Source organism: Schistocerca serialis, chromosome 11, assembly GCF_023864345.2.
Source record: "Schistocerca serialis cubense isolate TAMUIC-IGC-003099 chromosome 11, iqSchSeri2.2, whole genome shotgun sequence".
Classification (NCBI taxonomy): Eukaryota; Metazoa; Arthropoda; class Insecta; order Orthoptera; family Acrididae; genus Schistocerca; species Schistocerca serialis.
This window is the reverse complement of record NC_064648.1, coordinates 65,106,300-65,394,657: the sequence shown is the minus strand read 5'-3', so window position 1 is coordinate 65,394,657 and position 288,358 is coordinate 65,106,300. Positions and strand designations below refer to the sequence as shown.

The following is a 288,358-nucleotide window of genomic DNA, read 5'->3' as shown; positions in this document are numbered from 1 at the left end:
CTCCTCACGGATCACACTCGCGCAGTGATACATGAATGCGCGAGGTATTAGAAAGAGTGTACAGACCTCCGATTAGTCGGTCTGCATCTGTCTGTACCAGTCTGCATTTGTCTGTACCAGTCTATAGTCAAGTTTCAGTCTGTGCCTAATAAGATTACCATATTCCTGAACATAGCCATGAAGATAAATGAATAGACACTTTGTCAAGTATCAGAGATATGTGAGAAAAAGATTAACGTACCAAGACCAAAGGAACTTCAGATTGTCAATTGTAAATAGCATCCAGAATCAAGTTATGTAAGGTTTATGCTTGTTACTATTTTAATAAATGTGTGTGAAAATTAATCAAGTTCTGTTTAAAGTTGGTCACCGTCAATCTGTTGCTCTAAGCGTGCAAGTGGCATTTCTATCGTCTGACCTAACGGCAGAAGATAAACACGCCACGATAACACCATGAGACATATTGCTGACACTCGCCTACTTCGTTAGAGCGACAAGTCAAATAATCTGATGGTGTGTGTACCGAAGGTCTGACAGTACGCACACCACACTTCGTCACACGTTACGTTGTTTCCCAGTTGAGCTGACACTCAATACAAAACAATAAGCCCATCACTCAACAGCTGCTACATCGCTGAGGTCGGCAGCTCTCGTGTTGTTAATGCAGTAGACATGAAGGGTATAGCTCGTAGAAGTTTTCTACCTTCACTTAGGAAAGCGCTCTGAGCGGTATAAAGAGCACAGTAGTGATGAAGGGTAAGGGAAGGTGCGGGGAGAGACAGCAGTGCTGGCACCTTCACCCATCACACCGACGTATCCCTATAATACAGGGGGGAGTAAAATTGTGTCACGAAATTTTAACACTGAATAGCTGATGTCAGTACGAACCAGAATTACTAATGCTGTGTAGGTCGACAATGCACCATTTTGTAACTACAAACTTTTGACGTCACGAGCTCCGACTGGCCGTGAATTGCCCTGTTGCCGTTCGTCGGATGACGGGAAGCGCTATGGTTGTCGGTTCACCCATACAAACGTCCCTCGCCCACCCACTGCCCCAACGTGATACGCACACGTGTCGAAAACGTCTTGCTGTTTATCTGCACCTCACGTCAGAGGCACGTTTCGCTACGGAGCACACACACGTCACCTGCGATGTAGTCATACAGTAAGCAAGGCGGCACAGTATGCGTTTGAAGAACAACGAGATATGGTTTTTGTTCATGGTAATGCGCACGAATCTTGACGGTTGTATGCAGTTCACCGGTGACTTGGCGAAACACGCTCGTTAGCGGGCTATGATGATGAAGACCTCGAACATGATGGGATGCTGCATTTGAAGAGACTGTTCTCGAGGGCTTCAAGGAAGCACCCACGACAAGTACTCGAGTTTTGAGGCATGACGGCTAGTCTCCATTTAGCTTCCATCCTGTCCAAGACCTAAATCCTGTGGTGGACTCTTAACACAGACTAGGGTTTTGCCGGTGGTTTGTGCGATGTGTTGCACGAGATCCCGACTTCCCCGCCATTGTGTTGTTTACCGACGAGTGAACCTTCCATCAGGATGGCATAAACGCTCATTACTGGACAACGGGAAATCCTCATGTCACGTACGTCGACGGGCACCAGGAACGATTTTCGCTCAACATTTGGGCAGGCAGTGTGGGTAACCATCTAATTGGGCCAGTCCGTTTACCTCCTCGACTTACCGAGACAAATTACCTTCACTTTTTGCGAGAAACTCTATGCGGCCTGTTGAAAGATTTTCCCCTGGACACACCGCTACACATGTGGTTGCAGCATGAAGGGGCGCCCGCACATAACCGTCGTGCTGTGCGCGGATATTTAAATGAACTCCTCGACGGTCGGGTAATTGGCGGAGGTGCTCGTAGGACATGGCCCCCGCGATCACCAGACCTCACGCCAAAGGACCTTTTTCCTGTGAGGATTCTTCAAGATTCTAGTTCACCCACGCAGACGCGAACCACCTAGAAACGAAAGGGAATTAATGGATCGCATTTAACATCCGCCAACCACGTCAGGACAATGCCAGGAATAAGCGAGTGCAGGCTTTCTCGGCGAATTTCATATATGAAGTCGTCATGGGTTGTCAGCCGAGTAGCATCGTCGTCTCGTAGCAACGTTTCGATGGAATGCGTCTCCATCATCTTCAGGCGAAGTGTCGGGATATCGTCAGTCGCGGGCTTATATCTCTGCTGGACCGCTCTCCGCATCGCGCGGCCGGCCAAACACTCACCCGCGGAATCGCCTGATGCGCCTAGATCGGCCGGTGGTGGGGGGGACGCGTGTGCGGGGTTCGAGTCCCGGCGTCCGTCTCTGTGTGCTCTGTCCGCGGCCCTCGCTGGAACGGAACGTTCTTCTCTGATTTTCCTGATAGCAGGCTCCCAGGCTGTGCTCAGATGGTAGCCACTGTCGCGGTTGATTAGGTTGTCGTGTAACCGTATTTCTATGGGCTCCTTCATTACTGACAAGAGGAGGCCGCCAATTGTGAAATTCAGATTCGATTCATACTGCGCATAATAAAAGCTCATGGCCAGAGGTGTAATGTGGCAAAGCACCAAGATGCACTTCTCAGCCGTTGTCGAGAAAATCGACAGTTAAAAGAAACCGTTGTGATGAAATATTCTCTACGATTAATAATTTTGTACAGCGTCGTGGCGGAGCGGTAAGTGCTCGGGTTCGTAATCTGAAGGTCGCCGGATCGAATCTCGCGCCATGCAATTTTTTTTATTATTACTTTTTGTAATTCATATATATATAATGTTAACCACGTATAGTTAACGGAAGACGTAGAAACGGTATCCGAAACGAATACGTGTAGCGTAAGTCAAACGTTAGAATTAGAATAGAGACCCCACAAACACAAATTTGCTGCGGCATGTATGAAATATAAACTCCGTTACTTGCTCGTTACACTTGAAGGACAGATGTTGAATGGGCCGAAACGAGCCGCCGCATAACAGCGTAGTTGCCTGCTAACTTCGAAAGAAGGTAGATGCGGTCCCTAGCGCAACAGCGTAGTTGCCTGCTAACTTCGAAAGAAGGTAGATGCGGTCCCTAGCGCAACTTATAACATCGTCGAAAATCAGTGCGGACGGGAGAGCTTTGGTACACCCTGTTAAAAAAAAACGGAAAAATGGAGGCGGTACAATTGGAGAGCGATCAGCCTTCGCCAGTATGCATAAGCAATTCATTAATAGTATATATATATATATATATATATATATATATATATATATATATATATATATACACTATTAATGAATTGCTCTCCAATTGCTTCGTCTTCATCCGGTCTCTCTTCTTGTGGTCAGTATTCAGAGCTCTCCTTATTTGTGTCTCACTGTATCCATTTTCCTTGAAGGTGTCTTTTAGGTGTTGCAATTCTCCTGGCAAACTTTCCTTATCACAGATTGATCTGGCCCTGTGCACTAAGGTGTTGAGTACAGCATTGCGTTGCGTAGGGTTTGGCAGCTATTGGCGTTAAGATAGAGATCCGTGTGTGTTTTCTTTCTATACACTGCGTGTCCCAGCGTGCTGTCCATGTTTCACAGTACTCGACACCATAGTACACAGGGGCAGATCCATCTGTGATGAGGAAAGTTTGCCAGGAGAATTGCAACACCAATAAGACACCTTCAAGGAAAATGGATACAGTGAGACACAAATAAGGAGAACTCTGAAGATCGATGATAAGAAGAGAGAAGAGAGACCGGATGAAGTCGAAGCAATGGGCTGTGCGTTCTTGCCATACGCGGGTCCTCCGACGTCCAAGATCACGAGAATTCTCAACAAACATAAAGTGAAGGCCGTTTTTCGCGCAGCAGGAAAAATCAAAGACCTTCTCGGTTGAACCGAGGATCCACTAGGCCTGACGGCACCAGGTGTGTACGAGATCGGATGCGAATGTGGGATGCAATGTAGAGGACATACGCAGCGTTGCATCTCACAGCACCGCAGTGAACACATCTGGCGTGTACGCTTGGGTCAGACCAACAAATCTGCTGTGGCGGAACATAGTATTGACGAGAAGCGCACCTCCGCTTTCGAGGACACAAAGCAAATATGCAGTACAAACGGATTTTGGGACTCAGTAATGAAGGAGCCCATAGAAATACGGTTACGCGACAACCTAATCAACCGCGACAGTGGGTACCATCTCAGCACAGCCTGGGAGCCTGCTATCAGGAAAATCAGAGAAGAACGTTCCGTTCCAGCGAGGGCCGCGGACGGAGCACACAGAGACGGACGCCGGGACTCGAACCCCGCGCACGCGTCCCCCCCACCACCGGCCGATCTAGGCGCATCAGGCGATTCCGCGGGTGAGTGTTTGGCCGGCCGCGCGATGCGGAGAGCGGCCCAGCAGAGATATAAGCCCGCGACTGACGATATCCCGACACTTCGCCTGAAGATGATGGAGACGCATTCCATCGAAACGTTGCTACGAGACGACGATGCTACTCGGCTGACAAGCCGTGAAGACTTCATAAATGCCAGGAATCTTTGAAAGAGTTCGGTAAAGCACCGTGACGCATCAGAGGGTCGCCAGTTTGAGCACCTACTTTAAGTAAACGATATGCTAGCTACAAAAAAGGCCCTTTTCAGGGCCGACACAATTTGTAAGAGACTTTCTGTACGCGAACCAACAGCTATTGACGGGTTTGTTCCCGGTAAGACTTATCATGAAACTACGATGGATGTGTCGGGCCCCCCTGTGATTCGCCGCCAGGCCCCCGGAGTGGAAGGCTGGCGCGCCACCACCGAGCGTGTGGGCCGGCTTGGATACATCGCCATCTCCGGCAGGCAAAGCATTCGCGGCTACGCGTTGTCCAGAGCATCCGGCAACAGGGCAGTCCCGCAGCCAATCGGAGCGCGTGGCGCCAAGCTTCCTCGGTTTAAAAATTGTGCGTTGTCGACCTACACAACATCAGTAATTCTGGTTCCTACTGGCATCAACTGTCCACAGTTAAAATCTCGTGACACAATTTTCCTCCTCCCTGTATACCAGGGCCGCTCAAGGTTTGCACTTGAGAGATAGCGTTTCGTCGGTTTCACAGTAGCTGCGACACAACAGCTCCCATTACACAGCTACTGAGAGTTTTCTATTCTCATTGGAAAGTTCCGATTCAATTGATACGGCCTATATGTACAGCTAGCTATGGTTAGCATTCCTTGGCACAAGGTATGCATTAATACTGACGGCATTTTATAAGCACAAGAAGTTTTAATTCCGTTTCGATTCGTTAATACATTGGAAGCACACACCAAAGCACGTTGTTCATTTACTCGGAATACAGCAATACAGCAATTGTAATGCCACGACCAGCAGATTTTGCTATGCTGTGCTAATTTTAGTTCAGACGATGTTGGGGTTCACATTCGTTTCTTACTTGTTACTCTGTTATCGTACAGATCAGGGGTCTCCAAACGTTTTAGTCCGCGGGCCACATTGACGCCTCCACGAAGTCACAAGGGCCAAGATCTTCCTAGTGGGATTAAAGCACCCTAGCACTCCAAGATCACCGTAATGTAAGGCTAAAGGAAAGATGAAATCGCAAAAATCTAAGGTTGTGGGAATAGCTACCACTGAAACGAACTACGATTTTTATTTAATTACATAATTTTGATTGGTGGACGTACCTGACAGAAATTCTGGCGTATTTTTATTCTGGCGAATTTCGCAGACAAGAAAGTATGTCACTGCACATTCTTCACGAAAGTGTCCTGCAAAGTTAACGAAACCTCAAAATCATTGTTAGCAACACTATTACTGCAAGACGTAACAGAGGTAGTGTATGTCAACGCATTGTTATTTCAAGCGGCGCAACAATAAGTTTAATTATCTAGTCTTGTAGCGAGTAGCAGAGCCAATATCGCGGTGTTTTGGTCGCGATAGGCCTCGAAACTCAATTTTTGGCAGTATATTCGGCGGATCGGATACCGGGGACGTCCGGCCAGCTAACGCGGGCCGATTCGCCGGCTCTCGCGGGCCGTAGTTTGGAGACCCCTGGTCTAGATCACGGTCTAGCACAACAGTCGCAACACTCCGTCTCATTTTTATCACCCACTGCGATAGCAGCGCGCCAAGCGCCCAGTTGCTGACACTTCTGACTACGATATCGGATGAGTGCGAACACTAAGATTTATGTTGATCTGTGGCATACTTGTTACAATAGAGAGCGTATATAGTGCCATAAAATCGGCTTCAGCTAAAAAAAATGACACTACATTTGTTATTCTTTATTTTATTTAGGACCCTGGGAGATATGAAACTGTAGATACAGGACTGTCTTTATACGATTCTCTTGTAACGTACAGATATTCATTGAAGAATGTCATTCTCCTTTACTAAGGTGCGCGTCATATATCTTGGCGGCCGAGTTTAGGTTCGTTCGTCGCATTTGACGTCATAAATCACAGTCAGCCAATGAACAGAGAACGACGTTGCCAGATCTCGACTGCAGTGCAGAGCACGGACGAGTGTCTTCAATTTTAGAAACGTTCAGTCATAAATGAAGTAATTGAACAAAAGCAATGTCTTGATAGCAGACTTTCTTTTATAGAAAGTTTGGAAAAAGCATTCTTTACACCAATTGCTTCATATTCTATTAATTAATTAAACCAAACAAACAATAAGCCTCCTAATTCAGGCGATAGCAAGGAAAGGTGTTTGTATCAGTCTCACGAACCGCTTTTTCGCAATAAAGAACAGCGGTAATTGTTTATTTCCTATTGTACTTCGACGCAACGTGAGTAATTCATAGTCATCCCAACAGTGTTTGTCGGTATTTTGCAAAGGTTTAGAGTACTCCAGGAGATGCCAGAAATGAGTAGCTGCATTGGCGTAATGGTTAAGGTGTTGGGCTGCTAATCGGAAGATTCTGAGTTCAAGGCTTGTTGCATACGAAATATTTTATTTATTTAAAAACAATAGCGAAGTGTCTTACTTAATTAATTTTATTCGTTTGAATGTAATGTTTTGAAATTTCCTGTGCTTCATTATAATCATAATAAGTTTTCAGTTTTTGTAATTTTCTCCTCCAATATTTCTCTTCACAGCAATTAAAAACAACGAAAAGGCACACATGTGTCCGTTTTGTTTGTATATCGCCTCTTCCACAGTCGCTGTTTTACTATTCATATTGAGATATATTCTTTTGCGGCAGTATTAAAAGTGTTACTTAGAGCAGAATTTCGGCTCGTACGTTGCCGAGCTATTTGATTGTCTGACGGAATTCTTTGCTTCGCTGCTTTGGCAACATCATATTCAATGGTTTCGTCGACTGATCTATGTTTTGGCAAGTATTTGCTGTCCGTTGTGACAAAAACAAAATGTTTGCGCACTGTGCCTCACTGGCAATATATTTTAGTTTTATGTTTTATTACGTCCAAAATTCAGTTTTGTGTACTTCGCCAACTTCGTTTTAATCAGAACATTTTAGAAAAAAGCGAAATGACTCTGGTATAAAGAAAGTTTTGTTACAGTTGCTAAAGATAGAATATTTCCCAATTTATAAACACTGTTTATGTTATAAAGGGTGTTCGTTTTATGGGGACATTGAAATCTCTTGAAAACGACACACAGAGCCAAAAGAAATCCTAATGAAAATTAGTTCCTCCTGGAAGGGGACATCCAATTATAACAAATTTGACTACAAATTCGTCGAATTTGGTATCATTGGATGTCCCCCTCTGAGACAAAAAAAATTTAGTTATAAATTTGTTTGATCCGATGTGTAGATTTGCGGATATTTCAATGTCTCCAATTAAAATGAACACTCTGTATAGTTGGAACCATGAACGACTGCGGTCGATTTAAGGCTCGTTCTACGCACCTGACGTCACGCATCCGCTGACAGCCAATGAGTGTTCAGTAGTTTTCTGAACGGTCTGCTGGGAATGTCTTGGCGAGTGCGAGTGTTAAATGTGATTGTAGTTATTCTTTGGTGAATTTTTATCGCATTTGTTGCAAGTTGTCATGGCTGATAATGGTGGTAAGCGACAAACTCTCCATAAACAGGCGAGGGACATAATTTACCGGATTCACGCTTTTTTCAAGCGCGAAGCAGAAAACGGTGGACCTATCACGGATGTCGCCAGATCTCAGGAACGCACTGCAGAAGCGACAGGCGTTAGCTTGAGAACCGTTCAGCGGATTGCCAATGAAGGAAAGTTATCTACGGAGACCTGTGGAAGCCCACTTTTCAGATCGCCAGGGAAATATCGCACTCGTGAGAGGACTGTAACTAATTTAGATAATTTCGACAAAGATGTTCTAAGACGAGAAGTGCTCAACATGTACAACAGAGGCGAATTTCCTACTGTAAAAAAAATCACTGTGAAAATGCGTGAAACCATAAATTTTAAAGGTAGCATGACTTCAATGAATAGAATACTTAAAAACATTGGATTCAAATATGTACATACAAATGACGGAAGAAAGTTTTTAATGAAACGTAGTGATATCGCTGCTTCAAGGGCACAGTTTTTAAGAAGTGTTATTGAAGTAAGAAAATCCGGGAATAAGAACATTTTTTTCTTGGACGAAACATGGGTGAACCAAAATCACACAAGGAAAGCGTGTTGGAAAATGAGTGATGGTTCGGGTGGGTTTAAAGTACCAGTTGGTAAAGGTGGACGAATAATTGTGCTTCACGCTGGTTCTGCTTCTGGATTCATTCCAGAAAGCAAATTAGTGTTCCGGGCAAAAAAGAGAAATTCAGGGGATTATCATTCCGAAATGAACTCTGAGACATTTAAATTGTGGTTTAGGAATCAGTTTCTCCCTTACTTGCCTGCAAACTCGGTTATTGTAATGGACAATGCGAGTTATCACTCTGTTGTTGTTGACAAGACACCCACAACAAGTACAAGAAAAGCCGATATCATGTTATGGCTTGCAAGTAAAAATATTCCACATACTGCCAACCAAACTCGTGCTGAAATGTTGAATCTTGTAGTGCTTCATAAGCCTCGCACAAAAGTTTATGAAATCGATTGTATTGCACAGGAACATGGACACACAGTTTTGCGTTTGCCACCGTACCATTGCCAATACAATCCGATAGAGTTAACTTGGGCACAAGTGAAAGGGTATGTCGCAGAACGAAACGTGACATTTAAAATTGCCGATACAGAAAGGCTTCTGCACGAAGCACTTGACAGAATTACTTCTTCAGCATGGGCTGAATGTGTTCGGCATGCACAAAGGCTACAGGAGGAGGACATGGACAGGGAAATTGTAATTGACAATCTGCTTGAACCCATCGTCATAACTCTAAGACCTGATGATTCGGACTGCGACACTGACTACAGCGATGCAGAAGACTATCGCAGCGATTGACAACAATGAAGGGTAAGGCACATACACAATAATACTCATGTTCTCTTTCTTGTTTTTGTTCCACAGTTGCAATTTTACCAATGGTATTGAAATATATTCCTCTTCTGCAACTGTAATAAGCGTCTTATTTAGACCAGACGCGTTTTTCTCTTTTGAAGCATCTTCATTGGACAGCATTTTGTCTCCTCCATTGCCAAGTCACCTTTCGTAGTTTTGTGCTGAGGTAACACAATATTCAACGTTTGTGTCGGCCGATCAGTGTTTTAGCAAATAAATGCTTTTTGTGTGTGCCACACACAAAAATTATATTTGACATAGCTCAGAGCACTGATACACAGTATATTCAAGTCCTAATGTTTTTGTAAGTCCACAGTTTTGTTTAACGTATTTTGTGTACTTCCTTTTGATTGATTGAAGTGCTTTAAAATAAAGTCAAACGCGCCCGGTGTAAATAAAAACTTTTATTACAGTCGCGAAAGACGGAATATTTCTCAATATTACATACGACACCAATCTGGTACTTAAATTAAATGAGATGTTGTTATAGCGTAAATTTTATATGAAATTTAGGTATCTTGTCCACATTTTATTCTCAACATTGTGGTAACTACAATCGAACATACGGAAAGTTTATGGGGGGAAGGTATCAGTCAAGAAGATGTGTCAAAATCAAATTTTTGGGCCAAATAGTTTTTGTGAAATCGAATGATAAGTGTGCAAAACAGTCGGAACACTATGTGTCTGTACAGGCGAGCAGTGCAGTGGTTACAAAATCGCGCACGGCGTGGAATGCGGGGAGCACGTCTCTGTAGCAGCGGCGAAAGGTTTAATGCGGCCGTGGTGGCTTTACTTCATAAACTGCGCGCTTCCCCCTAAACGTAAGTTTTAAGGTGCGTTTACACTGCGATTTGTATCGGCACATGTATGAGATACATGTATATGTGACTTTGCGACATGTATCGCGACTTGTATGAGTTGACAAGTATCAACCTCATACATGTATGAGCGTGCGTTTACACTGGTTGATATGTATCACTGTGCGATAGCTTTCGACGACGATTTGGAAGTTTTCACATTTTTATGTGCTGATACACTTGCTCTTTTGGAAGATGGTAGGAAGAAAAGGCGGAGGAAGCGTAGATGGTGGCACAGAGAGTTTCTCGCGAATTAACGCTAGAGGATGGCGCATATTTTAGAAATTATGTTAGGATGAGTATGGAGGAGTTCCGCGGTTTGTTATCACTTTTGGCTCCTCTTGTGTCCAAAACCAACACAAACTTTCGGGAAGCGATTCCACCAGAGGATCAGTTGGCAGTAACAATCCGTTTTTTAGCCACTGGGGATTCCTCGTAAAACGAAGATTTCATGACAAAACATTTGCATTGTCGCGCGATAGCTAATGCCAACGTCTCACACACGATTGTCGGCATCCGTTGTCAACATTATCACGCGAGGCCGCCGGAATAACAGCAAAACATTGATATACGTGCCAGATGCATGAAAAAATTATATAATGTATTACATACTCTGATATATATAAAACTTTTACCTTCACTTATTGGGATAAAACTTGCACAATGGCCTCGCAAACACGAAGAATAATGTTGCATATGGAACTTTTTGATATTCTATGCAGATACATTAACGTCGAAACGACAGTCGGCACCTTCAAAACTCAAACAGCCGCCAAAGAGCCTGGTACTACGCATACGCTAATCGTCGAAATAAGCGGCAGTCGACAAGGCGACAGGAAATGATAGTACTGCGCATGCGCGAGTTCTTCAAATGTCGCTCATACATGTCGCGTATATGGCCAAAAAGCGATATACAAAATGTATACGCGACATGTATGAGCTCGAGGGTCCGCATACAAGTTCCGTGAATTTTTGTATGAGGTGATGTATCGCGACATGTCAAATTGACATGTCGCTCATACATGTCGCGATACATGTATCCCAGTGTAAACGTACCTTGAGAACTACACTGCTACGGCGCTGCTTCTCTTGGCGCGTACAACTGGCAACGCTGCAATCTCCCGCGTCTGGGCGGGCATGCGCGAGCCGCCAAGATAAATGAATTGAACTATAACAAAAAATTGCCAGTTAGCACCGGAAGACCTGACCTTTTATGGAAAGACGTCATAGATCTACCCAACAACCGTAAGTTTTGGACGCTGCGTTTCCAGCCAAATCTGTGAATGTGGAACGTAGTATACAGCGATGAAAGGTAATAACCTAAATTATTTACAGTACCAAATAAGCCAGCGCACATGTAGCTGAATGGAAAACCGCACAGACGCCATAATGAAACGTCAAAAAGCAATAAAACTGTTTCGCAGCAGGGAAGAAATCAATTCCACAATTGTTGCTACATCTGAGCCACAAACGACAATAATTTTCAACGTATTCGCGTCTGAAGTAAAAGTAATCACATTTTCAGAAATATTCGGGTATCAGAAAGACAAATGAAGTCTAAGAATGGGCGAATCATTAGACTCCGTAAATTGTTTGTTTTATTGTCAAAGGAAGTGCGCATCACGATAAGAACAGACAACAACAGAAATATATGCTTCTTGGGCATGAAATATGTATTTATATTATCGTGTTATCAGCGAAATAAGCTGCAGTTATTCACAAATTCAAAGGTAGCTTACGTCACTGAATCAGTGAAATTTGAATGTTTTTAAATTTATTTCGCGATAATTCATGTCCCTTGGTAATTTAGTATTCATGGAACGCAAAAGTATAACAATTATTTCCTTACTTAGTCAGAAAAATAAATAAAACATAATTATTCTTCGACACATGGCACTGCTCTCTCACCGCTTGGTGCGCTAGTGTCGCTCAAGGTTTCAAACGGTAACAACTTTCACATCAGAGAGTGTCGCGACTGTAATTATTAGAGTGCAGTACAAACTTGAAATGTATCTCTCAGCTGTCACTTTTAATATGGGTGAAACTAATTAATCGTCCATTATAAAGTGGCAAGTCAGTTCCAGTCTGCCTTCATTTGCGTAGCCCTGCCCACATATTCAAATGGTTCAAATGGCTCTGAGCACTATGGGACTCAATTGCTGAGGTCATCAGTCCCCTAGAACTTAGAACTACTTAAACCTAACTAACCTAAGGACATCACACACATCCATGCCCGAGGCAGGATTCGAACCTGCGACCCTAGCGGTCACGCGGTTCCAGACTGTAGCGCCTAGAACCGCACGGCCACTCCGGCCGGCTCCGCATATTCATTGTAACACAAAAAATTACATTCTGTAACGGCCTTTCCTACTTTATTTTTTATCTCCTCATGTAATTTTGGGTCTGTGAACATTTAATTGTGGTCCTATCTGGCAACTCATATCTGATGTCTAAGGCATGAGCAATTTTTTTCAAACCATAATGTTCGGAAGTTCTGTACTGCAGCACATCAAAGTAATCATTTGTGCGTAAAGAGAATGAAGTTTTTATTCTTTTGAGCTGGCGTCTTACAACTGACTTCTATTAAAATAATTTTTTGTCGAACTTCTTGACTTTTTGTTGTTGTTTTAGCTCTTGCACTTGATCTAGCATCCAAGTTGAGCCGTCAGCTTTCAGTTCTATTACTAATCCATGGTTCTCTAGTTTTTCACCAAGCTATCTTTTTAAGTGGTCTCCTAAATTGGTCGTTTTCTCCGAAAGTTTATATTCTTTACTGCAGATGGTACACTTCACAAACTGACCATTATCTCCCAGTTTCTTGAAAAACTTCCACACAGATGACTGATTTTTATTATTCATTTTCAAAACAATAAAAAAGAACTCTTTATTTACGCACTTCTCACATAAACAACCTTCGAGGCGCGGGATTTCCTCGGCCAACAGAGGCTATTGGTGGCGAGCGAGAAGTACTAATCGTTTCATGTCGGCATCATTCGGAACACTTCGTGCCGACTGTCCTCTTTGTCTCACTGATGGTAACGACAACGATTCAACAGTTGTGGCACTATAGTTGCGGAAAAGAAGAAGTCTTGTTGTTGTGTGCCGTTTAAATAACAAAATGAGTGACGAAGAAGCCATTGTTGGCACACTGAGGTCACTTCTCCCTACGATATCCCGAAGAGCTAAAAGCTTTATGGGCAGCATTCATCCTCGTGACACTGGAAAAACTATTAATCAAGTCGAAGAATGCTGTAAACTCGAAGAAGTAAGTGCAATGGTCAGCTACTTCATCCGCTTCACAAGTTTCCAACAAGGGTTTCACATTACTGGGGAAGAGCTTAAGAAATATCTACAAGATTTGGAGTTTTTGCAAAAATATTCTCGGGCATTCACCATCAGAGATTATAGTTCTATCTCATTCATTGAAACATTTACATGTCACCTGAATTACATATATATTACATAAATATGCACTGCAATACTGTGAAAGCCGATAGCATTTAAATTCAGCTGTATATTTTAATGATTATGTCCAGTCACCATGCAAGTAAAAACCTTGACACTCGACAGATTGTGATTTACTACATTCAATTTTGTGGGAACTGGTGCATCCCCGAAGGAACGAGCTCCCCTAATCGGACACAACACAGGCAGTCAACATACGAAGGATATTTGTGCTCCTACAAAAGTAGAAGTGACACAGGAGCGTTAGCAGTGCGTCGATGTTTTGTATTTTCTAATAACCTTATACGTTAACATGCACTACTGAAGACACTTGTAAACACAATGGGGACTCGGAAACAGAAAAGGACAATAGCAGGTGTGTCTTACTAATAACGATAGTAATCGTGTTTATTTTAAAATGCGTTATGTAGTACAGTCACAAACGCTCAACAGATCTTTAAAATGTAATTTTTCTTCTACTAAATGCTATATTAAAACAGCCTTACTGACATTTGCATTCCTTGATAGAGGTTAGTATGCTCACACATTTGAAGATGACAATCTGTACAACGCACATTCGTGAATCCACGTTATTTATGTGTGAAATTTTTACCATGAGCATCTGAACGGTACGAGATACGCACGACGGTGAGTTGTTTGACATCACTGGAAGAAAAAAAAGTAAATTCCTTCTCACACGTAATGTCCCCAACAGAGGGCAATCTACGTATTAACAGTATACGTTTATAAACAGCATAGTTTGGCTAAGACGCCGCGGTATTTGATGTTCATTAAATATCTCCATACAATCTACTTTCCCTCTGCATTCCACACGCCAAGGTAATCTGACAATTATTCGCGCTCCAATAAAAGAAGAATTGCATTATAAACGATACGACAATCGATAGGTAAACCAGTCTATCGATAATGACGGTTGCACAAACCATATGGATTAATCGATAGTTTATCGATGTTTTAAGTAACACTACTAGCAAGTCAGGATGTGAAGAATGCGGAGGAGTAACGAATTAATTGTAATATTGATTACTTGGGGTGTATTGGTATCATTACCCGGCCCTGCCGGCTGTATGTGCTGAACCTTGGGATGCAACGAACTGTATTTCAGTATGTAAATGCCGTTGCTTGTCGGGTCGCAAACTTAGCATGTTCGCTTCGGAAGCTAAAAAAAAGTTACATGAGAAGTGGACACGTTTGGTGCACAGAGAAAATCTCATACCAACAAACCAGTCCGCAGTATGTACGAATTAAATTTAATGTTTCCTTGGTTTCAAATTATCTAGCAATAGAACGAATGTGACAATAATATTTGTCAGGTACTGAGTATCATTACAGAAGTTCACAAGGTCTAGTTCGTCTTTATAATACGAACCCTAACCTTTTCATCAAGTTGACAGGTGAACAAACTACTTCTTCTGTTACATGATACAAGCAGAGTCCGGAGTTTCACTGACAGCAAAAGCGGAAAGGTTGAAACTGCTTCTCGGGATCGTCCTTATCTGAAGAAAGACGAGAGACTGTGAGATATTTCGCTACCGGAATATTTTTTTTTCTTTATTGTACTTCAATTCCCCATCGGGGCGGGCTGGCAGCAGCATATGTGCTGCTCTTCAGCCGAAAGACGTAGAACAAACAATAGAAGACATTTAAAAATAACAAAGGAGAGAATATGGTGAACATAGATATAAAAAGGGGGGAACATTATGGAAGGCAATGGAGGTAAAAAACTGTTTAAAAGTAGCGCACACAAAAAGCCACACACTGCGACAATTAAAAGAACACTAGGCACAGTATGACTGGAGCATAAAAAGTATCGACGGATGGCGTAGCACAGAACAAACACTGACAGCGAACCTCAAGGCAGCACGCAATTAAAATCACACCTCCTGACGCACAGGAGAAACAGCACTAAACACAACACTGACGTGGCGCACTGACGATGATCAAAACGGAGGATCTGGCAGGCGCAAGGAGATGATGGAGACCGGAAGAAGGGAGGGAGCGGAAAATGTGGAGTTCTGCACTGTAAATAACATTGCTATTAATCAGTAATGGTAGGAGATTGTAATACTTCGCTTCATATTCTGTCTTCTCTACGTGTTTCACGTGCGACACACAGGGTGTCCAGAAGAGGACTCCCTGATTTCAAAATTAAATATCTCGAAAACAAAGATCGATAGAGGAATGCAGTAAACGGTATGTTTATTGTGAAAGCTGTAAGAAGTTTATACAGCAGTTTGAAATAATAGTTACAAAAGCTGCTAACAGATGGCGCTGTAATCGCCATACGTAATGCCTAGTATAAATAGTGATCCGAAGCCCAGAGCTATCAGTTCCACTATTGAAACGTGAAAGGAGATTAGCGTACCGAAGGAAGAGATTAAAACCATGTACTCCATTGAACAATGCGTTTTTCTGGTGCTAGAGTACCACAGGTTAGAAGAGAGTCCTACGGCAACAAGGCGAAGTTTTCAAGCACGATTTAATGTTCCCAAAGGACCCGATGCGAAAACCATTCGTACGCTCTTCGCAAAATTTCAACGAACAGGCAGCGTAACTGATGATCTAGTGGAGCATGTTGGCCGCTAGCAAACCGCAGTTACGCCTGAAAATATTTACGCCTGAAAATATCGCCACAGTTTCTGGAATTATTCAGCGAAATCCAGTGTCATCCGTCCGTAGAATTGTTTCTGAGACTGGTTTGAAGCGTTCCAGCACGCAGAAAATACTCAGAAAGAGCCTACACATGTTTCCATTCAAAATTCAAACGCACCAGGCCATACCCGTACGAGCTGCGCAACAAAGGGTTGCCTTTGCTAATCACTATGCTCACAATGATTGATAGTGAAGGATTTGATGTTGGCTGCATCTGGTTTACAGATGAAGCACACTTCCAGCTGAATGGATACGTGAATAAGCAGAACTGGAGATTTTGGGGTTCCGAAAAGCCATATTGGTGTGAAGCGAAACCCCTGTATTCTCCTAAAGTTATGTGTGGGCTGCAGTATGCAGCAGAGGCAATATTGGCCCTGTTTTCATTCGAGAAACGGTCACTGGTGCACGTTACGTTGCAAGTTTGGAACAATTTGTCGCCACACAGCAAGCGTAAGAAGATCGACAAGGTACTGAATGGTTTATGCAAGATGGAGCCCGACCACATCGGACCGAACAAATGTTTCGCTTTCTTGAGGAATACTTCGGGAATCGAGTCATTGCTTTGGAATATCCCAAATTTGCTGGTGCAGCATGGATTGGCCTCCATATTCGCCGGATTTGACTCCCTGTGACTTTTTTTGTGGGGCACAGTGAAAGACAGGGTCTGCCCGAAGCATCCCGCCACGCTGGACGAGTTTGAATTGGGGGATCTCTGTGGCATGTGAATCCATTTCGGTTGAGACACTACGAAATGTGATGGCGGATTTCATTCTTCGTTTGTGCCACCTCTGTAGTGCCAATGGTGAACATTTTGAAAATATTGTGATGTGATTGTTTGCAAAGATTGTTTTCATACGATTATTTCACTTCTGTATGCGTACAGCGCCATCTGTTAGCAGCTTTTGTAACTATCAATTTTGAACATGGCCGATAATGCAACAACCGTAGACGAAATTTATAATACTACTTGAAAATGCAGCTCTTCGGTTGCACAGGTAAAAAATTTTCTACTTTACCTAGGTTTCAACTGCTCTAAAGGTACTATTTCGCTGCGACTGGCCGCCGTAGCGGCGGGCAGTAACTGCCAGCCGTAACTGCCGACCGTCACTGCCTGTGTATTTCGTGGAGACAGCTGACCGCAGCCATTATTGCCAATTTAGCGACTTTGTCGCTAGAAATTGCGACTTTTGCCTTCGCCTTAGCGACAAAAAAAAAAAATTTTAGCGACAAAAATTATTTAGCGATTTATTTGGCGACTTTTGGAGTACTGACGACTTTTGAAGTACAAATCAAAACCTTTTTGGGCCAGTATTTTCATTAACAAAACTAAGATTTTAACTATAGAATGGGTACTACACTGCCTTTGTTCTAGATTTACTAAGTTAAATTAAGTTCCTAGCAGATCATGTAGCATTGTTCAGCATTTAGTACATATGTGACGACTCAAATCATCTTCACATGTTTTACCTTAAACATGCTTTAAAAGACGTACAAATAGCAATAAAAGCTTCTGAAGGAGAGGACAATGACACCACTAAATTACTAGATACACTTCTATTTCTCATGCAGTCACTCGGACAAAACATAGTTTTTCCAACTGTTGATTTGTTTACAACACCAGTTCCAAGCGAATGTATGTACGCAAATCCGAACCTTGGCTTCACGTTTGAACAGAAATTGTCCAAGTCAAGTTTGTCTGAAGAAAATAAAGTTTATTTGAAGAAGAGATGCATTCAGTTTAGTCTGAAACTCATAAAAGAAATTCAACAAAGACTGCCAAGTAACGTTACGATCCTGAAAAAAAGTCAATGCTGGATGTTGAAGAAACACTACAAGTGAATAAAAATAATGCTGTAGCGGATGTAGCCAAAGAATTGGGTTTTAGTGGCGATTTCATAGACGGTATGCTGCAAGAATGGCATAATACCAACTTCATTAGGTGGAATGACACTACTAACACTGTTCGATTTTGGAGTGAGGTTCTGCAGCATAAAAATGCCGTAGGAGAGAATCCTTTTTCTTTGATTTCACAGCTAGCAATGACTGTTCTATGCCTACCGCATTCAAATGCAGAAGTGGAAAGAATATTCAGTTCCATGAACATTATAAAAACTAATCAACGTAACAGATTATCGTTAAAGACAATTAATGCTTTGATCATATTGAGAGACCAGCTGAAGAAACAAAATAAAGATTGTGCATCTTTTGACATACCGTCAGACGTATTGGAGCTTATTGGTACGAAGAAAAGTTACTGTTTTGCGACAAAACCAGTGGAACTGCAACATCACCTTTTGAGCGACGTTCAACACACTACATCAACTACAGTTCTGTCAGAGCATGAAACAGAAGAGTTATTCGATCTTCTGAGTGACAACGATGAATAGCTCACATACTGGTATGTGTATATTTTGTAACCTAATTTGAGTTCTTGCTTTCTTTTGTTACAAATATAGTTGTATATTTCTAGTATATTTGACTACTGTGATTGAAACAACAATTTATGTGTTGCGTCAATTATGATAACATGTTTAATTAAACGTTAGCGTATTTTATATGTATGTTGTTGCAAGCGATGCGTCATTTATTTAAGACAATATAGCAATTACGTATGGGACAATTTTTATTTTATTAACTCCCGCTCCTCCCCCCCCCCCTTCCCCACTGGCTTACTGCGCCATTCACAGCACGAAATTTTCAGTACACCCATAGTAAAATCAGTTTTAGCGACTTTTAATATTGAATCTAGCGACTCGGGTTTTTTCGAGTTGGCAACACTGACCGCAGCAGCCACGCCACTCAGTGAGTTTCCTCTGTGAAAGGAACACGCACGCAACATGGATGCTAATACCATTCTAGGTTTTTTGGTGGACGAGGAAGAAGAAGAGCAAATTATTACAATGCTTACAAGACCTTGTCCCCTCAGCATTTTCCAAACACGGAAAAGTGAAGGAATTTATGCTAACTTAGTAACCGGTCACTTGCGAAACGATAAAGAGAGGTTCAGAAATTTCTTTAGACTTAACCCATCTCAGTTTGATTTTGTTTTAAGTCTGGTGAGAGAAGATATAGCAGGAACAGCTACCAGTGCAGTGCAAACTCCAATAGAAGCCGACGAAAAAATGGCAGTTACTTTACGGTAAGTAGCTGTATAAAAGCATACATATTCATCAACAATGGTTTGTTGCTGTTGTTCTGGTCTTCAGTCCTGAGACTGGTTTGATGCAGCTCTCCATGCTACTCTATCCTGTGCAAGCCTCCATCTCCCAGTACCCACTGCAACCTACATCCTTCTGAATCTGCTTAGTGTATTCATCTCTTGGTCTCCCTCTACGATTTTTACCCTCCACGCTGCCCTCCAATACTAAATTGGTGATCCCTTGATGCCTCAGAACATGTCCTACCAACCGATCCCTTCTTCTGGTCAAGTTGTGCCACAAACTTCTCTTCTCCCCAATCCTGTTCAATACTTCCTCATTAGTTATATGATCTACCCATATAATCTTCAGCATTATTCTGTAGCACCACATTTCGAAAGCTTCTATTCTCTTATTGTCCAAACTATTTATCGTCCATGTTTCACTTCCATACATGGCTACACTCCATACAAATACTTTCAGAAATGACATCCTGACACTTAAATCTATACTCGATGTTAACAAATTTCTCTTCTTCAGAAACGCTTTCCTTGCCATTGTCAGTCTACATTTTATATCCGCTCTACTTCGACCATCATCAGTTATTTTGCTCCCCAAATAGCAAAACTCCTTTACTACTTTAAGTGTCTCATTTCCTAATCTAATTCCCTCAGCATCACCAGACTTAATTCGACTACATTCCATTATCCTCGTTTTGCTTTTGTTGATGTTCATCTTATATCCTCCTTTCAAGACACTGTCCATTCCATTCAACTGCTCTTCCAAGTCCTTTGCTGTCTCTGACAGAATTACAATGTCATCGGCGAATCTCAAAGTTTTTATTTCTTCTCCATGGATTTTAATACCTACTCCGAATTTTTCTTTTGTTTCCATTACTGCTTGCTCAATATACAGATTGAATAACATCGGGGAGAGGCTACAACCCTGTCTTACTCCCTTCCCAACCACTGCTTCCCTTTCATGTCCCTCGACTCTTATAACTGCCATCTGGTTTCTGTACAAATTGTAAATATCCTTTCGCTCCCTGTATTTTACCCCTGCCACCTTTAGAATTTGAAAGAGAGTACTCCAGTCAACATTGTCAAACGCTTTCTCTAAGTCTACAAATGCTAGAAACGTAGGTTTGCCTTTCCTTAATCTTTCTTCTAAGATTAGTCGTAAGGTGAGTATTGCCTCACGTGTTCCAGTGCTTCTACGGAATCCAAACTGATCTTCCCCGAGGTCTGCTAGTTTTTCCATTCGTCTGTAAAGAATTCGTGTTAGTATTTTGCAGTTGTGGCTTATTATACTGATTGTTCGGTGATTTTCACATCTGTCAACACCTGCTTTCTTTGGGATTGGAATTATTATATTCTTCTTGAAGTCTGAGGGTATTTCGCCTGTTTCATACATCTTGCTCACCAGACTGTAGAGTTTTGTCAGGACTGGCTCTCCCAAGGCCGTCAGTAGTTCCAATCGAATGTTGTCTACTCCCGGTTTGGTTTAAATGGTTTAAAATGGATAATTTTGTATATCTATGTAATGACATAAACTTCTTTTAAAATCATAGGTTTATTTGGAAACGACTCAGGGCATGTACAGTTTGTTGTTTATTTTTACATTATCTTTACGCAGTGTTAACATTATGATTAGTAATTATTTTCAAAAGTAGTAGCACCTGCTTGTGGTTCGACGTTTATTAATGGGGTGAAAGTGTACGTATCGTCTCTAACCGAAGAAGTTCGTACGAAAGGGGATGAAAGGGAAGACGAGCCAGAAGGACTGATGCTGACAGGTAGTGGCACAAGAGATGATTCTGAAGAACTGTCAAGTCCCGTAACATAGCTTAAAATGTCAATTTTCTCTTTATTAATGAGGTGACGCGGTAGTTTCCTAATGGACGCTGCGATGCTTCTCATGAACAGCCCCACATCATCTTCCGGCTCCCGACGATTAGCCAAGCGCTGCATCAATTCCAATCGTTGTTGGCCCCTTTGGTTGATTGAATCCCAGTGTGCTTTCCTCCATCTGCGAGCTGAGATGGAAGAGTTGGCAGCAAGTGCGTCACCAGAGGACAAGGAAGCAATGGCTTGTGGAGTGTCAGGCCCTGTTTCATTGGCATTTTGTCCGTCTTCATCTGGTAGCAGTCCCTCAACACTTGTTGGCTCCTTTAGCGGAACACTGCAAAAAGACGACCGCTCCCTTTCTACATCCTAATTACACAGCTAAACAAATATCGTTCCGTTTTAGGTAACCAGTGTAAGAAGAGATGGAAAGACACCAGAGATAACTACTGGAAAACAGTTCGAAAAGAACAACTGCAAACAGGTTCTGCAGCACCAAGTTCAACAACAAAATGGGCGTTGTTCAACAGACTAGGCAAAAAGCCTAGTCTGTTGAACAACGCCCATTTTGTTGTTGAACTTGGTGCTGCAGAACCTGTTTGCAGTTGTTCTTTTCGAACTGTTTTCCAGTAGTTATCTCTGATGTCTTTCCATCTCTTCTTACACTGGTTACCTAAAACGGAACGATATTTGTTTAGCTGTGTAATTAGGACAAGACATTTATGTTTCATGTATTAACGATAATTATGGTTTGTGTTACAGGTTTCTAGTTACAGGGGAGAGTTTTGTGTCCCTTGGATATGGTTTCTGGATATCACCAAGCTACGTGAGCTGAACAGATCGTGAAACGGTAGAAGCTATGTGCCAACACTTGGCACCTATCTTCCTGCCTCCTCCATCTCGAGAATCTTTCAAGGAAGGTGCGAAAGAATTCTACACCCTTTGGGGTTTCCCTAACTGCTGTGCTGCAATTGATGGGAAACATATAAGGATACGGTGTTCTGGAAAAAATGGTTCCCTTTTCTGGAATCCATAGTACTTTTGGCATTGGCTAATGCGAACTGTAAATTCGTTGCGATAGACGTAGGTTCATATGGGAGGGAAGGAGACATATTTAATAAGTCAGCAATGGGGAAAATGATCTTGAAAGGAGACGTCTTTCCAGCGGATGAAGAGCTTCCATTAACTGAGATCAAGATGCCATTTGTTATAGTAGACGACGAGGCATTCCGCTTGCGAAAGCATATTCTCAAGCCTTACACTCGCTCGTCTGCCCAGTAAGATAAATCAAAGGCGACCTTCAACTATAAATTGCCACGAGTGCGCCGAGTTTCTGAAAACGCTTTTGGACTTTTCTGTCAGGTATTTCGAGTGTTCTACACAAATCTGAATCTGCAACCTAACACATGTGATAAACTCGTTACAGCTTGTTGACGTTTACTTAGAAAAAAGAGGAACGCCTTTTTATGAACTTGATCATGACGTGAGTTTTCCACAGAACATTATTCCCCTGCCCTGAACAGGGGGATTCTACCAAGCTGAAGGGTTTCGGGTACGAGATACATTTAAGAATTACTTCTGTGAACCTAAAAATCAATTATTACAACCTGGAAAGGAACTAAGGCTCAAATAAAGGAAATAAATTACTGTTACTACTCGTAAAGGCTATTGTTGTAATCGTTTGGTGACAGAAAGAATGGAAGCATTGTTGTAGCCTCCATATCGTACAATTTGTCACAGTAGGAAAAAAACACAAATAAACGAATGTGTATAAGCAAAACACTTACCATCTTTTTTCATTGCTTCTCCTATCTTCTTCCACACCTTATCCTTTGCCACCACATTTCTGAAATCTGTATGCTTATGATCATACAGTATAGAGTATCTGCTCACATACTCCACAAACTGTTCGCCGTCGTCATCGTGAAAAACCTTTCTTGGACACAGCGCGTCGTTGATTTCTGCAGTCGTCACACACCTGGCAGTCGCGGCCCAACTGCTTGACTGCTTCTGCAGCGGCCGAGACGTGGCAGTCGCGATGACGTCACGACCGCTGACTGCGGAGCAGCTACAACGCCATGTGTTCCGCTGCTTTGCCTAGGAGCAGTAGTCAACTGGCCGTAGCGGCTGGCAGTTGCAGCGAAATTGTACCTTGACTTGGACGGCCCTGGCCGGTCAGCTGGTACAGCCAGCGTGAACTGACGTGGCCAGCTGCAGTTCACACGTAAAAAGAGACGAGCAGAGGAGCAATACAGCTTCTAATGTCATTTAATTTTTAAGCAGAATGAAATAATACACTGCAAATCTCCCACAATACGCTCCTTAGACGACTAGACGAAAACCGTAACACGTTATCGTTTTTAACTAACGTACTACTGTAATTAAAAACAAGACTGATGAAATTTAACCACAGGGTAATTTTTCTTCGTAAACTGTGTGTAACGTAGGAGAGTATTGAAGGATTTCACCATATAGTTAAATACTGAAGCCACTGAAGGTGCACTACTGGCCATTAAAATTGCTACACCACGAAGATGACGTGCTACAGACGCGAAATTTAACCGACAGGGAGAAGATGCTGCGATATGCAAATGATTAGCTTTTCAGAGCATTCACACAAGGTTGGCGCCGGTGGCGACACCTACAACGTGCTGACATGAGGAAACTTTCCAACCGATTTCTCATACACAAACTGCAGTTGACCGGCGTTGCCTGGTGAAACGTTGTTGTGATGCCTCGTGTAAGGAGGAGATATGCGTACCATCACATTTCCGACTTTGATAAAGGTCGGATTGTAGCCTATCGCGATTGCGGTTTATCGTATCGCGCCATTGCTGCTCGCGTCGGTCGAGATCCAATGACTGCTGGCAGAATATGGAATCGGTGGGTTCAGGAGGGTAATACGGAACGCCGTGCTCGATCCCGACGGCCTCGTATCACTAGCAGTCGAGATGACAGGCATCTTATCCGCACGGCTGTAACGGATCGTGCAGCCACGTCTCGATCCTTGAGTCAACAGATGGGAACGTTTGCAAGACAACAACCATCTACATGAACAGTTCGACGACGTTTGCAGCAGCACGGACTATCAGCTCGGACACCGTGGCTGCGGTTACCATTGACGCTGCATCACAGGCAGGAGCGCCTGTGATAGTGTACTCGACGACGAACCTGGGTGCACGAATGGCAAAACGTCATTTTTTCGAATGAATCCAGGTTCTGTTTACATCATCATGATGGTCGCATCCGTGTTCGGCGTCATCACGGTGAACGCACATTCGTCATCGCCATACTGGCGTATCACCCGGCGTGATGGTATGGGGTGCCATTGGTTACATGTCTCGGTCACCTCTTGTTCGCATTGACGGCACTTTGAACAGTGGACGTTACATTTCAGATGTGCAACGACCTGTGGCTCTACCCTTCATTCGATCCCTGCGAAACCCTACATTTCAGCAGGATAATGCACGACCGCACGTTGTAGATCCTGTACGGGCCGTTCTGGATGCAGAAAATGTTCGACTGCTGTCCTGGCTAGCACATTCTCCAGATCTCTCACCAACTGGAAACGTCTGGTGAATGGTGCCCGAGCAACTGGCTCGTCACAATACGCCAGTCACTACTCTTGATGAACTGTGGTATCATGTTGAAGCTGCATGGGCAGCTGTACCTGTACACGCCATCCAAGCTCTGTTTGACAATGCCCAGGCGTATTAAGGCCGTTATTACGGCCAGAGGTCGTTGTTCTGGGTATCTATTTCTCAGGATCTATGCACCCAAATTGCGTGAAAATGTAATCACATGTCAGTTCTAGTATAATATATTTGTCCAACGAATACCCGTTTATCATCTGCATTTCTTCTTGGTGTAGCAATTTTAATGGCCAGTACTGTATTACTTACAGTCAGTCATCTGGTGATCTCCTAGCTCCTTCTCTATCCGAATCCGAGAAATACATTTCAGTTCTGGCTGTGTCACCTATTACGTTGATAACGAGCCCGTCAACAACAGAATCCACGAAGCCAACCAGGCGGAGCATTTCCTCTCCTCTTCTTTTTTGACGAGCCCTTCTATATCCGTCCAGTGTTGGTCAGTGATGTGTGAAAACGCCGTGTGCGTTAGTTGCAGTAAGTCTGGCATCTTAACAGTCTTGTTATTTTTCGCGATAAATCCCGCAGCTTGGCTCCGGATCAGTTCTATTTGGTTCATATGGTAATGATACAGTGGCAAACATAAAAATGCAGCATTTCTGTGATGTGCTCGATGCTGCGTGAATGATTGTTTTTCATGTTTCGAAGATACTTACCTACCTCTGTGATGTAAAACGATGGACATCGTCCAAATAAAGAGGATTTGCAACTTCGTGGCAGATTGAAACTGTGTGCCGGACAGAAACTCGAACTCGGGGCCTTTAGCTTGCACAGGCAAGTGCTCTACGAACTTTTTTTTTTTTTTTAAATCTAATTTTGTTCGTTTTATCTGCTCGGTGCGGACGTCCCAAGACACCCGTTTCAGTTCGTCGTTGATCCATTAACTCAGTATTTTTATTACAGAGGGCAGCTAACCCCCTGACCGAACACGCTGAGTTAGGCTAGGCGCAAATTCAGACGCGTATAGCGCGCGTGACGTGACACGACACTACAGCGCGACACGCACGGGTCGCGCGGGTGCAGCGCATATTGCGACGCAACACCATACTTTGCACGCGCCGACTGGCGACGCTGTGCGCTGACTGAACCGAAGCGCGCGCAATCTCTTACGATTTTACAGAAACTATTCACTGAAAATATTTCATTTTTGCCTTACTTGTAGCGTTATATGTCAGCTTCGTGGCGAACTGCCCATCATCTCGCTAATGACTACTGTTATTGTGATGTACACTCAAAAAGTTTACAACGAAAATTAGGGGTCGCTATGATTTTGCGTTTGGTGCGTATTACACCATATGTTGCTGCGTATGAACTTTAGTTAACATGTAGAATTTTTGTTTAGACTTGGGAGGAGGTCTCTACCTGCCTCCGATCTCGAGAAAATGGATCCCATGTAGCGCGCTCACTTCTGGTCTTACGCCCGCGAGAATGAAATACTCGCAACATCTCTCATATCTCCTAAACCGCTCGAGACATCGAAACGAAAGTTTGGCGAATGATAACACACAAAGAGGAGAGAGTTTTGCCAATTCTTAAGCACACAGAACTTTCTTATCTATGGCGATATGTCAGTACTTATACATCCCTTTTTATTTATTTCCTTCCAGTGACTGTAATTTTTTAAGAGTTATCGACAGCTAGCGAAACAAGAGTAGTATGAAAATAAACATGAAATTTCTTCTTTTATGTTACTGCAAACCGACACTATGAGGTTTTTCGAAGGTTTGAGCTCTGTGATTGCCAATTGCTTGTTTAATGAGGTACTCTGTTTCGTAATTCTGTCTTAATAGCTGCTGTGAGATGAGTTTGGCAAATTACACTGTGACAAAGGAAGTACAATTAAACCAGTCACGAAGAGAAATGTGGCCGTTACTCACCAACGGTGATGCTTCTCCGAATGAGGAAAGGATAATAACTCACACAAAAATAGATTCCCAATGCTGTTGGAACTGTGGTGGAATCCCTGTAACCTATCGTATTTTTAACACTGAGCGACTTGAATGGAAACTTACCAAAGGATTTTATTCCTTCTCTTGATCTGAGCAGTATTAAAATAATGACGAGCGTTCCTTCAGACGGAATGATAGACAAATGCCAGATACTGGTTACTCACCTACGGCTTGCCAAACTGACAATGTGTGATCGCGAATAAAATAGTTGTTATTGAGAAAAATAAACAATTGATCTGTCGCACAACGCAATGGTCAGTGTATTGTCAGCAGCGGAGGATAATGCGCGCAACAGGAATGCACAAGCTAGCCACGTGTGCCTTGGAGTTCGAAAAACATTGTCATGAAAGTAGATCTGCCTTTGTGAGCAATACATTTCGACAAATTAAATGTATCTAATCATGATACTCTTTTAGGATATATCTACTTTCGAAATAATGACGACCATTTTCTTTAGGATATTCCTACTTTCGAAATAATGACGACCATTTTCTTCATTTGTGTAGCCTGTTGTACAACTAGTTTATTAATGCTGATAATGTCCACGCAACAATTGAAATGCTTTTTCTCATCACGGTGAACCAATTAAAACATTGTTATTTGTGACTGCTTTTCGACTGTTTCTGGCTTGCAGTGGAAGCCTTAGGCTAGGCGCAAATTGAGACGCGTATAGCGCGTGTGGCGTGACGCAGCGCAGCGCGTGTTTTTGTAACTCCACAGGGTCAAATGGGGCCGCGCAAACTGCGACGCGACGCGACTGGGACGCGACACGCGCCTGCGCCAGGTCGCGCGGCGTTGTGGTTGCGGCACAGTTTCTCGCGCCGCGCGTCGCGCGTGCCTCGCTAGCACCGTGGGAAATTTGAGGCGGGGAGCGGAAAAGTAGCCCGGCCGTATGCTCACATCGGAACGGCGCATATGAGCAGTGGTAGTATTGCCAATACGATAAATTTTGCCTTACTGTGTACTGAATTTTAATGCCTTTGGGCAGTGTTTCCTTTTTCGCCATTTAAACGCTCCAGCTTTCTTCGTTAGCACATTATGCTTTTCTGTTATTTATATCTGCATAGTTTTGTTGTATTTTTCTTCTGTCAAGAAAAATGTATACTTCAGTAATTGATGAGCCATTGGCCGCTGGAATTGCACCATATGCCTCCGCGATGTTGTCAGATCACAAGAAGGGACAGAGGGTAGTGAATAAGGAAGCAAGGGATATTATAAAATCATGTGATTGAGAATCAGGGCAGGAAAGTAAAGCAAGGTTATCTTCACGCTGCCTAGTAAGCTAGTGTATCTGTACAATCCGTTACAAAAATTTAGAAAGGGATAATCTCCTCAGGTGTGATCCCTTTGTGCTTCTGGTAAAAAGCGTCCAAGATCTGAAGTATAAAAGTTTCACTGTGATTACTCTGATAAGGATGTAATAATGTAATACGACACACTGTACTACATGCACGTGAACAACATATTTCCACTGCAAGCTAGAAACAATCGAAAAGCAGTCACAAATAACAATGTTTTAATTGGTTCACCGTCATGAGAAAAAGCATTTCAATTGTTGCATGGACATTATCAGCACTAATTATACAACTAATTATACAACAAGAGGCTACACAAATGAGGAAAATGGTCGGTGTTATTAAGAAAGTAGGAATATCCTAAAAGAGTGTTATGATTAGATATATTTAATTTGTTGAAATGTGATGCTGACAAAGGCAGATCTACTTTCATGACAATGTTTTTCGACTTCCATCTCACAAGGCACACGTGGCTAGCTTGTGCATTCCTGTCACGCGCATTACGTTCGCTGCTGACAATAGACTGACCATTGTGTTGTCCGACAGATCAATTGTTTATTTTTCTCAATAATAACTATTTTATTCGTGATAACGCATTGTCAGTTTGGCAAGCCCTAGGTGAGTAAACAGTATCTGGCATGTGCCTATCATTCCGCCTGAAGGAACGCTCGTCATTATTTTAATACTGCTCAGATCAAGAGAAGGAATAAAATCCTTTGGTAAGTTTCCATTCCAGTCGCTCAGTGTTAAAAATACGATGGGTTACGAGGATTCCACAAAAATTCCAACAGAATTGCCAATCTGTTTTTGTGTGAGTTGTTAACCTTTTCTCATTCGAAGAATCATCACCATTTATGAGTAAAGGCCACATTTCGCTTGGTGACTGGTTTAATTGTACTTCCTTTGTCACAATGTAATTTGCCAAACTCATCTCACAGCAGCCATTGAGAGAAGAATTCCGAAACGGAGTGCCTCATTAAACAATTAATTGGCAATCACAGAGCTCAATAGCTTACGAAAAACCTGATAGTATCGGTTTGCAGTAACATAAAAGAAGAAATTTCATGTTTATTTTCATACTACTCTTGTTTCGCTAGCTGTCGATAACTCTTAAAAAATTACAGTCACTGGAGGGAAATAAATAAAAAGGGATGTATAAGTACTGACATATCGCCATAGATAAGAAAGTTCTGTGTGCTTAAGAATTGGCAAAACACTCTCCTCCTTGTGTGTTATCATTCGCCAAACTTTCGTTTCGATGTCTCGAGCGGTTTAGGAGATATGAGAGATGTTGCGAGTATTTCATTCTCGCGGGCGTAAGACCAGAAGTGAGCGCGCTACATGGGATCCATTTTCTCGAGATCGGAGGCAGGTAGAGACCTCCTCCCAAGTCTAAACAAAAATTCTACATGTTAACTAAAGTTCATACGCAGCAACATGTGGTGTAATACGCACCAAACGCAAAATCATAGCGACCCCCAATTTTCGTTGTAAACTTTTTGAGTTTTGCGTAGTGTGTTACTAATATGTGTACATCACAATAACAGTAGTCATTAGCGAGATGACGGGCACTTCGCCACGAAGCTGACATATAACGCTACAAGTAAGGCAAAAATGAAATATTTTCAGTGAATAGTTTCTGTAAAATCGTAAGAGATTGCGCGCGCTTCGGTTCAGTCAGCGCACAGCGTCGCCAGTCGGCGCGTGCAAAGTATGGTGTTGCGTCGCAATATGCGCTGCACCCGCGCGACCCGTGTGGCACGTGCGTGTCGCGCTGTAGTGTCGTGTCACGTCACGCGCGCTACACGCGTCTGAATTTGCGCCTAGCCTTCCTTGCCGTATCACCCGGCATGATGGTATGGGGTGCCATCGGTTACACATCTCGGTGATCTCTTGTTCGCATTGACGGCACTTTGAACAGTGTTCGTTACATTTCAGGTGTGATACGACCCTTGACTCTACCCTCCATTCGATCCCTGCGAAACCCTACATTTCAGCAGGATAATGCACGACCGCATGTTGCAGGTCCTGTACGGGCCTTTCTGGATACAGAAAATGCTCCACTGCTGCCCTGGTCAGCACATTGTCCAGATCTCTCACCAACTGAAAACGTCTAGTCAATGGTGGCCGAGCAACTGGCTCATCACAATACGCCAGTCACTACTCTTGATGAACTGTTGTATCGCTATTGAAGCTGCATGGGCAGCTGTACCTGTACACGCCATCCGAGCTCTGTTTGACTCAATGCCCAGGCGTATCAAGGCCGTTATTACGGCCAGAGGTGGTTGTTCTGGGTACTGATTTCTCAGGATCTATGCACCCGAATTTCATGAAAATGTAATCACATGTCTGTTCTAGTATAATATATTTGTCCAATGAATACCCGTTCATCGCCTACATTTCTTCTTGGTGTAGCAATTTAAATGGCCAGTAGTGTAATTGTTGTTGACAACACACAACTACACGGCGACGGTACCACCTGATTCCAGAATAGATAGCTTAATATAGTATAAAGATAGCGGGTTTCGATGCAGCGTTATTTAAGTGTGTTTTTATTCTTCACTTGATCTTTGAGACTGTAAGAACCAGCTACTCCTAATCAAGTCCAATACTCGACTTGTAACGAGAGCACTTACTATTAGTCTGTCGCAATATTAATAATACGTAAAGCTCTACACCAGTATAAGAAAATATCGCTGTTCATAAAATAACAAAATATACGAATAAACTTGTTTATATCGTTTCTTTTATTCAATCAAAAACTTTCAAATGTTTATGTCGCATCCACAAATCATTCACACCTCGATGTAGAGTGTAAACGTGTGCATGGAAAATAGTACACAGTTTCTGCTGATAATCACGTTTGAGCTTTTGGGTCGCTAGACTACTTCGATCAACAGGATTAATATTGGACTTTGAAAATGATTTTTCTATCCAAACTTACGTCTTACGCAATGGCTCATCAAATATTCTACCCTTTCGCGATAATTGAGAATTCGCGTAAATTGTATTTTCGCGAGTTTAAAGCAAACCATCGGCTGTGCGAAAGCAGTCTTGATACCGAGACACACTCGCGACGCTTACCAGCCTCTCACCAAAGTGTCCTGCATACGTCTACAACCAATTCCAATCTCATAATTCGCCCCACGCTATTGTGTGCAATTGAACTTTGTCAAATCAATTATTTCTCGGATCGTAATCACTGATCCCAACACTGACCGTTCATAAACGCACAATTAACACTCTTTTTCTAAGAGTAAAAGAATGACATCAGGTCATCTACATAGTTATTAAAATATTATTCCAAATGACCTCAAACATTTATCGCCATTATATTTTAACGGTAATCAGAAAAAATATAATTTATTATCGGAAAATAAAACGTAACCGATTGCAAATCCTACGTAACTAAATGACAGCTTTGCATAGCGTCGGGAGTTAATCACGCAAAACTATACAAAGAAATGCCCGAAATCTCAATTTCTCCATACCAACTGACAGATACATAGAAGATATTCAAGACTTCATAGATCAATAACGACCTGTAATGTTATAAGTGGACGCAATGACAAGACGCGGAGTAAGGTTTCTCTCATGGAAACGATTGATCGAAAACTATTTTTAAAATATATTAGCCCTCTCATAAATTTGAACATATAACGATGTACCATAGACAAATGAACTTGATTGTTGCTCGCAGCAACACATTTGGGCAACGCGGGCTTTGTTTGCCCTCTCCCTGCTGCCACACATGTGCAGATCCCATGCCTTCCTCACTTGCTTATCGGTCCGCCTATATGGTCAGAAGCGCCTTCCTACATGACGTGGGCTATAACATCCGCATAGGCAGAGATACAAAGTTTCTTTTTACAGCAAGGAGCTGGAAAATATTTACTAGCTTGTGGCCTGGTGCATCTGGCATAATCCTCTTCATGTTAATTAACTTCCCCAGAAAGTTAATGTAATCGTTCCCAAATTCGGATTTTTGTAAGTTTGCAGTTCACACATACGTATTTGAATGCTGTAAGAATTTCTTCCGGTGCCTTTGTGAGTTCTTTAAAATGTGATCTACATAAAATATCTTCCTCCAGTAGCTGTTCTTCAAGAATTCTGTCCAAATCTCGTATGAGTGCAGCATTATAAACATTCAGACCAAATGGTACCACACAATATTGAAAGATTTTACCCCTTTACGGGAGCACAGTATATGGTCTGGGATCCCTTTGGGGTGGGACATACCGAAAGTCTGACCATAGGTCTTTGACGCTGAGTATTTTCGTCACATGGAATATCAGTAACAATTTCTCTGAAGTTCCTATTTTATTCTTCTGTAGCAGTATAATTTTGTTTTCCAGGTGCACATTTAGCACAACTCTTACATAACCACTCTTCTTCTTAACAGCTAATCGTGGAATTTTGTAATTACTAGTTGATCTCTCAGTTATTCCGCAGTCCAACATACTCTGGATATCTCTATCAATTACCTCGCTCTTTGATGGCAAAAGTCTGTATGACCATACTATGGAGCTCAATCCGTCAGTTCACCTGATGATGGCGACATGTATGATCGCCGAAATATTGTGCCCGTTGGACACTATAGACCGGCAGCACACCCGTGGATATTTTGATTAATACTATGGACGGTTTGTGTTCCTTCAATTATAAATTTTGCAGTCCTTATATCATTTATCAAAAAATTTCCAATTTCTCTTCAATACTTCTATAATAATGTCTTCTGCAATCTTCTGTTTTAAAGTGACAAGTGTTCTTTCTACATATTTTGAGGTCAGCTGAGCTTCCTTTGCCTTCCCTTGCCCATTGTCCATTATGTTATACCATTGCATCTGCTTTCATAGTGCCATCAGAAGAGAACTGTGAGTCAATCAGACAGCATATCTTAGTCGTTCGCATTACTTCTTATATGTTGACGCTTTTTTTTTATTTTTGGAACTAATAGTCTTCTTAATTCCTCCTTTCCTCAATTTTCACAACCTTATGCTTCATACCACTCAATACCAAGAATAAAAGGCATACGATCCGCCGCAGTGATAGTGCTCAAATATCTATATCTTCTCTATTTATCCTCATAATGGCTAAGACTTCTTCCTTCTTCATTTTACATTTTGTATCTACGCTGTCTATAATGCAAATGGCACCTATGGAAACAGTTGGCATTTTTATGTCACACTCCAGATATTTTTCCATAACTGATGCAAAATGCTAAGCGAGCTGCCAGAAATTACATTGAATGGAAATTTTACAATTTTAAACTTAGCTGTTTCTCAGCAACTGTATGGAAGTTTCAACATAGGAATCACGCAGCCAACCGGTTGCAAATAACTGTTTGGTTCACTGACCTAGGTTTCGACACCTCTAAGAATTTTTTCATCAGAATGAAATTGCCTTGCTAGGAACAACATCTGAATGGCAAGGAATACTTGCCAAAAGCTGGTACGTGTTTAGTTTTAATTTTTGATGTGAGCACATCTGCACTAAACTTTGACCATTGGCTTCTCTTAATGTAACTCTACACTTTGTTATCATTTCACTGTGATGAAGACATTCTTAGAGGTGTTGAAACCTAGGTCAATGTACCAAACAGTTATTTGCAACCGGTTGGCTGTGCGAGTCCTATGTTGAAAGTGTAGGGAATACTGCAACCAGCCACAGGTTTCTTCTTTTTTTTTTAAAAAAAATGATTTTATCTTACCATTACTAGTTTCGGGCCTGAGCTCATCGTCAGATGGTAGTGTTCAGTACTTGTAAAACTTGTTGCAGTATAGTATTTTACACTTTGTTATCATTTCACTGTGATGAAGACATTCTTAGAGGTGTTGAAACCTAGGTCAATGTACCAAACAGTTATTTGCAACCGGTTGGCTGTGCGAGTCCTATGTTGAAAGTGTAGGGAATACTGCAACCAGCCACAGGTTTCTTCTCTTTTTTTAAAAAAAAATGATTTTATCTTACCATTACTAGTTTCGGGCCTGAGCTCATCGTCAGATGGTAGTGTTCAGTACTTGTAAAACTTGTTGCAGTATTTCCTGTAGTATAATTTACGAAAACGGCTGCTGTGTTCTGTAACCAAAATGGATAAAATAGAGCTGCTACAGTCGATTGATATGTAAGATGCTAAACTGTAGAGTTCAATCTCAATTACCAGTTCATTGTTTCATCAGTGTTTTCAAAATGGTTCAAATGGCTCTGAGCACTATGGGACTCAACTGCTGAGGTCATTAGTCCCCTAGAACTTAGAACTAGTTAAACCTAACTAACCTAAGAACATCACAAACATCCATGCCCGAGGCAGGATTCGAACCTGCGACCGTAGCGGTCTTGCGGTTCCAGACTGCAGCGCCTTTAACCGCACGGCCACTTCGGCCGGCTCAGTGTTTTCGTTTTCTCATAAGAGGTCACCCAACATGTCAGAATCTGAGAATGAATTTTTCAATCTGCATAGTGTGTGCTGATATGAAACATCATGACAAATTAAAACTGAACACGCGAACGTTGCCTTTCATCGACAAGTGCTCTACGAAAAGGGTTCTGGTCCGGAACACATTTTTGACCTGACAGGAAGTTTCGTATCAAATGGTTCAAATGGCTCTGAGCACTATGGGACTTAACATCTCAGGTCATCAGTCCCCTAGACTTGGAACTACTTAAACCTAACTAACCTAAGGACATCAGACACAGTCCATGCCCGAGGCAGGATTCGAAACTGCGACTGTAGCAGTAGCGTGGTTCCAGACTGAAGCGCCTAGAACCGAGTTTCGTATCAGCGCACAATCCGCTGCAGAGTGAAAAATTCGTTCTGGAAACATCCGTCAGGCTACTGGTGAGCCAGACTCTGCAGTATCCTTCCTTCTAGGAGTGCTGGTACTGCAAGATGCGCAGGAGAACTGCCATGGAGTTTAGAGAGCGGGAGCTGAGGTGCCAGAGAAAGTAAAGCTGTGAGGATGGATCGTGAATTGCGCTTGGGTAGAGAAGTTGTCTGCAAAAAGCGAAGGTTCCGAATTTGATTCCCAGTTTGTTGTACAGTTTTAATCTTCCACGAAGTTTCAAGTGACTGTTATGGTCCACTCTTCATATGGGGATCAGTGTTGATCTTACATAGTTCATCCCCGACTGGGATCATGGGTATTATTTTACCAGTCACGACCTGGCTCCATTTCCTGAATTGTTGCAGCTCCTACTTGGTAGCGGCTATAGCTGTTTCGTCGTTTCCTGTCGAATCTGATGCTATTATCTCGGCTCAAGCGTTGATCACCATCGACGCTCATATCTGGAGCCTGTCTGTCGGTTTCTATTGTTCCTATAGTCATCGTGTCCACAATGACCATCCGTCCGTCTAACTGTTCTAAATCCATTTTATGGCTTGTACGTCGTCCGTGACTACCGATGGTAACTTTAATTGCACCGCTGCCAGCTGCGTGCATAGATTTGTTGCGGGCTTGCCACTGTTTTGATTGGTCAGTATAGGAACAAACTTCATTCTTGTACTCTACAAAGTGTTTCTTCATGCTCTGATCGGAAGTTCGATAAAATTTTCTGCCAGATCCAGCGTACATATTTGCATTTTGTACAACAAGCATGCCCCGTGTTCCTGATTCGCCTTCCGTTCTCGATGGTAGAAAATGCATTTTCTGCTGCCCGTCCCATAAATCGGGTAGCACGCTCTTACATTGATCGAGAATATTGACTGGATGGCATTTAACAGTAGGATCGATTTTTTAAAAAATAGCGAATGCTCAGAAATACTTCATCATTTCGCATTTCTATCATGTGGCCCCTCGTAACACTATTCTAACTTCAATTTTTAATTCTTGTCTTACTTCTTGCCCTACACTGGTGACGAACTGCTGCATCTGCCTAAAGTCTTCGCATACTTTGTTACTCAGACGCTCATATACGTTGTTGCAGTTAACTATTTGTGTGACAGGGCTCTTAGACTTTTTTCAGGTTTTTGACCTTTGTTTGACAGTTGCAGACATTGGTATGTAACTGTTGAACGGCCATTGAATGAGCGTAAATCCTGTTATAAAGATTTTCTTCGCCTTCTGTAATTTCGGTTTGAGTGATTTCAATTGTTGTGTGCATATTTCGTCTTGTTCCTCTTTCTGGGCATTGACCATGCCTACTCTGTTTCTACATTCACTGCCCAGTTTCCGGAACTGTTACTGACATAAATTGTTTTCATCAAATTTTGTGATAAAACTTCCTTTTAAGTACCGTCTATTAACTCAAATTTTGCAGTAAGAGCTTCCTTTAGTTGCTAAGTCTCTTCCCTTAAGCCCATTTGCGGTAAGGTGTTTCTTTAAAGGTCTATCATTTTCATCAAATTTTATAGTAACATCATATTTCATATTCCAACATCTTTTATCAAATTTTGCTATAAGATCTTCCTTAACTGCTAACTGTATTGTTTTAATTGCTTATTATTTTTCGCCATCTGCATGACCATACAAAACAGGCCACGTTTTGGTCGATCACTGTCTTGTTGGGTTCCGTAATACTACATATTCACTTGACACTGCTGATGGTCTAGAATACCACATATCTGCTTGACACTGATGATGGTCTATAACACAGAAACGAATACTGAGCAAATGGGGTTTCGCTCGAAAATTTCTTTCTTTCTCGGGCCATTCTCCCACTCCAACGTGGGGTCGGCTCTGTTATGAAGGATTTGGCAGTGTTAATTGCAGAGGGTTGCCGGATGCCCTTCCTGCCACCACCCTGAACCCCCCGGGACAGAAGCAGTGTACCCCAGCTGTCTGCGTCTAGTGAAAGTCATGAATTACTGCGAACATGTTTTCAAATGTCTATGAGTCGTGTAACTGAGGCGGAACTTGGGGACCAGCCCGGTATTCACATAGTGGGATGTGGAAAACAGCCTAAAAACCACATCCAGGCTGGCCGACATACCGGCCCTCGTCGTTAATCCACCCGGCGGATTCGATCCAGGGCCGGCGCGCCTACCCGAGACCAGGAAGCAGCGCATTAGCGCACTCAGCTACCCTGGCAGGTTGTGTTTCGCCCGAAAATGACCTCTGTTTAATTCTTTTGATAAATAAACCTTCTGTTTCCTAAGTCATTAATTTCCTAACATCTTTAGGAAGTTCCCGCATACTTTTGGCTAAAAGATTAGCACACAGTGCACATTCATCTTCTTCTATATTTGCACCTGAACCTTCTGACTGATGTTGACTAAGTACATTCGTTAACTGTCTAAACACTGTGGCCATTTACTGTTCAGCTGTATGTGAAGCAATGCGCCAACAAGATTTCTCCTTGTATTTCTTCGTGGATGGCGAAGAAGCCGCAGGTGCAGAAGTCGAGGAACTTGCCAAACTGTTATGATTTTCTGTCTCCTCGGCTTCATCCACCGTTTCTTCGACAGCTGTTTCTGATGATCCTGATTGCTGCAAGATTATGATTTTATTATAAACTCTGTGGCACGAAAAAAAGTGATTTAAAATATTAATTATTATTTTAACATAATACTATACCATTTCAGCCTCCCCATGAACCATGGACCTTGGCGTTGGTGGGGAGGCTTGCGTGCCTCAGCGATACAGATAGCCGTACCGTAGGTGCAACCACAACGGAGGGGTATCTGTTGAGAGGCCAGACAAACGTGTGGTTCCTGAAGAGGGGCAGCAACCTTTTCAGTAGTTGCAAGGGCAACAGTCTGGATGATTGACTGATCTGGCCTTGTAACAATAACCAAAACGCCCTTGCTGTGCTGGTATTGCGAACGGCTGAAAGCAAGGGGAAACTACGGCCGTAATTTTTCCCGAGGGCATGCAGCTTTACTGTATGATTAAATGATGATGGCGTCCTCTTGGGCAAAATATTCCGGAGGTAAAATAGTCCCCCATTCGGATCTCCGGGCAGGGACTACTCAAGAGGATGTCGTTATCAGGAGAAAGAAAACTGGCGTTCTACGGATCGGAGCGTGGAACGTCAGGTCCCTTAATCGGGCAGGTAGGTTAGAAAATTTGAAAAGGGAAATGGATAGGTTAAAGTTAGATATAGTGGGAATTAGTGAAGTTCGGTGGCAGGAGGAGCAAGACTTCTGGTCAGGTGACTACAGGGTTATAAACACAAAGTGAAATAGGGGTAATGCAGGAGTAGGTTTAATAATGAATAGGAAAATAGGAACGCAGGTAAGCTACTACAAACAGCTTAGTGAACGCATTATTGTGGCCAAGATAGATACGAAGCCCACACCTACTACAGTAGTACAAGTTTATATGCCAACTAGCTCTGCAGATGACGAAGAAATTGAAGAAATGTATGATGAAATAAAAGAAATTATTCAGATAGTGAAGGGAGACGAAAATTTAATAGTCATGGGTGACTGGAATTCGAGTGTAGGAAAAGGGAGAGAAGGAAATGTAGTAGGTGAATATGGATTGGGGCTAAGAAATGAAAGAGGAAGCCGCCTGGTAGAATTTTGCACAGAGCACAACTTAATCATAGTTAACACTTGGTTTAAGAATCATGATAGAAGGTTGTATACATGGAAGAACCCTGGAGATACTAAAAGGTATCAGATAGATTATATAATGGTAAGACAGAGATTTAGGAACCAGGTTTTAAATTGTAAGACATTTCCAGGGGCAGATGCGGACTCTGACCACAATCTATTGGTTATGACATGTAGATTAAAACTGAAGAAACTGCGAAAAGGTGGGAATTTAAGGAGATGGGACCTGGATAAACTGAAAGAACCAGAGGTTGTACAGAGTTTCAGGGAGAGCATAAGGGAACAATTGACAGGAATGGGGGAAAGAAATACAGTAGAAGAAGCATGGGTAGCTTTGAGGGATGAAGTAGTGAAGGCAGCAGAGGATCAAGTAGGTAAAAAGACGAGGGCTAGTAGAAATCCTTGGGTAACAGAAGAAATATTGAATTTAATTGATGAAAGGAGAAAATATAAAAATGCAGTAAATGAAGCAGGTAAAAAGGAATACAAACGTCTCAAAAATGAGATCGACAGGAAGTGCAAAATGGCTAAGCAGGGATGGCTAGAGGACAAATGTAAGGATGTAGAGGCTTATTTCACTAGGGGTAAGATAGATACTGCCTACAGGAAAATTAAAGAGACCTTTGGAGATAAGAGAACCACTTGTATGAACATCAAGAGCTCTGATGGAAACCCAGTTCTAAGAAAAGAGGGGAAAGCAGAAAGGTGGAAGGAGTATATAGAGGGTCTATACAAGGGCGATGTACTTGAGGACAATATTATGGAAATGGAAGAGGATGTAGATGAAGATGAAATGGGAGATACGATACTGCGTGTAGAGTTTGACAGAGCACTGAAAGACCTGAGTCGAAACAAGGCCCCCGGAGTAGACAACATTCCATTGGAACTACTGACGGCCTTGGGAGAGCCAGTCCTGACAAAACTCTACCATCTGGTGAGCAAGATGAATGAAACAGGCGAAATACCCTCAGACTTCAAGAAGAATATAATAATTCCAATCCCAAAGAAAGCAGGTGTTGACAGATGTGAGAATTACCGAACAATCAGTTTAATAAGCCACAGCTGCAAAATACTAACACGAATTCTTTACAGACGAATGGAAAAACTAGTAGAAGACGACCTCGGGGAAGATCAGTTTGGATTCCGTAGAAATACTGTAACACGTGAGGCAATACTGACCTTACGACTTATCTTAGAAGAAAGATTAAGGAAAGGCAAACCTACGTTTCTAGCATTTGTAGACTTAGAGAAAGCTTTTGACAATGTTGACTGGAATACTCTCTTTCAAATTCTGAAGGTGGCAGGGGTAAAATACAGGGAGCGAAAGGCTATTTACAATTTGTACAGAAACCAGATGGCAGTTATAAGAGTAGAGGGACATGAAAGGGAAGCAGTGGTTGGGAAGGGAGTAAGACAGGGTTGTAGCCTCTCCCCGATGTTGTTCAATCTGTACATTGAGCAAGCAGTAAAGGAAACAAAAGAAAAATTCGGAGTAGGTATTAAAATCCATGGAGAAGAAATAAAAACTTTGAGGTTCGCCGATGACATTGTAATTCTGTCAGAGACAGCAAAGGACTTGGAAGAGGAGTTGAACGGAATGGATGGTGTCTTGAAGGGAGGATATAAGATGAACATCAACAAAGGCAAAACGAGGATAATGGAATGTAGTCGAATTAAGTCGGGTGATGTTGAGGGTATTAGATTAGGAAATGAGACACTTAAAGTAGTAAAGGAGTTTTGCTATTTGGGGAGCAAAATTACTGATGATGGTCGAAGTAGAGAGGATATAAAATGTAGACTGGCAATGGCAAGGAAAGCGTTTCTGAAGAAGAGAAATTTGTTAACATCGAGTATTGATTTAAGTGTTAGGTAGCCGTTTTTGAAAGTATTTGTATGGAGTGTAGCCATGTATGGAAGTGAAACATGGACGGTAATTAGTTTGGACAAGAAGAGAATAGAAGCTTTCGAAATGTGGTGCTACAGAAGAATGCTGAAGATTAGATGGGTAGATCACATAACTAATGAGGAAGTATTGAATAGGATTGGGGAGAAGAGAAGTTTGTGGCACAACTTGACCAGAAGAAGGGATCGGTTGGTAGGACATGTTCTGAGGCATCAAGGGATCACCAATTTAGTATTGGAGGGCAGCGTGGAGGGTAAAAATCGTAGGGGGAGACCAAGAGATGAATACACTAAGCAGATTCAGAAGGATGTAGGTTGCAGTAGGTACTGGGAGATGAAGAAGCTTGCACTGGATAGAATAGCATGGAGAGCTGCATCAAACCAGTCTCAGGACTGGAGACCACAACAACAACAACATACCATTTCAGATGCCCTCAACAGCGGAAGACTGGATTAACACAATAACACGATAGAGGACTAAATTCCCACACTGTATGGTTTCGATGGGCAGAAAATATATAGTTATAGAGAGCACACCTCATAGTGGGACTGAATATTTCAAATTCAAGAAAACTTTGAGTATGGTTCTTTTGGCATAAATCGATTGTAATTCTAAATTTACATTTGTTGACATTGGATGTCAAGGAAGAATTAGGGATGGTAGTGTTTTCAACAGTTCATGATTATGGGAAAGAACCTGCAGAAGCAAAATTATCTTTCACACACCATACCCAATTCTCGAATCCAGTAATAACGTAACTGTACCATAGTGTCTTTTTAGCAGACAGTGCTTTTGCACGCAGTACACATATTATGAAGCTTGATCTCAGAATTCATGACTTCAAATCACCAAATAGGATGTTTAATCAGGATTAGTCTAGATTCTGGGTTTTAGTGGATAGTGGATTTGGCATGCTAACTTCAGTATTTACAATTTTATGAGGACTCATTAATTTAAATCTTGAAGCTGCAAAAGAAATTACTGGGACCTGTGTGCTACTACATAACTTTCTCATAAAATGTAGAACTTCTTCAGAAATGTATACTCACCTCCCTCCATGCCAAGATCATTCGATGTATACGATAATAAGGGGGATCTGATAACACCTGGTGGATGCCGGAGTATAAATGAAAATAACGCAATATAAAATTTGCCACCTGTTCCTTGAAGATCACCACCAAGGGGCGTCAAGAGTGGTACAAACTTACTTCATATTTTTGTAGGAGTGCGAATGCTTGATAAGGAGTTCTAACTTCTAACTTATTTTTAGAGTATAATAAACTTGAATAAAATTGTTGATTCCAAAATACTGAAGTGGTTTTACTTACCATTTCAGAGTTCAGACGAGTTTTATTGATATATTCTGGCAGAAGAAATCTGGTGTGCAAATTAAACTGATTCATAAATATCTTCGACTACTGAGGGAAAATTGTTACTACCTTCATTTATTTACGTCAGATTTTGTCAGTACACTTACAACTATGTTAGTACTTAATTATAGACATTTAAATTATCGTTAGTTAAAAATTCTAAAAGAAATATAGAAATGTGAAAAATATACACCTGAATCATCTACGTGGGCTGTTCAATAAAGAATGATCATGTTTTTTTTTTTGACGTCATATCTATACTCATCCTCATAATTCTGATGGTCCTCAAAGTAGTTTCCCATGAATGAGATGCACTTGTCCCAGCGTTTCTGCAAGTCTTCTAATACATGCTGGAAACCATTTTTTGAGAGATCCTTCAAAATTGCCTCCTTGGCCTTCACCACTGCTTCTGATGATTGGTAATATCTGCCACGAAGGCGTTTCTTCATCTCAGGGAATAGAAAAAAGTCACATGGGGCTACATCCGGACTATAGGAAGGGTGATGGATGCACTTTGATTTTTGCAAGATATTCAACAACAACACTGGAAATATGCAGCCGCGCATTATGGTGGTGCAGAACCCAGTCTGCTTCACGGAAATGTGTTGTTTTGCGCCTGATATGAACTTGTAATGTTTTCAGGATATCCCTATAGTATTGTCCACTTATTGATGTGTGTCAAGATACAACTTGCTGATATACCATTCCATCAATATCAAAGACTGATATGACTATAACATTCCCAGTAGAAGCAACGACTTTTGTTTTTTTTGGAGGTTGGTGATTGGGATTTCCACATTGAGTACTGTTTGCCCTCAGGATCAAAATGATGTTGCCAAGTTTCATCAGTGGTGATTACATTTGGAAGAAACTCTGTATCTTCCTTTAACATCAACTTTAACTGCATGCGGATCTACACGCGAATGTCCTTTTGTTCGGGAATGGATGGTCTTGGAACCCATCGCGCACAAACACGTGTCATCTGTAATTTTTCTGCCACCAACGCGTGGGTGACACCCAGTGAAATGTTCAGAATTTCAGAAAGTAAGCCTAAGGTAATTCGTCGATCCTCTCTCACAACGACAGCAGCAGTGTTGATGTTTTGTCCCGTAAGAGCAGTAACTGGAGTACTGGGTCCATCTTCCATTGAATTGATTGTCTTCCTTCTTTGAACATTTTAAACCATCTTCGAACTGTGCTGTAGAGAATAACAGACTCTGCATAGGCCTCCTGTAACATTGTATAGGCCTCAGCTGAAGATTTGTTGAGACGAAAGCAGAATTTCAAAGCCGCACATTGTTCCTCGCGTGTTACCTCCATTGCAGCGGTAGGCGATACTGAACACGTCTGACCTTGCCTGCCTCTCACAGGCGGGAACCAGGAGTACCAACAATGAAACTACTACGGCGTGTTTGTTGCACATTAAGCTAACAGAATATCATAAGATTAAATTTTAGCGCGAGAAATTATAACCATAGAAAAATATGATCATTTTTTACTGAACAACCCTCTTATTTATCAGATGTATTTATCAAACATAAAAATCAATAACTTTACACCTGAGATAGAACGAATGGACTCTTGTTTTTTTTTAAATGTTTACGAAATGTGACCATTAGAATTCGTTTCTTGTTTTTAATCCCCTTGCCAGGTTTCTATAACACTTCACTTAAGACGACTCAGCTACTTTTTTTCATCCTTATGGTCTTTATTCCTTGGTCCAAAGTGCAGGCTGCTTCTTGGTAGTATTTGAGAAATTGTAAAACTTCCTCGTTGGGCCAGCTATTCATGTTTGCCACAGCCCTCCCATAACAACAAAAAGGGACGCACTTCTGTTCATTGCAAGTTCGCAAACGATAACAAGTCTTCGCCAACGTGTAGGCGCCTCACAAGCGCTTTCTGCAAATTTCCTTTGATTTGGGCCACAAAACGGACACCAGACGGGCTCGGCCATGGCTGATGGCAATCCTACGCAAGCCAAGCCAAACAGTCTACCCACATGTTTGAATTTGTGATGGCTTGTCAAGGTTTGGCAAGCGTTTCTACCTGGTTCAAAATGGTGCAGATGTCTCTGAGCACTGTGGCACTTAACTTCTGAGGTCATCAGTCCCCTAGAACTTAGAACTACTTAAAGCTAACTAACCTAAGGACATCACACACATCCATGCCCAAGGCAGGATTCGAACATGCTACCGTAGCGGTCGCGCGGTTCCAGACTGTAGCGCCTAGAACCGCTCGGCCACTCCGGCCGGCGTTTCTACCTGGCAGCCCTCACAGCTTTTGGTGTAAGGCCAGTGGATGTTCGCCCAGAACGTTCATCATCGACAGATGTCCGACCATTTTAAAAATAATTAATCCACTCGTATGTTCGTATCTGGCCCAAACTGCCAATATCAAATGCTCACACTAACATTTTGTCAACTTCTCAGAGAACTTGTACAGCGACGCTATTCTCTCACGTCCGTCATTCTAAAACTGCAAACACAAGCAAACATTACAGAGTAAAACTGCTGCCAACAATAAATACTCGCGCTTAGATACAAGCCACAAGGAATACTGACGCACGAAACGTATATCACGTTGCTCCTAGCAGCATTTCGCTGTACTAAATTTCTGGAGTTTTTGGGTACCATAATGTATTTTGTATATATTTCACTCTCCGAAAAAACGCCATGAGTGACAAGGATGTGAACTATTTAAACAAGTATATAATGGTCGGTCTCGTAAACTGGTATACGGCTGGGAGAACAGTGAGCCGACCACATGCCCCTACATATCCACATCCAGTGACGCCTGAGGTCTGAGGACGACAAGGCGGCCGGTCGGTACAGTTGGGCACTCCAAAGCCTGTTCGGACGGAGGTAGAGTATAGTGGTAGAAAAATATAAAATCTTAGCATGCGCTTGTACTTATTCTTGCCGGGCTGCTTCACCTGTGGTTGGCTGTCGGCAGGCTACAAAAGCGCTGTCGTGAAGATATCACCAACGGTCTCGGTAATTACTGAGCAATGTCATTAGCTCAGGCGCACCTCTACTCCTCCTTGCCCAGACGGGATACGAGTCCCAGTGGTAATAACGTTTTGTCATGTTAAACATTTTATTTTGCTGAATGGGGCTTGCAACGCATAAAAAACAGGTAAAACATTGTATATATAGCGTTCATTGTCTCTATAGCGAAAAACAATATACCAGGAAAAAAGGAGTAAACAGTGGGATGAATTAAATCGATGCGTTTCTTGTTCTGAAATTACGTAGCCGTAATACCTATGACGTGTATGGAAGTATTAGCTATATTTTTTTTCCGTTACACAATTCATTAACGAGCATACATAGATAAATTCTCATTTACATTGCAGGCACAGCTGTAGCTAGTACGAAACTTATACCAACACAGAAGTAATTTCAGGCTCATTCTAACTCTATACATTGTGACAACTTGACAATTTTGTGCACTTCATTTAATGGAAGTTACTATCATAATCTCAAGTATATGTTTACAGCACAGTGTTAAAAAACATTGCTCTCCAGCTTTATCCACAAGCAAATTGAACTGTAAGTGCATGTACACAACAGAAACCGATGGTTAAATATTAAATATTAATTCACTCTAAGAGATGATTGGTGTTTGCGTTGAATGTACAGCTTCCCACTCCTCGTCCATCATGCATCATAAGCCTATTTTAACTGCGGTCTTACCGTGGTAACTGTAGATGCACGTCATTTTAGAACAAGAATCGCATCGTTTTAATTCAGTTAGATCGCTCTATCGTATATTGTAATCACTTTCAACAGTGATTGAATGGATGGCGTTTGCTAGATTTGAGGTTAATTATTAATTGAAGCCCTAATGTGTACACAGTGTTCGTTAAACAAGCAACTTTCATTCGTCTCCTAAACTACGCTGGGTGTTCATTTCCGAGTTAGAACATCGACTTTGGTGCAGACCTTAACGTTCAGCATCACTAACTTCTCTGTTTTCTAATTTCTTGAGGAAGAATGGACTGCTATGTGGCACAGAGGTTCAGACATATCATTTAAAGCTTTTATCTACATGGTTACTCTCCAATTCACACTTAAGTGCCTGGCAGAGGGTTCGTCGAACCATTTTCATACTACTTCTCTACCATTCCACTCTCGAATGGCGCGTGGGAAAAAGGAACCTCTAAATCTTTCCGTTCGAGCTCTGGTTTCTCTTATTTTATTATGATGATTATTTCTCTCTACGTAGGTGGGTGTCAACAAAATATTTTCGCATTCGGAAGAGAAAGTTCGTGACTGAAATTTCGTAAATAGATCTCGCCGCAAAGAAAACCGCCTTTGTTTCAGTGACTGCCACCCCAACTAGCGTATCATATCAGTGACACTTTCACCCCTATTGTGTGATAACACGAAACGCGCTGCCCTTCTTTGCACTTTTTCGATGTCCTTTGTCAATCCCACCTGGTAAGGATCCCACACCGCACAGGAATATCCCAGCAGAGGACGGACAAGTGTAATTTGGCTGTCTCTTTAGTGGGTTTGTCGCATCTTCTACGTGTATCAACTAGTGAATCTTAAAAACTGTGTTGTGTCAGCAGAAGCTGACAATATGTGTGTGTGTGTGTCTGTGTGTGTGTACGTGTGTGTGTGTGTGTGTGTGTGTGTGTGTGTGTGTGTGTGTGTGTCAACTACCAGGGCGCTAACAGTGTTATCACAGTAAAAATATTTACTTAACGTGTGGAGTTATTATTTTGATAGAGTGTTATAATTAAGACGGAACATGTATTTTGCAGCCTCTATGTGGGAGTACACTGAATAGTACAGTTTCTCTTTTTGTAAGCTAACAACAATGAATGCGGAACTCGGCATAACTGCGCCGCTGTCCCGTGTAAATGTATGAATCTTGTGCAACGGTTAATGCTATGGCTGCCCACTGCCCACTTCGTACACGGTAGCGCCTACTGCATCGGCATCCCACTTGACGTCCAACTAACACGGGATGCCTGCATCCCAGAGCGTATATTCAACAGGAAAACTTACGTCGTCTGTGTTGTCAAATACGAGGGTTATTCCAAAAGTAAGGTCCGATTGATTGCCAAATTGAAACCACAGTGAACATCAGAAATGTTTTACTTGTAACAATTAGCTACACCTTTCAGCTACTTCTCTACGTAGTCGCCATTCTGACTTAGACTTTTGTCATAGCGTTGTACCAACTTTTCAATAGCCTCATCATAGAAGGCAGCCGCCAGTGCTTTCCGCCAATTCTCCACGCTGGCCTACACCTCGTTGTCTGTGTCAAAATGTTGTCTTCAAAGACAGCGGTTCATGTGACCAGAGATGAAACTCAGGGGGAGACAATTGCGGACTGTATTGTGGGTAATCTAACATTTCCATTTGAAAACGATGCAGGAGCATCTTCATTGCCCCTGCAGAATGCGGCTGAGAATCGTCGTGAAGACGAAACAGCACGACAGCTATGTAATGTTGGCTGCATAGCTTCAGGCGAAATTTCTCACCAGGCCCTCGTACTTGGCGGCAGACACTATTTTCTAGACATCTTTACGCACTCACTGCGAGCTCAGAAATGAGAAGAGCGACGTGATGCTAACTGGGGTTATACTAGAGACACTACCCAACACATCTGTGCAAAGATTTATCGGATTTTCATAGTCGTTTCCATTTCGCGACCGATCGGACCTTACTTTTGGAATAACCCTCGTATTTACCGGCGGCCACAACACAACACACCAGGTCTCCACCAACGGCCGCCATGGACCGCTACCCGTTCGCGAAGCCTGCACTACAGCTTCATCAGAGGTCGCAGCTAGCCAAGGAACTACTTTGATACACGAGGCACGTGACTGCCAATAATTCTGGCGGATAAATCCGCAAAACAGGCTCTATAGGGCAGCGCAGTGCCGGCAAAGGGCAGTTCGACACACCGCTTGGAAGAGTACAGAGCTGTCAGTCCGGCAGCCACGGCCAGATGTCTCTTCTAGCTGGCCGATCTCCTGCAGATGGATTTAGTATAGTCAACGAACATCTTGATATTGTGAAATTGTTTTATTGTGATCTCTCCCCATGAAGAGTCGGGTCCTTTCTATTATTATTTGTGGTGATCCGCAGTTGAGATCAAGTGTGTTATTCTTTTGGAAATTGTATTATTGTTTCGTTTTGGTGAGTCCAATAACTTGTTTTCCGACTTGTGTTTCCCGCATTTCCATTCTGCTAGCGCAGATACTTCAGTTAACGCTTTACTATAAGTAATTTAAAAAATTGAGAGTAAATCTCTTCCAAAGTAAGCTAGCTCAATTGATCTATTGGTAAACAATCGTGTTTTAGTTGCAATGTGGCTGCACAGCTACACAGTTGCAGCTGTATAGTAACTTCCATGGGGAACATTGATCTGAATACCAGTTTAAATATACCAGACGGCATTCTAAAGTGACATTATTATTTGCCATGATAGTAAAAGGGTTTCTCTCGTGAAAAAATAATGGTGGTTCTACTACTATTTCCAGACATTGTTAAATGGATTGTAAAGCTCATTAGAAATATATGCTAGCTGAAATTCACGACAGACAATCAAAATAATTGTAGCTGAAAATCATTAAGATCACTAATTCTTGTGAATAATTATCACTGCCTCACGTATCTATATAAATAAAAACGTAAATGTTCGTTTGTCCAGAATCGTGTATTTCCGAAAACTCTTGACTATTGCTTTGAAATTTTGACACAACGTTGAATTCTAACATGGACCTGTTTTTAGTTACCAAATTCTACATATTACTGTGATAAACGTTTAGATACAAACAGACTATATAGTTTTTAATATATAAATATATATACAATAGTGAAAAGTTGTTAGCAAACAGAATAAAATAATACGTGTATACTTTTACGGACCTTGCTAAAAGCTTCAAAGAAAACTTGAGTGTGATTTCAAACACACCCGACTCATATGATAATAGTTGATGGTGACTTTAATTTACCCTCGATGTGTTGGCGAAAATACGTTTAATTCCGGAGGTACACATAAAATATCGTCCGAAAGTGTGCTAAATGTATTCTCTGAAAATTATTTAGAGCAGTTAGTTCATGAGCCCACGCGAATTGTAAACGGTTGTGAAAACACACTTGACATCTTAGCAACAAATAAACCTGAGTTAATAACGAGCCTCAAAACCGATTCAGGGATTAATGAACACAGGGTTGTCGTAGCGAGATTGAATCCTCGAAAAATAAGCGAAAAATATACTTATTCAGAGAAGCAGATAAAAATTCACTTGATGCCTTTCTGAGCGATATCTCCATTCATTCCAAATTAGTAATATAGTTGTAGATCAGATGTGGCTTAAATTCAAAGAAATAGTATCGGCAGCAATTGAGAGATTTGTACCAAATAAATTAACAAACGACGGAGCTGGTCCTCCTTGGTACACAAAACGGAACGAACACTGTTGCAGAAACAACGAAACAAACATGCCAAATTTAAACAGACGCAAAATCCCCAAGATTGGCGTTATTTTACAGGAGCTCGAAATTTATCGCGGATTTCAATGCGAGATGCTTATAACAGTTTCCACAATGAAATTTTGTCTCGAAACCTGGCCAAAGAAATTCTGGCCGTATGTGAAGTATGTTAGAAGCAAGAAACAATCAACGCCTTCTCTGCGCGATAGCAATGTAGATACTATCAAAGACAATGCTGCCAAAGCAGAATTACTAAACACAGCCTTCCGAAATTCCTTCACAAAAGAAGACGAAGTAAATATTCCGGAATTCGAATCGAGAACAGCTGCCAACATGAGTAACGTAGAAGTAAATATCCTCGGAGTAGTGAAGCAACTTAAATCACTTAATAAAAGCAAGTATTTTGGTTCAGACTGTATACCAATTAGGTTCCTTTCGGAGTATGCTGATGCATTAGTTCCATACTTAACAATCATATACAACCGTTCGCTCGATGAAAGACCTGTACCCAAAGACTGGAAAGTTGCACAGGTCACACAAATATTCAAGAAAGATAGGAGTAATCCACTAAATTACAGGCCCATGTCGTTAACGTCGATATGCAGCAGGATTTTGGAACATAACTAGCTCTTTATTCACATGAAGTGTTGAGTACTATTGGCAAGGGATTTCAGATCGATTCCGTATTTCTGGATTTCCAGAAGGCTTTTGTACCACGCAAGCGGCTCGTAGTGAAATTGCTTGCTTATGGAATATCAGGGAAATCAGAGCTCGTACGGAAAGATATAGGGGTTCATTCTTTCCGCACGCTATACGAGATTGGAATAATAGAGAATTGTGAAGGTGGTTCGATGGACCCTCTGCCAGGCACTTAAATGTGGTTTGCAGAGTACCCATGTAGATGTAGACGAAAACCATAAATTGCCTGTTGTACCATCATACAGTGAGACTTTCAGAGGTGGTTGTCCAGACTGCTGTACAACCGAGCGAGGTGGCGCAGTGGTTAAACACTGGACTCGCATTCGGGAGGACGACGGTTCAATCCCGTGTCCGGCCATCCTGATTTAGGTTTTCCGTGATTTCCCTAAAATCGCTCCAGGCAAACGCCGGGATGGTTCCTTTCAAAGGGCACGGCCGACTTCCTTCCCCGTCCTTCCCTAATCCGATGAGACCGATGACCTCGCTGTCTGGTCTCCTTCCCCAAAAAACAACAACAACAACAACTGCTGTACACACCAGTACCTGTAATACCCAGTAGCACGTCCTCTTGGATTGATGCTTGCCTGTATTCGTCGTGGCATACCATCCACAAGTTCATCAAGGCACTGTTCGTCCAGATTGTCCCACTTCTCAACGGTGATTTGGTGTAGATCCCTCACAATGGTTGGTGGGTCATATCGTCCATAAACAGCCCTTTTCAGTCTATCCCAGGCATGTTCGATAAGGTTCATGTCTGGAGAGCATGCTGGCCACTGTAGTCGAGCGATGTCGTTTTCCTGAAGGAAGTCATTCACAAGATGTGCACGACGGGGGCGCGGATTGTCGTCCATGAAGACGAATGCCTCGCCAGTATGCTGCCGATATGGTTGCACAATCGATCGGGGGATGGCATTCACGTAACGTACAGCCGTTAGGGCGCCTTCCATGACCACCAGCGGCGTGTGTCGGCCCCACATAATGCCACCCCAAAACAGCCGGGAACCTCCACCTTTCTGCACTAGCTGGACAGTGTGTCTAAGGCGTTCAGCCTGACCAGGTTGCCTCCAAACACCTCTGTGACAATTGTCTGGTTGAAGGCATAAGCGACACTCGTTGGTGAAGAGAACGTGAACTGTGGTAGTATTCTCATCATAAACCGATAAGTCGTATTAGAATCTGAATTTGCAGTAACAATAAACAAGGCCCAAGCTCAGAGAGAGGGGGGAAGAGGAGATGAGCAGAGGCGTGGGAGGAAATTGACATAGCAATTGAGAAGGAGGAGATGGAGAGGCAGCAGGAGGGCATGGAGAGAGAGAGGAATGGAGGAGAATATGGTGAGAGAAAGGCTAGGAGGTGATAGAAAGAGAGGGGAGGGGGAGGGGCACAAGAAAATGGTGAGAGGGGGAGGACTGATGTGATGGACAGAGGGAGGGGGGGGGGGAGAGGTGATGAGCAGAGACAGGGGAGAGAAGGAGATCAGGACGTGTGTCCAGTTCCCATACATATTAGAAACGTGTGCTTCCTCTTTTCTTTCTTTTCCATTTAAGCAGACTGAGCCGCAACAAAAAAAAAAAAAAAAAAAAAAAAAAGAAAGGACGGTTACGGCTAGTAATGAAGGTATGTGCCAATACTGGCATCCATAACTACATATTTAATACAGCTAACACGAAAGGAATAGCACTCAGACCTCTTGCTGCAAACATATTTTACATTGTCAAACCTTCTACATCTACATCTACATGACTACTCTGCAATTCACATTTAAGTGCTTGGCAGAGGGTTCATCGAACCACAACCATACTATCTCTCTACCATTCCACTCCCGAACAGCGCGCGGGAAAAACGAACACCTAAACCTTTCTGTTCGAGCTCTGATTTCTCTTATTTTATTTTGATGATCATTCCTATGTAGGTTGGGCTCAACAAAATATTTTCGCAGTCGGAAGAGAAAGTTGGTGACTGAAATTTCGTAAATAGATCTCGCCGCGACGAAGAACGTCTTTGCTGTAATGACTTCCATCCCAACTCGCGTATCATATCTGCCACACTCTCTCCCCTATTACGTGATAATACAAAACGAGCTGCCCTTTTTTGCACCCTTTCGATGTCCTCCGTCAATCCCACCTGGTAAGGATCCAACACCGCGCAGCAATATTCTAACAGAGGACGAACGAGTGTAATGTAAGCTGTCTCTTTAGTGGACTTGTTGCATCTTCTAAGTATCCTGCCAATGAAACGCAACCTTTGGCTCGCCTTCCACACAATATTATCTATGTGGTCTTTCCAACTGAAGTTGTTCGTAATTTTAACACCCAGGTACTTAGTTGAATTGACAGCCTTGAGAATTGTACTATTTATCGAGTAATCGAATTCCAACAGATTTCTTTTGGAACTCATGTGTATGACTTCACACTTTTCGTTATTTAGCGTCAACTGCCACCTGCCACACCGTACAGCAATCTTTTCTAAATCGCTTTGCATCTGATACAGGTCTTCGGATGACCTTACTAGACGGTAAATTACAGCATCATCTGCGAACAACTTAAGAGAACTGCTCAGATTGTCACCCAGGTCATTTATGTAGATCAGGAACAGCAGAGGTCCCAGGACGCTTCCCTTGGGAACACCTGATATCACTTCAGTTTTACTCGATGATTTAACTGCGACCTTCCTGACAGGAAATCACGAATCCAGTCGCACAACTGATACCTTCACAGTCATATAGTATTCAGCACTTGCTGAGTTAGAGATAGCAACTCTGAAGATTTGAAGGAAGTTACACATTACTTGCGTCCCTTACTTTTGCCTTCACAAAACGGTATGTACCGTCAGCACCCTGTATAGCATCAATATTCACAGAACTGGAACGGAAAAAGAAATTCTACTCTCTAGTTTCTCCAAAATGACCGATGAAGATGTATAGTTCATGGTGAAAAGTGCTGATGTGTTATAGCAGTGGCACATAAATTATAAATACCATGAATTTTGCCACTGACTGAAGTAATTGCTTACAGTATCTATACAGTAAAAGTTCGTAAAAAAATTTAGTAGATATATGAACTCTTTATAAACTGTCTTCCCATAAATACATACTTTGAAGGTGGCGCCCATTGCTCAAAGTTACATTGGAATCGAAAAAAGTGAGATCGTTATAGCATGATAACTTGACAAATAGAGTGTGCGCATAAGATAATTTTCATAAACGTAAATCAATACCTCTGATTAAGGATCAGTCATTCTACCGACCTCTCATGCCTGTAAACTTTAATTGTGATTGTATTATCGCTGTTCTCAGGGAACACTCAACATTATACAAGTAAATAATTATTTTTAATGAGCATTCAACTCTCCCCTCTCCCAACATCAGACTAGAAGCAACGGGTTAGATTTCAGAAACGGGGTTCATTCATTACAGACGCTTAATGCTCAGGGAGCTAAAGCAACCAGCAGAAACATATCAAAAGAGGCTGAAATATTCCTACACTTCTGCTCCTCCGAAAACGAATTATTAAGAGCTCCAGGTAATGAACATTGGGTATGTGCTCTTGTACTATACAGGGTGTTACAAAAAGGTACGGCCAAACTTTCAGGAAACATTCCTCACACACAAAGAAAGAAAATATGTTATGTGGACATGTGTCCGGAAACGCTTACTTTCCATTTAGAGCTTATTTTATTACTTCTCTTCAAAATACATTAATCATGGAATGGAAACACACAGCAACAGAACGTACCAGCGTGACTTCAAACACTTTGTTACAGGAAATGTTCAAAATGTCCTCCGTTAGCGAGGATACGTGCATCCATCCTCCGTCCCACGGAATCCCCGATGTGCTGACTCAGCCCTGGAGAATGGCGTATTGTATCACAGCCGTCCACAATACGAGCACGAGGAGTCTCTACATTTGGTACCGGGGTTGCGTAGACAAGAGCTTTCAAATGCCCCCATAAATGAAAGTCAAGAGGGTTGAGGTCAGGAGAGGGTGAAGGCCATGGAATTGGTCCGCCTCTACCAATCCATCGGTCACCGACTCTGTTGTTGAGAAGCGTACGAACACTTCGACTGAAATGTGCAGGAGCTCCATCGTGCATGAACCACGTGTTGTGTCGTACTTGTAAAGGCACATGTTCTAGCATCACAGGAAAAGTATCCCTTATGAAATCATGATAACGTGCTCCATTGAGCGTAGGTGGAAGAACATACTGACGAAACTAAAATGAGCTCTAACATGGAAATTAAGCGTTTCCTGACGCATGTCCACATAACATCTTTTCTTTATTTGTGTGTGAGGAATGTTTCCTGAAAGTTTGGCCGTACCTTTTTGTAACACCCTGTATAGATCTTAATGTAGATATGTGTGTTAATAGTGAGCATGATCTGAGAGAAAGTTAAAGTATGTGCAAATAAACCTCCATCTACTTAGATCACAATACAACAGTGGGTGTAAAAGTGGGATCATTATGCCATTCACAGCCTTGGGAGGGCTAATCAACAGCAGCAGCAACTTCAACTTTGAGGGTATGTAGTGAAACATTTTATTTATGAACTTTTTTTGTTCATGAGCTATTTATTCTTATACACTAATGGACAAAGAGCCGCAACACCAAAAAATAATTAACGTATGGTAATAAAATTTCGAGAGTACATTTGTCTGTGTAACATATTTAAGTGATTGACATTGCTAGATCACCGGTTAACGTAAGTGTGAGGTAAGCCATTGAAAATGTGAAATGGTGGTAATTGAATAAAAAGCGTAGTTCCCAGAATGCTGAATGCAAGCATTCATACGTGCATGCATTGTGTTGTTCTGGTGCCAGATATCAGTTTGTGGGAAGGATTTCACTTGGTCAGTCAATACAGGTACAGTGAGAGTTGTATGTGGATAACGCTCGAGTTGTCTAATGATGTTCCAAATGTGCTCCATTGCAGATAGAGTTGGTGATCGAGCAGGCATAGGCAACATGTCGACACTTCATAAAACATGTTGGGTTGCAAAAGCGGTATGTGGGCTAGCATTATCCTGTTGGAAAATACCCTCTAAAATGCTGTTCATGAATGTCAGTACAATGGGTCGAATCACCAGAGTGACATACATACTTGTAGTCAGGGTGTGTGGGATAGCCAAGAGAGTGCTCCTGCGTGCTGCACATATGAAATTGGATACCAGACCATAACTCCAGTTGTAGGTTCAGTATGTTTAGCATGCAGATGGGTTTGTTGCAGGCTCTCAGCTGGCCTCCTAGTCAACACACGGCCATCACTGCTACCGAGGCAGAACCAGCTTTCAGCAGAAAACACAACAGACTCCCACTCAAACCCTCCAGTGAGCTCTTGCTTGACACCACTGACGTCTCAAATGACGATGGTTTGGGGCAGTGGAACGCATGATACAGGACATCTCGCTCAGAGCTATTCTTAAAGTAACCGATCTGTAATAGTTTGTTGCGTCTCTGTGGCACCAACTTCTGCTTAAATTGCTGTTGCTGATGCAGTAACACTTGGTTCAAGAATCATAAAAGAAGGTTGTATACATGGAAGAAGCCTGGAGATACTGACAGGTTGCAGAAAGATTATATAATGGTAAGACAGAGATTTAGGAACCAAGTTTTAAATTTCCAGGGGCAGATGTGGACTCTGACCACAATCTATTGGTTATGAACTGCAGATTAAAACTGAAGAAACTGCAAAAAAGTGGGAATCTAAGGAGATGGGATCTGGAGAAACTGACTAAACCACAGGTTGTACAGAGTTTTAGGGAGAGCATAAAGGAACAATTGACAAGACTGGGGGAAAGAAACACAGTAGAAGAAGAATGGGTAGCTTTGAGGGATGAAGTAGTGAAGGCAGCAGAGGATCAAGTAGGTAAAAAGACGAGGGCTAGTAGAAATCCTTGGGTGACAGAAGAACTATTTAATTTAATTGACGAAAGGAGAAAATATAAAAATGCAGTAAATGAAGCAGGCAAAAAGGAATACCAACGTCTCAAAAATGAGATCTACAGGAAGTGCAAAATGGCTAAACAGGGATGGCTACAGGACAAATGTAGGGGTAAGATACATACTGCCTACAGGAAAATTAAATAGACCTTTGGAGTAAAGAGAACCACTTGTATGAATATCAAGAGCTCAGATGGAAACCCAGTTCTAAGCAAAGAAGGGAAAGCAGAAAGGTGGAAGGAGTATATAGCGGGTCTATGCAAGGGCGATGTAGTTGAGCGCAATGTTATAGAAATGGAAGAGGACGTAGATGAAGATGAAATGGGAGATATGATACTGCGTGAAGAGTTTGATAGAGCACTGAAAGACCTGAGTGGAAACAAGGCCTCGAGAGTAGACAACATTCCATTAGAACTACTGACAGCCTTGGGAGAGCCAGTCCTGACAAAACTCTACCATCTGGTGAGCTAAATGTATGAGACAGGCGAAGCACCCTCAGACTTCAAGAAGAATATAATAATTCCAATCCCAAAGAAAGCAGGCGTTGACAGATGTGAAAATTACCGAACTATCAGTTTAATAAGTCACAGCGGCAAAATACTAACGCGAATTCTTTACAGACGAATGGAAAAACTGGTAGAAGCCGACCTCGGGGAAGATCAGTTTGGATTCCGTAGATATGTTGGAACACGTGAGGCAATACTGACCCTACGACTTATCTTAGAAGAAAGATTAAGGAAAGGCAAACCTACGTTTCTAGCATTTGTAGACTTAGAGAAAGCTTTTGACAATGTTGACTGGAATACTCTCTTTCAAATTCTGAATGTGGCAGGGGTAAAATACAGGGAGCGAAAGGCTATTTACAATTTGTACAGAAACCAGATGGCAGATATAAGAGTCGAGGGACACGAAAGGGAAGCAGTAGTTGGGAAGGGAGTGAGGCAGGGTTGTAGCCTCTCCCTGATGTTGTTCAATCTGTATATTGAGCAAGCAGTAAAAGAAACAAAAGCAAAATTCGAAGTAGGTATTAAAATCCATGGAGAAGAAATAAAAACTTTGAGGTTCGCCAATGACATTGTAATTCTGTCAGAGACAGCAAAGGACTTGGAAGAGCAGTTGAACGGAATGGACAGTGTCTTGAAAGGGGGGTATAAGATGAACATCAACAAAAGCAAAACGAGGATAATGGAATGTTGTCGAATTAAGTCAGGTGATGCTGAGGGAATTAGTTTAGGAAATGGGACACTTACAGTAGTAAAGGAGTTTTGCTATTTGGGGAGCAAAATAACTGATGATGGTCAAGTAGAGAGGATATAAGATGTAGACTGGCAATGGCAAGGAAAGCGTTTCTGAAGAAGAGGAATTTGTTAACATCGAGTATAGATTTAAGTGTCAGGGTTTCTGAAAGTATTTGTATGGAGTGTGGCCATGTATGGAAGTGAAACATGGACGATAAATAGTTTGGACAAGAAGAGAATAGAAGCTTTCTAAATGTGGTGCTACAGAAGATTGCTGAAGATTAGATGGGTAGGTCACATAACTAATGAGGAGGTATTGAATAGAATTGGGGAGAAGAGGAGCTTGTGGCACAACTTGACTAGAAGAAGGGATCGGTTGGTAGGACATGTTCTGAGGCATCAAGGGATCACAAATTTAGCATTGGGGGGGGGGGGGGGGCAGCGCGGAGGGTAAAAATCGTAGAGGTAGACCAAGAGATGAATACACTAAGCAGATTCAGAAGGATGTAGGCTGCAGTAGGTACTGGGAGATGAAGAAGCTTGCACACTATAGAGTAGCACGGAGAGCTGCATCGAACCAGTCTCAGGACTGAAGACCACAGCAACAACAACAACAACAATGCAGTACGATGCACCAGAGCCATACACCAAACATGATGGTATTCTTTCTCGTCAGTGCGATGTGGCCATCTACAGCCCAGGCTTCTTGTGATCATATGTCTCCAGACAACCAGTACCAGAAATCATGTACAGTGTTTCCGTTCCTGCCAAGTCTTTCTGCAGTATTGCAGAAGGAATGCACAGCTTCTCCTAGTCCTATTGAAAATGGCGTGTTCCTCGCTTGAAGACATCATCGATTAACATCAACTCACCACATCTGGTCTCGAAGGTAACTATAGTTCACGATCGTAACAGCATGTATTTAAAGCAAACATGATTTGTATCCTCATAGTGGCGCGAAAATTGCATCGATATCATCTTTCATATGTTGAAACCCACCTAACAACTTTTGTTTATGTCGAAAACTCCTTCTTGGGTTTCTCACTGTCATTGTATTACAGACTAAAGATTGCAGAACCCACGATGTCTTCATTGTCAGTACCTTGTAGAGAGCTTGCTGCACGATGGCTATGGAAACCAGTTCAGTTAAGCGAAACAGTGGTTCACAGACTAACGTTTAGTTTTGATCTATTAAGATTTCATCCAAAGGACTCAAGGCAACAAATACCATATATGAGTTTGTCTAGAAAGTGGTCCGACACCAAGTGGAACTTGTAACGTATGAGGAACAAGTTGTAACAATACGAGTCAAGATAGATGTAACGGAACTTGAATAGCGTATTTGCCTCTATTGGTTACGGTAGAGAGATCGATATTTCGGTCCTGTCTGTATATTTATATGTAATATTGCCTGAATAAAGGCTGGGCGAGTGTAAAGCTATCGTTAAAAATGCACGCCGCGCGATTTGTTACGATTTGGTCGGTTATATTAATAATAACATGCTTTTGAATACAATTAAAATATAACGGCGATACCTGTTTAGTGTTATTGGAAATAATATCTAGTAAATTAATGAGTAAGGTAGCCGATCCTATAAGAAGAGGTAAAATTGGGCATATTAAGGTGTTTTGCTTTATATCGACGAAGCCGATGAGACGGCGTCTTTTTTTCCGTTTACTCTTAGAAATAAACAAGTAAAGAAGTGCTAATTGTGCGTTGTGAAAAAATATAGGGGCGAGTTTTAAATAGCTACGGTATACAATCAGACTAACAAATGGACATTTAGTTACAAGAAACCGCGGATAGTGAAGTGTGGTCATTAAATTGAGTACACCCACAGGGCGGTCAATTCTGGGATAAATCTATTCACATCTCACGAGGGACGCGGTATTGAGACCGGTTTTATTTTTTTAATTATATCGCGGAGAGTGGGCTTGAATTTATGAAAAGGAGAAAAACTGTATAATTATCATTGACTGTTGGTTTCAAGCAACCAAAACTGTTCATCAAAGGGTTTCCGTGAATGAGTGGTGAATGCGAAATAAAACTGTGGACGAAGTTATGTTAAATAAAACAGAAGAGACAAGACAGTTTGGTCGTATCTGTTATTATTCCATAAACTGTAACATTTCATGTCGTTGTACGAAGCCATTCTAGACGACCGTTATGACAATTTGCTTTGAAGGGATCTCGTTACGAGTTAAGTTTTGGGGAGCTGGTCAAGAGGGGGTAGTTCGTAGATCCTAACTACTGCAGCTATTCTGGAATCAGGTGCTACCGTGACCCTTGTGTGTAGTCAATGGCTGAAGGTCATCATATCTCATGCTCTAAGATAGGCGCGCCTTTCCTCTTGGTACAACGGTGCCTCACGGCAACAGCGACAATGCCGACGACGAAGGAAGATGCGGTAGAAAGTGAAAGATTGCACTACACATGCAACATTAATTATATCTATAGCAAAGACCGATTTGTAACGAGGAAAAACATTAAGCTACGTTTCCTCTCACATCATTTACAGTCAGTTTGCGAAGTGTAATTGAAATGTAGGTACATTTGTGCAGTACAGAGGTTGGTTAAATATTTTTGTAGGTAAAACGGGTAAAAAATTTAATTTCGTTGAAGTCTGTTTGTGTTAAGTGTACACCCTACATTTCCACATGTGCTGCTTGTCTGAGCATAGCCTACCTTATCCTGTAAGCGATTGGTTGGAAATATGATGTACCACAAGTAGCTTTCCACTCTCTAGGTGGCAAAAACAAGCTTTCTCAACTCTTCAAATGTTGTTGTTGTTGTGGTCTTCAGTCCTGAGACTGGTTTGATGCAGCTCTCCATGCTACTCTATCCTGTGCAAGCTTCTTCATCTCCCAGTACCTACTGCAGCCTACATCCTTCTGAATCTGCTTAGTGTATTCATCTCTTGGTCTCCCTCTACGATTTTTACCCTCCACGTTGCCCTCCAATGCTAAATTGGTGATCCCTTGATGCCTCAGAACATGTCCTACCAACCGATCCCTTATTCTGGTCAAGTTGTGCCACAAACTCCTCTTCTCCCCAATTCTATTCAATACCTCCTCATTAGTTATGTGATCTATCCATCTAATCTTCAGCATTCTTCTGTAGCACCACATTTCGAAAGCTTCTATTCTCTTCTTGTCCAAACTATTTATCGTCCATGTTTCACTTCCATACATGGCTACACTCCATACAAATACTTTCAGAAACGACTTCCTGACACTTAAATCTATACACGACGTTAACAAATTTCTCTTCTTCAGAAACGCTTTCCTTACCATTGCCAGTCTACATTTTATATCCTCTCTACTTCGACCATCATCAGTTATTTTGCTCCCCAAAAAGCAAAACTCATTTACTACTTTAAGTGTCTCATTTCCTAATCTAATTCCCTCAGCATCGCCCGACTTAATTCGACTACATTCCATTATTCTCGTTTTGCTTTTGTTGATGTTCACCTTATACCCTCATTGTAGGTGTCGCCACTGGCGCCTACCTTGTGTGAATGCTCTGTAAAGGTAATCATTTGCATCTCACAGCATCCTCTGCCTGTCGGTTAAGTTTCGCGTCTGTAGCACATCATCTTCGTGGTGTAGCAATTTTAATGGTCAGTAGTGTAGATACCTGGTATTTGCCTCACTATATCATAGACAAAAATGTCATGATAGCACCCTTAAGTGTAAACGTTATTGCCGTGCATCACAGTGCAATATGGATCTTGAAGACCTCGTAATGAATAGACACGAGTGCAACATCAGTACAGGGAAATATTGTAAACTCATATTTTTCAAAAGTATGCTTCAGAGTAATGTAGGTGGGCAGGAGTAAGGGGGAATGAAAGCTGTTGTATAGGCGTCGTGATGACAGTGTGCAGGAGGTCGAGCGGTCAGGATCTGATTCAAAAAAATGGTTCAAATGCCTCTGAGCACTATGGGACTTAACTTATAAGGTCATCAGTCCCCTAGAACTTAGAACTGTTGTTGTTGTTGTGGTCTTCAGTCCTGAGACTGGTTTGATGCAGCTCTCCATGCTACTCTATCCTGTGCAAGCTTCTTCATCTCCCAGTACCTATTGCAGCCTACATCCTTCTGAATCTGCTTAGTGTATACATCTCTTGGTCTCCCTCTACGATTTTTACCCTCCATGCTACCCTCCAATACTAAATTGGTGATCCCTTGATACCTCAGAACATGTCCTACCAACCGATCCTTTCTTCTAGTCAAGTTGTGCCACAAACTCCTCTTCTCCCCAATCCTATTCAATACCTCCTCATTAGTTATGTGATCTACCCATCTAATCTTCAGCATTCTCCTGTAGCACCACATTTCGAAAGTTTCTATTCTCTCCTCGTCCAAACTAGTTATCGTCCATATTTCAGTTCTATATATGGCTACGCTCCATACAAATACTTTCAGAAACGACTTCCTGACAAATCGATACTCGATGTCAACAAATTTCTCTTCTTCAGAAACGCTTTCCTTGCCATTGCCAGTCTACATTTTATATCCTCTCTACTTCGACCATCATCAGTTATTTTGCTCCCCAAATAGCAAAACTCCTTTACTACTGTAAGTGTCTCATTTCCTAATCTAATTCCCTCAGCATCACCCGACTTAATTCCACTTCATTCCATTATCCTCGTTTTGCTTTTGTTGATGTTCATCTTATACCCTCCTTTCAGGACACTGCTCTTCCAAGTCCTTTGCTGCGTCTGACGGAATTACAATGTCATCGGCGAACCTCAAAGTTTTTATTTCTTATCCACGGATTTTATTACTCACTTAGAACTACTTAAACCTAACTAACCTACGGACAGCACACACATCCATGCCCGAGGCAGGATTCGAACGTGCGACCGTAGCGGTCGCGCGGTTCCAGACTGAAGCGCCTAGAACCGCTCGGCCACACTGGCCGACTCAGGATTTGAGAGTGGGCATCCAGGGCTGCCGTTAAATGACAAGACAGGAAATAAGGCACAATAACGAGAACATATTTCCGGGTACGGTATACAAGGGGCGCGCCTAGGGTCGGAACTTACCAGGTTTAGGCCGGCCTAGGAGGTCGAACAACTAATTGAAATGGTTCATGTTAACTTCCGTCGGTGGCCGGTCGCCAAAAGCAGAGCCTCGGCTGGATTACAAGAGAGAGGGGCAACTGTGTTCCACACCGCAGATCACTCCAGCGTCCACACACGTGATCAGTATCCCATTCTAACAACCCTACCTCAACAAAGGTCAAAATTTTAATAACGATTGTGCCGTTGCTCACGCTGCTAAATACTGCATTTCCGGGCAACATCAGTCATATTATGTGGCAGGTGTCATTAGAGCACAGTTAATAAGGTCATTTCATGTAATAATGAAAAAAACTAGGCACTCATCTTTTTGTGTTTCCACGCTGGTCTCGTCGTAAAATCATGGCTCAATCGTTGAAAATCTAGGTGGTGATGATTCCAAGCTCGGATGCAAAGAGGCCTAGGTTTTATTCTGCTACATTCAAAAGTTTTGTAGATGCGCTTCTCAAACCATTCTTGGAGATTAAACTTGAAAACATCTTCCTCACATTTTATAAGCCAACTACAATATCCATCTTTCCAACATGACGTCCAAGACTTGACTTTCTCAACGCCCGACTCTCTAACAAGTTAACAACTAACTAATAATCGCTTACGCGCCCAAAAATCAGTGTTACAAGTACGTCAAAGATCATAGTGACAAAAGAAAAAATACACGTAAGAATAATATCATTGCAATATAAACATATCGCTGTATCAAAAATGAAATCAAATCTGAATGTTGTCTCAGAAATATGTTAAGTAGTTAACAGAAATACAGTAGAATATTACTGGTATCGAGAGGTTCAGGTGAGGTACCATAATGGTTAGGTAATTCAAGTACCATTACACAATGCACGCTATTGACTAAAACCAATGGCGTGAATTCGCTGGCAGTTTCAGCAGAGGTCTCAGGGCGTCTCTTGCCAGCAGCTTTAGCTGGAGATAACTGCCTCGGTTTTGTAGTAGTAGTAGTAGTAGTAGCAGTAGAGGGTTTTTTGGATGCACGACAGCAAGGTCTTCAGCGCCCGCTCACTAACACATTGAGACGGGTGTCAAGAAAATACTCAGAAGAGTAAGATAAAACAGAACATAAAACACAGCTTTGAAAAATATGTGCCTACCCACACCGAAGGGTGGGACAAAGCAGGGCGTCAGCAGTAAAATATGGACAGCACAGGAAGTGATAGAGGGAGCTAAAACAATATAGCAGATAGAAGTGTCTGACTGACCGCAAGGAAAAAAGGGAGGAGCCAGCCACTCTGCAATACACTAAAACCTCCAGCCTAAAGGATTAGGCCAGAGTCCAGTCTAACAACCCTACCACAACAAAGGTCAAAATTTAATAATGATTGTAGTGTTGCTCACGCTGCTAAATACTGTCTTTTCGGGCAAAAACAAAGTTATTATGTGGCAGGTGTCATTAGAGCACAGTTAATAAAGTCATTTCATGTAATAATGAATAAACTAGGCACTCATCTTTTCGTGTTTCCCACGCTGGTCTCGTTGTAAAATCGTGGCTCAATCGTCGAAAATTTAAGTGGTATTCATTCCAAGCTCGGATGCAAAGAGGCCTAGGTTTTATTCTGCGATATTCAAAAGTTTTGTAGATGTGTTTCACAAACCATTCTTGAAGATTACACTTTTGCAGGACAATGGTGATGTAAAAAAGTAATCAGCGCTTCGAATTTAAGTTACATTTCTATTTTATTACTTTTGCTGCAATGTCACGTAACACACAAAACATCACTTCACAATACAAAACATACTTGAAAACATCTTCCTCACTGTCAAAATTCACATTTTATAAACTGGCTACAATATTCGTCTTTCCAACACGACGTCCAAGACTTGACTTTCTCAAGGTCCGACTCTCTAACAACTAATAATCACTTACACGCCCAAAAATCAGAGTTACAAGTACGTCAAAGATCATAGTGACAGAAGAAAGAATACACGTAACAATAATATCATTGCAATATAAACATATCGATGTATCAAAGTACCTCTACATTAATGAAATCAAATCTGAATGTTGTCTCAGAAATATGTCGACTACTTTACAGAAACACAGTAGAATATTGCTGGTATCGAGAGGTTGAGGTGAGCTGCCGTAATGGTTACGTAATTCAAGTACCATTACACGAGACACATCACAAAACTTTAAAACCCGAGACATACATGTGTCATCGTTAGCTAAAACACGAGGCAGATCCCCATCAACTCGCGCTTCGTGCTTCTGCCCTTGCACCGCGGAATAAAATGCAGTCTGTTAAAATGTGCCGGACAGAGATGTGCACACCACAAGCATCACAAAACGTAGGATCCTCCCGCCGTAATAAAAATCTATGGATGAGAGGACAGTGCCCGATCCGAAGACGGGTGGGGGTCGCTTCATCCCGCCTGAGCAACCGGCAGGAGGAACGCCACGGCCGAGTTGTTGACTTCACCAACCGCAGTTTATTGGCCGTCACCGCCAGCCATTCGTCCTCCCACAACTCCGTGAACTTCTTGTGGAGTACAGAGATGACAGACTGCAAGGGAACAGGACACCGGACCACATCCTGCTCTCTGCAGGCCTCCTTGGCAGCCAGATCGGCCTGTTCATTGCCCCATATTCCTACATGACCAGGCAGCCAGCAGAAGGATACCTCCTTACCCCGCCGCTGGAGCAGGTACAGTTGGTCATGTATCAGTTGGACCATCTCCTCAGTCGCGTACAAGTTTTGCAGTGATTGTAAGGCACTAACAAGGGCAGGCCGCCAATTGTGAAATTCAGATTCGATTCATACTGCGCATAATAAAAGCTCATGGCCAGAGGTGTAATGTGGCAAAGCACCAAGATGCACTTCTCAGCCGTTGTCGAGAAAATCGACAGTTAAAAGAAACCGTTGCGGTGAAATACTCTCTACGATGAATAATTTTCGACAGCGTCGTGGCGCAGCGGTAAGCGCTCGGGTTCGTAATCCGAAGGCCGCGGGATCGAAACTCGCGCGATGCAATTTATTTTTATTATTAGTTTTTTGTAATTCAAATATATATATATATATATATATATATATATATATATATATATATATATATAAACTATTAATGAATTGCTTATGCATGATGGTGAAGGCGGATCGCTCTCCAATTGTACCGCCTCCATTTTTCCGTTTTTTTTAACAGGGTGTACCAAAGCTCTCCCGTCCGCACTGATTTTCGACGATGTTATAAGTTGCGCTAGGGACCGCATCTACCATCTCCGGCGGTACACCGAAAGGTTGCCGCCCTTCGATAGCGCGATTCCAGCGCTCATCGAAGTGCTAGGTGTTCCAGGTGCCAGCCAGCCAGCCTGCCAGCCAGCCAGCCCAGCAGAGTCGCCGCGGTCCCGCAGCAGCAGCAGCAGCAGCGGTGGTCCCGTTCCCGGTCCCGGCCTGCAGCAGCGGTCCCACCGGCAGCAGCCAGCCAGCCAGCCAGCCAGTCCTCCTCCTGTGGCAGCAGCAGCAGTAGTAGCAGCGGTCCAGCCAGCAGCAGCCCCGGCCCCGTCCGCGGCAGCAGCAGCTGCGGCGTTCCCGCCGCCCGCCGTCGCCGTCGCCATCGCCGTCGCCGTCAGACCCTGGTCGTCCGACCCTGGTCTTCGTTCGTCTGCGTCTTCGTCTTCGTCTGTTCCCAGTTTGTGTCCTTTCCTTTTCGTGCTGTGCGTTTTTTCTTCCTGTCGTCATGTCCGCACCCACCACCACCGCCACCACTACCACCACCGCCATCGTCTATACCCCACCTTCCGCCGCCTCCACTACTATAACTTGGTGTGCCCAGTCTCACCCCCCTCCTTCCATCCCACCTCTCCTCACTCTCCCTTCGCCCTCGCTGTTTGTCGCCCCCTCTCCCCCTTCTTCCTCTCGCTCCTCTCGTTCTGATCCTTTCCCCCCACTCCCCCAGCCTGTCACTGCAGCTCCGGCTAGGGTGGTGGCCCGTCGGGCCACTGTCCACGCCCAGCTCTCCCCGTCGCCTTCGCCATCACCGCCACCACCGTCATCATCGTCGCCGTCATCGTCGCCTTCGCCTTCACCGTCACCGTCACCATCTCCGGCGCCGACTGCTGCATCCACGCCTGGACCTGTGCCTTCCCACCACCTCCCCATCGCTCCCGTCCCTCATGTCACCACCCGCCCTTCTGCCGCCGTCAAGCGCCCTAGTGGCACCCCCACCTCCTCCGCTCCCAAAAAGGCCCCGCCCCGACCTCCATCCCTCCCCCAGGGTGCCATGGATGTCTCCCCGCCTGGCCCTGCTCCCACCTCCTCCTCCTCCTCCCCCCCCCAGTTTATATAAATATCTCCTGTCCCATCCCGATCCTTCCTTTCTCGAGGCCCGGAACCTCTCCCTCCTCCTCCGCCAACATTTCCCTGGTGCCCCCATCTCTCTCCTTACTCCCAGACGGGATTCTGTTCTCATCTCCTCCCCCAGCCCAACCCTCCATACTGACATCCTCTCCCGTCTCCCCATCACCCGTTTTGGTCCCAACGCCTCCCTTACCCCTGCTCCTTCTCCATCTCCTACCCGCCAACCCCAGCCCCCGCGTCGCCCACCAACCCTCACCGCCGTGATCACGCGGCTCAGTCCGTCAATCACGGAGGAGGAGGTGTTGGCGGAGCTCAAGGCCCATCCCACGCTGGAGGTGCGGGCGGTCCGCCGCATTTTCAACTTGGCCAGCCCCACCCGCCTTATGCGGGTTTTCTCTGAGGACGCCCCCTCCATTGACCATCTCCTGAAGGAGGGTGCCCTCCTCTTCCACCAGCGGTACAAGGTCAACCCCTCCCGTTCCCGTCCTCAATCCCTGCGCTGCCAGAGGTGTCTGCGCTATAATGCGCACCCCACAGCTGAGTGCCGCGAGGCCCCCACCTGCCCGCATTGTCGGCAAGCGCACTTCCTCCGGCAGTGCCCTAACCTCCAATCCCCTCCCTGCTGTAATACCTGCAATCTCCCCCATCCCACCTACTCCCAAAAGTGTAAAGCCCGACCCCCTCCAACCACTCCTGAAGAACTCACCGTACCTGTCCGTCCTCTGGACGTCCCCACCCCTCCTGGCAATTCCCTTTGTCCCCCCCCACCCCCCGCTGAGGACATCATCAGATTCCTCACCATGGTCCTCCAGAATGTTCATCCCTTTCAGCGCCCCCATACCCTCCAACAGATCTCCCTCGCCGCCCGTTCCATTTTTCACCTTAAAATGTACGCCACCTATTCCAACAACCAGGCCCATTTCACCTTCTCCCATCTTGACACCCTCGTCTAAATCCCTGTCATGGCGCGACAGCACCATATCGTTTTCAACAACATCCGCTCCCTTCCCGCCAACAAGAACCTCTTCCTGCACACCCTTGCTACCCACCGTGTGGATGCCTTCCTCCTCAATGAAACCTTCCTCCAACCCCACCACTCCATCCACACCTCCCCCTATCTCCTCCACCGCTCCGATAATCCCCTCCCAGTTGCGCGTGGCGGAGTTGCCATTGGCCACCACCGCCAGATCCCCGTTCGGCTCCAACCTCTCCTTCCCGACCCCACCGAACACCTGATCCTTAGTCTCTTCTTCCCTGGCCTTACCATTACCTGTGCCACCATCTATGTCCGCCCCAACGCCCCTCTTCCTTTCGACTTCCTCTCCCACATCGACCATACCTTCTCCTCCTACGTGATCGCCGCCGACCTCAACATCCATAGTCGCTCCGCTGCCCAGTTACGGCGGTGGCATCGGTTCCTCTCCTCCCTTCACGGCGACCTCATCCCCATCCCCCAGCACACCCGTCCCGAATCCAACTCCACTCCCGATGTTCTTCTCTCCTCCCCCAACCTCCTTGGTCGCATTACGGTGGATGTCCTGGAGCCTATTGGTAGCGACCATCTCCCTGTCCTCCTCACCGTTTCAGACGGTCGTCGCCCCCGCCCTGACCCTCGTAATGACCCTCCCCCTAAGTACGTCCATGACTATTCTCGTGCCAACTGGAATGCCTACTGGGATACCCTCTCCACCCAGGTCGATAGCCACCCTCTCACCTATCGCCTTCCTGATGATGTCACCCATGCCGCCTCCTTTCTCCAGCAGACCTTGTCTGAGGCCGTGGAGGCCCACGTCCCTACTGTTGCCATCCACTCCCACCATCCTACCTTACCCCCACAGGCTGTCCTCCTCCTCCGTGAATCCCATCGTCTCTACCGTGCCTTCCTCCGCACGCGTGACCCGGACACACTACGACACCACCGGCAACTCCAGCGACACATTTGTAATTTGCTCGCGGCTAAGAAACGCCGGGACTGGCGACAGACATGCACCCATTTAAATGCTACCCTCCCTATAAACTCGTCCAAGTTCTGGTCCGCCTTCCGTCGCCTTACCGGAACTAAGCCCCCTACTATCCTCTTCTCCATGATGATCACCCCTTCCCTGACGCCCTTAGTAAGGCTAACCACTTTGCCTCCTACCTGTCCGATGTGTTTTCCATCCCCGATGATCCCCAGTTCGACTACTCCCTCTTCCCGGATATCTGCGATCGAACTGACACCTCTGTCCCTCCCCTCGCTCCTGGTTTCCAGTACTTGGACAACATTGCACACACGGACCTCAATACTCCTATCACTACACAGGATCTCATTGCTACACTCCGCACAAAACGCAACACCGCTCCTGGTCACGATCGTGTCACCTACCATCACCTTCGTAAAGCTCCTGTCTCTTTTCTCTCCATCCTGGCCAGGCTCTACAATGTAGTCCTGTCCACCGGTTACTACCCCGACCTGTGGAAAACCTCCAGTATCCTCATGTTCCTTAAACCCGGCAAACTGCCATCCACCGTCTCCTCCTACCGTCCCATCAGCCTTACCTCGGTCTTCAGCAAGGTCCTGGAATCTATCCTCACCCAACGCATCCACCAGCATCTCCGCCAGCACCGCCTCCTTCCCGTTACCCAGTGTGGCTTTCGGCCGTCCTTCTCTTCCGACGATCTTCTCCTTCACCTCACTCATCTCCTTTCCGAACAGCTCAATTCCTGTCGCTCCGCAATCTTCCTCTCTCTTGACCTCGAACGCGCTTATGACCGCGTATGGCATTCCGGTCTCCTCTTCAAGCTCCAAACCTTCGCCCTTCCCATTAACTACGTCCGTCTGATCGGTTCCTTTCTCTCCCGCCGTCCTTCCTATGTCACCATCCATAACACCGATTCCTACACCTTTTTCCCCTCCGCCGGTGTGCCCCAAGGCTCCGTCCTCTCCCCCCTTCTGTACCTGTTGTACACGGCGGACATGCCACCGCTGTCAGCCCCCGTCCACCTTCTCCAGTTTGCCGATGACACCGCCTTCCTTGCCCTTGCCCCCACCCTGCAACGCTCCCAACGCCTTCTCCAATCCCATCTTGACCGGTTCACCGCTTAGTGCAACCAGTGGTTGCTCAAGGTCAATCCTTCCAAAACCCAGGCGATCATTGTAGGCAAAACCACCCCTTCCTTCCGCCTCCTTGATTTCTATCTCACCGTCTATGGCCGTCCCGTCGCCCTCACTCCCACCCTTAAGTACCTTGGCGTCACCCTCGACCGTCGCCTCTCCTGGACTCCCCATCTCCAGACAATCCAAGCCAAGGCATGTTCCCGCCTCCGTCTCCTCAAGCTCCTTTCCGGCCGCATGTGGGGTCTGGACCCCTCCACCATCCTCCACACCTATAAATCCCTCATCCGCCCTATCCTTTGTTATGCCCATCCAGCATGGATCTCCGCTCCCCCTACCTTTTATAAATCCCTCCAAATCCTGGAACGCCATGCTCTCCGCCTCGCCTATTGCATCAGTCTCCCCTCCCCCACACGGATCCTCTACTATCTCATCCCCTTCCCCCACCTCCTCCTTTTCCTTGAAAGGATACGGATCTTGTACACCTCCCGTATACTTGATCCTTGTCACCCGCTCGTCTCCCCGATCCTCTCCCACTCCCGCCCGCTGCCGCGCCTGTATTCCCACGTCCCGCCCGGTCTCCCTCTCTCCACCCTCCTTACCCTCTCCCAAGGTGGCTTCCGCCAGCTCCCTCTCCCTGATGATGCCCTCCTCCCCTCCATCTACCCCTCCTACCAACTTTGATCCTCCCGCCCTCCTCCTGTACTTACTCCTCTGGGCACCCTCCCTCCCTTCTCTCCCTTTTCCCTCCCTCCTCCTTTTCTCCCCCCCCGTCCCCCGGGCCTCCCCTCCACTGTCCCTCTCCTCCTGTCCCCATCTCCTAAGCCATGGCATCCTCTTTTTCCTCCCCTCTCCCCCTCCTCACCCCTGTTCCCCTCTTGGCAGGTCCCCAGACTCGCACACGCTCAGTGGACATTCGCGCGCCGGAGATCACCGCCATCAGTGTATCATGTGTGCCGTCATGTTTAGTGTTCAGTTTCGCCGTCACGCTCCATTGTTCACCAGTGCCATCGTCTTCTTCAGTGTTTGTGCGTCGGGTCTACAGTTCGTAGTGTGGATTGTCATCAAGTGTGAACGGCTTCTTGTGCTTTTATGTTCTTGTGTCTACTGTTTTTTCCCGCCGTTTTTCTAAGTGATGTCTCTTCTCTGTTTATTTCCTTGTACTATCTTTGGCTGAAGAGCGGCGTATTGTGCTGCTGCCAGCCTACCTGATTGTTCAGGTGTCAAAATAACAATAAAGTAAAAAAAAAAAACCGCATCTACCTTCTTTCGAAGTTAGCAGGCAACTACGCTGTTATGCGGCGGCTCGTTTCGGAACATTCAACATCTGTCCTTCAAGTGTAACGAGCGAGTAACGGAGTTTATATTTCATACCTGCCGCAGCAAATTTGTGTTCGTGGGTCTCTATTCTAATTCGAACGTTTGACTTACGCTATACGTATTCGTTTCGGTATACCGTTTCTACGTCTTCCGTTAACTATACGTGGTTAACATTATGAAGACAATTAATAACATTTGTGAAATACAACTTTGTTTGCGGAAAACATAATGATATTCGAAGTCGCCAGTTTTTCCACGACAAACGACTTTCAACAACTTATTATATGCATAATTGTTGCAACTGATTGCCGGGAATTATATATATATATGCAACCTTTTTTTTTAGTATTTGTTTTTTGTAGTTCATATATATATATTTGAAAAGAAGTATGGAAGAAACGACGTCAGAAAGCTTTGCGTGATCCTTCTGGGTCCATTCGCGATAAGTTAAGTTGAAGTTATATATATTTGAACTACAAAAAACAAATACTAAAAAAAAGGTTGCATGACGCGAGATTCGATCCGGCGACTTTCAGATTACAAACCCGAGCGCTTACCGCTGCGCCATGACGCTGTAGGAAATTATTAATCGTAGTGAGTATTTCACCGCAACGGTTTCTTTTAACTGTCGATTTTCTCGACAACGGCTGAGAAGTGCATCTTGGTTCTTTGCCACATTACACCTCTGGCCATGAGCTTTTATTATGCGCAGTATGAATCGAATCTGAATTTCACAATTGGCGGCCTCCCCTTGTAAGAGAATCGGAGCAGGGGAGAAATCGATCGCCCCGAACACGATTCATCTGCTCCAGTGCCTTCAGGATCGCGAAAACAAAGGAAGTAAGTCACAGTACGCTTGTTCGTCCACTGCTTGAATACTGCTCAGCAGTGTGGGATCTGTACCAGATAGGGTTCATAGAAGAGGTAGAGAAGATCCAACGGAGAGCGGCGCGCTTCGTTACAGGATCATTTAGTAATCACGAAAGCGTTACGGAGATGATAAACTCCAGTGGAAGACTCTGCAGGAGAGACGCTCAGTAGCTCGGTACGGGCTTTTGTTAAAGTTTCGACAACATACCTTCATCGAGGAATCAAGTAGTATATTGCTCCCTCCTACGTATATCTCGCGAAGAGACCATGAGGATAAAATCAGAGAGATTAGAGCCCACACAGAGGCAATCCTTCTTTCCACGAACAATAAGAGACTGGAATAGAAGGGAGAACCGATAGAGGTACTCAGGGTACTCTCCGCCACACACCGTTAGGTGGCTTGCGGAGTATGGATGTAGATGTAGATGTAGATGTAGACAGGCAACTTGTGTCACGTAGGCACAGCGCAACTTACTCTGGGAGTAGGCTTGTAAAGATTTGACTGGGCCTTTGAAATAAATTCTTTAAACCAATTCCCTAAGATAGTCCTTGACTGGCTGCCACCATGTACAGTAACAATTTTTTATATAGTATGTATGCATTTAGACATCTGTAATAACTATTTTAAACTGACAATATGCTGAAATCATTTGACCTGTTTCATATCATTGAAGGACACTGCACTCAGATTCTGAGGAATGAACTTTAAATCTAGACATAAAAATTCTTTTCTTTTGTGTACAGTAGCGTAAGAAACCTAGACTTATGGTAAAAACTTCGGGTTTCATACAATTTAAGCACTTTGTTGTACTGTACCTTTGCGGAACACTATAACCAGTAATAGTTAACAAGAACGATTTCTGTAAGTCAGTCATATGTCAGCCATCTGCAGGGATATATGTATGCGCGAGTTGTCGCAAAACTACTTTGTACAATATCACAATCCGAATTTCATGACCTATAATAACAAGTTAAGTATGAAACGAAACAGTGACAGTGTTAGAAAAGTCACTGTTTCAAACTGAAATTTTGTTATTTTTTAAAATATGGCGCATAAAAAATAATTGGTTCTGAGCACTATGGGACAACTTCTAAGGTCATCAGTCCCCTACAATTTAAAACTACTTAACCCTAACTAACCTAAGGACATCACACACATCCATGCCCGAGGCAGGATTCGAACCTGCGACCTTTGCGGTCGCGCGGTTCCAGACTGTAGCGCCTAGAACCACTCGGCCAACCGGCCGGCTATGGCGCATAAGTTGATATCCATTAGTGAGAGTTTCTGAAGATAATTAAACTGCAGTCTGGTTCCAAAACCATAATTCAAGAACAAGCAGTCGAGTAAATAGTACAGTACTGGGCCCAAATAGTCGAAAGTGACAAGTGAATAGGAATTGAAAACCTGAAAGTCATTGATATTCAAGCTGCCCATTCATTTACTGTGCTCTGTATATCCCATGAGGATGGATAACCTTTGCCAATGTGGTACGAATCAAGACATATAACAGATAATTAAATTACAGAAACTTAATGTGTGGTATGTACTCGTATTGACAGTCAATTATTAATGCACTTCTTAATACTATTTGTGGTGCAACCAGCTATGTAAATGCAATATTCTAAATTAGAATAACTGCTTTGAAAAATATTGCTTCTTTCTCACTAAGATTGAACAGCTTCTGTTAACTTCTTCTTCTATGTTAACGTTTACTTGATCACATTGGTGGTTTTAAAAAAGTCAACCAAAAGTTCAACAACAGAAGTCTGCGATGCACTACTATTTATCTTGTAGCTTTACAATGAGTAATACTACTTGTCGCATAACTAAATTAATGGGCAAAGTTAAAAATAACATTAAAAATATTTATTTGACACTACAATAGTGAAGCCATAGTCGCAATACAAAAAATTTTTCTTTAAAAAAAGGGGTTTACATTATCGGTTTCAACGAACTACGTCGTCATTTTCAAATGTAAAACATCAACTGGACAACATATCATGGGAATTATGACAATACATCGACAAAAATTACAAGAAATAATGAGACGAGGCAACCGAGGTAATGGTGGCACAACCAAGTCACTATAAGTTCTGCCCATGCTTGCCCAACCGTTCATTCCATGTCCTAATGTAGAACAGATAAAAACAGCATGCGAGTACAGTGTGTTTTGAGATTCTTTTTTCGGAACATAGTAAAATCATGCGCTGCATTCCATATGGGAGCTTGCTGTGCATGGTAAACTTACGACTTGCGAATTTATATCGTCAATACGACCGTTGTGTCACAGCACGGAGCACTACAACAATCCTCTGGGATTTTTAGCCTGGTGTAGTTTTTATCTATTCTACATTAGGACATGGAATGAACGGTTGGGCAAGCATGGCACAACTTATAGTGACTTGGTTGTGCCACCATTGCCCAAATTGCCTGGTCTCATTATTTCTCGTAATTGTTGTCAGATGTATGGTCATAATTCCCACGAAATATTCTCCAACTGATGTTTTATATTTGAAAATGACTACGTAGTTGAAACCGGTAATGTAACCCCCTTTTTTTAAAGAAAAATTTTATGTGATGTGACTATGGCTTCACTACTGTAGTGTCAAACAAACATTTAACTTATATTTAGTCACTCTCCTTTCGACATTTGTGTCTGAATACAGAATTATAAATATTGATTTCAGTCTTCCACGTTTGGTGTATTGCAAAAGTTTGAGGGGAGGGGGGGGGGGGGGGCTTTTGGTTTGTGGGCGTTGAAGGGACCAGTAAAAGTTGGTAATTTTGTTCCTCCTTACAAACACTGCTTAAATTGACAGGTGTTGGGATCCAGTAGGCAGTAGAAAATAGTGCCCAGGTTGATGCTGTTTTCCCTGACTATCGGAAGACATACAAGATACAGGGCGCTTCAAAAAGGATATATCTATTTCGAGTGCACAGATTTGTTAAACTGTAAGACTTACAACTGTGAAACGTGGGCCACGTTTACGAAATTCTCAAGTTTAGATTACAGGTGTTCAGTGTGTCCTCCACCAGTGATGTGACCACATCACTACTAGAGTTCTTCCCATACTCAGGTAAGGATGTCCACAGTCACTCATGCTATGGCAGTGTGGATTCTGGCCTTCACATCCTCTAGGTTTCGTTGTACTGTTGGTGCGTAAATGTTGTCCTTAATGAAACCCCACGGGAAGAAATAACAGGGTCTCAAATGCGGTGACTATGGAGGCTAGTTGAGAAGTGTTAACTGGGCGGCTGTAATCCTGCAACTAGGTAGAGTTTCATTCACATATTCATGCGCTTGGCGACTCCAGTGAGAGGGTACCCTATCTTGTTGAAAAACGAAGTTGTCCTCGCTCAGCTTCGCAAACAAGCAGTTTTTTAAAACGGCAGGATACTGCTGACCATTAACTGCACTTCTGTCAAGAAAGAATGGGCCATAAACTGATCAATGGGATGTAGCACTAAACATATTGAATCTCGTTCATGTTCAAAGCCTGAATGTGGATTCTGTTTTCCAGTTTCTCAATAAAGTGGAAAGTCGCTTGATTACTGAACATGGTGCATTGTTAAAAAGTGTTACCATTCCCAATAATATTCTGAAGCTGTCACGACATAGAGCCTCGAACAACTGTAACTTGTTCAGTTTCGTAATCAACCAGCATGTCATAACACGCCAAATTGCTGTTGTAGCAGTTGCAACTCCCAGCCAGAAAGACGAGTTGAATTTGTAGGAAAAGAGATTGAATTCGTGCTACATTTTCGTCGAAAATACGGGAGCGGCCAGGATTCTTTCTTTTACCAACAAACTGTCGATATCACCTGGGAATGTCCAATCCATTAGGAGCATCAATTTGGCGCCTCAATCTGAGACGTCTTTGCAGAATAATTACGGAATTACATTTCCCAAACTCGAGAACACAAAATGATTTCTGCTGCGGAGTAGCCACTTAGCAACATGTGACAGTAACTAAGCAAACAAAAGACAAGCGACACCTAGCCGCAATGAATATACAGTAGACAGTGCGTTCGTTCCTTCAACAGCCGAGACGTGGTGCAGCAATCGTTAGTTCTTGAAATGCATAGTGAAGTAATACGAGATTAAGGGGAGTCATTCCAGCTTTTGTAACTGGATTAGTGACATGATGCAAATAATAATGCTAGTAGTAGTTTTATTCATCCATAGATCTCTTTTTACAAGGATATAGGACATGTCAAAGTACTTACAAATTTAGATCAATTTAAAATAAGGCTATTCATATACACATATATTTACAGACTTCTAGTTAGAGACAATCATTAGATTTACTCCTGGTATACAATACTTTTTTTTACAAATAACTTATTAAATAATGTAATGCCACATTGTTCCCTCATATCTCACTATCAGTCACTGCACACAGTATACACATATTGTTTCATAACACTTCCCTCATTACACATACATACATACATACACACACACACACACACACACACACACACACACACACACACACAGGTGATCTCTGGGCCATCTTCTGAACCGCAACTTCCCATTTGCTACCCTGAAAAACGGAGTCAGCAACCCTCCATAACGAGTGAGATGTTGAGCTCAGAAAGATGAAGAAGTGTTAGTATTGTGCCACACATAGCTTAGGGTAAGTATTTCTAGAAAGGAAAAAAAAGAAGGAAAAAAACATAAAGTGGAGGTGTTATGTGGAATGTTGGCTATTTTATAATCATTATTATTACTATTATTATTTGTATAACATTTTTTATCAAACCCCTACTCTGTTTTAGCTAAGTAATCCTTCAATATGTAAAATGTATTGCATAATAGGTACTTTTTAGCTGCTTTTTAAATAAGTATATTTTGACAATTTCTTTAATCTCTCATGGCAATTTATTGTACAGTTTTATTCCTTAGTAGAAAATGCTGTTTTGAGTTTTATGGTTCAAATGGCTCTGAGCACTATGCGACTTTAAACATCTGTGGTTATCAGTCCCCTAGAACTCAGAACTACTTAAACCTAACTAACCTAAGGACATCACACACATCCATACCCGAGGCAGGATTCGAACCTGCGACCGTAGCGGTCACGCGGTTCCAGACTGAAGCGCCTAGAACCGCACGGCCACACCGGCTGAGTTTTATGTTTATTTTTTCTTGGTACATGTAAGTTGAGTCTATCCCTTGTTGCATAGTCATGGACAGAGCTCTCAAATAACTTCCGGGAATTCAGCCAGGTAACACTTTCAGCGGCCGCCGATATTTCGGCGGGTGAACACCCCGCCATTTTCAAGGAAAACTGCAACGGACAGGCGGCGTACGTGCAAATTTAAAACCTCGGTTCTCGGACTGAAGCGGGAAGTATAACACACACACTGAACACTAGTGCCTCCAAAGATGACCAAAGTCAGAGCTATCGATAGTGAGACTATGAATTCGCAGGTGAGGTAGCATTGACTCTGTCCCTCTGTTTTTTGACAAGGGAGAGAGCCGGATTCCAAACAGAGTTTAAACAGAAACCTCCATCCCTGTTAACAAGGTTGCTCGCTAATTTAATCTCAACTGCCTCCCGAATCACACTGCCCCAATAGCTGGACGTGCATGCCAATATCTCGGTGTTATTATATAACATGGGGTGACCAGTATCCAAGCAATGTTCGGCAACAGCAGATCTATTTGGCTGCTGTAATCGTGTGTGCCGTTTATGCTCAGTACATCTGTCCTCCACGGTCCTGATAGTTTGACCAATATATGCCATGCCGCAGCTACAAGGAATACGATATACACCCGCCTTACGCAGTCCAAGATCATCCTTAACGGAACTCAAAAGTGCTCTAATTTTAGATGGAGGTCGGAAAACACATTTCACATCGTATTTCCGTAAAATACGACCGATCTTGTTGGACGTGTTTCCTACGTAAGGCAAAAAGGCAGTGGACCTAGGTGTTGACTCAGAATTATCATCAATCACCCGATGTACAGCTGGTCGATAGCGCAACGAACGTTCAATCTGTCTATCACTATAACCATTTTGACGAAATGTAACTTCAAGATGGGACAGCTCAGCTGGCAAAGTCTCAGCGTCAGAAACGACATGTGCCCTGTGTACCAAGGTACGAAGTACCCCTTCACGCTGAACCGGATGGTGACAACTATTAGCCTGTAAGTACAAGTCGGTGTGAGTACGTTTCCTGTAGACTGCATGTCCCAATGATCCATCATCCTTCCTCCTAACCAACACGTCGAGAAAGGGAAGGCAACCATCCTCTTCCACCTCCATCGTAAAACGAATGTTCGGGTGGATCGAGTTCAGATGTTCTAGAAAGACATTCAAATTCTCCCTACCAGGAGGCCAAACAACGAAGGTATCGTCAACGTATCTAAAGAAACAGGCGGGTTTCAAAGGCGCCGACTCCAATGCACGTTCCTCGAAGTCTTCCATAAACAAATTTGCGATCACAGGAGACATCGGACTACCCATCGCAACTCCATCTATCTGCTCGTAATACTGGTCATTAAATAAAAAGTAAGTGGATGTCAACACATGCCGAAAGAGATTAGTTAATTCAGCACCAAATCTGGCCTCAATTAACCGCTACGAATCAGGCAGAGGAACACGAGTGAAGAGAGAGACCACATCGAAACTCACTAAAATATCAGAGTCATTCAACCTTAGTCCCTCCAAACGACGTAAAAAAATCAGCTGAGTTCCTGATATGATGTTCACACCGACCTACTTGTGGACTCAACAGAGAAGCAAGATGCTTGGCTACATGATATGTCGGAGCGCCGATGTTACTCGCTATAGGACGGAAAGGAACCCCTTCCTTGTGAACCTTCGGAAGGCCATGTAGCCTAGGGGGAACAGCACTATAGGTGTTAAGACTCTTGATAGTGTTCTGCGACAAACCACTTTTCTTCAGGAGGCTGTTGGTCTTTCTCTCAACACTTTTTGTGGGGTCAGCATCGATATTGCGATACGCTGAATCAGATACGTTTACTATCTGATTCAGCGTGTCGTTCAGTGTGTGTTATCTTTCCTGCTTCAGTCCGAGAACCGAGAACCGAAAACTGATTAACAGCCGTCATAGGTGCTTACAACCAATATTGATATTGGTTGTAAGCACCAATGACAGCTGTTAATCAGTTGAAATCGATTTGCAAAAGCGAATAAATAAAACATGATTTTGCGACTGGTTGCTGCATATTTGGTAATTTTATGGTTTATGGTCGCTGCACGACTTGGGAACCACGTGGAGCCCACCATTCAAAATACGAAATGTGTTAGTTAAATACGATTTAGAAACGTTTAATTACACTTTTATTGCGACAATAGACACTGATGAAACTAGTAGCAGTCTTTTTTAAACGAATTTTGTACTATCAAGAAAACTTATAGAAGAACTTTTTGTGTTTATGCCACGCAAAATTTCGGGTTATGTCGCGATTATCGGGACTTCAGGTAAAGAACAACGTTTTTCAAGAACAAGCGCTGCTGGGACGCTAATATTCAGTTGTGTGACAAGAACGGACACTACAGCAAGTATAAAAAAGAAAGAAAATTTAAATTTGACACTATTTCCTCTTAAATAAGTTCTTTTAGCGGACGAAGAAAATACCTGTGATCTCACTTGGCGGCCAATAGAAGTGGTACTTCGTTATTGGCATCTTAGCTCATCAGATGTGGAACTAGATATAGTATGTATATGGTTAAATGTTTTTGATAAACTTTGAAGGTAATTTAAGCATAAGCATATAAGTTTTTTTTTTGTAAGTTTGTATTGTGTATTTTCGATATTCTGCCTTTTCCCACTTCCTGAAGGATTTCCTCACTATGAGTCTATGGAATGAAAAATGCATTTAATCTAATTCAGCATTGTGCTGGACCAAAGGTAATGTTATAGGATCTTTACCGTTCGTTATATGTGAGTATATGACCTGGTGGACAGCTTCAGAAGCTGTACGTTGTACTTCTAACTTCCCACGCCAGATGGTGGGTATTATGTTTTTTAAAAACCTGTGTTACACCTCATTTCATGTTATTCATTTATTATTCTTTTTCTTTATCTTTTGCTCTTTTATATGTCCTGCACTCTGACAACTTATCATCGATCTGTTTTATGTTTTATAAGTTTGTAAAAAACAATACGCCAATGTATTTTAGATATTTCCTTCTCCCTTCGTCTGCTATGTGTTGTACGTACATTTTAAATTTGAATTACTGCAAGATTCACAAATGCACAAGAGTTATTTAGTGTTAATATCTCGCAAAACCAGTAATACTATGTCTTCACGTGACACATGTCACATAGAGGGCGTGTCAAGCCCCGTTACACCGAGGTCTGCTGAACAAGTGCATGTAAACAGCGACCTCAGTCTATGTGATCGCCGTCAGCTTATTACTAAGTTAAGTTATATATTACAGGTATGTTCCTAACAAGTGTTATGTTCATATGCAGATGTAATTGTGATTTTCTGTTTTATACTTTCTGATCGTAATGTGAAAAATTTTTTAACTTCTAGCACTGAAGATGGTCACTAAGTGACAGAAAATCGATTTTGCGATAATAAACAAAAATATACGACCAATGCTGTCTCTCCTTTCAAGTACAGCTTCAGAAGCATCATAAGATTGTTTTTAGATGATGCTGTTCAATATAATAAAGTGCCAACATCATACAATTACAGCGAAATGCAGGAAGACCTGATGAGGACCGACACTTCATTCAAGGACTGGTAGGTCACCCCTCAACTTCAATAAATGTAACGTATTGAACATAAACATACAGAAAGATCCCTATAATTCGATTACACAATCGCCCATCAGTCCCTGAAAACAGTTACAACTGTTAAATATATAGCAGAATGCATCAGGAACGATTTGGGGAGGAACTGTAATTATAAGAGAAAATCCATAGCTTCCCAAGATCTGAAGCTAAGTAGAAATTGTAACTTCTGTGCAATATTTTCGCTATGTTTTTGCTTTAAACAATAGACAGCTCCCGCTGAGTTCTTTTTGGACCACTTACTTCCTATTTCTCTCCTGACTGCATGGAAATGTAAACTTTAGATTTATTTGTTTACTTATTATATTTATTTATTCATTTTAGTTACTAGTCTGCCGACTGGTTTGATGTAACCCACCACAAATTTCTCTCCTGTGCCAGACTCTTCATCTCAGATTACCACTTGTGAACAATGTCCTCAATTATTTGCTGGATGTATTCCAACTTCTGTCTTCTACTACAGCTTTACTCTCTACAACTTCCTCCTACTCACATGGAAGTTATACCCTGATGTCTTAACAGATATTCTATTATCTTCTCACTTCCCAAATGCTTCGATTCTCTTATATTCCGGTTTTCCCAGAGTTCATGTTTTAATATTTTACAGTGCTATGCTGCCAACGTAGCTTCTCAGAAGTTTAACTTCTCTTCGCCAAGAATGTCCTTTTTCCCCAGTGCTAGTTTGCTCTCGATTTCCTCCTTGTTCCATCCATCATGAGCCTAGCTGGCAGATTCCCGTAACTTCATCTTCTTCATGTCCATCAATCCTAACGTTAAGTTTCTCGCTGTTCCCATTCCTGCTACTTCTCATTACTTTCGTATTTCTTCGATTTGTTCTCAGTCCATATTCCGTAATCAGTAGACTGTTCATTCCATTCAGTAGATCCTGTTATTCTTCTTCATTTTCACTCAGGACAGCAATGTTATCAGCGAATCTTATCACTGATATTCTTTCACCTTGAATTTTAATTCAACTTTTGAAACTATCTTTTATTTCCATCATTGCTTCTTCGAGGTATGGACTGAACGGTAGGGGAAAAAGACTACATCCATGTCTTACAGCCTTGTAGTCCGAGTACTTAGTTTTTGGTCTTCCACTCTTATTACTCCCTCTTTGCTCTTGTATACGTTGTAGATTAGCCATCTTCCCTAAGCTCAACCTTATTTTTCTCAAAATTTCGAATATCTTGCACCACTTGACATTGTCACACGCTTTTTCCAGCTGGACAATTCCTATGAACGTGTCTTGATTTTTCTTTAGTTTTTCTTCCATTATCAATCACAACGACGGAACTGCATTACTAGTGCGTTTACCTTTCCTAAAACCAAACTGATCTTCATCTAACTGATTCTCAATTTTCTTTTCCTTTCTTTTATGTATTATTCTTGTCAGAAACTTGGATGCATGAGCTGTTAAGCTGATTGTGCGATGATTCTCTCACTTGTCAGCTCTTGCAGTGTTCAGAATTGTGTGGATGATATTTTTCCGAAAGTCTGACGGTATTTCGGCAGACACGCACACTCTACGTACCAACGTAAATTTTGGTTTTGTTGCTACTTTCCCCAATGATGTTTAGAAGTTCTTATGGAATGTTCAATATCCGTTCTACCTTATTTGATCTTAAGTCTTCAAAGCTCTTTTAAATTCTGATTCTAATACTGAATCTCCTATCTCTTCCCTATCGACTCCCATTTCTTTTTCAATCACATCTGACAAGTCTTCCCCCTTGTAGATGTCTTCAACATATTCTTGCCACCTGTCCGCTCTCTCCTCTGCATTTAACACTGAATTCCAGTTGCACTCTTACTGTTGCTTTTATTCTCACCGAATGCTGTTTCGACTTTTTTGAGTCAGTCCTTCCAACAATCACGTCTTTTTTTATTTCTTCACATTTTCCATGAAGCCATTTCGCCTTAGCTTTTCTGCACTTCTTACCTGTTTAATTCCTAAGCGACCTGTATTTGTGTATTCCTGAATTTAGACTATTTTTATATAATTCAAAGATTAAACACTTTGTTTAATATTACTAATATTCCCATGTATTTTACTGGAATGTAAACGGGGAGCGAAAATGACGTTGGCGTTACTAATATAGTGATGCTATTGGTCAGCCACACTGCTGCATGCTTAAATGCATATTGCAAGATCGATAAAAGAATCTGCATCTTTTCAAAGTTTGATTTTCTAAGTTTGGGCTATTAAAAGAAACACTGCTATGCAAGACAAATACAGGTGTTAAAACACTTATATTATTTTCCGCAGTCATGCATCACTAGCAAAACGACTATCACCGATTGTGTCAATTTTTAAACCTGCACCCGTCATTAAGATAGTGCCGTCTTCTCTTGTTGCCAGACATGTAAAACAAATACCATTTAATCTCTTAATGGCGAGACTGTGGCATGACTTTAAAATGTCATACATCGTTCTTTTAATGTTTCATGTCCACTACATAAACAGAGTCGTAAAAATTGTTGCAGTGGAAATGAGAGGAGTCACTTCATGGAACAGAAAAATAGAAGGATTTCGTGAGAAAAAAATTAACAAGAACTGTGGTGGAGGATTACAACTAACCACTACTTAACGTAAAGACAACAAAACTATTTTTCTTATCTTAAAGTCCGTGTAGCTTCTGGTATTGAAATCATCGTCCATTACAGACAAAAACAATGGAGTTATGTTGTGCCTGTCCTTAATTTTGAAGGGTCTTGTAGTTGAATGCTTGCTTGGCTTTTTTCCAAGAAAAAGATGTAAAACTAAATTTTTATTTGGGAAAATACTATTTTTGCACCAAACGCAAAGATATTGTAGATGATTTAATGTAAATCCCAGTAGCACATGGTTAATAACACCAGAGTATTACGGTAAAATTCTCGAAAACAAAGACCGCACCTGTCAATAAGTCTCCGATTGTAATAAGAATGAGGACAACAAAGCTTACATTCATGACAAAGTAATGGAATATGCCTATCTCAATTTAAAATAAAAATTAAGAAAAGTACTTACGAAGCATTTAGCTGTACGTGGCAAGAAATCAGGCGCAATAAATGTGTATGTGTTCCATATGGACATGATGCCACAAGACTCATTTTGCTGAAAATCCTACGCCATCCCAAGAAGAAAACGAGAGGCTGTTGCCCAAGAAACAAAATGAATGCTTTGTTGGAAGGTTATTCAACTGCATCTCTTTCTCTAGTATAGTCCATTATTAGCAAGTATAATACTTTCAGAATGCCAGTGTGCATATTTGTCCACTGAACTGGAAGCTTCAGCTGTAATGAGGCAATCCAAGAAACTTAACTATTACATTTATGGCATACATGTCAACGTATATTGCAGTCACCACGCACTGAGTTCTTTATTAACCTGCAAGTTACTTCATGCTCAAATTGCAAGATGGGCAATCTTTCTTCAGGAATACAGTTTTGAGATGATGCACATATAAGGTTAGGATGCAGACCTTAGGTGACACAAGGTCAAGGCATTTCTCACGCAAAATCAATTTGAAGAAGACACAGAACATTACAGAATGCAAGACAATGTATTGTTTTGCAGACTTGATAGTCAAAAGAATAACTGGTGCATGTATACACTGATGAGCCAAAACATTATGACCACTTGCTTAATAAGTTGGTTGTCTGTGTTTGGAATGAAATCCATCACTGATTCTGCGAATCAGGGATCCGACAGTTTGTTGGTAAGTCTGTGGAGATATGTTTGATTAGATGTCTATGCATAGGTCATGCACACACATCAAAAAAAGTTTTGCATCACCTCAGTTGCGAGAGTTCCGGAACACCTACAGAAAATTGGAATAGAGATCAACATAAACATCAATCCGCCCTTTCTATTGCTCACGAAAACCACACATTGCATGTTGTACTACCATGCAACAAGACCTTCGGAGGTGGCGGTCCAGACTGCTGTACACACCGGTACCCCTGATACCCAGCAGTGCATCCTCCTGCATTGATGCATGCCTGTATTCATCTTGGCAAACTATCCACAAGTTCATCAAGGCACTGTTGGTCCAGATTGTCACACTCCTCAAAGGGGATTCGGCCAGATCCCTCAGAGTGGTTGGTGGGTCACGTCGTCCATAAACAGTCCTTTTCAATCTATCCCAGGCATGTTCGATAGGGTTCACGTCTGGAGAACATGCTGGCTAGTTAGTGTCTGTCATCATCCTCTTGTCACTGTTACATGGTATATAACATTACCTAGTGGCTCAAATGAACACGTATGGGTATCACCACTTAAATGTCAGTCATGCGGTGGGCTGACTTTACTGCTCCACTCATGCTCCATTCAGGTTGTAGGCTATGGTGACAGTGAGATGATGTGAACTGGTAAGTACACAGTTGCCGAAAATGTATTTAATCTGCTCAAATGAATACATGGATGAGTGACAAAAATGCGATCTGACTGCTATGTATATTAAGCATTGATTATAATAATGGTGTTTAGATAACAATTTCCATATGGATGTGTGCATAATGGTGCATCACACTGAGAAAGGTGCCGATAAGCATGTGGGTATCCCTCCCGACTTTGGCAATCTGGTATGCAGTACAGATGCATGCCCATTAACGGCAGTCCTTCCATAGTCCTGGCAAGGTGAAACGAGTAACCAGTGCTGTCGATGCTAGGGTGTGATAGTCCACGGACACAGTCGGAAGTGCCGGCCGGAGTGGCCGTGTGGTTCTAGGCACTCCAGTCTGGAACCGCGTGACCGCTACAGTCGCAGGTTCGAATCCTGCCTCGGGCATGGATGTGTGTGTTGTCCTTAGGTTAGTTAGGTTTAACTAGTTCTAAGTTCTAGGGGACTTATGACCTCAGCAGTTGAGTCCCATAGCGCTCAGAGTCATTTGAACCATTTGAACCACAGTCGGAAGCACTACTGCATATTCTCCACGATAAACAGGTGGTGAGTGCCTGTTTAAACATCATACCAAATTTTGCAGGCAGAGACAGGAATGGACACTACCGAGAATTGTAGGCTGCTGGAGGTGCTGCAGCAGAGGCTGTCCAGTTGTTTGTCATGCTCATGTTCTCGGGCAACATCCTCGACCCTCATACAAGGAGAGGGAATGGCACAAGCAGTTGGCGAAAAATGGCTCTGAGCACTACAGGACTCAACATCTGAGGTCATCAGTCCCCTATAACCTAGAACTTCTTAAACCTAACTAACCTAAGGACATCACACACATCCATGCCCGAGGCAGGATTCGAACCTGCAACCGTAGCAGTCGTGTGGTTCCAGACCGAAGCGCCTAGAACCGCTCGGCCACAAGCAGTTGGCGACAATATTAATAATTTCGGAAATATGGCGCATGTCTGTGCAGAGCTGTGACAAAGTATTTCACTTCATCGGCCACCACAAGAAACTCAGTCGTAAGCAGTCCAGGTGCATTGTGACTAAAAGCACGCGCATAATTATTTTAGCTCCTCATATACATGAATAGCATAGTCAAATTTCCAAAAAATCTCTTATAAGCCAACACTATTCACTATAAACACACTTTTCGAAAACAATAATGGGAATAGCATGTCAGATAGTTGTGTCGGCTGGCCGCTTTGAGTATGGGATGCTGTGAGTGCTGCAGTACATAGTACCAGGTAAACAGTCATCGGGTGTGGTATCCGAGATCACGTAGGAAACAGATTGCCCGATCGCTTGGTCTAGCAGGCAACCCTTGTCAGGGAACGGCCAACAGGCGGCGACAGCATCACGCCCTTACTTGTGGCACTCCGTTCTGTGAAATACGTGGCAACCTCATCCAAAAGTGTGCAGGCTCTTGTCTCTTTCCACCGTCTGGCATCTGTGAAGTACATTTGTGAGGTACAACTGTTTCTGACATACCTTTGCTAATGGATCGAGTGCCTTCATCAACTGTGAAAGCAGTAGACGGACAAATCCTGAACTAAAAATGTTCAGATTTCCAGTCAAAAAAAGGTTACAGAAGTGGATTTTAAATTCAAGTAAATTAATAAATTAGTTACGAGTAAGAATTGATAAAGTACATTCCATCCTATCTAAATTTTGTATATATTATATTCTGATATAACGTGGCAGCCCTTCCTGTACAACAATCAGATGATACAATTTTTAAATGAAATCATTGCTGCTATTTGGCCTTTTTTAAAACTGTTTATTCACTTCACTATCGTGATTTTGACCGTAGAGGCATTTTTGTGTGCAATGTGAAAACTGAAACCAATATAAGATGTGGATAACAAAATGCAAAGCGTAGTGTGAAATATTTGGTAAACACAATTTAAGAAGCATTACTTAACAAGAGCTTTCTCTTGGTACCTGAAAATGGATCTAGAGCTGAAATCGCCACAGTGAAATAAATGTATAATAGCCGTCATCTAAATCCTGGTATATACTAGAGTGAACAAAATGAACGTAAGTGAACGAGTGTAAAACATCGTTTACACTGCTACAAACGAGTATTCATAGATAATTCGCCAGTGTTCACTGCCATTCGTTTATACCTGTCAACAAGGATTTACACTGGAATGAAGGGAGGAGAATAGAAGAGAACGAGCATAGCGTGCAAACTATAGACACTACCTATTTAAATTTTTTTTTATGTATGCGGTAATAATTCTCACACAGCTTTCAGTCGAAAACAACACAACTTATAGCAACAGGTCTGCGCAGGTGCGGATATCCCCAGTAATAATTGTGTTGCAGATAAAAGCGTACCTCCGTTGCGGATACCTGTGGGTCATCTTTAAACTGTATAAAGTAAATTTTAACATAATTATGGTTTTCCATCTGTGACTCATCAAAGTTGACATCGCCAAAGTATGCTCGAAAAACATGCGTTCACTTGTATGTTACCGCGTTTGTAGCCCCCTTTCAACAACTAAAAATTCGTCAGGTACGAAATGTTTTCTCATTAATTGCATTTCTACTTAAAAATAAGTAACAAACACGTTTTGTGCCACTCTTATATCATTTATGATAAATTACATGCAAAGTAAAAGAATTTAAATTTGAATTTTTTTTCCTTTATTGAATTTCGATTCCCCTCTAGAGGGGGGGGGGGGGGGGGTGGCAGCAGCACAGTAGGCCGCTCTGCAGCCTACAGAACAGTTAAAAAACAGAATTAGGAGGTATAACAATAAAAGCAGGCGACAAAACGGTGACTGTTAAAAACTGAAACAAGGCGAAAAAGTTACGAAGAAAATATAAAAACAAAAGGTTGGTGTTTCTAATTAAAACACATAGTAAGTAGACAGGCACAATTAAAAACACGGCGACAATCTGGTTTCTGTTCGCAACAGTTAAAAACACACCAAGCAATAGTATGGTGGCTGGTTGCAACACTGATAGGGGACGCACAACACTGAACACTCACTTAAAACATCACTACAGAGGCGACACAGCGGCAGATGGGGGTGGGGGAGGACCCTGACCGATGAGGGGGAAAAAGGGGGGAGGAGAGGGAAAGAAAAAAGGGGGGAGTGGATGGAGGGAGAGGACAAAGAAACAAGGAGGGCAGGGCAGACATGAGAAGGAGTGAGGAAGGCAGTGAAGGGGTAAGCAAAAGGACTTGGGGGAGAGAAGGGAGTCAGAGAGAGGGTAGTCAGGGAAAAAAAACTGGATGGAAGGGAGGAGAGGGAGCCCAGGAAAAGTACAGAGGGAGGGAGAAGTGAGGATCAAAGTTGATAGGAGGGATAAATGGAGGGAGAGAGGGCATCATCTGGGAGGGGGAGTGGATGGAGGCCACCTTTGGAAAGGAGATGAAGGGTGTAGAGGTGGAGGGTAGGGGGACACAACAGTGAAGGTGTGGCAGAGGGTGGGGGTTGGAGAGGAGAGCAGCAACCAGAGGATGTGGGGGATCAAGTCGGCGGAAGGTGTAGAGGATGTGGATAATGTTCTAGGAAAAGGAGCAGTTGGGGGAAAGGAATCAGGTCATAGAGGATCCACATGGGGGGGGGGGGGGGCGGGGAAGGCAAGGCAGAGTGCATGGCGCTTGAGGATCTCGAGGGACTTATAGAATTTGGGGGGGGGGGCGCATATCCAGAGGATGGGATGGATTAAGGATTTGTAGGTGTGGAGGATGGTAGAGGGGTTCAACCCCCATTGAGGCCAGAGAGGAGTTTAAGGAGTTGGAGGTGGTTGTTGGCTTTGGATTCGATAGAGCAGAGACGACGGCTCCAGGAGAGGTGACGGTCCATGGTGAGGCCAAGGTAGCTGAGGGTGGGGGAGAGGCGGACAGGACAGGCGCAGATGGTAAGGGAGAAATCAAGGAGCCGGAAGGAGGGAGTGGTACGACCTATGATGATTGCCTGGGCCGTGGAAGGATTGATTTTCAGGAGCCACTGGTTACACCATGTGGCAAAAGGGTCAATATGATTCTGGAGAAGGCTTTGGGGTTAAATTTGAAATGACTGTCATTGAAATATGTCCAGCCTTAATTTGCATCATAACCAAGTGCGGACAAAAGCAGACAAAAACTCAGGCCAGGCACAACTCTTTTGTCAGAGCAGTGGCGAGTGAAACTGCTTTACAAAACGTTAATATCTGAGAACGCGGATCCGCAACTTGGCGGATGTGGATAATGATCCTGTGGATGCAGTGCACATACGGATTGGTTCAAACGGCTCTGAGCACTATGCGACTTAACTTCTGAGTCCATCAGTCGCCTAGAACTTAGAACTAATTAAACCTAACTAACCTAAGGACATCACACACATCCATGCCCGAGGCAGGATTCGAACCTGCGACCGTAGCGGTCGCTCGGCTCCAGACTGTAGCGCCTAGAACCGCACGGCACTCCGGCCGGCGCCCATACGGACCGCATTTTTCTTGTCTGCACAGACTTCTAGTTACGATGTAAATCTTTGATATTGAGATAGGATTATTTTTCCCGCCGGTTTTGACAAAGCAAGCCAAGTGGGGTAGAAAAATAAGTATGTTGGTGGCCTAATTTGTACGTAGATGTGAAATGCATGGAAGTAGTGCCAATACACTTAACACTGAATTGCAGCTCCAGCCTTCTTTAGATTTATTCCAAAAGTTTGCACATGTGTCGGTTGACGCATTTCGTTGACTTCTCATTACACTTGACAAGGATATTCATTAGCAGCAACTTGAAGTATTTCGCAAGCAGATGAATACTCTTTGTGGTGGTAGCGCCAAAGGGGAGACGAGGCGAACTTCTTTCCATGCTTTGCTCTCAAACCGACAACCAGCTGAACACTAACGAGCACCACCGAATGTGTTCCGAACAAGACTGAATGTTGTTTCCTCGCGGTGGTGAATGGAATTTAACACTACAGAATGAGCATTTCATCACGCATACACTTGCAAACATTGAGGTTATGCTTTCGCTACTAAATTGTTTCTCACTGTGAAACTCTAAGCACTAAAGGGGAAAAACATTATAGACAAGGTTTGTTTCAATTACGAAGCAAGTAATGTCACGCAGAAGAAGAGATTAGAAATCACGTGTTTCTTAACGTTTGCAGGAAGTTTAGAGGCACAGTGGACAGTGAGTGAAGCTTACGAACCAAACACGACTGAATGTAGTTTGCTAAAATTCGTCTACACACATGAGAATGCAGTTTTCCCTGATTTAGTTCCCTCAGCGTTGACCTGGCTTAAAACGTCCTTGCCAAAGGACCACTTTCCTGTAATTAATCATAATGTTTGAAGTCAAAAAAAGGTTGCAAACAAAGAACTCTTTTAGCAAATACTTAATGAAAGATTGCTTTCTATCGAGCTAATGTAGACTGAGCTACTAAATGTGTTAATGTTATATACATATATTGTATTTTTCTGATAGATAGTTGTTGTTACAGGCAATGTCAAACTGCTGGATATGGACCCATAAAAACTGCACAAGACATTGCTGTTGTGATTCCCATTTTGATGAAAAGTCATTTATGAACAGCACGAAACAACGGTTTATACACACATCAGTTCCTGTAAAATTTACGTCTTATACTGGTTCTTCAGCAGTATGTGAGGGAACTAGTGATAAGACTTATCTGTCATCACCTGAACTGAAAGTAAACATTCCAAGAAGAACATACAATGCAGCTAGTCACCTTCTGGCAGAAACAAATGCAACACCACAAAATTGTAAACCATTTCCAGACCTAAAAGAAATCACAGAAATGCCTGCGAGACAAGTTAAAAGAAAACTCTGTAGGCTACGTGATGATGAGGATACTCCTAGAAAGCAAAAACTGAAACAGAAAATCCATAATATGAACAAATCATCGAAAAACAAAACTTCCTACATGTCAAAAGTAAAGGGTAGATTGTTGCATTGTAGGAGCTCAGACAATATTTCCCATGTGTTCAGCAGTTTCTGTTTCCCATCTGTTTACTCCAGGGCACTGGCTGCAATCCAGTGCAAGAGCAAAAAACGTCAGTGGCCTTCTATTCAGAAAAATCTCTCTCTACTGTTGATTTACTAATCTCCTGCAGCATATAAATTTTTGTGCGAAAATTGGGTATCGTATTACCTGGACTGTCCACAATTAGACGATGGACTGGCGTCACAAAATTTCTACCAGGGTTTTAAAAAAAACCCTTTTTAGTTAACTTGCCAAGAAATTTGAGGCACAAACCTATTTATAAAAGGCGTGTGTAGTATCTTTTGATGAGATGTCAATAATGCGTCGTCTGGAATACGTAAAAGATCTCGATTTAGTAGAAGGTATAGAAGATTTGGGTAACAGAGGAAGGAAACCACTTCCAGCAAATTCTGCACATGTTTTATGATTAGAGGCATCTACAGTGACTGGAAACTGCCTGTTTCATATTTGTTTTCTAATTTAGGAGTAAAATATGCGGATTTATTGGCACTCTTACAGGAACTAATTATTTTATTGCAAAATACAAACCTAGAGCCAAAATTAATCGTCTGTGATCAGGGAGCTAGTGATCGAAGTGTTGTGAAGCATTTACGGGCTACACCTGAAAGACCTTACTTCATTGAAAATGGACAGAGACGTTTTATATTTATGATGTCCCACTTTTATTCAAAAGCATACGAAACAATCTGCTTATAGGCGACTTCATTTTCAACAATGCTGTTTCATTCGAAGACGTCAGGAAAACATGTGACAATGATAAGAAGAACAAAAAATCAGAATGTTGTTAAAACTCACTGACAGTAATTTGCAACTGGATTCATTCTAGAAAATGAATGTGAAGATTGCAGTCCAGGTCCTCAGCCACTCTGTTGCTGCAGCTATCAGAACTTGTGTAGCGACTAAAGAATTGCAGAGTGATACAGCAGAGAACACAGCTACTTTTATAGAATTTATGAGCAATTTGTTTGAAGTTCTGAATAGCAGGACAGCATTTTCCTCTAATCCATATAGGTGTGCATTGTCAGAACAGTGCCCAGTAGTAATGGAAACGCTACACAATGCAAAGGATATCTGTCTTAAGTGCCATAAATAAAACTGACAAAAAGGCAGGTAAAATAACGACACCACCATACATTACGGGTTTAATCCAGACTGTTAATGCTGTTGCTCAGCCTTTTCATGAGGAAAAAAAAAATGTCAGCATTACATTTTTACTGACCAGCGAATTGAATCAAGATGCTCTTAAGAATTTATTTCCTGTTTACTGTCAGAAAGGAGGCTACAACCCTAATCCAACAGTTGGAACACTATGGTGCTTCTTCCGAACAAGCACTATTAACTCACTAATGAAGCATTCTGACGCTTCAAATTGTGAGCATGATAGTGACAACATGCTGTTACTGAATATCTGTGTGTTGCAGAAGGAAGGTGATGAACCTCAGCTGTTTCAGAGCTCTGGAAACGTCGGAATCCCGAACACCCCTGGTTCCTCTACGGATGAAGAAGGGAGTACCATCGACGCTGACGACTATTTTTCTTTTTCTCACAGCAAGACCTTTCCTCTGAACGGTGTTCAGTAGCATATTTTGCTGGCTACTTAGCACACATATGCATCGAAAGATGCCGTTGTTTGAGATGTAGGGAGACACTCACTTGTAGCAGTGAGCTTCAAGAGAAGAGGGAATTATTTATTCTCCGTAAAAAAATACGCAACTGCGAGTTTGTGTGATTCTTCAGTGTGACTCAGCGCTCCAACTGCTGAATTTAACAATATTATCGAAATGTCTTTTCAGGCAAATGAGTCCTGTTTTTTACAGTTTATTTATAAGAGCAACATAAAGTTTAGGATTGTTAACTACATGAAGTCAAAACTTGAAAACTTTCACTGGCTAGACGACGAGGAATGTGGAGAACACTTATTTTTGAATGATCTTGTGAAATGCAAATTGTATTACAGCTGCGGAACAATGTTCAAAGGCAAGTTTAGTAGAACTGTCTCAAAACTGAAGGTTATAAAAAATATGTAGTTCATTCATATTGTATTTAAGCGCCAAATAAAGATTCTCCGTTAGATTGTATAAATAAATTTCGTTGTCTTTCTTCGATCACTCTACCACGTTTAACTAGAAAGAAGTAATGTGTTAAATCTAAGCAAAACAGTACTGCTTGTGACAATAGTAGACGTGCTGACCACAAAGTTGTTTAGCGTCTCAGAATGTTTTTTACTCTAGATATTAAAAGTCTCACAATATTTATCTTTTCCGATGATATCGTTGTTAAGTGCGTACACGAAATGATATTCGTTTACAACTAACAGTAATCAAATGAAAAATGTGGTTGCACTTAAGAGCGCCTACAAAAATACTTACAAGGGAACCTCCCCATCGCACCCCCTTCAGATTTAGTTGTAAGTTGGCACAGTGGATAGGCCTTGAAAAACTGAACACAGATCAATCGACCACCAACACATGCCTAAAATCCTGCAGCTGTGGTACCGAATATCGGTCTGGCAATGGTTGTGCTTTTAAGGCACGACAGTCAGTGCGTGCTTGCACTAACAAGGGAAACTCCCTATCACAGCCACCTCAGATTTAGGGGTAAGATGCCACAGTGGATAGCCTGTCAAAAACTGAATACAGATCAAGTGTGAAAACACTGAACTGTGAAAAAAATAAGCAAAATAGGAGCAGTGAAAGGTCCAAGCTCAAATTTTGCAACATTTGAGTGAACTTAAATAGCTAGGACACTGTGGCTGTATGGTCACTGTTGGACTGCAAAGGGGGAGATGTGTGTCCAAATCTCCCTTCTACCGCCCTTTTTTTTCACAAAATTATAAACTGTCCATTTGGTCATTGACATGTCTGTTCTCTGTATTCAAATTTGTGTCTGGTTTGATGTCTGTGTCTGACTGTAACAGCAAGGTGTAGAGAAGGGACCTCTAGACATATGTACCTCCTATTTCTTCTACATATGTAGTGCATGCTATGACTCTTGCATTCCGTTTTAGGAGTTTTGACTCTTGAATTCCTTCCTTGTAACATAGTTCACAGCCGTTTGTTGTTTTCAGTGCTGTGAGAGGTTCATGCAGCATCTCGCCAGCTCTCATTATTCATTACACTTACTTGTGATGGTAATGTATTCTTACTACATGACTCATATTCTGTAACCAATGTTTAGTACAATAATTGCCAAGACTACAGGATGGGGAACAGATATGTCAATAACCGAATGGAAAGTTTATAATTTTGTGAAAAAATGAGCCATAAGGGAAATCTGAACACAGATCTCCCACTGTACAGTCAAACACTGTGACCACAAAAGCACGACGAAGCCAGTCTTGCAGTTCACTCTTTGTTGCACATCATTAGCTTGGCTTGTTCACTGTTCCTGTTTTGCTTCTTTTTCACAGTTAAGTAGATCTTCTTCCTGTTTTCATGCTTGATGTGGGCCATTTTACCACTAAATCTGAGAGGGGTGCAACGGGGAGTTTCCCTTGTAAGTGCAAGGTAGGGAACAAGGGGGCTGCAAGATGGTCAAACAATGCCATGTTACAACATGGCCTTTGCTACAGTGAGTCACTTCAGCACAAGTTGATGCGAACAGCACAAGATGAGTGGGTCACGTATTTGACAATGTAGTGCATCGTCGAATGTCTTGCATCCTTGAGGGCATAGGTGTGAGAATGAACTCCAAGTCTGCAGTTTGTCTGTGTACAGCCTGGAGGACTCGCTTGACAGTGAAGAATGTGACTGGTTGTCACTGCCCTGCTATCTTCAAATTCGTTATTGAATCAATCAGACGAGCATTCGTGATACCAGCTAATAAGCTGTAGTGGCTGAAGAAATCTTTACCCAGGATTGGCTCACTGACAACAGCGACAGTAAAAGTTCACATGAATGTTCAGCAAAGCCCAAGGTCCAAATATTGATGACATGTGCCATGTGTTTTTATTGTTGAATCGTTTGCCACCATAAGAGACAGTGTCTCAGCCTTCTCTTAGCATAAATCGGATAACATAGACAGATTAGAACCCATGTCGACAAGGTACTTTGCCCTGATAGCCCATTCCATTAGGAAGAGATGCCTGGATACTGTACTGCAACAAGGTTTGCAGTTGGCATTTGGGTATCAGCAGGAGGGCTGACACTTTGCCACTCTGTTGGCAAAGCAGGAATGACACCAGCACAAGTGGCTCAGCAGCTACTCTGACATCGGCTGCATGCCACTTGAATGGCTGGTACTGTACTGATGGTTGCAAGAGCTGGACTGGTGGTAGTGGAATCTGCTGCCACTACGGCCCCTGCTGCTGCGTCTGTGAGGGTACCAAATGGTCAACCTCTGTGACGAGTGCTGTCACCTGGGTGGCCTAGTTCTGAACTAGGTGGTGCTGGTTGGCATCTGGCCTGGTGGCTGCAGGAGATGTGTCACCAGGGAGTGAAATTTACTGATGGGGCTAAAACATTGTAGGCTGCTGCAGCAACAGTACTAAACGCCATTGCATTTCATGTGCCCGATCAGCCAAGTCTGCAGCAGCATCCAGCTGCATCTCTGTTTGCATGGCAATGAGTACCTGCAATTGTGATGGGAGGCTGCATGTCCAGACAGCATGCAGCACTGAGTCCCATACCATGTCTGTCTGTGCAAGGCTCCGCAGGTTGTATAAGAGCTCAGATGGCCTCCTGTCACCACACTCCTCTTGGTCCAGCAACTGATGGACCTGTTATACCTGACACCATGAAATTTGCTGGTTTAACTGCTCTTTCAGTTGGTTATATAAAAACTGCATCGGCAAGGCAGTGACTATGTCGTGCACTTCATCTCCATAGTCCTGATCTAGCTGGCTCATAACATGTTCAAATTTGGTGTTGGCACTAGTGATGTTGCTTTCAGTAAAACTGCCTCTACTTGGCTGAACCATAGGATTGCATAACGAGGCCAAAAGGGCAGCATTCTAACCAACACCTGTCCCGTGCTTGCTGCCACTGCTGCAACAGTAGGTGGTGTCGGTGTGGCCATGCTTTCCATGTTTCTCTGGGATGGCTCCAGGTGGAAAGAATCTGTACATGTGGAGAGTACCTGTGGCTCTCTCTCCAGCAGCTGGTTCCACGCTAACTGCTCATCTTATTCAAGTTTGGCTTTTGTCTATTGTCTTTTGCAGTTCTTCCAACGTTGTCATCTTGGTGTAGTGTCTAAATCTAGTGGGTACGTCCACAAGAAAAATCACTGCTCACATGCAAGGATGTAAGGGTTAGATCAACTGCAGTTCTGCATCATGCCCACAGACGAAAGATGACCACATATTTAGCCTACAGATCAAATTAGGGTCACTAGTGAAGTGAGAACACTTGTGTATTACATGTCAGTCATGCAGTAAGCTGACTTTACTGTCACACCCATGCACTTCACTCAGGATGTAGGCTATGGTGATGGTGTGGTGATGAGAACTGATAAGTACACATTTACCAAAAATATATTTATTCTGCAAAAATGAGTAAATGAACAAGTAACAAAACCAAGATCTGACAGCAATGTCTATTAACCAGTAATAGTGATAATGGTGTCTACATAATAGTTCCACTCTAACACCAATCCAAGAGGCTGTACACTACATGGTGACGAGCATTTCATCCAATTGCGGATACGACATAGCCAAAGCAAAAACAAACGTGAAGCACCAAACAAACTTCCACACAAGTTGGTGGTGAGCTTGTGTTAAGCTTGACACATGTAGTTGGCGGATTGAACTTACAGTCTATGGAAAGTGCATCTGTACAGTACAGTGACTCAGTTCATACTGTATTGCTTTTGCTTGGCCAAACCCATTTATGCCACACATTGCCAGAATGTTGCCTATTGGTAAGCAAGCATGGCAATAGATACCTGACGCAGTTGACTTGGACCTGCTGTGAGCATTTCTGGTCCATTCATGCATTACTGAAGCATGCCTATGCCTAAATGCTAAACCAGTGTCAATGGGTATGCAATAACCAACACAATTACCACCAAACAAAAACCACAATTTTTCTGTGAATTTGACAGATTTTGTACTAATTAAAAATTACTTTCTTACTCACAAATCTGGAGTATCAATCAAAATATTTTATACAGATTGTTAATGTTGAAATTAAGAAAGTAACTGTTGTCGTTGTTGTTGTTGTCTTCAGTCCTGAGACTGGTTTGATGCAGCTCTCCATGCTACTCTATCCTGTGCAAGCCTCTTCATCTCCCAGTACCTACCGCAACCTACATCCTTCTGAATCTGTTTAGCATATTCATCTCTTGGTCTCCATCTACGATTTTTACCCTCCACGCTGCCCTCCAATACTAAATTGGTGATCCCTTGATGCCTCAGAACATGTCCTACCAACCGATCCCTTCTTCTAGTCAAGTTGCGCCACAAATTTCTCTTCTCCCCAATCCTATTCAACACCTCCTCATTAGTTATGTGATCTACCCATCTAATCTTCAGCATTCTTCTGTAGCACCACATTTCGAAAGCTTCTATTCTCTTCTTGTCCAAACTAGTTATCGTCCATGTTTCATTTCCTTACATGGCTACACTCCATACAAATACTTTCAGAAACGACTTCCTGACGCTTAAATCTATACTCGATGTCAACAAATTTATCTTCTTCAGAAACGATTTCCTTGCCATTGCCAGTTTACATTTTATATCCTCTCTACTTCGACCATCATCAGTTATTTTGCTCCCCAAATAGCAATACTCATTTACTACTTTAAGTGTCTCATTTCCTAATCTAATTCCCTCAGCATCACCCGACTTAATTCGACTACATTCCATTATCCTCGTTTTGCTTTTGTTGATGTTCATCTTATACCCTCCTTTCATGACACTGTCCATTCCGTTCAACTGCTCTTGCAAGTCCTTTGCTGTCTCTGACAGAATTACAATGTCATCGGAGAACCTCAAAGTTTTTATTTCTTTTCCATGGATTTTAATACCTACTAAGAATTTTTCTTTTCTTTCCTTGACTGCTTGCTCAATATACAGATTGAACAACATCGAGGAGAGGCTACAACCCTGTCTCACTCCCTTCCCAACCGCTGCTTCCCTTTCGTGCCCCTCAACTCTTATAACTGCCATCTGGTTTCTGTACAAATTGTAAATAGCCTTTTGCTCCCTGTATTTTACCCCTGCCACCTTCAGAATTTGAAAGAGAGTATTCCAGTAAACATTGTCAAAAGCTTTCTCTAAGTCTACAAATGCTAGAAACGTAGGTTTGCCTTTCCTTAATCTTTCTTCTAAGATAAGCCGTAGGGTCAGTATTGCCTCATGTGTTCCAATATTTCTATGGAATCCAAACTGATCTTCCCCGAGGTCGGCTTCTACCAGTTTTTCCATTCGTCTGTAGAGAATACGCGTTAGTATTTTGCATCCGTGACTTATTAAACTGATTGTTCGATAATTTTCACATCTGTCAGCACCTGCTTTCTTTGGGATCGGAATTATTATATTCTTCTTGAAGTCTGAGGGTATTTCGCCTGTCTCATACATCTTGCTCACCAGATGGTAGAGTTTTGTCAGGACTGGCTCTCCCAAGGCCGTCAGTTGTTCTAATGGAATGTTGTCTACTCCCGGGGCCTTGTTTCGACTCAGGTCTTTCAGTGCTCTGTCAAACTCTTCACGCAAAATCTTATCTCCCATTTCATTTTCATCTACATCCTCTTCCATTTCCATATTATTGTCCTCAAGTACATTGCCCTTGTATAGGCCCTCTATATACTCCCTCCACCTTTCTGCTTTCCCTTCTTTGCTTAGAACTGGGTCTCCATCAAAACTCTTGATATTAATACAAGTGGTTCTCTTTTCTCCAAAGGTCTCTTTCATTTTCCTGTAGGCAGTATCTATCTTACCCCTAGTAATTAGTACCATTAAAGTAGTGTCAACTGATTTTCTTTGTTCATACTTATTCTGGACAGTTTCTTCAAAGTTTTTTGAGAGTTAATGCGTACCTGTGAATTTACAGAATAAATTTTGTTGTGGCTTGATTTACAGTGTCCCAGAGGTGATTCATCACTCTGTTGACAATATTGTTCCACGTGGTATTCAGGGAAACAGATTTTGGTTTTCTTTGGGTTCGACAATGCGATTTTGCACAGGTAAGCAGTAATGTGCAGTGATACATTTGCATTGTTGTTTGCATGTTATTTGAATCAGAGTAATTATGGTACTACCATTTTTCCAAAATTTTACATAAAACTAACTTCTGTTTGAGTCTGACAAGGAAATTTTCTCAGTATACATTTGATGCATTTATGGACTCATAAGCACACATCTGTTTATAAATTTACTTTGTAGAATTATTGCAGTGGTTTGGTGATCATATTGTTTTGCAGTAACTATTTTTTTCCAATTATGGCAAATTGTGTGAAAATCTTCTGTTTCAAGTTCTTACTGGTTTGCAGTACGTTTCACCAAAATCAGTACATATCATTTTGCTGAAAGTTAAGTCATTTTTGGGAATGGACATACACTTTCCCAACCTAGATGCAGCTGCAATTCAGAATTAACTGCCTTGTTTCTGAAGTGTAGGTTTATGATATGTTCATTGTAACATATTTGGATACAATTTGTACAGTTTTTTAAATATATAGTACTCTCATGACAGATGACAAGATTATCTTGAAGATTGGAGTGACCAAATACTTAAGAATTCATGGAAATAGAACAGTCTCTTATCATGATCAAATATTCTTTTAGTTTCCATAAATTCTTAATATCATTGATATTAACTTCACAGTACTTTCCCTGCAAAAGAATGCACATTCTCTACATAATTAGCTCTCCATTTGGTTGAAATTTTAAAGCATGAGGACTGACAGTCCAATTTTAGGAAATGTTTAACATAATCTTCGACTGCATCTTAGTCAAAATCATAAAATTTCTATGTTCTACTGTTACGTTTTCCTGATTTATCTAAGGAGGTGTAACTATTTTCAATCAACATCTGCAGACACATGTGTATCTGGTTGTGTATATCACTGATGTAATTGAAAAACAAGCATTTTACCACTTTATAGGTCACTGGGAATGAGCCACTGGTTACAAACGTGACTTTTCGTATACGTTATTTTTTTAACCCCACAACTTGAGTACAAAGGGCAACTAAAAACTGGGTCTGGTTATGTTTCAGGTCACTTCTTCCCAGTTTATGTAAGGTTCCTGTACCCCTTGGTGGCTAAAGGTTTTCTCTTTCATGTTCTCAAAATTTTAGTTCCTTTACCCAACTTTTTTTTAATAAATGGTGTGACTCTTCAGGCTTTCCAAGTAAATTTGCTGTATTTGTAGCTCTTAGGTTAAATCATGGTCTGTAAATTCCACAATATTCCTTCAAGGCAACAATTCAACATCCTCAGATGGTTTCTCCTGTCAAGAAGAAACTTCCTGATGATTTCCAGAGGTTGCATGAATGAAAAAGTACAAAATTTTGATAATGTGTTCTACTGAAAGATCAGAAAGATATATGTTAATAAACAACAACATGGCATTCTCTAAGCACCTGCTGCTTGTAATTACAGCTTTTTAGTCATTGAATTTTTTTTGTAGACAGGCGTAAAAATATACCCCAGAACTGGAAAAAAATTATGCAATTATACACAAATTTGACACAATGTTATCCATCTTTAACCAAATTTTTGGGCAAACTTTTAATTACAATACATTTGAGGTGAATGATGCATACACAAGGCACATTTAGACATATAGAACAATTAAATTCTTTTTTGAAGAAGTTAATACTTTATATCCCTTTCCCCTTCTATTGCAATGGATTGTCAAGTTTTGTCTTATTTTTATGGAGATTAATTACTGCATTGGTGAGCAGTTATTAACTACATAAAATTTATCAGTTTCATAATAATCACTGCAGTATTACTAATTGCATTACCTTAATAGTGAGCTAGAGTATGCATTAATTGTTTCTACATAAATAACACTAGACTGCATTTTAAAAATTTTGTCAGAAGATTTGTTGAAAGTAGGTGTTTGTGAATCAGTTTTTGTGGTGATACTAGAAATAACTTCACTTTTTATCTATCACATCAGATTTTTACACAAAATAAAAAGTAAAATTCTGACGATTTTAACTTCTGACCCCTCAAATATAAACACCATTTTACACAATATAAGTTTTTAATCAAAATATATTTAAAAAATAAAATACATTGAAAAAATATTCTAGAGAACTTCAATAATTTATTTTGTGGTTACCCTTAAGAAAAGAATTCAATAGCATTGCATTAATTTTTAAACTTTCTCTTCTTTGACTTCCTTGCACAACCTTGCATATAATGATTGTTCCTCCAATATCAGACAGTAATCAGCTATCATAGTTGCACTCCAGTTTCCAATACCTCCTCTCCACCACCTCAATATCTTGGTGAAAACACTCACTCTGCTCTTCACTGTAGTGTATAAAATTTTCCAGGAAACAGTCAATATGTGAGTGCACAAAGTGGACTTTCACACTCATGTTACAACCCATCTTGAAATTTTGCAATTGTTTTAAACATAGGCCCTGTAATTAGGATCTTTATTAAACCTATAAGTGCTCAATAACAGATCAGATTTCTCTATTCTTTATTTTCTTATCAAGATCTTCATCTTTCATCAATTCCTTTAGGATAAAAAAATTCTAGCTTTCAATTTGTCTTGTGTGATAAACAAAAATTTCTTGGAAGGATATTTGAAGCAGGGTCTGTCCTGTGGTAGAGCCTTTACAAATACTTCATCAAGCCCAATTTTGTGAGCAGTATTGAAAGCAAGATTTTATTTTTTTCTACAAGTGGCTCATGCAGGATAGTTCTAGTTACAGGCATAAAATTTTTCCACTCCAGCCAAACTCTCACAATCGAGTCTTTGCCTTGCCCAATTGCCCCATTTGCATAGAAAGCAAGGCATTTTTGTGAACCCCACTTCGTGTTTTAACAGTATTTTGATAACTCTGGAGTAAAAAAAAAAGCTATTTGTGCTCCTCATATTGGACACTTGTTAAAAAGTATCTTCATGTTTTCATAGGTCTCTTTCATTTGAACTGAATGGACCACAGGTATGAAACCATATGCACCCCCATTATGCAACAAAACGTCTTTCACGCTCCTCGTTGGTGAGTCTAGAAAAGGTTTACACTCAGCAGGATCATGTTCAATGGCATAGAAGTGCATGAACTCGTTTACATTACTGCAGTAAACCAAGGAATCATTCTGTGTGAATGAAGAAACTAATTCTTTCTCAGTATGTCTGTACCATTATTAATGTGTTCCTGGTACCAGAAGATTCTTAGTCATTTACTGGGAGCCAAGTAGTTCTGCAGATTCCTTAGGCACATTTAAATCTCATATGTAGCCATTAAGTTCACTCTGATAGAACAGTTGTGGGAGACAGTCACACACAGCCTGGTAAACATTACCATCTTTGGTAATTGCATCAACTCCATTTTCATGACCATCTACTGCCACATTCCCTACAACAGCTGGAGCAAGGGGAGTAATCTGAACTTCTCCATGTGGAACTGGCCCAACAGCTAAATCAATGCTTAGATACACAATTTGTTTCTTACTTTTCGAACTGGACCCCAGAATATTAACTAAACAGAAGTAACAGTCATTAAGGTTATTTTTAAACTTCCATCACACCACTGGAATTGCAAATGGCATGCATGTTTTCTTTCCTTCCTGTCCACAATCTTAACCTCTCAACACAATAATGACAAACTGTCTTTGGCATCCACTTGTTTTCTGGTCACCAAGTTACATTTTAAAATAAGACTGGTAAGCATTTTTAACAAAATCTGTTATAATTATTCTCTGTTTAGGCAGTGTGTAATTTTCACAAATGTATGAGTAACAGAAAGCATCCGAGTTGTTCAAACAGTTGCATGTTAACATTGTAGTAACTACAAACAACAGGTATGCTGTTTTATTAACACCATCTTAAATATACAGAATAATCGCAATATAGCACTGATAATGCAAGCCTGTGAGATAAACAATACTTTCAAGGTCACACAAAACCAACTAGCATCAACAGGTGTAAAAAACTGAAGGCATACAGCACCTTATTGAGAAATTTCCCTCCAACAGTACACATAACCTAATAGCACAATAATATCCTTTGAAGTCAAATAGCAGCAGAACTCTATGTGACAGGAAAAAAATGAAAACAGATTTGGAATTGGCATAAAATGTAGAAGTCGCAAAGGACATTAGTTTCTTCATTATTAGTGAAGAGAAGTATCATACATGACTGTAAGATCGGCATATAAAAAAGTTTTAATGTACCAGAGAATTTCTATAATAAATGCACTGTAAACTTCTCACTTATTCATATAATGGTTTTCCCTTCATGGTGGATCAGTCCTGTAGAATTTTTTGAAAGACATTTCCACCATTTGACTAGAAACTGTTCATTTATTTCACACAATCAATATTTCAGCTTTACAGCTATTGTTTAGTGCATGTTGAACTGAAAATTAGTAATGTGTGCATATCACATGGTGCAGGGTATACTAACAAGAAGTCACTGTCTATGTGAAAACATTACTTACATATTAGAATATATGTGAGCTCTCTGTGACACATCATCATTGTAAAAAAACATTTCTGTCTTACAAACCAGTCATCACATTATATGATCCAATACATACCATAAAAACATAATATGGCTGATACTGTGCAAAGTGAATATCCACTGATACACAATATGGTGTAGTTAAGGGCCAGTATATTACTGCTGTCTGTATTCATCACTTCAGTGCAACAACTGACACTAACATTTGTCAAAACAATGGCAGAGCTTGTAACAAAGCTGCATGACTGTGCATGCCACATCATCTTTGGGTTACAAGAGGCATTACCCTAAGAGACATGGTGGATATTGATTTGTCTAAGTGCTTAACACATTCTTGTAATATACATTCATAGCACCCTCTTACAGACATAGTGTGTAATACTCCATACTCGGAGTGTAAATTAAGCCCTTTAGATACACAATAAAATTTGATTCCAAAAATGATTGTGTGGCTGCAATATTATAAAATCATAATTCACTGGTTCCTGGAGACTTAAAAGAAATTGTACTGCTGCAACAATTCTCACGACCAACATGAGATGGTGGAAATGCCACAAAACTTAGAAACTGAAAGATCCTCAAGGACATTTCCCACATGTGCCTAAAACATGAGAGTGCCTACAATGCAACACAAATGCTCAGTAAAAGAAAAAGAAATGGGGTGGAATGGGTGGAGTAAGAGGCAAAGGAGGTACAGTTGGCAGGAGGTGCAAGTTGGGGGTTTGTGGGGTGGGGAGTGGAGAGGGCAGTTGAAGGGGTGGGTGGTGTTGGGATGGATGGGGAATGGGGAAGATTTGGAGGTAGGTATGGGTGGTTGGCAGAAGATGGAACATCAGTGATCTATATTATATTCATGACCACACATTTCAATATAACATGAATCTCCACCAAATTAATGTCAGTGTAGTCCCACTACTTAAAGCACATGAAGATCTGAAACAAATACAGATTCTACATGTATTTCCAAGATGACAAAACACTATGTTATATTGCATATCTAAACCATATACTGTGATATTCCATGATTATTGTTAATTACATATTAATGTAGTCTTACTACTTACATCATGTGAAGCTCTGAACCCAACAAAATAGGTTATATATACATTTTCCAAAGTGACACACCTTAACAGTCACTTCACTAGTTATAAAACATGGCACTCATTAACAACTATTAGGAGTGATTAGAAACTTAATATTTGTATAAAGCATATACTTACTTTGTGGAGGTGGTAGATGTATATGTTAAAAATGACCCCTTCAACTAGTTGCCAATAAAACCAACACCTTAATACAGCTGGAGGAATTTCGTCATTTTTAACATATATTACACTAGCTAACATCCCAAGTTGTCCGTTACGATTATGGATATACGAAGTAGTAGATGTAGGTTAACTTAACCTATGTGGGTCTGCTACAAAACAAAATCATAGTTTACTAGTGTTACTACAGACAATGTGGTCCTGAAATTAGATCTAATTAGTGTATATAACCCAGTAACGTAGGGAAGAATTTACAAATTCAATGCAACATCCTGCGATAGGATTTGGTTGTGTCAGTCAGGTGCAACAGTAGACATGTAAACTAATAGCATCCAGAGTACTTGTTACTCACAGAGTTTCTGTATATCAGCTACCTGTGTCTTTTGGCACAACAGTGTAGACTAGTTACAATGAACAACAAGATGTGTGGTTTGAAAGTAGGCATGTCAGCCCAAAACTGGTAACCACTACATACTGTATATTCATGTAACTGAGGTTGACAAAAGAATCAGATTTAAGGAAGGATACAGGGGGTTTGGAGAGCTAGTGAACTGGAGCTTGAAGAGAAGGCAGGAGTGGACAGCGGGAGGATTATGTGAAAGTTTGTGTAAGGGTACCTATGATTCTGATTCAGGATTGACTTCACCCATATGTGGAACTGCCTCTTGTATATGACACTGCAGATTCAGGGAACCCCCATCATTCTACTATGAGATCGAGTTTTGACTATGGCTGCTATGCAGGAAACAGTTAGTTGGTCTGACAGTAGAAAGTGAAATGATATAACAGAACGATGGAGCGAGCACCTACTCACACAAATTATAGTGGTTATGGTTACTTTACAAAATAAATAAAAAGCCTGTGTGAATGTGCTTTTTAGCATGAAAGGCCTAGGGCAGATAGGGAATATTTGCTTTAATAATAAAAAGATAGTGTTTCAAAATTCAGTCTTTATCTTAACAACCCAATCATATTAATGATATTTGGAAGGAACTTAAGATTTTTGTTCAGGGGTGGAAGGTAGTGAAAGGACATGTGCCACTAGGTACATGGTCAGGCCTAATTAGTTAGGTACTTGTACCTTGGATGTAAGATCCCACTTTTTGCTATTGTGTAGAACTTTAGTCCAACTGGCTAACATAAAACAGGCAGCTGTTCATTGGAAGAATAAATGAAATCATTACAATAAAGGATTGAAACTTACAGTTGTCATGCATGACAGAACACGTGAATGTTGCAAGAATTTGGACGACCGAACCATAAACAGCCAGTGCAAAAAGAAGAAATAGAGTGAACAGTGTACAGCAGTGTACAGGCATCAAGCAATTCGGATACAGCAAGCAGAAGCCATGCCAACACTTGCAGCGGACAATGGGAATACAAGAAAGTCACATCTTGCAACAGCCAGTGAATGGGCAAAATTTAAAAAAATATAAGTGTCACAAGTGCTTTCACAAATAACAATGTTGAGAATTTAGAAAGACAACTAACAACAGTGTGAACTGCACATGGTAGTAGAGTAAAAACCGGAAATAGGTGCATGAAAATCCATGTGCTGTATACAGCAAATGTTTCGTCATTGTAGAAATTACCAGAGAAAGAAATTTAATAAAATGGAACCATTGGATCTCAGAAAGAAAACCAAGTGGGAACTGATGAACAAAGAAAGTGAGTTTTGTGAAAATGGTGAATTTTCAGATTGGTTGATAGCAGAGAATTCGATAAAAGGGGAATATATTTTGACAGAAATAACTGTTGATCTTATAGGGAGTTCATTAGAAGTATGGGGAGGAGACAGCATAGAGGGAGAAAGCACATCAAATATGAACATGTCAGGTAGCAGGCAGCGAGAGAGCTGAACTATATCCATAACAGCTAGCACAAAAAATGAATACACAGCAAAGAGGAGCAAGGAGAAAGGAATATCAAAGTGGATGGAAGATATGAAACATTCACAAAAACACTGATAAAATAGGTAGAAAAGGAAAGATATAGTGAAAGTATCATGACCTTCCTGCATAGTATGGCTTCAAAAAATTACACAGAAGGAAATATTTAAAAATTATATGGAGAAGTTAAAGAATTTAAACAGGCACTGGATAACATAATAACAGAATGCAGAGAAAGGTTATTTGGTTGTGAACTAAGAATTAACAAACCAGGTAAACTTAAATAATGCCAAAATCAGTAAAATTTGTAAAAATTATATAAAACTGGAAGACACTATTGAAGTGGTATCAACTCTTTCATGCAGCATGGAGAAAAATAAGAGAAAATAACCAAAAAGGTTAATGAAATCAAGAGAAAGGTAGAGAAGGTGGTAGGAGAGTTGCAACAAACCATGGAGAAAATGGGTGTATTTGGCAGTAAAGAAGAAAATAATACAGGAGATGGGATCCTTAATGGACAAGCCACAATACTTGGTACAAGCAACTCACAAGTGGATTTTATTAATAGCTCCAAATACAGCAAATTTCATCCCAAGGGCAAACTCCAACCAGCAGCATTCCTTAAAAACTTTTTAGGTCTGTTAGAGGACAGTTGGGATGAAGAAACAAAAATAAATTATATAGTGAATCACTCAGAGCTTGTAACTGGGGCATATGACTTGAATGAGAACGTATGTCATATGGGGAATTCAAGAGAATGTTTCTTGACAAATAGTGGTTGAAAAATAAGTAACATGACATACTAATATCAATCTGTAACTGCCCATGTAATAAAAGGTTGGATGAACCTGTTCTAAACCTGAAAGAAACCACGCCCTTTTTGATGAGAGAATGGTTGTCCAGTGGGTAATACAGCAATTGCTGCAAGATGTCTGTAGCTATCTCATGCGAATGATTATATACTCACCAGAACAACCACATATGATAGGCACACAAATGGGGAGGGAGGAGAGGCTGATGGAAACATTCACGAACACTTCTGATACTGAAAGACGACCACCAGAAAGGCATGAAGTAGAACAAAGAAGCAAAGGTTGGAGGTAGAGGGGTAGAGGATGTGGAGGTTATACACAATAAAGCTACAAGGAATGGGATAGAAGATTTGTGCAGGATGCACAATTATGGTCAATCAAACTATGAGAATGGAGATACGAGGAGAAGACAGGTGTGGGGTGTGCCAGAATGAATATGAGTCTTGGCAATCAATGTGCAATGCAACTCAAACTATGAATTACCAAGCAGGAAACAGGCAGTAGTTTCAGGAGGCACAGCCTGAAATGAAGATAGAAGGACCTGAAATATCTTGCAAAAACGTGGAAATTCGTCCGTAATAGCAAAAGATGCCGTCACCAGTGTGACTGAATGGGCCAGGAATCAATATAACATACCCCTCATACTTGTTCCTAAGAAAAATAGAAAAAATCGTCTGGTTTTGGATGCATGCCAAGCAAATAAAGTATCTGAGCAGGGATGAGATAGACCAATAAATATAGAAGAAATACTTCAGAAATTCAAAGCAGCAGGAATCTTCACAAGTTTAGACTTAACACATGACTACCACAAGGTTTCGTTCTATCTCTAATTGAGACCATTCACGGCATTTCTATATGAAGGCTGTTGTTACCAGTATGGGCCATTATCTTCCAGGTTACATGAATCTGTTTTTGCGTTCATTCAGACATTAAACACAATGCTACAAGAAAAGTTATTAAAGAAAATTGCAGTTTACACTGATGATTTGCTAATAGCTAGTGAAAACCGGAAACGACATTTGGAGACTGTAAAAGAAGTATGTGAGAAGTGAGAGTTGGTGGAGGCCTATTTGAATTTTCAAAAATCCAAGTCTGGACAATAGGAAATTAACTTTTGTAATTGACACTTATGGTATAATGTCAAATCAATCCTAATTGAGAGCTAGAAAGGAATTTCCATTGCCAATAGACAATACAACACCTTAAGAATTTATTCAGATCCTACAGATTCTACTGAGGACTCATAGGTGACAAAGAACTGAACAGTAGAGTGCTGCATGAAATGTAGAAGAGAAGTAGTGCATCGTCAGGGCAGATAAATGTACACAAGACTCAGGAAATTATGGAGGCACCATGTAATGCTCCAATATTGTTACACCCAAGCCTAGAAAATGACATCCTACCTGTCATGTGATACATTATACGACAGATAAGCAATTCGGCAGTACTAGGAGAAGCAAGAAGAAGGAAGAGAAGTGATAAAGGTGATCACATTTGGTAGTTGGATACTGAATGATCACCAGCTCCTGTTTTTCAGAATACCTCTGTTGATTCAGGGCAAAGAATTTTTCTGGCTACTTCAAATGCATGACATTTTCATATCAAGCAATGTTACACTGTTGTAAAAGAAATCCCAAAGGAATAAGGCAGCCCGAAAGGGTTAATACCACCACTGGATGGTAAAGAAAAGTAAAACATGCTAAAATGAAATAATTATGTATTATCCACAAATAATGATGAAAGACTAACAAGTATGAAACAATCCAATAGTTCTTCCTTATCTGAATAAGTAGTCTGCCCCCAGTAGCTGAGTGATCAGCGCAACAGAATGTCAATCCTAAGAGCCTGGGTTCGATTCCCGGCTGGGTCAGAGATTTTCTCCACTCAGGTACTGCGTTTTGTGTTGTCCTAATCATCATCATTTCATCCCCATCAATGCGAAAGTCGCCAAAGTGGCGCAAAATAAAAAGACTTGCACCCAGCAAATGGTCTACTCGACGGGAGGCCCAAGCCACTCGACATTTACATTTATCTGAATAAGAAAACAAAAAAAATCTTGTGGTATGCATTAATCTGAAGAATAGCACTTGACACAAAAAGCTGTTTCATCCTTTTTTAAATGTATCCTGCATTCTGAAAATATCAAACATTGACCCCATGGGATTGTTACCTCCAGTTGAGAACAAAGGAAATTTCCTAGAGCTAAATGTAATGGGTAATACATAAGGGAATAAATCAGGATTACAATTAATGTAATAGAGCAACAATATTGGAGTCCTCTGAATTAATGTAGTGTTGATATCAACTGTTATTGTGTGAATGGTTAAATACACACATCAAAAGTTTTGCATCACCTCGGTTCTGAAAGGTCTGGAACCTGTACAGAAAATTGGAACAGCGATCAACATAAACATCATTTCTGCCCTTTTTATCGTTCATCAAAACCACACCTTGCATGTTGTACCACCATCCAGTGAGACATTCAGAGGGTGGTGGTCCAGACTGCTGTACACACTGATATCTCTAATACCCAGCAACATGTCGTCTTGCATTGATGCATGCCTCTATTGATTGTGGCATACTATCCACAAGTTCATCAAGGCACTGTTGGTCCAGATTGTCCCACTCCTCAATGGCGATTCAGAATAGATCCCTCATAGTGATTGGTGTGTCATGTCATCCATAAACAGCCCTTTTCAATCTATCCCAGGCATGTTTGATAGGGTTCATCTTTGGAGAACATGCTGGCCAATCTAGTCAAGTGATATCGTCATACTGAAGGAAGCCATTCACAATACGTGCATGATGCGGGTGTGAATTGTCGTCCATGAAGATCAATGCCTCGCCAATATGCTGCTGACATGGTTGCACTATCGGTAGGAGGATGGCGTTCACGTATTGTACAGCTATTTTGGTGCCTTCCATGACCACTAGCGGCATATGTCGGCCCCACATAATGCAACCCAAAAACAGCAGGGAACGTCCACCTTGCTTTACTCGCTGGACAGTGTGTCTAAGGCTTTCAGCCTGACCAGGTTGCCTCCAAACATGTTTCCCATGATCGTGTGGCTGAAGGTATATGTGGCACTCATCAGTGAAGAGAACATTAAGCCAATCCTTAGTGGTCCATTTGGCACGTCGTTGAGCCCATCTGTACTGCTCTGCATGGTGTTGTGGTTGCAAAGATGTACCTTGCCAAGTTACTGTCTCTCTGAATCTCCTCCATGTCCAAACAACATTGCTTTGGTTCACTCTGAGACACCTGGACACTTCCCTTGTTGAGAGCAATTCCTGGAACAAAGCAACTATGTGGACATAATTGAACCATGGTACTGACTGTCTAGGCAAGGTTGAACTACAGACAACATGAGCCGTGTACCACCTCCTTGGTGGAATTACTAGAACTGTTGGACCCTCTCCGTCTAACAGGCGCTGCTCATGCATGGTTGTTTACATCTTTGGGTGGGCTTAGTGACATCTCTGAACAGTGTAAGGGACTGTGACTGTGATACAATGTCCACAGTCAGCGTCTATCTTCAGTAATTCTGAGAACTGGAGTGATACAAAACTTTTTTTGATGTGTGTATAAACAATGAAAGAAACAAATGTCAGTAGAAAATTATACAACAAATATTACAAATACATGAAAATAATTTAATTGCAGTCCATAACATACATAAGTAATGACACAATATTTCACAGGGGACTGATAAAATATGTTAAATAGTGTAAACATACCTACAAACTCAAAGAATGAATTCAATTTCACAAAATATGCAAGTAGGCATCATCATCCACACCTTCATAAAAGCTGCATCTGCATTATATCTGATCCATGAACTAAATTACAGATACCATTCAGCCTGTTTCAATGATATTTTAAAAAATACCTCAAATGAACGTCTGAGAATGAATTTTTCTTCTCAATACGAAAAACTATATTACTAGAGTACAGCCTAATAAACCACCCTATTTAAAAGAACTGAAAAATTTGATATACATATATTGTTAACGTTCAAGGGCTCAGCGTAATTTTGCAGATATGAAACAAATACTTAATACATTCAAATGCATAATTATAGATGTATACGTTCACCAAAACAGTTTTTACATGATTCTTATTCCTTGTTTTTTACAATATCTGCACTCATTTCCACATGTAAGATGATACATGTTCATTTGTGTAAATATTGTTAACTTAACACAACTCTGTAGCCTTTAAATGTCTCCAAAGAAATATCTTTCACAATAGTCACATTTCTCCTCTATACCATGCAGACTATTACTTTCAAACAAAATGCTAGCCCTGATAATAGATTCAGTCTTAACTCTGTAATACACCCCACACATTAACTGATCTATTTACCTAACATTAGCTGTAAGAAACCTGACACTGCATCTAACAGTCTTAGAACCACGGCAATTCTCCAATATATACTACTGATTTAGAGCGATTTAGGCAGATCAGCGACGTTCATTAATTCATACAGGAAACGAATCTCATAAAATAATGTCTTTTTTATTAATATCATCAATAACACCTATTTCATTCCCTATGGTTATCAGATTTATATAATGTCTTTTAATTATTTATTACTGCATGCTTCCCAAGATAACCAGTAAGGGAAAGGCATTTGCACAGGTGTCAGTTTTGTTTGGCCTCTCATCAGTATCTATTAATGTGTGCCTTTGAAACCATTGGATGGAATAACAGCTGACCCACATACATCTCATTTATGTGCCCTTTTACCAGTATGAATTATAGTGTGCCTCTTGAGATTACTAGACTGTCTAAAGGATTTCCCACAGACATCACACTTATGTGCTCCCTCGCCAACATGTATTAACACATGCCTATTGAGAACATACAAGTGATTAAAGGCTTTTCCACAAACGTCACATTTGTATGGCCTCAAGCCATTGTGTGTTAATAAATGCTGCTTAAGATGACGTGCCTCTGTGAAAGATTTCCCACAGACACATTTGTGTGGTCTCTCGCCAGTATGAATCAACTCATGCTTTTTGAGACTGCTAGACTCTGTGAACGATTTACCACAGATGTCACATTTATATGGTTTCAGGCCAGTGTGTGTTAATGCATGGTGCTTCAGATGGTAAAAGTAATGAAAGGCTTTACCACACACGTCACATTTGTGTCGACTCTCGCCAGTATGTAGTACCGAATGCTTCTTGAGGCTACTAGACTGAATGAAAGCTTTCCCACAGACAACACATTTGTGTGGTCTCTCGGTAGTATGTGTTAATACATGTTTCTTGAGAGTACCAGACTCCGTGAAGGATTTTCCACAGACACCACATTTATGTCGTTTTTCGCCAGTATGTATTAATTCATGCTTCTTGAGGTGACCAGACTGAGTAAAGGCTTTTCCACAAATTTCGCATTTGTGCGTTCTTTCGCCATGTGTTAATTCATGAGTCTTCAGACAATCAACCCGTGTAAAAGATTTACCACAAAACTCACATTTGTGACGTCTCTCACCAGTGTGTAGTAAGATGTGTTTCTTGAGAGAACCAGACGCAGTGAAAGACTTCCCACAGACAGAACATTTATGTGGCCTCTCGACAGTGTATGCTAATGTATTTTTATTGGCTTGAGCAGATGGAGTGAACGGTTCCTCAAAAAACTCAAATGTGTGTGGTGTCTCGCCAGTGGACACTACTTCACAGAACTGGAGACTATCATATTCATAGGAAAGAGTGCTTTGTTGATCACATTTCTCTCGACTTTTAATCTTCTGCACCACAGAATGCTCGCTGAGGCTGTCATGGGAGGTAAATACTTTGCCACACCACTTACAGATATTCTCAGGTGGATCTACTCCATCAATGTGAATGAATACATGCATTGTGAGACTGTATTTTGATGAAAACGACTGCTGGCATGAACTACATGTGAAGACATTTTCCTCAAAATTGTAAGTATTACTAGAGCAAAAGGCAATTTGCTCCTGAGACGAAGAAACTTGCCTCGGTATTCTAATTCCTACAGAATGTGCTGATCTCTCTGCAGCAATGTCCAGCTCATCACCAGTCGCTCCCTGCAGACATGTTTCTTCACCGGTGGTTTTAATCAATCTGAAGCATTAACAGAAGAGCAGTAAATATCTTAATTTTCTGTATACAGAAAAACATTATTTTAGATTCAAAAATTCTTAGTTTGAATGAATAGTGAATTTATAGCATGCACACAAAGAAATACACATTGATTCACAATTTCTGAGTTCAGATTTTTTTTTCCAGGTGGAGTCTCCACATTGATTTGCCAGCTTGTGTAGCACAGAACTGCATTCATACTGATGTGCTAGTAATAAAGCATTCATTTAGTTAAACAGGTTGTTTTTCAGAAGTCTTGTTTATGAAAAAATTTCATTTACCACTTCCCATGATTTTTTAGCTACTTACAGCAAACATTTTTGGCTCTAAATGGAGAATCCACGATGAAAGCTTCCCAATAACAGGTAATATAATAAAACTATCAGTAACTGGCCGCATGGCACTCAGTGAACAAGTTCAGTGGTACCTTGAAGCAGCAAGCTCACAATTAGATTTTATGTACAATTCGTAAATATCTTCCATTTCATTAGACCACCTGTTACAGCAACCATAAGTAGAATATCTGAATGAAAAACATTCTTTTTTGCAACTTAGTCTTTTAATAACAACGCATTTTGCTGTCGTTTGCCATCTTTAGATCATCTACAGGGATAACAAAATAAACAAAAATTAGGTTATGGTCCTACTACCACATTCTAAATGCAAATCAGAAATTGTTACCTGTCCTCCAAATTTCCCTCTTACAATATACATCAGAAACAATGAAACAGCTCTGTACTAGACTGGAGCATATGTCAAGTCAGATGGACCCACCAAGGCCTTTCCCTTTTCAACATTTTAAAAACCATAAAATGGCTCTGTGCTGGACTTAAGCACACATTTAACAAGATGAACCCACATTGTCTGTCGAATTGGAAGAAAATTTAGCATGAGATCTAGCAAGCATTTGTTAAACAAAAACATCACGTAAAGTAGCATCCTACATTTGCTGAACATTTGGAGACTGCAGGGGACCAGTCACCCCATCTCTGCATCTCATGCTGAGCTCAGAAAGGCAAAAAGCTTGATTTATTGGAAGAGTTGGAAATCCTAGAGTACACATGTACTATCAACGAACAATTTTTGACTGATTCACTAGCAGAAATCACGGCCACTATCATCTGGTGATATCAGTTCTTAACACTTTTACACAAGTTTCATTATGCTCTTCTAATGAGTTCCATTTCAGTTTATTAACTTCCCCTGAAGCGAATCATTCCTGACATATTTTTAAAGTCAAGTTGGGACTTGCTGTTTTAACAAACGTTTCTATCCTCAGTTATTGGAATGAGATCCATCCTTGATGCTTACCTTACAGTTTTATTTAGTTATGGCTGATGTTACTATTTGGTTCAAATGGCTCTGAGCACTATGGGACTCAACATCTGTGGTCATCAGTCCCCTAGAACTTACAACTACTTAAATCTAACTAACCTAAGGACATCACACACATCCATGCCCAAGGCAGGATTCGAACCTGCGACCGTAGCAGTCGCGCGGTTCCGGACTGAGCACCTAGAACTGCGAGACCACCGCGGCCGGCTACTATTTGGTTCACTTGGAGTAATTTAGAGGTTTCTCTGTGGGCAACAGTGTTCTGATTAATTGCAATCACTTAATTTCATTTTGGTGAACCAATCAATCATTATTGGATCTTTTTTTTGTAAGCATTAAACATCACACTGGTCACACAACTGCTTTGAGCGCCACCTATGTATGTCCTCCACAGACACTATATGCAAGCCTCATTCCGCTGCTCAGCTGTGTGGCCGCTTCCTATTGCTTCTGTGACGTTACACTGTCACTACTGTGTATTTTGTTTAAATCTGTACACTTCAGTTAGAGTGTGGTCCTACCATTTAACCATTCTGGCCTGCTGGTGACTTCACTTATATATTTCTCATTCATTTTGATTATTTATTTTGTATTCATATCTGCAGTTACACATTACATTAGTTGTTTTTGGCTAGATCTCTGCTGTTTCATTTTATCTGACACATGCTTCAATGTAGCTCAGAGCAATTTGATGGTTTTTACAATTTGAAAAAAGGAGGTCTCGACAGGTCCATCTGATTTGATGCATGTTTCAGTCTAGCACAAAGCAGTTTTATTATATTTAGAACATTGTAAAAGGAAAATTTTAAATTCAATAAAACTTCCTAATTTTACATCTACAGGGATACTATGCAACTCACACGTAAGAGCCTGGCAGAGGGTTCACCTAACCATCTTCACACTAATACCCTATTAGTCCACTCTTTAAAAGCACATGGAAAAACTAACACCTACATCTTTCTGTGTGAGCTCGGGCTTCAATTACTTTATGATGATGATCGTTTCCCCCTAAGTAGGTTTCTGTCAAATGTTGGTGATTGAAATTTCCTGAGAAAGTACTGCAGCAACGAAAAACGCCTTTGTTGAAAGGATTTCCACCCAAAATCCTATATTATGTCTGTGACACTCTCTCTCCTATTTCTCCATAGTATAAAATGCGCTGCCCTTCGTTGAACTTTCTTGATGTGCTCCATTAATCCTTTGTGGTAAGGATCCCACACTGGTCAGCTGTACTTCACTGTGTAGTGTAGGCAGTCCCTCTAATAGATCTGTTGCATCTACCAATAAAACAATCTTTGGTTCGCCTTCCCCACAGCAATTTCTATACTTTTTTCAGTTCAGTTGTTTGTAATTGCAATACCTAGGTATTTAGTTAATCGGATGGGCTTTAGATATGATTGCTTTATTGTGTAACTTAAGTTTAATTGATTCCTTTGAGCATCCTTGGATGAACTCACACTTTCATTATTTAGGGTGAATTGCTGAATTTTACACAATACAGATATATTGTCTTCATCGTTTTGATCTTCTGATAACTTTACTAGTCGATAAATGACAGCATCAAAAAAATGCGTCAAATGGCTCTGAGCACCATTGGACTCAACTTCTGTAGTCGTCAGTCCCCTAGAACTTAGAACTACTTAAACCTAACTAACCTAAGGACATCACACACACCCACGCCCGAGGCAGGATTCGAACCTGCGACCGTAGCAGAAATGACAGCATCATCTGCAAACAGCTGCACCTGGTAGCTGCAGGTCTGAGACGCGTTGCCACACTCGTGCAGCTACCCCCATCGGATGTTCGAGTCATCCCCTGGGCAGGTGTGTGTGTGTGTGTGTGTGTGTGTGTGTGTGTGTGTGTGTGTGTGTGTGTGTGTGTGTCTGTGTTGTCCTTAGCGTCAGTTAGTTTAAGATAGATTAAATAGTGTGTAAGCCTAGCGACCGATGACATCAATAGTTACCACCACCACCACCACCACCCCCGCCGCCGCCGCCTGTAAAAAAACTAAAACAGTTGCTGAGATTGTCTCCTAAATCGTTTATATAGATAAGGAACAACAGAGGACCTATACCACAAATCACTTCTCTTTTACTCCACGACTTTCTGTCCATTACTAAGAAATGTGACCTTTCTGACAGGAAATCATAAATCTAGTTGCGTAACTGAGTCGACATTCCATAAGCACACAATTTGCTTGTTGGGTATGGTATCTTAAGCCTTCTGGAAATCTATAAATATGGAATCAATTTAAAATCCCTTGTTGATAGCATTCAACACTTCTTGCGGGTAACGAGCTATTTGTGTTTCACAAGAATGACGTTTTTTAAATCCATGTTGACTATGTGTCAAGAACATTCTGTTTGAGGTAAATCATATGTTTAAACGCTATATAAATGTTCCAGAATCCTGCTGCATATCGACATTAATGACACTGGCCTATAATTTAGTAGATTACTCCTATTGCCTTTCTTGAATATTGGTGTGACCTATGCAAATTTCTTCAAGCAAGCGGTTGATAAGTTTGGAGCTATTGCACCAACATACTCTGGAAGGAACCTAATTCGTATAAAATCTGGACCAGAAGACTTGCTCTCACTAAGTAATTTAAGTGGCTTCGATACTCTGAGGACAACTACATCTAAGTTACTCGTGTTGGCAGCTGTTCCTGATTTGAAGTCTGGTATATTTACTTACCTTATTTAGTGAAGGAATTTCGGAAGGCTCTTCTTCAGCAGCAGTGACATTGATGGTATTTCTATTACTATCATGCAGAGGAACCACTAATTGTGTCTTGCCACTATCATACTTTACATAGGGCCATAAACTCTTTGGATTTTCTGCTACGTTTCGAGACAAAGTTTCACTGTGGAAATTATTATAAGCATGAAACACAGAAGTCTGCTCTAAACTTTGAGCTTCTGTAAAAGATCGCCAATCTTCTGGATTCTGCGTTCGTTTAAATTTGGCATGCTTTTTTCATTGTTTCTGCAAGGAAAACGATTTAGGTATCTGTATGGTGCGGAAATTGGCAATTGAAGCTAAATAATGAAACGAGTGAAGGTATCCACATGAGTGCCAAAAAGAGTCCGTTCACCTTCTGTTACACAATAAATCAATCGAATCTAAAGGCTGTAAATTCAACTAAATACCCAGGAATTAAAATTATGAACAAGTTAAATTGGGAAGAACACACAGAAAATGATCTAGCGAATGCTAATCAAACACTGCGTTCTACTTGCCTACACTACACTTGTCTATCCTCTTTTGGAGTGCTGCTGCATGCTGTGGGATACTTATCAAATCGGATTAATGGAGTACATCAAGAAAGCACAAAGAAGCCAAGCACGTTTCGTATTATCGAGAAATAGAGCAGAGAGTGTCACACACATGATACAGAATTTGGTGTGGAAACCATTAAGACAAAAGTGTTTCTGATTATGGCAGGATGTTCTGACGAAATTTCAGTCACCAATTTCCTCCTCCAAATGTGAAAGTATTTTGTTGACAACGATCAGAATAACAAAGGGAGATCAGAGCTTGCAAGGAAAGGCACAGGTGTTGATCTTTGCCATGCATTGTTCAAGGTGGAATAATAGAGAATTAGTGTGAAGGTGGTTCGATGAACCCTCTACCATGTATTTAAGTGTTCAAATGTGTGTGAATTCCTAAGGGACCAAACTGCTGAAGTCATAGGTCCATAGACTTACACACTACTTAAACTAACTTAAACGAACTTATACTAAGAACAACACACACACACACACACACACACACCCATGCCCGAGGGAGGAGTCACATCTCGGGCAGGAGGGTCACAAAATCTATGGCAAGGTGCCTCAAACTGCTCAGCCACTCCACATGGCATTTAAGTGTGATTTGCAGAGTAGCCATAAAGATGTAGACGAACATTTTTCAGACTTATCTTGGGTCTTTAGTTAATTTATTTAGTATTAACCTCTCAACTGTTGTTGGTACTATTCCTTTGAATTCAGTCCAAAAGTGGCCTCCCCTTAGATTGTTAGTCTGGAAGGATTTAGAATTGTGCAAACTAGGACTGTACCTTAATTTTTGCTTATACTCTTATCCCTATACATAATCCAAAGATGAACCACAAAGATGAAATGCGTTTTTATTTAAAGACTTTTTAATTAAAAAAATGATGTACAACATTGTGGCAGCAGGTACATGGGTATAGTTTATTACTGCATGAATGTGGCCGTAATTCATTCGTGTCTTACTGCATGGAATCTTCATGCTACAGCCTAGATGGACGGTATTATGATGATGTGCTGAGGCTTACCTTGTTCCTTTGTTTTTCATCACAATAATCGAGAAAGATAGCATTGGGGACTAAGGGTTGAAGGATCTCATGACTTTGTGTGTGATGAAACACTTTAGGAGGTCTTCTGTAAGTTCCTAAGGAACTGTGGACTCCGTAACAATGACTGTGAAATAGAACAGGCAAGTACACATTTGTGCATACTGTGGTGTAAATGTTTGTTCTGGCTGAGAAAATAATCTGAGCATAACTTAACAGATTAATCGACAGCTTGAGAACAGAGTGCAAACAAAGAAAGAAAAAAACCTTTACAGAAAACCTGAGTTCACTTGTTCCTAAGTCCCCTAATTATACTGTAATAACTGGTGGAGACTTTAATCATCCAACAATTAATTGGGAAAGTTACAGTTTCGTTAGTCATGGACATAATACATCCTGTGAAACTTTAATAATGCCTTCTCTGAAAACTACCTAGAGAAGATAGTTAGGAACCCCACTCATGACAGAAATATATTGGATCTAATGGCAATAAATAAACCTGACCTCTTTGAGGATGTCCACATCAAAACCAGTATCAGTGAGCATGATGCGGTTGTGGCAACAATGATAACCAAAGTAGAAAGGACAACTAAAACAAGCACAAAGATATAAATGTTCAATAAACCAAATAAAAAATCGGTAATGTCCTATCTGAAAGAGGAACTTGAAACTTTCAGCACAGGGCAGGACCATGTAGAGGAACTCTGACTCAAGTTTAAAAGAATAGTTGAACACACACTGGACAGATATGTACCCAGTCAAACAGTTCATAATGGGAGGGAGCATCCATGGTATACGGTAACTGTAATGAAACTTCTAAAGACGCAGAGATTACTGTATCATAGGTGTAAAATAAAGCGTAGGGCTATAGATATAGAGATGCTAAATGAAACACCTTTGCCTATCAAGAGAGCAATGGCTACCATAGCAGAATACTGTCAAGTGACCTTCCACAGAACCCAAAAAAATTCTGGTCGTATGTAAAGGCTGTTAGTGGGACCAAAGTTAGTGTCCAATACCTAGTGAATGAGATACTGAAATGAGGAACTCATATTCAGGGTACCAAAGCAAAAGCTGAAATGCTTCGCTCCATTTTCAAATGTTCCTTTACAAAGGAAAACACTTGACAATTGCCACCAATTTAATCCTCGTACCACTGAAAAGATGAATGAGATAAGTATTGGTGTCAGTGGTGTTGAGAAACAGCTGCAATCATGAAAACTGGGCAAAGCTCCAGGGCCTGATGGAATCCCTATCAGATTCTATACTGATTTTCCTACTGAGTTAGCCCCTCTTCTAACTATAATCTATCATAGCTCCCTCGAACAAAAAACTGTGCACAGTTGTTGGAAATTGGCACAGATAACATCTGTCTATATGAAGGGTAGTAGAAGTAATCCACAAAACTACCATTCAATATCCTTGACATCAATATTTTGTAGATTCTTGGAACATAGTCTCAGCTCAAACAGAATGAGATATCTTAAACTGAATGACCACCTCAGTACCCACCAGCACAGAATTGGAAAACACCGATCATGTGAAACCCAACTGCACTTTCTCGCATACAATATAGAAAGCTTTAGCTCAAGGTAATCGGGCAGATGCAGTATTTCTTGATTTCCAATAAGCACTTGACTCAGTATGACACCTGCACTTATTTTCAAAAGTACAAACATATGGGGATAAAGTGAAATTTGTGACTGGAAAGAGGAATTTTTGGAAGGGAGGACACAGCATGTTATCTTGGATAGTGCCAGTCAGATGTAGAAATAATTTCAGATGTGCCCCTGGGAAGTGCAACCAGTCTACAAAGGAGACTGTTTACAAATCACTTGTGCGGCCATTTCTAGAATATTGCTAAATGTGTGGATGCCATACCAGATAGGACTAACAGGGGATGCTGAACATAAATGGAGAAGGGCAACATGAATGGTCATAGGTTTGTTTAATCCATGGGAGAGTGTCACACAGATATTAAAGGAACTGAATTTAAAGACACTCTCCAAGACAGATGTAAACTATCCCAAGAAAGTCTGTTAGCAAAGTTTCAGGAACTGGCTTTAAATGATTACTCTATGAATATACAACAACCCCCTACCTATCACTCATACAGGGATCATGATGATAAGATTAGAATAATTACCGCATGCACAAAGTCATTCAAAGAATCATTCTTCGCATGTTCCATACATGAATGGAAGAGCATGAAACCCTAATTCTTGTACAATGGGACGTATCATCTGCCATGCACCTCACAGTGGTTTGCAGAGTACAACTGTCGATGTAACTACAGAAAGGAGGGCCCACAAGGAGCTGACTGCAGATCTACTTTTTAGGACAGTAATTTGAAGCCCCTTTTTGAAATACTGGATATATTCTGTGAGTTAATGAAGTTGAGTCACATGCAGACCACCTGCTAACAATGGTTTCATATGATTTCACAGAATAGGCATTGAATACATGTAATGAAGGTTTAGCAATGTTGCATAGCTAGTGCTTGCCCATGCTGCAACTGACAGTACACAAAACACTTCACGTACTCTAGAAGGGTGAACTCTAGGACACGAACTGGCCATGACTAAACAATATGTCAATCAAGAGATAACAGGTGTTTTGTTGCCTTGGTCTGTATCTCGACAATGGCCTGACTTACGCACCAAATCAAAGCAGTACCAGAAAGACACAATAATTAAGAACATGACAATCAGTGCTGCCTCTCTTCAGTACAGAATACCATTTGGGCAGTAACATGAAGCTGTCCTGATGGCTCAAGTTTCATTCAGAGCACATAAACAGGCAGGAAGTGGTGGTATTAACCCAAAGAAGAATGCAGTGGGGAATACTTTTATGACTCCAAGTGAATACAACAGTTGGATATTCGAAAAAGATAAGCCATTTATTGGGTATGAAGAGAAAATTCAGAAAAAGTGCAGGAAATAATTTTAGATGCAATACACAAAAGAATTGCAGTAGACAGATGGGTACACATGGTATTTCATATAATACAAAGAAGATGAAAACTTGTTTGGTGATATTGGAACTCCAGAACAAGTAATTCTTCATTTCAGGAGCATGAACCTTGGTTCTTAATAATATTTTGTCCATATACAAAATTCTGTGGTCCAGAGAGGTGTCTGAATCTTGTAGTACCTCTCAAAGATCCACTTACAAGGGCTACTGGCATACAACAGGAAAATGCATGCAATGCAATAGTGCAAGGGTAACAGTGTGAAATGGCGATAGGAAATCCAAATGCTTACCACCTGGAAGAATGTGACAGATGCAGCACAGATGCAAGATGATCCAGCTCTCATAAGAAGAGTGAAGCGAAGCACATTCTTTCTAGGCCATCTCAGGTACTGCTCCCCCCCCCCCCCCCCTCCCAGCTCCCCCAATAATTATGGAAGTTTGCTGAAGGATAAGTGTGAAGCCTGTCACAAGATCATGGCCACATGGGAAGGTAGCTTTGATTAAACTGACAATGAAGCAGTGTGTTCTGAGGAGAAAAGATGAGGATGAAGATTCCCGGTTTTTGTGCCAGATGTAAAAAAAACTTCTCTAATTGCCTCACAGGACAATACAACAGTATAAAATTTACTGCCTGTTACAGTCTGTCATAAAGTTAGTGACTGTAACTGAGTGAGAGGTGTAGAAATATCTACATATCTTTCCAAGGTCATTGCATGTAGTAGACATTTGTGTATGGATATAGATAAGTGATAGAATTATACTATAGATTAGTTGATAAAATTATTACAATGCCATAAATATATACAACTGAGTACACAGAATCCACCTTTAATAACAGAGGTTCAGCATAATCTATATTCTTAACTTTGTTATAATATACTAACACACTACAATATTACTGAAGTGATATAGTTGTTGTTTACTGACATATTAACATAGGTGGATAGTATCCTCATCATGTTATGCACAAATAATGTGAAAGATTGTAATAATAGATGTATACAACCTGCTATAGTACCTAGCCAATAGTTAGAAAATAAATGCCATCAAATATAAAAATAAATAAAAACAACAGAGTACAAATTAAAGGTTCAAGAAACACAGATGGAGAAAACTGCAGACCACAGTTATTGAGCAAAAATTTTCTGAATTCTAAGGAAACAGGCAATGCACTGTCCAGTGAAAGAAAATAGCAATATCAAGAGGCAGAGTGAGCTACAGTTGTAGAGCAGCAGCTTGTGTAAATTACAAGAAATTAGACATCGAGCTCACAAAAGAATGTCTAACACACAGACACTCTAACATTACAAAAATTACATTTCAGGAGAAGTAGTAGCATTAACCTGAAAGCATTTCTCGAGGCCTTGGGTAGTTATTCCCAAGTTAAGGGAATTGTGAAGTTCTGCAAAAAATTGGTGGTAAGTGGGAAAGGTACATCAAATAGGTCAAATTTCACCTTTAACCTTTAGGTTGCCTACATGTCAGGGCAATAATGCAATCAATGACCTTGAATGCATTACATAATTATGTCCCGCACCACCTCCTCTCTCTAGTCTCCAAATAACTACAGCAGAATATTCTAGCATGTATCGAAATGAAGTACCCAATCTCAATGTAACCCCAAACACGAGTCTTAGTTTTGCTCAATGGTATACATACAATCTGAATTTCTTTTGCTTCATCTTCAGAAATATTTATCCAGAAAATTACAAAAAAAGGTGTATTATCTCCTATACCCAACATCTAAATTATCATTATGTCTCTCTCTCTCTCTCTCTCTCTCTCTCTCTCTCTCTCTCTCTCTAACACACACACCAAGAATAGTTCCAGATCTCTGATTATGGACTCAAATTGGAACTTTGCACAAAAGAACTATTTCTCAAAGTAGGTAAGATTTCAAGTGTAAAACACATGGGGCAGTACCAATGTAACTTAATAGTTCTTCAGTACAAAAATATGCTTGGCTTGCACACTGGAAAACCAAGAAAAATTAAAGCACTTGCTGACAGTCAAAGTCCAACTTCTGTGCCATACTTTGATACTTTGCAAGGCATAGTGGAACTTCAAAAATGGCTCTAAGCACTATGGGATTTAACATCTGAGGTCATCAGTCCCCTAGACTTAGAACTACTTAAACCTAACTAACCTAAGGACATCACACACATCCATGCCCGGGGCAGGATTCGAACCTGCAACTGCAGCAGCAGCATGGTTCTGGACTGAAGCACCAAGAATCGCTCGGTCACAGTGGCCAGCATGGAGGAACTTCAAATTATGTTGTACCGCATATAAATTGTCTACATTACTTACTAAAATACACATTGCTGGCTTGTCGACACTATTGACGTAACTTAGAGGTCACTCTGAGTTGTTCAATCGTTGTACCATGCATTAAATTAATCAAATATTGGATCTGTAACATTGCCAAACACAGATGGGTGCTATTCCTATCTACCCTGTAGCATAAAATGCATCTGTGGGCGAGAATTACTGAAGTACACAATTTTTTTCTCATGTCTTAAATTCGTCAATAATCCTCCTTTAATTTGATGGCACAGTCAGCCAAACAGTACAGTGATCTGATGTCAGGGTATTTGTCATTTTTCAGGGCGACTGTTTTCCAGTATAAGCATTTTAGATATTATTGAGTGGGGCAATGATGGTCAGTTGACACGATGACTTGTTATACAGCATGTGTATTTTGAGAAATAATACAATTCTATTTTGGTGCAAAGTTCGATTTTTCTCCACAATTAGAGATCTATAATTCTGTGTGTGTGTGTGTGTGTGTGTGTGTGTGTGTGTGTGTGTGTGTACTCGAAATTATTTCTTATTTTGCTATAAAATTTTATTTTGGTGGTGAAAAGTTTGTATTTTTGAGATCATCTTCTCATATCTGTCTTCTTCCACCAAAGTGTTTATTTATGTTTTATCTCTATCTTAACAAGAATCTAGCCAAACGCCTTTGTTCCCTCTTAAGATGGTGTTTAGTCAATTGGTTTGTACAGTGGCTAAGTTGTCTGTTTTTTGATCATGTGTTCTGAGCAGTTTCTTGGTGTTATTTACTAACAGATTATACACAATACAGTTTAAATGTTTTATAGAGTCTTGGAAACATAATTCCAGTAGTTAAATATTACAGCTTTTCTCGGAATTTCAGTTAGTGCATAACCTCACAGAGCTCTAGTTAAAATGCATATAAAAAGCAATATTAGGCTGTTAATAACATCGATTAACTGGCCCACTAAGAGTTACACAAAATTGTGGGAGCCTTTTAGATAACACGCACATCAAAATAAGTTTTGCATCACCTCGGTTCCGGGAGTTCAGTAACCCGTACAGAAAACTGGAAGACAGATTAACATAAACATCATTTCTGCCCTTTTTACTGTTCATGAAAACCACACTTTGCATGTTGTACCACCACACAGTGAGACCTTCAGAGGTTGGTGGTCCAGATTGCTCTACACACTGGTATCTCTAATACCTAGTAGCACGTGCTCTGGCATTGATACATGCCTGTATTCGTTGTGGCATACTGTCCACAAGTTCATCAAGGCACTGTTGGTCCAGATTGTCCCACTCCCCAATGGCGATTCGGCACAGATCCCTCAGAGTGGTTGGTGTGTCATGTCATCCATAAACAGCCCTTTTCAATCTATCCCAGGCATGTTTGATAGGGTTCATGTTCAGAGAACATGCTGGCCATTCTAGTTGAGCGATGTTGTTATCCTGAAAGAAGTCATTCACAAGATGTGCACGATGGGGGCGTGAATTGTCGTCCATGAAGACTAATACCTCACAAATATGCTGCCAATATGGTTGCACTATCGGTTGGAGGATGGCATTCACATATCATAAGGCGCCTTCAATGACCACTAGTGGCATACTTCTGCCCCACATAATGCCACCCCAAAACAGCAGGGAACCTCCACCTTGCTGCACTCGCTGGACAGAGTGTCTAAGGCTTTCAGCCCAACCGGGTTGCCTCCAAACACGTGTCTAACAAATGTCTGGCTGAAGGCATATGCGACACTCATCAGTGAAGAGAAATTGATGCCAATACTGAGCGGTCCATTTGGCACGTTGTTGGGCCTATGCTGCATGGTGTCAAGGTAGGAAACATGGACCTCGCGATGGATGTTGGAGCGAAGTTGCGCATCATCCAGCCTATTGTGCACAGTATGACTCATAACATGACATCCTGTGGCTGCACAAAAAGCATTATTCAACATGGTGGTGTTGCTGTCGGGGTCCCCTCCAGCCATAATCTGTAGGTAGCAGCCATCCACTGCAGTAGTAGTACCCCTTCGGCGGCCTGAGCAAGGCATGGCATCATCAGTTCCCATCACTCTGTATCTTCTCCATGTCCAAATTACATCACTTTGGTTCACTCAGAGATGCCTGGACATTTCCCTTGTTGAGAGCCCTTGCTGGCACAAAGTAACAATGTGCATGTGATCCAACAGCTGTATTGACCATCTAGGCATGGTTGAACTACAGACAACACGATCCATGTACCTCCTTCCTGGTGGAATGACTGGAATTGATCGGCTATCAGACTCCCTCTATCTAATTGGCGCTGCTCATGAATGGTTGTTTACATCTTCGGGAAGGTTTAGTGACATCTCTGAACAGTCAAAGGGACCGTGTCTGTGATACAATATCCACAATAATGATCTATCTTCAGGAGTTCTGGGAACCAGGGTGATGAAAAGCTTTTTTTGATGTGTGTTTTTTCATTGACAAGAGTAGAGTCAACAGTGCTAGTGTAAGCAAAGTAATTTATGGCCTGTCCGACCATGATGGACAACTTCTTAAAGTCAATAACATTAGTCTGTGTGATGAAGTCTCCCACACCTATTGGTCCTATAGACTTACAAACACTGAAACTATGTCTGCCTTTAATTACCATTTGACACAGATAGATTGGGCTCCAGTGTATAGTTCATCAGATGTTTATGTTAAATTTAACCTTTTTTTAAATAAATTTCTTCTATGTTTGAAATGGCCTTCTCAAAAAAGACTTGCAGAAAGAACAATGAGGTTTCTTCCACTAAACCTCGGATTATTGAAGGTATTAAAATTTCTTGTAGGACTAAGAGGGAGCTACATGCCTCACTGAGAGTATGAAATGATCCCCTTGAAAGGTCTCACTATAAAATATATTGTAAAATTTGAAAAATGGTGATAAATCCAGGAGCTTGTATATTAAGTCTGAAATTGATAAATCCAAGAACAAAATATAAACAGTTTGGAATGTTATAAAGGGAGAGTGTGGCAAGAGTAACAAGACTGTTAATACCATAAAGATAATCTTTAATGATGAGGTAATTCATAATCCTCTAGCTGTATCCAACATATTCAAAAATCATTTCTTAACTGCAGCAGAAAATGTAGGTTGTACGGGTTTCTTTAATGCTGCTGTGTGTTTATTACAAAGAGCTAATCCCAACATATATGACCCAATATGTGTTGCCCCAGTCACTATTACTGAGGTTAAAAATACTATCAAGTCTTTAAAAAATAAAAATTCCACAGGTTTTGACAGCATTTCACCTAAAATTCTAAACCACTGTAGTGACCATATATGTCAAGTCCTGTGTCACATTTTTAATGAGTCTGCTGTCCCAGAGAGATTAAGGCTTGACATTGCGAAACCACTTTTCAAGAAGGGTGACAAAACCAATTTATCTAACTACTGCCCAATATCATTACCAAGTAGTTTCTCGAAAGTATTTAAGAAACTAATGTATACAAGAATTGTAGAACATCTTGGCAACCACAACACACTCAAAAGAAACCAGTCTGGTTTCCAAAAGCATAGATCAACTGAGCAGGATATTTATTATCTCACAAATGAAATTTTAGAGTCAATAAATAATAAAATGTCGCTATTGGAATCTTCTGTGACTTGTGAAAGGCCATTGACTGTCTAGACCACAACATTATCTTACAGAAGGCTAACACTTATGGCTTGAGAAGTGGCACTGGTAGGAGGATTGAATCATATCTACGAAACAGAAAACAGAAGGTGTAATTAATGATGTTTGTGATAGTCTTGTCTCATCAATTGGGGCACATTAAAGTATGGAGTGTCTCAAGGGTCCATTTTGGGACCCTTGCTTTTCTTATCTTCATCAATGATATCCCACTTTGTAGAGAACCTAGTGTAAATTTACTCATTTTGCTGTTGATACCACTATTCTGCTTGAAAGTCGAACTAACAATGACCTAGAAAATAAATATAATGCTGTACTTGTTGACATCCTACACTGGTTTAAGTGCAACGGACTAACTCTAAATCTTGAAAAAACTCAGTTTATGCAATTTCATACATCTCAGCAACAAAATGAAGTATGCCACTTAAACTGTTGTAAACTAAATATTCTATGCTGTGAATCACCTAAGTTCTTGGCATTCTAATTGACGGCAAGTTTAACTGGTCTGTGCATATCCTAGACCTACATAGAAGGCTAAGTGTGGCAACTTATGCCCTGCGAGTAATCACCCCCTTTGGTGATGTGGACACTATCAAAGCAGCCTACTTTGGTTATTTTTATTCTATCATGTCATATGGCATAATATTTTGCGGTAACCAGCCTTTAACCAAAAAAATATTTACTGCACAGAAGAGAGCTGTGAGCATCATGAGCGGTGTTCATCCAAGGTATTCTTGCAGAAATTTGTTCCATAAGTTACAAATATTAAGTCAACTCTCAATACATATTTTTTTCATCTTTGTTTCTAATAACCAGACTCTTTTTAAAACTAATAGTGAATGTCATGATCATGATACTAAGTCAAAAAATGATTTATATAGGAGTCTGAAAGATTTAAGTCGTGTGGAAAAAGGTGTTAATTATTCTGCCACAAGAATTTTCTACTTTCTTCCTTCAGACATTACCTACTTTTAAACATAAATTAAGAGAATACCTAATGGGAAATTCCTTCTACTCTCTTGATGAGTACCTGCAGATAAAGCAATGACTGACTTTTTCTAAATTGTCTATCCATTGGTACTTATATTCTTAAAACTATGTTTTAATGTGTTTTGCTCTGACTCAACTATTTAAGTTGGACAATGTACTACATTTTCTCTCTCAGTAATTGTTTGATGTTACTTGAGCTATACCTTAGACTCAAGTTTAACCATAAAGCTTACTCATCATTTTATAGCGCATTTCTATTACTTTCATATACATTTATTATATCTGTGTTATGTAATTATGACTTGTTCCACATCCTTGTGATTTATCACAAGAAAGGTTAATGGAATATGTGATAAATAATACATAAAATAAAAGATTGCATTTTTATAGTGTGAGTAATGATACATTATCTTCTTCCCCTAAAATGGCACTTGCTAAGGTGAAGCATTACCAAAAACTTGTAAAAAGCCTAGTGACATTACCTCATTCTAAAAACCACCAGTAACATGTTTTCAGACAGAAACGGTAACAATGTTTATGTATTTTAGATGAAGCTATATCACTAAACACTTGACACAAGCATCACATGTGTTGTTGACATACTTTTGTAACCTTCTAGTAGAATTAATGTTCTGACACTTGATAAGTACATACAACATTGTAGATGAGGAAATATTTAATGTCAGAGTCAGTTGTGCCTTGTACCGAGTGCGGGCCTAAACATGTAACAGACCACATTTTTTCAGTGGCTGGCAGCCATTCAGATGGCTAGTTATGCTGGCAGTCTACAGATGCCTATTTATCTGTGCACTTGCGTTCTTAGTGTAATATTTTAGCCAATATTTGTTTTGTGCAGTTAAAAGCTAGGCCAGATGTGTGTATGTATATTTCTTCATTTATGCCCAACATAAAAAATCAACAGATAGGTGATAAGGCACATCTCAATGGAACAGAAAAGCTGCAGAAAAGAAAACTGAGATTTTCTGTACTTGTGAACCAGTGCAATCTCAACATAGTTCAGTATGAAAATGCTTCTCAACAAATTGTATACACCACAGAAAATCTCTGCAGAATGTTCCTTCAACATGAAAGCTAAAGACACCGTGTGATGAATAAGACTGTGCTGAGGACACTTGATAACCAGGCAATCATGTGCTAACTCACTCAAAAGTGACTGAACGAAATGAATTGCATTTGTATGCAACCCACATAATGTAACTATCTCGCAAGTCCTCTGCTCTCTTTTCTGTACAGTCATTGGACTACAGAAAATCGTTACTCTGCTATCTTTTCTGTACAGTCATTGGACTACAGAAAATCGTTACTACAAGAGACCACAACAGATAGCTATTTATAGCTATCAATCTAGAGGCAAATTAATATTACGATAATGCAAATATCAGAAAACGTGTTATTAGAGGTGACATAGCCATGACACTTGTAAACTCATATTTATTACAGTAAGAGGCATTTCAAAAAACAAAGTTCAACTTGAAATTTCATCACAAACATTTTTGTATTGGACTGGGACCCAGGACCTCGATCCAGCTACTGTTGTGCCTCTTGACTGACCACGAAAGGTATTAAATCTGGTTTCAATCACAAGTAACAAAGTGTGCACTGGTTTGAATTTGAAATGACATGGCATAATGTTTTGTGTTGGATGGGGACTCGAACCCAGCAACTAATTGGATTGTTAACTAAGCACAATCAAATGTTAGAAATCTTACATTTTCACCAATATCGAGATTACTGAAAATAAAAGGACTAAACCAAAAAGTTTTGCCTTACTGGGATTCGACCTATTGTCGTCGACTTCTGGCGACAAATAGACTTTAAAAATCGGGTAATTTCACCAGTGGCGAGATGTTCACATATCTGAACTGGACATAGCATGACGTTAATTTCTGTGCTGAATGAGAGGCAAACCCTGCCCATGTCATAACTGTCGACTACACATGAACAGACACTAACTATCGGATTCCTTTTCACCAGTAACCAAGAGTGGCATGTTGAACACGAAACGATATGATGAAAAGATCCATATCTGACTGTGAATCGAAACCTGTACCAAACGTTATTGTAGAAAAAGCATGGAGAAGTGTTAAAAATCATAAGCATTTGACAACTGTGCACGTACTACAACCTGAAATGACATGATGAATATTTTTATGGCAGACCAGGATTCAAACAGAGATACGCGATCTTGAGAATTTCAGAAACTTGAGGAAACAAAAAAATGGTGGAAATGAATTTTCACAAACAAGTCAAATCCACCTAAAGGAGAGATTTCGAATCCCAGTTCAGACCAATATTTACAACATCTCAAATTGAGGTGCAATAAGAAATAAGTGACTTGTGACCTTACATTACGATAAAAAAACGCATGTAAGGATATGTGATGGTGGCAGAGTTTCTACCTGGCATGACACCCAACTCTGTCATGTCCCAACCTACACAGACAATCCTAAATGAGGTAGCGAAGGTTCAGAATGGCTCTGAGCACTATGGGACTTAACTTCTGAGGTCATCAGTTCCCTAGAACTTAGAACTACTTAAACCTAACTAACCTAAGGACATTACACACATCCATGCCCAAGGCAGGTAGAGAAGTGATGTCATATTTAATGTGGATTCGAAACCATGGTGGAAACCTACACTGTTCAACTTGCTTTACCACAGGTGAAGTGGTGTGTGTGTGTGTGTGTGTGTGTGTGTGTGTGTGTGTGTGTGTGTGTGTGTGTGTGTGTGAAAAACGATTACCTAATGTGTGACTCAAACGCAGACACTTAGCATGCAAAGCTAGAATCACTCCAAGAAACCACCAACCTTCACAGAGCACTCGCTCATGATTATGTCATAAAGAAGGATGCTGCACACAGAAAGAGAATTCTGATTGTCTAGAGGCTGATTACAGCCTGCTGGTTACATTAATTTCTTTGTTAATCCGAACAGCTGTCTTGGATACCCAATGTATACTTTTGACTAGGTTTTGTTATCATTAAAATAGAATCACATAACACCCAGCTGCACAAGCTGCGAACACGGTAGGCTGTAGAAATTTCTACTGGAAGTGTTGCTTTCCACTTGTGATTTTGGGCTGAAGTAACCATTATTTTATGGTTTACTTATAAATATGATGCAGTGTAAATGCAAAGGCCAGATATCGACTACATTTTCATCATTATGTTTTTGAACCACATTTCGTGGTAAAGACATACTGACCTTTTCATGAAGCATACTATGTGAAGACTATTGATATATTTAGTCCACCTGGGCCAAAATTACCTAAAATATTGAGAAGTGCACGGAGGACTCACACTCAGAGTTATGTACAAACTTCAAATGTGTTTACCAATAACAATAATAATAATAATAACAATAACTATTATTATTATTATTATTATTATTGTTTTGTGTGGCTCAACGCCATGGTGAAAGTCATTCAATGGACGTCACTTCAGTTAGTTAGGTATTCCTAACCTACCCCAGTTATGCAGTCAGGGAAAAGGGAGCTACAATTTAACTAAGGACTCTGCATTGTGTTGTTTCTGGTGATTCCGTACATCGTTCAGATGCTAAGGCTACATTAAAGTGAAAACAGAGAAAGTGGTGATCTGACAGAATCAGTCCCATTGTAATGTCTCTTGCAGCAGTCTCTCCGTTATATTTTCAGAAATTTTATAAATTATATAACTCAGTACATATCTCGAAATATCTCTTCTTATCTTACCGATTATCAATGCAAAGTAGTTTCAAGCCCAATTATTCCTTGGAGCGTCCATTTACTCCAGGGAATGGCTTCTCTGCTATCTATGTTTTCTCTTATGAAAAGAATAGTCGTGAAAGAAGGATGTATATGTATGTATTGTTGAGCTAGTCGCCATCTTGATGAGATTCTGTATGAGAAGGAATTCCATTGTCTTACACCATGACCTCTCAATTTCCACCCATGTACTTTACTGCTAGACCACCAGAACTGACATTTATGCACATTGTTCATTGAAAGGATTTGATGAGTGAGTTTGTGGTTATCAGAATACTTAGATGTAGTGATAAGCTTCAATTATTTACACTGCCAAGGGACAGTACACATCAGTATTTTATTTAAATTTCAACTCAGTATCTCTACATGTTCGCCAGAAATAGAGAAACATACAACAAATGGAAAAAAGTCAATAACTGAAGATATAAAACAGCATGACCACATGGGGGTCTGAACCACTTTTTGAACCACTAAGTTTGAACTTTATACACAGAAAACATATGTAGTTGCACAAAGATGATGTTTTGTGTTAAGAACTGCATACCAGGGGTGTGTGGGTGTGCCCATCGCAGTTGGCATCCATTTCAATATCTGAGATGCCTTGCTGTCTCAACATACAAAAAGTATGAAAGTAAATTGCAGCTACTGTAGTTACTGTACGAGAATGACTATCTACACTCTGCTGCCTTCACAGAAGTAACAAGTCAGGAGCTTGGCCGGAAAGCAACCCCTACTGAGCATTTTTTCTGATCTAGCACCCTCAACATTTATATTTCTCACCTCTTATCAAATAACTATAAAGAAATTTTATTTGTGGTCAAAAACGTACATTAAACCTGGATTGATGTGCCTTTGTTTCTACACTCATGCTCATAAATTACTGATAAATGCAGAATGTGGTGCCACACAATGTGGCACTACACAAAACTGGCGCTAATAGCATAGGCACATAGGGAACACAAGACACAGATCTGTAAGTCCATGGTATTGGTGATAAGTTGAGAAAACTGTCCCAAAACACATGTGCTACAAAACGCCACTGTTTCCTGTGCATGTACCCCAACATCAATATGAGATATGATCACCATGCACATGTACACAGGCCGCACAACAGGTTGGCATACTCTGGATCAGGTGGTCAAGCAGCTGCTTGGGTATAGCCTCCCATTCTTGCACCAGTGCCTGTCGGAGCTCCTGAAGTGTCCTAGGGATTTGAAGACACGCAGCGATACGTCTACCAAGAGCACCCCAGAAGTGCTCGATGGGGTTTAGGTCAGGAGAACACGTGGGCCATTCAATTCGCCTGATATCTTCTGTTTCAAGGTACTCCTCCATGATGGCAGCTCAGTGGGGCCGTGCATTATCATGCATCAGGAGGAAGGTAGGACCCACTGCACCCCTGAAGAGGCAGACATACTGGTGCAAAATGATGTCTCGATACACCTGACCTGTTACTGTTCCTCTGTCAAAGACATGCTGGGGTGTACATTTAGCAATCATAATCCCACCCCACACCATCAAACCACAACCTCCATACAGGTATCTTACAAAGACATTAAGGGGTTGGCATCTGATTCCTGGTTCACGCCAGATGAAAACCCGGCGAGAATCACTGTTCAGACTATACCTGAACTCATCTGTGAACATAACCTGTGACCACTGTTCCAATATCCATGTACTGTGTTCTTGACACCAGGATTTACGAGCTCTCCTGTGACCGGGGTCAGTGGAATGCACCTTGCAGGTCTTCGGATGAATAAACTATATCTGTTCAGTCATCTGTAGACTGTGTGTCTGGAGACAACGGTTCCAGTGGCTGCGGTAAGGTCACGAGCAAGGCTACCTGCAGTACTCCGTGGCTGTCTGCGGGCACTGATGGTGAGATATTGGCCTTCTTTTGGTGTTGTACACTGTGGATGTCCCTTACTGTAGTGTCTGGACATGTTTCCTGTCTGCTGTAATCATTGCCATAATCTTGAGATCACACTTCGTGGCACACGGAGGGCCCGTGCTACAACCTGCTATGTTTGATCAGCCCTCCAGTCACCTTAGTATTCTACCTCTCATAATGTCATCAGTATGTTCTTTGGGCCATTTTCAACAAACAGTCACCACACTTACTCTCTGCACCGTACTCAGACTTGCACCAACACACCTCTACATATGTGGACTGCTGCCAGCACCACCATGCGACGATTGCAGATCAAATGCACCGCATGGTCATACCCCATAAACCACCCACCAGAGCATTGTTTCACCATGTATCAGCATTATCCTTAATTTATGAGCATGAGTGTAAATCAGTAGCTCTCTACAGGCATAGAATCAAAAAACTGTGTTACCATTGTCAGGCAGTTTTAATTAATGGGGGGCTACATTATTGTTGATTAATTTCTCTCCTATCCTCTTTAGTTATATTCAGTAAACCAACAAGAAATACTATGAAAATATGCTCAGTTGTAATACAATTGAATTACATCTTGAATAATAACTTTTTGGCTACTTCTGGCTTTGCTTGTCTCTCATAAAATATAGTTTTATTTGTGTGTGTGAATTACAATTTAGCAGAATACACTCACAACGAAAGTCTAAGTTAATAAAACATATTACCAGAATATTCTGCACTTTTGAGCCCAGTGTGGTCCTTGCCTAGAAAAGTCTTGATCCTACCTGAGTGGCATTTCAGGATTACCACTAAAATACACAAACCTCAGATTGTGAGTCGATCCAAGAAGAAACCCAGCTAAATCATTCAATGCCACACACAATCAACTGAATTGTGTGCTGACAAAAACCTAAGATGAGTTTAGGTATAAGCAAACAAATCTTTTTAACAAGGATATAAGGTCACAATTTCTTCAAATTATCACCTTTATATCTATGAGGTAGTATATCAAAATTGCAAAAACACTAAAGATGGTGAAGCTAAGATTTCCTTAATGGTTCTCAACCTGAATGCTTAAAGCTCGGCAACGGGAAAAGTAAAAAGCAGACAAAATGTTTAGGTCTTTAGCGGGATACGGTCCTACAGCTAATGCAGCAACATCTCTCTCATTGTGGTATTGTTGTTTAATGGACATGATTAGTAATGTTAAACATGAGATCAGTTATAGATTTTGTGTGTAATGACTTTCCTGGAATCAAATAATAAATCTGACACCCAATCATTAACCTCCAGTGAGAAGCACTTACACTGTGTATCAGTAGTGACAATGACATACAAAGTGATTTTAACAGGACAGTTATGAACCACAACAGGAAGTAAATCATGATCACATTGTTGCCATTCATATTGCACAATGTTGTCAATTCATCATTAGACTAGCGAATGGAGAAATACTTTCTCTAAGCTGATGTGCTGAGCTGGCTAGCAGTTGGGAAGATGGTGTTTTGAAGACATGGTGAAGTCTACTCCTATCGCATTTACTTGCAGCTGAAATATCTGAATTATAGCCCAATGAGTTTTAACATTTTTGTAACTTAGATTTTGATATAAAGCATACTTATAAAAAAACAATATCCAGACTCATCAATTGCAACTCAAAAATCATAACTAAAGGGCAAGAGGCATTATTTGTACAGCCCCAGTCTTCAGAAGCTGTTGCAGCTATTTTTTTATGTCTTATGTGTACTGCAAACATGAAGCTTATCTAGTGAAGCAATTATGTTTTTTACCCTTCCATTACACTATTAACATTATGAGTAAACAACATTCTTTTTAGTATTATTCACTTAAAGCAGCAATAATAACTGTGCAAATCAGTAGGTTTTTCATCTTTAGATCTACATGGTACTGACTGAAAGTAGCAAAGAAACTTATGAGGGAGAAATTTTCTAAAAATTTCTTTACTGACTGTCAATATGCCTGAGTGTTACTTTGTTACAGAGAAGTAAAAATCTTGTCTCCAGCGAGATTTCAGCTAACAGCTACCACAGTATTCCCTTTGAAAGGTGAAGATCTTACCACTGAGCTAGCTGACAATGATCTCTCTTTGCCCCAGAGGCAGGCAAGGTGGATAGTTTGAAATGTAAAAGATGAGAGCAGTTGTAGTTTCAGGCTAGAACGAGTTGCCTGGACTCAAAACCAAATTCTGTAACTGTGTTACCATTACTTAAGTGAGAATCAGTCATAATATTTAATCGCAATGATAAGAAAATAATAAGTAAAGGTAGTATGATAATTTCCTGAATCTACATGAAGTGTCAAAGATCACAGTGTTGTCAAATACATTCAGGGATGTTGTCATGTTTCCAGCTAGTGGCAGGAAAAATGCTTCCATGAATAAACAGTATCTTGTGCATCTCTTATGTGCTTTTGAAAGATATGGCGCAGGTAGCCACCTAGTTAGCCAAATTAATAGGCCAGTGAATTACATTTGCATTTCGGTAACTAAGGGGCAAAGCTACATCCTATCTATGAATAGCTTTCATAAAATAAGAGTGGGGGAATTGTTTGGGTTGTCCAACTCTTCAAAAGCTGTTGTAATTATTTTTTCTCTCTTAGATGTACCACAAACTGAAAATCTCATTTGCTGGACATATTTCAACAGCAGCTGATCGTAGCATCATTATAACTCGTACTTAATGTTTGAAAGGGAAAAATTTGCAAAACTATATGTTAACTGCATTGACACCCTATGACCCCACATACAAGTGCACCTCATTACAAATGCTACATAATTTTTTTACACTGTCTATTGTTCGTTTATCTCAATGTAAATTCTTGTTGGGGCAAAATCCCTTTGGTTAAGAATTATTACTGTAAGAGTTAATATTGACAACCGTTTTGGTGATAGATTATCATTGGTGATAGATTATCAAAGTCCTTTGACAACAAATGAAATACTGAATTGAATTGACGGAACACTGAATCACATAAATCTAAACAAGGCATTTGGAGCAAATGACATTTCCTCAAAATTATTGAGATGCTCGGCAGGAAACACTACAATAAAACTATTCCACTGGGTACACAACATTTGTGGTACAGGAAAAATACTCTCAGATCGAGAAGAGTGTAATATCCAATGCTAAAGGTGGCAATTGCTGATAGATGAGACTATTATCGAATAATTGGTCTAATATGTCATAGTTGCAAAATACTGACACAAATTATTTACAGAAGTATCAAAGAAAAAAAGACTAATGGAAGCTGAGCTCAGGGAAGATCAGTTTCGATTCCAGACAAATGTCGGAACACGTGACCCAAGACGGGCCCTCTCTCAGAAGGTATGTTTAATGATGGCAAACTTACATTTCTAGCATTCATTGATTTTGAGGAAAGATTTGACAATGTTGACTACAAGATACACTAAATTCAGTAGGTAGAATGGATAAAATACAGGGACTGAAAGGTTATCTACCACTTCTATAAAAACCAGACTGAGATGGAAAGACATGAAGGGTTGTTGAGAAGGTAGGTAGAGTGTTGTCAATTCCTGAAATTATTCAATTGTGCAGTGAGCAACCAATCAAGGATACAAAGGAGAAATTTGCAAAGGAAATTTAAGTTAACAGAAAAATAAATAAAAACACAAAATATTGGAGAAGACAGTGTAATTCTGTCAGTAATAGCAAAAGCCTTAGAGGAACAGTTGAACTGAATGGATAATGTCATGAAAAGAGGTTATAAATATCAACAGAAGTAAAATAAGGATAATGAAATGTATCTCAATTACACCAGATGATTCTGAGGGAATTAAGTTAGGAAATCAGGCATTAAAAGTAGTAGATGAGTTTTGTTATTGAGGCAGCAAAACAAGTGGAGGTGGCTGAAGTACAGGGAATAGAAAAGGCAGGGTGCATGAGCGAGAAAAACATTTCTGAAAATGAGGAACTAGTTTACATCGAATATAAATTTAAATGTTTGAAAGTATTTGCATCAAGGGTAACCTTGTATAGAACTGAAATGTAGGCTATAAACAGTTCAAACGAGAAGAAAATAGGTGCTTTTGACACGTGGTGCTTCAGAAGAATGCTGAAACTGCTGATGAGATATTGAGGAGGTACTGAATCCATTAGGGAAGTAACGATCTTTTTTTACAACCTGAATAAAAGCAAGGATCATTTAATATGACGTCCTGAGGCATCAAGGAATCTTGATTTGGTAATGGGTGGTGGTGGTGGTGTTTTTTTTGTGTGTGTGTGTGTGTGTGTGTGTGTGTGTGTGTGTGTGTGTGTGTAGGGCAGGCAGGCAGGAAGAGACAGGGATGGAGGGAGGGAGGGAGGGAGGGAGCCAGGGAGGCAGGTTGGTAGTGGTAGCAAGTGACTGGCATACTTTGGACCCATGAAAGAGGGCAATGTGTTCTCCATGGCAATTAGTGTATTCTGGTTGTACAATTTCTGGTTGGGGACAGCCTTAATTGGCATTGTCACTGCATTTGACACACAATGCCAGCACATAACAATAGTTGGTGATACACTCAAAATGTTGGCATTTGTGACATTATTTTAAATGAAATAATAATACCTCCACACCCGTGTTACTTCATAGGGCCTTGTTCCCGTGCTCCCTATTAAGGGAGTCATAGCTTTCCATCACTGAATTTTGCTAATAAATTTAAAAAAAAATTATACTTGATTCCTGCACAAGGGGGAAGGAATACGCGGGGCCCACCAGTGTGGAAAGGGAAGAGGAAGTATATTTTTCAAAACTTTTTATTGAGAGTTCTTAATTCTTTGTTGCAATCTTAGATGCTGTGCAGATTGCCCACATTCTCCCATGGCTTCAGCACATGATGCTGACTTTTTAAGGTTCTCATAGTAAGAACTTGTTCACCCTCATTGGCTGGTAGGGTGCCATGAGTGGGTCATGTGGTGCAGGCACACATGAGAATGAGTGAAGATGCTACTATCTCTTGCTTGCTGGTGCCTGGCCAGCTAACACATACCTCTTCTGCTCTCAAAAGCCACCCAAAACATTTTGGTCTCAGAGGCAACCTCTCTAGTCAGTGGTTTTCTTCCCCCTAGGTGGCCCTTTTATGGAATAAATCCTTCAGAGTTCTTTTTGGAAACTGGCCAACTTTTCACTTACTTAACCGCACCAATCTGGATACCCATTCCATGCCCAATCCTTCCAACGTATACATATCCAATGCCAAATGTTTCATGTGAAAATCTGTGATTTGACATTGCTGTGTGACACCTAAATATTGTATCTATAACCTAAAATGTCAAAGTTTGGTCACTAATACTTACTGGACAATGTGATTAATTCTGGTGATTGTGCTACAAGTATTTTCACGTGCACTGTTCCTCTCATGAGTCTGTCACTGCATGTTATGGTACAGTGAAGTTCGACAAACACCATGTCTAACTAATGCTTGACTTTGTTCTCTTCTGAGTACATTTATCAAGGTGGATGTACATGTCTCTTTACCTGCACTAAATGTGATCTGTGGAACTGGAACTGGCCATCCACAACATTTTATTGCAAATAAAGTGAGAGGAAACACACTCAAATTTAGCTGTCATTTGCAATACATCACTCAGCACTACACTTTAGAGTATCAGTTTCTAGAACATCATTTCATTTCATCAAGCTCTGGAACATCATGATACATAAAACCAAATGCAACATCAAAAACAGGTGAGCAGTATGTCGAAACTTGATGCTCATGAAGCACTAATTCCACATATAAATGTAAGGGGGCTGTTTGTAAATTATTCTCCGATTGGCTATTTAAAGAAAAGAAAAAAATTAGATCATTTTTAATATAAAATTTGTACTTACCTGTTGACATTACTTCTCAACAGTCGCTACCAACACTCACATGTTTCTCATATATGACACAAGCTTCTTTATGCCTTCATCAAAGAATGGAGCTACCTGGTATTTCATTCCAGCCAGTTGTTGACAGCATTCCACAGTTCATCAACAATCACTGAGTGCTGTGCAGCCAGTTAGGCCTTCATCATTGAAAAGAGGTGTAAACTGCTTGGCGTAAAAGATGTGTAAACTGCTTGGTGTCTAGTCTGGACTATAGGGAGAGTGTCGAAAAACCTCCAGACAAAAATGTGAGTTTTCCTTCATTTAATTTGCAGTATGGGGTCAAACATTATTGGTTCCCTTATTAATGATCTGATGCTTTTGGAGAATTTTAAGTCTCTCACAGTATTCTCATGCATTATCCTCACAAAATTGGTTGTGAAAATTCGTTTACAATACTAAGTAACTGTGGACATCATTATAGAATTTGACAGCATCTTCCAGAATTTTTGGTCTTATTGAGAGAATGAATGTGCATCCACTATTTGGATTATTCCTTAGTTCCAGGATTTATGTACCTCATCCATGTCTCATGCCAATCATGATTTTGTTCACAATTGCCTCTCTGCATGGCAGTATTGATAGAATGTCAAGGATGAACACATTGTTTCGGTTTTGTGGACATTTGTCAGATATTTTGATAGACACCTTGCATAAAATTTATGATAAACTAACCTCTCTCTGATGTTAATAAGGTTGTCGTTGTTGTTGTTGTGGTCTTCAGTCCTGAGACTGGTTTGATGCAGCTCTCCATGCTACTCTATCCTGTGCAAGCTTTTTCATCTCCCAGTACCTACTGCAACCTACATCCTTCTGAATCTGCTTAGTGTATTCATCTCTTGGTCTCCCTCTACGATTTTTACCCTCCACGCTGCCCTCCAATACTAAATTGGTGATCCCTTGATGCCTCAGAACATGTCCTACCAACCGATCCCTTCTTCTAGTCAAGTTGTGCCACAAACTTCTCTTCTCCCCAATCCTATTCAATACTTCCTCATTAGTTATGTGATCTACCCATCTAATCTTCAGCATTCTTCTGTAGCACCACATTTCGAAAGCTTCTATTCTCTTCTTCTCCAAACTATTTATCGTCCATGTTTCACTTCCATACATGGCTACACTCCATACGAATACTTTCAGAAATGACTTCCTGACACTTAAATCAATACTGGATGTTAACAAATTTCTCTTCTTCAGAAACGCTTTCCTTGCCATTGCCAGCCTACATTTTATATCCTCTCTACTTCGACCATCATCAGTTATTTTGCTCCCCAAATAGCAAAACTCCTTTACTACTTTAAGTGCCTCATTTCCTAATCTAATTCCCTCAGCATCACCCGACTTAATTAGACTACATTCCATTATCCTTGTTTTGCTTTTGTTGATGTTCATCTTATATCCTCCTTTCAAGACACTGTCCATTCCATTCAACTGCTCTTCCAAGTCCTTTGCTGTCTCTGACAGAATTACAATGTCATCAGCGAAACTCAAAGTTTTTATTTCTTCTCCATGAATTTTAATACCTACTCCGAATTTTTCTTTTGTTTCCTTTACTGCTTGCTCAATATACAGATTGAACAACATCGGGGAGAGGCTACAACCCTGTCTTACTCCCTTCCCAACCGCTGCTTCCCTTTCATGCCCCTCGACTCTTATAACTGCCATCTGGTTTCTGTACAAATTGTAAATAGCCTTTCGCTCCCTGTATTTTACCCCTGCCACCTTTAGAATTTGAAAGAGAGTATTCCAGTCAACATTGTCAAAAGCTTTCTCTAAGTCTACAAATGCTAGAAACGTAGGTTTGCCTTTCCTTAATCTTTCTTCTAAGATAAGTCGTAAGGTCAGTATTGCCTCACGTGTTCCAGTGTTTCTACGGAATCCAAACTGATCTTCCCCAAGGTTGGCTTCTACTAGTTTTTCCATTCGTCTGTAAAGAATTCGTGTTAGTATTTTGCAGCTGTGACTTATTAAAGTGATAGTTCGGTAATTTTCACATCTGTCAACACCTGCTTTCTTTAAGATTGGAATTATTATAGTCTTCTTGAAGTCTGAGGGTATTTCGCCTGTTTCATACATCTTGCTCACCGGATGGTAGAGTTTTGTCAGGACTGGCTCTCCCACGGCCGTCAGTAGTTCCAATGGAATACTGTCTACTTCGGGGGCCTTGTTTCGACTCAGGTCTTTCAGTGCTCTGTCAAACTCTTCACGCAGTATCATATCTCCCATTTCATCTTCATCTACATCCTCTTCCATTTCCATAATATTGTCCTCAAGTACATCGCCCTTGTATAGACCCTCTATATACTCCTTCCACCTTTCTGCTTTCCCTTCTTTGCTTAGAACTGGGTTTCCATCTGAGCTCTTGATATTCATACAAGTCGTTCTATTATCTCCAAAGGTCTCTTTAATTTTCCTGTAGGCGGTATCTATCTTACCCCTAGTGAGATAGGCCTCTACATCTTTACATTTGTCCTCTAGCCATCCCTGCTTAGCCATTTTGCACTTCCTGTCGATCTCATTTTTGAGACGTTTGTATTCCTTTTTGCCTGTTTCACTTACTGCATTTTTATATTTTCTCCTTTCATCAATTAAATTCAATATTTCTTCTGTTACCCAAGGATTTCTATTAGCCCTCGTCTTTTTACCTACTTGATCCTCTGCTTCCTTCACTACTTCATCCCTCAAAGCTACCCATTCTTCTTCTACTGTATTTATTTCCCCCATTCCTGTCAATTGCTCCCTTATGCTCTCCCTGAATCTCTGTACAACCTCTGGTTCTTTTAGTTTATCCAGGTCCCATCTCCTTAAATTCCCACCTTTTTGCAGTTTCTTCAGTTTTAATCTACAGGTCATAACCAATAGATTGTGGTCAGAGTCCACATCTGCCCCTGGAAATGTCTTACAATTTAAAACCTGGTTCCTAAATCTGTGTCTTACCATTATATAATCTATCTGATACCTTTTAGTATCTCCAGGGTTCTTCCATGTATACAACCTTCTGTCATGATTCTTAAACCAAGTGTTAGTTATGATTATGTTGTGCTCTGTGCAAAATTCTACCAGGCGGCTTCCTCTTTCATTTCTGTCCCCCAATCCATATTCACCTACTATGTTTCCTTCTCTCCCTTTTCCTACACTCGAATTCCAGTCACCCATGACTATTAAATTTTCGTCTCCCTTCACAATCTGAATAATTTCTTTTATTTCATCATACATTTCTTCAATTTCTTCGTCATCTGCAGAGCTAGTTGGCATATAAACTTGTACTACTGTAGTAGGTGTGGGCTTCGTATCTATCTTGGCCACAATAATGCGTTCACTATGCTGTTTGTAGTAGCTTACCCGCATTCCTATTTTCCTATTCATTATTAAACCTACTCCTGCATTACCCCTATTTGATTTTGTGTTTATAACCCTGTAGTCACCTGACCAGAAGTCTTGTTCCTCCTGCCACCGAACTTCACTAATTCCCACTATATCTAACTTCAACCTATCCGTTTCCCTTTTTAAATTTTCTAACCTACCTGCCCGATTAAGGGATCTGACATTCCACGCTCCGATCCATAGAACGCCAGTTTTCTTTCTCCTGATAACGACATCCTCTTGAGTAGTCCCCGCCTGGAGATCCGAATGGGGGACTATTTTACCTCCGGAATATTTTACCCAAGAGGACGCCATCATCATGTAATCATACAGTAAAGCTGCATGCCCTCGGGAAAAATTACAGCTGTAGTTTCCCCTTGCTTTCAGCCGTTCGCAGTACCAGCACAGCAAGGCCGTTTTGGTTATTGTTACAAGGCCAGATCAGTCAATCATCCAGACTGTTGCCCCTGCAACTACTGAAAAGGCTGCTGCCCCTCTTCAGAAACCACACGTTTGTCTGGCCTCTCAACAGATACCCCTCCGTTGTGGTTGCACCTACGGTACGGCTATCTGTATCGCTGAGGCACGCAAGCCTCCCCACCAACGGCAAGGTCCATGGTTAATGGGGGTTTGCTTTTCAAATCTGAGTCATTTCATCAGGAAGTTCAGAAACTGTGCACTAACATATTGCACACAAAATTCCATCAACATGCTGCACAAGTTCATCACTCACATGTGAATGTCTTCCCTGACCATGATGATCATGCATATCTCTATGATCACCCTTGAAATTTCAGCACAACTCCTTCACAGCACCATCACTTACAACCCCATCACCATATACAAACCTAACTGACCATGAATCTCAGCAGAAAGTAAATGACAAGACATACCTTTCAACTGGCAGATATGCAATAACACCATTCATTTCAACTCCTTATTGCTTACAGATTGATGAACAGAACAAGGAGCTGACAATGTGCTTTTCAAAGTATGCCTTTGCAAACTGCAAGTGCCATGAAGCTAGAAGTGTTTGTCTACTTCCCATTGCCAATTAGAGATTAATTTATGACCAACCTTCATATTACGGATCATATTGCCTTGTAACATAGCTGCTTGTTGACAAAGCAATAAGTAATTTAAATAATCTGTATGTTGCATCCGATTTCCCATGAGACAATAGAAATCAGTACTTCTCAAAAACAAACATATGGTGTATAATGACGTCCTTACCGTATACTGCCTGGTACGCTTCCTTCCGATGCTCCCTCCTGAAATATTTCATTATATTATTATGCAATGGATGAAAAATGTATGGCAGTAAAGAAGAAATACAAACAGCACTCTACTGCTATTTAGACTCAATTAATAAATATGAATTACACTGCCTACTTCTTATGTGCACTTAAATTATGTTGCAATTTTTAGAGGACACAGAATGCATGCAAAAAGTTTTTAAAAATTACTTCCATCACAGATACACACCAAAAATTTGAGTGGTACAGTGCTTCATCACATCCACAGAGAAAAAAGTGCTCTCAAACTGTATATAAGATTCATGTCTGCTCACATATGCCTAAAGACGAATTTTATTGTCAATCAGTAATACATTCTCATGGAAAGCATCACAAGTGGTAATTTAGAAGGACGTGCACACTATCACATTTATATTACCACATGAAATAGAGGGAGGCTACCAAACAACCACTGGTTTTCAGAATGAAGCTTTCACTCTGTAGCGGTGTGTGTGTGTGTGTGTGTGTGTGTGTGTGTGTGTGTGCACGTGAGTGCGCGCACACTCTGTTTTGAAACTTCTAGGCACAACTTGTACCAGACCATGGAACACAAGGGAAAAGTTTCAAGGCCCAGTCAAACATACTTTTTTTAATCTGCAGGTAGCTTCCAGCTTATGCTTGCTCATCTTCCTGAAAATGTAAACTATTGTTTCAAATTTGATACACATACAGGGTGACAATTTTTGAGCTATATGAAAAAACGTGAATTAGTTACCAACAATGGCATGCAGACACCTTCTTCAACATGTAAACGTCATTACAGATATTCGGATTTAGGTTATGACATGTTCAATGTCTCTGCCATCCTTGGCGATGCTGTGGCGCAGGCGAATTGCAAAATTTTGCATGACCCACTGAAGTGTTGGAACATCAGTGCTGTTAATGACCTCCAGAATGGTAGTTTTAAGCTCAGCAATTGTTTTGGGATAATTGCTTAGTGGCATTTTCTCAAAATCAAATTGGGGTAACAAACCAAATAAATCTTAACCACAATATTAGTCTGTAAAGAGCCAGTAGTGACCACAGATCCATTGTACCAAATTTACCAGAAAATAGCCTTTCAAATTGATTCAAGCAATATGTCTCAACAACATATCAAAATCCACATCTGCACTGCACAAAATTCTTAATAGCCATGGCATGGAAACCACTGAAATCCATGCTGAAAAAGGTATCCTCTTCTACTGATCAGGTGCTCATAGCTCTTAAGATAAGCATTTCAGAGCCCATGTTTCTGGACTCTTTTTCTTGTTTTGGTGCAAGGAACCTGTTCTCAGAACCTGTGTAGGAAATTTAGTTACACATAGTACATCAGCATTATTGTACATTATCACAAAAAAGGAGAGGGAGAAGAAGAAAATTGAGAAAAAAAAACTGAATGCAAGGCTATAGATGAAGTGAGAAAGAAATTAAGCTTGTCAACAGCAAGCATTGTAAGTAAACAGAATAAGCTTGTTTCTAAAGAAGATACACAGCACATTTGTCATCCAGATATTTTCATTGCAATACAGATACAGAAATGAACAGGTGTAAGAAACCCAAAGAAATGCAGTTTCTCTGCAATGTGCAGCTGGAGAGAATAGCTCTCTTACATGAAAATGCAGCTAGCTCCTGATTACTTGGGTGCAGAGTAATTATCCAAAATGTTTGAAAAGGTAACATACAAAGCCTGAATTATTCTTTTTTAATTAGAATGAATATTTTCCAACAGAATACTGATTTCCAGTTGTGAGCAAGTGGACCACAAAAAATTTCCACAAACTGTCCAATAGTAATGGTTGTGAGCCAGGATTCTATCAATTAAGTGATACAGATCTAGTGAACAAAGTGAGTTTGGTATAAAGTGAGTGAAGATGAGCCTTTTGAAGACATGCTGAGAGTTAAGGGAAGAGATTTTTTTGACTATACCTATGTTTTCACACTATGGAAAATGAGAACCATAAACAGGAAAAAAGTGAACAAAACCATGGAATGTAGACTATTTCTCACAAGTGAATTGAAAGCCAGTGACAGAGTACACAGTGTGTTTGAAGAGTAACTTTGTGGATTAGTTGTCCATTTTCAGTGAGAAATGCTTCAGTTAAAAGTTTAATGTGACAAATATCATGCTTTGTAAATGTAGTGAATAGTAGTTTGTAGTACAGTCATAAGCATTTTGGTCCCCATTAATCCAGATTATTGGAAGCCTGCTGTAATTAGAAAATATACTAGAATACCCTACAAAAGTCTGTCACTGGATTTGGGGTTAATCCTTTACAGGAGACACTGTTCATTTTTTTCTTTAGGCTAAGCAATCTCTGGAGTTCATCAATATTAACAGTATAACTGATGTAGAATGCACATTTATAAGTTTGAAACCAAAACAAAGTCCCATATTAATTCAACAGCAGTTAGTCTATTTCAACAGTTCTAGACTTATGCAATGCTGTGCAGCAAATAACTTACTAACACATGGCAGACATATTATTTAAGATTGAAAAAAAAAAAAAACCTGTCACTGAAATGTCTCGATCCCACATTAATATGAAAATATGAATGATAAAGCAATGCACTTCCCACACCAACCAGACATTCTATAAATATGTAGCAGCATTGTTTGGACAGTTGAGACTGCAGTCACTACAGATAAGCACTGTGAATGGACATCAGCAATGTTTCAGCAAAAACCATAATGAAGAAAGCTGCCAAGAGTTGGATTTAGGAAAAACTGTGGATTTAATTAGTTTGTATGAGGAAAGGCCACTATTATGGAGTGTACAGCTATTGGCCTACATGAACTGAGATAAGAAGCGAAGTTTTTGGCTCAAATTTTTACACTGTATAACACCTCCACAAAAGTACCAGAATATCAACAATCTAAAGAAACAGAACAAGTAGTTCTATAACACAGAAACAAGTGAAGTTATGTTCAAAAGAAATTATTTTGGAAGTCTGAAAAATGACATTTTCCTTCAAGTAATATAGCTGTATTTACAACTTTATATAACATGGCAGTATTTGTTGATTATAAAGGGTGCTGAAGAACAGACATTCAGGAATTTATGAGTGGTTTCCTAAGTATATGCAAGAAAAAAATTCAAATAAATGTGTGTCTGGAAATGCTTTATTTATCTGAAATCCACCTTATTTGGCCTTTGAAGAAGTATGGGTATTTGATGAAATCTTATGCAAATTTATTTCATCATAATTGTCACTTTACCACATATTAAGAGTGTAAACACACCTGATGCAAGAAATATTAGTGACAAAAGCAGTCTGAATTTAACACTAATGGATTTATACAGAATTTAGAAATATTTCTTCCATCTCCATAGCTGCCATTCTCATAAAATTTCAATATTGATGTGGATCTTTGATCAAAAGCACTGCAATTCTCCAAAATCATTTTGCTGCTTAATTCACTCTTACCCAATATAACACACAGTCTTTTACGTATTTTCTTTGGCACTGAAAGTATAAAAATGCAGCTGCAGACTCGCATCTTCCATAAGAACCTCTTCCTTCACATGTAGAACTACAATGGAAAAATCTCACAGAGGGAGATCTCTGAGCCCTCACAAACACTCACTCTCCTGTGCATAAATGCTTCTGACATTTGCTCTTGCAAAATTCTCAGGCATTTACACAAAGTACTTGCAAGTGACTATTAGACAAAAATTACCAACGAAAATTTACCCCTACTGTAAATAATTCTGTAAGTACTAACTGTGAGCACCAAACTGTTTGAGGGGGGGAAAAAAAAAAAAAAACATGTGTGTATCCCAGTCTTCCATTATTTTCACTGACCAATCTTTGTTTCATTAAATACATCTACAATTAAAGAAGTCTGGAAATGCTTGTAATATTTCTCTCTGTTTTTAGTTGTTGCACAATCTGCCACCTTGTTAGATAAAAAGTAGTGTCTACCCAACTTAAGTTTTTATTTTGTATTCCTGATTCTCGCTATTTTTAATTATTTATTTTGCCACAAGTACACCACCTGTTCACACAGTATCCTCCTGAACACATTTAAAAAGTGCTTTCACTTAATTAACCACTATTTGTCATGTTCCTATTACCCTGTACTCAAGTTCTCTGACAATGGTATCTATTGCTGATTGAATAAGTACCAGTGTTGCACAAGTGCTTTCTACATCAGTCCATATCAGCCTCATTCTACATGTTTCTGGGCTTATTGCTTAATTTAATCAAGCATAAATCCCCTTCCCTGCATAAATTCTCAAAATCAGTTACGATTCCCTGCCCAAAGCCTCCTTTTCTCCAGCTTTGTGCACATTATATGACATAAAATATACTTTTACATAACTGATGTCATAAGATGCATAAAACATCAATATTTCTACAACAGCTGGTTACACTTGGCAACACTGTATTACATTAACACTTAGCAAATCACTTCTGTCTTGTATTAGTTTCACTGCACTAATGAATGTATCAACTTGCTTATGGAAGAGACCACACAGCATGAAGGAAGAAGAGAGAGGTAGCCTCCCAGAACTGACTGGATATGGTGAAACATGTTGCTCGTAGTTACTGCATGGCTACTGGAAAAATGTATGTTACTGAAGGAATAATTCAGCTGAAAGTAGAAGAAAGTATTGAAAAACTAGTTTATAAAGGAAACAATCTTTAGTAACTGCATACTTAATGTTGAAAAAGTAGTCCATATTTTGAGACATGGTAGAATGGGCTAAAACACACCAAAAATGTCCAGTAAACATGAACTCTTCAATGTATACCTTAAGAGCTATGAGCACTTTATCACCTTGCAGACGTGAAACACACATCTTCTTGTAAATTCTACGATCAGTCAAATTTTAATCATTCTGACACAGAAAAACATGGACCACAGTATAATTAATTAGAAACATCACAGAATAAAATGCCTCAATTAGTTAATATAGTAACACCTTTGAGGATTTGACAAATTATCAAATTTCTATAAGGCAATTTAGACTAAATAAGTTGTGGAAGTGAAATTCAATCCCAACAATTTTAGACCAGTTGAACAATTAGACAGCAGATTAACAAAACTTATCTGTTTGAAGCAACTGAATCACACATTGCTCTTTGGCTGGTTTCACCTATCACTGCTACTACTCCCCACATTCATCCAGGCATTCACCCCAATAATGTGTGTCCTCCACTCCAGCAGATTTTTAGCAGTGCAATATGTCCCACAGATGTACTTGCCAAGCTGGATGAATCTCTGTGATCATAGGTTCTCAGGACGATAATAATAATAATAATAATAACAATAATATAGTTGCATGTTTTCCTATATCGACATCGGCATTCTGTGTTTTCTGTACAGCTTTCCATCCTCATTATGTTCGTTGACAATGTTATAAGACTTTTTGAAAGTTGCTTTTATTTAGCACAATCATTGTTCATTTTGTTTCAACACACTATTGATTCCTTGCTACTTCCACTTCAAAAGTCTGAATTCATAATACAAAATTACAGCTGAGAGTGTTGATTCTGAGAACAGTTAAGTAGTCAATGAAATTCTGAATACTGACTCACATTGGCACCCCAATGTAGTGTTCAGCTATGTTATAAAGCAACATCAGTTTCAGATAAGACTCCTCACCAGTAACTTCTATCTAATAGAAAATAAACCTAGGATTATGAAGTAGAACCGGTCAGCAGATGTGGTTAAATAGTCCACCAGCACACTAGTTAGAGCTCCTACACACTGACTGGTTGATTAAAACATTGAGCAGTTTTACTTAGTCACTCCAGATTTCTTTTTCATTAAATGAAATTTATTTGGAACAATTCATACATAAAGCTGATACCAAAATAAGTCATATATTTTAAAAAATCATACAACTGGGAAGATATAAAATACTAAAACTGCATTTAAAATTAGATTGTTCTAATGTTCTTGTAGTGTGCTGAATACATATCACCTGAAATGTTATACTTCTCTTAACAATAAAATGCTTCATTGGGATAGGAAGTACTTGGATAACTGTGTATTGCTTTCCACAATATTTGAATTAAGTGCAGGGAATCAAAAATAGTGTAGATCAAATATATTGAGATGTATGGCAAATTTTATTTTATTTATACTAATTAAAAAAATTGGTGTAGCAGCATTTGTAATTTATAAATGTTTTATGTCTATGATGATTTTTGGTAATTAAGAATTATTTGACAATATAAAAACTCAAAGAGAATGCATTACAACACTATAAATTATCTATAATAACTATTGTTCAACCAAAAAACCACAATTTCATTTAAGAAAAAAAATTTGACACCCATGTCTAGGTGGTTAATACAGACATGATGACAATGGCTGCTATTTTATGCAGACATAGTGACTATTTGTCAAAGTAAAAATAGATTTGAGACCTGAGTTTCTCCCAGCATACACAATGTTCAGGTAACTTATAGTAATGCAGCAGGGTGATGTCAAAAACAACCAACATTTTGATATGAGAACATCCTGAAAGTTTCGAAGCAAAACTGCAGCAAGTGAGAGCTGTGAAACTTGGTTTTCAGAGAAACTCCGGACACACACACACACACACACACACACACACACACACACACACACACACACACACACACACACAGTCAACACCAGTGCCATCGCAAATCACAGATGATCAATATCATAAGTTAATGATGGTGAAACTAATAATCAATGAGCGAGGTAGCATAAACTATGGCCCTCTGTTTTTTTTTTACAGAGGAGGGAGCAGGATTCCATGCAGAATTTAAATAAAAACCACAATCGTCATTTATCTTTATTTACTCTATTAAGTTTTGATGTGCGCTCTCTCTTCACTCATGTTCTTCTGTCTGATTCATTACAGTTGACTGAGGTTACATTTGATGCTGAATTAACACGCCTTTTTTAACATGAATTGACTTCCTCTTACTCTTTATTCAATGACCAGTACTGTGAGCAGACAGATGGAGTTGTGATGGCAAGCCTATTCTCACCTATTATTACCAATTTGTTTATGCAATATTTAGAGAAATAGGCTTTGGAGACTGCAGATTTCAAAAACTCATTTTTTCTTATTGGGGATGCACACAATACTTCTGTTGTTTGGCTCCACAGAAGTGGGAATTTGAATGACTTTTTTGAAAACCTGAATTTAATCCAACTGAATGTCTGTCTCATGAAGGAGGTGGAAAAGGATGGCTGTCTTCCCTTCCTTGATGCGCTGGTCAGGAGGAAGGTGCATGGTATGTTGGGGACATTTTGTTTATAGGAAGCATATTCACACTGACTTGTATCTAAAGGCTGATAGTTGTCACCATCTGGCTCAATGCAAAGGGGTAGTTCGTAAATTGGTTCACAGGGCCCACGTCATATCTGACCCTGAGATTTAGCCCATCTCAAAGTCACCTTTTGGATGACACGTGAGTTGCACTACTGGCAAAGTGTATTGTGTGAGTGATGATAATATTATGGTGACCCTATAGTCTATGGCCTTTTTGCCTTGACGTGAAGATGTTTTTGATCTCCATCTAAGATCAGGGCCATAAAGGTTGGTTCTGGTTGTGTAAGGTGAGTGTCTTCATTATTCCTTGCAGTTGTGGCATGTCATATATTGGTCAGACTATCAGTACTATGGAGGACCAATATACTGAGCACAAGTGGCGCATACCCTTAAAAAAGCCAAGCAAATCTGCCACTGCAGAACACAGAGTTTCTAGCATGCAATCGAGTCATTGGGAGAGTGTTATTAGGGAAGCTGTTGGAATTAAATTAGCAAGTAACCTTATAAACAGAGATAGATGATTTGTTTAAAATCTGCGTGGAATCTTGCTCTCTCCCTTCACAAAAAGAAAAAAGAAGTTTATGCTAACAGACCCACTGATTGTTAATTTCATTCAATAACATCCGACACTGGTCATCTTTGGTTTGTAATGGTGCCAGTGTTTACAGTGTGTGTGTGTGTGTGTGTGTGTGTGTGTGTGTGTTTGCTTTCTGCAGTTTTGATTTGAAAATGCAGATTGTGCCCTTGTTGAAATATCATCACCTGCCTACATTCCTGTTAGTTATTAGGATAAAAATGGGTTATTAATATCCTATGCATATCAAATGGTATCTTAAGTGATACATATACTTCATCATTTGTATGTGATTCAAGGTAGCATTTCTAACCCAGGACTATGGAAGCCAGTTGTTTGATATTCCCTCACTCCCCATTCAATGGGACAAATTCAGAGGCTTCAGTTTAATTGTGATGAGAGCTCTGTTCTCATAAAACAACCCCATGAGCAACACTATTATCAAGTAGTAACAGTGAAGTAGTGTAGTTTGATCTACACCTATTCCAGTAAATACGAGTTCTATAATTGTCAGACAATTTATGAGAATATTATTTGCTACATGGTGATATCAATTAGCAGAGACCAGGAAAAATATAAAAGATGAACTATTTAATATGCCTGAGAAAGATGATTTTCATTCAGCAGCTATTGAATGCTGGTGCTGGACAATTATTTGGCTTCCAAATTTCCAACAAGCTTTCTCAAAGTAATAACTGCAACTCAAACATGTGCAATGTGTCTTCCTTGTTGAAGCACACACTGTACAATCATAATCAAGGTGTGACTACAAAGAAATCTCACACATATCCATGAAATATGGTTTATCAGTTGATCTTTGGCAACCTGTTTAACATATTTATTGGTTTGGATCACCATAACATCTGACTGTACAGACATGGTAATTTTCCCACATCAAAGATCATACTGACTTGGTAAACTTGTTATACTAGTCCATTATTCAGAAAACTAACTAACTAACTAACTAACTAACTCTCTCTCTCTCTCTCTCTCTCTCTACCACAATGCATTAAAAAAACCTTCACAATTCAGAAGCATCTTAGTAGGCTGTTGATTGTGGAAAGTATTGCATCATTTGTAGCAAAACTAGTCAAGCTTAATACAGTATCTGAGCTTTCATCCCGAACAAAATATGCTGATTATATGTCACAACGGATTACTTACGTTGAAGACACCCAAAGTCTGAGAAGTTGTCCCTAAATGATTAATTTTTGCTTTCTAAGGAATGAAATAAATTTATACATGGTGTTTTTAATGTGGAAATGTCTGCTGCTGGTTGCTTGAAGAATGGGCATAATATCAAAAGTAGAGTATAATCTCTTTAGCTCACCTTGAAACAGACAAAATTTTTCAGCATTTTCAGACCAACTACCTGATTGACCTGCACACTCTGTTTTTCCTAGTGAAGCTACAGAGAAGCCTACAACCTGTAAACTTTCTTTTTGGTTTCAAAAGATATTATTATGGTGGGTTTCCTCCATTGGAAGAAAAAAGTTGGTAACCACTTTCATTAAAAATCAAATATATCTTGTTACATATACAAACTGCTGCCATCTGAATTACTGGAAGTAGTACTTACCTGCGGCAGCATATGGATGTTCTCTAAAATCCAGGAAGGAAGAAAACAAAGGAGCTTAAGATCAAAAAGTTGGCACTGTAGTAACTATTGCTTCTCAGCACCAGTTCAATAGTTGTGGGAGTTCTGTCTTTGTTGGGGCTGGCAGTCATATGAGGAAAACACTCTGTTACAGTTAGCCTGACACACTGATATGTTGTTTGGACACATCTCTGTCTCAACAAAGCAATTACATGGATATGCTAGGAGGTAGATGTAGCTAAAATAATTCCAAAGATTATATTTGTTTTGGACTATTGCCAATAAATAACTATAAAGGATACAAAATATTTGATATCAACAGAACGTTCTCTCGACAACAAAATGTCAGAAGCATCTTCCAATGCACAGTTTCCTGCAACTGAGCTGCTAGTTCCATTTCGAAAGGAGCAGAAAGTGATTGCATTAGGTGCAGAGTTGACATACAATTTTCATATCAAATGCCACTCAACATAGGGGAAAAATACAAAGTACTTGAAAAAACATTGTTTAATGGTATCAGGGATTCATCTTATGGAGCAGAATCAGTTTTCACTTTTTTAACAACCATTTTTTTCTGTGGAAGGTTCAGAGAGAGCTTCGGTTGGCTATTTTTGATTGCTTTGTTCACCACATCTGCACGTGACTAAATGCTAAATATTTGCTTAAGTCAAGATTTTTTTTAATTTTCAGAACTTTACCATGAACATATCAAAGGCTTGTTATTTTCATGGAATGTGAGACATAAAAATTGATCTGTTAAGGTTCTTCCAAAGGAAGCTGTAACAAGTTTCTACTGACATGGGAATGGAGGTGGGGGGAGGGGATGGAACAAAGAACAAGAGCTGACCTTACTATTAACCAAATTTCGAAATATTTCCAAGACTTGGATGTACGTCCACATCCAAATATCTGTCGGCAACAGTCTCAAAAATTATACCCTGCCACCTTGTATTTCATCTCATTAATATGGAACACCAGTACATGGAAAATATAATTTTATATTATGGTTGATTTTTATAACATTATTTGCCAACTTTGGGGCTATTTTGCCAATTTTAGGGCAACTTTTTTAGAATTTTCATATAATTCCTGTAGGCAAAGTCAAATGTTCAGTACCATAAAAAAAAAGTTGTTTGCTCAAAATTATTTATTTTTTCAATTTAACACACTTTAGTGCATCCTCTACAAGATACAGTTGATAATAAATCTGTCATTAAAGCAGTGGACATCATGCCTAGAAGAAGGTACTTCTTGTTGTTTATAGAGAAATAACATGGGCTGACAAGAGACCTCTTGTCATTAATGCACTTGGCTAACATGCATCACCTTGAAAACTAATCTCTCATGAATGTCAGCAGCAAATGAGGCAACTATTTGTGGTCTCTTTCATCAGAAGAAGGTTTCCTGATAACAATAATGTCTGCCCTAAATACAGGTACATATTCCTTCACAGGTTTGCAAGCCAACAATATTGCTGATATTCAAACTCTAGCTCTGTATATTTCTTTTTAAGAGTTACTTATTATTAATGGTTATTTATTTTAAACATTTACCATACTGCATTACACATTTGTAAACAAGTGTTGGTAACCATACAAATGAATGCAAATCGATTAGTGCAGCAACACAACTAGCTAAGTTTGTTTCTGAGCTGTTGAGTGTCTAGTTAAAATTAAAAGTCATTACAAAGTATTGCTTGTCTACCTATGATTGACTGATGTCTGTCTAGTAGAAATGATCAAAGACTGAGTTTTAAATATATTAAATAAGACAGGTTTTGATAACTACAATATCAATGATGAAGATGTGTGTGCAGATTATTTTTGAGAAAGATCTTTAAGCATGATGAATGATGTGAATATGAAGAGCTGCCTGAAGAAGAAGAGTCAGTCAATCTTTCAGAAACTTCTTTGTTAAAAAACATTTCAAATGTGGATAACTCTCCAAAAATGAATGTGGGAAAAACCTGGCTGTAACTAATAATTGTACTGATTGTCGACAGTTCTAATGTTGAGAACTATCATAACCTTCTAGTGAATTTTATAGAAACTGGTTGCAGATGTAAAGAAAATGGATGTTACTTATTCAAGCTAATGACTTTTAGCAAGTGTGCTATTAATGCACAAAAATCGGTCGTTGACATGATAATGTTAATACACTAAATGAAGTGACTTAAGGTCAACTTCGCTGTCTGATCAGAGATTGTACATCAACATTTAGTTACGAAAAAAAAAGAAAAAAAAACAGGAAAGTTAAAATGTAGGATGGTCTTTAAAACCACCTATATGGTCACCAGATCAAAATTAAAAGTTCGAAACATCTTAGTAAAGTGTGTAACACTACAGGATTGATTGATTGGAAAAGTACATGAAAAAGCAAGGAAACTAAAAAATACTGGAATATCTTTTTCTGACACTAAATTTCTACATAATTTCTGAACAATTGCACAGAAAGCATGCCATCATATTGCCTGTCAGAAGCAACACAGTATTCTACACATGTTTAAAGCTACTACCTTCAAATGGCATATGAAACTTAAATAGCATCTTTTATAGGTGACATGTTACAAAAACCTGTACATTCAAACACATTTGGAGGGAACTTTGCCCTGATATATTAGTTATGAAACCCTGACCAGTTTTATGTGCTTTATGCCAGAAACATTTTACACCTGAGGCAGAAATAACTTGTGTTTATGAACAAACAACATTTCAAATGACTGAAAAATTTAGATGCCACCTACAGATTGTTTCTGGGGAGAGAATTTATTATACCACCACCATAAATAAAACTAGAGAAAACTTTGCAAATGATGATAAAACTTATTTGCAGTACAATTTCAATATGACACAACAAGTGCACATACCAAACTACCGTTTGTAACCAAACCCTATTTATTTTATTGTCAGTTAAAAGTTGGTATTTTGGGTGTTAAGTGTGAAATCCCGAATAAACTATCTCATTACTGAGAGTGGCATTACAACTAAGGAACTTTTTCATCATCATTTAGAAAACAAAACATTTATGAGAAAAAAATGTTTATTCACCTTGAGAATGTTGGGCCAAACAAAACAATATATTGATGGGGTACTTGGCAAGGCAGATTTACGAAAAGAAAAACAAGGAAACTATTGTGTCATTCATGCCAGAAGGAACACAAAATTTGCTTGTGATTAGGCCAACAAAAATTCAAAGTAACTTATGTCTCCTCCTTGTCAGACTTTGTTGGCTGCATCAAAGAAACAATAACAACAACTGATGTTAATTCTGCTGTGATGGTTGGAACTGAACAAAATGAAGTTATTGTGAAAATACATGAGTGGTTACATTTTTTTCACTATAATGGTACTGAGAAAGTGTCCCATTATAACTCAGCACAACCACTTTGAGTTCAATGCAGTGAACACAAAGTGAAGTATATAGTAAAATCAACACTGCAGGGCATGTGTTTTTGCAATGGTAATTCGCATCAGAAGATGCACCTCACAGATTTCCCAATGAAGTGACTCCAGAAGAAACGACAATGATACATCGGGACTACCTCTTCAAAAACATCAGACCATACTGCAAAGACAAATTCAAAGACATTATGTGTCCTCAAGTTGAACTCTACATTGTTGCTGAAACCAGTTACTGATTCTGAGCCTGATAACTCCCAAGTTGTCTCTGGACCCTCAAAGAAGCATTGAAAATGGTCAATTTAAGGTGTCAAGCTGAAGAGTTGTGAAAATTTTTTATACTGTTTAAAAGAGGACATTTAGAGCTGCATTTTGGCATAAAATTGTTTTCTTAACTGTAAAATATGGAGGTTTTGTTTTACTTTGAACTTTTGAAAGCATTTTCCACAAAATGACCATTTTCATTTAACAAACTTTAAATGTCTGTAAGTAAAACAAAAAGAAATTAAGGTATGACTGTTACACCAAATTATTCACAATTTAATACTTAATTTGAAAATATAAATAACTCAAAATTGAAAATTTCCAAGAAGAGGTCCCTTTTTATCTTCGACCTCACATGTTGGGAGTACAGTCTAGTGACATCTGATTTCTTGTGTGGCCCAAGGTCTATGTTATGTTAAAAGCTGATAACTTGGTTGCAAGTTGATAAGAGCAATGAATGATAATCTCCAAGCTGTCAGTTATACTATTTATGCACCACAATTTCATTTCTCATATTTGATAACTGTGATGTTTGTATCTCACATATTCTGTGCTGTGTTTGGATGACAGAGGCAAATTAAGGGGACAACATGGTGATTTGCAGCTTTAAAAATTTAAGTGCCACATTTGGCAGTTTTCATGTCTATAAATACTTGTCTATATATACTTGTGTTTCCTGAAGATGTACACATGTTTCAACTGGAAATACTGTGAGGAACATTTCTGTGCTAACAGAACTACCCACAAAGAGATGTTGACTATAGACTTCTTTTTAACCAGTATCTATTAGTGACCTGTTTGAACAAGACATAATATGGCAAAACGTTCTGTGCTGGGAGTCGAAACCAATATGAATCCTTACAGCTGAAAACCACAGAGAAGTATTAAAAAACATAACCATTTGTGTCTTGTAGTTTGGTGTGTACATGCCACAACTTGAAATGACATGATGGACTCTTTTGTGCCAGACTAGGATTTGAACCAGGACATGCACTATTTGGGAAGACCTGGAGTTCAGAGTCTTAGGGAAAGAAAGAACAGTAGAACAAATGCATCTGAAAACATTCAAACCCAATGAAAGAAGAGATCTGAGATTTGATTCCAGTCCAGCACCAATATTGTCAACATCTCATATTAATATACAACAAGACATAAGTGCCTTGGAACCTTAGATGAACACTGACTCATTAAAATAAACAAACAATAAATAATTAGATAAATAAACCTCTTGTGGAAGGAAGCTTACTGGTGACAGAGTCTCAACCTGGTATGATATCCACTCTCTCTCTCTCACAGCCCAATCTACACTGACTCTCCTCCATCAGGTAGCAAATAGACATCACATTTAATGTGGATATCATACTACGGAGCAAACTAAACTGTTCAGCTGGGGTTACCAGATATGAAGAGTGTCTGTTTGTGTTTGCTAACAATGGTTGCCTGATGTGTGAATCGAACCCACACCTTTGGCATATACAGCTAGAATTATTCCAATAGACAACGAACATTCACAGAGCATTGCTTTATGACTGAATCATAAAGAAGGATGTGCCACACTGAAAGGATTTTGATTTGCTGGAGGTTCATTATGACCTTTTCCAAACATCCATTTCATTGTCCATCCACACAATATTCATTAGGTTCCTCGACTACCCAGTACGTGCTTTTGGCTTTACTTTGTAATCACTGTTATAAAATCGCATAACAGACAGCTACACAAATTGGAAACATGGTAGGAAACGGACATTTCTGCTGCTGTACAGATGCATGTCTTTATGGTTTACTGATAAATATGGCACAGTGTAAAGCCAAAGGCTAGATATTGAGCCCAACAATCTTTTTTGTTTCTAAACCACATTTTCTCACACGGAGGATTCATTGTGATGATCATTTAAGCCTGTAATCCATCAGGGGCCAAAAAAAAAAAAAAAAAAAAACTAAAAACTTTATAACTGTGAGTATGACCCACCCTATGAGAGTTCTGTACAAAATCAAATTACTATGATCATGATGATGATGATAATATTGGTTGACTCAATGACCTGGTGCAAGTCTTTCTATTGGACATCACTTAGGGAGCTTGTGTGTCCCTAAACTAAACCAGTCGCCCAGTTGGGCAATTGAGAGTTACAGTTTAATGTGGAATCCAAACTCTTTATGTCTTTGATATATGAAGGCTAGCTTAAAAAGAAGACTGAAAAATTGGTGATCCAGCTGAGAATCAATCCTACGACTTTTCAGTTTCCATGCACATGCCTTACCACAAGACCATGAGGACTGACATGTATACAGAGTATTCATTTATACGATGTGATGAGTGAGTTTTTGAGTATCGAAATGTGTTATACATATGGCAATATCTTCTGATTGCTTTGACTTAAGACCTTAAATTTTTTTCACTGCCAAGGTACCATAGATTTAGTATTTAACAAATGTCAATTCAATTCCGCTACCCATTCCTGAGAAAAAAGCGTTAATGGATGGATGGATGGATGGATGGATGGATGGATGGATGGACGGACAGACAGACAGACAGCAACAAAAAATAGAAAAAATCAATTTAAAGGAATAACAGAAAACAAAAATCATCATGGTCAGACAGGGATTTTAACCACCGTTCAACTTCATAAACAGAAAATATTTTTTGACCCTAACAAAGCAAAATAAGCATAGGTCAGTATGAGTGTTCAAAATCTAATATTATTAATCTAGGGGCAAAAAGATGATGATTAGTGTGTTTAGAACTGCATTCCAGGCATCTCCATTGCTACTGGCCTATGTTTCAACAACTGAGATAGTTTGCGGTAGCAACATATGGAAGGTGTTGCCAATCTGCATTTTGCTGATTTCACAGAATGACCTGTACAGGAGTTTGGCTGAAAAGTGGTCACTATTGCACTATTTCTTTGGATCTAGCTTCCTCAAATGGTTTTCTTTCTCACTTCTTATCAAACAACCACAAAAAATTTCTTTATGGGTGAAAATGTGTTTTAAGCTTGGACTGGCAATATCTTTATCTCCAACGCAGCAGCTTTCTAAAGATTTGGAATCCAAAAATTGCCTCACAACCATCAGACTTAGTTAATGGGGGCAGGGGGATATATTTTTGATGATTAACTTGTCTCTCATGTTTTTTTTGTTATATTCAATACACCAATGGGGAACACTATCAAAATTACGCTTTACTGTAATACAATTGAATTATAATTTACCACGACACACACATGAAGGAAGTCTAACTTAATAAAACAGATACTATTTGCAACACAAGACTACCCAAAACATCACACATTAGCAAGACATTACACACTTTTGAGCCTGATATGATCTGCATTTAGTGATGTCCCTTGTCCTACTCAAGAAACATTTTGGGAATACCACAAAAGTATATAAACCTCACAGTGAGAGGAGACCCACCAACAAATCCATTTAAGTTATTCAATGCCACACATAATCAACTGACTTTTGGACTCACAAAAACCTCAAGTAGTGTGTTGGTATAAGGAGAAAAATACGCTAATGAGCCAAAACATTATGGATACCTTCTTAATTGCTTATCTACCTCTCTTTCGAATAGTATACATCACTGATTCTGCATACCAGAGATCCAACAGTTCGGTGGTAGGTTTGTGGGCATATATGGCATTAGATGTCTATGCACAGGAGACATAATTCATGTAAACAATGGGCAGTTGATTTGCGTATATGGTATGGCACCCAACTGTCACCCAGATAGGTTTCACATGATTTACATCAGGTAAATTTGGTCACTGAGAAATCAACGTGAGTTCACTATAAAGCTCCTCAAACCACTGTACTACGGATCTGGCTCTCAGACATGGACAATCATACTTCTGAAAGACTATATCAACATGAGGGTAGACATCAAGCATGAAAGAATGCAGGTACGTCATAGCTGTCAGTGTGTCTTCGATTACTACGAAAGATCCCACACAACTGCAGGAGAATGTCTCCCACAACATAACACTGCTCTCACCAGCCTGCATCCATGGCATGCTGCATGTTTCAAGCCACCATTCACCCCGATGATGACATCTTCAGAGATGATCACTGACCTAATGTAGCAAAAATGTGATTCAGCTGAAGAGCTGACATGTTTCTACTGATCAATGATTGAATCCTGATGGTTGCATATATAAGGGAATGCACCATGGGTACATCGACTGTTAGCCACTTTTACCATTCTGCTTGAATAGTCTTACTGATTTCCCTACAATGCATCACTCAAAGTTTACTTTTCAGCCAAGCCAGCCGGAATGGCCGAGCGGTTATAGGCGCTACAGTCTGGAACCACACGACCGCTACAGTTGCAGGTTCGAATCATGCCTCGGGCATGGATGTTTGTGATGTCCTTAGGTTAGTTAAGTTTAAGTAGTTCTAAGTTCTAGGGGACTTATGACCTCAGCAGTTGAGTACCATAGTGCTCAGAGCCATTTTTTCAGCCAAAGTAGGTGGCCCACCACAATTAACCTCAGTGAATTCCACTGCACGAGGTAAGCTCCTTTGTTGTGCTTATAGCAATCCTCCTCACTCCCTCTCAGGACATGACAGTTCAACAGAGGGTGAAACTCAAGTGGGAAGCTTCAGCCCACTGTTTCAAGACGAGGTGGTGGCTGGATAGGATGCTGATGACAAAGCTGATGACAAAATTAGCCATGAGATGTTCCATGAGAACTGATGGATCTGTACAAAGACTACCTGTAAGGGCAAGGCCCGGAATGGAAGACTGCAGTTGACAACATTGGAGGGGGCGGAGTGTAACCCACACCCAAGACGAAGGAAGGAAAGAACTTAGGAGGGAGATGAAGTGTTTCCAACAAAACTACTAGCTCTGTTTTATTAGGTAATGGGGTTTGGCAGAAGACATTTAAAGGTAATAAGATCAGTGGAGGACATGTGCCACTTAAGAGGTTGCAAGGTGCAATGACAATCATGGATGGCAGTGTTAATGTCCCTGCTCCACTATGAAACTAGCCAACAGCAAATGGGGCCTGTGGAGTGGGGAATGGCAATGCCAGTAGTGTGAATTATCTTAATTGGTCAGATCTCAACCACTTCATCAATACAATCTGACAAGGAAAGTGTGAGCACGACCTGGGAGGCATACAGAGGCCAATCTGCATGATGGAAAGCCCAGCGGGGTAACATGACCAGTGAGAGCCAGAAAGGGAATGAGAGAATGAAACGGAAATGATCACTATTGCAGAGGTCATCATGTGGGTGCAGTGCAAGGAAGGAAGAATGGTAGGGGAAGTGAGCAAAAGATCAATGGCAGAGAAAAGGCCATACACAGCGCTAGAGTGAGTAGGTGAACAGTCATTAAGAAGGCACAGGTTGCAGTCTGCAAGAAATTTAAATTTGTCAGCGACGAGCCCCTGACTAGATGAGAAAAGGTGACAGGCATTAAGTCCCCCAAGAATGTGGAAGAGAGGGGAGAGTTGCTGAAGGAGAGTAGTTAGCGGTGCAGATGTAGGCTGCTTGTCAGGAGGGAGATAGAGATTGCAAACCACGAATGCAGAGTCCAGCAACTGCTTCCAGTGTGGTACACAGAGGGATCTGTGTATTAACAACATTTGTATGGACCAATGTGCAAACGCTCCTGGAAGCCCTCAGAAGGCTGGCCCAGTTCAGACAGAAAGAACAGAACCCATGAAAGGTTGAGGAGTGAGCATTAGTAAAATGAGATTCCTGAAGAACAACGCAAACTGCCAAGTAAAAGGAAATAAGTATTGCAACTCCGGTAGGTGACCATAGAATCCATTACAGTTCTATTGAATAAACAAGGAAAGGGATCGAAATGGGAAGCAAATGGGGTGGATTCAATCGCGCCACTGGGACACTATCCATCACCAACGAGGACGAGCTGACAGCCACAAATTGTCAGAATCAGGTTAGGAGGTGGGAGATGGCACCTTCAGGGGTACTGAGAGGGGTGTAGGGTTGTCCTAGAAATTATGTTTCTGCTTCTCTTCCTTAGTTCGAGAAGGGCAGAGCACAGAGGGGGAGCAGGCTTCTGCAAGATCTGGAACCGAAAGACAGCAGGCAACCTTGTGGTGCACAGACTGTGGGTCTCTCTCTCTCCCTGAGAGGTGCCAGGGGGAGGAGGTCCTGGGAAAGAGCCCCATCACCAGTCAGTGCCACTTCTCTGGCTGAGAAAGGGGATAGGCACCCAGAGGGGAGGACATGGGAACCACAGGGGAGGGTGAGAGAAGGGGAGTGAGACTGGGGTAAGGAGGAGAGGAAAGGACATAACAGGCAAAGTTAGATGTCATCAACACAGGGTGAAGTTGTTCATATTTCTGACAAGGCTCAGTGTAGTATAAATGATCAAGGGACTTATACTCCTGATCTTTTCCTTCTTATAAACCTTGGAATCTGATGAGCGTGGAGAGCAATGGTCATGACAGTTAACACACACGCATGGCAGAACACAAGGCTCCCTCCTCACATATGGAGAGCAGCAGCACAGGTATCATAACTATGATCCCTATACTGACAGGGGGCTCAGCCACATGGGTCCATAACATCCCATCCCATGAGCTGGCTACATACACTGGTGACATAGCAGGGTGGGGGGGGGGGGGGGCTATGGCAGGGAAGGAAGAGCAGAAGGAAGGGGAAGATGAATCAACATTGTAGATGCTAGGGAGGAAGTTCTTCCTCAAATGGCTCATATTACAGAGGGAAAATTTAAAAGTGGGGGTCATACTCCACAGGGAAACAAAAATGCCAAAATGTAAGGGTGAAAAGGAAACAGTACGGGGAACAAAAACCAGAAGGAATACAGGAAACCAGGTGGATAGCCAGGTCAACATGAGTAAGAACACAAAGAAAGGGGAAGGAGGAGCCGAGGGGGGAGGAGGGGAATTGGGCAGGAAATGCAGCCCAGGAAGGAAGAATGGGATACAATAGCTCGAGGTCCCATGTGTGTCACATATCAACTCACGAAAGAGCTGTGAGTCCCGTGGGGGGAATTGTGACAATGTAATGGAGGGAGTTGTGTGTAGGGGTAGGGGGTGGTGGTAAGAACTGATGAGTGAGACCAAGCTTTGAATACGGAAGGATGTCAAAGTAGGAGCAAGTTGCAGTAGTTATGTAGAGTTATGCACTTACTGGATTAGCAAAGAAAATTGCATCAAACCAATCTTTGGACAAAGACTACAACTGCAAAAACATATGCAAAATTCTCTAATGAAGCTTTTTTTTACCTTTACTCTCCTGGTTAATTTGATGCAGCTCCTCTACAGCTTTTTCCCTCTGTAGCTCTTCTAGTACCATGACAGTTATTTCGTACTGTCCTAACATGTGTTCTGTCACTGTGTTTTGCCTAATATTTTGCAAGTATTCATTTTGTCATTATTTCTGCAGGGCAGGTTTCCATTTCTTATCAGTCAATTTCCATCATTCTTCTGAAAAACTGCATCTTAAATGAATCAACTTTCTTCTTTTCAGGTTTTTAAATGAAAATATAACTGTGTCATAAATATTGTCAAAAGTGAAAGTTTCTGTCCAAAGTTTTAGAATAATCCATTCCAATAATAAGAATACATTAGGCATTTGTCTGATATGATAAAACATTGAGGAGCAGCCAGTGTCTTTGCTTTCATCAGTTTGTTTAGAGCTTTTGCAAAAAGCCACTAACTCGTCAAGCAAGGCAGTGCACCAAAAGTGAGGTGTAGATGGGAATGAGTCTCTACAAAAATGTATTATACTCTTGGGAACTTTCACACAGGACATGCTAACTTACAGTAAAATTCAGAACTTTCAAAGATGGGTGGCAGTGAACTGATTATCAAATTGTAATGCATGGAACATGTGCATAACCATCATTTCACTTGTGCACCACATGATTAGGTTTTTATGCAAATTATGTATGGAATTAACAGGACCTGTATTAGGCCTAAACAACACAAGCCAGCACTTGTGGCACCAAGCAGAGGGGAGTGCCAGGATGCCAAAACTGTAAGATTTCTCTACAGGATGTATCACTATCAGTAGCAGTAACTTGCAACATTTGTATACTATGCATATCACAATTAGTAATGACAATTAACAGAGGTGAGAATACATGAGGGAAACAGGAGAGAAGGGGACACCATATGATAAGTTGCTTACATGTAAGAATGTTCTTGAACTGGCTTGGAATTAACAAAATACCTGTAGTAACCTAGTTGCTCCTGTACAAATATGAAGAGTTTCATGCATCTCTGCAATTAGTCCTGACTATTAACCAATATAACATTGGCTCTCAGCTTTCACGGGGCACATAACAGTACTTTCAGAGGAGTTTGAGCTCATTCTGCATGTCTTCAGAAGATTTAATTAAAATTAAATGAAATTAAAATTAGGGACAAACTGCATCACACTCATAATGTTGAGAACTATTTCATGTAGTAGTCTGCCTTTAGCACTTACACTATGTTAATTCTCATATGAAGTATCTGATACTCCAGAGGCTTTGCTAGTACCAAAAATCAGGAATTAATACAAAAAGCAAACATTGCCACCTGTGAAGGATTCTGTAGAAACTTCACCCCACACTCAGGTTGTCTGACCTTACTAGTATTTTAGCTTCCCTCCATCTGAAGTGCACCACATTTTGACACAATCATTCATCATATGTACTTTCACTGTCAAAGTGACATCAGTGATTATGTTGTAATCCCTCCAAATATATGATACTATTCATTATTTAGATGATTGCAGAATGAATGGCAGGTTTGCTTAGTGAAGACAAATTTCAGGTATTACAGACAATACTGTCTGTATTTTATGTTCCTTTTTACATGTGCTGATGGCAGTTGCTTCTCCCTTCACATCAACAGAAGCTTGAATCAGATTTGCCACCCACCCACCCACACACCCACACACACACACACACACACACACACACACACACACACACACACACACAAAAACTTGGTCCACCGAGTGTTTTTAAGCCCACTTCACTTTCTTCATTTGAAAGGTTATATCATACCACTGGAAGAATAGGTTCCAAAACATAATATGCCGCAAAACACTGCACATAGAAAGAGGATTTTCCATTCCTTGTCCCTCAGGTTCTGTTCATGACAAAAAGGTAGGTTCAAGTGTTTTGGACAGCCATAGGGACCATTTGTATACCCAACAGAAGGATTATCTCAGTGTGACTATCATCCAGGACATGGTCAAAGTATAAATATTATATACTTCCTCCAGCTTAAGCAAATGGAGCAAACTGGTTTGTTCTTTTTGAATTCGATGGGTCTACAGTGGGCTTCATGGGACTTGTGGAGGCACCAGTAGATCATGAGCAGTTCCACAGAAAACCCCACTTTTTTTTTTTTTAAACATTTTTCTGTTGTCACCATACCAAAACCCAGCAAATTTTTATGATATACTCTTCAGAACCCAATGTCTAATGCCCTTTTAACTTTTCTTGACACTTTTGTCTGTTTTTAAGATGTAGAGGTTCAAATCTATCCTACTTGTACATGTAAAATCCCCTGTTGGGTGAACATGTAGTTTATAAAGTGATACAGCATGGAGAAATATGCTGTAAAGTGTGATTCTTGAGTTTCTCCCGGCGTATTTGATAATCAAAATATCCACGGGTATGCTGCCGGTCTATAGTGTCCAACGGGCACAATATTTCGGCGATCAAACGTGTCGCCATCATCAGGTGAACTGACGGACTGAGCTCCTGTGAACGTGCCGGCACGGAGATCCGCACGCTATGGCTGCTCAGAGGGAACTGGGTTCGGTCGCGGCGGCGGCCGATTTAAATACCCTCCGCCCGCGGCGCGCTCCCTCCGCCGTCCGCGCCCAGCGCCACGGTCGTGCGGTGGAACAGATTGCGACGGCGTCTGAGATGACGTCGGTGTGATGGCTCTGTCCGCCGTGGTCGTCACAACTATCCGTCTGCTCGATTTACTCTTGATTAACCCGATCGCTGGTTCCCAAGCCTTGCTAAGATTATAGCCACAGTCACGGTTTATGAGGTCGTCATTGGTGCGAATTTCGATGGCCTCTCTAACAACGCTGTCCCAGTATCTCGACGTCTGTACCTGAATCCTCGTGCGGTCATACTCCATGGCGTGATTTTCCGACAAACAATGTTCAGCGACCGCCGACTTGCTCGGATACATCAGTCGAGTGTGCCTCTGGTGTTCACAGCATCGATCCTCGACGGTACGCATTGTCTGACCAATATACGACTTGCCACATTGACACGGAATCTGGTACACGCCGGCCTTCCTCAAACCGAGGTCATCTTTGGCGCTCCCCACCAGTGCACGAGTTTTATTTGGAGGACAAAACACAGTTCCGACCCGGTGTTTCTTCAGAATGCGGGCGATTTTTCCCGAGAGTGCGCCTGTGTATGGAATAAATGCAGTGCCTACCTCCTCCCTCGTGACTTCATCCATCTCAACAGGTTGTGCTGCAGTGGTTGGGCGGAGAGCACGTTGAATCTGCCACTCTGAGTACCCATTTTTTCGAAATACAGTTCTCAGATGTTCCAATTCCTGGGGTAGACTCTCTGCGTCAGAGATAGTGCGCGCCCTATGTACTAGAGTTTTAAGTACCCCATTCCTCTGTGAAGGGTGGTGGCAGCTGTCTGCATGCAAATACAGATCAGTGTGCGTAGCCTTCCGATACACCCCATGACCTAGGGTGCCGTCAGCCCTTCTCTTGACCAAGACGTCAAGGAAAGGTAATTTACCCTCCATTTCAGTCTCCATAGTGAATTTGATGTTGGGGTGTATGGAGTTTAGATGTGTAAGGAAGTCAAGGAGTTTATCCATACCATGTGGCCAGATGACGAACGTGTCGTCAACGTAACGGAAAAAGCAAGTAGGTTTCCATACGGATGACGACAGGGCTTCCTCCTCGAAGTTCTCCATGTACAAATTCGCTACCACCGGTGAGAGTGGGCTACCCATGGTAGCTACCGGTGGTAGCGAATTTGTACATGGAGAACCACCGGTGAGAGTGGGCTACCCATGGTAGCTACCGGTGGTAGCGAATTTGTACATGGAGAACTTCGAGGAGGAAGCCCTGTCGTCATCCGTATGGAAACCTACTTGCTTTTTCCGTTACGTTGACGACACGTTCGTCATCTGGTCACATGGTATGGATAAACTCCTTGACTTCCTTACACATCTAAACTCCATACACCCCAACATCAAATTCACTATGGAGACTGAAATGGAGGGTAAATTACCTTTCCTTGACGTCTTGGTCAAGAGAAGGGCTGACGGCACCCTAGGTCATGGGGTGTATCGGAAGGCTACGCACACTGATCTGTATTTGCATGCAGACAGCTGCCACCACCCTTCACAGAGGAATGGGGTACTTAAAACTCTAGTACATAGGGCGCGCACTATCTCTGACGCAGAGAGTCTACCCCAGGAATTGGAACATCTGAGAACTGTATTTCGAAAAAATGGGTACTCAGAGTGGCAGATTCAACGTGCTCTCCGCCCAACCACTGCAGCACAACCTGTTGAGATGGATGAAGTCACGAGGGAGGAGGTAGGCACTGCATTTATTCCATACACAGGCGCACTCTCGGGAAAAATCGCCCGCATTCTGAAGAAACACCGGGTCGGAACTGTGTTTTGTCCTCCAAATAAAACTCGTGCACTGGTGGGGAGCGCCAAAGATGACCTCGGTTTGAGGAAGGCCGGCGTGTACCAGATTCCGTGTCAATGTGGCAAGTCGTATATTGGTCAGACAATGCGTACCGTCGAGGATCGATGCTGTGAACACCAGAGGCACACTCGACTGATGTATCCGAGCAAGTCGGCGGTCGCTGAACATTGGTTGGTTGGTTGGTTGGTTTTGGGGAAGGAGACCAGACAGCGTGGTCATCGGTCTCATCGGATTGGGGAAGGATGAGGAAGGAAGTCGGCCGTGCCCTTTCAGAGGAACCATCCCGGCATTTGCCTGGAGTGATTTAGGGAAATCACGGAAAACCTAAATCAGGATGGCCGGACGCGGGATTGAACCGTCGTCCTCCCGAATGCGAGTCCAGTGTCTTACCACTGCGCCACCTCGCTCGGTCGCTGAACATTGTTTGTCGGAAAATCACGCCATGGAGTATGACCGCACGAGGATTCAGGTACAGACGTCGAGATACTGGGACAGCGTTGTTAGAGAGGCCATCGAAATTCGCACCAATGACGACCTCATAAACCGTGACTGTGGCTATAATCTTAGCAAGGCTTGGGAACCAGCGATCGGGTTAATCAAGAGTAAATCGAGCAGACGGATAGTTGTGACGACCACGGCGGACAGAGCCATCACACCGACGTCATCTCAGACGCCGTCGCAATCTGTTCCACCGCACGACCGTGGCGCTGGGCGCGGACGGCGGAGGGAGCGCGCCGCGGGCGGAGGGTATTTAAATCGGCCGCCGCCGCGACCGAACCCAGTTCCCTCTGAGCAGCCATAGCGTACGGATCTCCGTGCCGGCACGTTCACAGGAGCTCAGCCCGTCAGTTCACCTGATGATGGCGACATGTTTGATCGCCGAAATATCGTGCCCGTTGGACGCTATAGACCGGCAGCATACCCGTGGATATTTTGATTATGCTGTAAAGTGTTTCCTGTACCATCTGAGAACCCCATGTTGTAGTGCTGAAACACATGCCACAATTTTTTGGACTTAAAATATGGTCTGAAGTGCAAAATTAGTTTTACATTGTTTCAGTTTCATGTAGGTAAACCATCTAAATTTTACTGAACAATATATGGGTTTTTCATATGGTTACATGCCCTGACGCAGCAGGGGAAAGAATGTAACTAATGAAAAAACACTCCTACTGGAGCACAAAAAATGCTAATATTTTCCTGTTTATGTAAAAGACACTGAAAACTTGCCTTATCCTACCTTCCCTACCACTTCTAAAAATTTTCTGAAAAATTCTGGCTTGCTAACATATTCACAATTTTTATGCTGTGCGAAGAGACAGTGTCACTGGGAAACAGAAACGCAACAAATACTGGAACACAGTAGACAAAAATTGTGGTACAGAAAGGGTGAAGGTAAGAACAGCAGTGTGAGAAAAAGATAACAACACAATGGCAGTGGAATATAGTTGACAGTAACAGAACAGTGCCAAGGAATGACCGGAGACAGTACCAGACAAGGAGAAATTGGAAGTGGGTGAGACCCAGTGATAATGAGAGACAGTCAATGGCTCAAGTGGGGGGGGGGAGGGGGGAAGGGGGAAGGGGGAAGGGGGAAGGGGGGAAGGGGGAAGGGGGGAGGGGGAGGGGGAGAGGGGGAGGGAGGGAGGGGGAGAGAGAGAGAGAGAGAGAGAGAGAGAGAGAGAGAGAGATGGGGGTGGGGGGGTGTAGTAGTAGGAAAGAACAAAGGAAACTGTGGCTGTAAGACAGGAGACAGTGACAGACACAAAGAGGGAAGTATAGTGAGATGGGCTGAAAGAGTGATAGAGAATGAGTAAATAGGACTGGATGTGTGCATAAGTGACTTACTGTGATAGGCTAGCGGGTGTGAGTGAGAGGTGACTTGCATGTTAAAAAGAGCACAAATATGTTAGCAAGCAAAAATTTTTGGTAACATTTTTGAAACTACTGAGGAAGATAGAATGATGCTACTGATACCCCACCTCTTAGTTAGAGTCTTTTAAATAAATAGAATAATATTCAGTTTTTTTGTTCCAACAAGAGCACTTTTTTGCTGATAAGTCCATAATGACCAAAAGAATAAAAAGTGTCATCTCCTCATAATGATTACTGACGGGAAATGAAATGAAATGAACTGCATCTGGTATGTCAGCTTCTTCGTTTGACAGAAAAAATACTTACATCTACTGAAGAGCACTGCCATATAGTAATTCCCTTTTTCTTTATTTGTGATGTTTCAATTACAGTCTGTGAGGCTAGATATTATTCATAATTATGCCTTACATCCAAATTGTATTTTGGCTGCCAGTGAAGGTAGTAACAGCCAGCATTGGCACATCATCTAAAGGTGGGCATCCAAGTGTTAATCAGCGCAGCATGTCAGCTGAGCAAACATATCCCTCCTGTCACTAGTGGAGAATTTGCAACATTATAGAATACATTTGGCAACTACACGACCATCAACTTATATCGTGGTGTGGTTCACTATTGTCCTGTTAAATTCACTTGCAATTCTGTTGTCATTTCCAACAAATAGTCTGAAGGATTCTCTCTTAAAGTGTAACACTGGGGTGTCAAGTTTATTATTTGATTCCCAGAAGGTCATTCCACACGGAATCTATAACCTATATTTAACACTACTAATTATTTCTGTTAATCAAAATATCACAGTGAGAACACACAGTTAGCCATACTGAGTGGTTGCCTAAATGGTAACATTACCACTTCATACAGGGAATACTACATTAGCTAAAACCATTAAGGACATCTTCACTTTACCAACTTAGGTCTCATCCCAGTATCAATGTAGTACCCACTAGATACAAATGCAAAAAGTTTAAGAAACTGTGACATTGCATCCTTGTTAAAACATATTTTTCTCCTTATACCAGCACAAGTTTTTTGTGAATAGAGAATTCAGTTGATTGTGTGTGGCATTGAATAATTTGTCAACTGGATTTGTGGGTCTACCCTCACTGCAAGGTTTATATATTTTTGTGGTAATCCCAAAATTCTTGTTCGGTAGGACAAGAGACTCCACTAGGAAGTTCACAAGTGCATAATAACTTGCTAATGTGTGATGTTTTGGGTAGTCTCATGTTGCAAACAGTATTCCTTTTTTTAAGCTAGATTTTTGTCATAAGAGTATCCTGACAAATTGCCACTTATTTGTATTAGCACAGACCATATTTCATAGTGTTCTCATTGGTTTATTGAATGTAACACAAAAACAACAGAGACAAATTAATACTCAACACTATACACAGTTTCCTTAGTCAATTTTTGTATGTTGCAAGAACAAAGTGTTTCACTTGTTCAAACATATGCAAAATGTGATGGACACATGCTCTGGGATGCAGTTCTTGACACAAAAAATGATATTTGTGCCACTATCTGCATATCATCACATTTTGAAGGCTCACATTTTTTTCTTTTTCTTTTCTTTTTTTCTTTTTAGGACCAACCAATGGGTAGAAATACTGAATTAAAGTTTATGTGAAATACTGATGTCTGTGGCCCCTTTGCAGTGTAATTAATTCAAGCTTCTAAGTTAATGCAATCAAAACATATGGCCATACGCATAACATATTTTGATACAAATTACCTCATGAAATCATTTACACGCATATACATGTCGGTCCTGGTGATCTAGTGGTAAAGCATGTGCCTGGAAACTGGGAGGTTGTGAGAACAATTTTTTATCAGATCACTTAGTTTTCAGTCTTCCTTTTAATCCACCCTTCACATTTCAAAGCTGTGAGGGGTAACCAGAAACAGCACACACTTTGGATCCTATGTTAAACTGTAAATCCTCTTTCCCTAGCTGGATACCTGGGGTAGGTTAAGGATATGCATGTCATCAAAGTGGTGTCTAACATAAGACTTGCACCAGGGCTTTATGCCAAACAAAAATCATCATTATCATTGTCATTATCATCACCACCACCATCTATAAACACAATTTAATTTTGTACAGAACCCTTGGAGGGCAGTCATACTCGCACTTATCCAACTTTTTGGTGAATTTGTCCTTGAGGACTACATACGTATTTCAATAATCTTCACATAATATGCTGCACGCAAAAAGGTCACTACACCCGTATCTATTGAATTATACAAGATGAAAAGTGGTTTAAAAATGTAAAGATGTGAGAAGGCTCAATATCTGGCTGTGTGTTTACATGTGGCATATTTATTATGAGACCATAAATACACCTGAGTAAAAAATTAAAGCAACAAACAGAAATTTTGTAAGGTTGCATTTATTTTGCTATAAAACAACATAAACAGGTAATTGTAAAGTAGAAATAATGTAAAGCGTACAGAACATAATCAACTGCAACATGCATAATGGTAGACAAACACTTTCTTAATTCTTTTCCAACTTAACAGACTTGCAATACACACATTCCGACAACTGGTTAACGTGCTCAGTAAAGGGTGTGACCACATCTGGCAGCAGTACAGGCATGACAATGGTGGAGTGCACTGTGAATGATGTCATCACTCTTATGTTGAGGCAATAATGCTCATTCTTCCTGCATAGCTGCTTCTAAGTCTTGGTGAGTGGTTGGTGGATGCTGATGTGATGCAACCCATCTCCCTAATGCATTCCAGACATGCTCTAATAGGATTCAAATTGGGAGAGTGAACAGGCCATGGCATGTCTGCAGTATGTTCCATTTCCAAAAAAACATCAGCCACCCATGCTCTATAACATCGAGCAATATTGTCCATCAATATGAGGTCTTGGCCCACAGTGCTGCCCAACAACCATGCATTAGATCCCAAGATTTCTTCACTGTACTTGACAGCAATTAAATCCTGCTGATTCACCTGTACAATTTCATGAAGAAGTATCTGAGTGATCAACATAATCCCTGCCTACACATTAGGAATCTTCCTTGATATTGGCCTCTTTACACACTGTTTCAGTTCCGAAATCGTATTCCACATTCCCTCCAGATGCAAGTCTATTGAAAATCACTCTCCAGAGCAAATTGGGACTCATTTGTGAGAAGAACAGTAGCCCATTGTTCAACCATCCAGGTGGCATGTTGACAGCTCCGCTCTAGAGGTTCCCTTCGATGAAGCCATACCAGAGGTAAACAGACAGCAGGTCTCCAACAATAAAGGCCACTCTGCTGAAGGCTTCTGTAAATCATTTGTCTTGAAACAACATGTCCATGGGATACTGCAAGGTCAGATGTCAGTTGCAAAGCAGATTAAAGTGGTACCATCATGCCCTTACAGCCAAATAACAGTTCACTCTTTCAGATGTCACACATACTTGGCCCTGTCCTCGTCTCCAGGACATGGTTTTGGTCTCTATAGCCTGTCACCTCATCCAAGAAACAACAGAATGATTCACATTGAGCCATCGGGTCACATCTGTTTGCAACTCTCCTGCTTCCATTCTTCCTATGGCCCTCCACAGCACAGTGTCTGTAGAGGTCTTCTCTGTGTCATACTGCACCATCTATGACTGTGTACACAGTAATTGTGTATGTGGGACTACCTTGTAGACACCACCCTGCTTCACAGATGACTTGATGTCATTGCTGAAATGGTTGTCTGTTGATTGGAATGCCATCTTCCATGCAGAACATGATTGTACTGGCATCTATTGACAGTCTGCATGATTATGTCATGAATTAGACACAGTATGGGGAAGTAGCAGTTGTTGCTTTAAGTTAGGACACCAGTGTAAATACATCAGCATAGGTTCAACATACCCAGCAGAAATTTGAGCATGCTAGTGTGTTGCCAGTGCATGCAACTGGCTGTTATGTGATTTTACTTATGTGATTAAAAAATAAAGTAAAAATAGGCACAGTGAAGCCAAGACAGCTAGTCAATATCAATGTGGACAAACAACGAAATGAATGTATATGAGAGGTTGTAAAGAACCTCCAGTATGGATCATCCTTCATTATTATGCCATCATAAACAACACTCTGTAAATGTTGGTGGTCTGTTGGAATGACTGTAGCTACATGTGCTTAAGGTCTGGGCTCAATTCATACATCAGACAACCATTTTTAGCAAGCAGATACAGACCCTCTACACATCTGGTAATGCAAGCTGAACAACAGAGTTGCACAGTGGTTGCAAATCCACATTAAACATGATGTCCCTTCGCTACCTACTTCAGGACAGTCAGTATAGATTGGGACTTGACAGAGGCACAACCCACACCAGGTAACAGCTGTCGCCAGTTTGGTTTCTTACATGTGAAATTTCTTTCTATTAATCAGCCAATCATCATCTGAAGTAACAAGACACTTATTTCTTACTATATAGTAATATTAGATGTTGATGCTGGACTGGGATCTGTTGGGTGAGATGATGCAGTTACACTGTTTCATTGTTTCCCCAAGATTCCGAACTCCCAAATGTCTCGACAAAGAGTGTGTTTGTCAGTTCAAATCCTAATCTGGCACAAAACTTTCCATCATGTCATTTTAAGTTGAAGCATGTGCACACGAAACTACAAGTCACGAATGGTTTAGATTTTTATTAATATCTCGCGATGCGTTTTGAACTTTAAGGACTGGTACCGGTTTCAACTCCCAGACATACAGATTTTGTCATATAATTTCATGTTCCAACAGGCCAATAGTACATACTGGTTACAAAGAACTCTATAATCAATATCTCTTAATGAGTGGTCAACAACGATGTGCAAGTTTCAACTCCCACCCAGCACAGAAATTATTCTCACATTATTTCCAGTTGAAACATGTGTGCATCATAATGAAATAAATAGATTTTTAAAGTCTACTGATGGCTAGAAAATTATCACGATAGGTACCTTGTTCAAAGTTTTTCATCTCAGCATTTCAGTTTGTCATCTCTCAATTTTTTATACCTAGCATTTGATTGTGCTTGGTTAACAATCTGATTAGATGCTTGGTTTGAATCCCCATCCAACACACAACTATGTGCTGTGTCACTTCAAGTTTAAACCAGTGCACAGTTGGGTACTTGTGACTGAAACCTTTCTTAATACTTTTCTCTGTTAGTTAACAGAAACAATAGTTGCTGGATGCAGTCCTTGGTTCCAGTCCAGTGTAAAAATGTTCGTAACATGATTTCATGTTGAAACTTTCCTTTTAAAATATCATTTATTGTAATATATTTTATTTTAGAAGTGAAATGGCTGTATCATCTCTAGTCACGTATTTTCTGATAACTGCATTACTGCAACATTAATTTGCATATGAATAGATAACCATACAGAGCAGTTATATCTTGTGGTCTCTTGTAGTACCAATTTTGTATAGTCAAATGACTGTAAAACAGAAAGAGAGCGGAGAACTTTTAGTAGAGTTGCACTATGTGGGTTGCACACAAATTATGCGAAATGCAATTCAGATTATTCCAATACTTTTGGGCATGGTAGTACAAACAAAAAACCACATACACTAGTGTAATCATCTGGTGCCAGACTGTACTCCAAAGCCATAAAGTTTTGTTTACATAATCGAAAATGAGTGTACAGGAAATGTTCTATAAACATAAACTAGGCTCAGAAAACTTATCACATACTGACCACCTAGTTAACAATATTTCTAAATTGTACTGCTTCATGAAAAAATAATGTAATATGCACAATAATCCACCTAACATTATAAAACTTAGATATTCCAATAGGCCTTTTTTAAGAAGTCAGTCATTGAGGTTACATTTGTCTGTACAATAGTCATTTTTAGTCATTTTACACAGCACAGCTCAAGTAAGATATATGTCATAAGTTAACAGCCTTGTTTAGAGGAGTTTGGGTGCATTCCACTGATTTGCAAATTAGTCTAAATCAATCCACATTTGCTGAACAACTTAAGTGATACTTGGCTATTTCTGTGTATGAACCTATCAAGATTATACTATTTCTACAATAGTAGCTCTACACAGAACACCAGCTTTCTAAGCTAACACACACAATTAATTTACCACCTGTTTCTGTTATTATGTCAGTGACTTCAAGATGGTGACTTTATCAAAACTGGTTTTTGATAAATAATACAGTTTGTGGTGCAAGGTACTTCTTGTACCAATCACTTATCCTCCTTCCCTGCTCCAATCGCAAATGGTGTGTGGGAAGAATGGCCATCAGTAAGCCTCTGCATTGACTCTAATACCTCAAATTTTCTCAAAGTCGTCATTCTGTGAGATGTATGTGGGAGGAAGTAAAATGTTATCACACTCTTCCCAAAAATACTCTCACAAAATATCAATAGCAAACCTCTCTGTTATGAACAACAGCTCTCTTGTAGTGTGTGCCACTCAACTTTGTTGAGAATCTCTGTAACACTGTAGTGCCAACCAAATGATCCTGTGATGAAATGTGATACTAATCATTGGATGTTCTCTATCTCTTCTATTGCTCCTACCTTCTTTCATGAATAAGTTACATTAAGATTTTTTCCTATCAATCTCAATCTGGCATCTGTTTTCCCCACTATTTGTTTTATGTGCTCATTCCACTTACGATCACTCTGGATAGTTACTTCTAGGGAATTTATGGTAGATGCTGTTTCCTGCAGAATGAGATTTTCACTCTGCAGCAGAGTGTGCGCTGATATGAAACTTCCTGGCAGATTAAAACTGTGTGCCGGACCGAGACTCGAACTCGGGATCTTTGCCTTTCATGGGCAAGTGCTCTACCATCTGAGCTACCCAAGCATGACTCATGCCCCGTGTGAAGTTTGGAAGGTAGGAGACAAGATACTGCCAGAAGTAAAGCTGTGAGGAAGGGGTGTGAGTCGTGCTTGGGTAGCTCAGACGATAGAGCACTTGCCCACAAAAGGCAAAGGTCCCAAGTTCAAGTCTCAGTCCAGCACACAGTTTTAATCTGCCAGGAAGTTTTATATCAGCACACACTCCACTGCAGAGTGAAAATCTCATTCTGTAAACATTCCCCAGGCTGTGGCTAAGCCATGTCTCCACAACATCCTTTCTTGCAGGAGTGCTAGATCTGCATGGTTCGCAGGAGAGCTTCTGTGAAGTTTGGAAGGTAGGAGATGAGATACTGGCAGAAGTAAAGCTGTGAGGTCGGGGCATGAGTCATGCTTGGGGAGCTCAGACAGTAGAGCAGTTGCCCGCGAAAGGCATAGGTCTGGAACACAGTTTTAATCTGCCATGAAGCTTCACTGTTTCCAGCAGTTCGTCAACAATAGTGTAGTTTTACAGTGGTGGATTTCTTTTCCTACTTATGTACACATATGTATTTTTTCACGTTCAGGGTTGATTACCATAACCTGCATCATTCATCAAACCTCTGTTAGCTGTATTGCAAATCGTTACTATCTTCTGGCATAGACAACTGCATCATCTGCAAACACAATAACACTCCCAACACTTTCTACTAATCATTTATATACATCATAAACAGCAACAGTTCTATCACACTTCATTCTCAGTCATAATTATTTACTGCTTTGATATGTTCACTTTAGATGCAAGGTTAAACAATAATTTGAATTTATATTACAAGAAGATTAACAAAGTTATTTACTTACACAGTAATTCACTAATGGGAAATTCACTGCCCATAAAAACTTATATTTTCTGTGAGCTCTACCAGCACACAAATCACAAGTACATTTGAGGTTTCCACAGTATCAAATAATGTCACTCAGTCATCATCAACTGTTTCATATTTCTCCTCTTTAATGTAATATTCACTATGTAGAGAACTATCTGGTAGCATAAAGTTGTAACAAAAGAAAGATGATATACTCAGTTCAAATAGCTAAAAGTGATGAATGGCTTACCTGATAATCTGCCATGCTCAGTGGGTCACATTCATCGAGACAATCATTCTCAGATGCCGAATTCTACACAAATTGAAGAACAGTAATAGCAAAATAAAAATACAATGAATTAAGTATACTGCATTACCTACAATGGTTTTCAACACAAAAGAGAAAAGGAAGCTAGCCTCACTATTAGTTCGTTCGTAACTGCTCCATAGTCTACATGGGAAATTAAATGGTGTAATATTGTATAAACTATGATTTGAAGAAGCATCTCAATTAACTGTGGATGGTATGTTACAGACAGATTACATTGCTGCAAGCACATATTGACATAGCATAACCATGTGTTTTGCAATAAATAACATTAGTTCCACAAATCAGCTACACAATTTAAATAGCATAACATCAGATGCTTGATAATCCACTCCAGATAATATCATTCTTTTTAACTGTATATCATAGAGAATTTGTGGTCAGCTGCTATATTTTCAACACAATAAAAATTCAAGGTACTCAAGACAAAAGTAATGAATCACCAATTTTTGTCACAGCACCATTGTGTAAGGCTAGTCATATGTTAACCATAATGTTTTGCAGAACACCCATTTGCCTGTATTAGGCTGCTTCACAGAAGTGGAAAATGTATAGATAGTTTGGCAGAGTATGAAAACAGATTTCTTCCCCCGAATGCTTCTCTATCTAGTGAAAAATCTTTTACCTCCATATTTGTGAAAGAACTCTATACTCAGGTACATGGAACAGTACTTCAGAGCAATAAAATGCTTGTTGAAGAATCCAGTATGGTAGATGATCAAGGCCGCCTTCAAGTTACGGTTAAAACATTCGGCAAATGAGGGTTGAGGGTAATATGGAGTTGTTGTCATATGAAAAACACCATTCCCAAAACAAAAATGCTTGAACTGGCGAGGTGTAAAAGCCGAGGCATTATCGCTAACCACAGTCCTGGGAGGGCCGAAGACACTAAATATTTTAGTATGATGTTGGATAGTGTGGTTAGCTGTGATTCCCCGACTGGGAAAAAGCCACACAAACCGACTAAAAGTGTCGACAATGACAAAAATATATTTACTGGCATGACTGGTGTGAGGAAGGGGACAGATACAATCAATAAAACACTTATCCATAGGGTTCTGTTCCCTCTCGGACTGTAACAATCCCACATGTGTGCCATCATTACATTTCCCCATCTTACACAAATCACAGTGGCTGATGAGCCTCCTTACTTGATGCCCCATGGAAGGCCAAGTGAGTTGCTGACTAATCTTCCCCAGAGACTTAGCCACCCCCAAATGCCCCCCCCCCCAATAACAGGGTTATGAAAATACTGGAAAATGGGGTTCACCAACAGCTGAGGAAGACAAATTTTGGACTGTCCGGTCTTACCAACTTGCTTACATACGATACCTTCACTTGAATTGTATTGCAGAATGTGCTTACCAGAGAGGAGGGCCTCCTTAATGGGACCCCACCAAGGATCTTCTCGTTGTTTACTAGCAATGTCAACAAACAATGATGGGATTTCGCCAAGAACACATCCTACAATTAATTGATCACCCTGTAGCTCTTCTTGCTCGGATTGAATACATGGCTGAGAGCGTCTGCGACCTGGTTATCAACTCCACTTATGTGACTGACCTGGAACCGAAATGCTGAAATTCGCACTGCCAACGCGAGACATCCGGTCTTTCTAGGGCGAGCCAGTGCCCAACTCAATGCCTGATTATCTGTTTCCAAACAAAATTGTTGATGCTCCAGGTAAAATTTAAACCTCTCCAGAGCAAAGAGGATGGCCAAGGCTTCCAATTCATAGACAGAATACTTGTTCTCAGTCTCAGAAAGGCAACACGAGGCATAGACGACACGCCGTCTATCCCAATCGACTTCCTGCATGAGTACGGCAGCCATGCCTCCCCTGGACACATCAGTCCGCAGAATAAAGGTCTTATTGAAATCAGGAACTACCAGTACTGGTGTATTAGTCACGGCAGTCTTGAGACCCTCAAACGCTGCCTGCTGGCTCTCTCCCCACTGGAACTCTTTGTTCTGACTGCATAAGCTGTTAATGGAGGGGGGCGGCTAACTGCACAAAATTGGGCACGAATTTATGAAAGTAGTTGGCCATGCCAATGAATCTCACAATTTCCTCCTTATTTTGGGGTCTGGAAAACGTCTCAGACTAACCGTTCGTTCCTGGTCGATCCTGATCCCATATGCCGAGACCAAATGTCCCAAAAAGGAAATCTGATGATGAAACAAGTTGATCTTATTATGTTTAATGGTTAAACAAGCTTGTCCCAAACAGTCCAAAACTAAACTCAAATGTTTGAGATATTCGTCAAAACTAGAACTATAAACAACAACATCATCTAAATATTTGTATAGGCAATTAAATTTAAGATCTCCCATGACATTACCCAATGAACAAGGTAACACAGCAGCTCCAGTGGCAAGTCCGAACGGAACATGATTGAACTCCAATAGGTTCCAATCCTTAACAAAAGCCATTACTGGTTTAGAATCCTCTGTTAGGGGAATTTGATGGTATTCCTGATTAAGATTGAGCACCAAAAACCAACGGGTGCCGGCAAACCAGATGAAGCAATTATGGAGCTCAGGCATGGGAACTGACTCCAGTATTACTTTCTGGTTGAGCTGGCGATAGTCCACCATGGGTTGATAATCCCTGTCATTCTCCTTGGGGACCAAAAACATTGGAGAAGCATAAGGATATGTGGATGGCCGAATGACATCATTAGCTAACATCTCCTGAATTTTGTTTCGTAAAACACACATTTTGGGAGGTGATAACTGTTGGAGCTTGGCATACCGGGATATCATCAACCAGCTGAATTTTATAGTGAATTCAGTCAGTAACCCCCAAGCAATTAGTAAGAACCTGGGGATAGCGCTCCAACAATTGGAGCAAACTATTTCGCTGCGAAGCAGACAAGCGAACGACATCGAATTTGGGGATAATAATATTAACAGGGTTCAAACCGAGGGATTCCTTACAAGAACAAAACGCGAATTTTTCGTGGGGACAAAACCGAAAACTGAAGGTATTACCACCAAGATCAAGTATCAAGCCCACCTTTTGGACAAAATCACTCCCTAGAGGAAGGTTAACTGACAAATTTTCAGCAACGAAAAGCTAGATGGGCCACAAAAAACCGCCTACAGCAATACTCCCTCTTAACTCCCCCACCAGAGGCAACTTATCTCCATTGACAGTGCAACATCCCTGTATAGTGGGAGACAAGGAGGGAAACTTGCATATGCCACAAAACTCTAAATATCAAAAGTAATCAAGTTAAGGAAACAGCACTCCCGGTATCGAGCAATGCACAGACCAAGTCATGATTAAGAAAAGCACAGAGATGTGGGAACCAAGCCTTCGCGACTAGTTTGACATGTGCACATCCCTTAGGAACATGCCCTTTAAATCCATGCCTCTCTCTCCCGTGGCGTCATTTGTTAGAATGAGGGGTTCGCTCCACCTGACAATTGTGAACTAAGTGCTCAAGTGATCCACGCCTGTAATATGTACGTTGAGGTGATAATAAGGAATGAGACATCTCAGAGTGTTTCGTGATTGTGGTATTATCGGAACCTGCAGCTGTTTCCTGCCGTCATTGATCAGAAAAACTAAATGCCTCAATAGAGTTGATGAGATCGGTTAAATCTGTATAAGATCTCATTTCTTGGACAAACTGAGTGCGTGACCAGTCCTCAGGTCTCATTCCTTGGATGATTACCAAAACAGTATCTCACTCCTCCACCACCATATTAAGGGCACTCACAGCCATCTGCATCCTCTCCACGTATTGAGTTAATGTTTCAGTCAGGCCTTGGACCCTCCAGTAATACTGAGTTTCCAAATGCTGACAAACGCGCGGAAACAACTTGTATTTAATAATACACTCTCTAAATTGGCACCAGGTGGCTTGTCCACGCAAGACTTCCAAGAGGATCTCAGTAAGCATCACAAATTCATTCCAATCCTAATATACTCGTCTTGCCCTGCAATTCATTGATCTTACGATCAAGTTGCTCGAGCATGTCCTGTTCCCTATTCAAGGAGAATACCTCCAGTTCACGAATACGTGAGGACCAGTGGCATAACTGGGCCTGCAGCCACCCCCTCTGTTTAGGAGTCACATTGCTCCCCTGGAGAAACATAACATTTCGGAGCAAGTCCTCAACTCCCCCACTAATCAAACTTATGGTGTCACTAACTTGCCCTATGACCTCCCCAGAACTTGCAAGCAGGTTATGCGATGCCCCACACAATTTAGCAATTAATTCGGGCACCCCACCCTGTATGTGTTGCTTCCGAATCCAGAGTTGATAAATCAATTGATCATTTTTAACAGACCAAGCCCCAGGCAATCACGTTGCCCCATGATGATGGAAGTCACCGAAATATAAAAATCAGGAATTATCACAAACAGCAACACTTGGCAAATAGAGGGATCAACAGCAAATGCAAAAGAGTGAAGCAGGGAACAATCACTCTCTGCTACCATCTGATTGTACTCTTTCTACGAGGTCAAACTATTCTCCCAACCAGTTTCAATAACAAGTGATAAACAAACAGTTATCTTTAACGGTAATGATAAGGGAAAGGATTAATTTGCCCCAATGCTTCATTTTAGATTTTGCATTTATTGTCACACCTTTCAGTGTAAGCCACAGAACTAGCACTTGTATCAATGAGAGAATATTTGCACTTGTAATATTTGCTATATAACTTAAGAATGCATAAACAATAGGAATCTAAAATTAGTCCTTTTTAACAAATATTTTTAAGACCCTAAACAATAAAGATCAACAGTTAATACAGTCCCATAAACTTGAGCAAGGATCACCTTTTCAGTCTCTGAATGAAGTCAGTAGGTGATATAGGGGACAATCAGACATACATTAAATGTTACACCATTAAGGACGATCACTCATTAAGAATTATAACCACAAATTAAAGAATATTCATTTAAAGCGATTAACATCAATAGCAAATAATTAAGTCATGTCTCAGCAAATTTATCAAAAGCAAATCTTTCAGTTCTATAACAATGTTGGATCATGGAATACGCTGGATTACCGACAAAGAAGCTTAAATTTTACCAAACAGCAATTTCTCGAGGCCTAGAACTAACTTAATAGTGTACAAGACTTATGTTATCCAGAACTATTCTAATTCGGCTTTCTTGGGGATAATGGTGTAGTAGATAATTAACCTCTTATTTCATTCTCCTGGAACATTGAGCTGCAATAGACACTTGGGCAACTCTTACCCAGTGTGGCTCGGGAAAGAGGATGGCTCCACGAGGAGGAGGAAACATTTGCCCGAACTGGAAAGGGAACTCGTCTAACACAAGCCACTAGGTTGGACGAAGACCAGTTGGCAATTTTTAATCATTAACCAAAGCTTGCTGGCCAGCGAACAAAATTTACAGAGGCAAAGGAAGCTTTATTGGTGCTCACAAGAGCTGATAACTTCTGCAAATGAGATTCCAGCGGAACTACCTCTGTAGTATCAATATGGGACTTCGGAGCTGAGGAGAGCAAGTCAACAATGGTCTCTACCCAACAGGCCCAACATTTCAGACAGACCGAGCAACTGACATCAGTCATGGCTAGGCAGATTACCAAATAGAAACTCTAGCACTACTTTAAATATAATTAAATAGAACACTTAAATGACACCAGGACTAAACTCCTTAACACAAGAATATATACACAATAACGATCAAAGTTAAATATGCCTACATACTAAACACAACAGATATTGGCAAACATCAACATAATCTAGCATTTCAGACATCCATAAAATTAATTGACTTTATCTCTACGCCAGACAGTACAAGGATATTTAACATTTTACAATGTGCTTATCCAAACAGTGACCTATGCCATCCATGGGAAAACAACGGTTTGCAGAAGGACCATAGCCAAAAAATTTTTCTTTTTTGTTTCTTAACAATGTGTGCCTTAAGTCAGTATGGTGTACAAATGCACGGTCATGTAAGGGGGCAGTAACACACACGCAAGGTAATTTCCGATTACAAACTCAAAGCAGAGAAACGTTGCCCCACAGTTATTAATAGCTCCCACAACACTGGGAGATTGGCCCTGCCAGACGATGGCCGTTGCACTAACTAGATGAAAAATCTTACTTTCAGTGACGACACCACCTTCTGGAGGTTACTGGCAGCTGCAGACAGACTTCATAGCTTCCCCAACCCATGAATGGAAACCAAACGTTGTCCACAGATATATGGACTCTTGTTTCCTCACACCATGGGTTTTTGGGCCCATCCAGACTTAGCATAGAGGGACCGAGCGTCCCACTGCAGAACGGTCGTCCAGGGCTGAACACTCGTCTCAACTGCCTCCTCCGCCCTGGGCACAGCACACAGCGCCTCCTCCCTGTGGGTGCACTCGCAGAGGCTCCACAACGCCCTCTAGGAAAGCACGGAAACTCCAAACAGGAGTAAACCAAGGGAGAAACAGGAACTGCGGTAAATGATACGGTTCACATACCCACCAATGTATAAGGAGACAAAGAGCTGAATGTGGCCTCCAAACAACAATGCACTTGCCATTTCTCATCTATACAAATCATTCCCCAAGCTTAAAGCAGAAATAAGTTGAAAAGAAAACACAGGATTAAATGAGGATTGAAGCACAGACCTTTGAATTTGTAGTGTGACACCTTCGAACAATGTGACATGTCTACTCATCATCAATTTTTTATGTATGCAGGGCTTGGCCAGAAATGAAAGTTACAGAAGTAGGAGTTGCAGATCGCCAAGAGCTTAGAAAAAATAGTATTTTTGCATAGGCTGGGCAAGACATGAGCCATTTATGTTAGTTTGGTTTCCAGGCATTGGTTGGCACTTTGAAAAGAGTACGGAATGGTAATCTGAAAGTCATGGGGTCAAGATCCTATGTGGAAATTTATTTCTTTTTGTTTTTAATTTTATGCCAAGCTCTATATCTCCCACAAATTTTGACAAACTTGATGATGATGAGTAGGCGCTGCCCTGAACCCCACTGTTCATTGAATCTGCCTGTAATTGACTCTGTAGGTGAGTTGAGAGTTTCTTTTGTCGCAAAAAAGTTTGGACTATTTCACAAAAGAACTTCAAAGCTAAGGGTACAGTGGGAGCACACACATAGTCAGAAGTTGGGTTCAGTTGTTCCAGAAAGCAAAAATTTAAATTTCACCTAAAGATCTTAAGTGTAATAAGACTGCCCATTTATCTGTGATCTGTCATGTACATAATATAAGAATATGCCACATGCAGTTGAATGTGTGTTTCTCTATAAATACTACTACTTCCCTTTCACAAATTCCAAGATCCACTATGTGCAATCAGCCTAAAACTAGACCAGAGATAGTTATATTTCTGAGAACATAAATATTTACTAGACCTTAATGTATACAAGCAACTTACCTCCTCTTTCTTAACTCTGATAGGATCATATTCAGTACTGATGAACTCTTCATATACTTCAATCTGTAACAAACAAAGAACATACAAGCTGAGTATCATTGCTCATGTGGTATATGCACACACTAAATTCATAAAGCGAGGAAACTTTAAGATAAAGTATAAAATATGACTCAAGAGTAAAGATTTTTGTCAATGTAAAAAAGTTTGTTTTTTCATTTATTCATTCATTTACTCACTCACATACAACATTTTGTAAAGCCCTACATGAAGGTAAGTTTTGAGAGGTGAGAAAAATGGCAAGATACACACTAACAACATGAACAGAGCAGGACAGGTGATATCTGTAAAGTACACTAACAACCTAATATCACTTGTGCTAGTCCACACACATTGATAACAATAGATATTACTTTTACATTACCTGATTTGTATATGCATATTATGTATGTAAAAATATTCCACCCAGCATGTAAGAAATGTGAGACACGTGAAATACTCTAACAATTCAGGAAGAATGTAATAATTCCAATTCCCAAGAAGGCAGGTGTTGACAGATGGGAATATTACTGAACTGTAAGTCTAATAATTTGTGACTGCAAAATACTAACATGAATTATTTACACAAGAGTGGAGTAACTTGTAGAAGTCAACTAAGAGTTCATTTTGGGTTCTGAAAAAATGTAGGAGCATGTGAAGAAATGATGAACTAACAACTGATCTCAGTAGATAACTGAAGAAAGACAAGCGTCTTTTTACAGTATTTGTAAATTTAGAGTAAGCTTTTGACACTATAGACTGGGAAACTTTGAAGGTGGACTTATCTACATTGAGTGTAGAAAGTTGACTGCTGTTATAAGAGTTGAAGGACATGAACCCAAGGCAGTAGTTGAGAAGGGAATGTGACTGAGTTGTACCCTATCCTCCCATTTTTTCAGTCTGAACACCGGACAGGTAGTAAAAGAAACCAAGGAAAAAGTTAGAACAGAATTAATGTTCAAGAAGAAGAAATAAAACCCAGTGTTTACTGATAAAATTGTAATTCTGTCAGACAGAAAAAGGCTGGAAAGAATAATTGCACAGAAATGATGGAGTCTTCAAAAGGGCTTATAAGATGTACATAAATATCCACAAAAGGACAACAGGGATGATGGAATGAATTGAAATTAAATAATGTGATGCTGAGAGAACCAGATTAGGAGTAGCAGATGATTTTCACTATTTGAAGAAAAAATGCATGATGATGGCCAAAGTAGAGAGGATGCAACATGAAGACAAGCAATAGAAAAAAAACATATCTCCACAAAGAAGTTAACATCAAACATATATTTAAGTTAGGAAAACTTTTTTGAAGGTGTTTGTCTGAAGTGTTCTCATACAGATGTCAAATGTGAATGATAAACACTTCACAAAAGAATAGAGGCATTTGAAACATGATACATGATGCTACACAAGAAGGCTGATGGAAGGTGCTAAATCAATCTGGGTACCAACTGACTACAAGAAGCTATCATTTTGTAGGATACATCACAAGGAATTAAGAAACTGTCAACTGGGTAATGGTGAGAAGTTTGGGGGGTGGTATAGAAACTGTTGAGAAAGGAGGCTTACTACAGTAATCAGATTCAAATGGACATAGGTAGCAGTAGTAAGTAAGTAAGTAAGTGTCATGTGACTAGGGTGTCCCATCAGGTGGACCGTTCGCCGGGTGCAAGTCTTTCGATTTGAGCCACTTCGGCGACTTGTGTGTCGATGGGGATGAAATAATGATCATTAGGACAACACAGCTTCCAGTCCCTGAGCAGAGAATATCTCCAACCCAGCCGGGAATTGAACCAGGGCCCTTAGGATTGACATTCTGTCATGTTGACCACTGAGCTACCAGGGGTGAACGCTAGCAGTAGTTATCCTAATATTTTGTTTCTGAATGAAGCACTGCTTATAAATCAAGGGCAAATCCATTTCTGCATCATGCAAACTGGTCAGTTGAAAATCCACACTGACAGAGAGAAAAGGATAAACAACTTTGCTCTGTCAACATGTGGTATATGCTTTGGAGGGACTGCATCGTTTGTCCTTGTTTTATTGATGGAGTTTCTACAGTTTGTAACATATACCGCTGCCGTTTTAGAGTCCACTACATACAAAGCAATCCACATAATACCACCATGACAAATCTTCTATCCACGCAGCACAGATGACTACAGATCTTCATGTCACAACACTTTGAGACCATTCAACTGATTGCTTGTAAAAAATGAAATGGCCTGCCCACTCACCATCCATAACACCTTTGGTCTTTTATTGGTTTAGAATATTAAAACAGGCAACTTACAACGCAAAATCAATGTATCCTGTGGTCATGAAGCACCATGCAACACATTTTGTACACTAGAACAGAGATTAGTGGGACCTCTTCACCTGACAGTGGGACAGAGGCGAAGCAACATATACTATTGCTAAGACCAATAGTAGCCTTTATTTGATGGCAAAATAATGGCAATTGCTGCTAAGATAAACATTGTTGGATTCACTAGACAGTCTTTCATGACTACCTGACTTGTCTGTCTGTGCTAGATTAAGGGTTAACCTGTTACCTGTGAACCAATTTCATGCTTCTTCTGTTATCCTCCAGAAATGTGTAGTATTATTATGAGTCTTGACCCTTTTTCAGAACATTTATTATTAGCAAATGTCACTGAAGTGTTTTCTATCAGTACATTGAAGTCTTATCAGATTTATGTTACATCGTTCAACACCCACAAATTCCCTCCATAGCGAACTGTCTGTTTATCAAACATTTAATCTTCACTGTAGTGCAGTGCTGTAGAGGAAGAAGAGAACATAAGCTGGTCAATATAGGCAATTGGGATGGGATCGTATTCAAAAAGTATCTACCCTTCTCCACCTCCAAACACACAACCCACTACACATTATATTGCTTAGAAGTGGTTTGCAGCACTGTCACCATGTATTACTATCTGATCAAGTTCCACATGTTCCACCATAATACACTTTGTCGGACTCTCTTTAGGATATCAGAGAAAAAAGTAAACAATACTGTTTTTTTAAAGTCTTCAGCAACTAGAAGCATTAAAAATTACTTAAACAAGTTAGAAAATTCGTCACATTGTTGGCTATAGCTTAGGGAAAACTGCACCTTGCCATATTTACTCATTGTGAATATCTCTATTGTGGACTGTCTCATCCTGCATACAGGCGAAACAAGCATCAAGAGTTAAGCATAATTAACATAACTGGAGCCAAATATTTGGGTAAATTACAGAATGAGTGGCTAAAAAGGAACATTTTTAAAATCCTCCCTGATGTCTACTGCTAAGCTGTAACAGACTTTGAACCAGACTCCCAAACTCATTAACTGTAGACAGGTATGCTTAGTCCATATGGAAATTACTTTTAATTCCAGTACTGTGATTTTGACTCACATTTCAGACTACTTTCATCATTATTACTAACAACAAATAGACATAGTATCCAAGGCCCTGGCAAAATCACAATATTAAGAGGATAAGTCTTAACTTTTAGTTCTAGTAGACATTACATACTGACATCACATATCCTGTCCGCTGTAGAGAAGTCTTTATGGAAGACCAACAGCTGTTATTTAATATTATGTTACCAATAACCTTCTGAAGAAAGGGGGGGGGGGGGGGAAATGAGAACATGGGAAGAGGGATACAGATCTATGGTCACAGCTCACTTGCATACATCCACTTTTATAAATGTGTTTTACCACAGCATATTGCACTCTTTCAGCAAATACACCTCAACTCACTGGCCAACTGCAAAGATAACCAAAGGAGGTGGGGTACTATAAAGTTGACACTATATTTCAGTATTTTGGCTGAAATAACATCATAAATCACAAATGTTACTTCTTTTTGATGATCTGAAGATTCTGTAATCCCTTCTATAGTTTATAAGACAAAACTAAAGTCTAATGGAGGAATGGGCAATACCTGTATAAGTGTATTGCATCTCCTTTCAACAATTCATTTCTTACCCCCTTTGTTTACAGCTAATGTTTGGCTTATAAATTCAATGAATTGTTCCAATGACCTGAATTTAATTTCATCCGTTTCACTGCTACACTCCTCAGGGAGTTCATCATCATTTGTTTTACAGAGTTAAAAAAATTTCTTTCGAATAATGCCCAAACTTCCTGTCTTGTTCTTGTAATTTTGAGGCATAGTGCATAGTTTTGTCTTTCTCACAATTCTGTAATTCTACTTGAAGTGCACATAGTTTTGATAAGAGTTAGTCCTCTGAATTATGTACAGCTCTAAAGCTCACTCTTCCTGAAAAGACACTTTGATCTCTGTTGTTAACCATCCTCTCTAATGGGAGGGAAACATACGTTGCACGTACACCAGGGGTGGTACTGATGATCACCACCATTCCAACCTCGGATTTTCCTCAAATAGGTTATTCTTTATTTAGAGGCTATAAACTGTAAACACAGATAGAATAGAATTCTGAAATGAATGTCATGACACAGGGAGGTGTAACTCTTCCAGGTACCAGGAGTCTCACTTTCCTCATTTGCACACAGAAGCCATTTTGTTCCATGGGTCTGTAGGGGATATTTTATTATGTAGACATTGTTTCTCATTTGGGACTTTGTAATAGGCGCAGTCTTGAATAAGCAACTGGAAGGTAATTTCAGGTTCACTGCATAGACCACAAAATCAGCAGTAAAAAAAAGAAATGATTGCTTTCAACACTTTGATGGCACATTTCTTGTGTGTTTTTTGTTTCTGTTCCTCACTGCACATTTTCATTTTATAATGGTGGAAATTTTACAGCTAGTAACACATGAACACATGACTATGGCTGTTGGACCTGCAGCAGATTCCATTATTGCTTGTAGTACAATTTTCAGAGTTTAATTTCTGGGGAATTGGCTAACAACATATTTCATTCCAGAAAGAGATTTTCACTCTGCAGTGGAGTGTGCGCTGATATGAAACTTCCTGGCAGATTAAAACTGTGTGCCCGACCGAGACTCAAACTCGGGACCTTTGCCATTCGCGGGCAAGTGCTCTACCATCTGAGCTACCGAAGCACGACTCACGCCCGGTACTCACAGCTTTACTTCTGCCAGTATCTCATCTCCTACCTTCCAAACTTTACAGAAGCTCTCCTGCGAAACTTGCAGAACTAGCACTCCTGAAAGAAAGGATACAGCGGAGACATGGCTTAGCCACAGCCTGGGGGATGTTTCCAGAATGAGATTTTCACTCCGCTGCAGAGTGAAAATCTCATTCTGGAAACATCCCCCAGGCTGTGGCTAAGGCATGTCTCCGCTGTATCCTTTCTTTCAGGAGTGCTAGTTCTGCAAGTTTCGCAGGAGAGCTTCTGTAAAGTTTGGAAGGTAGGAGATGAGATACTGGCAGAAGTAAAGCTGTGAGTACCGGGCGTGAGTCGTGCTTCGGTAGCTCAGATGGTAGAGCACTTGCCCGCGAAAGGCAAAGGTCCCAAGTTCGAGTCACGGTCGGGCACACAGTTTTAATCTGCCAGGAAGTTTCAACATATTTCATTGTTTTGCACTCAGCACTACTTCATCTGAAGTGATGGAGTGCAAAAAGCTGGGCCCATTTCATAAAATCTGAAAGAATTGATTAAAAGGAAGAAAGAAATATGCACCAAAATGAAAGTTAGCGAAGCCCCCTTACAACTTATAACTACTCATGAGAGAGAACATACCATTACCTATGAAGATCTATTCAGTTGGGCTCCTGAATTGCAAACGAGATGAACAATGGTAATTTCTGAATATTCAAGGTGGTTAAGCAGAATCAAGCAGTCATAAAATTACATAGTTTACATTTTATGGCTGTTTCAAGGTGGTGTCTTTATTGGGATATACTATCGGGAAATTCAAAGCTAATGAGAAGACAAAGCTTATTGTTATCTAAGCAACTGCAGCATATACCACTGATTAATCAAAGGTTCAAGTGAGAACTGTGTGCAGACCATAACTCACTACTTCAAAGTAAAACATGGCGTTTTCTAATCTCCAATGCTATGACACATTTGTACACAAATAATACAAGTCTTGTGTCAGTCTTCAGGAGCCTCAGGGAAATTAGGACCAAAAGTTGAAAAAGAAAGATAACATGCAAAGATCTTGTAATTGACAATGTAGGAAAAGACATGCTACTTACTATCAAGAAGAAACGTTATGTTGCAGACAGGCACAATTAAAAGAACTCACATAAATCTTTCAGTCACAGTCTTCACCAGTAAAAGACACAAACCATTCATACACACAAGCAAGCACACTTCATCCACACATGACAGCTAACTCCAGCATCTAAGGCCAGAATGCAACTATCACATGGTATGCAAGCAGCAGTCTGGAGGGGGTGCGGAAAGGGGAAGGGGTAGTAGTGTAGGAGTGGGGAGAGAGGCTGATGCTGTCTGGGAGTGTTTAGGGACTAATCTTGTAATTAATGTATCAAAGTACGGAGAAATATGAAACGCCAGGTTACAACATTTTGTTCAAAACTTCTTGCTGTCTGGAGAAAATAATTAACTGCTTTTGTTGGACTACTGGCCTGTACATATCAGCTATGTCTTTCAGGAAGATGACAAAATGACTTGATATTATGTGAATTCCCTAGGAATAATTAATGTGATTCAATCCTTGACAAAAAAAATTTCTCAACAGTGGTAAGTAGTTTTCAGAAAATTGTTGGACAATCTGAGACAGCTAGATCTCCATCATTTCACATTTATCAGCAGGAAATTACCTTTCAACTTTAGTTATTTGTGTTGTAAGTTTTCAAATTTGATCAAATATGTCTAGTAAACAAAACAATATGCAGAACAGAGACCATCTCAATTTTATCTAAATAAAACTAGCAGTTACTGTGAAGTGCTTACTGCAGTAACTTCCATTTTTGTTAAGTGTGCCTGGTGCAAGGAAAATGTTTCTTTCTGTTACTCTGTGAACATTTCTTATTTTTGTGAAAACTATAAGGAATTATTTCATTGTGAGTAAAATGTGCGAACTTCAGAATTCATTACTATAACTGTTCTATATGGATTATTTTAAATTATGTATGTGTATGTACTATTCCAGTTTAAAACAAAGAATTCCTAATTGAAGTGATGGAAGACATGTAATGTAAAGTCAAAATGTGCCACAAATTTCATTCTCTGTTAGTCATCTTTGCAATAATACATATAAAACACTTTAGGTGTATGTCGAATTTGGTAAAACTTAAGTGCTTGTAATTTCCATGTCTGTGTGTAGCCCTCAATTGTAACACTATTCTCTCTTGTCACAATTACTTCTGCTCATTCACTGTTCCACACACTAGTCAAAAGTGCCATCAATAGTAGAACAACATGTGACAAAAAAATTAACTTCCAGCATTTTTCAAAAATATTTAAAATTTTGTCCTAGCAGCTAAAATTTTCATGGTTCATTTCTCCTGAAAAATTTCCACATGGGTTCTGAAATGTCAAAGTGGATCATTCCCTTGTGAGTTGTTTCATTTCCATGTAAAAGTCTATCAATGGACCATCTGCTTTTGTTTCATACAAGAGAGAATATTGATACCAAAGCATTTTAGCTTATCAAGAATAATTTTGTTCTCCACACAAACAAAAACCTTAGCAACCCAAAAGGATGATCCAAGTAGATAGTTTTTCTTGTTTTGCTCTATTGAGACTTCATATGAGAGGTTGTAAATGATTTTCTCTGGGTAACATCACTTACTAACAGCCAATTCTGTAACTAATACGATATGTATCCAGAATTAGCCATACAGTATATAGGTTGGGATTATTGCATCACCCTATGTATAGATGCAATATGAGGACAAGAAAAAGCTGTTTTATTTTCAGCCAAATTTGGCTCTATTTTTGACAATGTTTGTATTATTGTATGCCAAGTTTTTGTGTCTTTTTGTTCAAATTTGATTTTAGTTTCTGATGGGTTATTTTTAAGTGCTTCGTGTTGTTTATTTCTGTTTTCTTTCATTGTTTTATTATCTTTGTTGCAGATGATAACTCTGAATTACAATATGTCTGTTGACATCAGATTTATTTACATTACTGGAGAAAGAAAACATTTTTTTAAATCTTAAATTTAATATATTAGAAATAAAATCTCTCTCCAACCATACACTTTAAAGTTTTTTAAATGAATACATTGACACAACTTTAAAATTCTCTCCTTTAGTATTATACCAACAACCCAACATTTTGCAGCAGCATGAAAGCAGCTGTCCAGAATCTTTATTTGAACTCAACAGACAAACTGCCTTCAGTCCATCATCATATGTTTCACAATATCTGCATCTCTTGTTGGCACAGAAATTTTTTACTATTAAATTATGAAGGGATGTGATTCATTAGCTTGGATCTGTGGCTAAGAGTTGCTCACCAAGTTTGAAGGTGAAACTCTGTGATTCAGTATGTGCTTCACTTCTGCCTGAATTATTTGTCACTTCTAATTTTTCAGAAGCTTATTTTCAAAATGTCAAATTATCAAAAATTTGTTTACCCATATTTATAAAGAATCATTCAAACTCATTTCACTTGGAATACAGGAAAACACATTTCCTGATATTTACACACAAGTTGTACAAAACTGACTTGCTATGGAGAGATCACAAATGCAATTCAACTGCCCTGCACATCTGAATATTATGCTGGTGTAAATATGAATATAATCAAACATAGTAAATGGTTCAAATGGCTCTGAGCACTATGGGACTCAACTTCTGAGGTCATTAGTCCCCTAGAACTTAGAACTAGTTAAACATAACTAACCTAAGGACATCACACACATCCATGCCCGAGGCAGGATTAGAACCTGCGACCGTAGCGGTCTTGCGGTTCCAGACTGCAGCGCCTAGAACCGCACGGCTACTTCGGCCGGCCCAAATATAGTACTTGATTTTCACAAACCCATAAATCAATATCATGCTTCTGCCAACCAGTCACAACACAGGGCATAAATCATACAAACATGACTGACACTACACTACTTGGTGAATGATGTTTGTGATGAGTAGCCCAATCTGTTGCATAGCCCAATGTCTAGGTTGTCTTGAAAGGTGGTAATTTGGTTGTGAGTTGGCAAACCCAATAAATGTGATTCCATAAAAGCTATCATCCTCCTCAGTAGCATGACTTAAAAACCATCAATTTATCTTATATGCTGATAATGATATTTGCATACCATCATATACTCTGTCTTGCAAGTGGCTGATAGACGCAGAACTACCAATCTCATATTGATACTCATGTCTGCAAAGCTGAAATGCTGTATTTGATAGTTTTCATATTTATAATTGTGTACAAAGAAAATATGGAGTTTACTTGATGCACCACATTAACGATCTCTCATACATGCATTACTTTTTATTCCATTTGTTGTCCCAGTATCCCTACATGTAACATCTGTGATTAAAACTGCTATCAAACTGGAGTTCATTGGAAGCATCATGTTTTCATTTTACAATACATCTAGAGCTGTAGTTCTTTACACATGACATGAACTGTCATTGAAGCATTGCACACGAATCTCAGCTCACAAAAAGTTAAAAACCCAATGTTAACATTCAACCACTACTGTCTTCACATTTATGACAGTGTTTCATAAAACTGGGACAAGACTAAATTTCATTAATTACATAAAAAGTGCCATTTGTGTTATGTGGCTAAAAACTGTCAATTTCCCATTGCTTTTTGTGCTACTGTGTACACAAAACTGTCCTTTCCCTGTTATCTATGATACACAAAAATTATTGTCTTCCTTTAACTATATACAACGGATGTTCAATAAGTAATGCAGCACAATTTTTTCATGGGAAATTATGATTGAAAAAATGAGGGTTTTGCTATGGGCCATCATAAACATCAGCCAATATAGTTTAATGATGTTCTGATACGTGGCAGTGCTATATGTAGCCTTCAAAAAGGCATTTGTTATTACAGAGGTGGGTTCCAAGCAGAGAGCTGTCACCGAGTTTCCTTTGGTGGAAAACCAGAGCATGGCAGATATTCATAGGTGCCTGCAGGATGTCTTCAGAGATACAAGAAAGAAGAAAAGCACAGTGAGCTGCTGGGCAAGGCATCTGTCATCATTATAAAAAGGGTGCACAACCCTCATAAAATCGAAGAAAAAACTTCACCGTGTTCGTTGCCAGAAAAATGCAAATGAACTTCACTTTCTTCACGACAAGGCAAGGCCTCACAAAAATCTGTGCACCTGAGAGAAACTCACAAAACTTCATTGGACTGTTCTTCCTCACCCACACTACAACCTGGATCTTGCACATTACAACATCCATCTGTTTGTCCAAATGAAGGATGTACTCCATCGGAAGCTGCACACAAATGGCAGACAGATCATTGATGTAGCAGCATGTTGTCTCTGATGACAACCAGTAGAGTGCTACCATGTGGGCATACAGGTCCTCCCAGTATGGTGGTGTAAGGTCATTGCACTGAATGGAAATTATGTTTAAAAATAAGATTTTGTAGGAAAAAAGTGGGGAATAATATGGTGTATTGACATCCTCAATAAAATCAACTTGCTTTTACAAAAAAGTGTTCCATTACTTAACTAACTTTCATACACAACTGCACATACTTCAGCACAATACATGGTAAGTCATCAACTGAACAGGCCCCAATAGACACTAACAATGTAAACATATCGGAAGGCCAATTATTTGAACTGAAAGCTACAGTTAATTGCATAGTGGCACCAACTGGCAACTCAGGCACAAATATATGATTAAAAATATTTGCAGTATAAAACAGAATGAGGTAAAGCTCTCTAAAAAAGAAAAGAGTAAAAAATTATTTAACTATTGATATGTAAGTAACATGGAAAAGTAGGATACATAATGCCTCTCTGTAGTTGCCATCTGCAATGTACAGTTATCTGCCAGAACAAATAACAATTAGATCAAACCACTGCTCGCCAAGTGTGAACCAGCAGTAACAGGAACCCCCAAGAAACTAAAGGCAAGAACAGGGAGAAGGCATCAAAACAGACCAGAAAATATTTGGAAAAATGCTTTATTATGGAAAGAGCATTTTCATTTTAAAACTCTTCTATGAATTTTTTCAAATTTGTAAAAATCACAAGCTCACAAAGCGAACCCAAATGGCATCCTTTAGGAATATAGTGACATAATAAGATGTTGATCTATGTGTCATACTTTATGTGAACAATTCTTTTTTTATATGTGAACCAATAGCTGTTTTATAACTATCTGTGTTACAAAGTTCTCTAAAACTGACATCAACATACATGTCTCTCTAACTAATATAGTATATTAGCATCTCATTTGTTATTAACTATTCATTCTTGAAGCCCTATTTTATGTCAAAGCTTATTATAATTATTGAAGCCCATTCCCATTTGAGTCTTGGAGGAAGAAAAAGCAATACTTTGAGACACTTTTACTGTAAGACCACACATTTCTTTATTTGTATTTTGCATTTGTCATCTATAGTGCTCCTTGTAGGGTTTCCAAGGGTATGGGATTTTGTTTCATATGGTATTGATCTCTTCATCACTCATTACAGAGAGATAGTGATCAAACTCTTTTGTCATTAATCCATGACATGGAATTCAGTTTTATCATTATAGATTCCTACTTAAAACATTTGTGTAATAGCTCCTGTGCCTGTACTTCTGTCACATTCAAAGCAGCTATCAATAGGTATTACTTTTGTAACCCAATGTAACAGCATAACATCTCAAAAAGTTATTTGTTTTTATGCACAACTGAACATATAATATACAAAAATTTATATTTTAAACCAATTAACTACAACTAAGTATTCTAAACACTGATATAAAACTTTTATTTCGTGTCCCTCAATTTGACATATAGATGGAGCAGATGGGCTAGTGTGGGTCATGCAGCACAGCAGTGCAAGAAGCTATTGGGGCAGTGCGCACTCCATTTGTATAGACACAACTGCTCACCTGGGTGTCTACTTGTTGGCAGCTATAGGTCGGATCAGCCAGTTATTTAGCTGACATCATTAACACACACCTGACTTGCACATTGCGCCATCCTCAGGGATCTGCGTGCTAGTTGTTTTCCATCATAGGGGCTGGTCATGTTTGTACTTTCCTTTGTGCCAGTCCCTACGCTGGTGTTCCAACTCCCTGCTCCTCTGCTGCCCTCAATTGAGAGCCAGTTTCAAAGACTGTACAACAATGTGGGGCAAGCACCTGCTTCAGTCCATGCTGCACTGTTGAGTAAGGTGTATCATTAACCTAGCTGATATGGCTGCCTTGCTATTGTCCAGCAGTGTGAGGTTCTACAAAATAGTGCAAAATTTGAAACCCTCTACCAAGCTCAAGAAACTTACCTTTGCAAAACACCTCAATGTCTCTCACTCAAGTGTCCCAAATGTGCTACCTCATATACGGACTCACTATACACAAATGTGATCATCTAACATGTGATCTCGAGGTGCAAACTAGTGCATTGGCCTTGTCAGATCCTCCTTTAGATGAAGTTGACCTGGTTGCTGAATCACATGTACCTTGGTAGCAGCAATGCATGTGCTTTCCAACAACTGACAGGGGGAGAAATTAGATTTGCACAGTAAGCAGACCCCTGGTGCCCTGTGCAGCTGACCAGCCAACCTTGCCTTCTGTCAAGTAACTGTGCAATGACACCAATGACAACGTGTGGTGATATCACAACACTACCTGCCTTTCCCTGCAGGAATCTCAGTGGATACAAGTATGTCAAAAAGTTGTGATCCCCATTCATGATGTTGGTCGGACATTCAGCGCTGTTCTTCCTCCGCATCCTTTTCTGCTCAAAGAGAAAGTTGGCAGTCTTAACATGAGTGTCATTTGGTGCATATTAGACAGGCTTGCTTATTCACAGGCTCCATGTGTAAGGTATGCTGAAAAGGAGGCCATTCGGCATCTGTTTATGACAGTAGTCATGCTGCAGGATGGTCTTCAAGAGTCCCAGAGTTTCTGCAGGACTTGGAGGCTGTTTACAATGCCCTACAAGCATTGACTGAGTGTATTCCATTGACACTGGTGGTGGATGGGCAAGTGATTGAGTTTTAGGCAGATACATGGGAAACAGTCAGCCTAATTAACTTACAGGGGAAAATAGCGTAGTCAGCTGTCTGATGCAGTGAAAGCTTAGCAGGGTGAAAATGAGGGGATGCCTATTTAGCCTTAGGTGCCAACACACTATAGTTTCTGAAAAAATTCAATGAAAGTTTCATTGTGACAGTATCAGTTCTCTTGTGTAATGAATATCTAGGTGAGTTGGAAACAAACTGCCCCTAATACAGTTTTGTATTTTAGCACCATGTGTTCAAATCCAGTCTCCTGTATTTTTACCCCTCTCTCTTTTGTTGTCATGGAAATATGTGAATTCAACATCTTTTCTACCATCATGATGTAATTATAGATAAAAGAAGAAATCATTTCAAATACTTGTTGTATTGTTTCTCATCAGATGTAGTATTAAAGAGAGATTTATCATCACAACTGACATGGATTAACACTTTCCAAAAAACTGTTACCAACAGTATTTGTTCCTCTTATTGCCAGAGGCAAATATGGTCCTTAAATCCACTAAGGCTTAAACCAATTAGTGGTAGACAACATAATGTGTACGCAACACCCATAAAATCAGGACAGCTCACAAAAGAAACATATCATCAGTATTTGGAAAAAGTTTTGCAACTGTATGTAAAAATGGCGCCATTTCTCTACATTACTGAATCATACAGTGAGCAAAGTAGTCAATCATATGATTGGCTCTTTGTCGATGAAATCAGAATACTAACATTTTCATTAAAACATCTATCGGCCATAGTGTATGTCATTAAGTTAACCCTGGAGCATATCCTTTTACTGACGGGCGAAGAACAGCATTTGACAATTACATAAGTAATCTCATCGCATTACACAGAGAAGGGAAAGCCCAAGTAGAACTGATGCTATTACAATACACAGCTTCATCCATAATCAACTGCAGGCTCCAGCTTTCAAGAAAATGCTTTCACACACATAGTTTTCCGCAAAATTCTTGCCTGATTGTAACCTCCCCCTCCCTAATCGGCCTACTGGATTGTGATGTAATTGATCATGATCACATATGCCTAATGAAATTTTTCAGTGAATAAGGCTATCATCATCAACAGAAAATAAAGCCGGTTAGTTGGAGGAAAGTGTACAACAGACATTTCTGAAGGAAGAATCTATTCTGCACTTAAGGAAAGAAACTGATGATAACTAGAACATAGATGGAGTACACTGCAATCGCTCACAAACAGCACAGAGGAAAAAGGGTACAACGTAATATTTACTACAAAAATCACTGATAACACAAAGTAAACACCGATTGACTAAAAAGGGGATAATTAATTGGTTACCAGCTCACTGCGGTAATGGATCTCCAGCATCTTGAGAAAAGTAATGGCAAAGAGATTTAAGCAATAATCACTGGTGTGGTAACAAGATTGTCATGCTTTTCCACTGTACAATTCATGAGAAAATACATGAATCAGAAAGCACAGAGTTTGCAGTTACTTATTCTGGAATACTAAATTTTGAAAGTAAAGTTAAATGAAATTACTGGTTAAATAGATGACTGGCTTAATTTAAACTTTTTACTTAAAAAAAAATACTTTCAGAAACCTCAGTATAACATAACGCAAAATTTAGAAAAAGCAAGCAATTTACTTTTGAGTAGTGAAAGATTGAACTAACTTTACTTTACACAGACGAGCAATTGGTTTTACTTTTAAAATAAAAACAATAAAATACATGCCAAGACAGATGAAGTTGCTCGCTAAGCTAAATACAGAATAAAAGAAATTGTGAAATCTTAATTTGTGCTGTATCTTAAGTTATTAGTTTTTCCAGTGAAATTTTAGTTTAAGTAGCCTCAGTCACGTAATACAAAATAGAACAGTTACTGAGGCAGAAAATTTAGACCAAAACTGGTCGTTAGAAAAAAACAAAAAACTGATAGTAAATAGTTAATCAATTTTCATATTCTTAAGACACATTGTGATTGCATGGAAAGGAAACCAACCCTGCTTGGTAATAATGTCCCAGGACAATGACAACACGGGTGCCCTACAGGCTTCAGCTATCGCATGTTATTATTCAAGTTATTCATACTTTGTGAAAGAAATGTTGCTGGGCAATGTCAATGTAAGTTTATAATTTTTCACTTAACAGTCTTACAATGTTGTAGCTGTGTGGACACCTAAGAAAGTAGCCAACGATAATGCTACGCTGCCATTGTTGTTGTTGTTGTTGCTGCTGCTGCTGCTGCTGCTGCTGCTGCTCGATGAGAACCCCAAGTCATCTCCAGAGCCACGAATAATTAAACGACAGGCAACAGTTTGAATTGCAGCTTCTTCGCATGTCAACTCCCCTACCGTCCTCTCAAAAGGGTTTACAAATCAGGCGCATCTACATTGGCACGAGCATAGCTGCACACCGCGGCAGTGGGATCGCCCAACAAACACTTCTGCATTCTTTCACGACTCTTTCACAACTCAAGCTGCTCTGCTGCCTCACTGCTCACAACGTGACATTCTCCATATGCAAAGAAACAATGGCACAACTACTACCATTTCGTAATTGCTACTGACACATTTCAATAATGTTCACTTGGCTATTACCCAGCAATTTCTTTATAATAACAATCAATTATATACAGTCAAAAATAAATACATTAGTACATCAATTACATATTAAATATAGTTTCTGGAATACAGCTTAGAGCTTCAAAATCAAAAGTACAGTGCAAGTTATCAACGGATATTAAACGGCGAAAATTTTGGATAGTGCAGAAGGTATTTTACCTGCGTTTTCGGTGTTACAAGATCATGAGTTATTTACCTACATTAATAGGGATTTTTCCTAATTACACTACTGGCCATTAAAATTTCTACACCAAGAAGAAATGAAGATGATAAACGGGTATTCATTGGACAAATATATTATACTAGAACTGACATGTGATTACATTGTCACGCAATTTGGGTGCATAGATCCTGAGAAATCAGTACCCAGAACAACCACCCCTGGCCATAATAACGGCCTTGATACGCCTGGGCATTGTGTCAAACAGAGCTGGGATGGTGTGTACAGGTACGGCTGCCCATGCAGCTTCAACACGATACCACAGTTCATCAAGAGTAGTGACTGGCATATTGTGATGAGCCAGTTGCTCGGCCACCATAGACCAGACATTTTCAATTGGTGAGAGATCTGGAGAATGTGCTGGCCAGGTCAGCAGTCAAACATTTTCTGTATCCAGAAAGGCCCATACAGGACCTGCAACATGCAGTCATGCATTATCCTGCTGAAATGTAAGGTTTCGCAGGGATCAAATGAAGGTTAGTGCCACGGGTCGTAACACATCTGAAATGTAACGTCCACTGTTCAAAGTGCCGTCAATGCGAACAAGAGGTGACCGAGACGTGTAACCAATAGCGCCCCATACCATCACGCCGGGTGATATGCCAGTATGGCGATGACTGATACATGCTTCCAATGTGCGTTCACCACAATGTCGCTAAACATGGATGAGACCGTCATGATGCTGTAAGCAGAACTTGGATTCATCCGAAAAATGACGTTTTGCCATTTGTGCACCCAGGTTCGTCGTTGAGCAGGCGCTCCCGTCTGTGATGCAGTGTGAAGGTCTCCGAGCTGATAGTCCGTGCTGCTGCAAACGTCGTCGTACTGTTCGTGCAGATGATTGTTGACTTGCAAATGTCCCATTCTGTTGACTTAAGGATCGAGACGTGGCTGCATGATCCGTTACAGCCATGCGGATAAGATGCCTGTCATCTCGACTGCTAGTGATACGAGGCCGTCGGGATCCAGCACGGCATTCCGTATTACCCTCCTGGACCCACCGATTCCATGTTCTGATAAAAGTCATTGGTTCTCGACCAATGTGAGCAGCAATGTCACGATACGATGAACTGCAATCGCAATAGGCTGCAATCCGACCTTTCTCAAAGTCGGAAGGAAACGTGATGGCACGTATTCTCCTCCTTAAATGAGGTTTCACAACAACATTTCACCAGGCAATGCCGGTCAACTGCTGTGTGTGTATGAGAAATCAGTTGGAAACTTTCCTCATGTCAGCACGTTGTAGGTGTCGCCACCGGCGCCAACCTTGTGTGAATGCTCTGAAAAGTTAGTCATTCGCATATCACAGCATCTTCTTCCTGTCTGTTAAATTTTGCTTCTGTAGCACGTCAACTTCGTGATGTAGCCATTTTAAGCATACATGACAGCATGTTGCTTGTAGTACTCAAAATTTTTATGCTTTGAAGATGTTTTGTGATAGATGCCACCCTGAGGAATGCAGTGGTTCTCATCAATCATAATAGCTTCACAGCAAAAAGTGAAGTACTAGAATTTATGTATTTTTCATTTTTGATTACCATTAGTAATACAAGATGATATAAGATTTGTGATGATACAATCTATTTCTTCTGTTCAAAATTCGCTGTATTTCATGATGTCATGGAACATACTGATGTCACACACTGGTGCAACAACGGAAGAGAGGAAAAGAAAAACATGTCTGGATCTCAATGAAGGGTGCAAAATTTTGCGAAAGGGCCTCCAATCTCTCAAAATTTAAGCTTTGGCTGGGTGCCAACTCTGTACCCAGGACACTACGCTTACTAGTTGAAAATGCTACTCCTTGACCATCGATTTGCACAAACACTTTGCATCTGGATTCACACTGTATGAGCCGACTGATGATGTAGTGTCAGAAGTTTAACCATCATTAGCTCAGAAACTATTGAGTGTTGGGTTCTAAGCCAATACAGTCCGTTTATTTTCATGCTTCATACATTTGTCTATCAGAAAGTGACCTAATGTGGGTTCACCTTATTAGAACGTACTGTCTGATGGGCTGCTCTGTATTGCAGTGACTGCTACATCACATAGCATCTTACAGTAAACAATGTATCCCACAGTGGAGGGGGGGGGGGGGGGGAGCAATTCTCTTATCTCGGCACATACAAGAACGTGGACCGACAACTCACAGTTAGTGATAAATTCACTGTTGGGGCATAATACTTTTGGGCTACATGTGTTTTTGGATTCCAGCTCAATGATAAAAGCAGTCCCTTTGGGCTCTTAACTGATATCATACGGCCACTTGTTTGTGAGTATGGTTTGTCAGGCTGAAAATTTCTAGGGCCCTGTCTCCCTTTAAGACATCAGGAATACTTACAGGGTGTATAGATGGACAAGAAAAAAAAATTCCTGATTTCCCGGTTATAAATACACTTTCTCCCAGGTGAAAATATACTTTTTCCCTGTTAAGTGACAGTATACTTTTCCTCAGAACTGTAAAACTTATCAATCCTTAGAATGGTTATTGTTTTATAAACCGGTGTAGAATTTCTTGCCCTTTAGAAAACGAAACTCAGTAAAAAAAAAAAAAAAAAAAAAAAAAAAAAAAAAAACCATGTTTTGGAAAGATCTTTGAGGTGCAGCCACATGTATGCTGCATATTTTCATATGCTCATTCTCATTAGTCATTTTACTCATTGCTGAGTGTCGTGATATTTCCTCATTCATTCTTATGTAGTTGAAACTACATGCCTCCATCCACTACAATCTTCAGCCCGTCTTTATATTATGTGAAGAGGCAGGCTGGAAATCATCTTCGCTTGATCCAGCCATCTGTTTGTTGCTCTCCCACGTAGTCTTCTGCCCTCAATTTTTCCCTGCACAATGGTCTTCTCAAAATGATCGATCCCCTTTCCTTCTCAAGATTTGCCCAAGGAACTGAAGGTATCATTAACTGGCACGACAAGATAACCTTCATGTGATTTTAAGTTCTTCTATTAGTGAAACATTTGTTCTTTTTCGTGTCCACAGTACACATAGCATCCTCCGCCAACATCACATCAGAAGGCATCAATGTGATTCTTACCACTACCTTTCACAGTCCAGGTCTTGCATCCATATAAGAATACAGGAAACACCAATACTTCTACCAAGCACATCTTCGTTGTCTTGGATATTGCCCAATTTTGCCATATCTTAGTTAGTTTGACCATAGCAGCTGAGCCAAGAATGATTTGTCATCTTATCTTTTTATCACACTTTTCTGTGCAATTGATCTGAGAGCCTAGATATATATAATCACTATCTCCAGATTCCTTAAGCATCCTGTAAGTTGGTTTTGATTGCTGCCTTGTCAATTTATAGCCATTAGTTTAGTTTTTTCATGTTTATCTCTAGGCCAAGGTTTAGACTAATATTTCTCACTCTTGATAACAGATTACCAAGTTCTTTCTCACTTCCTGCTATGAGTGCAGTATCGTCTGCGAAGTGTAAGTTGTTGATTTTCCTGCCACCAATTGAAATCCCACCGTCCCAGCCATCCAGCAGCTGAGGTGACAGTATGCAACCTTGTCTGACACCATTTGTCACATCAAAAAATTCTGAGTATTCACCATCTACTTTTATGGTTATGGTATGGCTATTATAAAGACTTTTAGTAAGGATACCAGGTGTGTTGGAACCCCAGACTAGTTGAGCACATGCCACAACTTGTCCCACATGACACAATTTAAGGCCTTTTTATAATCTAGTAAGCAGATGTAAGCAGGGACACACAACTCTCAACATTTTTCAAGACTGCCTCAAGTACCTTTACCCGACACAAAACCCGCTTGTTCTGTGGAAATCTGAGAATGCAGAAAATTTTTTAGACATTGATTTATTATATGCAGGATGACTTTACTAGCATGTGATATTAATGCTATGGTCCTATAGTTGGAGCAGTCCCTAACTGATCCTTTTCTGTGCAGAGGAACTAGGACAGATGTAGTCCAGTCTATAGGCCATTCACCGGTTTTCCACATCTTATTACATATGTAAGGCATGCATGGGGGGACTGATGACCTCAGATGTTAAGTCCCATAGTGCTCAGACCCTTTAGGGCATGCACGCCTTCCTCTCCCATCACAGTCAGTATTTCTCTGGAAATACCATCTATATCTGGGGATTTGTTGTTTTTCAGATGCTTGACGGCATTTTCAATTTCACTGTACAGAATATTAGATTCCATACAAATGTTCTCTTCTCCGATGTTGTTTCCTTTGCAATACAATGTTTCACAGAGTTGTCTCCACCTATAATAGTGCTATTTATATCTTCTGCCATCCACGTGCATGGTTTGAACTCTCGGGTGATACTGTTTATCTTCCTGTATAGGTCATGCGTTTCATTTAATTTTTGATGATGTTCCATGTCATCACAAATACTGGTGAGGTACTGTGTCTTGTCAATTTGGCAGCTGCGCTGTATTTTGCAGCAAAGTTCCTTGTACGCTTCTTCATCTTGAGCACTTTGTATGCCATGTTTCTTTAGTGTGCTCTGTTCTTCGATGAGTAGTAGAGTGTTATTCGAAATCCAGGTATTCTTCACTTGAGGGGTCTTAGTAACCTGTTCAAGGAGAGATGAATTGATGATGTTTTTCATTTTGTTTCATATGTTGTGAGCTACTTCTTCCTTTGTTAATTTTTGGAGTTTGGGTCTTATTCTTTCTCGAAATTCTTTGAGACTATTTTTGTCAGTCAGATGAATCTGCCTTACTCTTTTATTTTTGGTCACTTTCAGTTTTATCTTCATTATCATATACAACATGAATTGGTCACTGCCACAGTCTGCTCCAGGATAGGTCTTGCAATCTAGGACCGAAGTACGCCAGCATTGTCTCACCAAAATGAAATCAATCTGATTTCTAACACCATTCCCTGGAGAAATCCATGTGCATTGACGCTGTGGGTGATGTTGAAAGAGAGTATGCCAGACAGATAAGTTGTTATTCATGCAAAATTCCAGTAGCCACTACCCACGTTCATTTCTCACTTCCAGGCCATGAAGTTCAACCACAAAGCTCATGTGTCCATCATCTACAGTCTCACCTATCTTTGCATTAAAGTCACCTTGGATGACTAATATTTCCTTTCTGTGTATCTTTCTGATAGTATTTTCTAGCAACTCATAGAATTCATCTATTACTATGTCTGATGAAGCTACCATGAGAGCATAAACCTGAATGATTTTGATATTGCATGGAATAGTTTTCATTTTAATGGAGATAATTCTGTCGCAAGTGGGCTCACAGCATGAAAGCATTACAGAGGTTCTTAGTAACCACTAGAGCAACGCCATTTTTATTCATACCCTCACATCCGGAAAAATATACTGTATTCTTTGCTTGAGTCATGAAGTGGTCACATCCTCTCCAGTGTCTCGCTGAGTCCAAGTACATCTAGCACATTAAGATCCATTTCTCTCTCCACGATAGCAAGCATTCCTGTCTGTAAGAGACCTCGCACATTCCAGGTCGCTATCCTTTTAACACTTTGCAAGGATGGTTCAGATTGATCTTTGCATTCCAAGGCTCCTCTCAATCCTGCCCCCCCCCCCCCCCCCCCCCACTCAGAGATTTGACTGGAGGACTTACTCCGGAATCTAATTTAAGATTGAGTAAATCCATGAGGTTGTCTTGGGAAAATAGCAGTGGTGGTTTCCCATTGCCTTCCATGGTTTAAATGAGACCACCCCTAACATTGAGTCAGACGCCTTTTGTATCCATTCCTCTGGAGTACAGACACTATAGGTTTGCCTCTTTCGCCGTCGACACCATTCTGAAGCCATCCGTCACAGATGCCATTGAGGTCTTCACCATTACCCTGGGAAGAGGCCCTATACAGGGTACCAGAAGAACCCTGGTTCTTTTTATGAGGTTGATACTCCTCCTGCTCCTCCTTCCTGAGAATGACAGATTAACAGAAAGAGCAATATTTACAAATAATATAATGCTGCATCACTGGATCGATATGTTATCTGAAAACTTCTATTTGTGTTCTGAGGAATTATGAGCTTAAAATGGTCATATGGGGTGAAGAAAAGTAAATTTGGCTGATTAACTGATAGATGCTAGACCGTTGTGAATATTTTTGCTATCAGTTCCCTTTTTGGAACATTTGATGAGGATTTAATTTTCTGTTTGAATGAGTAGTACTCAGAGTTGAGTAGAGAGGTAGGGCAAGGATTTGGTACAACTTCTAGCCCCTTAATTTTGATTTGAATAGTAATTAAGTTATGTAATGGTGACACTATTCTTTTTTTCATTACGTGATGATTAGTAACTTTGTGCTAGTGTGCATCTTGAATTTTTGCTATTTTTGCAAATGGAAAAAGAGACCAAATCTTTCAACTTTAACCAGTTTCAGACAGTTATGACTTATGAGTAATGTTTTGTAGTGTAATGTGCACTTGATTTTAAAATTTTTCTTGTCCATACCTTTCGTACTATAGTCAGATTTGTCAATAATTATTGTAATGTTATGAGAACTATGTATTTAATTTATGATGTGAGGACTATCATTTGCCATTAGTGTTAAACAACTTTTTTAGACTTAAGTTAGAAGTAAAAGTAAGTGTACTAAAGCAGGGTATTTTGTCTCATTTTTTCATGCACTGTGGTGGAGGAGAACCACCTCCAAGGGAACTGACAGCAGTGCATTTCCTGGCTAACGGCCACTTGGACCTGTTGAAGGCGTGGACACCTTGGAGAGAAAGTGTTTAAAAGGTCATTGAAAAAGTGAAAGTGCCTGTGAAAAAAACTGAGCACTGAGCAAGTGAACTGCAATGTGCAGCGTAATCTAATTTGTTTTCAACCCATGAGGATTTAATTTGTTTAGCAAGGCAGTGCTTGTACCAAGTGGTGTGTGTTGTAAAATGCTTACCCAAAAAGGACATCTCTTATGATGAAGATGCATAAATTTTGTTAAAAGTATAACTTGTAGATATTTTGTGATCTTTATGCAATTACTTTGTAAGGGGATTTTCGTATGGCCAGTTCACATACATATAAATTAGAAAAAAAAATATGGACTGTACTCTTTGATAGAATTTCTTACGAAATATTTTTGTGTGTGTAGATTTTAAACCCAAGTTCTGGTGTCACTTGTTGTTAGTGAACTGCCCATTTAGCTATTAGCAATATCTATCTGGTCAATCCAATGAGGGGGTGACATGACGAAGCAAGTTGGGATAATTTTAATTCCCCCCCCCTTGCTTTGCCATCTTAAATTCATTTTTTTTAGTTTTAACTAATTACCATTTACATACATGAATATTGTCTGCATTTTCATAAAAGAGAAAGATTGCCCCCTTAGTTTTAACGGGACCACACCGTGGTTCAGGTAAAAAAAAAAATTGATTTTTGGTTTTCATCATATTTCGATAGATTAAGGCTTTATTTAAGTACTCTTTCAAAAGATTTAGCTGAAAAAAAATTTTTTTTGAGCATTTAAAGAACATTTTCCTACCACCTGCATTTATGTGTCATGCCCACTTTTCTGCATGTATTATAGATCTTTATATCCCTCACACTGCATGTTAGGTTTTTTTTTTTCTCCCAAGTGTGTTGGCTATCCTTGGAATGCAATGATTGGTACTCTTTTGTTTCTGCTGTTTGTAAACAACACACTTTCAAACAGGCGGTCAGTTTTGTTCAAGTGTGATTGTGAGTAGTTGTTATACTTACATTTGCAGTGCTTGTTTACATGTGTTTTGTTGAGTTTCTTGAACATGACAAAATGTAAAGGAATTTTCAAGAAACAACAATTTAGAGGAACCAAGTTTAGAAAGTTTTCTGTACAAGAGGTTATGTCACCTGGCAACGATGTTTCTAATTGTAATTATTCAACGAGTGCATCATCAAAGAAGCTCTCACCATTCAACGAATTTACTGTTAAGTGACAAGGGGTGAAGTAACATCATTATAAATTTGAGATTATTATCAGATGTAATTTCTAAATTTGTACAATGTAGACAGTGTGGTGAATTACGTGTGAAAATTTATGAGTGTGCCAGTGGGAGAAAAAACCTAGCAATTGCTTTGGATTTAATTTGCACAAAATGCTCAGCTGTGATTTCATTTATGAGTTCTTCAATACCAGATGCAAGTGGTCCTTATGCAATCAATACTAGATTAGTTTATGCCTTATGACCCATTGGCAAGGGGATGGCTGCAGGGACAACATTTTGTTCAGTGATGAACTTACATCAACTACCAAATAAATTTGAAAAAATGACTGCAATATTAGAGAAAGCTGTATGTGAGGTCAGTGGGGAAAGCATGAAACTGGTTGCTAGGGAAGCAGTGGAAGAAAATTATGGATGTTTAGATATTGCAGTTGCATTTGATGGAAGTTGGCAGAAAAGAGGACATACTGCTCTGAATGGAGTAGTGATTGCCACGAGTGTAGACACCAGTAAATTGTTAGATGGGGAGATAATGTCTAAATATTGCAAATAATGTACAGTAGTCAATGAACATAAAGAACACAGCTGTGTGGCTAATTTTAGAGGAACAAGTGGTGGTATGGAAGTTCATGGAGTACAACAAATATTTCATCGCTCCATAGAAACAATAGGCGTACGGTACACCAAATATTTGGGCAATGGTGACAGTAAGGCATACAAAAATGTGGTGAACTCTAATCCATATGGAGATGCCATTATTAGCAAAACAGAATGTGTAGGTCATGTTCAAAATGCTTGGGAACAAGGCTGAGAAAACTAACTGTTGATATGAGAGGAAAAAAATTAGAAGATGGAAAATTGTTGACTGGACAGGGTCGGTTAACTAAAACTGAAATAGAAAACTTGCAGGTATACTACGGGCAGGCAATTACGAGAAATAAAGAAAATCTGGAAGCAATGAAGAGAGATGTTTGGGCCATATTCTTCCGTAAGTTCTCTACTGATAATAAGCTATGTAATGGATTGTGTCCATCAGGAGAAAATTCATGGTGCAAATACAATAGGGCTCAGGTAACTGGAGAATCTTATTCTCACCAGCATTCTCTTCCTGCTGCTGTTGTTCCAGCAATTAAACCTATTTTTTGAGACTTGGCTCATACTGACCTTCTAAGGAAATGTCTGCATGGGCAAACACAGAACCCAAATGAAAGTTTCAACAGCATAATTTGGAACCGCCTTCCTAAAACTGTATTTATAGGCATACCTACAATGAAACTAGGAAGTTCATGATGCTGTTATTACATTCAATTGTAGTAATATTGGAAAGTGTTGGGTACTGAAAAAGCTGGGAATTAATCATGGTGAAAATATGATAACTGAGCTGCAACATTGCGATAAAATGAGGATAGCCGATGCAGACAGGTCTGCATTTAATATGGCCAAGACAGCAAGACAAACATCCAGGAAGGTAAAAAAAGAAGCTGGAAGACCTGCTAGAGGCAGAGCAGGACAGTTTTAATTAACTGTAAGTAACAAATATCGAAAAATTTTTCTTTAAAGTCAATTTCCTACAAACTGAAATTTTCAGTACTTATGCCCTATTATATCGGAAACTATCATAGATGAATGAATGAAATTTTCTGAGACTCTGCATAACTTAAAAAGCCACCTCTTGTTCTACATTCATTAATATTCCCCCATTAGGAAGTTCACAAAAAATATTTTCTGCAGAAAAAACTTAATTTTTTTTGATAATAAATTTAAAAAGTATTTCTTAAAAACTATAAAATCGATAAACTAGATGTTAGTACAGTTGACTATTAGCATCATGCAGCATACAGTGAAAGTATTAAGGTCCTGCATCAAATAGTTTTTTTCAGAAATGGGTCAAATACTTGCCTAAATTAACATGGGTTAGATAGGCAGGGTGTGGTCCCCTTAAAGAATATAACACCAGATCTAATTTTGTGCTTAGTTTTATGTATGTAATTGATTTTCTAATTTATTTTGACTATTACTAGTTAGCATCTTTTATTATAGGGCACAATCAGTAATTGTTTCGTAACTCAAATTCTATTGTTGGCATATAAACAAATATAAATCCTGTAATAATTGTAAATATTTAGAAGACGAAATGCTAGTATTCTTAAAGTATCTATTTGGCTCTGGTCGGAAACATGTTAGCAAAGCCAGCCCTTAATTAATTCCGAAGTAATTAACAGTTTTGTCAAAAGCATTGTTTGCATAATTGTATTTGTTAATTTCATGATTTACACAAATAATTTGGCCTAACTCTTTTAGTAGAAGAAACTGTTAAAAAGAACCAATTTTTCAATGCATTCAGTTAATCGAATGAGTTAAGTTTTAATAGTAATTTCTCAAAATTTAGCTTTAAACAATGTGTCATTTCAGAATCCATTATTGCGATGATATACAAGGCCCTGATGTTTGGTCATGAGACAGTCAGTCCACGGCCGAGTTTCAGACGAGTAACCTGTGTTGGTTAGAACAACAATGCTTCAAATTAACTGTGAAATAAGTGTTAAACAATTAGGCCATGTGTAAAGACAATGACAGTGATTGTTTCCATAGGTACCCATTTATTCTTCGAGAACTGAACTTTGTGGTTTGGTTTTACTGCTTGTAGATGTTCAACAAGAAACTATTGTAGCAGTATGTTAAGTTTCACCAGCAAACTGTTAATGAGGCTTATAGAAAGTTTAAATGACAGTGTACTGGTCATACATATATAACTGTGTATTATTGGGGGGGAGGGGGGGTTGAGAACAGTGAAATCAAAGTACTGCAAAACACAACTGTGCAAGTCTCGGCTACATAATTTACAGTAGTTAGTGTCAGAATCCACAGCCCATTTTTTAGCCAGTGTAGTGACGCATTACATCGACACCAAGGACAATCAACAAATGAAGAAATAAAAGCAGAAGGAACTGCCACAACATAATAAAGCTACACACTGTAATAAGTATGAATTTAAGACATTCATTTCATTTCATACATTCCAAACGAAGCAGATTATTATAAGAATGGTCATGGAAAACAATGACAGACTTGTCAGGAGTGTTACTCAAATAGCATCTATAACAGCTTACACAAAGCACAGAAAGATAACCACAGTCACTGAACTTGTGCAGAAATAATATGCTATCATAGTTTAAAATGCCACACCATCTATGATAATTTAAGTATAAGCGCCCATTACATTTCACGACTGTCTTATCATACCTGAAGCATAGAATACTGACATGAAAACTTACATTACGCTCAGGTGGACTCGCATTCAGTTCCATTCCTCCATCTTCCTTTCCATCGAAACAAGTCTCTACGATTTTCAATGGATCTTGAAGTAACTGGAAAAAGAAAAATATTATTCATTTAAAGCTTGCACACACACACACACACACACACACACACACACACACACACACACACACACACACAAATTTTCACTCTGCAGCAGTGTGTGCACTGATTTCAAATTTACTGAGAGCTTAAAATTGTGAGCCAGACAAGTACTTAGAATATATTGCTTTCAAGGGCTCGCACTCTACTTAAACTACTTGATGCCTTACAAATGCACCATTTTTAGACATTTTTTAGTTTTTTAAGCTCATTCGTAATTTTTTATTCAGATTGCTCTCCAGACTGTTCTGAGTATGCTTTTGATCATTTTGCTATGCTCTGGACATTGCTTCTGGCTATCTGTTCACTTCATGAATTCCATCTTCTTAAATAACCAGAACCTCTTATTGATCCACCGATCTCTGTGTCACTGCCATTCCCAAGTGACCATAAATTGTGTTCAACCTATGCATAGTAGGACAGAAAAGTGGCAATGAGAACTATTTCACTGTGCATCTATTCAGTGAAGCATAGATCTTGAGTTTCTACAGTTGTGGCAGTGGTAGTTGTGGCTACAACAGCAATGGGAAGAAAAGCACTGGGAATTTCACAAGCAGCAATTGGTCAGTAAGAACAGCTAGAGGAACTCCAATAGCAACAGCAGAAATTCCTTTTACAAGAGCTGCAAAACTAAGTGTGTACAGTTGCAGCTTCATAACCTCCCACTCCATCATTTGTCTGCTTCAATGAGGGAAACAAGAGTTAGGAGTTTTATGTCTGTCTTTCATTCACTGTAAGTTACGTCTAAGGTCCAAGAATACCAGAGTGGATGCTTACTGTCTTCTAGTAATAAACTGCAAAAAGTGTTGCAAAAAACCATCCAATTTCAGTCTCCAGTAATAAAGCCTTTCAGATGTTTGTGGTTTGCTGGCTGTTACTTTCATCATCCTACCCACTTAGTTGTAACCAGAATCAAATTTCACCAATGTGTTAAACAACATACAAAAAAATACATGGAATGTGCTGCTGACTTGCAAGGCTTAGCATATAAGTGGCATTATTCTCGTAAACAGAGTGGCACATCATATACAGACTTATAATCCAGGATGCTGTTATAAATCTTTCTCCTGGTAGAGAAGTTAATGCAAGGGCTTTAGGGTCATCTGAGCGAACCTTGGGCAATGTGCTACAAATTGCCAAAGCTCTTGCTGTAACTGGATTGGTGCAAGCTCCTTTGGGCATTGACTGTTAGTAGTATTAGCCACTGTTGTGGTCAATAATCAACTGACTCCTTCCATTCAACATAATCATCTGACTTAATGAGCACCTGTTTATCTGGTGACTCAGATACAGTAGTTACTGCAGTAGTTGGAGGACCACTGCCCTTATCGTAAGTCTATGTGCAAAAGCAGAAGTCCTTTGTTCACCTATGACATGTCCCAGATCAAATAAACATGCATGCAACAGTTGCTCCCCATCACTATTAGTGGGTCCCAGGAAATTCATGCAATCAAATCTTGTGCAGGTTGCAGCCCACAGCATCAATGGTGTCACTGCCCTGTTCATGGCATCACCTGTTTTGCCTGCTGCAAACTGGGGTATCTAGCAAGTGTCTGCCTCAGCTAGCACATGGCAACAGCCATCAATGAATTGCTCATTATTTCACTTGGGGCCACTAGTGTCAGCACATGGGATGCAGAAGCTCATGTTGCAGCTAGAAATTAATGGAGTAAATGCAGGCTTCCAGTTGGATACAAACACTACCATTTCTATAACATGGATATGTACTGATTCATCAGCTCCCCACATCTGTACTCTCCTCTGGCAAAAAGGCCAGTTGATACCATTATGAGGTCAGATCGCAGTCCACACAGGCTATATGGTCTGCCTAAAATACACAAAGATGGCGACCATGGACACTTTGTTAGAGCTATTGGCTCTCCAATGTACGATACCTGTCTAAAAAGTATCTGACCTTTGGCCAGAAAAAATATTTCGAATACCTGATGGGGTTGGGACCCTAATTCTCTTCAAAGTAGGCCCCTTGTGCTTGCACACACTTGGCCCACCGATACTTCCACTGCTGGAAACACCCTCTGGAAGTTGTCTTTTGGAATGGTGTTAAGCTTCATCATCGTGTTCCGCATTATCTCTTCTCTACTTTCAAAACAGGATCCTTTCAGTGGCATCTTCAGTTTTGGAAACAACCAGAAGTCACATGGAGCCATGTCTAGAGAGTAGGGAGGCTGGTGAACGGCTGTGATTCCATGCTTGGCCAAGAAATTTTGGATCAAGTGGGATGAATGTGTGTGGGCATTATCGTGATGCAGTTGCCAGTTTTTCGCTGTCCACATGTCTGGTCTTTTGTGTGGAACTACATCATGGAGTCGCTGGAGACCATCTTGATAGTACTCCTTCGGCACTGTTTGTCCTTCCAGTGTGTATTTGTGATACATAATTTCACGGACAGCAAAGAAGACAGTTAGCATCACCTTGATTTTGCTTCACACCTGCCCACTTTCTTCAGCCTTGGAGACTCGGGATGCTTCCATTGTGACAACTGACTTTTTGTTTCTGGGTTGGACCCGTACACCTATGACTCAGCTCCAGTTATCATGGTGTTCAGAAACCCAGGATCAGTGTTGGTGGTGTCCAGAAGGTCCTGTGCAACGTCAAAACGAAGGTATTTTTGTTCTGGTGACAACAACTTGGGCACGAATTTCGCAGCCACTCGGTGCATGTTCAAATCATCATGCAAAATTGCATGTGCCGAATCTTTACTCACTCCAACCTGTTGGAAAATCTCCCACATGGTCAAACAATGGCCTGCCATCACCAAATGTTGTACCCTCTCAACAACAGCTGCACTCCAAGTAGTTTGGGGCCTGCCAGAATGCTGGCCACTCTCCACTGATGTGTGGCCATTTTTGAATCGGTTGAACCACTCCTTAATGTGTGTTACACCCATCGCATCTTCTCCAAACACCTGCTGCATCTTACAAATTGTTTCACTTTGAGAATCACTAAGCTTTTGACAAAATTTGATGCAGTATCTTTGCTCAACACGTTCAGTCATCTCAAGAGAATTAGTAGTCTGACAAACACATTGTGTAGCACCTCACTTAGCAACCAACAGGCAGCGACTGGTGTTCTGGAAGGAGGGGACAAAATTCATGCATGTGCAAAAAGGTCTCTTCCTTTACTGTGTACAGAGATGCCATGCTATCGTCTATTTTGTGTGGGAAAATAAAAGGTCAGATACTTTTTAGACAGACCTCATATAAACTGACAAAATAATTCATTAAATTGTTGAGACCTGTAGTTGGAACTGTGAACATCACATTAAGAACTCATAGATGTTTGCTGAACCAAGACATGAACACAGTTCTAAGTCAAGTCACAATCAGCCTCGACACGGTCTCCCTTCCTACAAAGTACCAATGTAAGATACAATAAAACTACTGGCCACTCATTTCTCTTCTAAATTTTAAAGTTATTTTGGTATACCTTGATGACCACTTATATTTTCTACAGTGGAAATAATTATGAAATGGCTGATGGAGCAACCATGAGTTCGCCAGTGTCACCAACCATAGTTATCTTTTTCATGGCGTGTTCTGAAGAATGAGCATTGATCACTGCTCCCTTATGTCCATCCTGCTTCTTCAGGTAATATGTTGACAATACTTTTCAATCTGGCCGAATGGCAGTGCGGCACTGCAGCACTTCATCAACCACATGAATTTACAATGCATGTGGATGATGATATTTGGTTTGTAGTGGACTCAGCTGTGTGGTTATCTGCACCCGTACAAATTCCCAATCTTCTCCATTTCCAGTCCTGTCACTTTTTCAAAAGAAGAAGAAGAAGAAATGATGAGGCCAACACAAACCAGTCCCTGGACAGAGAAAAATCACTGACCCAGCTGGGAATCGAACCCAGGACTCTGTGAGTGGATGTGGAGGAGGACAGGAAGTTGCCCTTTATAGATGTATTGCTCGAACACAAATAAGAGGGATGACTGTCATTCTGTGCACAGCAAATTGATGTACATCGATTTTTATCCAAACAGGCATAGCTTTCACCATACAGCTCAGAAGAGAGCTATTCTGAACATCTGAATACACAGAGCCAGGACTATTTTGAACAAGAACCACTTACTTCCAAGATTACACATCTAATGATAGTGTAGAGAAGGAAACGGTATTCTGTCCCTAATATTAATCAATACTGTTGGGGAAACCAAGACATGAAACCATTCAACTAAGCCAGACCACCACATGGTTCAGCTTTCATTCTGTTGTGCAACAACTAGTATAATACATAGTGTCCTAAAGAGGCATGGAATAAACCAGTACCCCAGTCACAAAGTAAAACTAAAGAAATTTTGTGAGCCATTAAAGATAATTTTGCCTGAGAGTCATAGGAATCTATAATATTCCTTGTGAGTGTTTTAAAAGTTATTTGGGCCAGTCTATGTGTACTGTTGCTGATTGCTGTGTTGAGTGTGAGCCTCACTTTAAACACAGAATCTCAAAAAATCTGTGGTGGCTGTGTGCAGCCTATTAAACGAACACAAGATTTTGTTTGAACGAATGAGAATTCTTGATCATGCATGAAACTATTGGCACTATTTGATCAAGGAAGCAGTTGAAATTAGACTATGTGAAAACTACTTCAATAGACACAGGATATGCTCTTAGCAACCAATGGGAGTGTTGATGAAGAGCACAGAGATAGGCCTCTGGTAGTTTACCACTAGGTGCGAGTGATGACACTGCATGCACTGCTGGACAGAGAGCAAACACACTCCATGGACACAGAGGGTGTCACCTCTGTACATGTCACTTCCACAATATCATGACACAGATTTTTTAAACAAGTTCATGAAATAATCACACTGAGTTACTGTAACAAATCTGCTCATATTAGTGACTTTGACACTGAAATGTGGAATGGATGAATGCACTCTATGAAGTTTTACATTGAGACATTAAGATGAAAATAGCTAATCATGACTCTGCCATGGTGAAGTTACTGCAACATTTACTAGGAGCTAAATCCCTATTGCTATATAAAGTGAACAAAATTAGTGGCAATGACATTATGAGGAAGCAGGTAATAATTAGATTTATCTATGCGATAGACGATTGGGAAATAAATAAACTTGGGTGGATTATTTTATTCATACCACACACACTGCCATGGGGATTTACTGAGCCTCTTGTAAATTTCACAGGATAGTAGTTTTCTTCCTTTCTAAACTGTCAAATTACTTCGATAACCAAAGCTATTTTCCAGTACAGAAAAATTAGAGCAAAAAAATTATAACTACAGTTATGATATTATAAACATACTGAAACGTCCAGGTAATAATATTATTTTCTGGGTGGTGGAAACTTTAATTACAAATAACTTTTTAGTTCATGACTTTTCACAAATAATAAAATGTTTACTGAAAGAGTGAAATGAGGGCCTTAAAATAATTTATGTCACTCTGTAAATAAACAGTTGTTATCTCACGATATGTTTCCAACCATATGGCTTCTGAATAAAGTAAATTACAGATTTATCTTAAAAGAACATATACAGTGAATCATTAACTACACCACTGGCATTAGCAGAACTCAAATAAACTGATGAATAAATAATTTTACTGGAACATCGCCTAAATAAGAATTTTGGTCTTTATGTAAATGTTCTGCATCTACTATCAGCATAATATAAAAAAGAAATTAAAAAAGTTATCTGAGGAGTAGAGTTTAGCAAATGGAATTATTCCAACTTGCTAAGTTTCAAATTACTCTTCTGTAAGGTAGAAGCACGTCTTCTGCTGCCCCCATCTCATGAAGTGAGTCTCAAACTCTCAAATCCAAAATGGCTCATGTAAATAAGTGTTTATGAAGTTACTGTTGTGTCTTGCATCTGTTCTATGTCATTTCCAAAAAGTATAATGAGTTCTCAGTCTTGTTCTATCCCCTAAGTGCACCTATTGTAAGAATGACAATTTGATTCAGTCAAGGTGGAATCTGTAGATAGCCTACTCATGAAGGCAACTGGCCAAAAAAGTGTGGAATTGTGGCTCAAATCCAGGGCATGGCAGAGTTCTTACTTGTCTTCACAAATATGCAAATAAACTATGTTCAAACTACTGTGCCTTCTTGAAGATAATACTTCAAACCATACACTGCAATGCTAAAAAAATCCTATATTTTGATTCTTTCAATACTTGGCTCTAGAGGGCAGGGCATATTATCATACTATGAGTGTCATTATTGGAAGTACTACAGAAAAAACTTAGGTGCTAATAAACAGCTGTATCACCTACTTCTACTGTATTCACCACAGCTGTGAAGTAATACAGCAGTGCTTAATTCTACTCAGTCATCTAAATTTTAAAATTACCTCTTCATTCACGTAATCTTGCAATTCTTCCTTTATTTTCACACTGGAGGGGTATACCTCGACCTGTGGTAAAAGTAACACAAAGTATAGTGGATATATTAATCTTCACATATTGTTTCCAAGTTTCACAAGTTTCCAGCTAAATTAAAGCACTTGTCAAGAATAAATGACACCACATAATTTAACAATTATCATTTTATTGCCTGTTCTCAGTTTTCTTTTGTGAGAGAATAATTGTGGGTCACACACAGTCAATAAGATTTATTTCGATTACACTGAAAATAAAATTATGTGACTGATAACATTATTTTATAGATATGTGCCAATACAGAACCATTCTGCATATAATTTCTCATGTACTGATGGAACACCCATGCAACTTTTACACAAATTTGAGCTACTAATAAACCATGAACTTTTGTACAACAGAAGTAGTGCAAAAGATAAATGTGGTATGTAATCTTCATTTCTGTGGTTATTTCAAAGAAGAGTAGTATGAGAAGATTAATATAGAAAAGATAGGTGTTATACACGGTGATTCAAAAAGAATACCACAACTTCAGGAATTTAAAACTCTGCAACGACAAAAGGCAGAGCTAAGCACTATCTGTCGGCGAATTAAGGGAGCTACAAAGTTTCATTTAGTTGTACATTTGTTCGCTTGAGGCGCTGTTGACTAGGCGTCAGCGTCAGTTGATGCTAAGATGGCGACCGCTCAACAGAAAGCTTTTTGTGTTATTGAGTACGGCAGAAGTGAATTGACGACAGTTGTTCAGCGTGCATTTCGAACGAAGTATGGTGTTAAACCTCCTGATAGGTGGTGTGTTAAATGTTGGTATAAACAGTTTACAGAGAATGGGTGTTTGTGCAAAGGGAAAAGTTCTGGACGGCCGAGAACGAGTGATGAAAATGTAGCACACATCCAGCAAGCATTTGTTCACAGCCCAGGAAAATCGACTTGCAGAGCTAGCAGAGAGCTGCAAATTCCACAATCAACTGTATGGAGAGTCCTATGAAAAAGGTTAGTTATGAAACCTTATCGTCTGAAATTGGTTCAAGCACTGTCTGCAGCTGATAAGATTAAAAGAATCGATTTCTGTGATTTTATCCTTGCTCAAATGGAAACAGATGAAACTTTCGTTTCAAAGATTGTGTTTAGTGATGAAGCAACTTTCCACACTAACGGGAAAGTCAACCGTCACAATGTCTGTATATGGGGCACTGAGAATCCGCGGGAAACAACTCAGTATGAACGTGACTCGCCTAAGGTGAACGTTTTCTGTGCCATTTCAGCCAATAAAGTTTTCGGTTCCTTTTTCTTCGAAGGTGCTACTGTAACTGGACTACAGTATCTGGAGATGTTAGAGAATTGGCTGTTCCCTCAGCTCGAACAAGAAGCACAACAATTCATATTTCAGCAGGATGGAGCGCCACCACATTGGCACTTATCTGTCCGTAACTACCTGAACGTCAACTACCCGAGGCGATGGATTGGCCGCCAGGCAGCCCGTGACAGAGCACTTCATCACTGGCCTGCAAGAAGCCCTGATCTTACCCCCTGCGATTTTTTCTTATGGGGGTATGTTAAGGATACGGTGTTTCGACCACCTCTCCCAGCCACCATTGATGATTTGAAACGAGAAATAACAGCAGCTATCCAAACTGTTATGCCTGATATGCAACAGAGAGTGTGGAACGAGTTGGAGTATCGGGTTGATATTGCTTGTGTGTCTGGAGGGGGCCATATTGAACATCTCTGAACTTGTTTTTGAGTGAAAAAAAAAACCTTTTTAAATACTCTTTGTAATGATGTATAACAGAAGGTTATATTATGTTTCTTTCATTAAATACACATTTTTAAAGTTGTGGTATTCTTTTTGAATCACCCTGTATATCACAAACTATTCCAGCTGTTCTCATTGTCAGACCAATGGCAGATACCATTCAAAAAATGAATGCCCTGAATATGGGCAAGATAATCCTCAAATCAAGTAAATGATAATATGTGATATATTCAAAATGCAAAGACTGAAATCTGCACTACGCTCATCTGTCCTGTTGTTCTTAGTCTAGGCTTACACTGAATGTGGAGTCTAGCTTGACTCGATCCATACAAATTCTGCAATATTGTCATTGCATATAAGTACTCTGCCGAAGCTATTTTTACATTGCAGTTTTCTCAGGCAAGTTCTTACATTTGCATTGTCACTGCTTCCAGAGAAACTTTGAAGATTAGTGAGGCATAGGAAGTAACAGGTATTGTACAGTGTGACAAAGTTTCAATCACATTTCAAGTTACATTATTTACACCAAAAATTGCTTAATTCTTCTGTAAAAGCCTTGCAACTTTACAAACATTTATTGTGATGAAAAGATGCCTATGTAAGACATAGTTACAAGAGTCAGTATTTCAGTCTGTAACCTCTTAGTTTTGCCACAACTCTGTTACTGTCACAAATATACACACGGCAGTTTATCAGATTGCATGTACACAGTATTGTATGTTTACTAAATGCCATTTGTCCGAAATCAAAATTTCCTGCTTTGTTCTTACTGAGGCCTACTTTACAATTCAGATCAAAGTACTAATATAGAAACTAGTAACTGCAATAAATGTCTCTTCAAACATCTTTCAAAGGAACTATGAGATAAATATACAACATGACTCTGCACTGGCAGACTGATGACATGACAACATGGTAGAGATATAAGCCTTAAGTAATGACCCATGGATGATGTCAGCAACAGAAAAATAGAAGCTGAAACTAGTGGGAATATATGGGGAAATGGTTTTAATGACACTTATCTTGTTATTACTACCTTCAGACAAAAATAAATAAATAAATAAATAAAAATCTTGAGAATACCAGACTACAGCAGAAAAGTTGGGTTTTCATTTAATGATATATTGATAACAATGGAAAAAAGACAATTATGACACAATTATTTTGCTTTCTCAACTCACAATCAACCTATGACCTTCCAATTGAACCACTGGCTATGCTACAACCCTGTCTCCACATCATTAAAGAAACAATATAGGTGTAGAATACAACTCTATCCAAAACATCTTTATCTTAAAATGAATTGCAAGTGTAGCAAAAATATAACCTAATATGCCACTTACAACTAAATCGCAAACTAAAACAACTGCAATCTACAACTGGAACACACAAAAACAATATCCAAGATGCCACCTATGTATGACACACTTAAAAAAATGAACTGATAGCTCGCATTGTTCACTAGAACCATAATATATAACATATATAAAGAATGGACTAAATCTACAATACTTTACTATTGATGTCACAGACCTGTGTATAGACACCATCTTTGAGGCTGCAGTTGTACATATACCTAAACATAATAATATTGTTGCATCTGTATATCGCACACTATCTTCTAGTGAATATGAATTTATGGTAAATTTAAAAAACTGTTAGTCTTACTAACTAAGCCTAAATATAAATACCAAAGAATCTTAATTTTTGGTGATATTAATATGGATATCAGGGTACAGAATCATATCATATTGGAATTCTTGGATAGCCTAAGAGCTTTCGATTGCTATTGTCTAAATGATAAGCCTACAAGATATAATGCATGCTTAGACAATATAATAAGTAATATCCATGAAAATAATGTTGAAATTGGAGTAGTCAAGTTAGGCCTAGCTGACCATGATGGCCTATGGATTACAGTTCCAGTCAGCATTCCAGATGAACAACACAAAACTGTTAGACCTATGAATGAATGCAACATAAGAGAGTTTAGAACTATATTAAGGTCAGTTAACTGGAATGACATCTTATACAAAGATATGTGTGTGAATAACACAAGCAAATTATTTATAGAGGAAATTGCAAGAATATTTGATGAGTGTTGTCCCAGATTAGTAAAAAGACAGAATAATAACCAAGCTCATAAACCACAGAGACTAAATAATTGGTTTACACCATACCTCAACAGCATCAGGATTATGCTTCTTATGTTCAAGGACAGATCTCATAACAGCAACGAGTACAAAGAGATGTACATTAGAATAAGAAAAATTTATAGATCTGAAATAAGTTTGGCAAAACGTAGGGCGAATGATAACTATATTCTTCAATCCAGAAACAGCTGTAAAGCTGCCTGGGAAGTAATTAAAAATGAAATAAATAGACCAACAACTCAACTAGCTATATCCATAGCCCCAGATATCTTAAACTCACACTTTGTTAACTTCAGTTTATGACAAGATTTGTCTCCCCTCAATGCCATGCTTGATGCTAAAACTCTTTTATGTTCAAATAAGTATGTAGTCCATAAATTCTGCTGGGCAACAGTAACTGAAAATGATGTTAGCAAAGCAATAGGCAAACTAAGTAGTTCCAGAGCAGAGGACTTCTATAGTCTGTCAAACTTTGTCATAAAGAAGATATCAAGTGATCTTCTGCCCCCTTTAACCACTCTCCTTAACCGCATATTACAGCAAGGGATTTTCCCCGGCTGTTTGAAAATAGCAGTAACTATTCCCATATTTAAGAAAGGAGATAAATCAAATCCAAGTAACTATCGCCCTATCTCATTAACCCCAATAATATCTAAAATAATCGAAGACTGTGTTCACCAACAAATGAATCTCTATTTTGAGAGGAATAATTTGTTAAGTAACTCACAGTATGGATTCAGGTCTAAACTATCCACAGTTAAAGCAGTTGAAAATATTGTTAGTGATATATATGATGGCTTTGAAAATAATTCAATCTCCTGTGCTACTCTCCTAGACCTGAGTAAAGCATTTGACACTGTATCCCATAGTACTTTGATCATGAAATTAAGACTCTACGACATGGAAGAGCACACCCTGAAATTATTAGAATCCTACTTAAGCAACAGAGTACAATTTGTTAGTGTAAATGGTAATTGTACAAACAGTATCTAAAAGTAAATTTAAGACAACATTGGGTCAATGGCTTAAAGGTAAAGCATTTTACTCAGTTGATGAATTTAAAGATTGTAATATGGCAGATTTGCTGTTTTAATATAGAGAAAGGTACATCTGCCTGTAGTAGGGCCTAAATTTGTGTCAATAGCTTAGGATAATGACATAGTGTCATCAACATGAATACTCCCTGCTTTATTTTTAACATAAAGTTATCTTCATTCATAGTTTACACATTAAAGTTAACACTTAAAGCAAGTGTATTAGATCAGAATAAATCCATTTTTTTTGCAAACATACTGCCAATGAATGTGCATTAATATTACCTTTAAATTCATAAAATTGGTCTGTAGTGCAGCCAATGTCTAGGTTAGGTTGGAAGGTGACTGGCTCTGAGTTGCCATAGTGGTAGTGAACAATGCAGTTAATCTTATATAGGCCTATACAATGTAATAATCAGCTTCCTGCTCCTATTTTATTTTTAAATTCAATTACATCCCTAATATTTAGCATATCATCATATCCATACTTAAACTGCATATTGAAGTTGTCATTTAAAATAAGCATACAAAAGCATAACAACTTACAAGAATCTTCAACTTCTGTCAGCATAAATCATGAAAAAAACAGATCATGGGTAAATGGCCATATATCAGTGTCCAATGAGCACAACATTCCAGTAAGTGCCTGTGCTATTATACATGTGCCAACAAACAGTTCATCAGCTCACCTGATGATGGCATCAAGGTCATCAGCTGACATACTGTGCCCATTGGAACCGACTTCTTGCAGATCATGCGTCAACTATTTCAACAGCATACCTTAATTTTATGCAAACATATCATCAGTGCCCATGAACAGCACATTAAGAATTTCAACAAATTACAAAAACTAAAGTTAAACTCCCCCCTCCACAATTTGAGAATATTAAGACACATTGCAATCTCTGGACAATGTTGTGAAATGCTGCATATAACCTCAGAAAGCCACAATTTTTTATTACAATGAATTAATCATGCTACCAGAAATGTGACATGAATTCTCTTTATTTGCACAGCATATTGTACACAGAAATTAATGAAACAATGGTAAGAAATCTCCTACCATGGAGCCTGGTGTACTTGGTATGTCATTTTTTCTCTCTTCTTTTATCCAAATAGTTATTCGATGGTCCATTGCTGCAGCTATTAGTCCCTGAAACACAAGCAACCGGATAAGAACAGTCACATTTGATTTCCACTGTTGCTGTGAGATACAAATCAAAGGCATTATTTTCAATCCAGTACTATTTGCAGCAGATGAACCACTAACCAGACATAAGTGCAACATTAGCTGAAGAACAAGATGGCTGGCTCTGAGCACTATGGGACTTATCATCGAAGGACAAGAGTCCATGATAATAACTGAGGTGCAACTGTCAGGTAATGAACAGCCATAACTTATTATCTCAAAATGACAGAAAATTAAAGTTTTGCAGAAGCTATCACATGGAAAGAAATGATGATATTGATTGCTATTGTTCGTGTCATTGGAGTTAGGGATAGTAAACTACTAACTACTGTGAGCCCTACGGGATCATCATCATCATCATCATCATCATCTTCTTCTTCTTCTTGCAGTACGGCCTCTGTACATAACAACAGAGTGGAATTTATACTGCTTAATCATGTCTGCAACATTTGGAGTACTTAATCTCAAAACACAGGAGTCAGTCTGCAGTTTGTTCACTCTAATATTCATATCTACCCATACGCAGTGCTCAGCAGCCTATGAAGCACTCTTTGTTACACGGTGAATATGCATTTTTGACACAGTTGCTTTTATATGGCTTTCCTTATACATGGTATAGTTGTATAGCTACTCAGGCTAGAGATAATACTCCCATGTTGAATTTTATACCAGCTCACTAAAGAAAAACACACATACTGCAATGCACTACAACTTATTCTTTATTATCTATTACCTTTAATATGGTATAAAGTCCTCTTACAAAACTAATTTGTTTAAATTGCTCCTCTTAAGTTTGTATCCATGGTGAATGTTTTGTTACATTCTGATGATGTATGACTCTTGTCAGTGAAAATAGTCCTTCCTAGACGAATTACTTTCTTTTTACATAAATCTGCAAAGCTGTTGCACTTTCTTTATACAAAACTACACTGGAATACACACATTCTGGCAAATTGTTGTTAACCCTCAATTTGCAAGTTTATGAAGCAGAAAAAATAATAGGTATAAAAAGGGAAAGACTCTAAATAGTTGCAACAAATGCAACAGAAAACCAAAGTACCAGTGGCAGGCAAGTGTGCATTTTACAAAGTGTCTTGATAGTAGTAACAATATAAATACAGGCCATCATCATTAAAAAATAAGCGACAGACCAGAACACAAGTATGATACAAATGGAAACTTTGGATTTCAAAGAAAAATACTGATTCTTGCTGACAGTCTTGGATGAAATATGGCAGAAATGTTGAAAGAAGTACAACCCAATATAAAACGTTTAGTTAAGCAAGATGCTCCAATGAATGAAGTCTACAGGACCAAAAAAAAAAAAAAGTTGCAGGGCCACAAACCAACCGAGACATTGTTTTAATGTTTGCTGGAGCAAGTGATGTCTACCAAAACAACAACCAAAAAGCTATCAGGTATGCTAGAAGCGTCCTAAATATTTTAAGAAATGTAAACATAGTGTTACCAAGCATACCATTCAGGAAAGATCAATTCCACATCTATGAGTAAACAAGGAAACATAAGTCAAGAACAGAAAAATGGAAAGAAATTACCAAAACCTTCCCAAACACATTGTTTTAAAACTTGATGGCTTAGAAAGAACGCATTATATCAGACAATGAGTTGTATTTGAATAATGTGGGAAAATAATATGTTTGTACAGAAATAAAAAAAAAAAAAAAAAAAAAAAAAAAAACACATATGGAAATTTACTGAGACAAAAGATGATGATCCTATTATTTACAAACGGAAGCAGAAGGGTCAACAAAGCACTAATGTGTGTACAGAAATGAAGGTAACAAAATCCAGGATGGAATGTGGTGTGTGTTTTTTGCTGAAAAAGGCTTTAATGGCCGAGAGCTATAATTGTGTAAATCTTTTTGTTGTGCCTATCATGACTCAGCATCTCCGCTGTATGGTGAGTGGCAACTTTCCTTCTCTAAGATAAACAACACATTGTCCAATTTTGCAAGCTGTGCCCTAAAGGACTAGTTCAAGACAAACTGTGGACTCCAACAGCTTTACGGACCATTGGAATAACACATTCAGTACAGCCCCTCTCTGCAGCAACAAGCACAAATGTAGTTGCAAGAATAAAGAAAAACAAAGATCAGTGCAAACTACAGTGGCAAACAACACTCCAAAGACAAAAAATGAGCTTACCAAAATGACTTTCAAGAACAAACCAGGATTTTTTCTACCTCATGACAGGCAAAGTTGCAGTATAGTACTTTCAACAAATGTAGAAACAATCAATACCTCTACAACCAACTTGATAAAACAAATTGTAGGCGCAACTAAATCTAGACTTCCCCCAAATTCTTTCCCAGTTATGAATCTACATATTCAGTCTCTAAGGAATGACTACCTTTAACTAGAAGTTGTCTTAGATGAGTTTAAGACAGTGTTTGTGTCTTTCAGAGAATTGGTGTACGGAATATCAGTTAACATTCTGGTCTGAGCCGCCAGATATGGTGGTAACGTGTGCGTGAGGTATTCCTGTTTGTGTGAATGAATGTGTGTGTGTTTTTCTTTTTCTGACGAAGGCTGTGGCCAAAAGAAAATTTGTAAGTGCCCTAATTGTGCTTGTCTGCAATTTCGTGTGTCATCTTTATAGTAAGTAGCAATCAATATTCTTCTCAAACTGTTGATATTCCTATCTGGAGTTTCCATTGTTTCATTATACATTCTTTTAGACTAGCTAGCTTTTACTGTAGGGAAAATGTCAAAAATGGTGGTATCTGCATTTATATGAAAAACGGGTAAAATTCAAAAGAAATGATATTTGAAAGTTAATTGTAGAAAAGCATTTTGAAACAGCTGCTATTGAGTTGTATGGTGAGAAAAGGGAAACTGGTAACGACTGTGTATAGGTCACCTTGTGGAGATTTAGAGAAATTTATTTCAAAACTAGACATGGGGTACCTTGAAAAAGTGACTGTGCTTCTTTGTCGGGCTTTTAAGACAATTATGTGAAATGACACAGTTAAATATCATTTCTGAACATTTTACAGTGTTTTAATATGTTATCCCATATTATAGGTCCTACTCTAATAACACTCAGTACAGACTCTCATAGACAATGCATACTTTTTAGATTCCTATGAAGAGGAGGTAATTAATACTGACCTTGGTTTATCTAATTATAATGTTCTTGTGCTTATGGTTTCGCCATACTGTTTGAGAAAGTGTAATAAATGAAACTAGTATCATTTGAGAAGAGGAAGAAATAAAACACACATTGACAATTATAATACAGAAAAGAAGGAAACGGCAAACTACATTAATAACTATTTTTTCAATGTACCACATTCACTAAACTTAAAATTCTCAAAAAGGAAAATAAAAAAGGCTCCAAATGTTGCCTGTAGCATGAACAGTCCTTCAAGAGATGAACAGGAGTAATTAGGGTTGACTAGGAGCTTAAAACCAAAAATGACCGTGGTTGGAGACAGTGTACCAATTTCAATCCAATCACAATAATGACTGCAAAACCTTTAAGACATGTTACAAATGTTACCTTTAGTGAAGGTTTGTTTCCACAGTGGCTAAAAGTGAGAGAGGCATAAAATAGAAAAAGTACCATCCCATATCAGTTCTTTCTGCTTTCTCCAAAATGAAACTGATAGACAGCGATGAACTCTGAACATGGCTTTCATGCAAAACACAGCACAACAGTTGCAGTCTTAGACTACACCCAAGAAATAATAAAAAAATGTGTGGTAGTAATGAATACAGATCTGTCTAAAGCCTTCCAATACCATATGCCATGAAATCCTCATTGATAAGCTGGAAGCAGTTAGTGTCATGGGAAAAGTGGTTTCAGTTGTATCTCAAAAACAGAACTCAGACTGTGAGCTCACCACTGTTAATCCAAATCAGAAAATAAGGGCAGTCTAAATAGCAAAAGAAGTTACTTAACATGTGCCCCTTGGGCAACATCGTCTTTCTCACATACGTGAATCATTTACAGTTGCAACATGATAATCAAAATTTTATTATATGCTGATGACATGAGTGACTATTGATAAAATTAAAAAAATATTACCAAATAAAAAAACTACATTCAGTTTGGTAAAATGATCCGGGATGAAGACTATCTGAAAATGGATGAGCGACTAGTAGCGTGTGCAGTTTGCAAAATGTTAGGAATGCATATACAGTACATGAAGCTATTAATTGGAAGCACCATTTAAGGTTCCTTACACACAGAGCTAATTCAGCCTTCTTTGCACTGAGAGTTATCACAAATATTTGCACTTTCGAAGGTATAAGAATCGCATACTTTTGACATTTCCATTCTGTTGACTCATAAGGAATATCATTTTGGCCCAGTTCAAAAGCTAATTAAAAAAAAAAAAAATTATCTTACGAAACACACTGACCATATAAGGGCCAACAGAGCTACACAAACTCACTGCAGACCTCTTTTCAGGAAATTAGGAATGCTTTGCCACCACCATATATTTTTAAATGTGTACTAATAACCAAAGCAAATATAAGTAATCTCCACACAAATGCTAACTGCCACAATTATAGAATAGGGAACAGGAATGACCTACACATAGAAGAAATAAATAGAGCTCGAAATCAGAAGCATGTAAGATGCATGGGTATTACACTCTAATGCATTGCCTCAAAGATAAAAAGACTTAGACAATATCAATTTTAAATTAGAACTTACATTTCATATTCATAAAAGTTGATAGATCTAAGTATATGAATATCCAGAAGATCGAGAAAATGATTTCGTAAACCAAGCCCCGATGCATGTAGTGCAGCTGTGTGATAAATCCTATCTTTGTAGGTTTCAGTATATACTGTACTACTTAATCTACATTACTATTTATTCTATGTGTAGTTATTACTGGGAAACAAATTATTATACACCATTCTTATGCAAATAAAAATTAAAATTTTCTAGTATGTATTGTAGACAATTTCATTTTGTACATTCCAGACTTTTTTTATTTCTGTGCATGACAAGTCCAATATAGTTTTTACGATGACAACGATGCTAAATTAATAAAAACAATAAATACATGCGGTAACATTTTCTTTTATCTCCACGTACACAATCCCCGAAATGATGTGCTATCTGCTCTTAAATGAGAAATATTGAAGAAGACGATAAAACACCTGACGGTAGAAAAAGGAGCAATACATTAGATATCAGCAAAAGCTCTTCTTGTCCCTTGTGAACCCTTCGTAAACATTATTACATCGCAACTGGTATACAAATTTGCATAGCCAGACAGATCAGGTAAAAAGTTGGTTGTCTTCCATCATCCACCACAATGAAATTAACAATGACATTCACTCTCACTGGAGATCCTAGCATACATAAACTGTTGCAAAAATTTCGGAAGTACAAACCGTTTCTTTTACGAATTCACGGAAGATGCATGTAGTGATTGTATAGGTTGGCGAAAATAGCATGTAATTCACAAGACGCTCTGCCAGATGTTACATGTATTTTTCATATCTGATGCGCAGTATACGTTGCGTATTTGATACGCACCAAAATACTGGTGGAAAAATTAACTCATTAGTCGCATTTAGAAAAATTACATGCTCGTGGGCAATAACACCGGTGGTTTGTTTTGAGAAACCTAACCTAAAGCAGTTACCGATGTACTAAATCCACACATTGTCTCAAACAATAAGCAAATTTGCCAACGCTGATTCCGACTAACCCGTTTCAATACACAAAAATAAATAAATAAATAAATTCCAAACAAGCCGCAACATTAACACGACATTGCTACGAACTGTCGCTACAGTACAAGTTGTTGGAAAAATACTTAATGATGCACAGTCAATTATGAGATTAAAAAGTGATAATTATGTTCGAAGATAAGTTTTGAACATTTCATCTTTTAATTTTGGTAATATTTTGTCACTTGTTTATTACCTGTAGGACGTAGTTTATAAACACCTGCAGACTGCAAACCCACAACTCTGCAGCTGCTTGACTTCTGCTGACAGATCAAAGATTACAAGCTCAATGTCATAAAGAGATTAGATGTGGAAGAAGGAATTAAGTGTTGTGGGCTGCAGAATATTCTTGTCAGAAATGCAGACCTTGCAACAGAGTGAATATGGGACCACTACACTATGTGAAATCTGATTGTTTGCTTAAATAAATAAAAAAACAACAACAACACGCGAAGAGTGTACACTGCTCTGGTACAAAAGTGCCGTCGTTTTCCTCTTGCACGGCTTCTTATTTTCGTAGAATGCTATGCTCTGTTTTCATTGACTACATATGTAGACCATAAATAGACCACAAATATTATTTATGCACAGTAAAGTCCACAGTTGAAGTCAAGTGGTCGTCATGTTGCACACATACCGCACTAACTAATAAATTACATCTCCCAGGTAACGTAATACATAAGCACCAAAATATTACAGACAACAATGAAAAGAAAACGGAAATCTGTTTCTGAACAAAATGAATGCAGCATTTATATTACTTTTGGATTTGGTTGGGACCCACGTAGCAGACTGCCAAAACTTTTATGATACTACGATACCATTTACTGTTGACCAGTGGCGTGCAGAGATAATTGAGCCTGCCGAAGCATTGAGTATTATGATTACTGGTATATAATTATATTACATCGTTTTATATCAGTTATAATTATATTGCGAATTAATGAATTAATAATATTAACATTTTAATTTTAAGAAAAGAATAGTACATCAAGGGACAGCCAAGTCTCAATAACACTCCCAGCTGGAGATGTGAAATCACATCTGGTACCGGTAACAGTTTACATTGAAGGAATAGATACTGAAATAATTAGAACTAATATCAATTTATATTACTATAAGCAAACTTTTTTGGAATGTAACAAGCTTCTGGCTTTAGAGTTACCTTTGACATTTCAGTAGACCACCTCTGCATGATCAACCGAATTGAAATTCCATTCTTCTCTCCTCAGAAGCAAATAGGGTAACCACTTCCTGAGAGAAATTTTCTTCATTCTTTGTTCTAATAGTAGGTGAGCTTCAACTGAAATAATTCCAAGATGAGACAGGTCTTCTCCTGCAGCAGAATTTCAAGAGCAGCTTTTGTTTCTCTTTGGCATTAAAAACAACGTTTCTACTGAAGAAGTACTCACATTAATGACACTAACAAATTAACACATTACAACTGATTTGTTGTATAATCTTCGACTATATTCTGACCTGAAACCTCCTCAATGCCAGCCAGCATGGATTTCGGAAACATCGATCATGTGAAACCCAACTAGCACTTTTCTTACATGACACACTGAAAACTTTGGATCAAGGCATCCAGGTAGAAGCTGTACTTCTTGATTTTCGAAAAGCAATTGATTCAGTACTGCACCTACGCTCATTGTCAAAAGTACCATCATTTGGGGTATCAAGTGAAATTTGTGACTGAATTGAGGACTTTTTGGTAGGGAGGACACAGCATGTTATCTTGGATGGAGAGTCATCATCAGATGTAGAAATAACTCCGGCTGTGTTTCAGGGAAGTGATTTGAGACCTTTGCTGTTCATGTTGTATGGTAAGAACCTTGTGAACAATATTTATAGCAAAATCAGGCTTTTTACAGATGATGTGTTCAAAAAGTCTCTCCGCAGTGCCATATGATCGTTAGCTGCATGTGCCATATGATTGTTCGCTTGCCTGGGTTACTTCCCTTCAAGTGGACTCTCCCAACATTCCACTGTTTCGTTTATCTCAGCCAGCATCAGTAAAAATGAATATTCAATAAATTAATAACTTGTATTTCACTAACTTTCATTTCGGTATATTCACTGCGGCATATGGCATGCGCGGCTAACAATCATATAGCACTGTGGAGAGACTTTTTGAACATCTCATATAATGTAGTACTATCTGACAAAAGTGGCATAAATATTCAGTCAGATCTTGATAAGATTTCAACGTGGTACAGAGATTGGTAAGTTGCACTATATGTTCAGAGATATAAAATTTAGCACTTCACAAATCGAAAAAATGAAGTATCCTATGACTACAATATCAATGAGTCACTGTTGGAATCAGCCAACTTATACAAGTACCTGGATGTAACACTTTGTAAGGATATAAAATGATAGTTTCAGTCATGGGTAAAGCAGGTGGTAGACTTCGGTTTATTGGTAGAATACTAAGAAGTGCCATCAGTCTACAAAAGAGATTGCTTACAAATCAATCATGCAACTAGTTCTAAAATGCTGCTCAAATGTGTGGGGCCCATATGAGATACGAATAACAGTTGTATTGCACATATACAGAGAAGGACAACACATATGGTCACAGGTTTGTTTAATCCATGGGAGAGTGTCACAGAGATACTGAAGGAACTGAGCTGGGAGACTCTTGAAGACAAACATAAACTATCCCAAGAAAGTCTGTAAGCAAGTTTCAAGAACCAGCTTTAAATGAATACTCTACAGATATACTACAACCCCCTATGTATCGCTCATATAGGGATCATGAGGATAAGATTAGAATAATTACTGCATACACAGAGGCACTGCAACAATCATTCTTTTCTTCTCACACTTCATACGCAAATGGAATAGGAAGAAGCCCTAATAACTGGTATATTGGGATGTCCCCTCTACTATGCCCACCACAGTGGTTCGCAGGGTAGAGATGTAGGTGTAGATGTAGATGTAGAAACTGAAGAAAACTTATTTAGCATCAAATTACAGCGGTACTCACCCATGGTTTTATTTCAAAACTCTTCAGTATTGTACCCCACATCAGTTCATTTTTTAAATTAAATAATATCAAATGACTTTCCATTTGCATCCAAGAGTGTAGCGGCAGCCGCCGAGCCGAGAATATGGACAGCAGCAACAGCACTTGTCTGATAAACAGTAAATTAATTTGGTCTTTGCTTTTTTCACTTGCTTACGCAAAGAAGAGAACTATATGTGTGTATTTTACTGTGTACACAAGTGGTTAGTAAATTAATCGTAGTTTCTGTTTTTGCGTAAGAGTTGTGAATATCCCTGTGTAGGGAGGCCTTGTAGTGTAAATTTTCTCCATTGCGAGAAGCTCTGTCACGCCACTAAGTTTTAATTTTGTGCTAGTAGACAGCATACAGTTTAGATCAGAGCATTCTAGTTTGAATATTTATTTCGCGCAGTAACTTTTTTGGTAAACAGGATTTCTAATAACAGGTGTCTGTAAATACATCAACTTCAGCAGAGATATTTATTTCTATTTAATAGCCTGCAGTCTCAGAGTACAGTGAGAAATCTGCACAGCAACTTTTAGTGTTACTTTATTCTCCTTTGGTATATTTTGTATACATTTCAAACTCAGTAGCGCCATTTGATACCAAAAAATGTATTTTATATACACTACGATATGGCTAAGGACTGCGATTATTGTGGGCGGACACAAGGAGAGTTGGCTGCTGTCGGTAAACAGCTGAAAGCTGTGTTGACTACCAATAACAAGCTTGTAGCAAATACTCAAAGTTGCAGTGATGTCGGGGCACCGGTGACGAGACCTGCGACATCTTGGGTGCCACTGGAATCCCTTGGTGACCTGGATGTCACTGTGGCTTCTGAGATGCACAGTCTCTACTCTGTTTTCCCCGAAAGATGCTACAGCTACAGACAATTATAGGTAGTTCACAGACACTCTGCTGTTAGTTACCGGCTTCAGTAAATTTCCCAAATGTATGTATCCAATTTTGGTCCAACTAGTATTTCTGTCCTTTCCAAACAACAGACAATACCAGAAATACACCACATTTAGGTCATTGTTACTGGCTAACCAATTGCTTTTGGTATACCAATACAGATTAGACTGCAAATTTGTCGCGAATTTACTGGTCTTTTAAACCAAGTTTGATAGTTCTGCTGTTAGTCACCCATTTTAATTATCTCCTTTCTCCTGAGAAACAATGCGCAGTAGAGAGCTTGGACAAAATTTTTTTATAATACATGTAGACATAGTTTTATGTAATACTACCAGATACTATGTGGGATCTTCAGACACTTTCATATGCATTTAGCAAAAGTGTAAACTGAGCAAAACAGTACCATACTGATAGACTCTGTTACTCTGTGTCTGTGTTATATGCTTATGTGAAGCTAGCATCAGTTATGGCCGAAACCCATACATGATCAACAAAGGTATATGCTCCCTCACTGGTCAGCTCAGCTACATAGACATTGCTTCGGCTCAGCTCACAATTCTCTGTTAATAGTGTAATGTAATGACTGCATTAGTTACACAGGGTGAAGAAAAATTTGCGAACTCAAGACTTCGCAGTGCGATTCCTTGTGTAGGGAAGCAGCATTCTCACGCCTTATAAAATTCACATCAGTCTTTCCATTTTGTGTGCCAGCCAGTCCGCTGTAACTAGCTCTGACGTCATAAATATTGCGCAATACTTTAAAATGAAGTAAATAACCTGAAACGTTTCTAGCATGTCAGGGGTAATACAAAATCAATATGTGTTGGATATCAGTTCAATAACTTTAACCATTTTCGAAATTTGAATGTTTTTCTACAGGGGTCTCTACTATTGAATCGTTGCCCTTTTTCACACTACTGTCAGGAGACACTAGTTCGGATTTCACTTTAACATTACTATTATCATGCATATTCACACTTGAACTGTTGTCTGGATTTACAGTTCCTTCAACAGACATAGGTCCTGATTTAGGTTTAACTTCTGTTTCTTTTTGCGGTTCCATCGCCGACAGTCGTTTAGTGCAGGTTAGTAAAAGTTTTAACAGCTTTTCACTTAACTTAGTTCCTTCTGCACGACGTATGACGTTGCCGGCGCGGCGTACCAGGATTACTGATGTGGATTTTATAAGGCGTGAGTATGCTGCTTCCTACACTTGCATGCTGTCAATACGAAAATGTCTGTCACAAAATTCCGTTCTGTGCATATTTCAGTGGGTACATGGATGTCAAAGATGGGAAATCTGATTAAATAACTATCTCTGTCAGGAGGTGCTAGTAGTGCTGTGCACATGGTGCAGTGTATAGTGTTTTGGGTTAGCCTACAGGAGGTCGAGGGTTCGATTCTGGATCGATGCTTATTTGTTTTTATTTGCTAAAAGCAGTCTGAGTGGTACGGTATCTGGTGCCTTAACCATCATACAGAAAGTACGGTGGGTATTCTACAAAACATTTGCAGTTATGTACTGCATACACAGTAATGGAAACACTATCGATTTCATCAGTCAACTTTTAAGGAAACCTTTTGCATGTCGTGGACGCCAATTGTTTTGCACCATTGCACCTACCAGATCCCAAATTTTTTTTTTTGTGTATCCTCTTCCAGTTCAAAATGGTTTAAATGGCTCTGAGCACTATGCGACTTAACGTCTGAGGTCATCAGTCGCCTAGAACTTAGAACTAATTAAACCTAACTAACCTAAGGACATCACACACATCCAAGCCCGAGGCAAGATTCGAACCTACCGTAGCGGTCGCTCGATTCCAGACTGTAGCGCCCAGAACCGCACGGCCACTACGGCCGGCTCCCCCGGTTATTCCACCAATTAAAACCAACTATTATTCTTGCCGCATTCAGGTCTATTACAGTTAGTAAGGACCTTAGATCACCAGTCAATGGACTTGCAGCAGTGGATACATCAGTTCCCATCAGATGACTGAAGTTAAGCACTGTTGGGCGTGGTCTTCACTTAGATGGGTCACCATCTGGGCCGCCATGCGCTGTTGCCATGGTTTGGGGTGCACTCAGCCTTGGGATGCCAATTGAGGAGCTACTCGACCGAATAGTAGCGTCACAGAAAACCATCATAACGACCGGGTGAGCGGTGTGCTGACAACATGCCCCTCCTATCCACATCCTCCGCTGAGGATGACACGGCGGTCTGATGGTCCCGATGGGCCACTTGTGGTCTGAAGGTGGAGTGCTGCTGCGGCTCTAGAGCACCAGTAAGGCAAGCAACATGCTTTGCAAATAATTTAGATTGGATCATGGGAAGAGGTTACAGGGAAAACAGGTTTAGAATGTAGTAGTTGCAGTGGTGCAAAACAATTCGCGTCCACGACGTGCAAAAGGCTTCTTTAAAAGCTGACCAACGAAAATGATTGTACTTCCATTTCTGTATTCATAGTATGTAACTGCAAATGTATTGTAGAAGCCGAACTTTAAAAGTTGTTTTGTGACTAAGTCGCCAGATACTGTACCAAGCAGACAACTTTTAGCAAATAAAAACAAATGAGCCTCGACCCAGAATCGAACTTCCGACCTCCTGCATACTAATCAAAAATACTATCCACTGCACGAACTGCACAGCACTGGTCTCTCCTCTAACGTAGGTACTTACCGACATGTGATTACAGTGTTATCAGACTGCCAATCTTCAACGTCCGTTTATTGCCAGTATGTGAGGAATCGCGCTGCAAAGTCAGAGTGTGGGAATTTTTCTTCGCCCTGTACGTATTTCCAAAAGCTGGACTGGTTTTATCTGTATATTGCTGAATAACAATGTGATTATAATTACATAATATTTTGTTATGGTTATCGTTACCAAAGCAGTATTTCAGCTGCTTCTCCTGAATGTGGACGACCAGTATACTGTAGTTGCAGGGATAACAACAAGCTTTTTCTTAATATAAGGCACAACTTTCTGCATTGTATTCTGTACAAATGCATCTCCTCTAACCGTTCATATAAATAAACTTAGCATTTCTGTATGATTTCTTGGATATGCTTGACCACCACAAGGAGTCACCAACTTTCATCTAATCTGCATGTCAGAGAGCCTTATCTCTTGGAACTTCATGTATAAAGGTACACTGTCTGTGATGAGCAGCTGTAAATCTTCTGCATAATATTTTTGTCACACCTTTCCATTTCTCACTTTAACACATTTATTTCTCGATCTAACGCTTTCTCAGTTTTATGCAATTCAAACTCGGATTTAATTTATTTTATTTTTTTATGGTACAAGTTTTGTGCACCACATAATTTAGATGTAGTAATACTAACTACGAAATAATGAAGTAAGATATTAGTTCAGGCCCCAGAAGTTAAACATGTCAATAGTGTGTTATCAAAAGTATTCAAACACCTCCAAAAATAAATGTATTTCATATTAGCTGCATTGTACTGTGAGAGAGCAGAATGGGGTGCTCCATTGAACTCAAGGACTTTGAACGTAGTCAGATGATTGGGTGTCACTTGTGTCACACGTCTCTACGCGAGATTTCCACACTCCTAAACATCCCTAGGTCCACTGTTTCCGATGTGTTAGTGAAGTGGAAACGTGAAGGGACGCGTACAGCACAAAAGCGTACAGGGCGAACTCGTCTATTGACTAACAGAGACCGCCAACAGTTGAAGAGGGTCGTAACGTGTAATAGGCAGACATCTATCCAGACCATCACACAGGAATTCCAAACTGTATCAGGATCCACTGCAGGTACTACGACAATTACGCAGGAGGTCAGAAAACTTGTATTTCGTGGTCGAGAGGTTGCTCATAAGCCACACATCACGCCAGTAAATGCCAAACGACGCCTCGCTTGGTGTAAGGAGGACGATTGAACAGTGGAAAAACGTTGAGTCGAGTGACGAACCACGGTACACAATGTGCTGATCCGATGGCAGGATGTGGGGATCCCGAATGCCTAGTGAACGTCATCTGCCAGCGTGTGTAGTGCCAGCAGTAAAATTCGGAGGCGGTGGTGTTACAGTGTGGTCGTGTTTTTCATGGAGGGGGTTTGCACCCCTTGTTGTTTTGCATAGAACTATCACAACACAGGCCTACATTGATGTTTTAAGCATCTTCTTGCTTCCCACTGTTGAAAAGCAATTTGTGGGTTGCGATTGCATCCCTCAACACAATCGAGCACCTCTTCATAATGCACATCCTGAGGCAGAGAGGTTACGCGACAATAACACCCATGTAACGGCTTGGCCTGCACAGAGTCCTGACCTGAAACCTATGAAACACCTTTGGGATGTTTTGGAACGCCGACTTCGTGCCAGGCCTCACCGACCGACATCGATACCTCTCCTCAGTGCACCATTCCGTGAAGAATGGGTTGTCATTCCCCAAGAAACATTCCAGCACCTGATTGAACGTATGCCTGCGAGAGCGGAAGCTGTTATCAACGCTATGCATGGGCCAACACCATATTGAATTCCAGCATTGCCGATGGAGGGCGCCACGAAATTTTAAGTTATTTTCAGCCAGGTGTCCGGATACTTTTGATCACATAGTTTATCACCTTCCACCGCAACTCCAGAATCTGTCACTGGCCTAGCAGCCAGACAGGAAAGCATTACGTGTCACCAGCTGTTAAATGTCAACCACTGGAAAACAAAAATTCCCAGTTGAAAACATAAACACAAACACACACAGTGAACGTGTCCAGGGTTGTCAAATAGAGGATGACAAATATTTCTCTTTTTATAGATTTTGTGATTCAAGCAGAGAACCCAAAATACAATCCAGTTGTTCTGCCATAACAGAAGCCGCCATACAGTTCCCAGATTTATGAACTAACAGGAAAACGAAAAAATTCTGATACAAAAAAAAAAAGGTCCGAATTCCAGGGAATTTGAATATAAGTGTAGGAGTTTCCAGAAGATTCCCATTTTTCTGTTTGTATAAAATACACTTAAGGCATTCTATTTCACTGTGCTAACAGTTTATAACCTCTGAAAAGTGAATAACCTGTTTCAGGAAATTGCCAAGTTTGCAGTGCTCATCTGTATTATCCAAACCTCCAGGTTTGCAGCGCTTATTTCTATTATCCAAACCTCCCCTTAACCATCCCATCATTGACTGTTATTGCAACTGTATATGCGGAGAATATGGTGACTACACACACTTTACATGTGCACCAATATGATGCCATGGGTTAATAGGCTCTTACTGATCTCATCTCTAAGCTCTCATGTTCAAGACATCAAAATATGCATGTACCTATGCTGGTGTAGGTGACACACATGCTTCTCACATTAAAAGTGGAGAGAAAATGTTGGCGAACATTTGAAATCAAAGTTTCTTGTGGCAGGAACATAGAGCTCTAGAGCTCTGTATAATATAGAGAACAAACTTTTATCAAGACAAAGGTGCACCACAAATAGAATTACAAAATCCTTTACTGTATCATGGAAAAGGCAGAGAAATGCAATATACCAAAAAATTCAAAATCACAAGACCAAAGCAACGACAGTTTAGGACATTCTTAGAAATGAAATGAAGGAACTCTGTAAGGCAAAAGATATACAACTCCATGATGACCGTAGCAGTGAGACAAATGAAGTTAAATTCAAATTTAGTATCGACTATCCCTGTCCCGGCCCCATTGCCAATATCAGTGAGGAAGAGTTGGTATCTGTGGGTTATGCCCTGAGAAGGTCTTTCCTTGCTGATACACAGGGTGGTCCATTGATTGTGACCGGGCCAAATATCTCACGAAATAAGCATCAACCGAAAAAACTACACAGAACGAAACTCGTCTAGCTTGAAGGGGGAAACCAGATGGTGCTGTCGTTGGCCCACTAGATGGCGCTACCATAGGTCAAACGGATATCAACTGCGTTTTTTTAAATAGGAACTCCAATTTTTTGTTACATATTCGTGTAGTACGTAAAGAAATATGAACGTTTTAGTTGGACCACTTTTTTCGCTTTGTGATAGATGCCGCTGTAATAGTCACGTTGTATCACGTAACATTCCGCCAGTGCGGACGGTATCTGCTTCGTGATACATTACCCGTGTTAAAATGGACTGTTTACCAATTGCGGAAAAGGTCGATATTGTGTTGATATATGGCTACTGTGATCAAAATGCCCAACGGGCGTGTACTATGTATGCTGCTCAGTATCCTGGACGACATCATTCAAGTGTCCGGACCGTTCACCGGATAGTTAGGTTATTTAAGGAAACAGGAAGGGTTCAGCCACATGTGAAACGTCAGCCAGGACCTGCAACAAATGTTGACGCCAAAGTAGGTGTTTTAGCTGCAGTCGCGGCTAATTCGCACATCAGTAGCAGACAAATTGCGCGAGAATCGGGAATCTCAAAAACGTCGGTGTTGAGAAAGCTACATCAATATCGATTGCACCCATACTATATTTCTATGCACCAGGAATTGCATGGCGACGACTTTGAACGTCGTGTACAGTTCTGCCACTGGGCACAAGAGAAATTACGGGACGATGATAGATTTGTAGCTCGCGTACTATTTAGCGACGAAGCGTCATTCACCAACACTGGTAACGTAAACCGGCATAATCTGCACTACTAGGTAACGGAAAATCCACGATGGCTGCGACAAGTGCAACATCAGCGACCTTGGCGGGTTAATGTATGGTGCGACATTATGGGAGGAAGGATAATTGGCCCCCATTTTATCGATGGCAATGTAAATGGTGAAATGTATGCTGATTTCCTACGTAATGTTCTACCGACGTTACTACAAGATGTTTCACTGCGTGACAGAATGGCGATGTACTTCCAACATGGTGGATGTCCGGCACATAGTTCGCGTGCGGTTGAAGCGGTATTGAATGGCATATTTCATGACAGGTGGATTGGTCGTCGAAGCACCATACCGTGGCCCGCACGTTCACCGGATCTGACGTCTCCGGATCTCTTTCTGTGAGGAAAGTTGAAGGATATTTGCTATCGTGATGCACCGACAACGTCTGACAACATGCGTCAGCGCATTGTCAATGCCTGTGAGAACATTACGGAAGGCGAACTACTCGCTGTTGAGAGTAATGTCGTTACACGTATTGCCCAATGCACTGAAGTTGACAGACATCACTTTGAGCATTTATTGCATTAATGTGGTATTTACAGGTAATCACGCTGTAACAGCATGCGTTCTCAGAAATGATAATTTCACAAAGGTACATTAATCACATTGGAACAACCGAAATAAAATGTTGAAACGTACCTACGATCTGTATTTTTAATTTAAAAAACCTACCTGTTACCAACTGTTCGTCTATAATTGTGAGCCACATGTTGGCGACTATTACAGTGCCATCTATCACAAAGCGAAAAAATGGTCCAACTAAAACATTCATATTTCTTTACGTACTACACGATCGTGTGGTAAAAAATGGGGGTTCCTATTTTTAAAAAAACGTAGTTGATATCCGTTTGACCTATGGCAGCGCCATCTAGCGTGCCAACCATAGCGCCATCTGTATTCCCCCTTCAAGTTTCGTTCTTTGTAGTTTTTTCGTTTGACACTTAATTCGTCAGATATTTGGCCCGGTCACGATCAATGAACCACCCTGTATACAGGGTGTTACAAAAAGGTACGGCCAAACTTTCAGGAAACATTCCTTGCACACAAAGAAAGAAAATATGTTATGTGGACATGCGTCCGGAAACGCTTACTTTCCATGTTAGAGCTCCTTTTATTACTTCTCTTCAAATCACATTAATCATGGAATGGAAACACACAGCAACAGAACGTTCCAGCGTGACTTCAAACAGTTTGTCACAGGAAATGTTCAAAATGTCCTCCATTAGTGAGGATACGTGAATCCACCTTCCGTCGCACGGAATCCTGATGCGCTGATGCAGCCCTGTAGAATGGCGTATTGTATCACAGCCGTCCACAATACGAGCACGAAGAGTCTCTACGTTTGGTACCGGGGTTGCGTAGACGAGAGCTTTCAAATGCCCCCACAAATGAAAGTCAAGAGGGTTGAGGTTAGGAGAGCGTGAAGGCCACGGAATTGGTCCGCCTCTGCCAATCCATCGGTCACCGAATCCGTTGTTGAGAAGCGTACGAACACTTCGACTGAAATGTGCAGGAGCTCCATCGTGTATGAACCACATGTTGTGTCGTACTTGTAAAGGCACATGTTCTAGCAGCACAGGTAGAGTATCCCGTATGAAATCGTGATAACGTGCTCCATTGAGCGTAGGTGGAAGAAACTAAAATGAGCCCTAACATGGAAATTAAGCGTTTATGGACACATGTCCACATAACATCTTTTCTTTATTTGTGCGTGAGGAATGTTTCCTGAAAGTTTGACCGTACCTTTTTGTAACACCCTGTATATATGGGATGTGCTCGCCCGAGAGAGAGGTACAATGTTTGGGGATTGGCAGTAGCACCGCGACGAGAGGGGTTCATGAGGTCCGAGCAGCCGAAGCCACTAGCTGCTCAAGGAGAGCCTGCCCAGAGCGAAGATACCAGAGTACTTCACCGGGGTCAGCGTCTACTACAAGCAGCAGGCTGACATCCCACCGGTTGGTTGGCGACATTCGTGCCGGACGACCGCTCGTGGCCTGGCTGCCCTCTTCTACCTGGCTTTCATCGGCACCACTCGGTAACCACCGTGACGCACCGTGGATCCATGGAGCTGCTTGCTGATAAAGGGAATTAACATTCTGTAATCCTCGTGGTGATTTGTGTAATTGTCTACCTGCCCTCCTTACTATTTCCTGCTTTGTTCCCGACCCTCAGAGTTTTACTCGGTCAGCTCTTTGGTCGTAAATATAGGCCATAGTATTGTTCTAAAACACTAGCTGTAATTTGAAAATTTGTCACACAATTCTACCGCCTTTCCTTTCGGGTTTATACACGATCATTAATGTTCTAATGAATCAGCTCCTGCTCGTAAATACAGCCGGAACAATTGTACTAAGGCACAAGTTGCCGTTAAACAAAACTGGAACATTGTGGTGAAAGTGTTGTTAATAAAAATTCTCTATTTAAACTAGACTGAACTGCATGTGACTGCTTTAGTCTTTAATAAAACTAGCATCTGACTGCGTATTTAACTGAACTGAACTTTATCTGACTGCATGAAAATATTGTTCGAAAATTAATACTCAAAATACACATTTGACTGCATGAGAGTTTAGTGGTAAAAATAAATGAAAGTCACCAACCTGCATCTGACTGCGTCTGTGGACTTAGCTCGTGCACTCCATCCAGTTTAGCCAATAATAAAACATATATTCAACTCAGCCATAGTGCAATGGCATAAAATTGTCATTCTAGATAACTTTACTCATTTTGGCCCTGTTTGTCACTTAATAAAAATTCTGTCCTGATCTGAATAATTTGCCAACTGTGCAATGGCATATACAGGGTTATTACAAATGATTGAAGCGATTTCACAGCTCTACAATAACTTTATTATTTGAGATATTTTCACAATGCTTTGCACACACATACAAAAACTCAAAAAGTTTTTTTAGGCATTCACAAATGTTCGATATGTGCCCCTTTAGTGATTCGGCAGACATCAAGCCGATAATCAAGTTCCTCCCACACTCAGCGCAGCATATCCCCTTCGATGAGTTCGAAAGCATCGTTGATGCGAGCTCGCAGTTCTGGCACGTTTCTTGGTAGAGGAGGTTTAAACACTGAATATTTCACATAACCCCACAGAAAGAAATCACATGGGGTTAAGTCGGGAGAGCGTGGAGGCCATGACATGAATTGCTGATCATGATCTCCACCACGACCGATCCATCGGTTACCCAATCTCCTGTTTAAGAAATGCCGAACATCATGATGGAAGTGCGGTGGAGCACCATCCTGTTGAAAGATGGAGTCGGCGCTGTCGGTCTCCAGTTGGGGCATGAGCCAATTTTCCAGCATGTCCAGGTACACGTGTCCTGTAACGTTTTTTTCACAGAAGAAAAGCGGCCGTAAACTTTAAACCGTGAGATTGCACAAAACACGTTAACTTTTGGTGAATTGCGAATTTGCTGCATGAATGCGTGAGGATTCTCTACCGCCCAGATTCGCACATTGTGTCTGTTCACTTCACCATTAAGAAAAAAATGTTACTTCATCACTGAAAACAAGTTTTGCACTGAACGCATCCTCTTCCATGAGCTGTTGCAACCGCGCCGAAAATTCAAAACGCTTGACTTTGTCATCGGGTGTCAGGGCTTGTAGCAATTGTAAATGGTAAGCCTTTTCCGTAAGATTTTCCAAACCGTCGGCTGTGGTACGTTTAGCTCCCTGCTTGCTTTATTCGTCGACTTCCGCGGGCTGCGCGTGAAACTTGCCAGCACGCGTTCAACCGTTTCTTCGCTCACTGCAGGCCGACCCGTTGATTTCCCCTTGCAGAGGCATCCAGAAGCTTTAAACTGCGCATACCATCGCCGAATGGAGTTAGCAGTTGGTGGATGTTTGTTGAACTTCGTCCTGAAGTGTCGTTGCACTGTTATGACTGACTGATGTGAGTGCATTTCATTTCAAGCACGACATACGCTTTCTCGGCTCCTGTCGCCATTTTGTCTCATTGCGCTCTCGAGCGCTCTGGCGGCAGAAATCTGAAGTGCGGCTTCAGCCGAACAAAACTATATGAGTTTTTCTACATATCTGCAGTGTGTCGTGACCATATGTCAATGAATGGAGCTATAGTGAATTTATGAAATCGCTTCAGTCATTTGTAATAGCCCTGTAGATTATTTTATTCTGATAAATGCAATTATTAGCTTTACTCATGGGAACTTTACTTTAATGTACCTTTTGGTTCAATGCAAGCACAGGATGCGGAGAACGACATAAGGTGTGAGATGAAACTCTAATTTTATCTAAAAAATATTTATTGTTCAAACTTTTGAGGCACATGTGAAAAACTAAAAAAAACTTCTATAGCATGGATTTACGAGAAAGTTTCACAAAACGCTTATTGCATCAACAATGGGATTTCTATCCAGCTTTTAGACATTATTTAACCAAAGAAAACCTATTTTATTAATTATTCTTTCTAGTTTCCCCAGGCATGTGCCGAGTTTCGCTCAATATATAGCTTATTATGTGCGTAGCGCCAATTGTTACTTTGATGCTGTCACGACCCGGCTGCCTCCTGCAGGCATCTAGTTCCGACTCGAAACACGTCTGCTGTCTCTGCGCATCTCCTCACCACTACCCAAACTTTTACCGCGTGCACCTAGCTCTGTTAGCTGTCAAAGATCTTACTACTCGAAGATGTACTACTCGTCCAACCTTGCGGTTGGGAACTACCAACATTTGACATTTTTCGCTGGCTCTATCCTGATCGAATCTCAGCACATACCTTTCAGTGGTTAGATTTAGATTTTAACTGGTTCAATTCTTTGATTATAACTACATTTCCCAGTCATCAGTTACGATCTGAACAACCTGTTGTAGTAAGCTGTGTGTTGCTGTGTTTGAAAGACTGGGTCATTATTGAACTATTTTAGCTGGATCTTCTGGTTCTGTCGAATGAGTCCTTTTGTAATAAGTGTTCACAAGTAATGTTTTAAGACGTTCCTTCAGAGCGGTTTTAATAACTAACAATCAGCTCAACTTTGGAAATATTAACAGCCAACTGTCACTAGAGCTTTGGTCAAAATAAGATTGTCCCAAGCGATGGGTTGTGATCCAGTCACACCTGGGTTGCTGATTGAAATTAAGAGGTTGGTTTCTTGAAGTAAGCCTTATCACTGTCATATTGTTTTCTAATCTGTTTAGCCTTTGAGCACAGGTGCGCAACTTAGCCCTGAACCTTTTGACACACAGCTTTCAAATTAAAACTTACGTCATTTGTTTTGAGTAGTTGAATCACTCTTGTCATGAATGGTATTACACAGGGTGTTACAAAAAGGTACGGCCAAACTTTCAGGAAACATTCCTCACACACAAATAAAGAAAAGATGTTATGTGGACATGTGTCCATAAGCGCTTAATTTCCATGTTAGGGCTCATTTTAGTTTCGTCAGTATGTACTGTACTTCCTCGTTTCACGGCCAGTTGGCCTAATTGAAGGAAGGTAATGTTGAATTCAGTACTTCTGTTGACATGCGACTCATTGCCCTACAGTACTAGCATCAAACACATCAGTACGTAGCATCAACAGGTTAGTGTTCATCACGAACGTGGTTTTGCAGTCAGTGCAATGTTTACAAATGCGGAATTGGCAGATGCCCATTTGATGTACGGATTAGGACGGGGCAATAGCTGTGGCGCGGTACGTTTGTATCAAGACATATTTCCAGAACGAAGGTGTCCCGACAGGAAGAAATTCGAAGCAATTGATCGGCGTCTTATGGAGCACGGAACATTCCAGCCTATGACTCGCAATTGGGGAAGACCTAGAACGACGAGGACACCTGCAATGGATGAGGCAATTCTTCGTGCAGTTGACGATAACCCTAATGTCAGCGACAGAGAAGTTGCTGCTGTACAAGATAACGTTGACCACGTCACTGTATGGAGAGTGCTAGAGGAGAACCAGTTGTTTCCGTACCATGTACAGCGTTTGCAGGCACTATCAGCAGCTGATTGGCCTCCACGTGTACAACACGTCTGCGAATGGTTCATCCAACAATGTGTCAATCCTCATTTCAGTACAAATGTTTTCTTTACGGATGAGGCTTCATTCCAACGTGATCAAAATGTAAATTTCCACAATCGACATGTGTGGGCTGTCGAGTATCCGCACGCAATTGTGCAATCACGTCATCAACACAGAGTTTCTGTGAACGTTTGGGCAGGCATCGTTGGTGATGTCTCGATTGGGCCCCATGTTCTTCCACCTACGCTCAATGGAGCACTTTATCATGATTTCATACGGGATACTCTACCTGTGCCGCTGGAACACGTGCCTTTACAAGTACGACACAACATGTGGTTCATGCACGATGGAGCTCCTGCACATTTCAGTCGAAGTGTTCGTGCGCTTCTCAAAAACAGATTCGGTGGCCGACGGATTGGTAGAGGCGGACCAATTCCATGGCCTCCACGCTCTCCTGACCTCAACCCTCTCGACTTTCACTTATGGGGGAATTTGAAAGCTCTTGTCTACGCAACCCCGGCACCAAATGTAGAGTCTCTTCGTGCTCGTATTGTGGACGGCTGTGATACAATACGCCATTCTCCAGGGCTGCATCAGCGCATCAGGGATTCCATGCGACGGGGGGTGGATGCACGTATCCTCGCTAACGGAGGACATTTTGAACATTTTCTGTAACAAAGTGTTTGAAGTTGCGCTGGTTCGTTTTGTTGCTACGTGTTTCCATTCCATGATTAATGTGATTTGAAGAGAAGTAATAAAAGGAGCTCTAACATGGAAAGTAAGCGTTTCCGGACACATGTCCACATAACATCTATTCTTTCTTTGTGTGTGAGGAATGTTTCCTGAAAGTTTGGCCATACCTTTTTGTAACACCCTGTATTATTTGCATATGTTGCAGAACGGCATTTATTAAGAGACACCGTGTCCTGCGCGGTAGTAAACACCGCTGTTTCGCCTGATAACGGTAGGGCTGCAGGTTGGCCCGTCTTGTAATCATTGTCATATTGTTTGCTGTTTTGGTTTCTTTTGAAAAAGCGTATTCATCTTAAGGTGTAATGTTAAAAGAACTTCGTGAATTTGTCCATCTGGTAAAAAAATTATGGTTGTATATTGTTAAATAAACAGGTTGTGTGAAAAGAAAGTTATATTGGTGGGACCTCCCTTCCACGTTTTCCTTAATTCCAGTGACTACCACATTTTTTCCTCCATTACTAAACTGAGAGTTCCTTAATAACTTAAGGTGCGTCCTGTCAGTCGATACATTCTTACAGTGAGGTTGTGCTATTAATTTCTTTTCTCCCTGATTTGATCCGACATGTCATCATTAGTTATGTAGTCTACCCATGTAATCTCCATCATAATTCTGTAACGTTACTTTCGTAAACATTCCACTCTCTTGCAGTTTGAACTTGTAACGTCTCTTAGCAAAACACATATTATATGTGGTAAAAAAAAGGAGAAAACAATAATTGAACTGGATGATTGTAATTGCGTGGACAACGATTGTGTGAACTTTATGTAATAAAGTGAAAGCATTATGTCTCATGTTTTGTTCTTGTATAGAATTATGTACTGATTTTTTTTAAAGATAATATCTGTGTCGGCGAGTACTGAAACCGCCACAGACAATACTCATTAAATATCAAACAAAGATGAGAGTATGTGACAAGTATAAATAGTAATGACCGAACATTAATTTTTCTGTCGTCTTCTTGGAGTTACATGAGTAGGAAGAGCCTGTGACGTTATGTTGTACACTTGCGTAGCATTCTTTTGTCAAGATTGAGAGACGTACGCCATTACGTACTCATTGTAAAGGTGTGTAATAATTTAATCCGTTTAAATGTCTGAATGGAGTTACTCAGTGAAAACTTGCATTACGATTTGTAATAAGCTTGCCTGGTATTTTATGCCATCCTTTTAAGACATTTTCAGCTATTTAAATATTATTCGTGGTGCAGAGCTGCGCTACGAACGAACGAGCCGCTGCCGCGGCGCATTCAAACTGCATTAAATGAAACCAATCATACCGCAGGGAAGTGGGCAGGTAACAGTGAACTAAAATTATTTGTTTCAGCTTTCGGAATTGCAGGGCAGAGCAGCAGATTTTATGAGTTGTTATACAGGTGGACGCGGGCTGCTGATAGTATATTATTAACAGTGCAAAAAGATAATTTACCTTCACAACATAAAAGAAATCCTGCTGTGCGTAGTTCTGGTCTGGCAAACATTATAGTAAAAACATCTTTTTCTACGATAATACTCTCATGTTCTCGTGTTAGTCGTGGTACTTACTGATGTTTTACTATTAACAAAAATCCACTGTAAAATTTTGATGTTGAACAATCATTGCGTACTGTAACATCAGTATTGATAACGAAATAATTTTCATTAACCTTTTCAATAACTGTAAAGTAAGGAAGATATGTTGAACTTTATGGCGAGTTACAGTAACGAAAAAATGTTCCTTTGATAGAAAGCGAGATCCAGAATAATAAGAACATAATATATTTTGTTTTGTTTTGTTGAAAATTAATGATCCAAAGAAAGTCACAGCACAGCATCACTAAAAGGTATTTGGGGGCTCTTTTCGTAGCAACATATTTTATCTCATATATCAGTTGTTACGCGAGCAATAATAAAACAAAGCAGAGAGCCAGCGAAACTGTCGCCCAAAAGCGTGGGGCAGGATTTGCAGTGGCCACGAAAATAATAACTGTTTTATGTGTTTTCTTTCATTGTCTATTGTTATATACATGTATGTATTTAGTGATAAATGTATGTATGTGTCTCATGATTAATGCCATGTATTAATGAATGTACAAAAATTCTTTCATGAAAAAACGCACCACTGCAAGCGAGTCAGAGGAAAAGATCCTGATAGTACTGAGAAACTGTAGCGGCTACATAATCCGGGGGCAGCCGAACCCCGAGATCAGATAAACTAAAGGTAAGACTACAGTGTAGTTGTCCTGTTCGTAGAAGCTTAACTCTGGTGAAGTGATCTCATATCGCTAATGGTGGGCGTAGTTTGGCGTTAGTATTTATGACAGGGCAAAATTGAGTGTAGATAGTAAATTTTAGTGTGCAGTGTATTGTAGATAAATTACCATATTTTGTGTGCAAGTGGCAAAACTGTGGGATCCTGTGTTCGAGTAGGTAATTTATGAATACGTTTAAATTGCGCAGTCAACGTCCGAGCAATATGGATACTGAGGGACAGCCATTAGTTAGTGCAGGAAATGTAGAAACGGGTGCATTAAGCAGTACAAGTACTCTCTTTGAGGATATACCATGCGAAAATGTGGGGGCAGGGGCACAGGAAGTGGTGCCACCGCCCACCGGTGCTCAAGGAGATGTAGATAAAGAAATTGCACCACCCCCAGAAAACCAGGAACCAGAGAGTGGTAATCTGCCTGATGGGTATTCACTTCAGACGATATTAGAGCGCGTGCTGGATTACCAGTCAAAATTTGCACAACAATAAGCTGAAAAGGACGAAAAAATTGAGAGCTTTCTCGCACAGCAAGCTGAGCGAGATCGCCAGCTAACGGAAAATTTCCTTGCCCAGCAAGCTGAGCGAGATCGCCGCCAGTTAGAGGAAAAGTTTCTTGCCCAGCAGGCCGAGAGGGATCGCCAGCAAGCTGAGCGGGACCAGCAACTTGTGCAATCGTTAGAAATTATGAAAAAAGAGATTGCCTGTATGAAACAGAATTATGAGTCGATACCTAAGGCCATGCAGGAGTTGACTGTACAGGTCAACAACCTGCAAGTAGACGAGATAGGTGTCTTGGCCAACCGATTAGAAAAGCTAGAAATAGATTCCACACAGCTTGTAGAGCAGAAGTGGAAAGAACAAGCGAATAAAATTGAAACCGAATTCAACTCATGGCTAGAAGCGAAGGAGAGCGAGATCGACAAAAATATTGATTCTAAGGTACAGGCAGCCATGACAGATAGAGATTCCGAATCGTTCAGTACCGCAGTAAATAGTCAAGCACAGAACGACGTGCAAACCATCAAACAAATACTCAATGAGGATAGTCCGCAGTGGCAAGTGAATATCACCAAACGGATATCCGACTTGGAAACGGGTTTAGCACAGAGCAGCAAACATCTTGAACATGAAACTATGTCGCCAACAGCCAATGTTTTTGGCAGCGCGACGCAACAATGGTGAATCTTTAGGCGATAATGCGAAAAGCTGTAGCTTCGGTTCGGAGCACAGAGCCTATCTCCCAGGAGCAATCCAGTATACTCCAAAAATATTGATTGACGAAAGTCTGATGAAAAATAGTCAGTTTCAAACGTTTACTACTGAACGGAAGTCAGTACACCTAGTAGTATTCATAAAAAGCTTTAAAAATATCTTGCCTAGTGTGTGGAACGAAGCACAGAAAATGCAATACGTAATGTCATAAATTCAGGGTGATGCAGCGTTGTGGGCTACGGAAGTAGCAGATAGCTGCATGACGTACGAACAGTTCGAAAGGGAGTTTTTGTCGAAATACTGGTCGCCTTGTATAAAAGAGGGGCTAAGAAAAGAAGTATACAATCCCGAACCGTACTCACCCCGTCTTGGGAATCTGAGACGGTATTTCGAGAAGTATATAAACAAGACGCGCTACTGGGATGAGCCTATCTCTCCAAGAAACATAATACGACTCCTAAAATCACATTTACCCATTCATATTAAAGAGAAACTAATACACGTACCAGAGAACGACATGGAACATTTCCTGTCTGTTCTAGATTCAATAGACTTAATCCAGGAAGACGCAAAAGCAGCGTGTGATCACTCACGGAACAATGGATCAGGGTGTAAACATGACAGAAATAATAGTGCACCAAACCACAACCATGGAAATGGTGGGGCCGGTAACAAGCGGCAAGAGCACTCGCAAAATGGTAATAATGGTAGAAGTCAGAACGGCTATGGGCAGCCGTCCCATAATAAAAAGCGTCGATTTGACGACCGGTACGATTCCCGACCGCCCGGGACCAACCGCTGGAAAAAAGCGCGAGGTCAGTGGCATAGCAATTACAACGACAGTAATCGCGATTGGAATCAGAATCAGCGACGAAGCCCAGAACGGCAAGGTAATGACCGGTACGATAACAACAGACCACCACTGCAAAACGCGCCTACTGCACAGTCGTGGTGGCCTACAAATCAAAACGTACACATAGTAGAGGTCGCGGACTATAGCCGTCCAAGTACCTCGCAAGCAAGCCGTCCAACAAACTAGAATCGGCCACGATATGCTCTCCGTCGCTGGCCGTGGGGTGGAGTGAGAGCAACACGAATGACCGTAATATGCCTGGAATACACATGCTGCCATACAACGACGGTATCAGTATGGATAGAGATCTACTGACCGAACCCCACGAATGTAACAAAGATAGCAACGAAAATGTGCAAGCCATAATAGAAGCGAAAATCAATGATGTTGCAGTGAATATAATCATCGACACTGGTGCCTCAGTGGGTGTAATGAGTGCAGAATTGTTTAAAGCGCCGGGGAAGGGACGTAGCATACCGACTTTCCCGGTTAATAATTGCAAGGTGTCTGGAGCTATAAGTGCACAGAGCCAATTAGTTAAGCACCAGGTGCAGGTGGAGATTTGTAAGGAGGGCGAAGCCATAGTGAGCTCGTTCCTCATTGTTAAAGGGTTAAAGGTGGCCTGCATTCTGGGAGTAGATTTTCTCCGTGAGAGGGACGCAGTTATCGACCTCTCCTCGGGAAAACTAAGCATAGTTAATAAAGGTAGGAGGATTGAATCGTCTATGATGGAATGGAAGGAGGTACTTGTGCCATGTTGCAACAGAATTAATACGAAATGTAGGAACCGCAGGGTACTACACCTAGATGATTATTCACATGTGACAGATCTTTATTATCCTATTATGGAGGATAGAAATTTTGAAACAAATGTTGATGCATTTCAAACCAAAGCACAGGAATCTGAAAGTTTAAGCAACGTGCAAAAGCAACAGTTAAGACAGCTGTCTTCGAAATATACCATGGTATTTACCGATCGACCAGGAATAATCAAGGGGTACCACTATCACATAGAGGTGATGCCCCACAAAACGTACTGTCGCGCATCTTACTCCATCCCTTGGTCGAGGAGGGAAATAGTGGCTAAAAAGATTCGGAAGATGTTACAGTGGGATAGTAAAATTATTTATTCAATGACCTGTCAGATGTAAATAGTAGCAGTAAGAAGATTTCAATTGTGTTTTAGAGTATAAGTATGCTAGCTTTAAGAAAGAATTTGTGTGTATTTAAAATTTTGAGAAAGCAAGACATTTAATAGGTAAGCATAGCATGAAAGTAGAATCAATAAACTGTGCAATAGCATGCAAATTGAAGATTTTGTTTACAGACAATTAATGTCATTAAAATACTACATGCTCATCAAGCACTGAACAATCTTTCTGTTGACAAAGTAATGAATAATTTCTTGAATCATTTTTCATTTGTAGTAAGTAAGTACAATTAATGATGAGGTATCATATAGTAATGTAACAGGTGTAATTGTGTTAGAATTAAGGAACCCTGAGAGTCTCCACTGGACAAAAAAAGACTTTGTAGTACAAAACAATTATGTGATGTAATGTTACTGCCAATAGTGATCTGAGAACAGAATTCAATCAAAGACAAACCCGTTCCGTGTAACCTACACTTTGTATGTATCGATGCTTCAATTGAAGCCCGTGTACTTGGTAAACGTCCTTGAATATAAATTACGCGGTGTGCGAATCAAGTTAATCTATCCGGAAACTACACTGTAGTCCTGTAAGACAGATCATTTAAAAAAAATACTAATACTAAATGAAGTATTTATTGAGCAATATGACCAAGTCCACCTGTCATGCATGTGGTAAAATCTGTTTGCTACATGGGTGATAACGTGGCAAGCTACACCGAAAAAGGAAAAGAAAACTATGCACCAAAAATCACACACCTTTAAATAATTACACAAAAACCCATATATGCCTAGTAACAATACTAACAGTGTGTAATGACATGGTAAACACAATGAACTCAATATAGATGAGAGTGATTGTGCTAAGAACAGTTGATATGCATTAAAAATAAACTGTCTGCATAAACAATCTAGGAAAGGACGGAATATTGTGTGTAGCAGGGATAGAAAATGACTGTTGTATCTGCACCAATATACAGGGTGTTACAAAAAGGTACGGCCAAACTTTCAGGAAACATTCCTCACACACAAAGAAAGAAAAGATGTTATGTGGACATTTATCCGGAAACGCTTACTTTCCATGTTAGAGCTCATTTTATTACTTCTCTTCAAATCACATTAATCATGGAATGGAAACACACAGCAACAGAACGTACCAGCGTGACTTCAAACACTTCGTTACAGGAAATGTTCAAAATGTCCTCCGTTAGCGAGGATACGTGCATCCACCATCCGTCGCACGGAATCCCTGATGCGCTGATGCAGCCCTGGAGAATGGCGTATTGTATCACAGCCGTCCACAATGCGAGCACGAAGAGTCTCTACATTTGGTACTGGGGTTGCGTAGACAAGAGCTTTCAAATGCCCCCATAAATGAAAGTCAAGAGGGTTGAGGTCAGGAGAGCGTGGAGGCCATGGAATTGGTCCGCCTCTACCAATCCATCGGTCACCGAATCTGTTGTTGAGAAGCGTACGAACACTTCGACTGAAATGTGCAGGAGCTCCATCGTGCATGAACCACATGTTGTGTCGTACTTGTAAAGGCACATGTTCTAGCAGCACAGGTAGAGTATCCCGTATAAAATCGTGATAACGTGCTCCATTGAGCGTAGGTGGAAGAACGTGGGGCCCAATCGAGACATCACCAACAATGCCTGCCCAAAAGTTCACAGAAAATCTGTGTTGATGACGTGATTGCACAATTGTGTGCGGATACTCGACAGCCCACACATGCCGATTGTGGAAATTTACAATTTGATCACGTTGGAATGACGCCTCATCCGTAAAGAGAACATTTGCACTGAAATGCTGAAATGAGGAGTGACACATTGTCGGATGAACCATTCGCAGAAGTGTACCCGTGGAGGCCAATCAGCTGCTGATAGTGCCTGCACACGCTGTACATGGTACGGAAACAACTGGTTCTCCCGTATCACTCCTCATACAGTGACGTGGTCAACGTTACCTTGTACAGCAGCAACTTCTCTGACGCTGACATTAGGGTTATCGTCAACTGCACGCAGAATTGCTTCGTCCATTGCAGGTGTCCTCGTCGTTCTAGGTCTTCCCTAGTCGCGAGTCGTAGACTGGAATGTTCCGTGCTTCCTAAGACGCCGATCAATTGCTTCGAACGTCTTCCTGTCGGGACACCTTCGTTCTGGAAATCTGTCTCGATACAAACGTACCGCGCCACGGCTGTTGCCCCGTGCTAATCCATACATCAAATGGGCATATGCCAACTCCGCATTTGTAAACATCACACTGACTGCAAAACCACGTTCGTGATGAACACTAACCTGTTGACGCTACGTACTGACGTGCTTCATGCTAGTACTGTAGAGCAATGAGTCGCATGTCAACACAAGCACCAAAGTCAACATAACCTTCCTTCAATTGGGGCAACTGTCGGTGAATCGAGGAAGTACAGTACATTCTGACGAAACTAAAATGAGCCCTAACATGGAAATTAAGCGCTTATGGACACATGTCCACATAACATCTTTTCTTTATTTATGTGTGAGGAATGTTTCCTGAATGTTTGGCCGTACCTTTTTGAAACACCCTGCATACGTCGGAATGAGTGAAGTGTTGAGTGACTGTCATAGTGCAGTGTTTAATGAACAATAAATTTACCGCTACGGTCGCAGGTTCGAATCCTGCCTCGGGCTTGGATGTGTTACGTGTAACGTAGGTTAGTTACGTGTAACTAGTTCTAAGTTCTAGGGGATTAATGACCTCTGAAGTTGAGTCCCATAGTGCTCAGAGCCATTTGAACAATAAATTTACTGTGTGTAAAAACGGTAGTTAGTGATCCGTTCGGAGTCGATTCAAACAAACATCGCTCAACGCAAACATTTAGTTTGTGTGAACCGAAAGATTTTCGCGTGTCGAGAGACGCTCTGGCAGCGTATCGACCGTGAGAGCAAATGAAAGTGTATAGTTCAACGTGCGTGTGGCGAACCCTAAATACCAGTGTCACAATGCGATTCAGTTGCGAAGCCACAAGAAACCCGTTATCACGCCAAAACATCGTGTGCAGACCAGCGAAACGACGGATTACTGAACAATAACCGCTTTTAACCCTTAGCTACTATCGACCGTCACTCAGACCGCTACTAATTTTTGTGTCGAGATATTTCTCACACCCCTGCAAAGCCAAATTGACTCTTCCATGTACCTTCCTATTGGGTGCATTCTTGCATTGTTGCTGCTCTTTGTTTCGTAGTTATTAGCCTTGAGAGGTCTCACAGACGTACCATAGTGTTTGCGCGCCGTGTTTTTATTGCATGCTACTGTTTCTCCATGGCGGGGAAAGCTGGGCCTTCTGTGCAATGTGTATTATGTGAGACAGATGTCTTCACTTGCAAGATGAGTCTCAGACACCGAAAGAAGCATTCGAAAATCGAAAAACGTGCACCTTTTGCTCTCCTCGTCTGAAGAGGAAAACAAGGTATCCATGTCAACAGCGTGGTGTTCCGATTTGTTTGGAGTGTTCCTGGAAGGTCTGCGTGAAGTGTTTGCAGGTGGAAATTGACTAAAGTGTGATTCATGAGAACAAGTATTTAGTTTTTACTTGTAATTTTAGAAGTAAAATGGTGGCAAAGTTTCTCCATTCATAGACTTATGGACTGAAATATTCGCTCTACATTGCAAAGTGAGTCGTAAACTGAAAGCTGACTTCCCACACAATTTATCGTAAATCATGTCGGATTTTTCCAAAATGGCTCTGAGCACAATGGGACTTAACATCTATGGTCATCAGTCCCCTAGAACTTAGAACTACTTAAACCTAACTAACCTAAGGACACCACACACATCCATGCCCGAGGCAGGATTCGAACCTGCGACCATAGCAGTCCCGCGGTTCCGGACTGAGCGCCTAGAACCGCGAGACCACCGCGGCCGGCGGATTTTTCCACCTAGTTATATTGCGAATTTGTAATATAATCCCTGTGATGAAAATCTATGTGTGAGTAGAGAGCTAACTATTTGCTGTTGTTTTCGTAACTCATAAAATAAAAATATACTCCAGATTTCGCTTTGTTTTAATTGTCGAAGTGTTTTAAAAAAATCAAATTTCTACAAAAGCCACCTCTAAGAAGTGTAGTGAATGGTGGGAAGTCAAGAAACTATATATATTCAGCAAAATTCTGGTTTGATATATAAAACAGAAAAATGCAGTCTGTGAGACCCCTCCCTAGTAATTGTTCCTGTGACTGACCATAATAGTTGAGGGTTAACCAAGTTGCATTTTCTTCCACAGCTAATAATCTGTATCTTTAAAGACAGTACACCGTTGTGGAATATTTGTTTCATTACTCATGAACGGGGAGCCATGCGGAGAAGCAGAGACGGGTGCCGTGCAGCCCGCCGGCCGGTCGCGGGAAACAGCTGCAACACGCCGACATTGGCGAGTGGTTCGGCGCAGTTCGCGACTGCGCGGGCGCCACCCCAACACGCCGTCGCTGTTAGGCTAGGCGCAAACTGAGACGCGTACAGCCCGTGTGACGTGACACGACACTGCAGCGCGACACGACACCGCAGCGCGGGTGCAGCGCATATTGCGACGCAACACCATACTTCGCACGCGCCGACTGACGACGTTCTGCGCTGACAGAACCGAAGCGCGCGCAACCTGTTATCTTCGTCAAACGATTTTACAGAAACTATTCAATGAAAATATTTAATTTTTGGCTTACTTGTAGCATTGTATGTCAGCCTCGTGGAGAAGTGCCCATCATCTCGCTAATGACCATTCTTATTGTGATGTACACATTTTAGTAAGACACTACGCAAAACTCAAAAAGTTTGCATCGGAAATTAGGAGTCGCTACGATTTTGCGTTTGGTGCGTATTACACCGTATGTTGCTGCGTATGAAATTTAGCTAACATGTTGAATTTTCGTTTAGACTTGGGAGGAGGTCTCTATCTGCCTCCGATCTCGAGGAAATGGACCCTACATAGCGCGCTCACTTCCGATCTCATGCCCGCGAGAATGAAATACTCGCAACATCTCTCGTATCTCCTAAACCGCTCGAGACATCGAAACGAAAGTTTGGAGAATGATAGCACACAAATAGGAGAGTGTTTTGCCAATTCTTAAACACACGGAACTTTCTTATCTATGGCGATATATCAGTACTTCCCTTTTTATTTATTTCACTCCAGTGACTGTAATTTTTTAAGAGTTATTGACAGCTAGCGAAACAAGAGATTCCTAGTATGAAAATAGACATGTATTTTCTTTTTTTATGTTACTGCAAACCGATACTATGAGGTTTTTCGTAAGCTATTGAGCTCTGTGATTGCCAATTACTTGTTTAATGAGGCACTCCATTTCGGAATTCTGTCTCAATAGCTGCTGTGAGATGAGTTTGGCAAATTACACTGTGACAAAGGAAGTACAATTAAACCAGTCACCAAGAGAAATGTGGCCTTTACTCATAAATGGTGATGCTTCTTCGAATGAGAAATGGTTAACAGCTTTCACAAAAATAGATTGCCAATTCTGTTGGAATTTTGATGGAATCCCCGTAACCCATCGTATTTTTAACACTGCAACTGGAATGGAAACTTACCAAAGGATTTTATTCCTTCTCTTGATCTGAGCAGTATTAAAATAATGACGAGCGTTCCTTCAGGCGGAATGATAGGCACAAGCCAGATACTGGTTACTCACCTATGGCTTGCCAAACTGACAATGTGTGATCGCGAATAAAATAGTTGTTATTGAGAACAATAAGCAACTGATCTGTCGCACAACACAATTGTCAGTGTATTGTCAGCAGTGGAGGATACTGCGCGCAACAGGAATGCACAAGCTAGCCACATGTGCCTTGGAGTTCGAAAAACATTGTCATGAAAGTAGATCTGCCTTTGTCAGCAGCACATTTCAACAAACTAAATACACCTAATCATAACACTCTTTTAGGATATTCCTACTTTAGCAACAATACCGACCATTCTCTTCATTTGGGTAGCCTGTTGTATAATTAGTTTATTAATGCTGATAATGTGCATGCAACAATTGAAATGCTTTTCCTCATCACAGCGAACCAATTAAAACATTGTTATTTGTGGCTGCTTTTCGACTGTTTATAGCTTGCAGTGGAAATGTTATGTTCACATGCATGTAGTACAAACACTACCCAAAGGCAATAAAATTTAGTACACAGTAAGGCAAAATTTATCGTATTGGCAGTACTACCACTGCTCATATGCGCCGTTGCGAAGTGAGCATACGGCCGGGCTACTTTTCCGCTCCCCGCCTCAAATTTCCCACGGTGCTAGCGAGGCACGCGCGACGCGCGGCGCGAGAAACTGTGCCGCAACCACAACGCCACGCGACCTGGCGCAGATGCGTGTCGCGTCCCAGTCGCGTCGCGTCGCAGTTTGCGCGGCCCCATTTGACCCTGTGGAGTTACAAAAACACGCGCTGCGCTGCGTCGCGCCACTCGCGTCTCAATTTGCGCCTAGCTTAAGGCGAGCAGGACGTCGACCCCAGCGGTCGTTAGCACGCCGCGTTCCAGACGACGCTACGCAACAATTGCTTCGCGCCGCCAGCTCCGTACGACATTGTCGACATTCAACCGAACATAACTAACCACGCTGTTAATGCACTAACATGAAAATGATTTACTGGACGCGAAACTACGTGACAAACATTTTTTCTTTAGCTTACTGTGCATAAGCTCAAAATATTCATTTGTTAAATGATATATGTTATATGTTTTCGTCATATTAGTGAAGCAAACTGACACGAATGCCATACCATGGTAGAACATTTGTCGTCATTAATTGTAGAGACAAGTCATTACATTACTGTAAAACTTTTTAATGATTGACTTTCAGTGTGACACGGAACTCAAACATTACCACGGATGTGAAAGAGTGTAGAACGTACATTTTCAACAAGGGGATTAAAAGTTTAACATTTTGTCATAAATAACCTTTGTTATCTGTGAACATTTGATAAGCCGGCCTGAGTGGCCGTGCGGTTCTAGGCGCTACAGTCTGGAACCGAGCGACCGCTACGGTCGCAGGGTTCGAATCCTGCCTCGGGCATGGATGTGTGTGATGTCCTTAGGTTAGTTAGGTTTAAGTAGTTCTGAGTTCTAGGCGACTAATGACCTCAGAAGTTAAGCTGCATAGTGCTCAGAGCCATTTGAACATTTGATAAATGCCAACCTTTTTTGATGAACAATCAGACTGCGTTTTACTACAAACCAGGCGAGATGATCATGGCTCTGGCGCAGTTTTCCCAGGTTTTCTGACCACACATAGCCCGAATGGGGGAGCCAGAAAACTTTAATGACCCTAGGACTAGGTTTACGGTCACCTCGCAAAGTGCGAGAAAACCATAAAGAGTGTAATTAAAGCTATAGTGCAAAAGAGCAAACTAGTGAATATTCCAAATAAGGTGAGAAACGACGAAACGGACGTTAGTGGCAGCATATTGCCGAACATTCTTAACGTTAGTCAATTGCTGCCAGGGGACATTGTAACGTCTCTTAGCAAAACACATATTATACGTGGTAAAAAAAAAGGAGAAAAGAATAATTGAACTGGATGATTGTAATTGCATGGACAACGATTGTGTGAACTTTATCTAATAAAGAGAAAGCATTATGTCTCATGTTTTGTTCTTGTATAGAATTATATCCTGATTTTTTTTTTTTTAAGATGATATCTGTGCCGGCGAGTACTGAACCCACCACAGACGATACTTATTAAATATCAAACAAAGATGAGAATATGTGGCAAGTATAAATAGTAATGACCGAACATTAATTTTTCTGTCGTCTTCTTGGAGTTACATGAGTAGGAAGAGCCTGTGACGTTATGTTGTACACTTGCGTAGCATTCTTTTGTCAAGATTGAGAGACGTACGCCATTACGTACTCATTGTAAAGGTGTGTAATAATTTAATCTGTTTAAATGTCTGAATAGAGTTACTTAATGAAAACTTGCATTATGATTTGTAATAAGCTTGCCTGGTATTTATCCCACCCTTTTAAGACATTTTCAGTTATTTAAATATTATTCGTGGTGCAGAGCTGCGCTACGAACGAACGAGCCGCTGCCGCGGCGCATTCAAACTGCATTAAATGAAACCAATCATACCGCAAAGAAGTGGGCAGGTAACAGTGAACTAAAATTATTTGTTTCAGCTTTCGGAATTGCAGGGCAGAGCAGCAGAATTTATGATTTGTTTCACAGGTGGACGCGGGCTGCTGATAATATATCATTAACAGCGCAAAAAGATAATTTACCTTCACAACATAAAAGAAATCTTGCTGTGCGTGGTTCTGGTCTGGCAAACCTTATAGTAAAAACGTCTTTTTCTACGATAATTCTCTCATGTTCTCGTGTTAGTCGTGGTACTGATTGGTGTTTTACTGTTAACAAAAATCCACTGCAACATTTTGGTGTTGAACAATCATTGTGTACTGTAACATCAGTATTGATAACGAAATAATTTTCATTAACCTTTTTCAATAACTGTAAAGTAAGGCAGATATGTTGAACTTTATGGCGAGTTACAGTAACGAGAAAATGTTCCTTTTATAGAAAGCGAGATCCAGAATAATAAGAACATAATATATTTTGTTTTGTTTTGTTGAAAATTAATGATCCAAAGAAAGTCACAGCACAGCATCACTAAAAGGTATTTGGGGGCTCTTTTCGTAGCAACATATTTTATCTCATATATTAGTTGTTACACGAGCAATAATAAAACAAAGCAGAGAGCCAGTGAAAAACTGTTTGTCGTTAATGTTTCACTCCCACAGAAGGCTGAACTCCACAGGAATGCTTTCAGAAAAATCTTTATAACAGCTTCTATTCAGTTTTAATGTCTCTCTTCAGAAATGATTTTCTACCTTTTAGCAGTATGCGTTAGATATCCTCTCTTCTTTGGTCTTCATCAGGTATTTTGATCAGCATCATTGATTTAATTCGACTACATTCCCTTTCCTTTACTCTTGTAGATATTCATCACATTGCCTCTTTTCAATATGGCATCAATTCTGTTCACTTGTCCTTTCAAGCCTTTTGCCATCCCTAATGGAATTAGAGGGGCATCAGCAAAGCTTGGCATTTATTTTCTTCCCCCCGAACTTTCACTCTGTTCTAAATTTTTCCTTGATTACCTTTATCTCTCGCTCACTACCCAAATTGGAAAAGAGGAAAGAGTGGGTGGGGAGGGATGGTCTATAACCTCATTTCAATTCCTTCTCAGCTACTTAAAGGGAACCATTACTTAATTTGGAAATGGAACGTCTAGTCCAATAATCTGCCTGTCTCCTCTGGTGTAGGCAGAAATTTACTATGAATCTCTATGTTCAATAGTAGAAATAACCATGGTCTATCAGACAAAAGTTTCAAACAAACGGAGTGCAGATTCTAACCATGACATTAATAAGTAAACCAAACACAAGACTTCATTACCAAATAGTCCACACCGGACAAGGTCATAAGCACTAGCTACTTTAAGTTTCACACAGGAGTCTGGCGCAGTTGTTAGATCGGTTACTGCCGCTACAATAGCAGGTTATCAAGATCTGAGTGAGTTTGAACGTGGTGTTATAGTCGACGCACGAGCGATGGGACACAGCACCTCTGAGGGATTTTACCATACGACCATATCACGAGTGTACCGTGAACATCAGGAATCTATGAAAAGAACAAATCTTCAACATCGCTACGGCCGGAAAACGATTCAACAAGAACGGGGCCAACGACCCACTGAGGAGAATCAAAGTGACAGAATTGCAACCCTTCCGCAAACTGCTGCAGATTGATGCTGGTCCATCAACAAGTGTAAACGTGCGAACCATTCAGCGAATCACATATGGGATTTCGGCGCCGATGGCCCACTCGTGTACCCTTGATGACTGCATGACACAAAGCTGTATGTCTCGCATGGGTCCATCAACACCGACATTGGACTGTTGATGACTGGAAATATGTTGCCTGAGCGGACGAGTGTCGTTTAAAATTGTACCGACTGGATGGACGTGTATGAGTGTGGAGACAGCCTCACGAACTCATAGACCCTGCATCTCAGCAGGGGACTGTTGAAGCTGGTGGAAGCTCTGTAATGGTGTGGGGTGTGTGCACCTCATATACTTAACATGTCAGATAGAATAGTTTGGTCTTATCTCATCATATACATATACACATCAAGTAATATAAAGGTAATGTCCACAACTAATCTGGTGGTGGAGTGGCATTAGAAATAATTTATTGTTAGTATACTGTACAGAAGTTGCTTGCAATGGCTGGTAGTGGCTGTTATTGTATAGCTTGACATTTTTCTCATCTCTGAAGACTTTCCTTCATTTTAGAATGTACAGAATTGATACGGAAATGAATGAATGAAAATACCAAACTTTTGCCTTGAGAAATATGTGTAGTCTTGAGTCATGTTTTACCTTGATACATGACATGACATTGCTCAGTCTATAATGGAAAACTGCTTCCCACTGATACTTCATTTCAGATTTTCCTTGTGTAGTAAATTTAATGTGTATCATGACATCAATTATATTTATCTTATTTCTTTGGTACAGATTGGCGTATGTACAAAGTTCTGCTTTCATGAGTATGATCTTCTCAGATCTATGAAAGAGAAAGTAAATTACTAATATATATGTTAAGATCTATTATTTTCTCAGGAATATAACTATCTCTGGTCTAGGTCTTACCTATGTGCACAGGGTGAGCTTGAAATTGGAGAGGGGAAGGAGGGAGTATAAACAGCCCAAAAAACACATTCGCCAGTATGTTCAATTGTTTTATACAACACAGTTGATTACTGATGGAGTTCGAAATTCATGCTGCTAATCCATTGTATAATGGGAAACGTGAATTTCAGACATGTTGTTGTTGTTGTGGTCTTCAGTCCTGAGACTGGTTTGATGCAGCTCTCCATGCTACTCTATCCTGTGCAAGCTTCTTCATCTCCCAGTACCTACTGCAATCTATATCCTTCTGAATCTGCTTAGTGTATTCATCTCTGGGTCTCCCTCTACGTTTTTTACCCTCCACGCTGCCCTCCAATACTAAATTAGTGATCCCTTGATGCCTCAAAACATGTCCTACCAACCGATCCCTTCTTCTAGTCAAGTTGTGCCACAAACTTCTCTTCTCCCCAATCCTATTCAATACCTCCTCATTAGTTACGTGATCTACCCACCTTATCTTCAGCATTCTTCTGTAGCACCACATTTCGAAAGCTTCTATTCTCTTCTTGTCCAAACTAGTTATCGTCCATGTTTCACTTCCATACATGGCTACACTCCATACAAATACTTTCAGAAACGACTTCCTGACACTTAAATCTATGCTCGATGTTAACAAATTTCTCTTCTTCAGAAACAATTTCCTTGCCATTGCCAGTCTACATTTCATATCCTCTCTACTTCGACCATCATCAGTTATTTTACTCCCTAAATAGCAAAACTCCTTTACTACTTTAAGTGTCTCATTTCCTAATCTAATTCCCTCAGGATCACCCGATTTAATTTGACTACATTCCATAATCCTCGTTTTGCTGTTGTTGATGTTCATCTTATATCCTCCTTTCAAGACACTGTCCATTCCGTTCAACTGCTCTTCCAAGTCCTTTGCTGTCTCTGACAGAATTACAATGTCATTGGCGAACCTCAAAGTTTTTATTTCTTCTCCATGAATTTTAATACCTACTCCGAATTTTTCTTTTGTTTCCTTTACTGCTTGCTCAATATACAGATTCAATAACATCGGGGAGAGGCTACAACCCTGTCTCAGTCCTTTACCAACCACTGCTTCCCTTTCATGTCCCTCGACTCTTATAACTGCCATCTAGTTTCTGTACAAATTGTAAATAGCCTTTCGCTCCCTGTATTTTACCCCTGCCACCTTTACAATTTGAAAAAGAGTATTCCAGTTAACATTGTCAAAAGCTTTCTCTAAGTCTACAAATGCTAGAAACGTAGGTTTGCCTTTTCTTAATCTTTCTTCTAAGATAAGTCATAAGGTTAGTATTGCCTCACGTGTTCCACCATTTCTACGGAATCCAAACTGATCTTCCCCGAGGTCCGCTTCTACCAGTTTTTCCATTCGTCTGTAAAGAATTCGCGTTAGTATTTTGCAGCTGTGACTTATTAAACTGATAGTTCGGTAATTTTCACATCTGTCAACACCTGCTTCCTTTCGGATTGGAATTACTATATTCTTCTTGAAGTCTGAGGGTATTTCGCCTGTCTCATACATCTTGCTCACCAGATGGTAGAGTTTTGTCATGACTGGCTCTCCCAAGGCCACCAGTAGCTCTAATGGAATGTTGTCTACTCCCGGGGCCTTGTTTCGACTCAGGTCTTTCAGTGCTCTGTCAAACTCTTCACGCAATATCATATCTCCCATTTCATCTAAATCCTCTTCCATTTCCATAATATTGTCCTCAAGTACATCGCCCTTGTATAAACCCTCTATATACTCCTTCCACCTTTCTGCCTTCCCTTCTTTGCTTAGAACTGGGTTGCCATCTGAGCTCTTGATATTCATACAAGTGGTTCTCTTCTCTCCAAAGGTCTCTCTAATTTTCCTGTAGGCAGTATCTATCTTACCCCTAGTGAGACAAGCCTCTACATCGTTGCATTTGTCCTCTAGCCATCCCTGCTTAGCCATTTTGCACTTCCTGTCGATCTCATTTTTGAGACGTTTGTATTCCTTTTTGCCTGCTTCATTCACTGCATTTTTAAATTTTCTCGTTTCATCAATTAAATCCAATATTTCTTCTGTTACCCAAGGATTTCTATTAGCCCTCGTCTTTTTACCTACTTGATCCTCTGCTGCCTTCACTACTTCATCCCTCAGAGCTACCCATTTTTCTTCTACTGTATTTCTTTCCCCCATTCCTGTCAATTGTTCCCTTATGCTCTCCCTGAAACTTTCTACAACCTCTGGTTCTTTCAGTTTATCCAGGTCCCATCTCATTAAATTCCCACCTTTTTTCAGTTTCTTCAGTTTCAATCTGCAGTTCATAACCAATAGATTGTGGTCAGATTCCATATCTGCCCCTGGAAATGTCTTACAATTTAAAACCTGGTTCCTAAATCTCTGTCTTACCATTATATAATCTATCTGATAATTCTAGTATCTCCAGGATTCTTCCATGTATACATCCTTCTTTCATGATTCTTGAACCAAGTGTTAGCTATGATTATGTTATGCTCTGTGCAAAATTCTACAAGGTGGCTTCCTCTTTCATTTCTTCCCCCCAATCCATATTCGCCTACTATGTTTCCTTCTCTCCCTTTTCCTACTGACGAATTCCAGTCACCCATGAGTATTAAATTTTCGTCTCCCTTCACTACCTGTATAATTTCTTTTATCTCGTCATACATTTCATCAATTTCTTCATTATCTGCAGAGCTAGTTGGCATATAAACTTGTACTACTGTAGTAGGCATGGGCTTTGTGTCTATCTTGGCCACAATAATGCGTTCACTATGCTGTTTGTAGAAGCTAACCCGCACTCCTATTTTTTTATTCATTATTATTCATTATTATTATTTCAGACATATCGCACATAAAGTCTTACTCATAGTATGGAGATGTTATCCTGAAAAACACAATATACATCTACATCTACATGGTCGCTCTGCAATTCACACTTAAGTGCCTGGCAGAGGGTTCATCGAACCATTTTCAGACTCCTTCTCTACTATTCCACCCTCGAATGGCGCGTGGGAAAAAGCAACACCTAAATCTCTCCGTTCGAGCTCTGATTTCTCTTATTTTATTATGATGGTCATTTCTTCATACGTAGGAGGGTATCAACAAAATATTTTCGGATTCGGAAGAGAAAGTTGGTGAGCGAAATTTCGTAAATAGATCCCGCTGCAAAGAAAACCGCCTTTGTTTCAGTGACTGCCACCCCAACTCGCGTATCATATCAGTGACACTCTCACTCCTACTGCGCGATAACACGAAACGGGGTGCCCTTTTCTGCAACCTTTCGATGTCCTCCGTCAATCCTACCTGGTAAGGATCTCACACCGCACAGCAATATTCCAGCAGAGGACTGACAAGTGTAATGTAGGCTGTCTCTTTAGTGGGTTTGTCGCATCTTCTAAGTGTTCTGCCAACAAAGCGCAGTCTTTGTTTCGCCTTCCCCACAATATTATCTATGTGGTCTCTCCAATATAAGTTGCTCGTAATTGTAATTCCTAAGTATTTAATAGTATTGACAGCCCTTAGATTTGTGCGATTTATCGTATACTCAAAATTCATCGGATTTCTTTTAGTACCTATGTGAATGACCTCGCACTTTTCTTTGTTTAGTGCTAATTGCCACTTTTTGCACCATACAAAAATTCTGTCTAGATCATTTTGTAATTGGAATTGGTCGTCTGATGATTTTGCTAGATGGTAAATTACAGAGTCATTTGCAAACAATCTTAGGGGGCTGCTCAGATTATCGCCTAGATCATTTATATAGATCAGGAACAGCAGAGGGCCTATGACACTACCTTGCGGAACGCCAGATATCAGTTCTGTTCTATCCGATGATTTACCGCCTATCAAAAAGAACTGTGACCTCTCTGAGAGGAAATCACGCATCCAGGCACACAACTGAGACGATACTCCATATGCATGCAATTTGATTAATAGTCGCTCGTGAGGAACGGTATAAAAAGCCTTCTGGAAATCTAGGAATATGGAATCGATCTGAGATCCCTTGTCAACAGCACTCATTACTTCATGGAGTAAAGAGCTAGCTCTGTTGCACAAGAACGATATTTTCTGAATCCGTGTTGGTTGTGTATCAACAAGTCATTTTCTTCATGGTGATTCATAATGTTCGAGTACATTATATGCTCCAAAACCCTACTGCAAATTGAGGTCAGTGATATGGGTGAGTAATTCAATGAGTTACTCCTATTCCATTTCTTGAATATTGGTGTGACCTGTGCTACTTTCCAGTCTTTAGCAACAGATCTTTCCTCATGTGGGCGGTTGTATATGATTTCTGAGAAAGGCGTTATTGTGCCTCCATACTGCGAAAGGAAACTGATTGGTATGCAATTTGGACCGGAAGACTTGCCTTTCTTAAGTGATTTGAGTTGTTTCGCAACACCTAAGATATCTACTTTTATGTTACTCATGCTAACAGCTGTTCTGGTTTAGAAATCTGTAATATTTACTTCGTCTTCTTTCGTGAAGGAATTACGGAAAACTGTATTTATTAACTCGGCTTCAGTGGCACCATCATCGGTAACATTTCCATCGCTATCATGCAGTGACGGTATTGGCTGTTTTTTGCCACTGGTATACTTTACGTACGACCAGAATCTCTTTGGGTTTTCTACCATATTTTGAGACAATGTTTCATTGTGGAAACTATTAAAAGCATCTAGCATTGACGTCCGCACTAAATTTCGAGCTTCCGTGAAACTTTACCAGTCTTGGGGATTTTGAATTCATCTGAATTTGCATGCTTTTTTCGTTGCTTCTGCAACAGTGTTCTGACGTGTTTTGTGTACCATGATGGATCAGTCCCGTCTCCTATTAACTTACGCTGTATGAATCTATCTATTGCTGTCGATACTGTATCTTTGAATTTGAGCCATATCTGGTCTACTCTTACATAATTAGCTTGGAAGGAATGGAGACTCTCTTTTAGGAAGGCATGAAGCGAATTTTTATCTGCTGTTTTAAATAGTTATATTTTGCGTTTATTTTTAGTGGTTTGGGTTGATATGGTTTTGAGCCTCACTACAATGACCTTGTGTTCGCTAATCCCTGTATCCGTCATGACGCTCTCTATTAGATCAGGATTATTTGTGGCTAAGAGGTCAAGTGTGTTTTCGCAACTATTTACAATTCGTGTGGGCTCATGAACTAATTGTTCAAAGTAATTCTCAGAGAAAGCATTTAGCATATGTGTTTAATCGATGGCAGATATTTGTTGCCTCAGTACTGCACATGAGAGCAGCTGGAGAACCGTGAGTCTTTGGTAGCTGAAAGATATGAAAGTCAGTTCACTGTGTACATAAGGACAACTTTGTAGTTTGTAATTGGAAATGCCCCAAGTTCTCTCAGAAGAAAGAAAATCTGAACTGATGAACTCGGTCAGTTATAAGCGATGTGAATAAGTGGATAATTGTCACAACGCAAATCCAGATGTTCAGGGTTCAGTGCTCCATTGATCCTATGACTCGCTGAATAATCTAAACCTCTCTTTATCTCAGCAGTAATTTATACATGTGAAAACTGCGAAGTTGCTACATTTTTTGGAGTCCATATTCAATCTCCTTATATCTGACTGAATATACCATTTCAAATGTCAAAGAAAGGCAGGGGTCACTTCCAGAAGGACTATTGCTGGTCAAAAATTTTCATATTCAAACTAACCTTCAGGTTGGGTTAAGTGTGGAGTCTGGACTAGGCTACTACATTGGATGTTTCACATCTACTGAGGGACTGCCTGATGTGTTAGTTTCACATTTCATATTTCCTAGGTTATCCCAAGTATTTCTGTCAAAATCTACATCTACATCGACATCTACATCCATACTCCGCAAGCCACATTACGGTGTGTGGCAGAGGGTACCTTGAGTACCTCTATCGGTTCTCCCTTCTATTCCAGTGTCGTATTGTTCGTGGAAAGAAGGATTGTCGGTATGCCTCTGTGTGGGCTCTAATCTCTCTGATTTTATCCTCACGGTCTCTTCGCGAGATATACGTAGGAGGGAGCAATATACTGCTCGACTCCTCCGTGAAGGTATGTTCTCGAAACTTCAACAAAAGCCCGTACCGAGCTACTGAGCGTCTCTCCTGCAGAGTCTTCCACTGGAGTTTATCTATCATCTCCGCAACGCTCTCGCGATTACTAAATGATCCTGCTCTCCGTTGGATCTTCTCTATCTCTTCTATCAACCCTATCTGGTATGGATCCCACACTGCTGAGCGGTATTCGAGCAATGGGCGAACAAGCGTACTGTAACCTACTTTCTTTGTTTTCGGATTGCATTTCCTTAGGATTCTTCCAATGAATCTCAGTCTGGTATCTGCTTTACCAACGATCAACTTTATATGATAATTCCATTTTAAATCACTCCTAATGCGTTCTCCCAGATAATTTATGGAATTAACTGCTTCCAGTTGCTGACCTGCTATTTTGTAGCTAAACGATAAGGGATCTTTCTATGTATTCGCAGCACATTACACTTGTCTACATTGAGATTCAATTGCCATTCCCTGCACCATGCGTCAATTCGCTGCAGGTCCTCCTGCATTTCAGTACAATTTTCCATTGTTACAACCTCTCGATATACGACAGCATCATCCGCAAAAAGCCTCAGTGAACTTCCGATGTCATCCACAAGGTCATTTATGTATATTGTGAAATGCCGTAGAATGTATGCCTGACGAGTTATCCTGTTGTCTGTTTTAAGGATCTAATAAAATCTCTGTGGCGTATCTCGCAGCTTCGGTTTCGACGTCGTCAGCCCGCAGTGCATGTATACTTAGCGGGTTATCGTCAGCTTAACCCCTATGTACAGGCTGGTTTCTGCAATATCCGGCTCACCCCCCAGACTGCCTCCCAGTAACCACCGAGAGGGTGCACCAGATAACAACGTGGGTCGCTCCGGACATACACCCCTTGCTGCGTCAGCCTCAGCTTTGATAGCTAATAGGAAAACTGAAACCTTCCGCCGAGCGAGTATTTCTGCCCGCGCGGAGCCGGCTACAGCCAGTTCCACGTACGCCAGCCAGCGACGCGAGCGATGTTCTGTCACTGTTTGATACCGCCTCGCATGGGACGTCGCCTTCGGCACGCGGTCTGCTGTGCTACTGCGACCTGTGCTCTGAACCTTGGTCTTCTGCATCGTGGACAAGCCGTGCTGCTCGTGCGGCAGATCTTTCAATACGCACCTTGTTTTGAAGACAGACTTTTCATTGGTCAAGAGAATATAATCTACGCTCTCAAGAATCTAATTTCGTTTCGTCGAAGAACAATTGTATTAGAACAAATAAGCCTTCGGTCACAAATATTAAGTCAAATTTGACCAGGTTTCGACGCTACTATGAGCGTCGTCTTCAGAATTAAACTAACTGTTCTAAAACATATTAGGTATATAATACATTAATAAAATTTGTACTGACTGGGAAGAGATGCAGTACTTACAAGTCAGATTTTAAAAAAATCTAAGCCGGAAAGGCGACGTCATGAATAGTTGTAAATAAGATGGCGAGACTCTATAGAGTCTAGTTGCAACCCTTGTTCACTCAAGTACGAGCAGCCCTTAGCGGCTCTTTCATGATTCTTGAACCAAGTGTTAGCTATGATTAAGTTATGCACTGTGCAAAACTCTACCATGCGACTTCCTCTTTCATTTCTGAGCCCCAATCCATATTCACCTACTATGTTTCCTTCTCTCCCTTTTCCTACTCTCGAACTCCAGTCACCCATGAGTATTAAATTTTCGTCTCCCTTCACTACCTGAATAATTTCTTTTATCTCATCATACATTTCTTCAATTTCTTCATCATCTGCAGAGCTAGTTGGCATATAAACCTGTTCTACTGCAGTAGGCGTGGGCTTCATGTCTAGCTTGGCCACAATAATGCGTTCACTATGATGTTTGTAGTAGCTTACCTGCACTCCAATTTTTTATTCTTTATTAAACCTACTCCTGCATTACCGCTATTTGATTTTGTGTTTATAACACTGTATTCACCCGACCAAAAGTCTTGTTCCTCCTGCCACCGAACTTCACTATATCTAATCTATCCATTTCCCTTTTTAAATTTTCTAACCTACCTGCCCGATTAAGCGATCTGACATTCCATGCTCCGATCCATAGAATGCCAGTTTTCCTGATAACGACGTCCTCTTGAGTAGTCCCTGCCCGTAGATCCGAATGGGGGACTATTTTACCTCCGGAATATTTTACCCAAGAGGACGCCATCATCATTTATCCATACAGTAAAGCTGCATGCCCTCGGGAAAAATTACGGCCATAGTTTCCCCTTGCTTTCAGCCGTTCGCAGTACCAGCACAGCATTGCCATTTTGGTTAATGTTGTAAGGCCAGGTCAGTCAGTCATCCAGACTGTTGCCCCTGCAACTACTGAAAAGGCTGCTGCCCCTCTTCAGGAACCACACGTTTGTCTGGCCTCTCAACAGATACCCCTCCGTTGTGGTTGCACCTACGGTACTCTAAGTATAAGATGGAATATATACCACAGTGCAACAAAAAGGTATTGCAACGAGGAAACACAGCCCTGCATTACTAATAAGTGTTGTGCTTGTTGTTAACAACTTCGGAATAAGCAGTACAGTTTCCAAGCTATTTACAGTTTTGGTCGACTTCCTCTGATGATATACAAGTAGAAAAACAGGACTGACCAATTGTCTCAGTGTGATACTTAAACAACTGACGTAGACATCCCACAGAAAACAACTAGCACAATACACCTCTGTACCATGTTAAACTAATTACACATGCATCAAATACATACCAAGTCATGTCCCTGATTTGTCTGTGTGTGACATCACATTAAGCAAGCCCACAGCATACTCGTAAATAAATGATGAAAAATCCGAGTGGTAACGTTTTCACATACCGTTAAAAATATTCACACAGTAAAGAAATTTCTCCACAAGTGATAAGGAATAAAAGATAAAAGCACTTTATTTAAAAAACATACTAAAACAATGTATGCATGTTCCCTATCATGCCAAGCATGACCTTCCACGTAGCTGGCTGGAGAGACACTGCTGCCATCACTCGAGATGCAGGGGACATCTCTCTCCCACACAAGACTATCTGGCCATGGGGAAGCCCCAATAGATGTCAGCTGGGCGATGCGAAAGCTCCATAGCTGTTCTGTCATGACCTGGAAATTGTGGAAGTCGGCCCTTATATGAGGTGGGTAAATATCAAGCATTCCATAGATAGACATAAAAGATATTCAAGAAAGTGTATGCAATGTGGATTCCAAAACATTTGATATCAGAAGTGAATGAAACACATTTGGATGTGTGCATGGAGCATTTTCCACAGTTCGAGGCTAATGGGAAGTAGAAACCATTTCTCCAGCAAATAGTAAAAGGAGTGAAAGCTGAGAGCATGTTTACAGATCTGAACTAAATACCTTCAGTAAACTGAAAAACGCCTGCTTTTTTCTCCCCTCACTCCCCCCTCCCCCCCAACTTTCCATATTTCCCTGATCTTGTACCTTCAGATAACCACATTTTTAACCAACTACAGAAACTGTTAGTGGCTCAAGGTTCACCAATGGTGAGGAAATCCTGGCAGCAGTAGACACACAGCCCCAAGAATTCTTTGGATGTGGAATTGAGAAGTTTGTGCAGTCATGATTTAAAGCACAGAACTAAGGGAGATTACGTTGAAAAATAAACTACTGTTGTATTCCGTCCTCGCAATGCATTTCTTTTAAAAAAATCCAGATTTTTTTTATTGAATAAGCCTTGTATATTCAATCCCTGGTCATGTTCCGCATCTCCATAGCAAATTAGGTTTCCCTCAAAGAATGACAATATAGTTCTCGCGAAACTCTGCTGGGTATTTTTCAGGGAACATACATTTGAGGTAGATTGCGTGATAATTAAACAACACACAGTCGTATATCCCATGTCTATTCATTCAGCCTGGTAAGCGTTTCAGGCAGATGAGCAATTACCTACCATAACCTGATGTATTTTTTCGTAACAACATGAAAAACGCACTTGAAAATCCGATTCATTTCCAAAAAATTATTATATGTGATAAATAATTACAGATTATACCGATGATGACAGTTAATTGTAGGTATTTTTACGATGGCATATTGACATTAACAGACAGAGGTGGAGCTGTATTACATTCTCCACATGTACTGTTATCTGTTTGTTACAGTGGTGGACTAGCAGCACCTAACACACATTCAAACACACACACACACACACATATTATAATATTATATATATATATATATATATATATATATATATATATATATATATATATATATCACCAACCAATCATTCTTGTAATGCGATTCTTGTCAGTAGTGTCAATATGTGTTGTAACTTTGCCACTCATAACCAGAAGTTGTGTAATGATCACATGACCAACTTATAAACTCTAATTATTTCTTGGGAAACAAATTGCAGAACTACAGTCATTTATCCTCGAAATATTTAATAAGGATAAGTTTATGTCTGTTGACATGTTGGTTACTTAGATGTTAACTGTCTTGATACAGAATTTTTCGATGTGTGGTTTATTACTTTAACAGGTTTTCTGAGGAACTGTGGAATAAGAAAAATATGTTAATATACAAGGAGATACAAATAGGTATTTCATGATATTAGCGACAGAAAACTGTATACCATATATCCTCCACCCTGCTGAACGATTGGCAGATTGTGATGTAACAACTGTAGAAATAGAACTGCCGAGAATGAGGTGGCTGCATTTAAAAAACAGGAAGACCAAATATGTTCTACATTTTTGTAGCGAAGCTATCAGACCTCTCCTTTTGTTAGCAGAGATCTGTAGGTATTCTTTGCATTCTCAGATCTACCATCATGAAGACAATAACTTTCACTTGATTTTTCCATATTCTTAACATTACTTTTACCATAAAAACGTTCCTCTGGTTTGGTGTGTGATGTTTTTCATACCTGTGCAACTCTGTCTCAACGCTCTCATTAAGCTGCTTGTACTTTGTCCTCCCTATGGATTTTTCTACCCTGCAATGAAAATCATGTCCTCAATACATTATCTTGAGAATATTTAGACTTCAGATTCATAAGTGGTTATATGTTGCACATCCTCGACCTGTTTCATGTTTATTTCCTTCTTGCCCATGGTTTGAAAGAGGCTGCTTCTGATCCAGCGTGAGTCACTCTTAGTATTTATATCTGTCATTTATCTCCACCATCGTCCATTCATCTTCCCATGCTTAGAAAGCATTTACCATAGCAATATGATCAGAACGACTGCCATCAGCAGATGGATGCTTTTCGTTGATTAAAATTGTTTGTACTAGTAGTAAATCTCTGGAAGTTGGAGCTATAGCTAGCGCATCACACACAAAAAAAGGAAAAAAGACATGTCACACCTCTATAGTAATATATCAAGGATTGAAACTCAGTACATTGGCTACCAAAACATATATAATGTGCAATAGATTTACATGTAGTTCACACTCTATGAAAACAAATGCTCGTGAAACACAGTTGTTCTATAGGTTTAAAAAAGAAATTCGGCAATGAACCTAAAGAGTGATTGTCGATAAATCTACGTATTACCTTTAATTCCCACGAGTTTCCTACTGCAAGGCATAGGTAGATTCTTTGCTTCTAGCTACATGTTAGTAACTAACAAACCCTTTCTTTATGAGCATCAAAATTATCCATACTAATAGGAAGAAGCATTCACTCATCCTTCATATTCTATACATCGACATGTGATGCATAGTTATTCACCAGCGGTTCTGCTTCATAATGTGAATCAGGTCTTAATGATTTCACCTACAGTTTAATTGGGTTATCCTCCATGACGAATGAAGCTCGGATACATATTTTATGGTGTTACGGAAAATAATTTCTTGGAATGTGGAAAAGACATTTCTCCAGCTAGCATAGTTGTGTGTAGTACAGCCTCCTACCATTAACAAATTTTCCGTTAGAAAAGACTACAGTCTTCAATGGTATATATCACGGATACTATAGTACACGGTAGGGATCACCAGATGCATACGCAGTAGCAAGCCACACTGCTGACGTGAGAGTGAACCTAACTTGGCGCTTAGCAACCTGCAGTTGCCGCAACATGTTGTCTTTTAATTGCATTTACAAGCGAAAACAAGACTGTTCATGGCAGAGTGAATTTTTATTAGCTACGGGCTATTGAGTATCATGTCTGATGCATCATATAAAATAATATGCATACAGTACTGAATACATCACTGTTAAAAAGAAGTAACCACCAAAGTCTTGCGATATATCCAAGAAGTTTATGCAATAGTGTATACACTTGATCCATTAGCACAGGCATACCAGTGTCAGTCAACTCCACTTTATGTGACATATGTTTCAACGAAATGACTTCCAGCACTTCACGACATGCCTGAGATCGATGCAATATGACCCACAGGTAATGCATGTGCCAAAATATCATTCACTTCCTTTATACAAATGTAGGTAACCTGTACTGCGATTTCATATCAGTATCTTGTCCACATTTTTCAACAGTCTCCATTTTTTTACAATTTTTTTCCATATTTTCATCGATATTGTATGTATACTGGATGTAATAGCAACAAGTACACCTGACCTCTTTTAGCATGTCCACATCGAAACTGGTATCAGTGACCATGAAGCAGCTGTGGCAACAATGATTATCAAAGTACACACAACAAGTAAAACTAGTGGAAAGATATATATCTTCAGTAAATCAGATAAAAAATCACGAGTGTCATACCTCAATGAGGAACTTGAAACTTTCAGCACACAGCAGGAGCACGAGGACGAATTCTGGCTCAAGTTTAATAGTTGACCATGCACTGGACAGATATGTATCCAGAAGAACAGTTCTTAATTGAGGGGGGGGGGGGACCTATGCGGTATACAGTCACTGTAAAGAAACTTCTAAAGAAAAAGAGATTCTGCATAATAGGTGTAAAACAAAGCACAGAGCCATAGAGAGATGTTGAATGAAACACATTTGGCTGTCAAGAGAGCAGTGCATGATGCCTTCAATGACTGTTGCAAAAGAATATTGTCAAGTGATCTTTCATACAATCCAAAGAAATTGTGGTCATAGGTAAATGCTGTTGGTGCAACCAAAGTTAGTGTCCAATACCTAGTGATTGAGACAGGAAATGAAATTCAGGGTACGAAAGCAAAAGTTGAAATGCCTAACTCCGTTTTAAAATGCTCATTTACAAAGGAAAACCCAGGAGAATTGACCCAGTTTAGTCCTCTTACCACTGAAAAGATGAATGAAACAAGTATCACTGGCAGTGGTGTTGAAAAACAGCTGAAATCGTTAAAAATGAACAAAGCTCAAGGGCCTGTAGGAATCCCTGTCAAATTCTATACTGATTTTGCAGTTGAGTTAGCCTCTCTTCTAACTGTAATCTATCGTAGATCCATCCAACAATAAACTGTACCAAGTTCTTGGAAAAAGGCACAGGCCACACCTGTCTACAAGAAGGGTGTAGAAGTTATTCACAAAACTACCATCCAATTTCCTTGAATAGATTTGTCGTAGAATTTATTCTGAGCTCAAACATTATGAGGTATCTTGAACAGAATGAGCATCTCGGTGCCAGGCAGCATGGATTTCGAAAAAATTGATCATGTGAAACCCAAATCGCACTTTTCTCCCATGATGTACTGAAAGCAGTGGATCGACGTAACCAGGTACATGCAGTATTTCTTGATTTCCAAAACGTATTTAAATCAGTCTCACACCTACGCTTGTCAAAAGTGCCATTATATGGGCTATCAAGTTAAATTTATAACTGGACTGGGGACTTTTTGGTATGGAGGACGCAACACCTTTCGTTGGATGGAGAGTCATGGTCAGATGTAGCAGTAACTTCAGATGAGCCCCAAGGAAATGTGTTGCTGTTTATTAATGAGCTTGCAGACAATATTAATAGTAAAATCAGGCTTTTTGCAGATGATGCAGTTATCTATAATGAACTACTATCTGAAAGAAGCTGCATAGATATTCAGTCAGATCTTCATAAGATTTCAAGGTGGTGCAGAGATTGGCAACTTGCTTTAAATGTTCAGAAACGAAAATTTTTCACTTCATAAAACGAAAAAACATAGTATTCTGTGACTATAATGTCAATGAGTCACTGTTGGAATCGGCCAACTCATACGAATATCTGGGTGTAACACTTTGTAGTCATATGAAATGGAATGATCACACAAGTTCAGTCATGGATGAAGCTGGTGGTAAACTTTGGTTTATTTGTAGAATACTGGGGCAGTGCGATCAGTCTACAAAGGAGATTGGTTACAAATCACTGGTACAATTGGTTCTAGAATATTGCTAAAGTGTAAGAGACCTGTACGAGATAGGACTAAAAGGGGATATTGAATGTATACAGAGAAGAGCAACATGAATGGTCACAGGTTTCTGTGGGAGAGTCTCAGAGATACTGCAGGAACTGAAGTGGAAGATTCTTGAAGTTATATGTTAACTATCCTGAGAGAGTCTATAAAAAAAGTTTCCAGAACCGGTTTTAAACGATCACGCAAGGAATATGCTGCAGTCCCCTACATACCGTTCACATGGGGATCGTGAATACAAGATTAGAATAATTGATGCACATTTAGAGGTATACAAACATTCATTTTTCCTGTGCTCCATACGTGAATGGAACAGGAAGTAATCCTAATAACTGGTACAATGGCATGTCCCCTCTGCCATGCACCTAACGGTGTATAGATGTAGATAAATGTTCACGACTGTTAGTTCTGTTATTGATTAGTTTACCAAGTTTCTTTTGCGCCCAACAGCTATTTTGGTTCCCCCCCCCCCCCCACCACCATGCCTGAGAGATAATGTACAAAGTGTCTGCAAGATTACTTGTATCTCGTAGTATTCCAGATTCTGCGCAGAAAAATAAACTTATGTCAACACACAATGATAGCTGCTGAAGCCAGCCCTTATCTGTATTACTAAACGACTATCCCAGAGGCTGGAGAATAGTACCAGTTACTTTTATCCTACGGCTCCCATGGACAACAAAAATTTGATTTTAATTTTTCGCGTAATTATTGACGGAATTTAAACACTTAATTTTCAGGCAGTACCCACGATACTACTGAGTGTTAGATGTGTAAGAAATCAGCTTTTGCTTGAAATAAAGTGCAAATTAGCAACACTATATTTATTCAGTGTTTCCAGTTAACTTTAAGCAGAAGTTCAAATATTTCCTGAACTTTTTCTCACTTATATCCTTAAAGTCAAATATTTAACACATTAAATTTATGAAGTAATCAGACGATTGAAGGCCTTTAATACATGAGAGCACGATTATTTAAAGAATTAAGGCTTATTGGTACATGGTAAAACACACATGTGGATTGCTGACTTTAAGTATCTTAACTACTGCCTTGTGCCTACTGAGTCTTACAAAATATTACTCCATGACCATCTAACAACTATGACATCCATTTATATTTTCTTGTATGTTAATAACACTATACAGTCCAACTACAGTGGACAAAGCTTTATATATATATAAAGACGTGTGTATAAATAAATAAATAAATATATATGTATATATATACAATGTTCAAAAATATAGCATATAATATATATATATATATATATATATATATATATATATATATATATACATACACATTTTCTATGCCATATATAATGTCCAATAAATTGTCAATGTCCTATCTTGAACAGAAATAGTTCAATTACAATTTTTGTGAGACAGTTTCTTGTTGTACCCCACACTATCCAGGAAAGGTTTCATATAGGGACAGGTTTTGGAAGTGACATCATCTGTGTTAAGTCTGTGGTAGTGTCAAAAGGTGAATCCACAAAGTCCAGGGTAGATCTGAAGGTGGATCCACCCACACTAAGCCTGGGGTAGGTGCACTAGTGTTCAGTCCAGGACAGTGTCTAAAGGTTGATCCACCTGCATTAAGTATGGGACAGCATCAGAAGATGGATCCATGTATAGTAGGTCTGCAGATAGGAACTGAGGCCCCATCTGAGACAGTGACACACAATATTGTGTAACTGATGTCTGTTTGTTCACAACAGGATAGAGTTAGTTCTTCAAATGGTATTACTATTTTCATCTTTTACATAAATCTAGTAGCTTTATAGTATATATACAAATCTATGACTGCTGTAGTTTTACAGTATCCTGTGTTATTCACATACGAGAAAGTATAAATGGAGGTGTCGTTCTTAGATGGTCATAGTGTGATATTTTGTAAGACTCAGTCGGCATAAAACTGTTTTTAAGATATCTAAAGTCAGTAACCTATGTTTGTGTTATTGTGTTAGAGCATATTTTAATGTTGGCTTTAGCAATTGGCAGTGCTTGTTACATGATTTTTTTTAAATTCTCGTTTGGCGTATTTAGCGTAGCCTACATGTGTATTGGGTCTGCTCAAAATTAAAATAACTTCAGTATAGTATTTAAATTGTCTTCTATAATAATTATGACACCTATTGTGTAAAAGTCTGTATTAAGGAAGCCAAAATTACACTAGAAATTAAATTTTCACCAAACTCTGCAATTAATTTTGGCCAGTAAGAACCATAATGAAATATTCTTCTTCTGAACGATACCTTCTGGTAAGATACATGATGGCTTTTTGGGATAACCAAATGTTCGTACTTGTATTGGCTTATTTCGTCTATTAGACTACTAGAGAGGATCCAACATAAATAATTATTAATTATGACCATACAAAATGCGAAAAGCATTTTCAGAAACATTTGCAGATGGCAAGGAAGCTACACAGTGCCTGCATAGCATTCTGAGTGAGGGTGCTACATTAAATAAAAGAAGATTCCTCCAAACAGGGCTGTTTAAAGACTGCAGGTTCAACCCACAAATCCTTCAGATTCTTGCGACCGCAAAGCAAGCCTACAATTCATGATATTTCTTACAATTCATAAATGATGTACAACACATACGTTAAATAAATTTGATTTATACTTACAGCCCGTCTCCATTCCCAGTCGGATCGGAGTTTTTTACCGTTTGGGTACTGGGTATGGTGTTGTCTTCAGTATCATTTCATCCGCATAGACATGCAAGTTGCAGATGTATTGCGGTTAACTATAAGACAGGAACATTTTGGAAAATTTTTGTTTTTGAAGTGAGGAATGGAGAAGAGTGAATATAAACTATAAACACTCTTCAACAATTTACTGTACACACAACTCACCTTTAAGCAAACTGTGAGATTAATTTTCGAGTTTTTGTGACACATGCAGCTTTCGAGCTTAACCGAGTGTCCAAAATACAACTTTTGCATCACATGGTAGAAGAAAACAAACATTCAGGAAGGGGAGATAATAAAGAAAGACAAAACACTACACAGAAATCAGCATTTACTTTGAAAATGTAAGTGTCTGTTTCCAGAATGAGATTTTCACTCTGCAGCGGAGTGTGCGCTGATACGAAACTTCCTGGCAGATTAAAACTGTGTGCCCGACCGAGACTCGAACTCGGGACCTTTGCCTTTCGCGGGCAAGTGCTCTACCAACTGAGCTACCGAAGCACGACTCACGCCCGGTACTCACAGCTTTACTTCTGCCAGTACCTCGTCTCCTACCTTCCAAACTTTACAGAAGCTCTCCTGCGAACCATGCAGAACTAGCACTCCTGAAAGAAAGGATATTGCGGAGACATGGCTTAGCCACAGCCTGGGGGATGTTTCCAGAATGAGATTTTCACTCTGCAGCGGAGTGTGCGCTGATACGAAACTTCCTGGCAGATTAAAACTGTGTGCCCGACCGAGACTCGAACTCGGGACCTTTGCCTTTCGCGGGCAAGTGCTCTACCAACTGAGGTACCGAAGCACGACTCACGCCCGGTACTCACAGCTTTACTTCTGCCAGTACCTCGTCTCCTACCTTCCAAACTTTACAGAAGCTCTCCTGCGAACCATGCAGAACTAGCACTCCTGAAAGAAAGGATATTGCGGAGACATGGCTTAGCCACAGCCTGGGCGATGTTTCCAGAATGAGATTTTCACTCTGCAGCAGAGTGTGCGCAGATACGAAACTTCCTTGCAGATTAAAACTGTGGCCCGACAGAGACTCGAACTCGGGACCTTTGCCTTTCGCGGGCAAGTGCTCTACCAACTGAGCTACCGAAGCACGACTCACGCCCGGTAGTCACAGCTTTACTTCTGCCGGTACCTCGTCTCCTACCTTCCAAATTTTACAGAAGCTCTCCTGCGAACCATGCAGAACTAGCACTCCTGAAAGAAAGGATATTGCGGAGACATGGCTTAGCCACAGCCTGGGGGATGTTTCCAGAATGAGATTTTCACTCTGCAGCGGAGTGAGCGCTGATACGAAACTTCCTGGCAGATTAAAACTGTGTGCCCGACCGAGACTCGAACTCGGGACCTTTGCCTTTCGCGGGCAAGTGCTCTACCAACTGAGCTACCGAAGCACGACTAACGCCCGGTACTCACAGCTTTACTTCTGCCAGTACCTCGTCTCCTACCTTCCAAACTTTACAGAAGCTCTCCTGCGAACCATGCAGAACTAGCACTCCTGAAAGAAAGGATATTGCGGAGACATGGCTTAGCCACAGCCTGGGGGATGTTTCCAGAATGTTTCGTATCAGCGCACACTTCACTGCAGAGTGAAAATCTCATTCTGGAAACATCCCCCAGGCTGTGGCTATGCCATGTCTCCACAATATCCTTTCTTTCAGGAGTGCTAGTTCTTCATGGTTCGCAGGAGAGCTTCTGTAAAGTTTGGAAGGTAGGAGACGAGGTACTGGCAGAAGTAAAGCTGTGACTACCGGGCGTGAGTCGTGCTTCGGTAGCTCAGTTGGTAGAGCACTTGCCCGCGAAAGGCAAAGGTCCCGAGTTCGAGTCTCGGTCGGGCCACAGTTTTAATCTGCCAGGAAGTTTCGTATCAGCGCACACTCTGCTGCAGAGTGAAAATCTCATTCTGGAAACATCGCCCAGGCTGTGGCTAAGCCATGTCTCCGCAATATCCTTTCTTTCAGGAGTGCTAGTTCTGCATGGTTCGCAGGAGAGCTTCTGTAAAGTTTGGAAGGTAGGAGACGAGGTACTGGCAGAAGTAAAGCTGTGAGTACCGGGCGTGAGTCGTGCTTCGGTAGCTCAGTTGGTAGAGCACTTGCCCGCGAAAGGCAAAGGTCCCGAGTTCGCGTCTCGGTCGGGCACACAGTTTTAATCTGCCAGGAAGTTTCGTATCAGCGCACACTCTGCTGCAGAGTGAAAATCTCATTCTGGAAACATCCCCCAGGCTGTGGCTAAGCCATGTCTCCGCAATATCCTTTCTTTCAGGAGTGCTAGTTCTGCATGGTTCGCAGGAGAGCTTCTGTAAAGTTTGGAAGGTAGGAGACGAGGTACTGGCAGAAGTAAAGCTGTGAGTACCGGGCGTGAGTCGTGCTTCGGTAGCTCAGTTGGTAGAGCACTTGCCCGCGAAAGGCAAAGGTCCCGAGTTCGAGTCTCGGTCGGGCACACAGTTTTAATCTGCCAGGAAGTTTCGTATCAGCGCTCACTCCGCTGCAGAGTGAAAATCTCATTCTGGAAACATCCCCCAGGCTGTGGCTAAGCCATGTCTCCGCAATATCCTTTCTTTCAGGAGTGCTAGTTCTGCATGGTTCGCAGGAGAGCTTCTGTAAAGTTTGGAAGGTAGGAGACGAGGTACTGCCAGAAGTAAAGCTGTGAGTACCGGGCGTGAGTCGTGCTTCGGTAGCTCAGTTGGTAGAGCACTTGCCCGCGAAAGGCAAAGGTCCCGAGTTCGAGTCTCGGTCGGGCACACAGTTTTAATCTGCCAGGAAGTTTCGTATCAGCGCACACTCCGCTGCAGAGTGAAAATCTCATTCTGGAAACATCCCCCAGGCTGTGGCTAAGCCATGTCTCCGCAATATCCTTTCTTTCAGGAGTGCTAGTTCTGCATGGTTCGCAGGAGAGCTTCTGTAAAGTTTGGAAGGTAGGAGACGAGGTACTGGCAGAAGTAAAGCTGTGAGTACTGGGCGTGAGTCGTGCTTCGGTACCTCAGTTGGTAGAGCACTTGCCCGCGAAAGGCAAAGGTCCCGAGTTCGAGTCTCGGTCGGGCACACAGTTTTAATCTGCCAGGAAGTTTCGTATCAGCGCACACTCCGCTGCAGAGTGAAAATCTCATTCTGGAAACATCCCCCAGGCTGTGGCTAAGCCATGTCTCCGCAATATCCTTTCTTTCAGGAGTGCTAGTTCTGCATGGTTCGCAGGAGAGCTTCTGTAAAGTTTGGAAGGTAGGAGACGAGGTACTGGCAGAAGTAAAGCTGTGAGTACCGGGCGTGAGTCGTGCTTCGGTAGCTCAGTTGGTAGAGCACTTGCCCGCGAAAGGCAAAGGTCCCGAGTTCGAGTCTCGGTCGGGCACACAGTTTTAATCTGCCAGGAAGTTAAGTGTCTGTTGTTTACAAGGCGGTTGTTCCTTGTTTTAGAACTATTGTTCATGATAGTAGCAGGATCTCTAACATAGAGAGTCTAGTGCAAAGTAGAGTATCATTTTAATGTCCATGTGCACATGTTGGAAGGCACCTTACACCTATTCAGTTACGCTTCCTCACTTAAAACTCTGAGAAGTTTCAAAGAAATGCAAAACGAATAGGACGTCACTCGAAAAAGTTCTGTACAAGAAAATAAAGACCCTAATAGCAACCTAAGAAACGTCACTTGAATCTGTTTTTCCCAGTCTATTCCCAGAATCGTGAAAGTTCTCTATCTTATTCTGCTCATACCTTACAATGAAATTTAGTGCCCCTATACACGTATTTGCTTTTTAATTTTGTTATTTCATTTGTGAGATGAAAGATGCCCACATGTATAAGATGGTAGCCCTGGAAACAATGAAAGTACAGCATTCGGTGTCTTACGAATTGCTAATAGAGAAACGTCTGTTCTCCTGCTTTTATCTTGTGTGACAATCTAGTTCTCGGTGAAATGGTCAACACAAACAAGAGCGTTCATTCGTTCGTTCGTTCCAGGGGTAAAATATTTCCCATGAATTGTTCATGACCACTTAGTGCGAATGTTTCCATATTTTTAAACCAAAAACTTAAAATACACTGAAGAGCCAAAGAAACTGGTACACCTGCCTAACATCGAGTAGGACCCCCGCGAGCACGCTGGAGAGCCGCAACACGACGTGGCATGGACTCGACTAATGTCTGAAGTAGTTCTGGAGGCGATTGACACCATTAAATCTGCAGGTCTGTCCATAAATCCGTAAGAGTAAGAGGGAGTGGATACCCCTTCTAAACAGCAGGTTGCAAGGCATCCCAGATATGTTGGGGATTTTGGTGGCCAGCGGAAGTGTTTAAACTCGAAACAGTATTCCTGGAGCCACTCTGTAGCAATTATGGACGTGTGGGGTGTCGCACTGTCAGCTGGAATTGCCCAAGTCCGTCGGAGTGCACAGTGGGCATCAGGATGCTTACGCGTCACCTGTCACAGTCGTATCTAGACGTATCAGGGCGCCCATATCACTCCAACCGCACACGCCATACCCCATTACAGAGCCTCCACCAGCTTGAAGAGTCCCCTGCTGACGTGCAGAGTCCATGGATTCATGAGGTTGCCTCCATACCCGTACACGTCCATCTGCTCGATACAAATTGAAATGAGATTCTTCTGACCAGACAATATGTTTCTAGTAATCAACAGTCCAATGTCAGTGTTGACGGGCCCAAGAGAGGCGTAAAGCTTTGGTTCATGCAGTCATGAAGGGTACACGAGTGGGCCTTCAGTTCCAAAAGCGCATATTGAAAG

At 40.4% G+C, this 288,358-nt stretch overlaps 1 protein-coding gene and 1 non-coding gene across 2 annotated transcripts; one reads left to right on the top strand and one right to left on the bottom strand.

Annotated features, from left to right (window-relative positions):
• Positions 1–101,430: 101,430 nt before the first annotated feature.
• Positions 101,431–233,327, bottom strand: LOC126427263 (uncharacterized). The gene is made up of 9 exons (XM_050089516.1): positions 233,253–233,327; positions 227,210–227,299; positions 221,176–221,238; positions 214,685–214,777; positions 187,571–187,633; positions 180,105–180,167; positions 145,529–145,566; positions 113,712–113,819; positions 101,431–104,693 (listed from the first exon to the last, which is right to left on the bottom strand). Exons 2-9 carry the CDS (start codon positions 227,279–227,281, stop codon positions 104,627–104,629), a joined length of 567 nt encoding a protein of 188 aa, XP_049945473.1. The 5' UTR covers positions 227,282–227,299; positions 233,253–233,327; the 3' UTR covers positions 101,431–104,626.
• A 52,062-nt stretch (positions 233,328–285,389) lies between these two features.
• Trnas-cga (transfer RNA serine (anticodon CGA)) lies at positions 285,390–285,463 on the top strand. Its single transcript has one exon. It is a non-coding gene; the product is annotated as a tRNA-Ser (tRNA).
• The last annotated feature ends 2,895 nt before the right edge of the window (positions 285,464–288,358 follow it).

Excerpts from the sequence above, each read along its gene's own strand:
- LOC126427263 (XM_050089516.1), bottom strand. The coding sequence starts at position 227,281 with ATGGACCATCGAATAACTATTTGGATAAAAGAAGAGAGAAAAAATGAC. Across the intron at positions 214,778-221,175 it reads AAGATTACGTGAATGAAGAG|TTACTTCAAGATCCATTGAA; the intron begins GTAATTTTAAAA and ends TTCTTTTTCCAG. Across the intron at positions 145,567-180,104 it reads TGAGCATGGCAGATTATCAG|GAGGGAGCATCGGAAGGAAG; the intron begins GTAAGCCATTCA and ends GAAATATTTCAG.